This window comes from Nesoenas mayeri (assembly GCF_963082525.1).
Source record: "Nesoenas mayeri genome assembly, chromosome: 26".
Lineage (NCBI taxonomy): Eukaryota > Metazoa > Chordata > Aves > Columbiformes > Columbidae > Nesoenas > Nesoenas mayeri.
In genome coordinates, this window is record NC_137552.1 from 5194389 (window position 1) to 5459095 (window position 264707).

At 58.6% G+C, this 264707-nt stretch overlaps 31 protein-coding genes across 41 annotated transcripts; 19 read left to right on the forward strand and 12 right to left on the reverse strand.

Moving 5' to 3' along the window:
* Positions 1-3394: 3394 nt before the first annotated feature.
* Positions 3395-19464, reverse strand: STAT3 (signal transducer and activator of transcription 3). 2 transcript variants are annotated; one of them, XM_080359795.1, is made up of 24 exons: positions 19368-19464; positions 13512-13658; positions 12662-12806; positions 12428-12526; positions 11937-12032; positions 11769-11850; positions 11276-11370; positions 10916-11067; positions 9887-10045; positions 9691-9783; positions 8915-8974; positions 8657-8686; positions 8433-8526; positions 8304-8351; positions 7784-7867; positions 7603-7701; positions 7356-7491; positions 7187-7239; positions 7004-7098; positions 6584-6723; positions 5620-5832; positions 5322-5364; positions 4884-4996; positions 3395-4795 (listed from the first exon to the last, which is right to left on the reverse strand). In XM_080359795.1, the coding sequence occupies exons 2-24, from the start codon at positions 13637-13639 to the stop codon at positions 4740-4742; spliced, it is 2313 nt and encodes a 770-aa protein (XP_080215921.1). In that variant the 5' UTR covers positions 13640-13658; positions 19368-19464; the 3' UTR covers positions 3395-4739. The 2 variants fall into 2 exon arrangements, with proteins under 2 accessions (XP_080215921.1, XP_080215920.1); XM_080359794.1 differs by having other exon boundaries at positions 5617-5832.
* A 2254-nt stretch (positions 19465-21718) lies between these two features.
* CAVIN1 (caveolae associated protein 1) lies at positions 21719-36269 on the reverse strand (the record flags this gene model as incomplete). The annotated part of the gene is made up of 3 exons (XM_080360045.1): positions 36198-36269; positions 34217-34679; positions 21719-22429 (listed from the first exon to the last, which is right to left on the reverse strand). Exons 2-3 carry the CDS (start codon positions 34634-34636, stop codon positions 21719-21721), a joined length of 1131 nt encoding a protein of 376 aa, XP_080216171.1. The 5' UTR covers positions 34637-34679; positions 36198-36269.
* A 1543-nt stretch (positions 36270-37812) lies between these two features.
* Positions 37813-64433, forward strand: ATP6V0A1 (ATPase H+ transporting V0 subunit a1). 4 transcript variants are annotated; one of them, XR_013923338.1, is made up of 22 exons: positions 37813-37870; positions 38008-38138; positions 38286-38364; positions 39063-39160; positions 39711-39839; positions 43826-43929; positions 44730-44856; positions 46068-46150; positions 46523-46616; positions 47818-48030; positions 48664-48814; positions 49033-49172; positions 49894-50051; positions 50469-50559; positions 51325-51443; positions 51744-51960; positions 52084-52191; positions 55231-55338; positions 57427-57544; positions 58018-58189; positions 62876-63168; positions 63253-64433. XR_013923338.1 is itself a non-coding variant. In XM_080359836.1 (21 exons), exons 2-21 carry the CDS (start codon positions 38022-38024, stop codon positions 62967-62969), a joined length of 2520 nt encoding a protein of 839 aa, XP_080215962.1. In that variant the 5' UTR covers positions 37813-37870; positions 38008-38021; the 3' UTR covers positions 62970-64433. The 4 variants fall into 4 exon arrangements, 3 of the variants coding, with proteins under 3 accessions (XP_080215962.1, XP_080215964.1, XP_080215963.1); XM_080359836.1 differs by having other exon boundaries at positions 62876-64433; XM_080359838.1 differs by having other exon boundaries at positions 47896-48030; positions 62876-64433.
* A 1646-nt stretch (positions 64434-66079) lies between these two features.
* On the forward strand, positions 66080-69867 carry NAGLU (N-acetyl-alpha-glucosaminidase; the record flags this gene model as incomplete). The annotated part of the gene is made up of 6 exons (XM_080359752.1): positions 66080-66459; positions 66664-66811; positions 66895-67041; positions 67238-67323; positions 67581-67837; positions 67990-69867. The coding sequence occupies 6 exons, from the start codon at positions 66080-66082 to the stop codon at positions 69204-69206; spliced, it is 2235 nt and encodes a 744-aa protein (XP_080215878.1). The 3' UTR covers positions 69207-69867.
* Positions 69868-70158: 291 nt separating this feature from the next.
* On the forward strand, positions 70159-71840 carry HSD17B1 (hydroxysteroid 17-beta dehydrogenase 1; the record flags this gene model as incomplete). Its single annotated transcript, XM_080359884.1, has 5 exons — positions 70159-70649; positions 70936-71115; positions 71192-71285; positions 71399-71582; positions 71670-71840. The coding sequence occupies exons 1-5, from the start codon at positions 70280-70282 to the stop codon at positions 71838-71840; spliced, it is 999 nt and encodes a 332-aa protein (XP_080216010.1). The 5' UTR covers positions 70159-70279.
* A 444-nt stretch (positions 71841-72284) lies between these two features.
* Positions 72285-76524, forward strand: COASY (Coenzyme A synthase). Its single transcript, XM_080359897.1, has 9 exons — positions 72285-72918; positions 73246-73460; positions 73567-73698; positions 73946-74135; positions 74565-74629; positions 75059-75143; positions 75689-75786; positions 75874-76020; positions 76273-76524. The coding sequence occupies exons 1-9, from the start codon at positions 72306-72308 to the stop codon at positions 76315-76317; spliced, it is 1590 nt and encodes a 529-aa protein (XP_080216023.1). The 5' UTR covers positions 72285-72305; the 3' UTR covers positions 76318-76524.
* A 331-nt stretch (positions 76525-76855) lies between these two features.
* MLX (MAX dimerization protein MLX) lies at positions 76856-81910 on the forward strand. Its single transcript, XM_080359663.1, has 8 exons — positions 76856-76907; positions 77252-77288; positions 77403-77492; positions 78158-78264; positions 78527-78626; positions 78829-78928; positions 79301-79502; positions 79862-81910. The coding sequence occupies exons 1-8, from the start codon at positions 76863-76865 to the stop codon at positions 80006-80008; spliced, it is 828 nt and encodes a 275-aa protein (XP_080215789.1). The 5' UTR covers positions 76856-76862; the 3' UTR covers positions 80009-81910.
* On the reverse strand, positions 81770-84516 carry PSMC3IP (PSMC3 interacting protein). Of its 2 annotated transcripts, XM_080359664.1 has the most exons (8): positions 83886-84516; positions 83650-83753; positions 83158-83247; positions 82980-83091; positions 82722-82867; positions 82270-82323; positions 81986-82045; positions 81770-81910 (listed from the first exon to the last, which is right to left on the reverse strand). In XM_080359664.1, exons 1-8 carry the CDS (start codon positions 83917-83919, stop codon positions 81851-81853), a joined length of 660 nt encoding a protein of 219 aa, XP_080215790.1. In that variant the 5' UTR covers positions 83920-84516; the 3' UTR covers positions 81770-81850. The 2 variants fall into 2 exon arrangements, with proteins under 2 accessions (XP_080215790.1, XP_080215791.1); XM_080359665.1 differs by lacking the exon at positions 81770-81910 and having other exon boundaries at positions 82008-82140.
* A 25-nt stretch (positions 84517-84541) lies between these two features.
* On the reverse strand, positions 84542-92469 carry RETREG3 (reticulophagy regulator family member 3; the record flags this gene model as incomplete). The annotated part of the gene is given in 11 exon segments (XM_080359666.1): positions 84542-86107; positions 86607-86739; positions 87069-87148; positions 87567-87704; positions 88081-88165; positions 88769-88895; positions 89965-89995; positions 91128-91234; positions 92194-92383; positions 92386-92400; positions 92403-92469. Coding segments are annotated over 11 exon segments (1407 nt in total). The 3' UTR covers positions 84542-85673.
* A 128-nt stretch (positions 92470-92597) lies between these two features.
* Positions 92598-100866, forward strand: TUBG1 (tubulin gamma 1). Its single transcript, XM_080360046.1, has 11 exons — positions 92598-92730; positions 92996-93108; positions 93886-94053; positions 94294-94362; positions 95234-95313; positions 95918-96044; positions 96863-96949; positions 97539-97688; positions 98725-98877; positions 99422-99583; positions 100162-100866. The coding sequence occupies exons 1-11, from the start codon at positions 92682-92684 to the stop codon at positions 100357-100359; spliced, it is 1356 nt and encodes a 451-aa protein (XP_080216172.1). The 5' UTR covers positions 92598-92681; the 3' UTR covers positions 100360-100866.
* Positions 100867-101945: 1079 nt separating this feature from the next.
* On the reverse strand, positions 101946-109518 carry PLEKHH3 (pleckstrin homology, MyTH4 and FERM domain containing H3; the record flags this gene model as incomplete). Its single annotated transcript, XM_080359630.1, has 13 exons — positions 101946-102517; positions 102605-102796; positions 102877-103326; positions 103898-104012; positions 104130-104266; positions 104472-104679; positions 104778-105075; positions 105372-105495; positions 105614-105771; positions 105916-106110; positions 106285-106373; positions 107018-107073; positions 109366-109518. The coding sequence occupies 13 exons, from the start codon at positions 109516-109518 to the stop codon at positions 102338-102340; spliced, it is 2355 nt and encodes a 784-aa protein (XP_080215756.1). The 3' UTR covers positions 101946-102337.
* Positions 109519-111459: 1941 nt separating this feature from the next.
* On the reverse strand, positions 111460-112548 carry CCR10 (C-C motif chemokine receptor 10; the record flags this gene model as incomplete). Its single annotated transcript, XM_080359753.1, has 1 exon — positions 111460-112548. One exon carries the CDS (start codon positions 112546-112548, stop codon positions 111460-111462), a length of 1089 nt encoding a protein of 362 aa, XP_080215879.1.
* Positions 112549-115730: 3182 nt separating this feature from the next.
* CNTNAP1 (contactin associated protein 1) lies at positions 115731-123171 on the forward strand (the record flags this gene model as incomplete). Its single annotated transcript, XM_080359776.1, has 24 exons — positions 115731-115809; positions 116971-117072; positions 117224-117417; positions 117518-117665; positions 117858-118061; positions 118133-118317; positions 118404-118547; positions 118848-119109; positions 119189-119338; positions 119428-119599; positions 119676-119782; positions 119870-119989; positions 120126-120329; positions 120447-120603; positions 120703-120830; positions 120912-121079; positions 121147-121365; positions 121443-121682; positions 121760-121996; positions 122121-122248; positions 122334-122427; positions 122541-122774; positions 122858-122905; positions 122981-123171. 24 exons carry the CDS (start codon positions 115731-115733, stop codon positions 123169-123171), a joined length of 3915 nt encoding a protein of 1304 aa, XP_080215902.1.
* A 1173-nt stretch (positions 123172-124344) lies between these two features.
* Positions 124345-137504, reverse strand: EZH1 (enhancer of zeste 1 polycomb repressive complex 2 subunit). The gene is made up of 20 exons (XM_080359825.1): positions 137463-137504; positions 136764-136884; positions 136122-136250; positions 135766-135885; positions 134854-134974; positions 134464-134637; positions 133489-133591; positions 132919-133082; positions 132052-132143; positions 131148-131328; positions 130123-130319; positions 129627-129718; positions 128914-128954; positions 128465-128590; positions 127725-127903; positions 127388-127483; positions 126758-126839; positions 126560-126640; positions 126174-126258; positions 124345-126078 (listed from the first exon to the last, which is right to left on the reverse strand). Exons 1-20 carry the CDS (start codon positions 137471-137473, stop codon positions 126018-126020), a joined length of 2256 nt encoding a protein of 751 aa, XP_080215951.1. The 5' UTR covers positions 137474-137504; the 3' UTR covers positions 124345-126017.
* A 3843-nt stretch (positions 137505-141347) lies between these two features.
* RAMP2 (receptor activity modifying protein 2) lies at positions 141348-143604 on the forward strand (the record flags this gene model as incomplete). The annotated part of the gene is made up of 4 exons (XM_080359898.1): positions 141348-141421; positions 142190-142300; positions 142589-142691; positions 143352-143604. Exons 1-4 carry the CDS (start codon positions 141361-141363, stop codon positions 143602-143604), a joined length of 528 nt encoding a protein of 175 aa, XP_080216024.1. The 5' UTR covers positions 141348-141360.
* A 681-nt stretch (positions 143605-144285) lies between these two features.
* VPS25 (vacuolar protein sorting 25 homolog) lies at positions 144286-147638 on the forward strand. Its single transcript, XM_080359914.1, has 6 exons — positions 144286-144399; positions 144510-144655; positions 144791-144844; positions 145863-145951; positions 146458-146533; positions 147007-147638. Exons 1-6 carry the CDS (start codon positions 144353-144355, stop codon positions 147117-147119), a joined length of 525 nt encoding a protein of 174 aa, XP_080216040.1. The 5' UTR covers positions 144286-144352; the 3' UTR covers positions 147120-147638.
* Positions 147639-150883: 3245 nt separating this feature from the next.
* Positions 150884-163026, forward strand: WNK4 (WNK lysine deficient protein kinase 4). Of its 3 annotated transcripts, none has more exons than XM_080360065.1 (20): positions 150884-151405; positions 156479-156651; positions 156947-157167; positions 157247-157404; positions 157988-158076; positions 158158-158377; positions 158454-158748; positions 158883-159007; positions 159081-159148; positions 159227-159368; positions 159442-159558; positions 159638-159793; positions 159935-159995; positions 160127-160273; positions 160390-160961; positions 161141-161237; positions 161336-161747; positions 162126-162328; positions 162427-162524; positions 162627-163026. In XM_080360065.1, exons 1-20 carry the CDS (start codon positions 150971-150973, stop codon positions 162627-162629), a joined length of 3792 nt encoding a protein of 1263 aa, XP_080216191.1. In that variant the 5' UTR covers positions 150884-150970; the 3' UTR covers positions 162630-163026. The 3 variants fall into 3 exon arrangements, with proteins under 3 accessions (XP_080216191.1, XP_080216189.1, XP_080216190.1); XM_080360063.1 differs by having other exon boundaries at positions 162630-163026; XM_080360064.1 differs by having other exon boundaries at positions 159938-159995; positions 162630-163026.
* Positions 163027-163289: 263 nt separating this feature from the next.
* COA3 (cytochrome c oxidase assembly factor 3) lies at positions 163290-163915 on the reverse strand. The gene is made up of 2 exons (XM_080360066.1): positions 163694-163915; positions 163290-163621 (listed from the first exon to the last, which is right to left on the reverse strand). The coding sequence occupies exons 1-2, from the start codon at positions 163893-163895 to the stop codon at positions 163509-163511; spliced, it is 315 nt and encodes a 104-aa protein (XP_080216192.1). The 5' UTR covers positions 163896-163915; the 3' UTR covers positions 163290-163508.
* Positions 163916-164244: 329 nt separating this feature from the next.
* CNTD1 (cyclin N-terminal domain containing 1) lies at positions 164245-167115 on the forward strand (the record flags this gene model as incomplete). The annotated part of the gene is made up of 7 exons (XM_080359754.1): positions 164245-164416; positions 164641-164716; positions 164946-165114; positions 165390-165552; positions 166000-166144; positions 166521-166617; positions 166954-167115. The coding sequence occupies 7 exons, from the start codon at positions 164245-164247 to the stop codon at positions 167113-167115; spliced, it is 984 nt and encodes a 327-aa protein (XP_080215880.1).
* Positions 167116-167281: 166 nt separating this feature from the next.
* Positions 167282-171741, reverse strand: BECN1 (beclin 1). 2 transcript variants are annotated; one of them, XM_080359796.1, is made up of 11 exons: positions 171582-171741; positions 171427-171494; positions 170982-171040; positions 170550-170640; positions 170167-170303; positions 169720-169914; positions 169370-169516; positions 169074-169223; positions 168927-168987; positions 168372-168514; positions 167282-168055 (listed from the first exon to the last, which is right to left on the reverse strand). In XM_080359796.1, the coding sequence occupies exons 1-11, from the start codon at positions 171706-171708 to the stop codon at positions 167887-167889; spliced, it is 1347 nt and encodes a 448-aa protein (XP_080215922.1). In that variant the 5' UTR covers positions 171709-171741; the 3' UTR covers positions 167282-167886. The 2 variants fall into 2 exon arrangements, with proteins under 2 accessions (XP_080215922.1, XP_080215923.1); XM_080359797.1 differs by lacking the exons at positions 168372-168514; positions 168927-168987.
* A 516-nt stretch (positions 171742-172257) lies between these two features.
* PSME3 (proteasome activator subunit 3) lies at positions 172258-181314 on the forward strand. 2 transcript variants are annotated; one of them, XR_013923333.1, is made up of 12 exons: positions 172258-172412; positions 172835-172867; positions 173158-173220; positions 173735-173839; positions 174142-174190; positions 174791-174903; positions 175730-175798; positions 176002-176069; positions 176216-176270; positions 176515-176601; positions 177071-177207; positions 180972-181314. XR_013923333.1 is itself a non-coding variant. In XM_080359675.1 (11 exons), exons 1-11 carry the CDS (start codon positions 172371-172373, stop codon positions 177149-177151), a joined length of 765 nt encoding a protein of 254 aa, XP_080215801.1. In that variant the 5' UTR covers positions 172258-172370; the 3' UTR covers positions 177152-178541. The 2 variants fall into 2 exon arrangements, 1 of the variants encoding a protein (XP_080215801.1); XM_080359675.1 differs by lacking the exon at positions 180972-181314 and having other exon boundaries at positions 177071-178541.
* Positions 181315-182492: 1178 nt separating this feature from the next.
* On the forward strand, positions 182493-192391 carry LOC308049885 (uncharacterized protein; the record flags this gene model as incomplete). The annotated part of the gene is made up of 8 exons (XM_080359755.1): positions 182493-184746; positions 185826-186111; positions 186520-186649; positions 186830-187110; positions 188922-190504; positions 190587-190872; positions 191868-191997; positions 192089-192391. The coding sequence occupies exons 1-8, from the start codon at positions 183180-183182 to the stop codon at positions 192389-192391; spliced, it is 4566 nt and encodes a 1521-aa protein (XP_080215881.1). The 5' UTR covers positions 182493-183179.
* A 4573-nt stretch (positions 192392-196964) lies between these two features.
* Positions 196965-200248, forward strand: G6PC1 (glucose-6-phosphatase catalytic subunit 1; the record flags this gene model as incomplete). Its single annotated transcript, XM_080359864.1, has 5 exons — positions 196965-197284; positions 198286-198395; positions 199146-199254; positions 199422-199537; positions 199737-200248. Exons 1-5 carry the CDS (start codon positions 197055-197057, stop codon positions 200246-200248), a joined length of 1077 nt encoding a protein of 358 aa, XP_080215990.1. The 5' UTR covers positions 196965-197054.
* Positions 200249-201783: 1535 nt separating this feature from the next.
* LOC308049978 (alanyl-tRNA editing protein Aarsd1-like) lies at positions 201784-205561 on the reverse strand. Its single transcript, XM_080359885.1, has 12 exons — positions 205514-205561; positions 205307-205429; positions 205076-205235; positions 204840-204897; positions 204325-204481; positions 204115-204231; positions 203616-203746; positions 203382-203448; positions 203094-203185; positions 202620-202674; positions 202352-202446; positions 201784-201972 (listed from the first exon to the last, which is right to left on the reverse strand). Exons 1-12 carry the CDS (start codon positions 205550-205552, stop codon positions 201837-201839), a joined length of 1230 nt encoding a protein of 409 aa, XP_080216011.1. The 5' UTR covers positions 205553-205561; the 3' UTR covers positions 201784-201836.
* A 412-nt stretch (positions 205562-205973) lies between these two features.
* Positions 205974-207956, reverse strand: PTGES3L (prostaglandin E synthase 3 like; the record flags this gene model as incomplete). Its single annotated transcript, XM_080359756.1, has 7 exons — positions 207745-207956; positions 207280-207393; positions 207110-207176; positions 206705-206803; positions 206312-206401; positions 206150-206203; positions 205974-205985 (listed from the first exon to the last, which is right to left on the reverse strand). Exons 1-7 carry the CDS (start codon positions 207750-207752, stop codon positions 205974-205976), a joined length of 444 nt encoding a protein of 147 aa, XP_080215882.1. The 5' UTR covers positions 207753-207956.
* Positions 207957-208093: 137 nt separating this feature from the next.
* On the forward strand, positions 208094-212079 carry RUNDC1 (RUN domain containing 1). Its single transcript, XM_080359915.1, has 5 exons — positions 208094-208462; positions 209156-209314; positions 209548-209746; positions 209975-210082; positions 210544-212079. The coding sequence occupies exons 1-5, from the start codon at positions 208133-208135 to the stop codon at positions 211407-211409; spliced, it is 1662 nt and encodes a 553-aa protein (XP_080216041.1). The 5' UTR covers positions 208094-208132; the 3' UTR covers positions 211410-212079.
* A 658-nt stretch (positions 212080-212737) lies between these two features.
* RPL27 (ribosomal protein L27) lies at positions 212738-214921 on the forward strand. Its single transcript, XM_080359916.1, has 5 exons — positions 212738-212852; positions 212954-213036; positions 213234-213403; positions 214067-214177; positions 214832-214921. Exons 2-5 carry the CDS (start codon positions 212956-212958, stop codon positions 214878-214880), a joined length of 411 nt encoding a protein of 136 aa, XP_080216042.1. The 5' UTR covers positions 212738-212852; positions 212954-212955; the 3' UTR covers positions 214881-214921.
* A 579-nt stretch (positions 214922-215500) lies between these two features.
* On the forward strand, positions 215501-218489 carry IFI35 (interferon induced protein 35; the record flags this gene model as incomplete). The annotated part of the gene is made up of 9 exons (XM_080359926.1): positions 215501-215591; positions 215663-215758; positions 215988-216146; positions 216485-216598; positions 216875-217019; positions 217236-217366; positions 217542-217731; positions 217985-218091; positions 218298-218489. Exons 1-9 carry the CDS (start codon positions 215577-215579, stop codon positions 218487-218489), a joined length of 1149 nt encoding a protein of 382 aa, XP_080216052.1. The 5' UTR covers positions 215501-215576.
* A 652-nt stretch (positions 218490-219141) lies between these two features.
* On the forward strand, positions 219142-226644 carry LOC308050027 (uncharacterized protein). Of its 2 annotated transcripts, XM_080359945.1 has the most exons (5): positions 219142-219400; positions 219486-219589; positions 220825-223674; positions 225409-225617; positions 226054-226644. In XM_080359945.1, exons 1-5 carry the CDS (start codon positions 219223-219225, stop codon positions 226121-226123), a joined length of 3411 nt encoding a protein of 1136 aa, XP_080216071.1. In that variant the 5' UTR covers positions 219142-219222; the 3' UTR covers positions 226124-226644. The 2 variants fall into 2 exon arrangements, with proteins under 2 accessions (XP_080216071.1, XP_080216072.1); XM_080359946.1 differs by lacking the exons at positions 219142-219400; positions 219486-219589 and adding an exon at positions 220589-220686.
* Positions 226645-230990: 4346 nt separating this feature from the next.
* VAT1 (vesicle amine transport 1) lies at positions 230991-235417 on the reverse strand (the record flags this gene model as incomplete). The annotated part of the gene is made up of 6 exons (XM_080359970.1): positions 230991-231092; positions 231899-232140; positions 232996-233085; positions 233163-233333; positions 233678-233885; positions 235091-235417. The coding sequence occupies 6 exons, from the start codon at positions 235415-235417 to the stop codon at positions 230991-230993; spliced, it is 1140 nt and encodes a 379-aa protein (XP_080216096.1).
* A 7497-nt stretch (positions 235418-242914) lies between these two features.
* Positions 242915-258110, forward strand: RND2 (Rho family GTPase 2; the record flags this gene model as incomplete). Its single annotated transcript, XM_080359799.1, has 5 exons — positions 242915-243016; positions 243166-243253; positions 254573-254682; positions 256661-256795; positions 257862-258110. The coding sequence occupies 5 exons, from the start codon at positions 242915-242917 to the stop codon at positions 258108-258110; spliced, it is 684 nt and encodes a 227-aa protein (XP_080215925.1).
* Between the last annotated feature and the right edge of the window lie 6597 nt (positions 258111-264707).

A 264707-nucleotide genomic window follows, 5' to 3' on the forward strand; every position in this document is an offset into this window, starting at 1 on the left:
AACAACCAGGCTGCTGCCGACTGCGAAGCGCGGGGCAGCAACAGCCAGGCTGGCTCTGCAATAGGAACCGGAGCCCTCGCCGCTGCACCCCGGGGGCGCGGGGGCCCAGCCGGCACCCACAGCCCCCAGGACCGAGGGCACGAGCATCTCGCACCCACCTGACGGGAGGGGACAGGAGCGGGGGCACCAGTGCTGCAGTCGGCCCCGACACCGCGCATCCCTGCGGTCCCCTCGGCAGGGTCTGGTTGCCACAGTAACCGCTCGGTCCCCGGTTCCTGCCATAAACACAGTGCCGCGAGTCACCCCCATCAGCGGCGGCTTCGCCAGGGCCAGGACCGTGTGGCATCGCGGCCACCCCAGTGGGACTGAGACCCCACGGCGCTTCTGCTGGCAGAGCCGGGGTCTCTGCCCTGCGGCACGGGACGCGGTCCCGGTGTGACATGGCACGGCCGAGCACGGGCTGGTGTTGGGCCAAGCGGAATGGGAACTGGCATCCGGGGCTGAGGAGGAAGCACGAGGGGAATGAAAGCAGGAACCCAAAAGCGAGAGCAGCCCCGAACCCCCTTGCAGGGCCGGGCGGCTGGAGCTGGAGGAGGTGACAGTGGCTTGAGGTGGCGACCGGTAGGTCACATCCCTCGGGCACGGCAGCCGCTGGCGGGGCCGGCAGAGGGTGGCACTTGGGGACCGCGCTGTGCCCGAGCCCCAGGTCTCACCTCTGCCACACCTGGCAGCGGGTGCCAGCGCCGAGACCTTGCTTGGCTCAGCTCTGCTGCGTATTAAAGTTTGAGAGTGATGCAATATTTGCCTGTTGCTTTACGAGCGTTGGGAAGCCGGGATGGCATTTGGCTGGGGCAGCCACGGCTTGTGCTCGGCCGCTCGGCTCAGAGCCGCCATCGACGAGGCTGCGACGAGGAGGAGGCTCAGACGGACAGAGCGGAGCATCCCAATGCTCCTTCCCAGGTCGCCGTGACCGTGGCACACGACCGGACAGAGGAAGAATGGAGGAGGACGTGGCGCTGCCCGTGTGCCCCGGTGATCCAGCAGGTACCGAGCGGCGTTCCATCGCTCCTGCCCATGGTGGGAGGGCGGGCGCAGAGCTGGGGTGGCGGCTTCTCTGGCTTGTTGGAGCCACCAGGGTCATTACAACTGCGGAGATGCGGGAAGACAGAGGGAGGATCCCCCAGCATGTCCCCTGGGGGGGTTCTGTCTCCCACCCCCCTCACATCACCTCTAGTTCAGCTGCTTGGCCCCAGAGATTGGGGCCGTGATCACGACTGTGCCGTGGCCCCTCTAATCTGCATCTGCAGGTTCATCCCGTAGCATCATTTGGGTTAGAAAAGACCTTTAAGATCACCGAGTCCATTAACAATCTCAATATCCAGCTGCTAGGATGATGATGCCTCATCTCAACAGAAAATGGTGGCTTTTATCTGGAAAGCTTTTAATAACATTCCCCACAAATTTAAGTCCAATGCCAGCGTGTCTGCTAGCATGAAATTTTAGAGGCCCTATTACGCAGAATATTTAAATCACTTTTAATTCACGATGCCAAGAACATTTAGAAGCAAGTACGTTCATTAGCATGAACTTCATCGTAGGTGAAACTGCTACATTCACCCACATTTGAGTTGGAATTAAAGAAATGGGTAAAAGAAGGGAGACCAAGAGGGACTCCACGCTGACCCCCCCAGCCCATGGCCGCCCTGGCAGGTGCTGCCGGTCCCCACGGGGCTGCCCCGTTTCTGTCACGCAAGCGTCTGCGTCCCAAGCGGCTTATCCGCCTCTGGAAACCCCTAATCCCTCGGCACATTTGGCTCAGACAGCGGCCGCGCTCCCTCCCCACTGCGCTGCCCCACAGAGAGCAAAGCCACCCCCATGACCTCTTCTCGCAGCCACAAACAACCCTGTTCCCCCAGCCCGGCTCCCGCTGCAGCGCCCAAAACCGGGAGACCCCCCGAGATCAGATCGGTGGCCAATTAACCCCGTTAACGAAGGGCCAGCCCGCCCCGGTAACCCCGGGGAGCGGGACAGGTTCTGACAGGGATGCAGCCGGGCATGTGGGTGCAGGGAGATAAGAAACGACTTATCGGCAGGAGCACGGGAGGGGACGCCGCGTTCCCAACAGCAAACGGTTGCGGTAACCCCAGCGTTTGCATATCGGTGAGAAAATTCCTTGTTCTGGGGGTTTTCCACCCCATCCTGCAGCTGGGAACTGGTGGGGAAGGGGAGGGCACCCCTGGGGCTGCGCTGGTCCCCATTGTGGGGAGCAGGATCACGATCCCTTGGAGACAGCAATAGGTTTGGTGGCTGCGTGTAGAGCCCTGGTTTGGTTTGACGGTGACATGGAGGGTGGTGGCGGGGGGAAAGGCTGGTTCCCAGAGCAGGGACACACAACGGCCTCAGCACTCTGCTCAACGCCCAGCAGGATGTTCCAGGGGTTGGGGAGGGCACCGGAGGCTTCGGGGCCACCTCCAGCACCTCAAACCAGCTCAGCCGGTCCCACAGGGGCTGCGGGGGATTGATCGACCGTGACCTGCGTGAAAAAAAGAAATCCCCCTGCTAATCCTGCCCTGACAGAGCGATAATCTCCCTCGCTCCTGGCCTGCGATGATCCTGCTGCTCCGCAAAGGCTGGCGGTGCAGAGCCTGGTGCTACACCCAGATGGACAGACACAGACTGACAGACACACACCCCAGCAAAGCTGGGGCCCCTCAGTCCCAGGGCAGCAGCGAGGGGAGAGTCTGGGGGCTGCAGAGGGTCTGTCCTGCCGGGGACAGTGCCAGCTCCAGCGTGTCCCCACGAGAGGGCAGGACAGCCCCAGGCTGCAGCTGTGACCGCAGCAGGTCCTCCAGCAGCCACCCCAGGGCCACAACCGAGGGACAGGAGACAGTCACCTCCACCCAGAGCCCCCCAGGAGTCACCCACAGGGGTCCCGGTTCAGCCGCGGGTGTCACCAGCACAGGGAGCGGAGCCCTGGGCAGCGCCACGTCCTCCCACGCTGGCACCGGAGTTTCCTTTACACAAGCAGAGGAGACCCAGGCGCTGCCAAAAAAACAGCCCTGGGCTGTGGTGGGGTGATACACCCCCCGCCAGCCCCCGCTTCCCCGGGGAGCAGCCCTGCCCGCCCCGATAACGCGGGCGGCCCACGCGTGCCAGGCAGCGGCACAGGCAGCGGCACAGGCAGCGGCACAGGCAGCGGCACAGGCAGCGGCACAGGCAGCGGCACAGGCAGCGGCACAGGCAGCGGCACAGGCAGCGGGGGGGCGGCTGGTTCACGCCGAGCAAACCGCAGCTCTGGCGTCAGGGCCAGCGTTTCGCTGCAAGAGGCCCCGGTTTCCCGGAGCGGGGTAAAAGCAGGCGGCGCAGGCACAGAGCTGAACTCACACCCCCAGAGCCACGTCGCTTCAGAGCCTTTATTTCGGAGAAAGTTTAAAGCCTGTAGATACAGCAATAAAATATACAAAAAAATAAAACTTTTTTACAGTATCGAAGGTTGCCCGGGGCTACGGCGACTGTGGCTGGAAGGGGCTGCGCGGGGCGAGCGAGGGGCACGGTCCCCATCCCCTCTGAGCACATCCCAGCTTCCAAGGGCCATCCTGTCCCTTGGCCTCTCCCTGTCCTGTGCACACCCACTGCGTGGAAAGGGCAGGAGGGTAAATACAGACCCACAAGCACCGGCCAGCACAGCATCCACCTTTCCTCGACCCCTCGAGCAAGGAAACTCGCCCTTGGTAACGCCCTCTCTCTACATCCATCCTGCTCCCTTCAACTCTTGCCACCTCCTACCTTAACAGCGACAACCGACCTTCAACAAAAATGCCACATGAAGCCCCCAAGAAGCTGCAAACCCACTGCCCGGGACATCAGAAGCCCCATGGGAGGGAAAGGGCCAGGCCCCCGCTGGTCACGTTGGATCCCGCAGCCCCCCGCCCTCCCCCGGTGGTCCAGCGGCTCTAATTCGGCAGGGCAAGGGGAACACAGCTGCAATCCGGCCACGGGGAGACTGCGGTCAGAGCAGCCTCTGTGTTCACACCCAGGTCCCAAAAACAGACCCCAGGTGCACACGCTGCATGTTCACAAGCCCGCGCTGGTGTTGGGACACGTCCTGCCCCAGGGCAGCCTCTGCACTGCGGGGAAACCAGTTGTCCCAGCAGCAGCACCGGGGCTGCTGGAGCCAGCAGGATCCCGCTGCCCGGAGCAGGAAGTCGGTGGCAAACACAGGGCGGCCACCAAAGCTCCCTGTGACCAGCAGAAGCTCCGAGCCCCGTGCTGGTTCTCCTCACCAAATTTGGGGACAAAAGTGCGCAGAGGAGAGACCTCCATGAGGTTTGGGAGGGCTGCAGGGACCGGCCGATCGCCTCTGCGGAGCCTGGAAGTGAATCCAGGCTCCTAAGATCTTCAAGAGCTTTTGGACTCTGGCAGTCAGAAAAACAGCTTTAGACAGCGGGGCTGGGGCTGCAGAAGCATTTGTAACGACGATCGGAGGCTAATAGGCACTTGAATGAGCAAAATAATCATAAAAATCTGTTATGGAAGGAAATAGAAAAAGGTTCAGTCCCCCCTCCCCCACAAAGAGACATCTGGGTCAAACAAGGAATTGGTGACAAGGACCTCAGTCCCCAGCTCCTCCCGAGGAACAGCCAGAACAGCCGTGACCGAGCAGGGCGAGACTGGGGGGGGTCAGCGGAGGTGGGAACTCTGAGTCCTGGGGGGGGCCCTGTGAGCGCTGGGGCAGCAGCTCACATGGGTGAAGAAGCGCACTCGGGGGTCATCTCCATGTCAAACGTCAGCGACTCTGCAGGGAGACACGGCCGGGGGTTACGGGGCCCGTGTGTGCCCACAGCCAGGAGCCCCCCCGGGTGCTGCGTCCCCCCCCGACTCACCAAACTGCCCCCCGGCGTTGGCCTCCGCTCCCTCGCTGCTGTTGCCAAACTGCATGAGCGAGTCCAGGGTGCGCGGGGACATGGGCAGGTCGATGGTGTTGCTGAAGGAGGTGCTGTCAGAGGGAGGAAGGGGAGAAGAAGAGCACAGAAAGCTCGGGATCAGGGCCTGGCCTGGGCTCTCCGACACCCCCTCTCCCCCCGCCGGGCCCCAGGGCTCGGCACAGCCGGTCCCAGCGCTCTCCAGAGGAAAGGGGCCGCGGGAGGGGAAGCTGGGGCCGGCGGGTTGGGCAGTGAACCAGAGCCTGGCTCAGCCCCCGCCGTCCCCGCTGCCCGCACTGGGAGCCTCACGGCACCAGGAAGGAACCCCCCTCGCTCGGATGAGGCTGAGCACACAAATTCCCCCCCCACAACGCTCACAGACACCCCAGAAACACTCACGGGGTGACACAGATGAACTTGGTCTTCAGATACGGAGCAGCACCTGCAGAGGAACGAGCAGCCTCGTCACTGGAGGAGGAACGCTGCTGGCCCCAGCGCCCACCCGGGGACCCCCCCACTGGTCCCACGTTGCAGCTGTGCCCTCTGGGGACACGGGACCCCAGCCGGGGACACGGGACCCCAGCCGGGGACACGGGACCCCAGCCGGGGACACGGGACCCCAGCCGGGGACAGCTCTTCCACCAGAAGTGTCCCTGGAGCCACCCGCCGCATGGGAGCGCAGAAAGTCAACAACTACCTGAGTCGGTGGCTTCCGAGTGCTCCTGGCTCTCGGAGCGGCAGTACTTCCCAAACGCCTCCTCCTTGGGGATGTCCGGGTACAGGTACACCAGGGGTGACACCAGGATGTTGGTGGCGTCCATGATTTTGTAGCCCATGATGATCTCGGCGAATGACATGTTGTTCAGCTGCTGCTTGGTGTAAGGTTCCACAGACTGGATCTGGGTCTTCCCTGTACAAGGAGAATTTCACACAGGGAAGACGCCTGCATTCCTCAAACACGCCCGGAGCGGCAGGGACAAGGCGTGGTGCTGTGATCAGCCCCAGCAGGCTCCCCACAGACTGTGGGGCAGGACAAGGACTGGGCAGGTGGCTTCAGGGCCACAGAAAACTGCAGCACATGGGCAGGGGCACCCAGGAGGCAGAGACCAGCAAAGGGCACCCAGGCTCAAAGATCTAACCCAGGGACAGGGCTTGTCAGGACAAGGACAAAGATGCTGAGGGGTCTGGACAATATTTGTGATGAGGAAAGGCTGAGAGAGCTGGGGCTGCTCAGCTGGAGAAGAGAAGCAGAGAGGGATCTGATCAATGGATCAATATCTCAGGGTGGGTGTCAGAGGATGGACCAGACTCTGTTCATGGTGCCCAACGCCAGGGTGAGGGGCAACGGGCACAGACTGAAACACAGGAGGCTCCATCTGAACACGAGGAGAAACTTCTTCCCTTTGCGGTGCCAGAGCCTGGCCCAGGCTGCCCAGAGCGGCTGTGGAGTCTCCTGCTCTGAGACATTCAAACCCCCTGGACCCACCTGTGTGATCTGCTCTGGGACCCTGCGTGAGCAGGGCTGGGGATCTACAGGGGTCCCTGCAAGCCCAGAACACCCTGGCATTCTGTGAAACGTCTCATCACGGGGTTTCAAGCCCCCTTCGGAGCCAGGAACGCCGGCTGAGCGAGGCACCGCACCCGTGGGGAAAGCAACGTACCACTAATGTCCTTCTCCACCCACGTGAAGGTGATGCCGCCTTCCTTGCTGCTCTCACTGAAGCGCAGCAGGAAGGTTCCCGGTGGTTTGGTGCTCAGGATGGCTCGTTCCCGCTCCTTGCTGATGAACCCCATGATGTACCTGGGTGTCAGAAGAGAGGAGAGCAAGTGGGACAGGATGCCAGGGCAGCTGTTCCAGGACATGAACTCCACCAGCGTCAGGCAGCAGCCGGACCTGGGCAAGAACATTTAGGGATTCCCAAGTGGGTTTGCACTCTGAACCAGCCAACAGAGCCTGGACACAAAAAGCATCCTGGAAGAGGCCACCTGCACCCAGACAAGGCATCAGGACAGGGTTTATGGGACCCCTCCCAGGGCCCAGCTCAACCACAGGTCTCTGGACCGGCACTGGCCAAGCTCACCCTTCGTTCCACAGCGCCAGGATGTACTTTTTCACCAGGTCAATGATGTTGTCCAGCCAGACCCAGAAAGAGAAGCCTTTGCCAGCCATGTTCTCCTGAAGAAGCGGGCAGAGAAGCTGTGAGCGTGGTTTGGAAGAAGGGAACAGCCAAGGGAAAGCACTCGGGGAAGAGAGGGAGCTCTACCTTGCAGAACTTGGCCCAAGTGATCTGACAGCCGGAGTAATTCACACCAGGCCCTGGCGGAGAAGAACAGGAGTGTCAACATTGAGACAGAGATGTTCTTCCAAAGGCAGCACTGGCAGGAACAGCCCAAGGGACAGCAGGGAGAGCCAGGACACCCGCGCTGGCTTACCCAGAAGTTTTTCTGCCAGCGTTGTCAGCTGCTCGATGCTGAGGCCACGTTTTGTGGTGGAGGAGAACTGCCAGCTCAGCACCTCTGCCACCTGGTCCCAGGTGCCAATGGGGGGCTTGGTGAAGAAGTTCACGTTCTACACAAGAGAAAACACAACCCTGAGCAAGACACGAGACAGAAACAGGACCAGGTGCAGCCCCACTCCGGTCCCAAAGCCTGCAGTGCTGCCCTGCCAGCCGGGCTCTACCTTGGGGTTGTTGGTCAGCATGTTGTACCACAGGATGGACGCCCAGGCGTTGGGCATCTGGCAGATGTTGGAGATGACCACCACAGGCAGCGAGTGCGTCTGCAAAGACAGGACGTGACATCTCCCAGGGCTCCTCTGCACCCTGACCCACAGCAACAAGAGGCAGAATCCCACGGCTCACCTCCAGGTCAATCTTCAGCCCCTGGTGATACACCTCTGTCTCAAAGGTGATGAGATGCAGCTCCTCGGTGACTATCAGCGAGGCCTAGGATGGAAGAGGATGTGATAAGCACGTAGGAGACACCTGCTCTCAGCCTGACACACAGCCAGGGGAGGTTGAGGTTGGATCTGGGGAACAATTTCTTCCCCAAAGAGCTGTGGGGCATTGGAACAGACTGCCCAGGGCAGTGCTGGAGTCACCAGCCCTGGAGGGTTGGACAGATGGACATGAGGTTCTCAGGGACATGGGGCAGGGACAGGGGTGGGGGAACGGTTGGACTCGATGAGCTTGAGGGGTTTTTCCAACCAAAATGATTCTGTGATTCTATGATTGGGCCCAGCGCTGCTGCTCAGGTGCAGGTGGAAAGGGCTGGTCCCTCTCAGTACACAGCTCCTGTTTCCCCCCTGTGGTTCAGCTGCTCAACAAGGAGCAAGACAAGGAGCAGAGCTGCCAGCAAAGGGCTCTCACACCCAGCACTTACATCACAGTTGGCTCTGCCTCCATTACCGCAGCGCTGCTCCCGCAGGGTCTGCCGAGAGAAGGAACATGCTGAAGCAACACTGCGACGCACGGCACCGACAGGAGCAGCCCCAGAGCTCACGGTACCTACCAGGTGCTTGAACTCCGCTGAGAGGCTCCCGTTGTTGGACTCTTCCATGTTCATGACCTTCGTGTTCGTCCCCAGGATGTTAAACTTCCGCGACCTGGAAAGAGGAAAGGCGCGGCGGGGCTGACAGGGCCCTCAGAGCAAACGTGCAGTAGGACTTTTGCCAGGGTTAAAAGCAGAAGTGAGAGGAAATAAAAACAAAACTGAAACCAAAACATTGCACTTACCCCCGAAGTGCTGCAACATCCCCAGAGTCCCTAGGAAAGAGGAGATGGACACTTGGTCATGGCCATGGCCCTGCCACCCTGATGCAGACAGGCTGGATATTGAGTCCCACAGCCCCCCTGGCTGTCCCTCCACATGGGAACAAACCCTTGTGGTTTGTGACCCTTCTACCATGTGCAACACCGGTCCTTGGTGCAGGGATGGAGCCTGAACAACCTCCCGCTCCAGTAACCCCACCCAGCTCGGAGCACAGAACTCACTTGTCAATGCAGACTTTAATTTTCAGCTGATAATTCAGCTCTGGAAACTTGACCAACAACCTGCAAGGAGTCAGCAGAGTGTGAGCGTGAACATCCTGCACACCCGAACAACTCCAGATCGACGCAACATCTGGCACAGACTGCAGAACAGCTGGATGCACAGCAGTGTCGTGTGTGTGCCCCAGAAAGCAGCACTACGGTTCATCGCCCAGCTCCTCCAGCATCCCTGAGCCCTCTGCACGCCAGGCTGTGACATGTCACCCCAACACCTGTCCCCAGCACCGCTGCTCCCTTGAGACCCCTGGGACAGCTTCCTTTTGGCTGCCCAAACCACAGAGACATCTGCTCTGAACAAACACCCTCCACGCTCCCAGCTGCTGCCACATGCCACGGGGACAACGGGGACACAGCTGGGAGCTGGTGAAGAAGCTCCAGGCAGAGCCCGGTGTTGGAGCAGCCCCTCTCCGCAGCGCCTGGCAGGGAACACGGGACAGCTGAGAGGCAGCCGGCCAGGGACACGCTGATGCTTTCTGCCGCCCGCCCCCGCGGCGGGATTTACCAGAACCGCGGCTGCCGCCAGGAACGCAGCCGAGCCCCAGCCAGCGGCCGCCAGCCCCGCACTGAGTCACTCCTTCATTGAATCATTTCGGTTGGAAAAGACCCTCAAGCTCATCGAGTCCAACCATGAACCCAACCCTGGCACTGACCCCCATCACTGAGAACCTCGTCTCCGTGTCTCTGAAACCCCAGCGGGGCTGCAGGGGCCTGCGACGCACCTGACTTTGGTGGTGAACTGCACACCGGTTTTGATGACCAGGGGCCGGTCGGGGTGCATGGGCATGCAGGGCTGCCTCTCCACGACAAAAGCGCTGCGGGGAAAGACAGAAAACACAGTCAAATCCCAGGCCCAGCCCTGCATACCCCCCCGGCCACTGCCGGCGACCAGGGGACAGCCCGGAGCCCCCTCAGCACCTCTTCATCAGGTTCCTGAACAGCTCCACGATCCGCTCCTCCAGCATGGGCCGGTGTTGGACAATGGGGTCACCCTTGTAGGACACTTTTTGCTGCAGTTCTTCCAATTTCTTGATCTGCTGCCGGGTCTGTAGCTGCGATTCGGCAAGAGAGGTTATCCTAGGGGAGCAGGAAGAACCGGTGTCAGCTCCAGCTGCCGAGCCCTGCACAGTCCCAGCCTGCAAAATGCTCCTTTACCCTCTCTCATGCGGAGGAAGACGTTCTCCATATCGAGAACACATATCAAGAGCCAGTCTTTGGCTCCCGGCTCAGTGCATTTCTCTAGGGCTGCATTAGAAAAGAAACCTGCAGGTGCCCAAGTTGTGCAGAGACACACCAAGACCTTCCCACAGCAGCCTTAAAATCCCCCAGGCTGGGGCTGACCACCCCAGCACTGGCACCCGCTACGGAGGATCAGTTCGACTAGTGGATTGTATCTACACGTGTGGGCATAAGAAAAGTCACTTTGCAAGGATATTTCACAGAATCACAGGGCAGTTGTGTTGGAGGGACCCCTGTAGATCCCCAGCCCTGCTCACACAGGGTCACAGAGCAGATCACACAGGATCCCAGGGGTTTGAATGTCTCAGAGAAGGAGACTCCACACCTGCTCTGGGCAGCCTGGGCCAGGCTCTGGCACCACAAAGGACACAAGTTTCTCCTCGTGTGCAGATGGAGCCTCCTGTGTTTCAGTCTGTGCCCGTTGCCCCTCACCCTGGCGCTGGGCACCACTGAACAGAGTCTGGTCCATCCCCTGACACCCACCCTGAGATATTGATCCAATTGATCACATCCCTCAGCTTCTCTTCTCCACCTCAACAGCCCCATCTCTCTCAGCCTTTTCTCACCAGACCCCTCAGCATCTTTGTGTCCCTCCACTGGACTCTCTCCAGTAACTCCCTGTCCTTCCAGAGGCCAAGAGCTCATTTCCACTGCAGGTGTTTGAATTCCACCTCTCCAGTGACTGATTCACCCCCAACCAGCTCCTACCAGTTCTCCAGCCGGTCTAAGCAGATATTGGGTGGGCCGCCAATGCAGGCGATCTGTTGCCGTCTCTTCCAGTCTGCCAGCTCCTCGTCTGCCAGCATCTTCTGCACGTACTCCATGGCTGAGAGTAGCCCAGCCAGCTCGCTCACAATCCCCTGCCAAAAAAGACAGCAGAACCTTCACCACCCTCTGACTCCTTCCAAGATCTGCAAGATTCACATTCACAGACAAGACAGAAGTCACCCAGGGCTGCGTTCCCAGCGCTGCCCTCAGTTTTCGCCACAAAGAAACACCAAATTCATACCCCAGAAAAAGGGCAGCGCTGCACTCCAGGGGATCTGGAGAACCAGCTGCACGACGTACCCTTCGCATTTGGTCCAGCGCCGTCAGCATCTGCTCCAGCTGCTGCATCTTCTGCCGGGTCACTGACTGGTTGTTTCCATTCAGATCCTGCATGTCTGTGCAGAGAGGGGAAAAAGCTTCAGCCAAGCGCACGGACTCTTCTGCCTTCCCAAGCGTCACACAAAAAACTTCCACTGCAAAGCAACAGGGGCCCTAGAAAGCCATGGATAGCTAAGCGTCCCACACAGCTTCCAAGCAACTTGCTGGCTTTCCAATGTCACCTCCAGATGCCACCTCTCTGCTCCCAGGCAGAGCTCCAGGTCAGCTCCCCTGGAGGCAGTGTTGGTTGAAGAAACAAAAGAGGAGGTTTCTCTAATTGCCATGCAAAAGCCCTGAGCCTAAGCCACCCTTCTTGCTCAGAGAGGAGGCACCGGGAGGGCTGGAACGTGCCCTCCAGCAAGATTCCTTGCAGGAACACACTTTGGTTTGCCAGCTGCTAATGAGTTTCCATTACCTCCTTGGCTTTTCAAAGTCTTGTAGTTAAAATCAAAGTCATCCTGGAGATTCTCAACCACTTTCATCTTCTGCTCCAGATCCTGCAAGGCAGGAGATGTGGAATTATTCAAAGCACTAAAGCACTGAGGTGGGGAACAGAGAAAGTGCCCATGCAGCACACACCTACCTGCACCCTCTTCCTCACATCCTGCAGATGCTGCTCCAGCATCTGCTGCTTTTCCGTCACCACAGCTGCTGTTGGATGTGTTGCCTGTCCTCCTTGCTGCAGAGGGGACAAGGAGGGCATTAGATCAGAGCCACGACCCAGGGACACTCCCCCACACAACCCGAGGAGGTTTTGCAGGAAGGGACTTCACCCCCTCGCTAAGAGAAGCCCGAGCGCCCAGCTGCTCCATGCAGCGTTAGCTCCAGGGCTGCGCAGTACGGTGCAGAGTGGGGGACACGTCCCAGGTGAGAGGACAGACAGATGCACAAAGCAAACGGCCACCCCAGGCGGGGAGTGCCCGGGCAAGCAGAAGCGCTCAGCTCCACAGCTGGAGCATCCCCCAGCACAAAACAGCTACTGGTACCAAACGGAGCAAGTGGGGAGCTCTGTGCTGGAGCTTCCTGACACCATCAAGTACAGGACAGTGGCCCCAAGACACCCCAGGCACTGACCTGCGCTGCGGTAGCAGCCGTCTGGAGAAGCCGCGACTCTTCCCACAGGCAGCGAGCCACGATGCGGGCTATTTCCATCGGCTTCTCCAAGTACCTGCTCTGTAAAAGGTTCAGACCCCCAAGGTGAGCACGCACAGCGTAACTCCCGGATCTCCGCATCATTTAAGGCTGCGGGCCCTGAGCTGTGCCGAGGCACTGGCTTCCCCCACGCCAGACCAGCTCTTCCCCCCTCACCTGCAGGAACTGCTTGATGCGGCGCAGGTTGTGCTGGTACAAGACGTTGGACTCCTGCAGAAAGCGGCTGTACTGCTGGTCGATCTCTCCCAGCAGGTTGTGGAAGACCAGCGTGGCGTGGGACTCCTTGCTGGCCGCATAGGCCCTGCGGGAGGGAGGGCAGAGCCCTGGGTGCCCGGCCCGGGGACAGCGCGGGGCGGCTCTGCTCACACCCACCATCCCTGTGCAGTTAAACACCCTGGCATCTTCCTAACCTGCTCCAGAGCAAGGGCTGGAGCAAGCCTTTGCCTTCCAGCGCTTAAAAGGGGCCAATAAGAAAGATGGGGACAGACTTCTGAGCAGGGCCTGTTGTGATAGGACAAGGGGTGATGGTTTTAAGCTAAAGGAGAGAGATTCAGGCTGGACACAAGGAAGGAATTGTTGACCCTGAGGGTGGTGAGAGCCTGGCCCAGGTTGGCCAGAGAGGTGGTGGATGAACCATCCCTGAGACACCCCAGGCCAGGCTGGACGGGGCTCTGAGCACCCTGAGCTGGTGACAATGTCCCTGTCATGGCAGGGGGGGCACTGGGGGAGCTGGGAAGGTCCTTCAACCCAAAGTGTTCCGTGATTCTATGGTTCTATTCTATGACTCAACCTCGTTTACAAGAGGCCAGTGTAAGTCAGCCCTGGATGGGGACATCTCTGCTTTGGAGCTCCCCCTTCTCCCAACTCAGGGTCTGACACCACACACAGAGCCCCACACAAGCCTCAGGGACAAATCCTGCCACGCCAGGAGCTGAGGGAAAGCAGCAAAGCTCCTCCAGCCCTGCTGCAGTGAAGTCCCCGTGCTGGCGTTTCCCAAAGCCCTTACCAGTCCTGGCTCTCAATCCATGGGGCCAGGAACTGCCGCAGCTCCATGGGGAAGCTGTCGCTGTAGAGCTGGTGGAGCTGCTCCAGGTACCGCGTGTCGAGCTGCTGCAGCTGGTTCCACTGCGCCATGCTGGCCAGCTCCGGAGACCTGCCGGGACAGACACACAGCCTGCTCACCACTGGCACCCAGAGCCCAGCAGGACCAAGCCCTGAGCACTGCCCCACTTTTGGAGGGGCTTATGGGGCCAGAACCAGGGCCACTCGGAGACCCCTCCTCATTTTCATAGCTCTAAAGCATCACTCCATGCTGTTCCTCATGCTGCAGATTCAGCCCAGGGGTAAAAGTTACATCATAGGCAGCTCCTAACGTCACCAAAACCTCCAGACCCACGCAGGAGCTCCCCGAGCACACAGAAAGTGGCTTTGGGCTCAGCTTTATAAGCTGAGCTTCAACCTGGCGAGCACTGAGCTTCCCTGCATGGGAGCCGCCTGCCTTCGGCAAAGCTTTCTCCTGGAGAGAGGCACCGTTTCCCAAAGCTTTCCCACCTTCTTGCCATGGGGGGAAAGAGGGATTTGGGGCACGCAGGCGACCAGCGATAGGTACACAGCTTTAATCTGGTGCCGGCGTCTTCCAGGCACACGTGCCTGTCCGCTCCGGGAGGCAGGGAAGGATCTGCAGAGCTTACAGTAAGTGCAGAAGGCGGAGACTGCCAGGAAACAACAGAAACAAGGAAGGAGCAATTTTCGACTTAGCGCCTCGTGCATGGATGGAAATGGAGCTAAGGATAAGGAGGGGACGGCGAGCTGCGCTCAGGAAGAGAAGGCACAGAGCAAAACATCACCGCCCTGCAGAAAGCTGTTTGCACATCCCAAAGGTCACTGCAGCAAGGGATGCGCCAGCTGGGTCATGGGGATGCAGATAAGGGGCTGGCACCGGCCATGAGCCCCGGGCTCCGATCAGGGCACTGCCACAGCAAACCGTGCCGGGGGCAGCCCCACGGAGCAAAGCAAAGGCAAAAAAATCACAGCGAACACCCCAGGAGGTGCCAAGGGGTGAGAAGTGGCCGGTGCAGAGCAGCACCCGGTGCGCAGAGCCTCGCTCAGCGAGGACGCAGAGGGGAGGAATAGGCTGTGCCGCCCCTCCAGGTGGGATTGCCACCTCTCCAGGTGGGATTTACGCCCCTCCAAAGAGTCAGCAGCTCTGCTCTGGGCTCCGGATGGGCTGGGAGCCGGCAAAGACACCAAGAGCACACCCAGCGCTGCAGCGAGCGCAGCTGCTCCGTGCAGGAGCCAGGCAGGATCTCATTAGGCAGGACAGATATTGATGAAGCTTTAACGGCAATAAGACTTCCCTGGGCACGCGTCAGGCAGGAGTTTTGGACCTTGCTGGGGACAACTCAGCTGGGGACAACACCAGGGTGCTTGTGCGGATTCCCAGAAGCACAAGAAGGATCATGTTCTTCTGATGTTTGCTGCACCTGACTCCTTCCCTGGTTTTGTGGATGTTTTTTGTAAGAGAAGAGAAAGGGGGAACACCCTGCCATGGACGGACACACAGCGGGGAGACAGACGCTGGCACCTGACACAGGGTTAAAGAGTCCTTTAGAATTTCACAGCATTGAACAGCCCCAAAGACATTCACCTTGAACAACAACCCTCTGGTGCAATCGTCCGGGGTGACCACGTGAACCGAGCCCGTTTTCAATGGAGCAAGAAGTGAAAGGGACAAAAGACAGAGAGACGCTGGCTGTGCAGGAGCCTGTAAACAACAGACGCTCCTTCAACCCCGGAGTAAGCGCCGTGGCTTGATGCGACGGGGTCATTGCGACCCCAGAGCTTTCGCTCTCTGTGGTTGCCGAACATAAACAGCTGGGCCATCAGGTTGTGGTGAAGAACAGGGAACACATCAGAGCCTCCGCTGTGCAGGGGATTGGGCTCTTTGCTGCTGTCTGTCTGTCTGGCTGCAGCAGCGTGGGCAGCTCTGCCCCCACACAGTAGCTGCAGGGTGCTCACAGCCCTTCTCGCTCGCTCTCGGAGGCGTGAACAGCGCCGTGCCGCCTCTGGGGCGAAAAAACAACAGATACGGGCCATGGGAAAGAGCTGAACACCTACAAGCCACCAGAACCCCAGTGAACTCTACCCACGGCATTTCCTATTGTGGCACCATGACAGTGGCCCAGCATATGGGGGCGCTTCACCAGCCTGTTTGGAACCGATAGCACTGGTGTGGCCAGTAGGACCATGGCAGCGATTGTCCTCCTGTGCTGGGCACTGCAGAGGTCAAACCTCAAATCCTGGGGGCAGTTTTGGGCCCCTCACACCAAAAAAGCCCTTGAGGTGCTGAAGCGAGTGGAGAGAAGGGAACGGAGCTGGTGAGGGGCTGGAGCACAAGTGTGATGGGAGCGGCTGAGGGACGTGGGGGTTCAGCTGGAGAACAGGAGCTGAGGGGAGACCTTCTGATCTCTGAACTGCCTGAAAGGAGCTTGGAGCCAGGGGGGTCGGGCTCTGCTCCCCAGGAACAAGCGCCAGGAGCAGAGGAAACGGCCTCAAGTTGCGCCAGGGGAGGTTGAGGTTGGATTTAGGAACAATTTCTTCCCCAAAGGGCTGTGGGGCATTGGAACAGGCTGCCCAGGGCAGTGCTGGAGTCACCATCCCTGGAGGGCTGGACAGACGGACATGAGGTTCTCAGGACATGGGGCAGGGACAGGGGTGGGGGATCAGCTGGACTCAATGAGCTTGACGGGCTTTTCCAACCAAAATGATTCTAAGATCTTCCACAAGAAAGACACAACCCGGGTATTTCACGGCAGTACCAGAGCCTCACGGTGCAGAGCACCAAAATGCCAAAGGCAAAGCCCCAGCAGCAACATTTGGAGGGGAATTGGCCACTTCTCACTGCCCCAAACAGCCGCAGGACGAGCCACCGCGGCAGCCTGTGCTCCTGGGCCCCTGCAGCGCATGCTCGGCGGCCGCAGGAAGCCGATGCCCCGTCGGGGCCCCAGCACCGCGCACAGCCGCACCGATCCCTGAAAAACAGAACTAGCGGGCAGCAGAACACGAGCAGCTCCCACCGCAGGCAGCTCCCGGAGAGGCAAACAGCCGGGGGAGACAAGGAAGTCGCTGCCGAGCAGATGCACGAGCCCCAGGGTTGGACACGTTCTCTGCTCCGTGTCGCCGCTGCCTCCAGTTCTCACCTCGAGGATCTCACAGCAGATCACAGCGAGTTTTTAGACCCAGAACCTGACCTGGAAAACCCTCCATGCTCCACCGCAAGAGCAGGGAGAAGGGAAGAGCCTCGAGATAAGTTTGGCTGGAATGCAGGCTCACACCAACAGAGACTGCTCTGCTGCAGCGAGTGACAGGAGCGTACCCAGCCCCGATCAAGGAGATCTGTGACAGAGACCACCTGCCCCTCGGCGGAGTTGGGAGGATGGAGGAAGGCAGGACCAGCTGGGAAAAGCCTCCTCTCCCTCCCAAAGGGCTGGGAGGAGACGTTGCTCCTTCAGCACCAACGATAAGCAGCCAGGCAGCCTGAAGCACCAACCGTCCCCGAGGGAAAGGGTCCCTGTGACACTCCTCACCGCCACTGTCACCAGTGCTGGCAAAGCTCTGATCTTCTCAGCCCCAAAACCCCACGCAGGAGCCTCTCCCAGCCCAGCCCTGCCACAGGGAAGCCTCCCTTGCTGAGGTTTAGAGATCTGAGGGTTGAACCTTTCCGATTCTTCTGGGCTTGCCCGTCCCTGCGGTTTCGCCTCCCCTCCCGCCTCTGGAACGGAGCCAGGGAGCAACCAATGTGGCCAGGGCCAAGAACGACGTGACGCAAGCCCAGGGGCAAACACGCTGTCCAGAGCTCCGACAGAAGCTGCTAAAAGTAGCTCGAGAGGTAAAGTTCATCTTTCTTTAGCTCCACAGCAAGGGCAGAGCACAAGAGTGAGCTCTGTACACTCCAACAGCCTTATTCAAAATGGGGCTCCTGCCACGAGAGCAGCCCCCAAACTGCCTTCAGCTGCTTTCTGGGGTGCTCCTGGGAATACCCCTCATCTGTGCCCCCACAACGAGCAGCAGTGACTCCGGGGGGCATCACTGGAGGGGTCTTGGAAGGACCATGACATTCCCCATCCCTGCAGTGCCACGAGCAGCAGGAAGCTCCATTACTGCTAACGTTGCTCAGGTCACATTAACAGAGTTATCACCAGTGGGAGCATCACCGACCCGTGACAGACGCCATCAACAACACTTCACGGGAGCCCCAGCTTTCCTAAAAACAGCCGTACCAGGCTGCCCCACTTCCACACAACCATCCACAGGCTGAAATTGCTCCAGGCAAATGCAAGCACGAGTTTTGAATGGGCTATTAGGAGAACTTGGCTCCGCTTCTTGTTTTCAAAGCCAGCCCTGGAGGTGAAAAACACGCCAGCAATGCAGAGATTTGCAAAAAGAGGAGAAGGTGACAGGGCAGAGGGAGGCTCTGGGTGACCTCGAAGCCCCAGAGTTCCCTGCTCAGCCCCACACCACGGCTGGCTGTTCCTCATCACAGCTCAGCCGCTTCCCAGGCTCCATCCCAATACGTAACTCCAGCTGCAGGAGCTGCCAGTAACATGTTCAGCCCTGCGGGGCAGAGGATGCCACATGCCCCTGCTGTCCCTGTCACCGGCCAGATCTGGGGGAAACAGCAGGCAAGGCTGCGCTGGGGAGTGACGGTGACAACAACCACCTGTAAGGTGGGAATGGGGTCATCACAGCAGGGCCAGCGTCCCACAGATGCAGACGGGACCTTCTCTGGAGCGGGGTGACCCTCCCCAGTGCCCGCCGTGCCCTTCCAACAGGCACAGGTGTCACCCCCACCTTGGGACAGCCCTGCAGCCCCAGCTCACCGCTCTGCCAGAGATGCCAACAGGGTCTTCGAGCCTCGGTCCGCCCAGGGCCGGGCAGGCTCTCAGTTGTAAGTCATTTCATCAGCATGGAAACTCCAGGCTGCATCAACATCTGTCCCAAAGCCTCGCTCGGGCAACCTCGGATTCGCGGCCCAAGGTCCTACAGTTAAACCCCTCAAACTGCACGGACCGCATGAGATCCCACCCCCAATCCTCACTGAAACCAGACCGAGCAGCAGCTCCTCTGGCCCTGTCTGTCCAGACACTTCTCCCTCTCCAAGAAGCCCATTTAGGCTTCGAGCACTCTGCTGGAGGTTGTGGGGTGGGCACAGCCCACCAACAGACCCGGCTGCGCACCAACAGACCCGGCTGCGCACCGGGACCACAACAGCACTTTGACAGCTCTCCAGCTCTCAGGAGCTGCCCCTGCCCAGCAAGACCTTGCTCTGTACCTGCTGGGAACTGCAGGAAGGAAAGAAATCCCGTTTACTGTAAGAGCAGAGAATTACGTTAATTAGTCCCTCCCTAATTACAGCTCCCCGGGAGCACGGAGCGCTGCCCTCACCTGCTGCTGGGGGCTCCGTTCACAGGCAACGAGCTGCCGCGTCCCAGCAAAAGCGAAACCGCCGGGTGTCCGCGGTGCCGGCCCCCGGGAAAGTCTCCCCGGAAAGACCCCCTGAGGGCGGCGTCTCCGCCCCCGGACACCGGACACCCCGCGGGCGCCGTTCCCGGGGGGGCCTGAGGCACCGCGGCGCCAGCAGCCGAGCCGAGTTCCCCCCGCCCCGGGCCGCCCCACCGGCCCCCCCGGGCAGCCCCGGGGACACCGGCACCTCAGGCCGCGGCACCGAGCCCTGAGGGCGGCGGGGGCTGCGCACCCGCGGCCCTGACACCGGCTTCCCGGTGTCAACCAGCCCCGGGGCCCAGCACCGACCGAGTCCCCCGGAACCCACAGCCCCGACCCTCGGGCCGTCCCCCGCGCTCACCGGCGGTCCCGGGCGGGGCGGGGCGGCGGCTCCCGGTGCCGGCGGCGATCGCGGCCGGTCCTGCCCGAGTGACGAGAAACCTGCTGCCCGCGCGGCCCCGCCCCTGCACGTCACGCCGAGCGCAGCCAATGGCGAAGCAGCGCTTCCGCTACCCCGCGAGGGTCGGGCCATGACAGCCAATCAGCGCGGCCGTTCCACGGCTCGTCACGGCGGCGGCGGCGCGGGGGGGTTGCCCGTGGCGGCTGTTCCCGGACGGTACCGCCTCCCGCCGCGAGGCGGCGCTGGGGAGGGGGCGGTGCGAGGCGGCGCGGCGGGGGGGGCGGCAAGTGCCGGGAACGGCCGTGCGGGAAACCCAGCTGAGTTCCGGGCAGCGCCGTGACGTCAGCGCGCGGTCCGCGGCCGCCGCCACCGTCTCTTAAAGGGGCAGCAGCACCGCTGCGCTCCGCAGCGCCCCCGTGTGGAGCGCCGGGCTCCGGTCCCGCCCGGGGGTGTCTCCCCGCCCCGGTCCCCGCTGCCATGAACAGGCTCCACGCTGGTGGTTTAGAAAAGAGACTTTATTAGTTGTGCTGCTCGGCGGGACGCAGCCGGGGGCCCGGCCATGCTCACCCGCACTGCGCCCGGCCGGGCCCCGGGGCTTCGCGCTCTCGATGCCAACGGTCCCGGCCCTGCGTGAAAACCGGGTCCGGGGCAGGCGACCCGCGGGCTGGGGGCCCACGCCAGGCTGGCCGGTACACGGGAGCACCGGCTCCAGTGGCCATACCGCCCTGGGGAGGCTCTTCCCAGGCACCGTCACGGGCCCCGGGGCCAGGCTGGATGTACTAGACAATAAGAAGGGAAATACTTTTTGGAAGAAAAGCAAGTTTATATATTGGGTTATGTCAGCAAGAGCCGCCTCCCGGCCGCGGGGGCGCAGGACGAGCGGCTGTGCCCAGCGGGCAGGGCCCAGCCCAGCGAGCAGCACCGGGGTGTCCCTCGCCTGCCACCGGGATCAGCCTCTCCCGGTGCACGCGGCTCCCGGGTGAAGCGGCCGGGGAGCGCGGACCCTGCCCCGCTGCCTGTGCCCGCCGGGCTGGGCCGTGCCACCGCTGCCTATGTGAGAAGCGGGTGCGGCAGCCTCCCGGAGCCGCGGGGGTGCTGCCCTAGCGCTGCTGTGGGGACGGGGAGTGAAGCTGCAGAAAGCGGGAAAAGGGGAGGAAAGCGCAGGACGTGAGCACGAGCCTGAGCCGTGGCCGGACCGCTGGAGGTCCTCAGAGATACCCAAGGTCGGGCACTGGACCGGTGTCAAGAGCCTCCTCACGTGGCATCAGCCATCCCGTATCCCTCTGGGAACGAGTCGCAGGTGGCCGTGGCCGCTCCGGCACCGCTGCCTGCGCGTCCTCTCTCCCTGGGCAATGAGCACAGACCTCGCTCCCTGCAGCCACCACCCCTACTGGTGCGGAGGGACCAAACCCAGCACCCCACGCCTGTGGTGCTCCCTGACGTGACGAGGACTCGCCCATGGCCACTGGGCCTCTGGCAGCTGGATTTGTAACCCAAGCAGGAGAACGTGCAGCCTGTGCTCCTCCTGCCGCAGCCCCGGGGCTGTCACAGGGACATCCCCAGCGCAGCGGCAAGGAGCAGGGGGGCCCGGATATGTGATGCCACACGGGCAGCCCTGGCAGGAGGGTGGCTTTGTGGCTGTCTCAGGCGCCACCGCAGCACTGCAGTCCTCAGGAGGGCAGGGAGGAGCGGACCCCGCTGCGTGCCACAAAACCCGCTCAGCTTCACCCACGCTCTGCCCACCAGCAGGACTCGCTCAGCTCTTCCCTCCCGTACGCTGGGTGCATCACAGTCCCCTCTACTCCCAGCTCTGGGACTGGGGCTCCATCTGCTCACGGGGACGGTCACACAGCCTGGCGCAGGGAGCTGGGGTGGCGCGGGCCAGCGGGCTGCTTGGCAGGAAGATTTCTTGACATCGGGTCTTGGCTTACAGGGGACACTCGAGCTTTCCGGGTGTACAGGCGTTATCTTGGTTTTAGCACTCTCCGGCTGGGCCGGGTCCCGTCACTCAAAGCCCGTCTGCAGGTGTGGTGCTGGAACGCTCTCGCGCAGCCTGCGGCAGGAATGGTCTCCAAGGGTGATTTAAACAGTGTAAGAAAAACAGTCCCGTGTTCCTAACGTTTCTGTGTGCTAAAACTAAAATATAAAATACACCTTGTCCAAAGCAGGCAGGGGATTGGCGTCGGCTCTGCAGGGTAGTAAAGATGCATCGTGTACACTTCCCCTGGGGCACCAGGGCAGAGAGAGATCTTGAAATGTGAATGATAACGTCTTCAGCCGTCGTCCGCAACCCTTCCGCGCTGCAGCCTGTCCTACTCGCTGTCGCTCTTGTCCACCAGTACCGCGTCGGACTCCTCCGTGATCTCCAGCAGCGTGTGCATCTCAGGGCTCTCCCCGCGCATCAGATCTGAGTTTTCTCCCTCCTCTCCACCAACCTCCACCAGCTCCGTGGCTTTCACCTCCACCTCGCCCTCTCTTATTTTCTTGACGTGGAAAGTGAAGGGTGGCACTTTGTAGACGGCTGTCTTGGACCTGGCGTAGATGGTGTGGTCAGGGGTAAAAGACTTCCTCAGCTTGTCCCGAGAGGACTTGATCTTCTCTCTCCTTTCGTTAGTCACAATCTTGGTGCCCAGTTTGTTCATCCTCTTCTCCAAGTTGTGGCGGGTCTTCTCCAGGTTTTCCTTGGTCTTTAGCTTAGTCTTCTCCAGGTTTTCCTTGGTCTTTAGCTTAGTCTTCTCCAGGTTTTCCTTGGTCTTTAGCTTAGTCTTCTCCATCTTCTCCTTTGAGAATGCCTTCTTAAAGTCATCCACTCTTTTCATGCCGCTCCTTTTGATGCGCTCTGCCCGTGACTCTTCAATAATCTCTTCGATCTCCACTTCTTCATCCGAGGAGAGCTGGATGTGGTCCTCTTCTGCGTGGTCCTCACCCACAGGCGCCTCCTCGCCCTCTCCTTCCTTCTCCAGCTTCTCACCCTCCTTCAGAGACTTGCTGATGCTCAGTTTAGACGGCAGCTTCACTTCATCCTGCAAGACACAGAGCGGAGCCAGTGAGACACACACGTACCCTCAGCCTCTCCAGCCTCGGGAGCCAGCGCCGGCAGCCAAACACACCCAGGCCATGCCAGGCCTGGGCTCAGCCTCCCTTAGGACATCTGATAGATTACTGCAACGAGGATCTGCTCTACACGCAGCAGCTTAGGGCTCTGCTGTATTTAAGCTCGGGTATACCAGCTCTGCTTGCTCTGGGCTGGCTCCAAATCCACCGGTGACTCCAGCAATGCAGGAAGCACCGAAATTGGAGACTTTTCCCTTCCTCCCGTGCCCCCTCTGGTTTCACGTTCACCCCAGGACCGGGCCATCACATGTCCCCCACTCCTGGCCCCAGCAAAGCCCTCGCCCGCAGCCCCAGCGCCTGCCCAGAGCCCTTCCCGTCCTCGCCAGCCTTTCAGCTCCCTTCCCACGGGCGGTGGGACTGGAATGTCTCTTGGGATGGACCAAACCGCCCTTTTATTTTTCCCATTTCTCCGCTGGGGAATAAGTTGGGGAATTTGTCCCAGCCTATATCTGGAGACAGCGGCCCTGACTCGCACAGCCGGGTCTGCAAGGTTACGCTGCCTCTCCTCGGGACAGGAGGTGAATTCATTCAGCTTCTCCGCTCTCCCGGGTCAGCCAAGTTCCTGATCCCCGTGGCAGAGGACAAGCATGTGCCCAGGAGAGGCGCACAGGTCTGGGCTGGGATTGGTTTTCATCCGAGCAGCACATAGCGTGCGGCCCTGCTGCAATGAATCACTTCTCTGTTCCCAGGACGGGCTGGAAATAGCCCATCACTGTACGAAGCGTCACAGCTGCAGCCCACGGCTCAGAAATGTGTTGCCTGAGTGCTTTTAATCCACAGAGCTGGACGGGACAGGCGTGGAGCTGCCGAGATGAGCGGTGTCAGAAAGGCGGCAGTGGCCAAAAGGCAGCATGTGGAGGGGCAGGTGGAGAGCGGAGCTGCTGGGCTGAGGTTTGGAGAACAGCCTGGGCGGCAGGACGGCCGCGCGCCATTCCCAGCGCCGGCACAGCCCGGAGCTGCCGAGCAAGGCTCAAGGATCCCAGCACTGCCCAGGGAGATCAAGGGGCAGACCCCAGGGCACCCCAGGCAAGAACTGGCAGCAACTCGCCTTCCCCAGCTTGGGGATGCCAGGAGTGGAGCTGCCCTGTGTCCCAGGAGGTGGATTTGCTGCGGTGTCTTCCATGCAAAGCTGCACGCTCCATGTGTCATGCCTGCATGGCAGCAACCACTGCATCAATGCAGCCGCGAGCTAACGAGCTACACGGGTGTCAAGAACCAGGACACTCGCGATGGTCAAACCGCCAAAACAGCCGCTGAGGCCCAGCCCTGCAGAGCTGCGCCGGCTCCAGCCCCGCTTCTCCACGGGCTGCTCTGGTGCTGCTGCGGCAGAGGACGTCCCGGCCCCTCGCACAGAGATGGGAGCGATGGAGTGTTCGCACACCGCGCCCTGAGCGCTTTGCCAGCACCGCACTGACACGCTGCTGCTCCAGGTGACCAAGGTCACGGTCACATTTCTGCTCCAGGTGACCATGGGCACTGTCATGTTGCTGCTCCGGCCCGAGTCCCCGGACGGAGGCAGGACAGGGCTCTCCCCTGCACACACAGGTGCTTGGCTTGGCCAGCTACATTGTCCCCAGCGTTTCCTTCCCTGACACAGCTTGAGAACAGAGATAAGCTCATTGCATACGTGACTCCAGCGCAGCTTCACCTGGGGAAACTTTAGCAACAAGGAAAATTTGGCTCTGCAGAGCACCAGGCTCAGTGAAGGGACGTGGGCTGCAGCGTCTGTGGTCAAAACAGAGTCTGCCTGAGCAGGGGTTTCATTCCAGGTTTTATTCAGAGCAGAGAGCTGCGCTGGGCAAAGCTCTTCACCCTCCGGATCACAGCTCAGGTCCCAAATACTTTCTGGAGATGTGGGTGAAGGGGCCAACATCTGCTTTCTTCATTTGATTAGACACATCAGGGAAAAACAATACACGTGCTCTCCCGAGGGTCAGGTCAGTCCAGAACAAATCCCCATCCAGGGAGGGCAGGATCCTGTTCTCCACAACAACACCTGCTGGAGCAATCCCAGAGACGCCGGGGGACCCTGCCCCGCCGGGCCGGGAACATCAGGAACTCCAGCCGCTTCCTTCCCTCGAGTCAACACAATGAGCCAGAACAAAGGCATCCCCCTCTCGCCTGGCACGGCTGGGGCTGGAAACAGGCCATATCCTGCAAACTCAGATACTTATCAGCCCCTCGTGAGCTCCAGGAGCACCCTCACTGCTCAAATACGTTACAAAGATGGAGCAAAGCTATTCCCATAAGTAAGGATGCTACAATCCCAACCTCCCCGCCTCGAGACTGTTTCCAAGAGCTTTTCTCCAGCTGCGCTTGGGAAACCCTCAGCAATCTTCACCCGGCCCGTTTTGCCGCATGGCCAGGGTGACGGGGTGACATGCCCACCGCAGGGCTGTGGGGCCGGCCGAGGGTCCCGGATAGCGCGTCCCTCTTTCCTGCGCCTGCTATAACTCCTGCATGTTCTTGCCCTGACTCCTCCTCAGCCTGACGGCTGATCCGAGCTGTAGACAAGCAGCCGGAGGGCAGCTGGTGGCTGCTCAGCACCGCGTGCCGTGGGCTGCGCTCCCCACTCCAAGCCCACCTGCGTTCCTGCTGGTTTAGCGGCTCTGGCTCTTGCACGGGACAGCTGGTGCGAGAACAACCGACAGCTCTGGCAGCTCCTAATGGGAAGCAGTAGGTTGCTGCTCAGCATCCCTTGCATGTTGTTCCCCACCCAAATGCCACCCATGTTCTCCTCCTCCCTGCGTGGAGAAGCGGCCACGGCCACTTCTGCCTGTGGTTGGGATAATGGGACCTTGCTGGGACAATCAAGAACCATCCCAGGTCTAGGAGAGGCTGCTACACAAATCTCCTCTCTGGGCAAGGCACCATGTTCTGTGCACTTTATTTCACTCATGACTCATCCAGATGAGCCACATTTTTAACACCAGGCATTCCAACTACTCTATTTTTACTGGGAAAACACTGACCCTTGAAGTGGGCGAGCCTAAAATCCCAGGTCTTGGCATCCTTGTGTGTTGGGGCATTGGAACCCTGGCTCCCAGTCAGCAGACGCAAACCAGTTCTGTTCTCCAAGCCGGTGTGAATCCAGCTGGCACAAAGACAGCCGCTAAACACGATTTCTCAGAAGATTTTTATGCCAGCAGAAGAAAAATCTCCCTGCCCTGTGCACGAAGCAGATCTACACCCAGCAGAAGGACAGACGGCGTCTCAGTGCTACTTGATGCGCTTCACGTAATGGTTGAGCTCCCATCTAAGTTCTACTTTTCTTTTACCCGTTTGCAAACTGCCACCCCAGCCCATTTCACAATCTGACGTGTCCAGCCGTGCTGTCCCTTTGGCACAGACCTTGGGACACGGTTTACTTTGGGACTGGCCGTCTGTGGGTCCGCAGACCCTGTAGGTGCCCAGAGGGGCCCCCAGTGCCATTCCCAGTGTTGGAGGCAGCTGGGCGCCAGCTGGCACTGGGATACTCCCTATTCCTCCTGCTTCAAACAATTCCGAGCTGTAAGATCTGCCTCGCCTTGCTCTGCTAAGTGCATTCTTTATCTGAAGCTGTTTTGGACTCGAGTTCCCCTGCAGTGAGTCACGCAGGCAGCCCGGACGCTCAGGGACAAACCACCCGGTTGCTACAACACATGTAAACACTTCCCCTGTCATAGGAAAGGCCAATGAGACACAAAGCTGAGCTGCATTCCCAGCCTAGGAGAGATCTTCAGCCACTGCAGGATCACCAGCAAACCTGGGGAACGTTGCCCAAAACGCAAGGAGGGCTCCTGGATTGCTCTTAGTGTGTAAACAACAAAGTCCCAGAACTCCCAGCCACTCCGATCTCCAGTTTGAAGGTTTAATGGAGGATTTTTCACACGCACATGCTGATCACATCTGTAACTCATTTCGTTCTGTTATTTTTACACAATCGCAGCAGCACAGAGAGCTCAGTCAGGTTGACATGCAGCCGTAACATGCAGAACACGACCAGCGCCCTTCCCCAGGCTCTGCTATGACCGAGAAGGGCTGATCCCGGTTGTGATGAGGTGAGGGAGCTCCCTGCACCCAACAGCCCTTCCTCTGGCACGTCCAACAAGCTCCAGCCTGGGGAAAGGCTGAGAAAGGACTAAAAACACCTAGGCAGAAAACAGCTTTCCAGGGCAGAGAAGAACAAGTTCTGCACCCCATTGCCACAGAATTGTTTTGCTCCGCCAGACCTTAAAGGATGATCCTCTGTGCTCACCCTCCATTTGTGCCACAGGAAGGAGGATTCAGTTACTCTTGAGTAACAGTGACACGGCCCCCAGCCCCCGTAGCCTGGAAGAGCTCGGGATGTGAAGATCCCCTGTGCAGAGGAGAGCTGTGCTTTGTTCTCCAGGGCCTTGTTGGGCCTGGCTTTGTCCGTGGAGGTTATAATTGCTACCAAAATCTCTCACTATATCAAAAAAAGTATTTTTTAAAAAATCTTGTCACTTTCCTTGAACAGAAGTTTTCTCTGCAGCTTCCCCCAAGACCCTGGTTCCCTTCGCCCCGTGCAGCGCCGTCCACCCACCAACGTGGCCGTTCCCCCCGGGCAGCGCCGCACACACCACGGGTGACCCCAAAAGCGCAGGGGTATGTTCTCCAGTAGCCACAGAACAAGAGGAAGGCGAACATGGCGCTCTGCTGTTACCACAGGCACCTGCAGTACGAGCTAAGAGTTGGATAAACAGCAGTCAAAGTCACCACCGGCTCCCGTCTGTGTGCAGAAACCTGGTGAACAGCACCAAGGGGCACAGATGCTGCAGTGCCTACCTGAGAAAACTGCAGGTTTACATCACAGTTTGTGCTCTCAGCCTGTCTTTTAGCTATTTAAAACCACAGCTTCAAACTATTTCACAAACACAAACTAAACCTCACAAGAAGCCCGAGGAGGGAGGTGTTATCAGCGCTGCACTTCAGAGGGAGAAACTGAGGCTCAGAAAGCAGGATTTGCCCAGAGCCAGCAGAGCCAACTGCTCCTGGCTGCAAGCCCTTCGTGCAAGCCAGACAGCAATTCCTCCCTCCCAGGTGGCAGCCGGAGCGCACGACAAGTCCCGGAGCGCCCGAGAGCAAATCCCAGCTCCTCAGCAGCCGTTCTAAGTAGGGCAGCAGCATGCAGCGAGCAGCGAGCGGATTAGTCAACATGCGGAGGCGTTTCTGCCAACTGCAAGATCAGCCTTGCAGGTCCGAAGCAGCCAGAGGCCGACAGAGAGGCAAACACTCTGGAATCGGCAGCTTTCAGAGCTTTCAGAAGAGGTTCAAAGCGATCTTCAGGGGTTATTCTCTTGCTGAGGCCCTAAACTGCTGCCTCCTCCCGTGTCTTCGGCTGGTTTCGGCAGCGCGGGCAGAGGGAACCGTTCCCGGGGCTGGCTCAGAGGGCAGTCCCTGGCGAAGCCTCAAAGCGCACGCTCGGGATCTTCTTGGGCTAAGATGAGGAAAACTGGGTTTCAATGGCCAGCGGAAAGGAAGCACAATGGAAAAACTTACCTGTCCCCGCTGGGAATCTGATCAGGAACGTCGCCAACAAAGGGATCCGGGTTAGCGGGAGAAGAGGCAGAGAGAAAAGGCACAGGGCTATGTTTTAGTAAAAGAGAAGCCACATAGCAAAATTGGACAGAAAAGACAGTCAGCAAAGATTTATTAGCAAGAAGAGTGTCCTTCTCTAATTTATGGCCCCTGGAGATGCAGAATCCCTTCTATGGTTTCAGGCACGTTTATCCTGAGTGCTGCCATAGGGCCAGATTCTGCTCTTTTTCACTCTCCTGTTCATACAGCGATTTGATGAGGCTGTTCTGGAGTCACCTCCGGTTCCTGGGGTGCAGCTGAAAGCCGGGTCCACTTGTATGTGTAAGATTATGAAAAGATAGTGATCTTAAACCACTGTGTTTCTGAATTCAAACGCACAAGCTGGAGAGATCGCAACAGGAGTGATTCCAGAATTCCCTCCGCCGGTTTGTCAGCGTGGTGACAAACCCTAAAGCACTGCTGGGCAACATCCAGCAGCTTCCAGGCGTCCCGAAAAGAGGAGCCTCGAGTCCTGAGAGATAAGGCTACTCAATGCTGCATTAAGAAGTCACCAAAGAATACTCCTGAGACAAAGGAAAAGACCTAAAGTATTAGGGGGAAAGCAAAATAGGTTGGGATAATGTTAAAGGGATAAACTAGTTTGTTTTCAAGTAGGTTCTCCCTGACAAGCAAAAGTCCTTCTAACCGCTGTAATTTTGTGTATTGTGCAATCTTCTTGGCACTTTTGTTTCTATCAGGTGTGTCTAGTGACTCTGTGTCCTAGAAGCGATGTCCTAAAAGGCTGAATCTTCATTAGCGGTGGAGAATGGGCAGCGTGGTGCTGGTGGTGAAGAGCGAGGGTGGAGGGCACGGGGAGAGGAGGCTGCTTGGAAAAGTGCTTGTGCCTACCAGTGAGTCAGGAGAAGGGCAGGGCTGCAGGGGACAAAGCAGATCGCAGAGTGAAAAGGCTTTTTATTCCCTCTGACAGCAGAAAAACATTTTGATCCTATGATCAGTGTGTTTGTACAACTGGCTTTGCTCTCAGACTGCTCCTCCGGATAAACCTGCCTCGACTGATTAATAACTCCAGAGCTATTTCTGAACAGCAAACCAGTAAAGATGGAGTTTGTGTTACAGATGATTTGCAGATAGACCTGAAATCTGCATCCCGACGTAAAGCTATAGACTAAACATCCTGAGACTTCTTATTCTAAATATTTGATTTTCCCTCACCGACTCTGAGCATCTTTGTTTCTGGCCTTTGTCTTACCCTGCAGCTGGACCCACAATTCTTCAGGTACTCTGCAAGTTCTAGAAGATCCTGCAGATTCAAGAGCACAACATTATCCCAAATAGGACAGAAAAGGGCTGAGCACAGCTCGGTGTGTAACTGTAAAGCTGAAAGGATTTCAGGAAAGTGAACAGTCCTGCTTATAAATAATACCTGAACAATGAAATATTCATGCAGCTGATTCCAGGCTGCAACAGAGAAATCCATGCTCGAGAGCTGTCTCTTAGTGGAAAGACTGATGAGCTGCACTAAGAAAACTCCTGGAAGTGAAAGCTATTAACATCCTGACATATTTTTAAGTCTCCTGTGAATTGTTATCTTGAGACTTGTAATTCAGTGATGTGCAGAGAACAGGAAGGATTCTCTGCACATCAGGATGTTAACGTGCTGCTCCTTACAATGGATGGAGAATGTGCAGCTCAATTCACCCTGAAGGAGTTGAGCTGAACGATATTTCTCTCCCTCCCCTGGGATGGCATTTTTCACCTCTGGTTTTGCTACTCCTGTGACCAAAAGCAGGAGGACAGAGGGAAGACACTATAGTTTTTGGGGCTAAACCCCTATATTCCAGCAACAAAGGATCACAGCCAAACAATATTTACTCTTAATTACTACCAGTTTGTATGATTCCGATGTTTTGGTGGTTTTAAACAAAGGCTTCACGATTAATTATCTTTCGTATTTCATTTAAGAACTGAATAAAAAACCTGATGCTCCGGATGCAGAGAGGGGTTCAAGTTCAAGTACAGAGCGTTTCTGGGAGAAGCACAACATGGGTGTCGAGTGCCCACCCCTGCCCCCAGTACTATCATTTACATTTTATCTAAAATTGCTCTTTATTCTTTAATCCTGTAGCTGGGAAGCTCCTCGGAAGCCACAGCAGGTAACCACGCGGGCTGTTCTTTGCGCCCGCAGATCACGCTGGCTCTCATGAACCCTCTGCTCTCATTAGACTCGTAAAGCTGTGTTTCAGAATGATTAATTTGGAACAAACCCCTAGCTCAGGGCAGCTGACACGCTCTTTAGGAGGTGCAGAAAGGGTTTGGTGGCTGCAGTCCATGGGTCTCTACATCCTCTGCTCCCTGTCCCATGCTTCTCACCAGACCGTGCAGCTCATGTTCTCTTCTACGCTCTCTTTTGAGGAGCACAAACCTAAAAATGAGCCAGTTCAGGCCCGGCCGCCCAATCTGCACGGGTTTGAAATTCATCCCTCCTCCCCACAATCGACAATCTCGTTGCTCTGGTCCGTATAAGGCCCACTGGAGGCACAAAAGCCAAGCTGTGCTATTTATATTTCCTCCTCCGGCCCTACCTACCCTACACATTGTGCAGCTGAGATTCACGTCCCGCTCGGCTCTCGCAACCACCTGGCCCTTTTGCAGAGAAAATTCACGTCTCATGAGGCTCTGGAGCCACCTGGAGAGCAGGGGAGCCCCACGGGGCCCCCAAATCTGACAATGCAGGGAGCAGCTCATCCACAGACCTCGGCTAAAGCTGCTCGTTCCACCAAACGCCGCTGCACATCACGAGCCAAACTGCCCCGGAGCTCGGCGCCCACGTGAGCCTTGAAACAAAGGAGCGGCACACGTTAGAAATCCAATATTCAATACGTGTGCCGCGCGCTGCGAGCGTTTGTCTGGCTATAAGCAACCTGGCCTTTGACATTTGTAAGAATAAGTTGAACTGTTTAAAAACATTCGGAGGAAAAAGGCCGTGGTCACGTAAGTGCTGACATGTACCGTTATACCCATGAATGCGGCACAGTCTGGTTTCAGAGCGGTAGTTTTTTTGCCTGGCACATCCATTATTTAATCATAAACTGTAGTAACCAGCCCCAGATTTTTCTCTCCTAAACCCAGGAGATTTGGGCTGAAGCCGCTTGAGTTTGTTTTTATTAGCAAGCACTCGAACCAAATTTGTTGGTGTCCTAATTTCTCTGAAAGGCAGGAGGCACAAAGGGAGCGCTGAGCAGCTCTGTTCCCATGCGCTGCTAACAAGCGCACGTCGTCATTTGACATCAGACTTTTTAGGAAGGCAAGTCCTGTTTACAGTGCTGAATTTCTGCCTCCTGAGCGGTTTGTCAATAGTCTGCCACCTCTGCCTTTGCCAGGCTCCTTTTCCAAACAAAAAGATGCGGTAGTTTGGAAGAGGTTTGTTTTGGTTTTTTCAGATTATATTCTCTAATTCCCTACGTTAAACTGGCACAAAACCTCTTACCGTGGTAAAAATCAGACCAGCTCCTGGCAGAATCGGGTAAAAGTGTGTTTGAGAGAGCGAGCAAAAGAGAAAAGACACGCGTGTCTATAGGTGACTGCGATAACGGCCCCTAAACATTCTGCTTATGCCTCGTCCTCAGCTGGCCCTGGTGGGAGTGATTTTCCGTTCTGCAATTTCTCCTCCCAAAACTTGAGATAATCCAGGTTCATCTCGACAGCTCGAGCTGTCCCTGCACACAATTTGATTTTCATTTCCTCCTAAGAGCTGGCAAAACACAACTCCGACATGCGGTTTGACCTCTTCGCCCCAGGTGCCAAAAGGTCTTATTTGCGCTCCTGAAATAGTCCCCCCGAAAGAGCCGGAGACTCGGGATTCGACGGCGAGAGAATCATCAAACATCCCAAACTGATAAAGGACTGATTTATCTTGACCTCCCTTTCTTCCTTCATACAACAGAATCATTAAACCCTCATAGAGCATGACTGGTGTTTTACTCAGGTATCTTGCTTGAAAATAGCCACCACTGGTTTTATGTAATACTTGATGTCTCATAAAAGGAGTTTATCTCTTGTTGTCCAAAAGAAAAGGGTAATAAACCTTTGCATTTTTATCCATAGCAGCTGCAAATGTAATTGCACTGGAAAGTTAATCACAGCTTCCTAAAGGCTGAGTTAGATAGTAATAATGTTGCTCACAGCACAGAATTAATTACATTACCAGGAAAATATCTGTTGTAAACTTCAATAGGTGGTGGGTCTTGGGAAGTGAAACACTGAATTAGAAAAGAGTTATTTCATAATTCTTTTTAAAATTATAGGCACAGTTAAGAAACCGCAGGGATTTTTCTTCATTTAAACTTCCAGAACTACTTCTGAGATCCATCAAAATGTTTAATTCTTCAGAATAAAATGCCTCCACAAACAGGAGAGACTCCTCTATGTGACAGATTATTTTCCCTTCCGCCAACCCCTACAATTCATGTTTCTGTAATATGAAAATTACATGATGACATTTTAACACAGTGCGGCCTGCAGAATAACACAACTATTAAACAACCCTATTTTCTATGTGAGAAATAATAATTAATATAGCTCTGAGACAGCCCGTAGGTCACTAGAGTTCAGAAACGTTCTCTGTTGATGGAAAATCTCCGTTTCCATCGTACGCAGGTTCCACGGGATTCCCTCTGGTCCCTCCCGGAGTCCCTTGTCAAGTGATTCACCACTCTGTCCTTACACAAGCAAGAGTATCGCCCCTGATTTCCTTTAGAAGCACGATCACTTTTTCATATTCAAAGAGAAACTCGACCCGATATTCATAAACAGCAGCAAACTGAACCGAAAAGCTCCCAAAATGCCAATCTGCCCATGTTCTGGATGCTCCCAAAGGCCCCGCGAGCGCACCAACTTCCCACCTATTCCCATAACCCCCAAGGAATGTTGTATTAAAACAATCCCTTCACTCTCCTCAGTTCGCAATGTTTGTTGCTTCTGCAGTTATTTAGAGTTCTATTTTATTCTCCCATGGATAGATTCGCCCTCCCCCAAAAGCCTGATACAAAGAGGTTGTAATAAATAAATATATATAGATAGCTGTTTAAGTTGCCTGTATGATCTGAATAGGCTTGAGAATTTCAGCCTTTCGGGCATGATAAAACTACAAATGCTTAAGCTCTGAATCAGAGCTGCACAGGCCCCCGTACGTGTTAGATTCCTGAGCCTATTATGAGCAGCCCTCTCTTTAAACCCTCTAGTAAGAAGCATTTTCCCTTTTTTTCCTCTGTTTTTTTCCCCTCTCTTCCTGTGATCAGCACTGGATGCTTCTCTATTTGTCCCTGACACTGTCTATTATTAACCCAGAGGCTTCTAACTGAATCATTAACTATTTCACTCACTTTTCTTCCATGGCTACGATTCACTCGAGACAGGAAAACTGATAGAAACATACTCCTCTCTTTCTTCTTGCTTAATATCAAAGGAAAAATCCAACACTTAGCGCAAGGGTCGAACATCAAGCACTCCAAAGCTGTTATTAAAACCAGACAACTAGAAGATTCAAGACTCGCAGGTTGCAGGAAAAAAACAAGGCCCTGGAAATGTGTACAAGCAGAATGGGAGAGGCAGACCTGGGTACTACGGAGCTCAAGGGGCCGTGCTGCGATTCCTCCGCCTGTCCTGGCGGGTGAGGTTAACCCCGGTGCCGCGGTTACTCTCTCTTGTTGTTATCAGATGCATGTCACGAATCTGAAATATTATCGCTCTCCACGTAGCAATACACATGTTGCCTCTCGGTAGAAAAAACGTTGGCAGACGGATTTATAAATACTCCCTTCCAGAACCCAGTGCATTCCTGTTCTTTTTTTAGTTAAGCAGCAAAATCGGGTTATTTTGATACTTCTGGTCCATCACAACGAGTGCTCAAGACTATTTTCACTATCATTATTCTCGCTAAATTCCTGTTAAATATAGCAAGCCTATCAAACCTTGCCTTAGAACACACAGACAGTGTTGAATCACGAATGAGGGAGCTACTTCGGACCCGCCTCAATTTGGACCACCAGTCAGTCAGGGGAGTTTGGGAGAACCACCAGCCATGCAGAGTGACAGAACCCTTGGCAAAGAAAAAACCCGCCCACAGGACATAAAGAAGTCGTGAAAAAGCTCCTTACCTGGTAGATCATGACTTTGAAGTTTCTGCGTTTCAGCAGCTCCGCTTCGTTGGCCTCCAGCTTCTTGATCTGCCCAGCTTGCTTCTCCAGGTTCTGCCGGACGGTTTTCACGTTGACGCTCACCTTGCGCACTTTTTCCAGCATCTTGTTGACGGTGTTGCTGGTGGTGGTGTGTGCCTTTGTCAGCTTGGTTAATTCTCCCTGGATGCTGGTCACGGCGCTATCCATCTCTTGCTGTCTCTCCTCCAGCTGCGTTTGGGTCAGCTGGATCTGATCCACCGCTCCGATGATCTTGTCCAGAAGGGTCAGCACCATCACCCCATTGATCTGGTCTGATTTGATGGGTTCTTCAGGCGTTTGCTCCTCGGAGGCCTCAGAAGCGGTCGGTGGTTCGATAATTTGCAAAGTGGTATCCTCCATGATCAGCCGGGAGTGCTGGTGAGCGGAGCTGGAGAAGCTGTCACTGCAGAGAGAGAGAGAGGAGGGAAAACTAAACCCGTGCCTCAGCTAAACTCTGCGCTGGGAGCCACGCCAGGAATGGGAGAGCACAGTGTGTGGATGTCTGCGCTGAAATTCAAATGGCACAGCTCTGCAAAGCCGGCCAGTGAAACTGCCCTGCAAAATTTTCCAGGCTTGCAGGTCATTGGCTGACTCCACCTCAGCTATAGAAAAGGAGCCCGCTGCCAAATGCCTGATGACCCACCCTTGCTGAAATGATTAAAATAGTTGGAGAGGAGGCGATGGCTTTGCAAGCAAACACAGGCACAGCTCAGCGAGGAATGCGAAGCTCTGAAACTACAACCGCCTCTTCTTTACCAGAAGTCTAAAGGCGCTATAAGTAATGAGAGGAAAAAACAAAAACCTTGAGCAGACGGCTCGGGAAGCTGCTGGGAAAAAGCAATCCCATCTGGGCACGGCTGTATGGACTAAAGGAAGGCTGGTTTAAACAACCACACATTAAAGTTCAGCTGGGTAATTCACATCTTTTACAGCAGTGAGCTTTTTCAAGACTATGAGAACCTGATTTTCAATACTTTAACTAAAGGCTACAGTTTGGGTTGAGTAGTTATGGCACGTAACTTCTGGATCATAAAAATACATGCTCCCATGTGTGTGAATATACACAACATGATATATACACAATATATACAGGGTGTACCATGTCTTTATGTAGATTTAACACAGAAAGAAGAGCTATAATTCACTCCCAAAGTGAAGCAGCTGGCCAGTCTCACCTCAAAGCCGCTCCCTCAGCTCTGCAAACCTCATCCATCGACATCTCATCACCAGACTTTCAAACGCAGGACACGCTTCAGCATATGCCATGCAAAGTGGTGCTTGTCCACAATGTCCAAAGACACTGAGTTACAAAAGGCTCTATTGGTAAAATAATACTAATTGTTTCAGAACTTTAATAGAGTACGTATTGCTTTGGAAAATATAGGGAAGGAGGGGAGACCATCTCGTGCTCTGCAACTGCCTGAAAGGAGCTTGGAGCCAGGGGGGTCGGGCTCTGCTCCCCAGGAACAAGCACCAAGAGCAGAGGAAACAGCCTCAAGTTGCTCCACGGGAGGTTGAGGTTGGATCTGGGAACAATTTCTTCCCCAAAGGGCTGTGGGGCATTGGAACAGGCTGCCCAGGGCAGTGCTGGAGTCACCAGCCCTGGAGGGCTGGACAGACGGACATGAGGTTCTCAGGACATGGGGCAGTGCCAGGAGTGGGGGAATGCTTACTTAGACTTGATGATCTTGAGGGGCTTTTCCAACCAAAATGATTCTATGATTCTCCTGTGGTCTTGACAACAAGCAGTTCATACTCAGCACATCTCCGGGGTTGAGCCCACCCTTGCAATGCGCCACCAGCCAGCAAATAAAACAAAAGCTGCACAACACTCGGGTTCTCCGTGCTCACAGCCCCGCTCGGGACAGCACTGGAAGAAACGCTTAATTCCAAGCTACAAGCTGGGAAACCCACGACGCACCCACAGATGTACAGGAACGTCGTTTACTGATGAATGCTCTTGACAGTCAGCACTTTCCGTGCCCCTGTGCTCTCCACCATGTGACAGTTTGCTTTTTACTGCACCACTGATCTAGATTTGGGTTCACTGCGCATCAGTAAATTGTGCTGTGCAGCTTCCACAATAGGTATTATGTCACGTATTAAAAATAGGTTGCTTTTCTATAGCCTGTTTTTTCCTGGAGGGACCTTTTTTCCTGAGGATTTATTTCCAGTGTTTGCTTCTGATGAGTCAGTGCCATGAAAAAAAATCCTCCCTCCAGCCAGATATGTCGAGGCCCTGCAGTTGTTTCTCACTGGGAATATCAACTTCAATGTGGATTTTCCCCAAACATCTGCTGTGAAGTTTCGGGTACAGGACAGGACTCTTTCTAGGTCTGCCATCTATTCCATGTGTGACTTCAATGCAATCCCTGTGCCTGTGTTTCCCTATTTCAGAATAACTCAAAAAAATCAGGCTGAGTAGGTGAATCTACATAGAATCAGATAAAACAACAGAAGAGGAATTTATATTTGTTCTTGATAGTGAGTTGAAGAGACAAAGGGCCACACTCGGTGCTTGTTGTGCACGCAGCAATCGCTATAAGGCGATGAGTAATTTTCTATGTTAGGACTAACTCCATTTCAGGCATTTTCTGCTGTGGGGACACCCCCGGACAAGCCAATCGGTGGCAAACTGCAGCCTGCGCTCTGGAGCCTTCACCCCGACAGCACACAGGACGCTGAAACCTCAGTCACTTCTAGCGCCAACAATTTCTTGCCGCTCTTGTCGCATGGTAGATAATAGTTTGATCTTTGGCTCTTTCACACTTGCGCTATGCCTGAGACATGACTGATCATTCCAACATCCCAGCGCTTTTACAGCAGCACTACTGAGTTTTTTTCTGTGGGACAGTCCGAAGAGCATATTTCAGCTTTGAAGAACAACTGTCGGACAATAAATGATGACGATGCGCAACATCTGCTCCCCTGGCAGCCTGTGGATGTTCCTGTGACTATAAGCAACATCTCAATTCATTAACTTCCTAATTAGCATGATTCTTAGGGCCTGTGAGCAATATGAAACAGCCGTGCCTTGCAGCAGACAGACTGCTCGATTTCCTCAAGTGCGCTTGACACAATTTGTCCCTTTGCCGGTAGCTCAAGTCCGGGGGACATGGACTGGACAGCGAAAAAGACATAAAATGATCCTCTTTGTTTTCCAAGGACCTGGGGACGAGCCCAGGGGGAGGAAATGTGCCGTGTGAGCGCAGCTCTCTGTGCTCTTACCGCCTTGGGGCTGTCCCCACCATCCCCAGGCCCGCACCTGCGCCCCCCGCGGCCGCCTCACGGAGCCCCGGCCCGGGCTCTGCCGGTGGGGACGGGCCGCGCCTTCGCGCCTCGGCCACGCTGCCAGTGACGTCACCAATGGCGTCACCAGCCCCTCGGGAGGAGCGGGAACGGCGCGGGGCCGCTGACGGGACCCGGTGACAGCACCCGCTAACAGCACCCGGTGACAGCACCCGCCCCGCCACCGTCACTTCCGGTGCAGGGCCCGTCGCTAGGAGACGTGCGCGGTGACGTCAGCGGACGGAAGCCGCAGCGGCTCAGCTGGCGGCGGCCGCTGCACTGCGGGCTCGGCGAGGACTGCGGCAGGTAACGCCGGGGCCGGGGCCGGGGCCGGGGCCGGGGCCGGGGCCGGGGCCGGGGCCGGGGCCGGGGCCGGGGCCGGGGCCGGGGCCGGGGCCGGGGCCGGGGCCGCATTGAACGCTCCGAACGCTCCTTCTCCTCAGAGTTTGTCGCCGCCATGGGGGAGCTGTTCCGCAGCGAGGAGATGACCCTGGCCCAGCTGTTCCTGCAGTCCGAGGCCGCGTACTGCTGTGTCAGCGAGCTGGGCGAGCTGGGGAAGGTCCAGTTCCGAGACGTGAGTCCCCGCGGGGCGACCCCAACCCCCGGTACCGGCCGCGGCCCCGCCGGGGCTGTGCGGTGTCGCCGGGGAAAGGCGCGGGGGGTCCCGGTGGCACCGGGGCCGGTGCCGGGGGTGTCGCTGAGGAAACGTGTTTTTCTGCAGCTGAACCCGGACGTAAACGTGTTCCAGCGAAAATTCGTCAACGAAGTGAGGAGGTGCGAGGAGATGGACCGAAAGCTGAGTACGTTTCTCTCTAAGTCTTGAGGTGGCTCCAGCTCTGTAGATTTTAGGGGAAAAAAAAATCAATGGGGGTTAAACCCGCGATGGGCGCGAATTGGAACACAGGAGGTTCCACCTGAACGTGAGGAGCTGGGGAAGAGAAGCTGAGAGGGAGCTGATCAATGGATCAATATCTCAGGGTGGGTGTCAGAGGATGGACCAGACTCTGTTCATGGTGCCCAGCGCCAGGGTGAGGGGCAACGGGCACAGACTGGAACACAGGAGGCTCCATCTGAACACGAGGAGAAACTTCTGTCCTTTGCGGTGCCAGAGCCTGGCCCAGGCTGCCCAGAGCGGCTGTGGAGTCTCCTTCTCTGAGACATTCAGACCCCTGGGATCCTGTGTGATCTGCGCTGTGACCCTGTGTGAGCAGGGCTGGGGATCTGCAGGGGTCCCTCCAACCCAAACCGCCCTGTGATTCAGCAGGGCAGGATTAGAACACAAAGTGCTGGTGGTGAGAGTGGTGAGTGCTGCCCTCTGTGTCATGGGAATCCCCTTCAGGGATTCACTTCCCGCTGGGAACAGCTTTAACCAAAAAAGAGGATCCTGGAAGGGGAGGTGAAAGAATTCACAGCTGCTGATGGGGCTGGGTGGAGGTTATGGTGACAGTTTAACACTGAACTGTCCTTTTAGTTAATATTAACAGCGCTGTCTCTCCAGGGTTTGTGGAGAAGGAGATTAAAAAGGCAAATATTCCTATCACGGACACTGGTGAAAACCCAGAGGTGCCTTTCCCACGTGACATGATTGACTTGGAGGTAATGATGTGTGTTAACACTCAAGTAGTATTTGACTCTAGATGAAAATAGGGGAAATTAGCTCCCTTGGTTGATACCCATTGAATTTAGTGGCAAATGTGCCTTAACCATAGTCCCCAGCTGTCGCTTGGACTGCAGCTCTACCAGCCTCACTCAGTTTGGTTTTGATTCACGACCATTGTTTGACTTGTACATTTATCCAAATACAGCTAGAAGTGAAAGTATTTAAGAGGAATGTCACCCATTTAAATGAGTTAAAACCTGTTGGAACTGCCTGGTTTACGATGGATCTGTCGTAAAGTTTATAAGGGTTTTAATGATTTGAAGAACGCCGTATATATCTACTCTATAAAAGACTAGCTGAGCGTGAAAAGTTTCACATTGCCTGAAGAGAATGTAACAAATCCAGATCTGTTTACTGTAGCAGGAATTGTATGCAAATGGTGTGACAACGTGCAACATCTTGTCTACATTCCTGTTTTAATAGGCTTAGCACCTATTTATGGAATTGCTTTAAGTCCTTTTTCCTTCTCCTTTTCCCATCTTCCAGGCAAACTTTGAGAAAATTGAGAATGAGCTGAAGGAAATCAACACGAACCAGGAAGCTCTGAAGAGAAACTTCTTGGAGCTGACGGAATTAAAATTTATACTGCGTAAAACTCAGCAGTTTTTCGATGAGGTCAGAATACCGGGGGCGGGTTAACACTTGGGGAGCTGGTTCTTCTCCTACAAATTACCACTTCTATTCTCAAATATACTTTTAGTTGCTCATTGGGTCAGCGGGGTCATTTTTATGCTTTTTTTTTTTTAAAGAAAGCTTCTCAAACAATTTTCCATTTTTCACGCAGTACACATGATTTACCTTTTATGATGTTGGTTTGGGTTTGTTTTAGTGAAGTGATGTTTTTTCTCAGAACTGCGTAAGATAATTAAGATATTAGTAGTTTTTAAAGCACATGAAGAGACAAAAATTTGGTGCTACGGCGAGCGTTTGCATCAGTGGGTAAGAGTTTCTTTGGTACATACGCAGAGAAAAATGCCTCACACGAAGGAATCACGATCCAGCTGAGTTTCTCTTCCGCCTTTGAGATGTTATGTGGATGTTACTCATTAGGGTCACAAGCCAAAGTCTGTTGAAGTAATAGATTCATTATTTATTTGAGCCTTTGATCAAACCCTGATTTCTTCAGGGGTGAGTTCTGGAGCCAAATCTGCCATTTAAAATCTTCAGCATTTTGGCAAATAGCGTCTTGACCAGCAAGCGGCAGCTCTCTCACTGGACCTAAGCAGAGCTCTCATGTTGTTCATGATACAGACACAAAGTCTGCGAGGGAGAAGACACAACCCTTTGTAAAGCTTCGGGATCTTTGAGTTTTCTCAAAGAGCTCCTGTGTGTTTTTGCTGAGTACGTGTCCTGTTTCCTCTAATCCAAGGGTTTGATCAAAGAGTTCTCAACCAATACAACTTCTGGCCTTTAGAGAGGCTGCGATCAAGTGGAGCTGGGCTCCTGCAAACTTCAGACGCTTTATCCAACGGTTTGGTTGTGGTTTTTTTGGCACGGTTCAGCCGTTACGGTTGTTCCCCTGCCAACACGAGTCGTAGTTACTCGTGACATAGACACTGCTGCTCATGGGATGGGTTGATGGGTCACGGGGTTGGTTTCAATACAAAAAAAAGTCGTCTTCAAGTGTTGAATGTTCACTTATTCCGTGGACAAACAGCTTTAACCTGATAATCTATTATTCAGCTGCGTTAAGGTGCCACTGCCCGCCTGTTCTGAGTGCTGAGTAAAACTCGGTGCAGCTCGAGTTGTGCACTTTTAAAATTAATTACCATCCTCTCTGCTTCTCTTCAAGTAAAATTTAAATTTACATGCTAAATTTAAAGATCAAAATCAATTTTCTAAACAGTCTGTGTCAGGTCACCCGCAGAACAGAACTCACGTCAGACTTAAAAGAACCACCACAGAACGTTTAGATTTGTTCCTGCTCCTGTTTGGTAACAGTAACAATAAAATACAACAAATAAAATGTCCTGCTGTATGTAAAAGCAAACTGGACAGCTCCTGTGTGAAGTCCAGTAGGACATAAGTGTTGAGAATTTAAAATTGTTTCAGTTCACAGAGTGTCAGGGGTTGAAGGGACCTGGAAAGCTCATCCAGTGCAAGCCCCCCATGGAGCAGGAACACCCAGATGAGGTTACACAGGAAGGTGTCCAGGCGGGTTGGAATGTCTGCACAGAAGGAGACTCCACAACCCCCTGGGCAGCCTGGGCCAGGCTCTGCCACCCTCACCGGGAAGAAGGTTCTTCTCATATTTAAGTGGAACCTCCTGTGTTCCAGTTTGTACCCATTGCCCCTTGTCCTGTCCCTGGTTGTCACCAGCAGAGCCTGGCTCCATCCTCCTGACACTGCCCCTTTCCATATTGATCCCCAGCAATGAGTCCCCCCTCAGTGTCCTCTTGTCCAGCTCCAGAGCCCCAGCTCCCTCAGCCTTTCCTCACACGGGAGATGCTCCACTCCCTGCAGCATCTTGGTGGCTGCGCTGGACTCTCTGCAGCAGTTCCCTGTCCTGCTGGAACTGAGGGGCCACAGCTGGACACAAGATTCCAGGTGTGGTCTCCCCAGGGCAGAGCAGAGGGGCAGGAGAACCTCTCTGACCTACTGACCACCCCCTTCTAACCCACCCCAGGTACCATTGGCAGTTCACACAGCAAACATCTCAACTAGTCCGGAACTTTTGATCCCTGCACAGCCTGTGATTATCCCAAAGTGGGGGACACTTCATTTCTTCATGCTGTCATTTGCCCTGTACCTTCAACACTTGAAGACTTCAGTAACCCATGGTTAAGATTGTGTTATTCATAGTGATAAATTGCACAAGAAATGGCTTCACTCTCCAAAATTCTTCACGCTCGGCATTTGCTCTTGGGAGTTTCTGCGCTGGGGGAGGGAGGACGGCAAAATTCTTCCATTTGTTCTTGTTCTGACCGTTCTAGTCTGAGTAGCCATTTCTTGTTTCAATGCACCATTTTGATGATTATGCTCCTTTTCTCAGTCTTCTTGTCTTTGCTTATGAAGAACGGTATGAGCTGGAGAGATTGCTCTGAAAGTTTTGCCTAGAGTGTGAGCGCAAAAGAAGACTGGAAAAGTAATGGTTAATGGCATGCAGTCCCCGCCTCTCCTTCCTCTGACTCTTCTCACCATCCGCTTTCTTCTGTTTGTTTTGCGTCTGTCGTTTCTGTCTGGGCTCTGGGTTGATAAGTTAGATGGTGGAATGAATCCCATTTAGTTCTTGTGATAATTGATTTGTGTTCTGTTGGTAAACTGGAAGGGGTTTGAATTGTATGGTGTTCGGTGCAGCCATCCAGAGCCATTCTGGGGCAGAACTGTAATCAACAGGAGGGAAAATGAACCTTTTTTTCAGGCCTCGAGATTGAAGGTGCTGATCTGGGTGAACAATGAGCAATCTGAAAATGTTTAATCATGAAAGATCTGCATTCTAATTGCTGGCAAGCAAACCCTTGGGTTTTCCAATCCTGAATGACCTGGTGTAGTAAGAAATACTTCACAATATCTCATATTGCACTCACTGCTGCTGAAAACTCCTATTCAGAGTCTTTCCTAGAGTCTTGTTTTTCCGCGTTGTGGCTGGATAGCTCTTTCATTTCCACAGAGCCTCTCCATTCTGAATTCCTGTTAAATCTTACAACAAATGAGTCACTCATAGTTTGTGACTTGAGCATCCTCCCTGCCTTGAGCTGCTGACACTTACAAGCTGTATTGCCAAGAATTTGAGCCTGCAAATTAGTTAAAGGACAATATAAATCTGTGTCCTCTTGTAATGCCTGGGTAGCCAAAAAGGAGCAAAAGCATCAGATTTCCTTAAGCAACGCAACCTATGTGTCTGGCAATAATACGTGTGGTGAATAAGCATCAGTATCTTGAAGAATGAATAGATTTAATTTAATAAAAAACAAGGCTTGTTTTTAAGCTGGAAGTGCTGTGTGTTTGTGCTGGAAGGAGAACTTTGTAAAGCCAGTACAGGAAATTACCAGCCGGTACGTCCAGGGTTTGTTGCTGACTCTGCCCCTGTGTCTGCACTGATGTGGCGGGTCACCTGCAATCGATCAAGCTCTGGGTATCGTCAGGTAATCCCAAAGGAGCGAGGTATTCCCTTGCACTGGAGGGTGCCGGGGGCTTCTCGCATCTTGAGCGCTCAGAAAACGCACAAGTAGCGCAAGAGGGAATCAGCGTCTACTTTGGCTTTTTCCCCGTTTAAAGGTCGAGGGAAGGAAGAGGGTGAGGTGTGTCGCTCTGCTTTGTGCCGTGGTTCTTAGGAACATCTCCTGTATTTAAAACTTGATATATTTTTTTTAATTCTGCCTTTCTTCAGACTTTTATACCCCACAGCCCCGTTGTTCTGCCGCAGCAACCCTTCTTGTATGGAAGCTTTGCTGAGCCATTCCATATTCCTCTTGTTTTTCTCCTTCCTTGTGTGATTCTTGCTGTCTTTTCTATCATCTAGTTCTCCTTTCTCCTGTCTTATATTCGTTCTTTTGTTTTTCTTTCTTCCTTTTTTTGTCTCCCCAAACTATCTCCTGGTTCCTCATCCCCTGCATGCCACTAACTAGTTTCATTAGATATTAATTGATTTGTGAATTCAGGCTGAATTGCATCATCAGCAGATGGCGGATCCAGACCTGTTGGAGGAATCCTCTTCACTCCTGGAACCGAGCGAGATGGGAAGAGGCGCCCCGCTGCGACTCGGGTAACTGCCGTCGTTTGTGCTTTTATTCGGCTGGTTTTAGAGTTGCCACCTCATTCAACCTGTGGAATCTGCCACGATTTGAGCGCAGTCGCGGAACCTTCCAGACTGGCCCACTAAGGCTGATCCTAAAACCAGCTGTTGGGCTCTGGTTTTGTCCTGGGTACCTACATTTCCCGGGACATAGTTGCGCTTGGCACGTTTCTCTCCGCACAATCAAATTTTACTAGTTTGTTCCTCCTCAATCTGCTCTGGTTGCTCTTGCAGACATTCTGAGCTGTCACAGCTTTGAAACTAGTGACGAATACTCTGAAAAATCCTTATAGTCCTATATCGTCTTTATTAGCTACTTCCAGGCTGTCTTTGCGTGTGTAATTCTTTATCTGGACGTAGGGGTTTGAAGCAGTGAGCTCTTCTGAAGCACATGCCTAGAACACGGTCAGTGGCAGCTGTGACTGCTCTAATCCTTGCCATGTAACCTACCAGGAACCTATTGAAATGAAGACTGGCAGGCATAGAAACTGTATGTCTAAATGCATTTCTTTCTCCTTTAACCAGAGGTTTGTGGCTTTGGTGTTTTTTCATAGATGATTTCGTGCTGTGAAAGGCAAAGTTTGTGCTCTGGTGAAGTTGTGTTTGTTGTGTTTTCATCTCTGTGTGTTTAGAGGACCTTCCATTTTGCTTGAAGAACTGATTTTTAAACCAAGATCTGATGCTAAACTCCAGCTGCCGTGGGTGGTTTGGGTGTTAAGCTGTGTGTTCTCGGAGGTGCAGAACTGACATTGATTGTGTCCCCTCGACAGGTTTGTGGCCGGCGTGATCAACCGTGAGCGCATCCCCATGTTCGAGCGCATGCTGTGGCGAGTGTGCCGAGGGAACGTGTTCCTGCGTCAGGCAGAGATTGAAAACCCCCTGGAGGATCCCGTGACGGTAAAAGAAACTACTGTTTACAGCAGCAAAACTCTCCGATGTGTAAAACAATTTTGCTTATAGATCTAAGCCTCTGTCTCAATATGCTCCATGCAGGAAAACGTTTGCATTGCATCCCTTCGCAGAGCATCCTCCCAGGCTTTAGTGACAAATGTTTTCCTGTTTTATTAGAACAAAAACAGCAGGAGGGATAATGAATGCTGTTGAAAGGAGGAAAAACAGCTCCAAATTTGGACTGCAGGAGGGCGTAGTTGCTTCTCTGGCATAAATTACAAGTGCAAGTTGTGATCTTCCTTGAAAGAGGCTTTGGGTGTGAGCAGTGTATCACATCTGTACTAATTTACTGCGAACTTGCTAAACATCCACCTGAGAATTGCCTTTATTACAGATAAAAATAGTCAATGTTGTGACAGGGCCTGTTGTTTTACACTCAGTGTCCTCTTTGCTCAGATCAGTGCCCGAACTTTGGGAACTCATAACTAGTAAAAGTCAAGTCTGTGTGTTGGCTGCACTGGAACAAAGACAGAAGAGTTTAAACTCAGTAATTGCCTCTTTGTTTCTAGTCCCACCAACTGCTGGTAGTTGACCTGTAGAACTATGTCTACTAGGAGAGACTTTGTTCTTATTGTGCAACACTTCCTTAAACTAAGGTTACACCTAGTGTAATTATTCTTGAAACATTATGTTAAAATTTCCTCAGTAAGGTAGAACAATAACTTGTCAACAAACGCAGGAAAGGGGACCTGGCTCCCGACATGAAAACAGCTGTACAAGGAATGTGCCGTTGGCCTCTCTGGAGAATTAAAGTTGTTAAACTCCGTTTCGTCTTCTGTTCATTCACTTGTTTAGCGTCTTGCTGGATCCTGTGGGTGAGCTGAATGCAGGGAGCGCTGATCAATATTTCATTGCATCTCTGTTCTTTTAGAGATCTCCCCGGGTTTTCCCCGTTTCTTGTATTCCATAGAATAGATAATTAGAACGTTTCCTTCAGTAAACACAAATACGGTAGGGATATTCTATACCAAGGTGAAGAAAATTGCTTTCCCTATGACTGTTTCAGTGTTAAGGTACATTCTTGACTCACTGTGCAGATGTGAGCTTTGTATGGACAGATTCAGAGGAAAGAAAGGTAGAACTGCGTTATAATTTGTTATTATACTAATTTCTGTAAATAGCTGAGCTATTATAGTGCAGCCTTTCTTCTGTTCTAGGGGGATTATGTGCACAAGTCTGTGTTTATCATCTTTTTCCAAGGCGACCAGCTGAAGAATAGAGTCAAGAAGATCTGTGAAGGGTATGAAAGTCTTACAGACAGAATAATGAGAGAGATTGTCCCAGGGGAGACCAACAGTCGCCACGTCCAGCAGTGTCTGTGCTGGTGTGATAGCAGCACCACAGGCTGGGGCAGCTCGTCAGCTTTGTGACAGCGCCTTGAGACACAGACAATGCTCCCCCACTTCCATTTTCTTAAGAATTCAACTTCTGTTTTGACCTAAACCAAAGTTAATTTAAATACTGAAACTCTGCTTGGCACTCTTTGCTGAGCAGAAACTTCTCCTAAGGTTCTGCTTGGTTTATTTCTGTGTTCAGGCTCAGCTGTTCTGTTTCCCTGACCAATTTATCTCCTTTCCGTCTCTGTTACTGAGGTGCCTTTTGTGTCTTTCAGATTCCGCGCCTCCCTCTACCCATGCCCAGAAACGCCGCAGGAGCGGAAGGAAATGGCTTCTGGTGTCAACACCAGAATTGATGATCTTCAAATGGTAAAATAACTGGGGTCAATGCCCTTTTTTCTTTGATAACACAGTTGAAAACTTCTTTGGGCCCTATTAAAACAGGAGTTTAATTATAATGCACGTACATACAACAGAACACTGCACACCAGGGAGCAGAGGGGAATACGCATGTGTAAGGGGATACCATGTTTTATAATTGCCTGCTTCGTCCTCAAGAACTCTGAGAACATCTAAACCTATTTCCAAGTTGACATAGCAATGGTAACTTTAATTTCACCTTTTTTCCCTGCCTTTCTCCCCGTTTTCACCTTGTGCTGCCCTGCGGAGCTTCTGCTTTAAACTGATCTCTTGTGCAGCATCCTGAGTGCTGGTAAAAAGTGACCAGCACACAAATCTCCTGGCTGAGAACACTGAAAGGGAGAAAGGCAGGATGTTATAATGCAGGACAATGTAAGGGATTTGAGACAGAATAAAATAATAAAAGGTTCAGAAACAAGAAGGAAAAACGGTTGCATTTGGACTGCTTATTTGATACAGAAACTGTCTCAAGCTGGGAGTTGTGTAGTGCAACTGTTTAGCAATTGTAAAGTAGACAAGAACTCAGCAGCAGTTTCACTGGGAGGATTCAGAGCTGCATGTGCCCTGTGTCCTCACTTTCCCTTGAGTCTAAGACTTTCCAGCCCGGAGATCTGACTTGGCCTGAGTGAAGTTATGTTCCAGTTGGAAAACACCCTCAGTGGAAAAAACACTTTCTCCTTTTCCTTTCAGTAGGAACTTTGATTGTGTTTTCTGAAGGCCGCGTTCACCGCACTCGTAGAACTCTGCTCTGTTAACCTGGGTGGAGGAAAAACTTTCCCTGTGATCTCTGAACAGTTCATTGTTTGAAATACCCGCTGACCTTGGGATTGAAGGAGGAAAGTGGTGAAAGAGTATCCCTGGGAAGAAGCTTTAAAACCTCATAGCAGAGCTAGTTAATACAGGCTAAAGTGTGTATTACAGACATGTGGCAGTTTTGTGCTTGGGATGGAGCACAAGTGTGATGAGGGTGGCTGAGGGACCTGGGGGGTTCAGCTGGAGAACAGGAGCTGAGGAAAGACCTTCTCAATATCTACAGCTGCCTTGTTGGTTGTCTTGTCTTGCTGCTCAGCCCAGTTTCACTGTGCACTTGTGTATCCTGCGAGTTCGGCCGAGGATTTTGCCTCATCTTTATTCTTCTTCCCTGTGAAAGGTGCTGAACCAAACCGAGGATCATCGCCAGAGGGTTTTGCAGGCAGCCGCTAAAAATATCCGTGTGTGGTTCATCAAGGTCCGCAAGATGAAGGCTATCTACCATACCCTCAACCTGTGCAACATCGACGTGACGCAGAAGTGCTTGATTGCTGAAGTCTGGTGCCCTGTTGCTGACCTTGATTCTATCCAGTTTGCTCTCAGGAGAGGCACTGTGAGTAACTGCTGTGCTGCAGCTCCAGCACAACATCAGCTGCCAGCACACACAGCACACATTCATTGATTTTTCCAAACTGCCGTTCTCTAAAAACCACGTTTGAATCAGCCCTCGCTGGGGACAGTTTATTTAACATGCGGGATCACGGCTTATAGATGAACTTTGTAGCAAATACATTGTGTAAAGCTTTAAGTTCAGGAAGATGCTGTAATCATAAGGCATTTTCCTGTGTTTGAGTCCCTTGGTACGCTCAGTGAGCCTGGCTGTGCTTGGTACTCCCGCTGTTCAGTTATTTAGTGGAACATATTGAAAGGCGCTATCCAGGACGTGAACAAGCTCTGCGCAGATAGATAACAGAGCTGGGTGTCTTGAGGTCCTTTCATTTGCTGTTTTAAAAACACAAACAAACTCTTGCCCGAGTTTTCTCGCCTGTCCTAATCAGACAATGTTCATCCTCACTACAAGTGCTTCTCCTCCTGCTGTGCAAAGTGGAGCGCGGTGGGAGCTCGGCAGCCTTCCTCAGCTGTTCAATGCGTTTGTCATCGTGCAAGCACACTACAAAAACGCCAGATTGTAGTTTTCCAAACGCTAACGAGAGTTTTACTCTTGTTTTTTTTAATTAATTAACAGGAGCACAGCGGATCCACTGTCCCGTCCATTTTAAACAGGATGCAAACCAATCAGACCCCACCAACATACAACAAAACGAACAAGTTCACCTGTGGCTTTCAAAACATTGTTGATGCTTATGGCATTGGAACGTATCGGGAAATAAATCCAGGTAAATTCATACTTACAGAAGTCCAAGACGTTTATCTCGGTTTTGCGTTGTGCTGTTCTGCTGTGCCATCTGTCCTGCATGAAAACTTCTACTAAAGTACTCAGGACCTCTCAGAAGTAGAGCTTGGGGGTTATATTGCTAAATTGCTTTAATTGTGCCGTAGTAAATCTGGGCTTACTCAAACGAGTGCACTCAGGGTGTGATCTCTTCTCTTCCAGCACCATATACGATCATTACCTTCCCGTTTCTGTTTGCTGTGATGTTTGGAGACTTCGGTCACGGAATCCTGATGACTCTGATCGCTGTCTGGATGGTGCTTCGGGAGAGTCGTATCCTGTCACAGAAGAGTGACAACGAGGTAAAGCGACAGGTCGTGCTGAGCTTTGCCTTTAAAACAAAGGGTTGCGGCTTGGTTTGCTCACATCCCTCCGCCCTTGAGTTGACAATGCCCATCGCTCCTTACATCTGAGATCTGTGGAGCACGCAGAACGCGGAGCCTGCAGACCAGAGGCTGAGCAGCATAATTTCATAACAGTAGTGAGTTCCTTTGGTTTTCCTTTTGGATATTCGTAGGAAATGATTCCTTTCAGTCGCTTGAAGGAAGTTGTTTTTCTAGTGTAGATAAGCTGTTGCAAACAAATCACCCATAAAGGGGTTCAGTCACTGCAAAACTCCTGTTTTCTGTACATATATATCATATCTCCCAGATTATTCTCCTTTGCTGATGTAGGTGGGTTTTGCTTGCTCAGGGCTCAGGCTGACGGGAGGTGAATTAAGACCCATTGCCAGAGCGTGGAGAAGGCTGAACAGGGTCAATTCCAAACAAACGCTGCCAGCTGGGTGCAGTTTGTCCTCCCAGCTAATCCCAGATCCTCTGCGGGCAGTCACGCCGCCTCATTATCCTCTGTATGCAGATTCGGTTTTGCTTCTCGCACCTTTAATCCCCACCGTGGGGAAGCAGAGATTTTGGGCTTTTAGTCCATATGGCCGATGATTGTCCTGCAACCAACTGATTTCACTGTTTGGTCTTTGAGAGACCTTCCTTTTTCTCACGGAACATTCATTTTGTTTTATGCTAGATGTTCAACATGGTTTTTAGTGGTCGATACATCATTCTGCTGATGGGACTGTTCTCCACATACACAGGCCTCATCTACAACGATTGCTTCTCCAAGTCTCTTAATATGTTCGGTTCATCATGGAGCGTCCGGCCGATGTTCACAAAAGCCAACTGGACGTGAGTAAATAGTTGGTAACCCGATAAAGAGTGACAGGGATAAGCAGGTGACTGATCTTTCCCCATTGTCCTCCCAGCTCAGGAGAAGCAAAACCCCTGAACTCAGTCTCAGGTAGAATTAGAAGCAGGGTGTAAATACCCATCAAGTTTCAAAGGAGCTTTTCTTTTTTTCCCAGAAAACTTGGAAAGATGCAGTTTAGCGCCTTTCTCCTCGCAGACAGAGCAAGATTGCTGTCCCCGCATCTTTCTTGCTCCTTTATTATTCATCTGGAAAATATCTAGGACCACACAGGAACCTTAAAGTTCTCTCACTTTGAGATATTCCTTGCTCTCCCAGGGAAGAATGTTGTTAGATTTACGGAGAGAGGACAGAAGTGCTGGTGTTAATGTTTGTATGATCTCCTTACACCCCAACAGAGATGCTTTGCTGGAGCGCACTCCTCTGCTGCAGCTGAACCCCGCGATTCCCGGGGTGTTCGGCGGCCCCTACCCCTTTGGCATTGACCCGGTAAGAGCTCTTCCTTCCTTTGCCATCCTTCATGAACAGCCTCTTTGTCAACAGAAAGAGAAGTGCCTGTCCAGTTCACTGTGAATGATTTCCACCGCCCAGCCGTTCCTTAGCAAGCTCTTTATCAGTGTTGGAAATACTCCCGAACGATAAAATTACCTAATTTCCTACTGAGACATTAGATTCAGGATAGAGAGACGTGTCCTCAGGTCCCTTAAAGGCTTCTTTTCCACCCTCTCTAACCTGCAGCATTTTAATCAAATCCGGTTAGATTTGCAGATCACTTTTTGAAGTTCCTTTTTTCCTCTGGGGGAAGTTAGTTAGCGAGTTTTTTCATTCAGTCTTGGAAAGGTGATTTTCCAAGTCATGTGTCATTTTGCATCTGCCCACATCAACAACCCTGCTTAGTGTTTGACACACAGCTTGCGCGTGTTCCGCATTAAAGGGGAAGTGCAGGAAATCAGAGCCGTGTGCAATTGTTTATTTAAATGGATAATCATTTCTTTTCTCAAGGACACAGCCCCTTTTTCCTGCAGGTTCAATTCCTGCTCTGATGGCAGGCTCAGTTGCTGTAGGACAGCGTTCCTAGCAGAAAAGGTTGTCTGCTCATTTCCCCAAAAGATACCCGCATGACAAACCCATCTTTGGAAAACACCTGCTCTTACAGCCTGATCCTTCCTGGGTGGTGAACGCTGTTGAGCTTACAGTGAACATCTTCCTTCTCTTCTGGTTTTCCTTTGGCTGACTCAGTGTTGTTGTTCGCAGATTTGGAACATCGCCAGCAATAAGCTGGCCTTCCTCAATTCCTTTAAGATGAAAATGTCGGTGATTCTCGGCATTATCCACATGCTCTTTGGTGTCGCGTTGAGTCTTCTCAACCACATGTAAGCGCTTTGCTCTGTTTTTCTCTTCGGGGGAAAACTGCTTTGTGTGTAATGTATGATTAGTTTAAGATGCGGGAGCCTTATCAGACTTTAATTTCTGATTGAAGTTGTTTGTCTGTGTATGCAGAACTATCCATGCCAGACAGTTAATGTGTTTAACTCCCAGCTGTTTTGTAAAAGCTCAGCCCCTGCGGTTTTGTTCCAAAGACACTCTGCACATCACTAACATTTTTTGCCCTACATATGCCTAATGCTGACCAAATGTAACGATAACCTCTCCTTTGTTCTTTTTTCCTGTAGCTATTTTAAGAAGCCACTGAACATATACCTTGGATTTATTCCAGAAATGATTTTCATGTCATCACTGTTCGGATACCTTGTTATCCTCATTTTCTACAAGTGGACAGCCTACGATGCTCACACCTCAAAGGATGCACCAAGCCTTTTAATCCACTTTATCAACATGTTTCTGTTCTCCTATAGTGACCCCAGTAATAAGATGCTCTATAAAGGGCAGGTACGTGCTTTTGCTAGAATGAGCTCAGAGATGCTTCACGATATTAGTCTTTAATTGACCTTATAATTGTGAAATCAAGCGTGAAGCTGCCACCCAATCATCTGAGACTCGTTTCTTTTCCAGAAAGGGCTCCAGTGCTTCCTTGTGGTGGTGGCGTTGCTGTGTGTGCCCTGGATGCTGGTAGCGAAGCCCCTGGTCCTTCGCCATCAGTACTTAAGGAGAAAGCACTTGGTGGGTGACTACCTCTTGTATATGCAATATGAAAATGAATTACGGTTGAAACATTATTTTTTCCACCTTAATCTTGGATACGTAGGTTCACGCTGCATTGTGACCTGTAAAACATGTTCTTTTGTGCATATTCTGGGCATGAAAGGCAGGTGGGTTTTACTGGAGGCAAAGTATTGCCTGCCTGCTTCTCAGATCTGCATCCAGCATCAAACCTGCTTTCTAAAACCCTTTATGTTGGTGGTGAATAGAAACTGGCTTGGGCTCTGTCAGCCTTCAGTCCTACAGGTTGCTGGGTGCACTTCTGTGCCTTCACCAGGCTGATGAAGTAGAAGCAGAGATTTAAGCTTAATTGGCTGGCAGACCTTCCAGCCATCTTTGGTAAAGCGGTTTGGATGGTAAAAAATAACAGATAAAAGGAAAAAAAATAGCCTGACGCAGTTATTATGCGAGACGTTGCCTTCTGGGGTGCTCTTCAAGGTTTCCAAGTGTACCATGTAGTGTCTTGATATAAAAATGCAGGAACCTGGCACACGTGCACTGAGGATATTGAAAATTCTCCCTGCATGTCTGGCAGACGGCTTGTGGGATGTTAAGTGAGTCGAAGATCAGTTCAGTTAAAGACACTCCCTCTCCCTTCTCTGACCATCCTCCATCCTCCCATGTCCCCTCCATCCGTCTCCCTTTCTCTTTTTGTTTTCTTCCTCCTCCCTTTCTTTTTCTTCCATTCACTATCAGGAAGGGCAGCCCGTGGAGGCCCAGGTCAGCACAGTCCCGAACGAGCAGGCACTAGAGGCAGCAGCGCCTGCGACAGTGAGTGGATTGACAAATAAAACCACCCGGTGGATTTAAGGATGGGAGTTGGCTTTCTATCTAATTATCAAGAGAGCGTGGAATGTGTCTGAATTTCCTAAGTGAATGACAACTGCACCTTTAGGGTGAAAAATACCCACTTTCTCTTGGAAAGAGGAAAGTTCAGCAAAGTTGATACATTTGGGAAGAACTACCAGGCTGAAGGAGAATAGTTATGTGTGCACAGAATGCAGAGACACTTCTTTGCAGGAGTGCTGCTGAAATCAAAACCTGCCGAGCAGCACGAAAAGTACGTTCCCAGCACAGCCCCCCAGGTTAAGTTCCCCTTTTTAACTTTTCTTGCGTATTTGTCGAAGGATTCTTCTCAGTGAAGCATTTCTGTTTGCATTACGTGTTCCCAAACATCATGTTTATGTGACGGCCTCCCAGCAACTTCCTCTCAGAAATCACTGTGTCCTGGGGACAGCAGGGTGACCATGAGCCAGCACTGGGCCCTTGTGGCCAGGAAGCCAATGGTACCTGGGGTGGGTTAGAAGGGGGTGGTCAGTAGGTCAGAGAGGTTCTCCTGCCCCTCTGCTCTGCCCTGGGGAGACCACACCTGGAATCTTGTGTCCAGCTGTGGCCCCTCAGTTCCAGCAGGACAGGGAACTGCTGCAGAGAGTCCAGCGCAGCCACCAAGATGCTGCAGGGAGTGGAGCATCTCCCGTGTGAGGAAAGGCTGAGGGAGCTGGGGCTCTGGAGCTGGACAAGAGGACACTGAGGGGGGACTCATTCCTGGGGATCAATATGGAAAGGGGCAGTGTCAGGAGGATGGAGCCAGGCTCTGCTGGTGACAACCAGTGACAGGACAAGGGGCAATAGGTGCAAACTGGAACACAAGAGGTTCCACTTAAATTTGAGAAGAAACTTGTTCCCGGTGAGGGTGTCAGAGCCTGGCCCAGGCTGCCCAGGGGGTTGTGGAGTCTCCTTCTGTGCAGACATTCCAACCCGCCTGGACACCTTCCTGTGTAACCTCATCTGGGTGTTCCTGCTCCATGGGGGGATTGCACTGGATGAGCTTTCCAGGTCCCTTCAATCCCTGACATCCTGGGGTTCTATGTGATTCTGTGCACCGTGGAGCAGCCGTTCCAGTGGAATGGCAGAGCCATGAGCTGTGACAGCAGACGGGTCACTGGGTCTTAAACCTCCTTGGTTTGTATAGTCATCCCTAAATTTACAACGTCTGGATGTGTCGAGTTAGCCTGTTCACGTTCCACGTCACAGGTGACACCCGTATGGTGCTAAAGCTGAATACGGGGCCTTTTCTTTCCATCTGTGGCGTTTCCATTGGCCTCTCCAGGTGGGTCAGACTCACAGGTTTTAATTTGTAGTTCCTTGAGTCAGTCATGAGCATTTTCTGTGTTCAGAGCATCCGGAGGGAGATGAAAATCCTGCTGTCCAGCACTTAGAGCTGCTGGCTGAACAGAAATCCAAATATAACCACATGCAAGTCAGGCTTTTGTTGTCTAATATGCATTTACACGGCATATAAGCTCTGCTTATATAATGACCAACAGGTCTGTGTATCCTTTCTTGGTGGTAAGAGGGTCTAGAGGAGGAAGCCTGATGTAAATGAAATATTAACTGCAATGGGTGCAGTTGTCAAGTGAGAGGAGCTCCTGACCATCAAAGTTTCAGCTTCGTGGGTTATTCTCTTCTATTTGGAGTGCAGTGGATTGCAGCCGAGTGTCAGGTCTGGAGTGTCAGAGCCAACGCCTGGCACGAGGTGGAATTTCCAAGCAAGGCAAAGCCTGATTTGGTGGGGAACAAGCATGTTATGTGTATTTGTGTCGGTCCGTTCTGCTTTGGGTCGCCACGCTGTGGCTCGTTTCGTTTGCAGCAGCAGTGCTGGGGCAGTGCTTGTCCAGCAAAACCACCCTTTGCTCTGTTGTGCCAGCAAATGTCCTCTTGAGAAATGTGCCTTTAATTTTCCTTGGGCTTGCGGTTACCTTGTAGAAATGCATCAAGCGTTCACTCAGACAGACTTTTTCTCCCCAGCCCTAGCAGGAATCAGCACTTTCCCATCCAAGCTGGGAATTAGAGTTGTACAGCTGCCTTAACCTGGGCCTTACCACTTAATGTTTGGTTTTCTTCTGTGAGCTGCTGCTGCACGTGGATCTTTAAGAAACACGCGCTCTGGAGGCAAAACCCCAGCGACACTTTGCTCTGTGTTTTTTCCACCCGTGTTAGGGAACGCACAACTTCGGCGGGATCCGGGTGGGCAACGGGCCGACCGAGGAGGACGCCGAGATCATTCAGCACGACCAGTTATCCACCCACTCCGAGGAGGGGGAAGAGGTGAGCACTGACCATCCTGGCTCTCGGGGCAACGCAGAACCTATTGACAGCGGGTTTTAAATGTATTTACCGATTTCTGAGCTGTCGAAATAGCAACGTTTTCAGTGGAGCGTTTCCATCGCAGTTTTTGTACCGACTGTCTCTTGGTCGTTCCCAAGGGCTCCAGAAAAAGCAGCGTAAATGGCATATAAAGGGAAATGTGGCTCTGTTTGTCCCCATTACAAAGAACCGTCGATGTAGGGGCTGCGGGTGGCACATGCACCTCATGCTCTGGCTGAAGTGCAGTGTATTTGTGCTCCAGAATCAGCCAAACCCAAGGGCTGTATTTCTGCAGCAGTGAAATCTTGCTTATATATTCATTTTAACTGTTAGGAGTAATATTAGTTACTTTACCTTCTGTCTGGTAGAGAGGAGAGAAAGGAGCTAATCTTATGTAGTATGGGAATATTCCGGTGCCTCTTAATTCTCCAGCAGTTCTTGCCTCTGTAGCACATGTGGTGTGTTCTTGCTTTACTGTGTCGTGTTTCGGAGGGAATAATTGAATGTGTTCATGATTAATGTTGATCAAGACACCGCACTAAATGTAAACTTATGTTTTCAAGCCTACGGAGGATGAGGTGGTAAGAAACAGCGGCTTTGCCTTCACGTGTACCCGGACCATTCCCCATCGGTGTCAAACACATGCTGAATCAAACGTCTCATGACATCTTGTTTTCCAAAAGATTGAGCTCTTTACGTGTCGCAGGCCATTTTTAATTCTTCATACCTACATGCTCATTAACAGACCTTTAATTACTTCATCTATACAGCTTGTTTGTCTATCCCCCGTCTGCAGACCTTTCTTAGTTTACCTGTGAAGCTGGAAGGCTGAAACGGGAAGGTTTTTGCTTTGAAATTTGTGAAGAAGTCTCACTTGCCTTATGTTGTGTCTTGGGTAATTCTGAACGGCGACAAACTGTTTAAAGCTGGTTCTGTCCCAATTTTAAGGATAAATACTGGTTGTTGCCAGTCAGCAAATACAGCAAAACCAGTTCAAGAACTCCTCTAACCAGTATCTCTTTGTAAAAGAGGGGCTATGTTCTGAGAATCTGCTCCTTTGTAGAAATGCAGCCCTGCTGATTCTCCCCAAAGTGGGAACCGTCTCCATCTCCAGCAGCTGCACGTGGCTGTAAATGGTCACTGTTTCCATACTCATCGCGTTCCGTGTCTGTGGGGAGGTCGCGCTGATCGCGGGACGGGCTTTAGTGAAGAGCTTTGCAGCTCAGGCTCTGTGCAGAAAGAATTAGGCTTTTGACAGTTAATTTAATGCAATTGTTTGAAATATTCATTGCCCTGGGTGCACTAGGGGAGGAATAAGGCTATAAATAGCTTTCTGTGCGTGCTTGGAGCACTACTCACTTGATTTATTTAAAACATCATGTTCACTTAAATATGAGCAATCTCTGGAGCATGGATTAAATCCAAAATGTAGGGAATGCTTTCCCAAGCTGCAGAATAAGCAACCGTCCCACATGGCAGACTTCCTTATAAGTTCTTTATTATTTAAACAAAATGACCAGGACACAGAGACTTCGCCAGGAACGGTGCACAAATGGGGCTTTTTCAGGGTTGCTTTGGGCGGTGTTTTTGCTTTCGGAAGGAGGCAAGTTCACATCTTGCAAAATGCTCTTGCGGATCCCGTAGCAAAGGTACACACGCAGTATCGACTTGGAATTCTGTCTCCTTTTTCATAGAGGTACAGAGAAATTACTGGTGAAGTCGTGTGAACACCACGTTGTTGCTGAGCAGTCTTTTCCTGGCAAAGCCCGTGGCTGAATTTGCAACCTCTCGACTTGCACAGGCTAGAAGGTGCAAACACTAACAGTGGAGCTGCAGCAGCGAGCTGCCGCTCTGCAAACCCAGCAAAACACGAGAATATCTCATTTCTAAAAGCGACGTGGCCAACCAGGAGAAGACCGCATTGGCGTTTAACTCCAAACACCATGTCCTTGGTGCTAGCACCAGCTCGTGTGCTCGTTCTGCCCCGTCAGCCAACCCTTCCAGCCGGCGGCGCTCGTGGCCCCTTCATATCCTCTCTTCTCTTTGCAGTTTGACTTTGGCGACACCGTGGTGTACCAGGCGATCCACACTATCGAGTATTGCCTGGGCTGCATCTCCAACACAGCGTCCTACCTCAGGCTCTGGGCTCTCAGCTTGGCCCACGCCCGTGAGTTTTCCTTCTGGATTTGAGGTTTATTATAATATATAATAATATAATAGAAAACATCTATACTACAGACATATATTGAGATTTATTGTAATATATCCACGTGTCTGATGGCCCTGGGCAGGCGAACGGCAGCAATTCAGGTTGCCTCTGGGAGCTCTGTTGTCAAGCGCTGCCGGAGAAGGACGGAGCTGTGTCTGCATTAGCTGGGAGTCGTTAATGGGAAACAGCAGCATCTCTTTGCACAGCGCTCTGCTGAATAGGGGGATGGAGTTCCAAGCACTGAATAAAGCAACAGCTTTATTCCAAGCAACAGCTTTCCCTGTTGGAGGCAACGTCCTGATGTTGTCCCTCTTGTTTCCCACCTTATTATAGCGGGAATTTGCTTTATTTTAGTTTTTGCTTTATAAGTAAACTGTAGCAACCCTCCGTTCTCTCTGAATGTTCTGAAACGAGCCCTTTTCTCCCGGCAGAGCTCTCGGAGGTGCTCTGGACCATGGTGATCCACATTGGCCTCAGCGTCAGGAGCCTGGGCGGAGGCTTTGGCCTCTTCTTCATATTTGCTGCTTTCGCTACCCTGACGGTTGCGATTCTGCTGGTCATGGAGGGGCTGTCGGCTTTTCTCCATGCTCTTCGCTTGCACTGGTGAGTTATTGGAATGTGCAGAAGCCCCAAAGCTCTTCATAGCAAGATAATTGATGTTCCCTGGGCTATGCGCTAATCCATCTTCTAAAAACTGTATTGACCCTTACACAGGAAAGCTAAGGCTATGAAATTAGAGTAGTGGATGGTGCTGAGCCAAGGCCAGCAATGCTCAGAGGTGCGGGAGTACCACAGATCTACCTAAAGCATCTATAAGTGCTACAGGGGGTGTGCTCTGACGGCAAAATGTCTTCCAAAGGGTCAGAGGTTTCAGTCTCGCTTCTGGCCACTCGCCGCTCTCTCCTCATCGAGTGCATAAAGATTGTGGAGAGAAACTTCTCTCTACTTAAAAACAAGTTGCACCAGAGCTTTGTGAGCAGCGGGATGGAAAGGCTGTGCAAGATAGGTGAGCGTGCGTGTGGCTTCCAGCAGGACATCCCTTCCAACCCGTTTTATTCTGTGATTCTGTGACATTTTGTTCTCTCCTTTGGTCTGTTACCTGGTTCTGAAGTTTGTTTTCCGTCATGAGTGCAGTTTGTGGTCTTGCTCGTCATCGTAAGACCTTGCTGAACAGGGGCGGCTTTTCTTCTCTTCCCCTTGGGGTGCTGTGGAGTAATATCCATTTCTTGCTGGTCTTGCTTATTGGCAGATGCTTTTGTGCCCCCTTTCCTGGGATTCTGAGGCCCCTGTGCATGCAGGGAGGGAGCAAACAAGGAATTACTAGAGTTCTCATCGCTTTCTCTGCACCCACGTATGGAAAGTGTCCAAGAGCTTTCTCTGATATTTAAGAGAGCTCATTGTTCCACTTCAGATTCTCTGGTGGGATCAAAGGAGCGATGTGGGAGTGGGTTTTGCTCACCTAGGGTTCTCCAGCCCTAACTAAGTCCACTCCAGGCCTAACTAACTCCAGGCCTAACTGTCCTCTGGATTGTTCTGGTTGCTGCTGTGTCTTCCTGCTAGACCAGGAGAAGGAAGCGAAGTCCCATGAAGTTCACAAGGAGTATTTTGTTGCATAAGTGGGAGGAAAAGGCTGTGAATGCTTTTCAGAAATTCCTCTCTAAGTGAAAAAGGAAGCCAGTGCCTTAAAAAAAGGAAATAAAACCAGACTTTGCTCACTTCTCCCCTGTCTGGGGAAGGAAAAGTTCGTCCTTCTGCACTCTGTGGGTGCAGAGTGGAGTGTCCACGCGCTCCTGGGTGTTTGTAGCTGGAGCGGAGCTTCTCTAAGGGCTTCAGGGCCGTGGCCATCTTGTGCCCGGGAGCCGCTGGGGGGGCCGCCAGCAAATGGCCGCGGGATCCTGCCGCTGTTTTTCCTGGCGCTCAGCCTAGAAATCTGCACCCCAGCCACTTGAGAACGTGTTGCTCGGCTGGCGGGTGTTTCCCCGTCCCGCCGTCACCGCCACCCGCTTGCATCAGCGGGGAGGAAGGAGCTTGAAACCCTGGAGCAGCCCGAGGGCAGCGGGGAACGAGCACAACTGCGTGCGTGGGGTTTTCTGACCCGCGGCTGCTGGTGGATCAGTGGGTTTTCAGAGCTCTGCTCTGCGCCCGCGCAGACAACTCTGCACAAACAGCTCCGAGCGGCTTTTCTTCTTGGCAGGCCCCGTGTTTTCTCACTTTTTAGCCAAAGGGATGGGCTCAGATAAGAAAGCGTGTTTTTCCGGAGATACCTGTCTTAATATCCACAAACCGCACTCGTGGATGCTGCTCGGAGCACCCGGAACAGACGTGAACTGGAGGCTGCGGTGGGGCCAGGAGGCGCCTTTTCACTTTGCCAGGAGATCTCTAAAGGGCCATTAAAGAATCGGCTGGAAATGCGTTAAGGGAAGATGCATGTGGCCGAAATGGGATCACTGGTGCTGTGCAGGGCACCCAGCTCTTCATCAAGCCGTATTTTCCCTAAATACATGTTCCAAAGCTGTAAAAGTTTAATCTACTTTCTCTAAGAGAAAATCTGCTCAAGCTTAGGGCCTGACAAGCAAGTTGAAGATAATAATTGAGGCTGCAAATAACCTGCTGAAATTCTTTTGGGGTTTGGTGGGTTTTCGTTATCAGGAGAGGAAAGCACCTGCAGTTCTCCAGAAGAACATGCTGTTGACATTCTTTTTTGTTTCTGGATCAGGATGTTTCCGACGGGAGGTGTTCCCTGTTTGGGGGGGTTAAAAACAAGCTGAGCAGATGGGATTTTCTGGCTGTGGGAGACGAGTCACCTACGAGGAATCCCGGAGGTGTGGGTGGATCAGCCTTCCTGGAAAGGAGGAGGAATTTAGCATTTGTCTTGCTGATAGGGGGGAAAAATGAGCACAAATTGTTCCATGTGCTCTGCCCCTCAGTCCCAAATGAGGAAGAATCATTTTGTGCTTTGTTTTTTCCCCAAAGCGTGCATTCTTTCAGCAGGTGGGTGGTTTTTGGGTGAAGGACTCCAAGTGCTGCCCAATGTACAGGGGCGTGTGTTAGAGCCGTACCCCACTCGCACCGTTAAATCCCTTCACCGTAACATCGCTCCTCTGAAATATTTTACCTGTTTGCTTTTCAGTAACGTCGTTTGACATGAACATTTAGATGAAATCAACTTCTCTTTTTCAAAGCTCTTGCAGCAGACTTTGCCCAAAAGGAGGAGTTTGCAACTGGCTTCACAGCAGGGTCTCAATACCATGAGTTGACGCGGTTTCAGCGGAGCTATTTTCCTGTGGAAAGCGGTATTTAGGCTCAGTTTTAGGCCTGGTTTAGGATGGGAAGCGCTTTTCCCTGCTGCCCAAGGGGGATGCTGCGTTTTGAGAGGCACATCGGGAGCTGTGCAGCCCCGCTCGCCACAATTCTGTTCTGCTTTGTAAAGGTGACGAGGCAGAGCTCATGTTTAGCGCGACCACAGGAACACGCTGCTGCTCCACAAGGCAAACCTGCTGTGAACGCAGGATGGAATGACCCACGGCGCCGCGTACGAAGCTGCTCCCCTTTTTGGGGGAAAAAAGTGATATAACAACCCATACACAAACACCTCGATGGCTTTTGGGCTGTGAGGGGTTCTCTCGACCCCGGGCGTTGGCACAAGTCATTGAGAATATAAATACCCAGCAGGAATTTGCACTTGTAGTAAATACAAGTTGGGGTCCCTGTGGTTGCTCCCACGGGAGCCGCCTCATTTTCCAGCCTGTGCGGTTGGAAAATCCACTTGAGTGCAGTCCAGCGAATGCTTCAGCTAATTATTAATACAGAAAAAAAGCTGAAGAGTGGGTTTTTCTTTGGTGCTGAGTGCCAGAATGCTTTCCAGTCTGTTTATTTACAGCGCGGCGCTAACTGTCGAGTAAATTGTCCTGCAGAACTTGATCGCTGATGGGAGACGGAGCAAAGTTGAGCAATAGAGCTGGTGCACGTGATGCTGGAAACAGTGGTGTCTCCTACCAAAAAAAGGACCTTGGATTCTGGGTGTTCCGGTAGACAAGTGCAGAAGTAAAACCCCACACAAAATGCTGAAGCCTTGTTTATCTGGTTAAATACGCTTTTCACTAGTTCCCTTTCTAACAGCCTCTCCCTGAGTTTCGGGCGTCCAAAAGGAGCTTTTAGATGTCAGGCCAGCTGGAACGCTTCATCATCGGGGTTAGAGTGTCATGTATGGGGGGTTGTGTGTGACTCACGCCCAGCCCGCTGCCTCCTGTTTCCTACAGAACAGTCACCAGATACTTATGGAGATTATCAGGGTTCCTGCAAAAACAGAGCGCGACCTCCCCCGTGGAAAATCCTGCTCACCCGGGGGAACTCTGCGTCTGGGTGAACAGGCAGCAGATCTGGGCACCAAGCTGGGCTGCTTTGGCTTTTTCATTACTTTTTGGGATGTTTCCCTCGCGGCTCTGTTGGGAAATCACTTTATCTGGCAGCTGGACACCAGCAGCTCTGCAGTTTGCTGGGATCCCCCATTTGGGAAGAAATAATCATCATAATTCCAGTCTGGCCTTTTTGCGCTTCACAAAACCGCTTCTCCTGCATTGTGTTGAGTCGCTCGACAATTTGCTGTCACTTCGTGGCTTTTTTTTAACCTTCTCGCTGGATCGCGCAGTGGAAAGTGTTTCTCACGAGGCTCGGCGCTTGTTTTCACTGTGAATCACAGGATTATTATCTTTTCCTTCCCTATTTGGCTGTGCTGCCCATTGGCCAGTTCTCCAGCATAGTTCTTGTTTTAAGCGGGGTTTAATGGGGAAGCGGGCAAACGAGGCGAGGTTAATGTCCCGCTGCAGAGCCCGGGCACGTCTCTGGCCAGGCAGAAGTTGTCATGTGGGGTCAAGCAAATATATCGAAGTAAATAAACAGAAGCGGCTGATGAGGAGCCCTGAGCGCAGCGTCACGCCGTGGGGCTTCGTGCAAACTCAAGTGTGAGCTTTGGTAATGAGATCCTATAGGAAAATGAGATCTTAGACCTTATAGAGGCTCTGAGGTGCTGCTGCAGTCGGGGAGTTCGTTTTATCTTCGTTGGCCTTTTATTGCCCACGGGAATGGGATATCTGCACAGTTCTGCTCTGCTGCAGAAACAAACACCAATAGGGGCTCTGTGCCACAAGATACGCTACGTTATTATACCACTTCTTAAAGCTTCGATTCGTTGTGGTCAGTAATCACACTGTTAATGGAGTTCTTGCTAATTGCTCACGCATATCCGAGAGCTGCCGCTTTAATGGCCAATCGCTCTTCCCTCTCTTGCAGGATCGAGTTCCAGAACAAGTTCTACACTGGCACTGGGTTCAAATTTCTCCCTTTCTCGTTCGACACCATCCGCGAGGGGAGGTTTGACGACTGAAGAGCCTCCCCTCGAGCGGCGTTGGGCGTCGTGTGCTCCCGGCCAGGCCCTCCCCGTGTGTCCGACTTGCATGTAACCCTCCCATAGCGAAAATAACTTATTGCAGCACCCTCGAGTGTTCCCGGGGCGTTTCAGAGCCAAGAGCTTTGACATTCCCGGGTCATGAGTGACACTGGATCAAAGAAAACGTTTCGTTCCCGTAAGTTTAGCACTGAAGATACTAAGAGCATGAAGTGTCTGTGTGTGTAATAGTGTAGCTGTCGTGTTGTGGATTCCCCCGCAGGGTTATCGGGGCAGCGTGAAACGCAGCTGGGGCTGAGCGGGTGTACAAGCACATGGAGAAAAGGCTGCGCTGCTCGGGAGGAGATTTATGTTTTAAGAAGGTTTTCCACGTGGATCCTGCGTCTCTGCCTCTGATTAAACAAAATCCGAGCAGCGGGCAGCGGATGGTCCATGGTGTTGTTCTCCTACCTCCGAGGCTTCTGCACCTGCCGTGGTTTAATCTGATGAAAACAACATCTCATTCTATGCAGAGATTCAGCTTTTTGAACTCCATCCAGGGCTTGAGGAGCCGCTGTGAGGGGCAGGACTTGGCCTCACTCATCATACGCTGATTCTCTGCCCACTGGTGACAGGGAAGCACCTTGTCCTTGCCATGGAGGTTGTTCCTTTCCTGCGTGGAGCCGAGATGCTCCTGTCCCAGGCAAACCCAAGCCCCGCAGCCAGGGTCCTTCCACCGCTTGTTTCTGGAGCATCGCTGAGGACGCGGTTCGGCTGCCGTGCGAACTGGTGTCTCAGGTGCTGACCCCTCGCAGTGGAACCGCTTGGGTTTCTTGTTTGAAAATGGATCTCTGAGGCTGCAAAGCACTCAGAGACACGGCCCATGTAGACCTGGCATCAAGCAAAGGTACCAGCGACTTGTCACGGCAATTGTGTGCTCGGGCTAAGGAGCCCTTTGAGGCAGAACAGATAATCCCATGGCCCTGGAGTCTTGGTGATCTCTCCCCCAGTAGCTGTTGCTTTTTCCCCTGTGCAAGATGTGAATAGTTTCTCAGCCTCCTGAACTCGTTGTAGCTGTAGCAGCGGTGGTGTGTGTGTGTGTGTGTTAGTGCCGTGTGTAACTGTCGTCTTTCATTGTCACAGTGGATCTGAACTATTTGTGTATAGACAGGTAGAACGATAACCAGAATCATTGTAACCTGGAATCGGAGGGGAAACGCCACACAGGGCTGTTTCAGATCATGTGAGGACGGCGTGTGTGCGCTGTACATCGCAACGGGTGTACATCGCAACGGGTGTACATCGCAATGGGTGTACAATGGTGTTTACAGGTAGATCAGCTGTTTGTTTACAGTGGTAAGAAAGACAAACTCCAGCCTGGTTTGCGAGCGGAGCAGCGACCCCGGTCCCGCTGCCCAGGTGCAACATGCTGCTGACAGTCACTGTGTCAATTAAACTAACTGCACTACAGCCGCTGTGGCCTCTTTTCTGTTTCCCCAGGTGCTCTGGGGCCGGCGGGGACTTAGGACCTTCAGCTTTTCTGCCCTGGGCTCCTGTCACCTTGCGGGTTGGTACAATGGGGTGGGCAGAGCTGGTTGGTGACATGAGACGGGCTGAAATGTCGCTGGCCCGGTCTGACATCCTGAGCGAAGGCGGCTGGGGCTGAGTGGGGACGTTTTGTCCTGGAGCCTCCTGCACGTCCAGATAAACGCGTTAACTGAGCAAAACCAGCGGGTACGCAGGAGGAAAAACTGGAGGCTTGATGAAACCTGGCTGTTGTGGGTGTCCTTTCACGGGGATTGGAGCTGCTCTGCTCCTGCCCCCGTGTCACAGGCTGTCCCGCATGGGGCCGTGTTTACTCAGGCCTTTCCTGCGGGGCCTGGAGCTGCCCGAGGAGGTTTTTCCACATGTGCGGAAGGGAGGAGCAGAAGGGAGGTTTCTGTGTGGGTTCGGCGATTGTGTTTGGAAGCTATTGCAGCCCAGTGTGTTTCCCGTCTCCTGATGTCTCCGGGAGGGCGAGGAGCTGCTCTGTGCTGCTGGACGATGATGCCCCTTGTCCTCCCGCAGCCCTCGGGTGGGGAGACGGGTCCCCCGCTGCTGCTGTGCCAGCTGTGTCCAGGGGCCGCTCTCCCCTTTCACCCATCCCCGCTCTTGCACCACTCCCGTGCGCAATCACAATATTTCTGCCCGTTTCCATGGCTCTGCTTGGCTGGTTTCATGGCGCTGGGGCCGCAGGGGCAGCCCTTGCAGGCTGGCAGGGCAGGACCCCCAGTCCCCTTGTGCTGGGGGGAAACTGTGAGCTCCCCCTTCCCTTCTGCACCAAAGGAGGTGGCCAGGCCACCCCTTGCAGCGACACTCTGTCCCTCCTGGAGCCCAGAGACCCTGGGCACGTCCCTGCTGCCCCCACCCCGGGGCCCGAGGGTGCAAAACGGGTGCGATGGCCGCGAGTGCAGAGCGGGGCCGGAGCGCAGCCTCCCCACGGGGATCCCCGGGGCTCTGTGCCCACCCGCTCCTCCGGCACCAAGGGCTGAGCCCCTGTCCTGCCTGCGCCCCGGGCCGAGCCGGGTCCCGGGCTGCTCCGGGGGACACAGCCGGGCTTCCCCGCCCCGGGCACCGGCCGCGGCCCCGGGAGCCGGCGGGGACCCGCTGCCCGGTCTCGCAGCGACCTCTTCAGGCAGGAGCGGCCCCGGCCCGGGGAGCCGCCGGGGTCCCGCGAGGGGCGGAGCTGGTACCGGTTGGGCAGCGCCGCTCCCAGGGGTGGCGGATGCTCCGGGGCCGCCCTGGAGCGGTTCGCCCCGCGGGTGGAAAAAGTAAGACATGATTTCCAAAGCCAGCCCGGAGCCCCGGAGCCGCAGCCCCGGCGGCTCCCGCTCCCCGCCGGGGTCCCGGCCGCAGCCCCGGTCGCGCCACCCGCCCTGCCCGGGCACGCACCGCAGCGGGGAGGGGCCGGCGGCGGTCCCGGGGCACCGGCAGCCCTTGTGTCCGTCTCGGCTGCCCGGACCGCGGGACCAGCGGCGCTCCCGGTACCGGCTCGGCCCCTCCCACCTCCGGTCCCGCCCCGGCCGTTCCGCGATTGGCGGAGCGCGGCGGCGCTGGGCCCGGGAGCGGCGATGGCGGCGGGACTGGGGATGTCGCTGTCGCTGCTGCTGCTGCTGGTGGCACCGCGGGGGGACGCGGGGGACGCGCGGCAGGAGGCGGCGGTGCGGGCGCTGGCGCGGCGCTTGCTGGGCCCCCGGGCCGCCGCCGTGCAGCTCTCGGTGGAGCCGGCGCTGGCGGCGGGCGGGCCCGACACTTACCGGCTGCTCTCGCCGCCCGGTGCCGCCGTGGCCGTGGCCGTGACGGGCTCCAGCGGGGTGGCGGCGGCCGCCGGGCTGTACCGCTACCTGCGCGACTTCTGCGGCTGCCACCTCTCCTGGTCCGGTGCGCAGCTCCGCCTGCCCGACCCGCTGCCGCGGCTGCGGACCGAGATCCGCGTCACCGCTCCCGGCAGGTAACGGGGCCGGGGGGGTCCCGCCGGGGCCGCCCCGTCCCGGGGGTGCGGGCCGAGCTCCGGGCGCGGGGCCGGGCACTGCTCACGCCTCGTTAGCCCAGGACAAGGCGCCCTTATGTAACGGGAACGGGGTCGGGAACGGGCCGGGAATGGGAATGGGAACCGGGGGGTCCAGCCCGCAGCCCCCCGCCTGCTCCCTCCCAGGTACCGCTACTACCAGAACGCCTGCACCCAGAGCTACTCCTTCGTCTGGTGGGACTGGGCACGCTGGGAGCGGGAGATCGACTGGATGGCGCTGAGTGGCATCAACCTGGCACCGGCTTTCGCGGGGCAGGAGGCGGCCTGGCAGCGGGTTGAGTATCGGGGTCCGCGGGAGCGGGCAGGGCAGCGAGGTGGTGGCCGTGGGGCTGGCTGAGCCTCCGCCGCCGCACGCAGGTGTACCGGTCCCTGGGCCTGAACCAGTCGGAGATCGACACGTACTTCACGGGGCCAGCATTCCTGGCCTGGAACCGCATGGGGAACCTCCGCGGCTGGGCAGGGCCGCTGCCGCCAGCCTGGCACCTCAAACAGCTCTACCTGCAGGTACCGGGCGCACTGGGGCTCCCCACCCACTTGGGACAGACCTGTGCAAGCCCCTGCCCCGCTCCTCCGGGACAAAGTGCTCATGGAAGCTCAGGGGCTGCCGTTCCGTTCCCCAGGCTCCAGTGGTGCCCTTGAGCCCCTCGCGAGGAGATGGGGGATCCTCGCCCCCAACTCGCTCCCTCCTTCTCTCCCCCAGTACCGGATCGTGGAGAGGATGCGCTCGCTGGGGATGATCACGGTGCTGCCGGCCTTCGCGGGCCATGTGCCCCAGGGGGTTCTTCGGTAGGTGCAGCCCCACATGCTCACGGACCCCATGGGTGAATCAGCCCTGGCTGCAGCTTCTCCCCGGGGTCTCAGCCCTGGGCCTTTCCCGGGGTCCCACTTGTGGCCAGCACCAGCACACGGGAGCTCCTGGGGCTGTGGCAGCTCCTGGCTCTCCTGTGGCCACAGCGGCTTCCCCGGGATGCTGCTCTGTCCCCACGGGGGTGTGACAGTGCTGTCCTGCTCCTCATCCCCGTCTCTGCCATCCCATCCCACAGGGTCTTCCCACGTGTGAACGCCACTCGCCTCGGGGGCTGGAGCCACTTCGACTGCACCTACTCGTGTACGTACCTGCTGGACCCGGAGGACCCCATGTTCCAGGTGATCGGGACCCTGTTCCTGAAGGAGCTGATCAGGGAGTTTGGCACAGACCACGTCTACAGCGCCGACACCTTCAACGAGATGACTCCCCTCTCCTCCGACCCTGCCTATCTCTCCAGGGTCAGCAGCGCTGTTTTCAGGTCGATGACAGGAGGTGGGTCAGCGCACGGTGCCGGCCAGGGGGAGGCAGCAGCTGGTCCCAGACCCTCAAAACCCCCTCTAAGAGGGGGGGGTGGTGTCCCCAGGGCATTGTGGGACACCTGCCTGCCCGGGGGGGACCCTCACCCCGTGCACCTCTGTCCCCAGCCGACCCCGAGGCGCTGTGGCTGATGCAGGGCTGGCTCTTCCAGCACCAGCCGGATTTCTGGCAGCCAGCGCAGGTGCGAGCGCTGCTGCACAGCGTCCCCCTCGGCAGGATGATCGTTCTCGACCTCTTTGCCGAGTCCAAGCCCGTCTACCAGTGGACAGAGTCCTTCTACGGGCAGCCCTTCATCTGGTGCATGCTGCACAACTTTGGGGGCAACCACGGCCTTTTTGGCACCGTGGAGGCCATCAACCGCGGCCCCTTCGCCGCTCGCCGCTTCCCCAACTCCACCATGGTTGGCACCGGGCTGGTGCCCGAGGGCATCGAGCAGAACGACATGGTGTACGAGCTGATGAATGAGCTGGGCTGGCGCCAGGAGCCCCTCGACCTCCCCAGCTGGGTGACCCGCTACGCCGAGCGCCGCTACGGTGCCGCGAACGCCGCGGCGGCCGCCGCTTGGCGGCTGCTCCTCCGCAGCGTCTACAACTGCACCGGGGTCTGCGTCAACCACAACCACAGCCCGCTGGTGCGCCGGCCCTCCCTGCGCATGGACACGGGGCTGTGGTACAACGCCAGCGACGTCTACGAGGCTTGGCGCCTGCTGCTGAGCGCCGGCGCGGAGCTGGGCGCCAGCCCCACCTTCCGCTACGACCTGGTGGACGTCACCCGGCAGGCGGCCCAGCAGCTGGTGAGCGACTACTACGTGAGCATCCGCCGGGCTTTCCAGAGCCACGCGCTGCCGGAGCTGCTGACGGCCGGCGGCGTGTTGGTGTACGACCTGCTGCCGGAGCTGGACAACCTCCTGTCCAGCCACAGCCTCTTCTTGCTGGGCCGCTGGCTGGAAAGCGCCCGCGCCGTGGCCACCAGCGACCAGGAGGCTGAGCAGTACGAGCTGAACGCCCGGAACCAGGTGACGCTCTGGGGACCCAATGGGAACATCCTGGACTACGCCAACAAGCAGCTGGGGGGGCTGGTGCTGGACTACTATGGCGTGCGCTGGAGCCTCTTTGTCTCCGCGTTGGTGGAGAGCCTCAACTCGGGCAGCCCGTTCCACCAGGACCAGTTCAACCAGGCTGTCTTCCAGGTGGAGAGAGGCTTTGTCTACAACAAGAAGCGCTACCCGGCCGTGCCGGCTGGGGACACGCTGGACATCTCCAGGAAGCTGTTCCTCAAATACTACCCCAGCGCCCTGCGGCGCGGCCGGGCCGGGCCGGCGTGACTTCGGGCTGCGCCGCCCCGGGGAGGGCGGGCAGGGACCGTGTGCCTCCCCTGCGCAGGCTCCCGCAGCTCCTGCGTGACGGCTGCGTCCTGGAATGAAGGTGCGGAGCCCCGGTGGCCCCCGGCCAAGCTGGATGTGCGCAGGGGGGCTGGGAGCTGGATGGAGGGCAGACTGTGCCCCAAGGACTCACCTGCGCCGTGCTCAGCCCTGCCTGGCTGCCCTGAGCGTGACCGCACAAGCCGGGCTGCCCCGGGAGCTGAGGGCTCTGCTGCTCCAGCAGTTCCAGTGGGAAGCTCAGGGGGAGCTGGGACTGTGCAGAGGGACAGGGGACACTTGTCCCTGCCCTTGTTGGCTGGTGGGGACAGTGATGGTGGAGAAGCAGCCAGGGAGGCGGCAGCGCGGGGCACAGAGCAGACCCTGCCCCAGGGGGAAGGGGCAAACCAGCCTCACTCCTGGGGTGGTCCTGGGCGCTCCATGGACCCCACTGCCCACAGGGACCCTCCGCTACACGTCCCCGGCCACACTTGGTGCCTTTTGTACCAAAAGAGACTTTGCAGAGTTTTCTGCAGCGACGCTGGGGCTGCGCTCCCTGGAATGGGGTTTTCTGAGCCTTTTCCCCCAGCTGGGGGGCTGAGGCAGAGCCTGGCCGTGGGGCTGGCAAGCAGCTTTGGGGGCCACGAGCCCGCAGAGCAATTAAAGGCCTGGCTGCTGGGCATTTGTTCTTTTCTCCCGTGTGTGTCCATCTCCTCTCCCCAGCGTGGGACCAGCACGAAACGGGGCAGGGGAGCGGCGCTTGGCCCCCGAGCCTGCATAGCAGGAGAAACGGGGTGCCTGGCACGGCGGGGCTGGCGCTGGCTCTGCCAACCCCCTTGTGCCCCGGGGTCTCCTCCCGCGGGGGGGCCTGGCTGCGTGGGGTCTTTATCGCAGCAGCTGCACAAGCATCAAGGCGCAGGGAGGTGGGTGGAGGGGCCTTGAGATAAGGCGGCAGACACAACACCCGTGGCGGGGGGCGGGGGACCCCCCCTCCCATCCGTTTTAAAGAGCGCGGTCCCCTCGGCCGGCACCGCCTGCCCATGGAGAAGACCACGGTGCTGATCACGGGCTGCTCCTCGGGCATCGGGCTGGGCCTGGCCGCGCGGCTGGCGGCCGATGGCGCCCGCAGGTTCAAAGGTAAAGGGGTGACGCTGCGCTGGGGGGGCCGCCACCCGCGCGGGTCCTCGGTGGCACCCGGGGTGGGCAGCTCGGTGGCATCGGTGCGGGTGGCCGCGCTCTCTCCCGCAGTGTTTGCCACCATGCGAGACGTGGCCAAGGGCGAGCGGCTGCTGGCGCACCTGGGCGGCTGCTGCCCCGACACGCTGGAGGTCCTGCAGCTCGATGTCACCGACCCGTGCTCGCTGGCGGCCACTGCGCGGCGAGTGCAGGGGCAGCGGCTGGATGTACTGGGTACGGATCTTCCCGGTGTCCCCATTGTCCCTGGGGTGGCTGGGGGGGCCTCTCTGGGGTCACCAACCCTCCCCAGGGCACTGGGAGCAGGTGCTGAATCACAGGAGGTGCCGGCAGGTCTGGGATGGGGTGTGCTCGGCGGGGCAGGAGCTGGGTTTGGGGGTGCTGAGGGTTGCTGGCCCATCAACAGGGAAGGGCCCCCACATTCCTGTCTTCTGGAACCTTGACGGTGCTGGGGAGTGAGCGGGGGGTGCGGTGCCCATCTCACCAGCACTGTGCCCTCCAGTCTGCAACGCGGGGGTGGGATTGATGGGACCCCTGGAGACCTGCTCCGACCAAGCCATGAAAACCGTCTTCGACGTGAACCTCTTCGGGGCCGTCCGCACCATCCAGGCATTCCTGCCCGCCATGAAGCGCCGCAGGGCCGGGCGGATCATCGTCTCCAGCAGCATCGGGGGGCTGCAAGGTGGGACCCCCGGCACCCTGGAGCACGGGGAGCCGCGGGGAGGGAACTCAGTGCTCAGAGTGCGGCTCTGCCCCAGGGCTGCCCTTCAACTCCGTGTACTGTGCCAGCAAGTTTGCAGTAGAGGGGCTGTGCGAGAGCTTGGCCATCGTCCTGCAGCCCTTCAACATCCAGTGAGTACCGCGGGGAACCGCGCTGCTGCCCAACAGGCACCGAGGTGCAGGGATGTGGGGATGCTGGGATGAGGGGATGCTCACACCTGGCTCGGGGCTGCCCCATCCCGCAGCCTGACGCTGGTGGAGTGTGGACCCGTCAACACCAGCTTCCTGGCCAACCTGCAGCGCCCAGACCCCGAGGGCACCGAGCTGCAGGACCTGGATGCTGAAACACGGGGACTCTACTGCCGGTACCTGCAGCACTGCCAGAGCCTCTTCCGTGAGACGGCCCAGGAGGTGGAGGAGGTCCTGCAGGTGGGATGGGGGCTCCGGGAGGGGTCTATGCCTGGGGGTGGCTGTGGGGACGTGCTGGGGACAGGTCTGACCCCTCTGCGGTGCCAGGTGTTCCTGGAGGCCATCAGCACCCCCTGCCCTCCCCTGCGCTGCGTCACCACCCAGCTCTTCGCCCCGCTCTCACGCCTGAGGTTGGCCAACCCCGATGGCTCCGCGTACGTCCGGGCCATGCACGACTTCGTGTTCGGCCACGGCGGGGCCGGCGGGGACCAGCCCTGAGCAGAGCCACCGGCAGCCCCCCAGCCCTGCGATGTCCGTCCTCGCTGGGGCATCTCAGTCCCACGGTGCCGCCAATAAAGCCCTTTGCAGCCGCACGGTCCCGGTTCAGTCCCTCTCATCACAGCCCTGCCCGGGGGCTGGCGGGGGTTCAGCCCGGTCCCCGGGGGGGTTCGGCTCCGGGGTCCCCGGTACCCGGCCGTGCCCCGCGGGGCTGGCGGGGACCGTGCCCGGGGATTCCCCGGTGCCGCGGGCGGGGGGCCGGGTCTGTCTGTCTCCTCCCTCGGCGGACGGAGTGGGATCGCCGGGATCGCCACGCTCGCCCGCGCCGGGACGCACCGCGACTTCCCATCCGCGCTCCCGGCCACCGGGCACCGGGCGGGCTCCCCGGAGAGGCGTTCCCGGGGCGGGCCGGCGGCTCGTTCCGGTGCGGCGGTGGCGGCTCTTCCGGCGGGGCCCGGCCCGGCTATGCCGCCCTTCGGCTCGGGGCTGCTGGTGCTCACGGCGCCGTTGGCCGCGCTGCCCCGGCGGGCGGCGGCGGCGGTGGCGGCGGCGGCGGGGGTGGTGGCGGGGCCGCTGTACGTCCACCTGCAGCCGGGGCTGCGCTTGGCCGCCCCCGCCGAGCCGCTCCCCGCCGCGCCGCCCGCCTGCCCCGCGCTGCTCCGGGCTCTGGCCGCGCTGTACGCGGCGGCGGCGGCTCAGCGGGACCTGGACCTGCGCGTCCTGCTGGGCCCCGGCTGCCGCCGCCTGTCCCGGCCGCCCCGCGTCCTGCTGGCCGCCGCCGCCGAGGCACCGGGGCCACCGGGGCCGGTGCAGCTCGGTCTGCAGCACTTGGCCGCCGCCGCCTACGGCTGCCCCCCGCACCTGCCCGCCGTGCTGCTGGGGGACCCCGGGGACGGCGGGGGGGACCCCGAGGAGGACGCCCAGGGCGCCGGTGCGGCGCTGCCTGACTTCTCCGACGTGGTGGTCGGCGGGACCTTCGACCGGCTCCATGGCGCTCACCGCCTGCTGCTCAGCGCCTGCTGCCTCCTGGCCCGGCAGCGGCTCCTGGTCGGGGTGGCCGACGGCGACCTGCTCCACCGTGAGTCCCGGGGTGACCGGCACCGTGCGGGGACAGGGGGAGCCGGGAGTGACAAGGACAGGGCGGTGACAGGGGCCAGTGATGTGTTGGGTCTTGGCAGCTGCGCACCCAAAGCGCCCGAGCGGGGTGACGGGGGACCTGGTGTCCCATCCACACCGGTGACCGAGGTGCGCAGACACGGAGCTGCGGGGGCAAAGGGAGCTGGAAGAAGGAGCCTCCCAAAGTCACAGATGGGTTTTTGTCTCCATCTCTCGGTCTCACTCTCCGCCGCCACTCTGGGAGCTCAGTGTTGTTAAACAGACGCTCTCCTGCTTCTCTTCCCTCCAGACAAGGTCCTGATGGAGCTGATCGAGCCGTACAAGCTTCGAGTAGCGAAGCTGCGTGAATTCCTGGAGGACGTGAAGCCCTCGCTGCGTTACGACATCGTGCCTCTTGTTGACCCCTACGGCCCCGCCATCACGGACCCTGACCTGCAGTGCCTGGTGGTCAGCGAGGAGACCCGCAAGGGAGGGGAGGCCGTCAACAAGAAGAGACTTGAAAATGTAATTTCTGCGCCGGAGCCCACCGGGCTGCCCCTTCCCACCCCCTCGCCTGTCCCTCTGCTGTGTCCCTGCAGCTTACGGCCCTCGGGGCTCCCTTCTCTCGCAGGGGCTCCCCGAGCTGGCTCTCTACGAGATCCTCTTGATGAAGGACCCGGAGCACAGTCAGAACGAGGAGGAGAAGATCAGCTCCTCCAGCCTGCGGCAGAGGCTGCTGGGGACACTGCTGCGGCCCCCGCGGGTGAGGGGGGACGCTCGGAGAGCCGCGGGAGGAGGGGCGGCAGCCTCGGGGGCTGAAGAGCCAGCTCGTCCCCCTCCACACGTTTCGGAGGAGTATTGGCCGCCTGTCCTGGCCCCCGGCAGGAGGAGCCCATTGCTCTGCACGGCCAGGACCTTTCATGTCCATCTCCAGGCTGGGTGGTCAGGATCCTTCTCCAGTGTAACCCGTGTCCTCCGTCTGCTGGCAACGACTTTCCTTCTTCCCTTAGCAAGACCCAGCCTTGCCTTCGCGCCCGTACGTGATCGGCCTAACCGGAGGAACCGGGAGTGGGAAAACCTCCATCGCCAAAGTCCTGGGGCGCCTGGGAGCGTTCCTCATCGACGCCGACAAGCTGGGCCACGCCGTCTACGTCCCCGGCGGCCCTGCCTACGAGCGGGTGCTGGCAGCGTTTGGGGCAGGTAGAGCCACCGGGGGCTGCGGGGAGGACTGGGAGGAGGAGGAGCAGGGAGGGGGTGCATTGTCCTGGCCTGCGCGCCTCTGCCCGTGGGATTTTGGCTCCACACCACCCAGATGGGGATCTGGAGCTGATTCGGTGATGGTTGGGCCCGAGCAGGGCAAACTGCTGCTTTCCCCAAATCTTGCGCATCCTGTGCCAAAGCTCCCGTGAACTGGCTGGTGTGGAAGGTGAAACTGGGCTCCTGTTGGTCTAGGAAAAGCTCTTCCCTGTCCTTTTCTGGAGGTGAAGAGCTGCCAGGTCAGGTCCTACAGCTCCTTTCTGGGTCTCTTTGAGAGCCCTGTGCTGAAATCCGTTCTCTCTGACCGAGGCTTGCTGCAGGAATGCCAGTTGGGTTCATTCTACTCAAGCCTGTTCTGCTTCTGTCTTGCAGAAATCTTAAATGAAGACGGGACAATTAACAGGAAAGTCCTTGGGGCCAAAGTGTTTGGAAACCAGGTGAGAGCAGCACAGAGACTGTCAATGTTTAATCTCATGAGCGGGGAGCTCTCCATCCGCGCTGAGGCTTTTTGTTTCTCAGCCCTTTGAGCTGATGGCGCTTTCCTGACTGTGCTTTCTGGCGGTAACGTACAGACAGGGCAGGACACAGAGATCCTGTCTCTGTAGCCAAATCAGCGGCCATGCTGGACACGCTCCTCCCTCCCCGGAGCTGCTGCTGCTTCCTTGTCCCCATCGCTGTCCCCTCTGTCCCACGTGTGTCCTTCACGGAGCAGCAGCCCTGACGTCCACGGAGCCGGTGCTCTCTGCCCCTTTTGTGGTTTGGGCTCATGCCCGGTGGAGCTCAGTGACGTGGCAGCTGAACCTGACTCTCTGCTCCTGGCTTTGTTGGCTGGGCCAGTAACCGAATCGCACCGTGGTCCTTTCTAGGAGCGGCTGAAGAGTCTCACGGACATTGTGTGGCCCGAGATCGCCCGCATGGTCAAGGAGCAGATTGGGGAGGCAGATGCTCAAGGTAACCGGGTGGCTCCCATCGCAGCACAAAGGCGGGAGGTGGGCGCGTGGTCTTGTGCAGGATCTGCTGCTTCTGGCCGCACCATGAGTGTTGTCCCCCCTTTTCTCTGCTGGGGATTGTCACCAGCTCAGTGCTGAGGAACCCCTGCACTCAGCTGGGCCAGGTTCCCTCCAACTTCCCCCCCTGAGGAGCATGGAGGTTGCTTTTTCTTTCCTAAGTGACTTCAATTTGGTGTCGTGCTGCAGCGGTGAGTGCGATGCGTGTTCCTTCTGGGAGCAGGATTTTTCCAGCTCTTGGGGGATGCATTGGTAGCTCGATAGACATTTGGCTGAAGGCATTGGCTTGACCTGCTACCCTAGCTGTGCCCTCTAAGCAAACACAACCTCCCCCTGCTGCTCTGTGTTCCACAGGAGGCTCTTTGCAGCAAAGCATGTGTGCTCCCAGTTTGCAGGGAGGCACGACTCGGAGCGCGTGGCTGGGCTGGACCCAGGAGCAGTCCCGCTGCCCCATGATTGCCAGGTAATGAGGAATGGCCTCGTTCGCAGGAAAAGCCGTGTGCGTGCTGGATGCGGCCGTGCTGCTGGAGGCTGGCTGGCAAGACATGGTCCACGAGGTGTGGACGGCCATCATCCCCGAGGAGGAGGTGGGCGATGCCCCTTTGTGTCTTGCTGCTGGGGTGCGTTCTCCGTGTCCCCTCCGAGCACCTGAGCGTCCCCTCTGGTCCTGCCAGGCGGTGAAGCGCATCATGGCCAGGGACGGGCTGAGCGAGGAGGCCGCTCGCAGCCGGCTGCGGAGCCAGATGAGCAACAGCCAGAGGGTGGAGCAGTCGCAGGTGGTGCTGTGCACGCTCTGGGAGCCCGAGGTCACCCGCAAACAGGTGAGACCCCGGCTGGCTGCAGCGCTGGGTCCGTCTGGGGTGGCGAAGGGGGAGGCGGGTGGCCGTGATGGTGTGCTGCTCTGCATCGGGTCTGCCTCCGGGCACGGCCACGAGGGGTGGATCCGGGGGTGTACATGCAGCAGGGAGGGGACGGGGAGCATGGGACCCCGGTGTGACGCCCCTGCCCGTGCCGTGGCGCCGCTCGGGCATGGCCGGGCTCTGAGGTGCTGCCCCGGGCGGGTTGTGTGGCAGGTGGAGAAGGCGTGGGACCTCCTGCAGCGGCGCCTGAGCCCGTGACGGGGACGCGCTCCTTCACCGACCCGGCGGCGCGCACGGCGCAGGACGGGCGCCGAGGGTCCGTGTCCTGGCGTCACCGAGCCGGCCGTGCGGGAGGAGCGCGGGGCGGGCCCGACCCCCGCCAGCCCTGCGGAGGGGCTGCGGCGTCCGCTGGCCCTGGTGCCGGGGGGACACCGCGGCGGCGCCTCGGACCGAAGGGCTGAGCCTGCGCTGGTGCCGGACCCCCGTGACAGTAAAGAGGCTTCTCCCTCGGTGCGTGTCCGTGTGCTGGTCCTGCCCGCCGTGCCCATCGCGGGGGGAGCACCTGCTGTCCCTGTCCCTGCCCGGCTCTGGGACACGGGGGCCGGGACAGGTCCCATTCTCTCTTGCATCGCCGACCGGTCCCGGTGCCGCGGGGGCAGCGAGGCGGGAGGCGCCGCGGGACGGAGCGGCCCCGCCTCCCTCGTTGGCGCCGGTGGCGGCGCCCCCTGGCGGCCGGGCGGCGCGGGGCGGACTGCGTTTCCCGTCGACCAGTGCGGCGGTCACATGACCGGGGCGGGCGGAAGATGGCGGAGCAGCCCGGCGGCGCGGCCGAGGACGCGTGGGGGAAGGTGGGGCCGCTCGGGATCCGGACCGGGACCGGGACCGGGACCGGACCGGGACCGCGACCGCGACCGGGACCGGGGCCGGGGCCGGGGCCGGGCCGGCCGGTTCGGCCGCCGCCAAGGGGGCTGCAAGCAGGGGGTTGGGCCGTGGCGGCGGGACCGAGGGCGGGCGGGGTGAGCGGCGGGTCGGGGGTGGGGGGGCCGGGGAGAGCACGGGGGGCAGAGCCCAAGCTCAGTGAGCGCTCGGGGACCGGGCGGCGGGGGGGGGGGGGGGGAGCCGGTGGCACCGGGGGACCTCGGGACTCCAGGGGTCCCGATTCGCTGATCTGCCTCCTCCGGCCCCGCTCAAGGTGGACGCGACCTACAGCGACAATGGCCTGGACTCAGGTAAGTCCCCGTGTCACCGCCGTGGCGGCTGCAGGTGACCGCGGCTGCCGGGTCACCCGTCTGTCCCCGTCCCCCTCCCCGGGCTTGTCGCTGATTCTGTGGCTGTTCCCCCAGCGCTCTTCATGGAGAACGCGCGGAAGAGCAGCATCGTGTCCCGGGCCAACAGCATCGGCTCCACCAGCGCCTCGTCTGTGCCCAACACAGGTGGAGCTCTGGGGTTTGTCCCCTGGCGCCGGGGACTCTCAGCCCTATGCTGGGGGGGTCCCACCCCCGGGAGGCTGGGGGAGCAGTGTCGGGGTGTTGTGGTGTCCGGAATGTCCTGAGCTGACCCACACAGATCATGGAGTCCAACTGCTGTCCCTGCACAGCACACCCCACAGGTGTCTGAGGACGGTGTCCAGTCTCTTGTTGAACACTGCCAGGTTGGGGCTGTGACACCCCCCTGTTCAGTGTCCAGCACCTCTGGGGAAGAACCTTCTCTTCATGTCCCACTGACCCTCCCCAGCACATCTGCTGCCATTCCCTGGGCTCTGTCATTTCATCACCAGAGAGAAGAGCTCAGCGCCTGCTCCTCCTCCCCTTGCGAGGCAGCGGCAGCCGCCACGAGCTCTCCCCGCATCGTGTGTTTGGAGCAGGGGATCACTTGGGTTTTGATGCCTTCACAGGCACCTTCCTCCTGTCACGAGGAAAGTGGAGGGGTTGGCAGCACCTCGAGGTGTTTGTCCCTGGTTCTGTTCTGGGTCTGATCACGGCCCATAGGGCTCAACCGGTACCTTTAGCCGTCGCCCCCTCCGTGCGCGTTTTCCCCCCCATGCTCGGGGACTGTCCGCTGAGGCGTCTTCGTGCTCACATGAGTTGTCCCCCCGCAGATGACGAGGACAGCGATTATCACCAGGAGCCCTACAAGGAGTCGTACAAGGACCGGCGCAGGCGGGCGCACACGCAGGCGGAGCAGAAGCGCCGGAACGCCATCAAGGTAACACCGGAGGCCGCGTGTGCCGCCCAAGCGCAGCCACCCGCTGGCTCCCGGGGCCGTGCAGCGCCCAGCGCCCGGCTGGTTTTGTCATGGTCCCCTTCTATTTTGCTGCCTGATCCACCCTCCCCAAGCACAAGCGCACTGGGAGCCCCTTGGCTCCAGCTGGCTGCCTGGTGGGCGCTGGGAATTGGCGCGTTTTGAAACAACCAGACTCACGCTGCTGAACTCCAAACGCATTTGCTGTGTTTCTGCTTCCCCGCAGAAAGGCTACGATGACCTACAGGCCATCGTGCCCACCTGTGAGCAGCAGGATTTCTCCATCGGCTCCCAGAAGCTGAGCAAGGCCATTGTCCTCCAGAAAAGTGAGTCTTGAGGGTGGGGAGAGGGAAGGGGGTGTTGTCAAACCCCCAAAATGCCTTGTTAGAGCCATGAAACGTGGAGGTTAAGCACTTTGGGACCTTCTGGTGTGATGATGCTCTCGGGGAGCTCAGGTGTTGGTGTGTGAGGGGATCTCAGGGGACTTGTGCGTGCTGTCAAATCCTCACTCTGTGTTTTCATGCTCAGCCATCGACTACATCCAGTTCCTGCACAAGGAGAAGAAGAAGCAAGAGGAGGAAGTTTCTACCCTCAGGAAAGACGTGATGGCCTTGAAGATCATGAAAGTGTAAGGGAAAGCTGTTGGTTGCTGCCCAGTTCTTCCTGCTCTTTCTTGCTGTCCTTCCAAGGCTCTGTGGGCGCACTCGCTGCTCCACAGCCAGCCTGGCACCCGCAGTTCCGAGCTGTCCCTGCCTCCTGTCACCCCTTCTTCTTTAGTGTGGGTTTATCTTGGGTCACTTGGTGGAGTTGTGTGTGAAGGTGGATCCAGTTTAGAAAATCAATCTGCTGCTGGTGTCAGGAGCAGCTGCAGCAGGATTTTCTACCAACTCTTGGTCTCTCCATCCCAGCCGCGGTTCTCAACTGCTCCCATGGCTGAGCAGAATCTGGGGCTGCGAGGTCTCATCCTGCTGCTGACCACGCGGCTCTCGGTTCGTTTTAGGAACTACGAGCAGATTGTGAAAGCTCATCAGGACAACCCGAACGAGGGGAAGGACCAGGTCTCCGACGAGGTGAAGTTCAACGTTTTCCAAGGCATTATGGATTCCCTGTTCCAGTCCTTTAACGCCTCCGTCTCCATAACGAGTTTCCAGGAGCTCTCGGCTTGTGTCTTCAGCTGGATCGAGGAGCATTGCAAGCCCCAGGTGAGCGGGGATGAGAAATGGGGCAGAGACTGTTGGGCACATCTGGAGTGAAGGGGTCGGGGTGTCTGGTCTCTGCTCCCCAAGAACAAGCGCCAGGAGCAGAGAAAACAGCCCAAAGTTGCACCAGGGGAGGTTGAGGTTGGATCCGGGGAACAATTTCTTCCCCAAAGGGCTGTGGGGCATTAGAACAGGCTGCCCAGGGCAGTGCTGGAGTCACCAGCCCTGGAGGGCTGGACAGACGGACATGAGGTTCTCAGGACATGGGGTAGTGCTGGGGTGGGTTAATGGTTGGACTCCATGATCTTGAGGGGCTTTTCTAACCAAAATCACTCTGTGACGGTGTCTCCCCTCTGCCACAGACGCTGCGGGACATCGTGCTCAGGGTCCTGCACCAGCTCAAGAGTCAGCTCTATGGAAACTTCCCCCTGCAGCGCCAGCAGCTCCGGGGCTGCCGCCGCCTCCACAGCCGCGGGGATGGGCCGCCTCCCGCCCGGGGGCCGCGGTGACGGGCGTCGGGAAGGGCTGGGCCGGCTCCCTTGCGTACGTTCCTAAAGCTTCTCTCAATTATTTATTGTATTAACTACGCAACCCAAAGGAGGCTGCGCAGCCACTTCTGCCCCGCAGGTGCTGTCGGTCAATATTACCAAATATTTGTAGGGACTTAGTGGGGGGGAAAAAAAAGGTGTGTTTTAAGGTCTTTTCAGGCGCCAGAGAGTCCCTGGCTCAGGTGGGTGCGCTGGGCTCGCCTGTGTCACCGACTCTCTCCGCTGTCACCTCAGGCCTCCAGTCTGCCCCCTTCTGCTTCCAGGGAGGGGGAATGAAACCAGAACGTGTGCGAAAAGCTGCTGGTTTCTGTTAAAACAGACTCGGAATGGGCTTCTCCTGTAAATGGGGGTTTCTTGTACCTCCCTCTGAAGGGGCTCTTATGGGGTGCGTTTTTTTGGGGGGTTGAGGGAAGGACGAGCCAGGGAGATGCTGGGCGTGCTCAGACTTGATTGTGCTGCAGCCGTGGGTCCCCTGGAGGGGAATGAGTGAGGTGTCTGTTCTGTTCTCCTGCTTGTGCTGGGGGCTGAGCCGCGTCCGGCTGCGTCTCCTCGGGTTTCGGTGCCGCCTGGGGACGCAGTTCAGCAGCTGCCGCCGCCACAAGCTCCTGCTGCTCCTCCCTAGAACTCCTCTGTATCCACGTGTGTACATAACCAGCCTTGATTTGAGTTTTATTTTTATAAATCACGGAAATTACCCTGAAGCGTTATGGGTGTTGGCTTTGCAGAGGCGCTCGGGTCACTTTCCAACCTGCTCACGCTGCGGTTCCAGACTTTGGTGACACCCACGCAGGGTTCGTTCTGTCACCCTGTTCGTGCTCCCGCTCCGGGGACAGCAGATTATTGTTTTATTGTTTGTTTGATTGTTTTTTCCCACTGTTGATGAGGTACCGCGGCTCCGGGTTGTGTGAACGCTGCCGTGCGAATGTTTGAGCTCCTGCTTCTACCCACGTTTAGCAGCAAAAAACCCCTTCAGTGGGTTGATTTTTATACAAAATGATGCATTAAAGGCCACACTTGGGCGTCTTTTCCGATGCAACGGAAGCCTCAGAGGTAAATCTGCGGTGACCCACGGCCCCAATGAAGCAGCAGCTGCGTCCACCTGGAAGATGTTGCTTTGTGAGGAAGAAAATCCTCTCGGGGAGGGGAGCAGGGGGCACAGACCAGACCAGCTGCTCTGCGGGGACTTTGACAGACCTCACATCCAAAAGCAACGTATTTTTCTATTGTGAAAAGTAATTAAATAAATTTTGCTGAATGTTTTAATGATTTTCGGCTTTTATTCCTAGAGCCGGTCAGAGACCGACAGGCCGTTTCTGCTGCGCCCCAGAGCCCGTCCCCTGCCCTGATACACTTTAAACACAGAAAAACGCCACAGCAAAGCAGAGCTGAACCAAACCCCGCTGTTTAATGGAGCACGTTCTCGTGTATCGCTCTGTCAAGCGCCTGGAGCAGGGGCAGAGCTCTGCAGCAGGAACAGGCACAAGTTTACTCCCCTTGCTGAGACAATCACTTCATTTTCTTGCTTGGAACACCAGGAGCTTTACCCCAGTGCACTTACAGCTCCCCCAAGGACAGGCGCCCTCCACAGCAAACTGCGCCGAAGGGCAGGAAAATACAACGTTCCTGGTGCCAGCGAGAGGGCTCAGTGTTGGGTTTTACTCACCCCAACTGCAAAGCATTTTAAACCAAACCCATATAAATACACGGGACCAGCCCAAGCCCTGAAAAAAGAGGGAAAATCATCCCGAGAGCTGAGTTTCAGCATCAGCTGCGTCTCCGTGGGGCAAGGACCCCCCCGGCGCCTCACACGGCCGCGGGCAGCGTGACGTTGTGCTCCTCGTCCGTCTCGATCCCGACCTCCTCCTGCACGGCGAGCACAGAGCGGCGCTCAGGGCGCCATCCCCGGCCCGGCAGAGCCGCCACCGCCCCGGTACTTACAAAGAATTGCTTTTTGCTTTTGGGGTACCCCTCCAGGATGGCGTCCAGCAGCTCGGTCGCCTGGTGAGACGGGGGGGTTGTGAGGTGACAGCTCTTGGCAACTATGTCCCCTATGAGTCCTCCCCGAACCCGTGCAGCCCTTGCCCGAGGTCTCTCTGCACCGTGGTGGCCAGAAAGCGTCCAGTTTGGCCAGAGTTTTTTCCCTGAGCTGCCCCACAGACCCAGTGGGGTGTCAGTGTCACCACAGGACTGTCACCACCCCCTCCCCGCCACTGCCCCGTTACCATTCTCTTCCTCCTCCGCCACTCCTTGCAGTACAGCTTCTGCTCGCTGCAGACCTGCGGAGAGCACGGCAAACTGAGAACAGACCGGCCGCAGCCGCCCCGCGAAGCTGCCGTAAGGCTGAGGTGCCGAGGACACAGACGTCCCAGCTACAGCTGGTGGTTTATTCAACAGCACAAGCGGCTCAAGAAGCCCCTGCAGGGACGTAAATCTCTCTGTGAGATGGGTCACCCGATGGGCAAAGAGGGACTGACCGAGTGGCGGGTGAGCGCCCAGAGCAAAGGGTCACAAGGCGGCTCAGGGCGCCCCGAGAGTCGTCACCATCACACAGAGCCACAAACAGGCTCTGCGGAGCAGCCTGGGCACCCACACACCCCCGAGCCCTGTCCGAGCACCGTCAGTCGGACAGGGGACACAGGGGACACTCCGGTGCTCAGCCCCAGCAGCTCTTTACCTTCTCTTTTTCTTCCGGCGTCACATGGTTGGTGGCAGATTTAATCCTCTCCAGTTTCTCCATGTAATTCGCGCAGTCCTTCCTCAGCTCCTCGATCTCTCTGGCCACCTCAGGGGTTGTCATGGAGCCGTTCAGCTCCCTCAGCTCTGGGTGGGAGGCACCGATCACCAGCAGGGCGGGCAGCCCGGTGACCAGGGCACAGCTGCCCGTTACCCGCAGCCGCAGGGGGGTCTCCCCCGGTGGGGAGCGCACACTCACCAGCCTCCATGTGCCGGCAGCTCTGCTGCGCCGCCTGCACCTTGGCGGAGAGCGCGGCGATCGCCTCATCCAGCCCGCGGAGCTCCGCGTCGTTGGCGGCTGGGAGCTGCTCCTGCGGCGGACGGGGGGGTCAGCGGGGGCGGGTGCCGGCAGCGACAGCACCGGGACCGGGGCTCACCTGGTCGGCGAAGTAGATCTTCTGCTTCCCGTAGGTTTTCTCCCGGATGCGGCCCTGCTGCGCCAGCTGCTCCAGCGCCTTCGCCACGGCCTGCGGGACCGGGGCTGGCACCCACGGCCCGGCCCGGCCGCACGGTCCCTCCACCCGCCCCGCACCCCAGCCACACGGTCCCTGTACCGGCCCCACGGTGCCCACCCTTCACCAACCCGGCCAGTGGTCCCTGTCCCGGCCCGGCCCCGCGGTCCCTCCACCAGCCCCGCACCCCGGCCGCGTGGTCCCTGTATCAGCCCCGCACCCCGGTCCCGCGGTCCCCGTACCGGCCCCGCGGTGCCCACCCTTCCCCGACCCGGCCCATGGTCCCTGTTCCGACCCGACCCCACGGTCCCTCCACCCACCCCGCACCCCGGCTCCACGGCCCCTGTATCGGCCCCACACCCCGGCCCCGCGGTCCCTCCATCCGCCCCGCGGTCCCGCGGTCCCGGCCCCCCTCACCGCCTTGCCCAGCCCGTGCTCCCGCTGCAGGTTCCCGAAGGCGTCCTGGGCGCTGTAGGGCCGGTTCTGGTCCCGCAGGTACTGGAGCAGCACCGCGGCGGCTCCTGCGAGACACGCCACCGCCGGTCACCGCGGCCGCCGGCCCGAGTGCGGCCACCGCCGGTCACCGCGGCCACCGCCGGTCACCGCGGCCGCCGGCCCGAGCGCGGCCGGGGGCGGCGGCTCCGCGCACTCACCGCCCGCCGCGGCGCCTTCGCGGCCCCTGCTCATCCTCCGCTCTCCCCGCTCCGCTCCGGTGCCGTGACGCACTTCCGGCGCGCCGCCAGCTCCCCGCCAATCGGGGAGAGCGAAGCGATACGGCCTCTGATTGGCGGGGCAGAGAAGCCACGCCTCTAGAAGGCGGGGCGTTGGAGGGGCCAGCCAAAGCCACGCCCCTCCCGGTTCTCCCCGTTCGCGCCCACGGTTCCGCCGCACCGGGAGGAGATCGGGGACCGCAGGGCGGGACAGGCCCTGCCGCTGCGGGGCCAACGGGGAAGCGGTGGCGGGAGAGCGCTGGGCCAGCGGGCGGGGGCTCCGCAGCCCCGGGGCAGGCGGGAACGGGGCTGGGGACCCGCACGGGGGAGCGGCACACGCCGTTCCCCGCCACCACCGCAGCCCCGGAGCAGGCGGGAACGGGGCTGGGACCCGCACGAGGGAGCGGCACACGCCGTTCCCCGCCACCACCGCAGCCCCGGGGCAGGCGGGAACGGGGCTGGGACCCGCACGGGGGAAGCAGCACACGCCGTTCCCCCTGGGGAACGTTCCACCACACCCCCGGGGAGGTGGGCGTCAACCCATTAATGGCCCCACCCTGCCCCGTTACCACGGTTGAGCCGCCCCCACCCCCCGGGACAGCACAAGCACTGACAGCAGCACCACAGATTGAGATAGAAAGCAGCAGATAAAGGGTTTTTTCCCTGAAGAGGTACGTTCTTTGCTGCACAAATGTGACCAGAAACGGGTTCTATGGCTTAGAAAAAGCGCCGGGAAGCTCGGAGGGGCCGCGGGGGACAACCCGGGGACACGGCGTCTGTCCCCTCGCAGGTGCTGGTTTGTTTAACGTGACCGGGACAGGCACAAGCTCTTCGGTCACTGGTGGCTCGGGCTGGTGTCCCCATCGGCTTCTTCTGGGCGGGGACTCGGGCAGGAGGCACCGGGGCCAAAACCTCATCCCTCTTCCGAACACCCGTCCCTTGGGGAAAAGTGCAGCATGGCCCCTGTCCACACCGAACGTGCGCTGGAGGAACACGGGGGGGGTTTAGCAAATCGTTAGTCTGTTATTTTAGGAAAGCGACACACAAGCAGCTGCCACACGTAGATGTTGTTTGCGGGACTCTACAGTTGTCATAGTCGATGTCTTATTGCCGTTACATCTCGTACAAAACAGCGTCACTAGAAAGCCGGAGATGGAGATGAGCAGGGAACAAACGTTGCCGTGCACTGTCATGTCCACAAAAAGAGCGAAGGGTTTGCTTCCACCCGGAGCTGGGTATTGCTGGGAAAGAAGCAACTTGGATTCTGTGCACATCTGAGAAGCGGGGAATGGTTGTCTTAAATTAAATCCCAGACGCTAAGTCTGAGCGGAAAAAAAAACCCAAAATCACTCCCGTCCACCTGGTTACGCATCAGCACCCAAAGGTCGGCTTCAGGATTGTTCTCGGCGACACAAAGTCAGTCTGAGCGGTGGTCTCCGGAGATTTATTGTCTTGGGTGAGGAATTTTGGAGCAAGCAGCATCCTGGCAGACAGTGCAGGGTGATTGTGGAGCTATCACATCAACGTCTTTATGAATTACCAGTGTAGTTTATTTTAAAATCCAAGCGAGGCTACAGAGTCACAAGTCACAGTGGTGTTCCCAGCCACGACTGGCTGTCACGTCACTCATACTCGCGCAGGAGACGATCTAGAGAACTGTGCAAGGCTTCTCCTTCCAGGATCCCCCTCCCCGATGCGCAGTAGAAAACCAAAGGGAACCGGTGGGATCGTTTACTGGCCCCGGGAGCCAGTGGGATCCAGCTGGTTCAGCTCAGACTGATCCAGAAGTTCAAAGTCATCCCCTTCCGCATCAGTGTCCAAATCCGAGCTGGCGGTTCGGAGATAGGTCTTTGCGCTTCTCTGGGGATGGTCGCTGCGCGAGGAGCTCGGCTGAGTGGCTCCCGACAGCGCCAGCTGTATCATCCCTCTGGTGACAAACCCGGCGATGTCGGTACTAAGATTGTGTACAGATGGCAGCGTGCCGGCGTCTTCCTGGTCATAAGGGAGGTGCAGATCCTCCGCTCCTTGCGGGCGGTAAGCCAGGCTTGGGATCCCGATGCTGGTGTCGTCTTCGTCATCTATGCCGGTCGCTTCTGGGTTTATGGATGGGAAGTCGGGGAGATCCCTGGCGAAAGATTCTTCTGGGTCACTGTGACCATCCAAGTCTAGAAGAGGACAAAGCGCTTTAAATCCACAGCACAAGCCAAACAAAGTGCCATCCAGCACAGCAAGACTATTTCAATCTACTTAGGCTCTACGTGTTGCTGTTCACTTGTTACTTGAGGTCTCCAGCAGATCTGCAGAACCAAAGATTTCTGTAAAGGTAGATACTGTGGTGCTAGGTACCTTAATATCGCATACAAAAAGGGAGAGGAATTGGAAGGGGTAGAATTGCCTTCTCAATAGTGGCCAAGAAGGTCTGGGCCAGGGAAGTGACAAAGCACATTCATTTCTCCACTCTTAAAAGTTAAAACTAGACCATAATTTAGACCGGAAAACTTATCTCACAAAAACTTTATCTTGCACTCCTAGGAAAATGAAACTCCCACGCAGAAGATGCACTATTCATGTCACATTAAATGCTAAATACCAAATACTGCACAGCAGAGAAATTCCCAGTGCTCAGCATCCCACACCTCCCAGAAACCACCCGTGTCCTCTCACCTTCTGATCCCTCCGTCAGGGGAGTCTGGCCCCTCGAAAGGTTAAATATCCCGTTCTCAGTGTAGGAAACCTCAGCATCCGAATGCTCAGAGTCAGAGATGGTCAGTTCCTTAGCAACCACAGAGTCATCCAGCTTTGAAACAGCAAATAATGGAAAACATCAACACTGGAAAGCTTATTCCCGGGCCTCAAGACAAAACACACAATCCAGTGGCCACCAGTTAAACCCAGTCCTCATGGGAGGCTCATTTCATACATCGCTGCCCAGCCTGTAGTTGGAACAAGCAGCGCTGGACATGCTTGTGTGAGATAGAGTAGAAAAATCTGTCTAAAATGACAATATTTTCACCTGATTTTCCAGCACAACTCTGCTACAAGGTGCTGCACACGCTGCGTGTCCACAGAATACAGAGAGTTTGCTCTATTCAGCTGAGCTCTTCTATTCCAGAGGCACTTTTTTACCTTGGGACAGAAGGCGGCGAGCTCCTCCTCGCTGTCACTCGCATCATCCGCATCCTCCTGACGAAGGGCTCGGCGCCGCACTGCCACAAACCAGAGTCAGAGCTCGTTACTGCTGCTGGGACGGGGATCTGTACAGAATCAGCCTTACCCGGAGCAGAAAACCCCTGAACTGGCAAGCTCAAACACAACGTAACACAACATGCTTTGTTCCACGGCAGAGCAACGCGATCATTTCTGATTCGGGCTGCTACAGAGCGTTCACTGAGAGGAACATGTTTAGCAGCTGCTTTGCACCGAGTCCCTCCTCCTTTTTTCAGCGCAACATGGAACACGCAGTTCTGGCAGCTGAGAAACGGAGCGGGAGAAGCTTGCACCTTCCCAAAAGAGCTATTTCCATCCCAAAGCGAGTCGCTGGTATTGGCCGAGGGCGCTGGAGCGACCGCCGTGCCCCACGCGCAGCCCTGACTCGCTCTAAAACCAGGAGCTCGAGTCACTTACGTTGCTTCTCTCGCTGCTTTGAGATGACGTAGCCTCGAACGCTGAAATCCAGCCGCTGCAGAGCTGGCTCCAGCTTCCCGTACACGCGCTGGCCCAGCCTGTGGTACACGGCGAGGGGCCACAGCAGCAGGAAGAGCACTGAGGTAAGCGGGAACGCGGATTAGAAGTTCGTTCAGCCTGGCAAACATCCCGCAAGATCTGAGTACCGAAGGCAGCGCTGTGGTGCAATCGGTGCAATCAGTGCAATCACCGCTGCCCGTTTAACAAAATTCAGCGGCCAACCTATTAGCACTCAGATCTATAGTTATTAAGCACTTAAACATGTTCTCTCTGGACCAGAGACCTTAGAGTCCTGGTCAAGAACCACCACACTGCAGGCAGAATGGATTATTTTCAGTTTTCAAGCAGTTTACACGAGGTTTTTGTTTGAGCAGAAGAGCCTCAGCCCTCGGACGTTCAGATCCCGCTTATCTCTACCCCTTCTCACTTTGTACTGGCACAGAGATGTACTTACACAGCAAGTAGGAGAGCAGGAGTCCAGGGATGTACCGGCCCAGCACGGCCAGGAATGTGAAGACTCCACATGCTAGAAGGCAAAACTGAAGACACGGGAGACAGTGAGTGTCCAAGGTTAAGCAGCAAATTCACTCAGTTCTTGAGTTTCACCACCTTCAGTGTCAAAAATTTCTTGCCCATGTCCAGCCTGAATCTCCCTCCTTTAGTTTAAAACCATCACCCCTCGCGCTGTCGCAACAGGCCCTGCTCAAAAGGCTGAGGCTAAAGACAGAACTGTTTGAGGTGGAAAGGACAGGGATGGTACCACCACGTTACGTGTTTCTCTTTGCATAAGCCTCAAAAAAAAGAAGAAAAATTTAAAAAAAGAAGCTTGCCACGCTTTCTCAAACTGTTAAAATCCAAGGAGGGAGATGAGCTTGACAAACACTTCAAAAACCTGAAAACCTCCAGGAGGAGCAGCCACGTTTGCACTTCACCAGTGCACCCAACGTGCCGACACTCGTTTTCTCCTCCCTCCTCCACAACCTGATTGTTCTGCCGGTGCTTTCTACTCCTCTCCACCACTTAACCGGCGTGGCGTTGTTGTGGGAGAGCTCCCGCGGTAACGTCCCACGGCTCAGAGGATCCCCGTGGTCAGCACAGGCTCCAACCAACCATTTGATCTGCCCACGTCTGCACATTCTCACCTTTCCAGGGTTTTGCCGCTTGAAAACGAAGAGATTACTCAAGAAGCTGGTCGCAGCCACCCATCCTTCGGCCAAATGGTGACAGAGTTCCGGCACTCCCAGCAGCCGAGGGTGAACGTAGCCCCAGCTGCAGTGAAGAATTCAGATATTACTGCATCAGTGTCAGCGCAGAAGTCACCGGTTACAAACCCTCGTCTCAACATGACCTTCTCCTCTCCCCCAGCCGCTGGGCTCTAGAGATGAGGCTCAGTCTCAAAACACCCCCTTGCCAAAAGCAGCACTTCTACAAGCACCCCAGTTCTCCCCCAGCAGCTAAGGAGCAGTAATTTCAGTCCTCCAGTGTCTCAGCTTAACCAGTTTCCAAGCTACTGGAGAAAAAGGGCAGCGCAGAATGAAATTCAGTGAATCTCTTTGCTTTCTCTGCATTTATTTGGGCAGCTGCAACCCCCAAGAATTCAGCGTGAGGCTTACAAGCAGCCTTGTACCTTAATTAATATATTTGGTTACTCATCTTTGGCACGTTCTATTAGTGCTTCTTAACTGCTAGTCACAAGTATCTGAAGGCTGGGAAGAGCAATTCCTTTTGTACTTGGGCCTCTTGCAAAATAAAATCAAATAAATAAATAGTCATTTGGCAACAGCTCAAGTGATTTAATCGGGAGCTAAAGATCCAGAGCGGCTCTGCAGCACAGAAGGTGTGTCCGGAGAGTGGAGGGTGTTATTAGGAAGCCAACACCCCAACATTTCTCAACCCTTTATTAGCGCTGCAGTCAGATCCTAACTATGCAACAACTCCTGGGACTCCTGGTAAATGTTCCCTAGGGAGTCTCAAAACACCCTGTTATTTTTAAAAAAATGTTGTTTTCCTGCTATTGAAAGGTGATACAAAAGGAATTGCTTCTGAGGCAGCACCTCTAAGTGAGGGGTGCAGGGGCGAAGTGGCGGGGGAAGTTTTACAACACTCAAGCAAGAGTTACTGGAGGTCAGTATGAGGCAAAAATTAAGTATAATATAATATAATGGCTTGAGCAAGTAAAGAACTTGTCACAACAGCCTGACAGAGTCCAGGGCTCCATCAGCTCCTCCTCCCCCTTCCCTTGCTGCTCTAAGGAGCCAAAGTTACAAGCACGTGCAAGTGATAATGACACAGTATCACAATAAGCACCAAAAAGCAGAGGATTCAATTAGTTTCCTACCTCTCATTGTCTAATTCGTCAGGTCTCGCCGCTAAAATATTAAGAACAGACACTACATTAGTTGCAAGGAATTTGCCATGAGAACGCTTAGCTCTTGGGATTTAAGTAAAGCTTTAATGAGCTGGGGAATACCTGGAACAGGCATTAATTAAGAACCGGAGGCGCATCACTCCATAATGCATTTTGAACGTGTACAAGGCTGCAAGAGAGTCTCCTCGGTGTTTGTTGGACATTGTCTGGAAAGCTGCTCTGGTTACAGTGACGAGTATTAGCAAAGAAATCCCACTTTTGCCTCCCTCTCTTCCCCCGCACACCCAGACAGTGAAGAACAACAGTTTATGTACAGACAGGCACCAGAGATTTAAGTTCTTTGATATTTTCTCACCCAGGCTGGGATTTGAAAAGCGACGCAGGGATGCCTCAGTTATCCCAGCAAATAGAAACCAAGGATCTGAGGGATCTAGACAGACATTTCCCCATCAGTTCAGCTGTAGAGCCTGAGCCAAGCTGCTGCTAGAAACCAAGAACAGCTTTAACGCCTTCCTGAGGAATCCGGAGAACAGGAGCTGAAGCAGAAACTGGGAGCTGTACGTGCTGGTTAGCGAGGAAGTGCCTCTGGGAGCACACAAACCAGCCACGCTGCTTCAAAACCAACCGGCCACGCAAAGCCAGCGACACCCTGAGCTGCCAAGAGCGCTTATATTCATATTCATGTCACAAATGATCGCTAGAACTGCTGCGTTTACTGAAAGCTCTAGACTAACTTCATTAGCAGCCATTAAGATGTCTCTCCTACAACACAAAGCTGGTTTATTACAGATTCTGAGAAATCCAGATGTATTCCACGCACGCTCCAATTCCTCGCTCTCGTACCGAATGCTCGGAAAGTGAATCACCACGTCAAAACCTGCGCTGGTTCACGTACGCCAGATGGTTCAAGATTATGAGACAAAGACCAGTGTCACGAGCATGAAAAGCTGCTCTTATGTTTATTTAGGTTAGGATTCTCCTAACATGCCTGCAGTTCTTGCCTGCTCCCAGACTCACAAAACAAAAACTCCAGGACTTTAACTATTTAACTCCAGGCGGGGCTGAGCGTTTACACCTCTAGGGCTAAAAGCAGCACTGGATTTGATGGTATCAACTCAAATGTTGCAACTTACCTCCAATTTCAGGCCAGATTCTTCTCTTCCACTGATCTAGGCAAACTACTATGATAAGTGTAAGCGCGACCAGGAACAGCAAACGGAGGGAAGTCAGAGCAAAAAACCTACGGGGAAGAAACAAACAGATCGGGACTTACCAGATCTGTGCGACACACATAGGTGGGATAATGCAAACCAACTCAAAACGGAATCAGTCGTTCGGTACCGGTTGTAGGCAGAGAAAAGCGCTAATCAGTCAGCACCCAGCCTGGCGGGGGCTTATCAGGCAGATACCGCTGGGCAGCTTTAGGGCCCTGCTCGTGTCGCTTCTGGCAGGACAGCCCCGCTTTCCAGAGCCAAGCAGAACCTGCTCCGCTGTTCCCAGAATAGTTTGGGTGATTAGTTTTATGTTTCTAGGTTCCTTTTGTGCTGAATCCCAGGGCGGTTGGGTTGCAGGGACCCCTGCAGATCCCCAGCCCTGCTCACGCAGGGTCCCAGAGCAGATCACACAGGATCCCAGGGGTTTGAATGTCCCAGAGAAGGAGACTCCACAGCCGCTCCGGGCAGCCTGGGCCAGGCTCTGGCACCGCAAACGACACAAGTTTCTCCTCGTGTTCAGATGGAGCCTCCTGTGGTTGTCTGTGCCCGTTGCCCCTCACCCTGGCGCTGGGCACCATGAGCAGAGTCTGGTCCATCCCCTGACACCCACCCCGAGATGCTGATCAGCACAAAGCTCAGAGACGTTTCCAGGCCGGTGTTGGGGTCCCAGCTCATCCACAAACCGTGCAGTGGAACGGGCGGCTCGGCTCGGGGAGGCTCCTCCCGGGGCACTCGCTCGCTCTCCGGGTCCCGGTGAAGGGGTTCGCGGAGCCGCGACCGACGGCAGAAGGACCGATGGACACGGCACCGGCTCCTCCCGCCCCCCAGGACCCGCGCCACGGGGGAGCCCAAACTCCCGCAGCGCCCGCGGGGGAACCGACCGGGGGCTGCGTGGCCCCGCGGACCCTCCGGGGCGCCGGCGCGACCGGCACAGGCCCCTCCCGCCCCCCGGCAGCCGCGGCCCGGGCCCCGCGCGCCCGCTCACCAGAAGAGGCCGTGAACCGCCGCCCAGCACAGCGCGCTGCGGGCCGGCCGCTCCCACACCAGCGCGGCCTGCGCGGCGCTCAGCAGCGGCTCGTAAGGCCCCAGGCGGGCCCGCAGCGCCGCGCTCAGCTCCTGCACCCGCCGCTGCCGCTCGCCGGGCCCGCCGGGCCCCACCGCCGCCATCGCTCCCTCACGGCATCAACATCCGCCGCCCGGCCGCCGCCGACATGGCGGCCCCCGCCGCCGCCGGAAGTACGGCCGCGCTGGCCGCTGCCATCTTGGGGCAGGCGCGGCCGTTACCGTTTGCTAGGACGCATGCGCGTTGCCGGGGCGCCTGGAGGGGCGGTGGCGAGGGGAGGAGGGGAGAGCGGCGCTGTCCCGGAAGTGCGCTCCTGCGCACGCGCAGTGTCGTTGGCGCCGGGCGGGAGACGCGGCGGGAGCAGCGGGCGGAGGAACGGGAACGGGAGCGGAGCGGAGCCCTGGGCCGCGATGCCGCGGGAGATCATCACCCTGCAGCTGGGCCAGTGCGGCAACCAGAGTGAGTGCGCGGCCGGGGCGGCGGCGGGCCGGGCCGGGCCGGGCCGGGCCGGGCCGGGGGGCGCACCCTCCGGGCGGGGCCGGGATGCTGTGGGGGGCGTGGGCGTGGCCTCCTGAGTTGGGGCGTGGCTTGCAGGGGGTTGGGTTTGCCGAAGGGGCGGGGTTTGCAGAAGGGGCGGGGCCTGCCAGACCGGGGCCGCTCCGGGCGCAGTCCCGGCGCCCCGGCCCCGTTCCCGGCCCGTCTGAGCGGCCGCGTCTCCCCGCAGTCGGGTTCGAGTTCTGGAAGCAGCTCTGCGCAGAGCACGGCATCAGCCCCGAGGGCATCGTGGAGGAGTTCGCCACCGAGGGCACCGACCGCAAGGACGTCTTCTTCTACCAGGTACTGCCCAGCATGCGGGACGGGCACACAGTGTGACGGGATGCGCCGTCACCTGGCACCAGGGTGCTCCGTGCCTGGAGTGCCCCATCCCTGAGACACCCCAGGCCAGGCTGGACGGGGCTCTGAGCACCCTGAGCTGGTGATGATGTCCCTGTCATGGCAGGGGGAGCACTGGGGGGGTCCCTTCAACCCGAACCGTTCCCTGGTGCAGGGGGGCAGGGTGGCTGCAACCGCTGCAGCTCCCTCACCAGCCCCCTCAGTTCAGGGACTGGTGAGGTGACACTGGTTTGAGCAGCAGCCCCAGCCAAGCGCCTGCTGCCTGTGCGCTGCCGGTATGCTGCCTGTGCGCTGCCTGTGTGCTGCCTGTGCGCTGCCTGTATGCTCCCTGTGCGCTGCCTGTGCGCTGCCTGTATGCTCCCTGTGCGCTGCCTGTGCGCTGCCTGTGCGTTGCCTGTACACTGCCTGTACACTGCCTGTGCGCTGCCTGCGCTCCACTTTCTGGAAATGGATGTGTTGTGGAGGCAGAACCGCGCGGCTGAGGCTGCCATAGATACCACCTTACGTAAAGGCCGCCCCCGCTCCGCCTGCCCAGCGTTCAGGACATGCTCTGGGCGCATGAAACCGCTGCGTTACGGGCTGGCCGTACATAACGAGTTCCCTTCCTCCTCCCGGCTGTGCTGCACGCTGCCGCGGCCAGGGGGTGGCACACACGCTCGCGGTTTCTTTTGCAAATAAGAAGCGGCTTTTGCATGGTGACCTCCCTGCTCCTCGTTACAGGCGGACGATGAGCACTACATCCCCCGAGCGGTGCTGCTGGACCTGGAGCCCCGAGTCATCCACTCCATCCTCAACTCGCCATACGCGAACCTCTACAACCCGGAGAACATCTACCTGTCGGAGCACGGAGGGGGAGCTGGGAACAACTGGGCCAGTGGCTTCTCTCAGGTAACAGCTCCTGGGTGCAAACGCACGTCAGCTCGTTAATCTTGAGGCTTTGTCGTGGCTTTCTGGTGTCACGGTTTCTGAAGAACACCTCGTCATTCAGCAGGGCTTAATTCTGACGCTTGGTGGCACCCTGGGCACAGGGTCACGTTGTGAATCTGACTTGGCTTCACACCAGGCTCCAGCAGCTCTGCTCCATTTTCTGTGGGAAAGGAGCAAACCTTGGTCTGGTCTCTCTTGCAGGGAGAAAAAATCCACGAAGATATTTTTGACATCATAGACAGAGAGGCCGATGGCAGCGACAGTCTGGAAGTGAGTAAACCAGGGGATTTGGAGCCGATTGCCCTGCTTGGTGTTTTCAGAGCCAGGCTGCTGTTGTGTAAGGTCGAGCTCAGCCCCTTGGTGGGCGCAGACATCCTCAACTCCTTCTGGGTGCCAAGCAGAGGACACGTAGAGAGGGCAACGAGGGAAAGGAGGTCTGGCCCATCACTACATCTGCCAGGCTTCCCCAGAAATCCTCGTTATTCTTCTGCCCCAAATGCCGTAAGAGTTTTGGGCATTATGGTGCTTTTTGCTTTCCACCATTGAGATCCATGGAGTGAGCGCAGCCGGGTTAAAAGGGCACTAGTGGTTCAGAGGACTCGTTGGCTGCTTTGTCCTGTGCCCCTGGCAGGACTTTGGCCACTGTCGCTGTAAATTTTCTATGCACGGACAGACAGGGCTCCCCAGTGTTTGTGTCACACGGCAACAGGGGAGGGAAAATGCCATCGTAACAAATAATTCAGCAGAAGATCCAAGAGGCCGTTTTGGGATCTGCCCTCAAGGCAGGTAGAGGGAGCTTGGTAGAAGTTTGGGGATGGTGTGAAGGGCCCGGGAAAGCCCTGAGAACCTGCATTTTGTGCGACTGACTGGACTCCAAATGTAACGTTGGAGCTGTTCTGGGGCGAGAGGAATGCAGGGGGATCCTGAGCAGCCGTTGCGCTCTGTGGCGTGTGCCGGATTGCAGAAGTGGCCTGAGGAGCGCGTGGCTGTCGCTGCGGTCTGCAGAAGCCGCAACAAACCTGCCGTCCATCCGTGGGCGGCAGCTCCGCGCTCTCCCATGTCGCAGGCGGGGTTTTCGCCCTGGTTGGTGACTCTCTGCTTTTTCTGGACCTTGAGCCACCCGCGTTCTGCTTCCTTGCAGGGCTTTGTGCTTTGCCACTCCATTGCCGGCGGAACGGGCTCCGGGCTGGGCTCCTACCTCCTGGAGAGGCTCAATGACAGGTGAGCGTTCAGCTTTGTCCCTTCTTCCCTGGCGGCAGAGTCTGGCCCAGCCCGGGCACCCGGCCAGAACGGGGAGCTGGGGAGCGCTGACTCAGAGCCGCCGCCCCCACCCAAACACTCTTGTGCAATCCCTGGCGCGCCGCCCGGGGAAGGGACGGCTCCCGATACGCCTGGGGACTCCAGAGGCTCTGAAACGGGACTCATGCTGTCCAAACTCTGCTTTTCCTCAGCGGTTTTTATCAGGCAGCTGCCTCTCGACACCCCGAGTGCGCAGGGGAGGGTGGGAGGCTCCGGCTGCGCGCTCTGAGCTGCCGTCCCTGCCTGTTGGAGCTTGCAGCCTCTTGAAAAGGCTCGTAAGCAGCTGCTTAATCAGCCTGCGGATGGCTCAGCCTTGCCTGTAGCTCCGTCTGGCAGCCGGTTCCTGCGCTGCTGGGGTAGGCACTGCCGGGACAAATCCTCTCCCTCCCCAGGAGCCGACTCTGGCACGTAGCGCCGGTGACTCACTGCTGTCCCGAGCCCTGGAGACCGCGAAGGGAGCCGGTGGGAGGAGAGAGCGCCGGCTCGGTGCTGTTAACGCTTGCGGTGGCCTGGCTTTTCTCCCCAGGTATCCTAAGAAGCTGGTAGAGACCTACTCGGTTTTCCCAAACCAGGATGAGATGAGCGATGTTGTCGTCCAGCCGTACAACTCTCTGCTGACGCTGAAGAGGCTGACGCAGAACGCTGACTGCGTGGTAAGGGCCCTGCTGCGTGTTGCACCAGCGGTGCTGCCGCCTCCTGCGCGGCAGCCGTGTCCCCAGCGCTAAAAACACAGTAGATTTGCTGGGACAAATGCTCTGGCTGTGGGACGAGTGCCGCAGCAGCCAGTGAAGCCCCAGGCGCTGCAGCGAGTGCATCCCCCGTCCAAAAGGACTGAGCAGATGTGGTGGCTCCAAATTCTGCCCCTCTGCTGTGGTGAGACCCCCCTGCAGTGCTGGTCCAGCTCTGGGTCCTCAGCACAGGACACACATAGACCTGCTGGAGAGGGGCCAGAGGAGCCACAGGAATGATCCGAGGGATGACGGGGACTCTGCGCTAAGCCCAGCTTAGCTCTCTGGTTTGCCGTTCTAGCGGCAGGGACTGGCTGTAATTCCCCCGCAGAGCTCTGCTGCAACCTCCAGCACCCGCAACCGCAGCCAAGCAGCATCTTCACCCTTCACCAAGGCCTTCGGTCAGTCCTAACCAAGCTGCTGCTCGTCCCTCCCAGCTTATCTCTGCACGTTGCAGGGCACAAGGAGCTGCTGGGGCTGAAGGTTGCCGCAAGGTGCTGGTTCAGAGGCTCTTGGGGAGAGCGCTGGGGAGCGCAGCCAAGGTGGGAGGGAGGGAAGAGCCTCCATTGACAGTGTCGGTTACGCTCTGCAGATGAGTCAGCCCGTGGTTTCCAGTGTCTGCCACCTGCCGCCAAGGGCTTTGCCTGGCTGCGGCACTTGGGGACGATGCTGGGTGATCTGGTGCCCTTGGACATGTGGCTGAGCCTCCCAGGCTCCACACAGAACTGGTTTTACTCTTGCAGGTGGTTCTGGACAACACGGCTTTGAATCGGATCGCTACAGACCGGCTGCACATTCAGAACCCGTCGTTCTCGCAGATCAACCAGCTGGTGAGAAGGGCTCTGCCCTCAGGAGAGGCCGGCGTGGGGTCTGGGGTTCGGTTTGAACCTGCTCCGTGGGCTGGGTGCAGTGATGGGCAGCCTGGAGCCGTGAACAAGGGTCCTCTGCCCTTCCCTGGGGTGACCTACAGAGATAATGTGGGGTCTGGAGCATCTTTCTGATGAGGAAAGGCTGTTGAGCTGGAGAAGAGAAGCTGAGAGGGATGTGATCAATGGGATCAATATCTCAGGGTGGGTGTCAGAGGATGGACCAGACTCTGCTCATGGTGCCCAGCGCCAGGGTGAGGGGCAACGGGCACAAACTGAAACACAGGAGGCTCCATCTGAACACGAGGAGAAACTTGTGTCCTTTGCGGTGCCAGAGCCTGGCCCAGGCTGCCCAGAGCGGCTGTGGAGTCTCCTTCTCTGAGACATTCAGACCCCTGGGATCCTGTGTGATCTGCTCTGGGACCCTGCGTGAGCAGGGCTGGGGATCTACAGGGGTCCCTGCAACCCAACCACTCTGTCGTTCTGTGTGACCTCCATGGAGACACTGCACAGCCACGCAGTGACAGGGACACTGACTTGGCCTCTCCCCCAGGTCTCCACCATCATGTCCGCCAGCACCACCACGCTCAGGTATCCCGGTTACATGAACAACGACCTCATCGGGCTGATCGCCTCGCTCATCCCCACCCCCCGGCTGCATTTCCTCATGACGGGCTACACACCGCTCACCACAGACCAGTCGGTAAGGCCGCCCGCCGGGCGCTCCGCCCTTCCCCGGGGGCCGGAGGAGCCGCCACGCTCACCTCGTGCCATCCATCAGTCCCACGGGCTCGCTGCGAGCTGTAATCGCGTGTTCCGAATCCCAGAGCCGTGTGTCCGCGCCACGCGACAGCCGCCTGCGATATGAGTCAGGTGTGAGCGGGCAGCTGTGCTTGTGCTGAGCTACCTGCTGTGAGTGTCAGGATCGCTGCGGCAGCTTTGGGAGAGCTGACGGTGTCCGAGCTGACAAAAATCCACCCTTAGAAACGATCAGAGCGAGCCCAGCGGTGGCCCTGCCCGTTCTGCAACCACCAGGGGGTTTGGGGCAGAACACATTGTCACAGCAAGACTGGTCGTGGGCTCCAGGTATCAGCCCCTTCTCGGGGTGTGATCTGTGTTCTGGGAGGAAATTCCACCCCTGGCTGCACCAAACGCTACCACTTGTGTTTAGCAAATGCACCCTCAGCCCTCCCGGTGTAAGCGGGGCGGTTGGGGTTTGTGAGGCGCTCACCTGCGTCGGTCGCGTCTCCGCTCCGCGGGAGCTCACAGCTGCTGTTCTCCTCTCCTCGCCTGCGTTTCCTCAGGATGTTACTCAGAGGAGCAAATCTGAAAAACTGCTGGCTCTGAAAAGGGTATCGAGTGTGTGATCTGTCCTCCCAGGGAGGAGTGCGGTGCCTCAGGAGGGAGTGACCCCCCTCCTGTCCCCCAGCAGCGGAACAGGACACAAGTTTGATGGCAAAAACACAAAACGCGTCCCTGGAGCGTTGCCCCGGCCCTTGTTGTGCTGCTGGGGGGGACACAGCTCAACCCCCTCGTGTCGGAGCATCCGCCCGTGCGGTTCTCAGCCTGGCCGTGCCTGTTGTGTGGCTTTGGGGTTGCATGTGGCTTTGCATGTGGCTCCATCCCCGGGGCGAGAGCTTCTCCCACCAGCCGCCCTCCGCTCCCGTGTGCGTGTGTGCAGCGGGGGGGACGAGGGAGCAGCGCGCCGGCTCCTTCTGACCCCCGGCTGGTGTTTGCAGGTGGCCAGTGTGAGGAAAACCACAGTTCTGGATGTGATGAGGAGATTGCTGCAGCCAAAAAACGTGATGGTGTCCACAGGGCGAGACAGGCAGACCAACCATTGCTACATCGCCATCCTCAACATCATCCAGGGGGAGGTGGATCCCACACAGGTGAGCGCCCACGCTCAGGTGCTGATGGGAACGGCGTGTCCTGCCGGGGAAGGGCATGGTTATAGAACTGTAGAATAGTTTGGGTTGAAGGGATCTCCCCAGTGCCCCCCTGCCATGAGCAGGGACAGCGTCACCAGCTCAGGGTGCTCAGAGCCCCGTCCAGCCTGGCCTGGGGTGTCTCAGGGATGGTTCATCCACCACCTCTCTGGGAACCTGGGCCAGGCTCTCACCACCCTTAGAGCCAACAATTCCTTCCTCATGTCCAGCCTGAATCTCCCCTGTAGATTAAAACCATCACCCCTTGTCCTGTCACCCTGCTATAAGGTGTGTCCCTGCGCTGTGTGGGGACCCTTGGGCGAGACTGGGTGGTGCCTGGGAAGCGGCCTTGGTCTTGGGGACAGGCTGCTGGTCCCTTGATATGAGGAACCTCCCTTGAAATCCACCTTTCCACAGCTGTCCATGATGTGAGGAGCAGCTCCCAGGTCTGCTGGGCCCAGGCTCCTTCCCCGTCACGCTGCTGCCCCTTGCCACTCTCATCCCCCAGGTTCACAAGAGTCTGCAGCGGATCCGGGAGAGGAAACTGGCCAACTTCATCCCCTGGGGCCCTGCCAGCATCCAGGTGGCGTTGTCCCGCAAGTCCCCTTACCTGCCGTCCGCACACCGTGTCAGCGGCCTCATGATGGCAAACCACACCAACATCTCCTCGGTGAGTGCCTTCCCTCTGTGTCACAGCCGCAGCTCATGTCTTTTCGGTCACAAATGCATCTTCTCTGGGCTTTTCGCAAAGCCACGGCGAATCCTGCGGGTCAGGGGAGCGTGGGCAGCTCCGGGCTGGGATGCAGCGTGGCTCAGGGCTGGTGGCCCGTCAGTCCTGCTGCACCCCGGTGCTGTTGTCCCAGAACAGGACTCTGTGTAACTTTAGATGAGATATAAGGAAGAAATTCTTCCCCACGAGGGTGGGGATGCCCTGGATCAGGCTGCCCAGAGAAGCTGTGGATGCCACATCCCTCGTAGTGCTCAAAGCCAGGTTGGATGGGGCTTGGAGCAAACTGGTTTAGTAGATGTCCCTGCCCACGGCAGGGGGTTGCAATGAGCTCATCCTCATGGTCCCTTCCAACTCAAACCGTTCAATGGGTCTCCTCAGCCAAAGGCAGCCTTGGAAGCACAAGCTGCTCCCGAACGCTGTCTGGGTGCAGGGCAGGAGCGCCCGGGGGATTCTGTGGGGCTGGGGGGTGTCCTGCGAGGACATGGGGCAGTAGTTCTGACCTGTGCGCTGCTCTCCAGCTGTTTGAGCGGACGTGCCGGCAGTACGACAAGCTCCGCAAGCGGGAGGCTTTCCTGGAGCAGTTCCGCAAGGAGGACATCTTCAAGGACAACTTCGACGAGCTCGACAACTCCCGGGAGATCGTGCAGCAGCTGATTGACGAGTACCACGCCGCCACGCGCCCCGACTACATCTCCTGGGGCACGCAGGAGCAGTGAGCGCTCTGCCAGGGGACGGCGGGGTCCCACGGCCACCTCCACGCACGCTGGCAGGGTTTCGTTCCTGCCGCACCCATGTTTAGCACCCTCAGTGCTGCCCGGCCGCTGTGGGGCCGTCACAGCGGCTGCACGCACACGCCGCGCTCCTCGGCGCCAGCAGCTCTGCGGGGAGCAGCGCTGTCCCCGGAGCCCCCTGTCAGGGGACAGGCTCCGCTCCACCGCCTGCCCTGGCCCAGGACACGACTGGGGCAGCTGGGAAGGATAAATCCACCCATGCGAGCAACACTCGCTCGGAGGAGAATGAGAGCAAACCCGGGGGCTTGGAAGGGGCTTGGCCCAAAGAGCTGGGTGTACGCGACCCCTGCGGCCAAAGGCTCGGTGTGGCTGAGCTAGTCCTTGCCCTGGGCAGGAGCCTCGTTCCTCCTTCGCCAGATGAGGCCTGGGGCACAGGCTGTATCTATATTTTTGTAGGTTATTTTGCTTTAATAAAGGCTGTTCCTGCACTGACGCTGCCTCCACGGCTCCTGGAGCGAGCAGCCGGGCAGCAACGCAGCTGCAGCTGCCGCCAGGGCCAGCGCTAGCCCAGCACTAGCCCAGCTGGCCGGCCCCGCTGCGCAGCTGCAGCCCGACCGTGTCCCGGCTCAGCGGGAGCACAGAACCGGGGCCGCTGCTCCCCTGCACGTCCCGGGGGTGCAGGGCCACCCTGCCCCGGCCGGGAGCCACAGCAGCGACCGCTGCGGCAGAGCCAGAAATACCGGCAGGACCTGCCGGCGCGGCTGACCAGGGGCAGGAGCCGGCACCGCCCTGGCCGCGGAGCGCGCGGGTGCCCGCGTTAGCGTTTCACCACGGCTGGGGGGGCCCTGGCTGCTCTGGGATGGGAAGGACACTGGTTGGTGGCGATGGAGAGTGGGACAGACGGACGCAGCCGCTCCGGCCCTGCGTGAGTCAGGGTGGGATGGATGGGGGTGCGGGGCGGCGCTGGCATCGCCCCAAGCCCAGGCTGCCCAAGGTGAGAATGAGCCTTTTCCTCTGACCCTGCGGCACAGGCTAAAAATACCGTCCCCGCCGCGGCAGCGCCGGGATCCCACGCCCCCTTTGGCAGCGGCCGCGCTGCCGGGGCAGTTCCCCCCCGGCCGGGCCGGGCAGTGCCAGGGGGTGCCGGGGAGCTGCCCGTGCTGTTGATGAAATGCCAAAGGGCGCCGCGAGCAGCCTGTGCTGGCTGGAGCCACGGAGGGATGACAGTCCCTGTCCCCAAGGACACACTGTGCTGCTCCTCCCCGCCACCACTGCACCCAGGATCGGCCCGAGCTCCAGCACAGGAATCCCAGCCTTTCCTTTGTGCATTTATTTAGAAAAACAAACAACCCCCCCCCTCCCCAAGACAGAACCGACAAACTTTACAGAGGCAACATTGAGGGGCCAAGCCCCAGCCGTACCAGCCACCGGCCACCCCGCACCACGAGCCCTACACGGGGCCACCAAAGGCGCCCGCTGGTCCCCGAGGCGGCTCAGCCAAAAGCCGCCCGCAGCTTTCCAAGAGGAGTGGGGGGGTGGGTTCAGCGGACGGACAGACAGACGATGGCACCGCACCGCTGCCCCGCAGCCCCCTGCCCTGGGCAAAGCCCCCCCGGGGGTGGCAGGAGCCAGGGCAGAGCTGCCGGGCAGCACGAGTGCTGGAGGCGAAGGCACCGGGGTGCAAGGGACGGGGACAAGCCTGGGGGCAGCGCGGGGGGACCGCGGCACGGCGGCCCCGCTGCCCTCCAGGGAAAGTGCTGGGAGACGTGGGGGACATAGGCGTCTCGAAATAAATTAAGGAAAATTAACCAGAAAGGCAACTGTGGCGTGGGGAGCACGAGCCCCTGTCCCCCCGCTCCAGGGAGCGCCGGGGGACCGGCACAGACCCAGCGCTTGCTGCTACGCCAGCCACCCCCCGAGCTGGCCATCGGGAGCACCCTGTGTGGCTGCGCTGGCCACTGGGCTAGCTGGGGAACGAGCCCACGGGCGGCCGGTGCGGCCGGGACACTGGCGTGGGGCAGAGCCCCTGGGGAGGTCCGGGGGGAGCTGGGGGGCTGGTGGCCACCGGCTCGTGGGGCCGGGGCGGTCGCTGGGCGCCCGCTGAGGCGAGGTACGTGTTGAGGAGCTGGGCGATCTCGTCCACCTGCAGGGCAGAGGGACACGCTGGGTCAGCCCCGGGGGACAGACAACCCCGGGGGGGACAGCGGGACAGAGGGACGGCTGCCTGTACCTGGGAGGTCTCGAAGAGCAGGTCCTGGTCCTCCACGGAGAGACGGAAAGTGCTGCTGTCGGAGGCGCCGAAGGAGGAGATGCGGCCGTAGCAGAAGCTGTCCAAGGGCTCAGGCTCCCCCGGCTTGTAGAGCGAGACGGCCTTGGCGCCGATGCCCAACCACAGCCGCTGCGGCACGGCGCCCAGCGCGCTCTGCGGGGGACAACAGGGCGTCAGGGCCACCTCCTGCCACAGCCGCCCCCGTCCCCGTCCCCAGCCCCCTGCGGCCTCACCACGCGCAGGTTGACGTCAAAGAGCGTGGAGCCGAAGCCGGGCCACTCGCGCACCAGCGCCACGTAGGCGGCCATGGCCTCGGGGCGGCCCATGCCCTGCAGCAGCTTCCACTTCTCCAGGATGGCGGCCATGGTGCTGGCCCCCTCCTCGCGCAGCCGGCCCCGCAGGCGCTGGTCCCGTTCCGCTCGCTGCTTGGCCAGCGCTTGTCCCCAGAGCCCCCCGGCCAGCAGCCCCGCGCGCAGCCGGGCCCCCCGGCACTTGGGGGGCGGCCGGTGGCGGGGGGGCGGCAGGCGGGCGTGCAGGACGCGGGGCGGGAAGAGCTCCTCCAGGCGCGGGAAAGGCGCGTGGGTGGAGAAGTCGCTGTTGAGGCTCTGCAGGCGAAGAGCTGCCAGCGTCTGCAGCGTCTCCTCCGACGTGGGCACGAAGCCCCGCAGCACCATCTCGTGCGCCTGCGGGAGGGGGGTGAGCGGGTACAGTGTGGTCACCGCGGCACGGACACCCTGGCACGGCGCAGCACAGCCACCCCCGGTATGGAATCATTTGGGTCGGAAAAGCCCCGCAAGATCACCGAGTCCAACCATAACCCACCCCTGTCCCTGCCCCATGTCCTGAGAACCTCATGTCCGTCTGTCCAGCCCTCCAGGGCTGGTGACTCCAGCACTGCCCTGGGCAGCCTGTTCCAATGCCCCACAGCCCTTTGGGGAAGAAATTGTTCCCCAGATCCAACCTCACCCTCCCCTGGTGCAACTTGAGGCCGTTTCCTCTGCTCCTGGCGCTTGTTCCTGGGGAGCAGAGCCCGACCCCCCTGGCTCCAAGCTCCTTTCAGGCAGTTCAGAGATCACAAGGTCTCCCCTCAGCTCCTGTTCTCCAGCTGAACCCCCAGGTCCCTCAGCCGCTCCATCACCCTTGTGCTCCAGCCCCTCACCAGCTCTGTTCCCTTCTCTCCACTCGCTCCAGCACCTCAAGGCCTTTCTTGGTGTGACGGGAGGGCACAGCACAGCCACCCGACATGGCTCTCACCTGCTCGAAGAGGAGGGCGAACTCCAGGCTGTCCCGCGGGACGTTGTCCGTGTCCAGGAAGCCGTAGTGTTTGAAGCAGAGCCGGCACGGCGGGTCCTGCTCCTCCCCGGCCAGGCTGCGGCAGAAGGGACCGACTCCATCAGCACGGGACAGAGGTGTCCCCACACCGTCCCCTCCCTCCCTCGGTCCCCCCGGCCCCTCTCCCATGTAGGCAGCAGAGCGGGACATTTACTTTTCAAACCTGGTGAGGACGTCGGCCAGCAGCGTGGCGTTGCCCACAGGCTGCTCCCGCCGCCGGGACTGCTCATAGAGCGCAAAGAGGTTGGGGCTCTGGGACAGCCCCAGGCGCGACACCAGCTCCCGGGCCACCTGGGGCAAGACAAAGGCAACCGACGGTGACTGCGCGTCCCTGGCCGCGGCGCTCAGGGCTGCAAAGGGGACACAGACAGGTCACGGCAGGCAAAGGCAGACGGCCCCCAGCCCCTCTGGGAGGGACCCACAGGAGCCCCCCAGCGCACCCAGCCCCCCCCGTGCCAAAACGTGCGGAGCCGCTGGCGCAGCCGCAGCCCCTCACCTCCTCGGCCGTGGTGTGGGAGCTGATGGCCACGCTGCAGGCGGGCGCCCCCGGGCAGTGCACAGTGCAGATCATCTCCTGCCGCCGCATCAGCACCAGGATCTCCTCCAGCGAGGGGACGCACTCCCGCCCCTTCGTCTTGCCCAGCGCCTCGCGGATGAAGCAGGCGTACTTGGCCATCTCCGAGGCGGGGAACCGGCTCTCCGTCCTGCGAGAGATGCCAGGAGGGTCAGGGTGGCACGAGCCCAACGGTGGCCCCGGCACCCGGCGACTCCCTGCCCGCAGCCCGGCTCCGCCATCGCTCACCTGTCCAGGTGGAAGCGCAGGAATCGCAGGACGGGCGGGGAGGGCAGGAAGGTGCAGCTCATGCAGGTGAGGAGCTGCCAGTAGTGCAGGTCGCTCTGCCCGCCCGGCGCCGGCGGCTCCGTGGTCTGCTTCACCAGCTGGCAGTAGATCTCATCCACCAGCGGCGGCAGGTCCAGGCAGGTCTGCAGGACGCCCTGCATCAGCGGCACCGGGTCCCGCTCCGACTCCAGCTGCTGCAGCGAGTTGAAGAGCTTCACGGCCTCGTCGCGCAGCGTGGTGTAGCTGCGGGGGCTGGGGGCTGCAGGACAGGGTCATAGAATCATAGAATCATTTGGGTTGGAAGGGACCAGGGACATCTGCACCAGCTCAGGGTGCTCAGAGCCCCGTCCAGCCTGGCCTGGGGTGTCTCAGGGATGGTTCATCCACCACCTCTCTGGGAACCTGGGCCAGGCTCTCACCACCTCAGGGTCAAAAATTTCTTCTGCACGTCCAGCCAGGGTGGGTTAACACTCCCATGGGCTTCCCCATGCCCCCCCAGCACTGTACGTGCACCCAGGGCCAGCCCAACATGCGGGACCCCCGCCCACTCCTCACCGCTTTGGTCCAGGCTCCCATAGGGGAAGGGCAGCAGGGGAGCGTAGAGGGGGCTGCTGGTGTAGCGCAGGATGGGGTTGCAGCGGTAGATCTGCTCCAGGACCTCGGGGCTGCCGCAGTGCTCCTGAGCGGGGGAAGCAATGGCAGCAGCTGCAGAGGGGCTGTGCGGCCGAGAGCCCGGCACGGGCACTCGGGAACCGTCCATCCCAGCCCTGCTGATGGCTGTGGGGCCACAGACTCACCTCAACGTCGCGCATGAGCAGCTGGGTGGGCGTCTGGACGGGCGCTTTGCTGTCGATGACCTTCTGCACGGCGCAGACCCAGTGCACGGCCTCGTTCAGGTGCTCGGTGTACAGGCGGTAGCAATGCTTCCTGCCAAACACCGTCACGCTCCAGTAGCCTGCGAGGGACAGACAGCTCACCCGCTGCCCCACGGACCCCCAGCCCCTCCTCTGCGTCACAGTGGCCTCCCGGGGCGGGGAGGGTGACACAGGGCACGAGGAGCTGCACAGGCACAGCCCAACCGAGGGCTGTGACACCCTACCTGTCTCCTTGTAGGTCTGCTTGTCCGGCCAGAGCACGGAGCAGAGGCTGGTGAGCACCAGGGAGCCCAGGCGCCGGGCGCCCTTCTCGTTGCTGCTGTAGTAGTCCAGGGAGTCGGGCGTCAGCACAAACCAGTATTTCCGAGGCCGGATCCAGGGGGTCTTCACGCCGCCCCGCACCTCCCGCTGCAGCCAGCCTGGGGAGGGGAAGCCTCAGCCCCAATCGCCGGCACCATCCGCCCCAACGGCACAGGGCAGGGTCTGCGGGGCACCAGCCGGTGTCCCCTGCCCCTCTGGGATGGGACCAAGCCACGGTCGGGCATAATCCCCCCAGTCCTGGCTACCCCAGGAGCAGAGACCCCTGTGCCCACCTTTCACGAGAGTATCAGGATCATCGTCCACCGGCCCTGGGCCCTTCTCCACGATGAGGCTGCGCATCTCCTCCGCAACCAGCAGGGACCTGGAGAGGGACACGGGGCTGAGCCTGAGTGCCCACGCGTGCCTCCCGCGGCCCCCACGCGGGGAGACGGTCCAAGGCTTGGGGTGAGCCAGGTCCCGAGGAGCTCCGGACACCCCAAAACCCCGCGGTGGGAACGCAGCAGAGCCATCGGGTGCAGATGACCCTGGCTAAAAATAAGCTGTTTGCAGTCGCGGCCCTGCCAAGGAATTCGGAAAATGAACAACCAGGAAGGAATGTTGGCAGCGGCGTCAGCGCTGGAAGGACAGGGAGCAAGCCGGCCCCTGTGCCCCGGCACCCCGTCTCCTCGGCCATGGCTCCGCGGGTGGGCATGGCCTGGCAGAGCCTCCTGGCACAGCAGGGGACACCCATGGCACCTATCGGCTCAGCCGGCAGCAGCCAAGCCATCCCGCACGGCAGAGGGATGGAGATGTGCCCCAGGACGCACCAGGGATGGGGACAGAGCGTCACAGTCGTGTCTCTGCCGTCCCCTGCTCCAGACTGGCACAGCACAGTGCTGACCCCGCGGGCAGGGCGGTACGGCACACACCGGCACCGGTGCATCCTGCCACGGCGTGCCAGACCCCCAGCACCACGTGAGGGATGTGATGGAACGGCTGGTGGAACCGAGGCAGGGGGACACTCACCGCTCCGAGCCGCTGTTGCTGCGGGTGGGCTGGCTCAGGTTCACCTCCAGGGACCCCTGGGGAAAGAGGAGAGGTCTCAGCCCCACCGTCACCGCCTGGCACCCCCAAACATTCCCCCGATGATGGCTTGGCTCCTCATTAGCCCAGCTCGGGGCCAACAGGGACACGTTTGTGTCCTGCCACCATGGGGCAGGGAGTCCCCATGCCCCCCACAGCCAGGGCAGGAGCCAGGGCAGCAGCTGGGGCACCCTGCGGGCGCGGGGGCAGCCGCTGGCCGTGTATCCTCAGCTGACCCAGCAGGCTGAATACCGTGCAGAATTGCACAAGGTCAGTGCTGAGTAATACGCTTACGGCACAAAGTCCCATTGTGCCGGGGCCGCTGACTTCCTGCCCGCGGCGGTGGGACGCGGCACAGGGAAGTCCCTGGCCCTGCCGCGGGATGGGAGATGGTTCCTCCTCGCGCAGCACAACTTGACGTGGACGGTGCCGCCCACGTGATAACCGCGGCACATGTGCTGGGACACGAGGCAGTGCCCAGGCACGGGCAGACACCGGGTGGGGCAGGGCACCCCGGCACAGCGGGGCGCGGGGACATGGGGACGCTGTCCCGGGAGATGCGCGCATGCTCCTGCCAGCTGCGGCCCAACAGGGCAGCCGGAGAAGTGACAGGGCAGAGCGCGCCATGAAACGCCAAGAAAAAGAGACGTCTGCTAAAAATAGCAGCAGGAAGGGGGGAGCCGCTGCAGGTACGGCTGCGCCGCGGGGCAGGGCTGGGTGCCACTGACCCATGGCATTAAGGGCACCTGTCACGCAGCGCTGGCACCCATGCACAGGGCCAGCTCCTGCAGTGACTGTCCCGCTGCCGGGGACGGCTCCGTGCGCTCCTGCAAGGCTGCGGGCACGGAGACAGCACCCAGCTCCTCAGCCACGGCCCACGGGAGGAGGTGGCGGCAGTGGTGGCCAGCTCCTTCGCAGGGATATAAATAAACGAGAGAGGAACCGCGGCGGCAGGGCCAGGGCCGCTGCTCCCACGCTCCCAGGAAGGGGCGGCGGGCACTGTGGGTTTCCAAGGACTCCCCAGCCATGGCAAAGGGCTCCCCGGGGAACTGGCGTCACGGCCGCCCACGCTTGGACCTCCAGAGCCAGCACAGCCCATGGGATGCTGGAAGCCCAAAGACAGCTCCTGCGATTGCCGTGCCCTTGGCACTGTCACTGGTGCCCAGAGGGCCCAGCTCCAGCCCCACTGCTGTCTCTGCCGCCCCCGGGGGGCTGGCACTGCCAGGGAAGGGGACATGCTGCCAGGGCAGCCTGGTGACAGCAAGGCTGTGCTGTAGACCCCATGGTGGTCAGTGGGAGAGGGGACACAGTAAGTGGGGTCAGGCTGTCACCACCTCCTATGTCCCCTCTAGGCAGGGACACAGTCCCGTGGCCCTGGGTGCAGGAGGAACCCCTGGGAGTCGGCATTCCCCCCGCCACCTCACGCTATCAGCTGTCCCGCACGCAGCCCGGCCGGAGGAAGCGCCGGTTTCCGTCGCTTTGCTTCCCTAAACAGAGGAAGCAGCCGGAGCGGGGAGATCCAGGCCTGCTCCCCGCGCCCGGCACGTGCTCCCGGGGCGCCGTGTGCCGCCAACAGCCCCGGCCTGCCCCGACAGGTCTGCGCAGAGCCATGGCCGTCCCGAGGAACCCGTCCTGTGGGGACCCTCTGTACACCGGCCAACGTGACCCTGGCAGTGGCACAGGGCAGGTATGGGCTTCAGTGTGGGATTTGGCACCTCCAGTCCCATGGCTCTTGCCCCGAAGAGCAGGCAAGGGCAGGGTAGCGCAGGCAGCGCAGCACAGGCAGGGCAGCACCCAGCTCCACCAGCAGCTCTGCCGCCCAGCTGGCCTGGCAGCGCCCCGGCTTCAGCTGCGCCCCAGCACCCACCGGGCACCCGGGTCCCGCCACCGCGGCACCAGCAAGGGCCTCGAGTCGGGATGCAGCCGGCAGCGGCCCCCGCACCCCTCGGCTCTGCCCCGCGGGCTCCGGGACCCCCAGCGCCCGCCCGAAGGCCGCGGCTTCCCCGCACCCACCGGGCTGAACCCCCGCGATCCCCCGGCCGGCGGCGGGGACGCGCCAAGGGCAGCCCCGGCGGCGGGATCGGCGGGAACGTGCCCGGGCGGGCGGCAGCTGCTCTCGCCGGGGCGGCGAGGACCGGGACGAGCCGGGGCAACGCCGCCAAGCACGGGCCCGGGGCCGCACGGCCGCGCCGAGCCGGGCAGAGCCGCGCACCCCGGGCGAGAGGAGCCGCGCACCCCCGGTCCCGCCGCGCCATGCCCAGCCGCGGCTCCGGTGCCGGTGCCGGCCCCACCTGGTCTCCCTGTGCGCGGAGCTCGAAGGACGCCTCCTCCTCCTCCTCGGCCTCGCCGTCCGCTTCCCGGTCCGCGTCGCCGTAGTCCCGCCGCAGCAGCGTGAAGCCCTGCCGGCAGCACAGCAGCCACCACAGCCCGCCCGGGAACGGCATCGCCCCGCCGGTGACGGGACGGGACCGCGACGGGACAGCGACGGGACCGGCCCGCCGCCCGCCCGCGCCGCGCACCGGCCGTCGCCGCCGCCGCCACCGCCGGGACCGGCCCCACCGCCGCCGCCGCCCCGGGCGGGCCGGGCCAGGCGCGTCACCGGCCCCCGCCAATCGCCGCGCGCGGCCCGGGGCGGAGCCAGCGCGCCCGGGGCGGCGGAGCCGCCGCTTGCGTCACCTACCGGGCGGGGGCGCGCGGCGGACGGGGGAAGATCCGGAGGTGTCGCACGATCGGGCTGTCACGGGGCCGGTGCTCCCGGAGCCACCGCCGGCACGATGCACCGGGCCTGGGCACCGGCACCGGGCACAGACTCCGGGCGGGGAGCGCTCGTTCCGGTAGCCCCGGGGTTCCACCGGCCACGGCGTCGAGCTGTCCCGCAGCACCGGCGCCATGGGCTGGCCCAAACCCTCCGTGCCGCAGCACCAGCACCCGTCCCGCGAAGGCGGCTCAGCCCGGTGTGGTACCGGAGCTCCGCGGGCAGGTGGGCACCGCGCTTGGGCAGATCTGTCCTGTCAGCCCTTGCGTCCCCATGAGCCCATGTCACACCGGTGCTGCAGCCCCGGGCTCGGCGCAGCAGCAGAGAGTCCGCAGCTCCATTGAGCCATCGGTGCCGTGACAGCGCCCGGGCCCTGGAGCCCTGCAAGGGGTTAAGCACATCAGCCGCGGCTCTGGCTTTGCTACAGCTGTTGGGTCAACACCGTCTCTGGGAGCCTGCGGTGCTGGGATGCGCACGCAGGAAGCGCCGGCTGCCAGCTCTCCTCCCACGCAGCCAGCACCGGGCCTGCGCCGGGGGGCTGAGCCCCGCCGTGGGGCCGGAGGGCAGCGGGGACAGCCGTGGGCACCACTGGGGCGGGAGATGCTCCCCTGCATGCCCAGCTCCACTGCAGAGACCCCACGAGTGGCTGCACCAGAGCTGCACCCGTCCCACTCCCGGCACCCTGGGGGGGCGAGCGCATCCAGGTCGTGCCACCCCCACCGCGGTGCCCTGGCCCCGGGGGAAGTGGGAGCCGCTGGGCTAGGAAGCGCCAGGGCAGAGGACTTCGTGGGGGAAGTGAGGAGGGGAGAGGAAAGTCCCTCTGGTCCCTGTGGCCCCCCACGTCGGGAGGGGTTTTTCCAACAGGATCCACTGCAGACTTTTCCGGGGTAGGCTCTGCTGTCACCAGCCCGGGACTCCTGTCCCCTGTAGCACCGTGCCCTCTGGGATGGCGGCGTGGGCTCTGCCGCTGCCTGTGTTGGCTGGGCTGTGTTGGGGGGTGCCCCCCGCTCCTGCCCCCAGTCCCCAGCTGCGCCCCGTGAACGCCTGCGCGGGGCTGGGGGCACCGCGGGACTGGGGGAGCCCAGGAAGGGGACCGCGGGGACAGGAAGGGCACAGGCAGGGCACAGGCAGGGGACTGCAGGAAGCGCGAGGTTGTGCTGCCTCCTGCAGGCATCACCCCGCCAGCGCCGGTGGGCACGGAGCTCCCCCCGCCCCGCTCCCCCGCACCCCGCTCCTGGGCAAATTCCCCCCGGCAGCACCGGCCCGTGTCCCCCCTCGGGGCGTCCCTGTCCCGCACGGAGACGCCGCTCACCCACCGCGGCTCGACCGGGGTTTATTGCGAGGGCGGGACCCAGCTGTGTGCACCCACCGCCTCCAGCCCCCCCGCACCGCACGGCTCCCCGAATACGCGTGTCATCGCAGGGTCCCCCCCAGCCTGGTGGCGCGCTGGGCAGTAGAGGCGCTTGCAGGTCCCACGGGTGCTGTGGGGCTGCTCCTCCTGCCCACGTGTGTGTGGGCACCGTGTGTGTTGTCTGGCACTGCCCTTGCCAGGATGCTCTGTGGGTACCCGGGGCACGTCCATGCACCAACGAGAAGCCACGGAGGGGCTGAGCCCCTGGGTGCTGTGTCCCTACACCACATCCTGGCAGGTGGAGAGCGACGTCCTCCGACGGGGACTGGGGCAGCTGGGGCAGCGCGAGTCGAGGGGTCCCACACAGCCGGCATCGCTGGCCAGCAGGCACAGCTCCCGGCGGAAACGTTGGCCCAGGAAGGCGTAGAGCAGCGGGTTGAGGCAGCAGCGCAGGTAGGCCAGCCCGCCCGTGACTAGCAGGGCCAGGTCCTTGCGGCGGCTCTGGGCACAGCTCACCTCCCAGCTGGCCAGCAGCTCGGCCGCGTCCAGCAGCACCATCAGGCTGTGGGGCAACTGCAGGGCCACAAACACCAGCACGAGGGCCAGCAGCACCCGCAGTGCCCGATGGGGCTGGGCACCACGGGTGGCCAGCAGTGTCCGGGCCACGGCTGCGTAGCAGCTTGCCATGACCAGGAAGGGCACCGCGAAGCCCAGCACCACCTGCACCAGGTTGGTGGCCCCCCGTGCTGCTCGTGAAACCGCCCGGGGGAAGACGACGCGGCAGAGCTGGAGATCCTGGTGCTGCTCCGCTTCACTGTAGATGAACTGCGGTAGCGCCAGCAGCGTGGCCAGCAGCCAGGCCAGCCCTGCCGTCAGCCAGCCGTGGCGGCGAGCCCGTGGGCGCAAGCGGCAAGCAGCCGCCACCTGCACGATGGCCACGTAGCGGTCCACGCTGATGCAGGTGAGGAAGAGGAAGCCACTGTAGAAGTTGAGGGCGTAGAGGCCCTGCAGCACCTTGCAGGCAGCCGTGCCGGGGGACCAGCCCTGCAGCGAGTCGGTGACGGCGAAGGGCAGCGTGAGGAGCAGCAGGAGGTCAGACAGAGCGAGGTGCAGCAGGCAGACGTCGGTGATGCTGTGTGCCCGGCGGTAGCGGGTGTGCGTGACCAGCACCAGCCCATTTCCCGCTATGCCCAGCAGCGAGAGCAGCAGGTAGACAGCCGGCTGGTAGGTGCGGGCGAAACCCTGCACCTCCTGCTTCTCGCAGAGCTCGGGCAGCTTGCTGTCCCCCAACAAGGACACGTCCCACCCGGGGTAGAAGTCGGTGGTGGCGGTCGGCTCCGTCGCAGTGGGGCTGAGGGTTGCCTGCATAGAAGGAGGCTGAGCGAGGGATGCTTGGAGGCGGCAGGCGGCTGCACCGCACCCAGGGCAGCCATCCCCCACCCAGCCCCGCTGCGGGAACCCCGGGCGTGCCGCAGCCCCCAGCCCTGTGCTCGGGGAATTTTCCATCTCACACCCACACCAAGGCAGCGGGAGGTTCACCGCAATCACTCATTGTGAGAGCGACCACACGCTTCTCGAGCAGCTGCCTGCGGTGCAGAGCTGGCGGGGAGACGTGACCCCAGTCGCGGCACCCCCGGCACAGCACCACGTCCCACAAACTAACCGTGCACCCGCCATGGGGATCTGCTCCTGATGGCCCCTGGGCCTCAGCACCCAGCCCACAGCACCAGTTGCCCGGCATCATGCCGGTGTCCCCAGGTGAGTGTAAGCCCCCAAGGGTGCAAGCGGGGACTTGTCCAAAGCACCCACCCACCCATGCGTGGCCCTGAGGATCCCAGTGCCAGCACAGCCCCACATCACCTGATCCTGCTCCCAGAGGGGGAGGTCCTGGGACATCCTACTGCCTCACATAGGCTGCAGGCAGCTGTGCACAGTGTTCCCAGCTCCCGGCTTCTCAGTCCTGCTCCAGGGTGAGGGGACAGCCCTGCAGCCCGGCACCGGGCAGCTGAGACCCCATTGCCACGGAGGTCAGGATCCGGCACAGCTCTGACTCACAGCAGCCTTGTGAGAGCAGTTTCCCTCCAGCTCCCATCAGCAAGCCCAGGCAGCCGGGCCTGATCCTCGTCCTGCTCCGGGGCCACAGGTGGGGTCTGAACCCCGAGCCAGGGCAGGCTGACACCCCAGCAGCTCCACCAGCCCCTTCCCTGCTCTGGGCCCTGGAGACCTGGAGCACCAGGTGCTGTCCTGCATTCCCTGGGGCTTTGTCTTTCAGCCCAAACCCACAAGCTCACAAGAGAAACATTTGAAAGCAACAAGCAAACCCCGCAAGGGGGGTCCCTGCCCATTCCCCAGCGAACCCCTCTCTCCACGGCCACTCACCTGCTCCTGCATCGCACAGCAGGACTTTTCCCCTGCCCGGTGGGTCTGGAGCTGTCGGTGTCTCGGTGCTCTGCAAACCTGTGGTTTGACCACGTGCCGCTCCTGATACCGAGAGCGGTGCAGAGCACAAACCCAGCCCCGGGGGAGGAAGGCGAGGAGGCAGACGCGACGCTGCTCTGGAGCCCATCCTGCAGCTATTATTTTGTGGCTAGCATCTGTGTGCCGGGGACAGGAATAGCAGCTCTGCTCAACCCATCACGTGGGGCTGGAGGACAACTTGGGGAGCCCCGTCTCTGGGGAGCAGGGCCTGGCCAAGGGCAAGCAGTGCATTCAGGAGACCCCAGCCCTCCCTGGGGCCTTTTGCAGCTCCTGCCCCACGGCAAGAGGTACCAGAGGGGAATCTGGAGGGAGCACAGCCAAGGACAAGAGTGTGGGGTGCTGTGGGCTGGCGCTGAGCAGGACACTGGTCTGCTGGGAGCAACTGAGCTGTGTCCAGTCCAGGATCAGCTCGTTCTGATGGGAAACGTGGCAGTTCCAGGAAGTGAGGCAGCTGCTGGTGCATGGCATCCTCCTCACCAGGAGTTCCAGCCCTGCCCAGCACCGCCGCACCCCCACAGCCCTGCACCCCCATACCCCTGTTCCCCGGCACCCCCCCGTGCTGGGCAGGCACGTTGCTGGTTGTTGACAACAAAATTCCCAGCTCCTCATTAAGGGACAGATTAGTTCCCGTGGGGCAGAGGCTCCGCTTTCCTCTCCCCAGGGAGAGAGCAAATTGATCCCTGGCTTTAACGGGCTTTCAGCTGTTTGCCGTGTTAATCCCTCAATCTCCCTTTCTCCCTGCTCCAGCCGTCTTTGCTGTGGCTTATCCCCGCTCGGCCCTCCTGTTGCCTCCAGCCAGTGCCTGTGGTGCAGTGGGACCTGGGAGCCGCTGCACCCTGGCTGGAGAGCAGCTGGGGACCCTGCATGTCCCCCTGGGATGTCACAGACCTGATCCAGGACAGTGTTGGACATGGGGCTGTGGCCAGAGCAATCAGCACCTCCTGGGGACAAACTCGCAGGTGCTGCGAGGGTGCGGGAGATGGGAGGGCAGGTGCTGTGTCCCCTGGTAGCAGAACTCCTGGTTGCCACCGTGGCCCCACTGCACCTGGGCTTTTCTGTTCCCTCTTTCACCCACTGGCCCCAGCCTCAGCTTTGCCTGCGCAGGAAGCGGCGCCGGCACGTGCTGCCCGCAGGTGACAGTCACACTGCCAGGCCCGGGGGACAATGCCCATGAGCTGCTCGCACTGAGCGCAGCCCCTGCCCAGCACACCGAGCCTGCTCGGACCCAGCGATCCCCAGTGCATCCCTGTTCCTCAGATATGGGCTTAGGGTGCTGCATGGGGCTCCTGGGAGAGGGGGACACCCCACAGAGCCAGGAGACACAGGGCACTGTGGGGCTGTGGGGTAGGCAGGGGATGTAGGCCACACAGCTGCCAGCCCCCCCATCCCCTCTGTGGGGGTGTCTTGGGAACAGACAGAGGCTAAATCCCGTCTCCTGCACCACTGGAGAGACGGGTGACCCCAAAACCCGCAGGCCTTAATCTGTGGCTTGATTACAAACCGCCGCCACATCTGCTGCAGGAGGGCTGGTGGGCACCAGTCCAAAACCCCTCCCGCTGCCACCGTGGGCGCCTGGGCCACGTCTGTGGGCGCCGAGTCTGCGAGGGGGGGCTGTGTTCCCCAGCGCGGCGGGGGCTCAGGACAGGGCTGGGCGAGTGCTGGGGGCTGCATGGGATGCGGTGATGCCCGGGATGCGGTGATGCCCAGGGAACTCCCTGCACGGCCCCACTCGAGTCCGCCCCGTGGGCTGCCCACTGGTCCACTGTCCACAACCCGATCTACTCACGCATCCCCACCCGACCCACCGAGGCCACAGCCCAGGGTGGCCGGTACCGCACGGGGCCAGGGCCCGGGAGAGCCGGATGTCCAGGGGAGAAGCGGCATCCCTTGGGGGTGAGGCAGCGGGGGATGGTGGGGGGGGCCGGGACTCTGCGCTGCGCCCAGCCCGGCCTCCGCGCCCCTCCGTCCCGGGGCCGCCCCCCCCGCCCCATGGGCGGAGCCACCGGCCCCGCTCCGCCGCGCGGCTGCAGCACCGGGAGCGGCGGCGCCGAGGGCGCTCGGGCCGCTCCAGCATGGGCGCTCGCCCCCTCCTCGGGCTCCTGCTCGCCGCCTGCGCTGGCCTCCTGCTCCCCTGCCCCAGCTGCCTCGCACGTAAGTGGGGCCGCAGCCCCGGAAGCGGCGGCTCCGCACTGCGGGACCGCACCCGCCGTCCCGGCCCCGCACCCCCGAGCCGCCCCGGCTACCCGAGCGGCCCACGGCTCCCCCGTTCTCCCGGGCATCCCCCATTCTCCCCCGGGCATCCCCTGCCACCCGCCGGGGCACCGGTCCGCGTCGTCCCCAAGGTCACCGCCGGACACCGGGCATCCGGGGCTCCCCCGCGCCCCGCTCGGGCCCGCCCCGCCGCAGCCCCCGCACCGACGGCACCGCACCCGCCCGAAGGCTCCGGGTTGCCCGGGGGCGCCCAGTGGTGCCCCGGGTACCCTCCCCGGTGCTCCTCATCTCCGCGCCCGGTGAGGCCCCGTGTCCGGACGCCCCGGCGCGCGCGGGCGGTCCCGCGGGACCCGGTCGGGCTCCGCCAGCACCTCGGTCAGCGCCTCCGCCCCGGGACTGCACCGGGCTTGGTCCCGCTCCCCGGGGCGGGAGGGGCTTTGAGGCGGCTGCCCGCGCAGGGGGAAGCGATCCTGGCATCACCGAGCGGCTCTCTGCGGCCCTTGGCCCCTTCCCCCGGGGCCGGGGTGACGCGGGGACCCGGTGGCTGCAGGGGATGGAGATGGGGGACGATGCGGGGAGAGGGTGATGCGGGCAGGGGGTGATGCAGCGTGGGCGCAGCGCCTCTGCCCCTGACCCTGCAGTGAGGGCTGGGGGTGCAGCAAACTCTCCTGGGCTCCCTGGGTTCCCCCCGACCCAGCCGGGGGGGTCTCTGCGAGGGGCTCCCGACCTCGGCCCCACCGGAGTCCCCCCTGCAGATGCCTCCGGTATTTGCACAGCCCCCCTCACCATCCCCGGCCTCCCACGCGAGACCGTGGCCCGGCGGCTCCCCCACGCGGGGCGGGGCGAGGCGGGGCGGGGGGGTCCCGACGCCCACGTCAGTGCAGAGGCGGCTGGTGCGGGCGGCGGGGCCCGCAGAGGTGTGTCAGCTCCGCTGCAGTGGGAGGGGAGAGCGGGAGCCGGACCCGCCACGCCACGGCCCGCAGAGCCTGCAGGGTCCCCAGAGCCCCCGGAGTCTGCTGGACCGCGCCGGGGGGCGCTGCCGTAGGGACACCGCCCAGTTCTGCACCCCGAGCCCAGCCCCCCACCCCTCTCTTCCCGCAGGACCCTGCTACGATGAGCTCGTCGCGCCCCTCTATTCCTCATCCATCGGTGCCTCCTCCAGATACAACATCTTCTATTCAGCCAGCTTTGCCCGGCTGCACAGTGAGTCCCTCCACAGGACTGGGGTGCAAATTGGGGGGGGGGGGTGCCTCTGGTGCAGTCTTGCCTTGCATGGGGCTGAGGGGTCCTTGGGTACCCACAGCAGAGCCCTCAGCATCCCCAGAAGCCACTGGCTGAGCTGCTCCCCCCACAGGCACCAGCGGTTGGTCCCCCGACCCCCGGGACAAGCAGCCCTGGCTCCAGATTGACCTGATGCAAAAGCACCGGATCAACGCGGTGGCCACGCAGGGGACGTTCAACACCTATGACTGGCTGACACGCTACATTGTGCTCTACGGAGACCACCCCACCAGCTGGAAACCCTTCTTCCAGCAGGGCAGCAACTGGGTAAGGGGGTATCCAGGGATTTCTGCGGGATGGGGTCCCCTGGGGGGAGCAGAGCCCCCCAGCGTGGAGCGGGGTGCTGATGGCAGCCTGTTGTCCCCAGACGTTCTTTGGGAACGTGAATGAGAGCGGGGTGGTGCGGCACGATCTGCACTACCCCATCCTTGCGCGCTACATCCGTATCATCCCCGTGGCCTGGAACCCCCGTGGGAAGATTGGGCTGCGCTTGGGCCTCTACGGCTGCCCCTACCGTGAGTACCCGGTGGCTGTGGCCAGCTCCTGGCTCCGGCACACCCCAAAAATGCTTTCCCAGAGGGGATTGTCTCCAAGTGGTCTGCAGTCATTAGTTCTGGCGTAAACCACAACAGATAAGAGCGTTTGCCGTGCCAGGGCACCTGCTGCTGCGGGCGGTGATGTGTCTGGGGCTGTTCTCCTGTCCCCAGGGTCCCACGTGCTCTATTTTGATGGGGATGATGCCATCTCCTACCGGTTCCGAGCCAAGAGGATCAGCACCCGCGAGGATGACATCTCCTTCAACTTCAAGACGCTGGAGCAGGACGGGGTGCTGATGCACGGAGAGGGCTCGCAGGGGGACTACATCACGGTGGAGCTCAAGCAAGCCCAGCTCCTCCTGCACATCAGCTTAGGTGAGCTGGGTCTGGGGGTCTAGGGGGATGTGAGACCTGGGGGGGCCATGGCTGAGGCTGCCCGTCCCCAGGCAGCAGCCCGCTGCACGCCAGCGAGGGCCACACGACAGTGGCCGTGGGCAGCCTCCTGGACGACCAGCACTGGCACTCGCTGCACATCGAGCGCTATGGCCACCACGTCAACCTGACGCTGGATGGGGAGGTCAAGCGCTTCCGCTGCCGCGGCACCTTCGACCAGCTCGACCTCGAAACCGAGGTGGGTCCAGCAGGTGGGGAGCAGCCAGAACGCTGATGTGCAGTGTGCCCTGGTGAGGGGTTGACCCCCCTCTCTCTGCACCCCAGATCTTCTTTGGGGGGGTGATCGACCAGGACAAGCAGCACCTCACCTACCGGCAAAACTTCCGAGGCTGCGTGGAGAACATCATCTTCAACGGGGTCAACATCGCCGACCTGGCCCGGCACCGGAGACCCAACATCCGCTTTGAGGTCCAGCCCGGGGGGTGGCCCCTTCCCCAGGGGTCCCATCCCTGCTGTGGGGCGACCCTTTTCCTGGGGGACAGCCAGGTCCCCAGGGCCACGTTCCCCCCGCGGTGGGGTGACACAAGGCCAGCAGCAGCCGTGCTCGGCTGAGTGGTGCCACATCGACCACACAAGGTCGTCCCTGGCCTGGGGCGCCCAGCACTGCCAGGCAACGGCATCGAGCGGGAGCGATGGGGGCTGTGGGGATGGGGGTGTCTCCCACCGTGGGAGCAGCCCCTCCCTCACCGCCTCCTGCGTCCCTCCCAGGGCAGCGTGGGCCACTACTGCCAGGACCAGCTGAACAACCCCATCACCTTCGCTGGCATCAACAACTACGTGAGGGTGCCGGGGATCCCGCGGAGGAACCGCCTGGCCGTCAGCTTCCGATTCCGCTCCTGGGACACCGCCGGGCTGCTGCTCTACACCAGCTTCGCCGACCGCCTGGGCTCCCTCGAGGTGATGCTGAGCGAGGGGCAGATCAACGTCTCCATCGCCCAGCCCGGCAAGAAGAAGCTGGAGTTTGCCGCAGGTGGGCTGGCGGGCTGGCGTGGGGCCGGGGGCTGCTCTGGCAGCGGTGCCCCCCCACGCACCCTCCTGTCCCCACGCAGGGCATCGCCTCAACGACGGCTTCTGGCACTCGGTGCAGCTCGTGGCGCGGGATGGCTCAGCCGTGGTGACCATCGACGATGATGACGGTGCTGAATTTCGGGTGGCGCATCCCTTCCAGCTCCGCACTGGCAGCCAGTACTTCTTCGGAGGTGGGCGGTGGGGCAGGGGCTGGGGGCTATAGGTATCTGGGGGGGCTATGGGTATCTGGGGGGATGCTCACCACGCTGTGCCTTGCCAGGCTGCCCCAAACCAGCCTCAGTCACCGGCTGCCGGTCGAACCAGACGGCCTTCCACGGCTGCCTGCAGATGCTGAACGTGGACATGCAGCCTGTGGACGTGGAGCTGATGGTGCAGCACCGGCAGGCGCAATACTTCAACGTGTTCTTCAATGTCTGTGGCATCACCGACAGGTATTGGTTGGGACAGCGGGTGGGTGGGGGCGGGAGGCTGTGCCGGTGCTGAGACAGGAGCCCTCTGCGCCCCCAGGTGCACCCCAAACCTGTGCGAGCACGACAGCCGCTGCGTCCAGTCCTGGGATGACTTCATGTGCATCTGCGACCTGACGGGGTACAAGGGGGAGACCTGCCACAAATGTGAGCATGGGGTCTCACGGGCTGGGGGGCACAGGACGGGCACCCACAGTTCCTCCCACCGACCCCAGCCCCGTTTCCCTCTTCCAGCCCTTTACAAGGAGTCGTGCGACGCTTACCGGGTCAGCGGGAAAACCTCAGGGAACTACACCATTGATCCGGATGGCAGCGGGCCGCTCAAGCCCTTCACGGTGTACTGCGACATCCGAGGTGGGGGCGGCAGGAGGGAGTGGGGGTCCCTCTGCCCGTCCCCCCCAGGGATGAGCCCCTGCCTGTGTTCTGGGGCAGGATGACGGGGACAGGGGAGTCCCAGAGGGCTGGTCCTAACACCCCCCCAACTCCACAGAGGACAGAGCGTGGACCATCATCCGGCACAACCGCCACTACGTCACGCGGGTGACGGGCTCCAGCGTGGACCAGCCCTACCTGGGCGCCGTGGAGTACTGGAACGCCTCGTGGGCCGAGGTGTCGGCGCTGGCGAACGCGTCCGAGTACTGCGAGCAGCGCATCGAGCTGCACTGCTACAGCTCCCGCCTGCTCAACACCCCCTGTGAGCACCGGGGGGAGCGGGGCTGTCCCGTGGGGCTGTCCCGTGGGGCCGTGCCGTGGGGCTGTGCAGTGAGGCTGTGCCGTGGGGCCGCGTCCTCACCCTCCCCTGTGCCCGCAGCCGGGCTGCCCTTCAGCTTCTGGATGGGCCGGAACGACGAGCGGCATTACTACTGGGGGGGCTCGCGGCCGGGCATCCAGCGCTGCGCCTGCGGGCTGGACAAGAACTGCGCCGACCCCAAGTACTTCTGCAACTGCGACGCTGACCACGCGCTGTGGTGAGCGGGGGGGCCGGCGGCACCGGGGGTGCAGGTTCTGGGGGGTTCTGCGAAGCGGCAGATCTGCTCACGGCCCCTCCGACGTGTTGCCGCTTGCAGGAGGACGGACAAGGGTCTCCTGACCTTCGTGGACCACCTGCCCGTCACCCAGGTTGTGGTTGGGGACACCAACCGCTCTGGCTCCGAAGCCCAATTCCTGCTGGGACCCCTACGGTGCTACGGAGACCGTGAGTGACCGGACCCGCTGAGAGTCCCCTGCCCACGGGGGTCCCCTGTGTGTCCCTCACCACCCCTCCTGCTCCCCACAGGCAACACGTGGAACACCGTCTCCTTCAACAGGGGCGCAGCCCTGCTCTTCCCCACCTTCCAGGCCAACCACAGCCTTGACATCTCCTTCTACTTCAAGACCACCGCCCTGTCCGGCGTCTTCCTGGAGAACCCGGGCACCCGAAACTACATCCGCATCGAGCTCAACAGTAGGGGCGGGCAGGGGTCTGGGGGGTGGCGGGGCTGGGGGCTCCTCCCGACACAGTGTCCCTGCAGCCACCAGGGACGTGGTGTTCGCCTACGACATCGGGAACGGGGACGAGAACCTGACGGTGCGGTCGGTGGTGCCGTGGAACGACGACGAGTGGCACCAGGTGAAGGCTGAGCTCAACGTCAAGCTGGCGCGGCTGCGCGTGGACAAGCTGCCCTGGGTGGTGCGGCCGGCGCCCCCGCAGAGCTTCGTCCGCCTGGACTTCGACAGACCCCTCTATGTCGGTGAGACCCCCTGGCCGTGTCCCCGTGCCCCCAGGTCCCCGTGTGCCGCAGGGCGCTGAGTCTCGGCCCCGCTGCAGGCGCGGCGGAGCACAAGATGCGCCCGTTCCTGGGGTGCCTGCGGGCGCTGCGGATGAACGGGGTGACGCTCAACCTGGAGGGCAAGGCCAACGAGACCGAGGGGGTGAGGGTCAACTGCACCGGCCACTGCCAGGACCCGCCGGTGCCCTGCCAGAACAGCGGGACCTGCATCGAGCGCTACAGCCACTACAGCTGCAACTGCAGCATCTCCGCCTTCGACGGGCCCTTCTGCAACCACGGTGAGGGGCTGCGCACGCCCGAATTGAGAGTGGGGGGTCCGGGCGCTCCCGTCACGCTGTGGGTCCCCCCTCTGCAGACATCGGCGGGTATTTCGAGGAGGGCACGTGGGTGCGGTACAACATCTTGCCGATGTCGCTGTACGCCGCCCGGGAGTTCGCCAGCATCGTCAGCAGCCCCTGGCAGCCCCTGCCCGGCTACAACCTGACGAGCGAGGAGGTCAGCTTCAGCTTCAGCACCACCTCGGCCCCCGCCGTCCTGCTCTACGTCAGCACCTTCGTCAAGGACTACATGGCCGTGCTCATCAAGGATGATGGTGAGGGTCCCCCAGAGCCTGAGGGAACTCCCCGAGGTCCACAGGCCACACGGGACCCTCCTCCACCCTCCCCAGTCCTATGGAGGGGGTGGTCTCGCCCCCCAAAGCCCCGCTCTGCCCACAGGGAGCCTGCAGCTGCGCTACCAGCTGGGTACCAGCCCCTACGTCTTCGCCCTCACCACCAAACCGGTGACGGACGGGAGACCCCACCGTGTCAACATCACCCGCCTGCACCGCACGCTGTACACCCAGGTGTGGGGGCTGCGGGGCTGGGAGGGGGCCCAGGCAGGGTGGGAGGAGGTTCAGAGGATGCTGATGCCATGCACATCCCTCCCAGGTGGATTATCTCCCTGTCATGGAGCAGCAGTTCTCCCTGTTCGTGGACAGCAAGCTGGACTCCCCCAAAAACCTGTACCTGGGGCGCGTGATGGGTGAGTTGGGTCCTACTCCCCCCATACAGGGCTCTCCGGGGTCTCCTCTGCCTCTGCCCCGGAGGTCCTTGCCCTCCGCGGGGGATGAGCCTTCTCCTCCTGTCCCCCCACAGAAACTGGCGTCATTGACCCCGAGATCCAGCGCTACAACACCCCCGGCTTCTCCGGCTGCCTCTCTGGGGTGAAGTTCAACAGCCTCGTCCCCCTCAAAGCCATTTTCCGCCCCACCAGCCCCCTGCGGCCCTACAGCATCCGCGGGGAGCTGGTGGAGTCCAGCTGCGCCTCCATGCTGCCCCTCACCACCATCCTCATCCCCCCCGAGATGGACCCCTGGTACATGGGCACAGGTAGGTGCTGTGGTGGGGAGGGCTGCGGAGGGGGGTGCCCCTGCGTGAGAACCCAGCCTCAGCCCCTCGCTCTGTCCCCGCAGAGTTCCCGCACGTGCACGACGACGGCTGGATCGGGATCATCATCGGCTGTAAGTGAAGCCCCCGGCCGGTGTCCCCCCACCTTGTCCCCCCCCAGCCCCTCACCACCTCCTCTCCTCCCACAGTCATCATCTTTCTGCTCCTGCTGCTGGGGGGGCTGCTGGTGCTGCTGTATTTCTACTACCACCGCTACAAGGGCTCCTACCACACCAACGAGCCCAAAGCCATCCAGGACTACGGCGGCGCCGCCAAACCGCTGTCGGTGCGGAAGGACCAGAACCTGCCCCAAATCCTGGAGGAGGCAAAAGGGGACTAAGGGGGCCGGGGGTGGGACGGGCTCGCAGCCCCCGCAGCTGCCCCGGGGACGCAGCGAGCGTCGCGGGACCAAAGGGCCGAGCGCACCTCAACTGCCAACACCCGCCACCGCGCAGACCGACCGACACCTGCTCCCCGCGGCCGCCACCGACCCGGCCCCGGAGCGCGGCCACCGCTCACCGAGCCCCAGCCCCGCTGGCCCCGGGGACACCGGCGGCCCCCGTGCCGGGGACAGGCTGCTGCCAAATCCTGCCCCGCGCTGGCGGGAGCCCAACCGCCCTCGCACCGGGAACCACGCCAGGTGCCCCCGGTCACCGCTGTCCCGTTAGCGCCGCCCGCGCGTAGTTTACCCGCTGCTTCGCTCGCTTAGCCAGAGCCATGACAGTGCGATACCTCGCAATAACCCGCAATACCACGCGATAACCCGCAATATCACGCGATATCCAGCCTCAGGGCACGCCGAGCAATATTTTGCCCGCGCAGCCGCAGCCGCTGCCGCGCATGACGCCACCGCACTTTTGCTGAGATGCTGCTTTCATACGATCAGGTACGGATCCTTTCTACTTTTCTTTTTGTTGTGTTGCCGGATATTCTACTACACTCTGATTTTTTTATTCTCTCGGTTTGTATAAAAACAACAAAAACCGCGAAGGGAAGCTCGGGGCGGGCGTCACGTTCCGTTCCGCGCGCCGGGTGCGTGGTCTGTAGTTCGCTACTTCTCTGTACAAGGTGCTGATCCCGCCCGTTACCTCCAGCGCAGGGAAAACTCCTCTTCACTCGTTGTGTTGTGGTTAAGACGACGTTACAGAAATGCATTTATCTTCCCCCGAGGCCCAGCTCCACTGGGCCCTTCATTTTAAACAAAGAAACCAACCTGTTTTGTTGAATGAGATGTGAAGATGCTCAAATAAAGGCAGAATGACGGCGTTTGATGCTCCACAGCCTGGGGCAGCAGCTCCAATGTCCCTGCTGTGGCTCAGCCGCACCTGGGAGAGGCTGAACTGAGCCAGGTGGCCACAAAGGCCACCAGCATCGTGGCTGGTACCAGCACTGGTGTGGCCAGCAGGCCCAGGGCAGTGACCGTGTTGGGACCTGGGGAGCCCAAACCATGAATCCTGGGGGCAGTTTTGTGCCGCTCCCCCGGGTGACAGAGACCAAAGCGAAGACGTTCGCTACCACTTTATTGTGACAAAGGCTACAAGCCATGTTAAAGTGCATTATTAACCGTCAACAAACCACAGACACAAGCTGGGCATAGTGCAGATACAGCCGAGGTGGCAGAGGACGCTGAGTGGGGTCGGGGGAGTGAGGGGGACGGAGGTGACAGGGGACAAGCGCCGCTCCAGACAGACCCAAATGCCTCCAGTCCCCAGGGGGGCATCACAGACAGCAGGGACGACAGACGGACGGACAGACAGCCTGTGGTTCCCCGAAGGAGGAGGGTCCCTGGACAAACACTGCCCCCCAAAAGGGGGTGAGGGGCTCCTGCCCTCCCAGTGCCACAGCGGGGGGGGCTGCGGGCAGCATACGTGGCTTCTAATGGACATCCCCATCCTTCCAGGTCACCGCAGGCCCTGCTGAGGGAAGAGCCCCCCATCCAAAAACATCCCTGCAAAGGGACCCCAGCCCTCTGTGGCCCCTCCAACCCCGGAGTGGAACACAGGGCCACTTGAGAATTAGTAAAGTGCTTTTTTCTTTTTGCACGGGGTGCTAAGGCCAAACCTCCCCCTGCCAGGGAACATTTCCCCTTTGTCCCCAGGGCCGGTGCCACAAACCCCTCGCGGGTCCCCGAGGAGCCACCCCCGGGTCACCACAGACAGCGACAGGTTCGCTGGGCCCCGTCCAAACCTCCGCATGGCAACACCCAACAAACACCAACAACAGGTTCCATCGCTTTGCGGGGACCTTCCTGACGTCCCCAACACTTCCCACAAAGGGACTGTCCTGGCAGAGGAGGGTGGAAGAACCAGCTCTGGTACCGTGTGGTCGGGAAGCACCTGCCTGTCTCCTGCTCTGGGTGCAGCCCCAGATTCCCCCCCCAAAAAACTCCCTGGCAGAACCGTCCCCACACCAGCACAAAGGGCCGGGGAGCAGCTGGGGACAGGCACGAGTCACCCAGCCACCCCACGGCCACCAGAAAGGCTGGACGGGCTTCCCCAGGGCTCCTGCTGCCTCTGCATTCCTCTTGTGCTTTGCAGCAGCACCCGTCACATCGTCTCTGAGCAGCTCAGCGCTGTCCCCTACCCAAAGTGACATTTTGCATAGTGCTGCTGTCCCCAGCCCCACCACCGTGCCATGGCTGGGGGGTCTCTGTCCCCCAGCCAGCTGGGGCAGAAGGGAAACAGAAGCTCAGTGGCAGCAGCCTGGGGACCGCTGCGGCCACCTCTCTATGGCTTCCAACCCTGTCACTGTCCTTGTCAACATGACAAAACAAGCAGCAAGAGGTGGCACCTGAGGGCAGAGCCTGTCCCAGGGGACAGGGCTGGAGGGGAGCACCAGCCCCTCTGCCCCCCAGGTCTGTCTGCAGGCGATACCTCGCTCGCTCTTGTTCTTCCAGCCATCAGCAGAAGATGGAAAAACACCGAGAATTCACTTTTCTTCAAGCCCCAGCAGCCGCGGTCCGTGGGCTCCATCCAGAGCCAGGTGCCGGAGCCCAGGGCTGGAAAAAGCTGCTGGCCCGGCAGCAGCCGCTCGTGGTCCTGCCTGAGTCCCTCTCTGGGCGTCTGGATGGAAAAGCAGCGCTCGTGACACACACAGCAACGGGAAGAGCAGCAGTCATGTCAGCGGGAAGCAAACATGGCATCGCTTATAAGGTGCAGCAGCGAGGTGTGCTGGGCACAGCACAGCCTAGATGATATCAGTCTCCCTCTCTATGCCGACGTACTTCAGGGCATCTGCCTGGCTGTACCTACGAGATAAAGTCACAGCTGCTGTCACCACCTCCCGCCGTCCCCACAAACGCACGCACAAAAAGCGGGGTCACCCGAGCACTTCTCGGGGTACCTGTAATCAAAGAAGAGCTCCTCGCCTGCCTGGATGGCCCTCTTGGCGAAGATCCCGATCCGGTGGTCTCCGTTCACCATCACAACTGCAAACAGAGAGACGACGTGAGGGACGTGCAGCTCCAGCACAGGGCGGATCTCACCGCGCTCCTGCCCTGCCTGGGAGCTGCCGAGCCCGGGGCCACGGTCCCCGAGCTCCAGCAGCCACCTGGGTCTGGATTTAGGGGTGATGAGAGGTCTGGAGCATCTTTACAAGGAAAGGCTGAGAGAGCTGGGGCTGTTCAGCTGGACAGGAGAAGCTGAGAGGGATTGGATCAGTGTGGTGGGTGTCAAGAGGACAGAGCTGAGCAGGACCCCAGCGAGGTCTGATGGGCAGGGATGTCTCACCTTTGGCATAGCAATTGGGGTTCACTGAGTGATTGGCAAAGCGGATTTTATTTCCTTTGCGGGTGGCGTCGACAACAAAATCTATTGAAAAAAATAAAAAAGAGAGAGAGAAAACTGCAGTTAAAGGCAGACCCGCCACTCGGCCGACCCTGCCCGCCAGGACGCCCAAATCTCCTCCACCCCTTCAGTCTCAGTTACCGTTGTTGAGGTTGAAGAGGAAGCTGGACATGTACTTGTCATAGACCTTCCCCCGCCGGTCGGCTTCATCCTGTGAGATGAGCTGGAGAGGGAGAAGCAGGAAAGGCCTTGAGGTGCTGGAGCGAGTTGAGAGAAGGGAACGGAGCTGGTGAGGGGCTGGAGCACAAGTGTGATGGAGACTGAGGGACCTGGGGGTTCAGCTGGAGAACAGGAGCTGAGGGGAGACCTTCTGATCTCTGAACTGCCTGAAAGGAGCTTGGAGCCAGGGGGGTCGGGCTCTGCTCCCCAGGAACAAGCGCCAGGAGCAGAGGAAACGGCCTCAAGTTGCGCCAGGGGAGGCTGAGGTTGGATTTAGGAACAATTTCTTCCCCAAAGGGCTGTGGGGCATTAGAACAGGCTGCCCAGGGCAGTGCTGGAGTCACCAGCCCTGGAGGGCTGGACAGACGGACAGGAGGTTCTCAGGACACGGGGTGGGTGAACGGTTGGACTCGATGAGCTTGAGGGGCTTTTCCAACCAAAGGATGAGCCCATGGCCAAGCTGGGGACATCCCGCTGTCCCCACTGGACCAGCAGCCATAGGATGCGCTGCCCCAAACACCGCCCCCGAGCACAGGGCGCAGCAGCACCGACCTCACCGCAGTACTCGGAGATGAACTCGTTCTTCTGCACAGACTCCTTGATGAACGTCCCCCAGCCGGCCACATCCGACGGTGCCAGCAACAAATGCTGGAGTGAAAAGGAAACGGTTGCAGTCAGCAGGACCAGCACCCCCGCCCAGATCACAACCCCTCTCCACCTCCTGCTGCGCACAGCAGGGTTAGGGCACCGTCCCAGTGTCACCAATTTGCACCTTTCTCTGCATTTCGGTCATTTTTACATGCTGTCCTTTGCTGTGACCAGCAGAACTGAAGACTTAACCCTCCTCTGGAGTCACTTTTAGGCTCCCGTGCTCCCCCCCGTCCCTCACCTTTTTGAGCCCGCGCTGGATGCTGCAGTTCTTGCAGGACACCACCTTGCAGTCCCAGTGCTCCGAAGCGCCGCAGGTCAGGCAGAGGTCCGGGTCGCACTCCCGCACGGCGAGATAACACGGGCACTGCTTGGTGTTGCACTGGGTCTTGCAGCGGCAGCCAGGGAAGCGGTTCTGACCTGCAGCAATGCAGCCCGGGGGTTTGCACCGTGAGGATTTCTCCAGAGAATAGAGGGGCCGTGCAGCGTCCCTGCCCCACAGGAGCTTCTACTGAGCCAGGTCTCACCTTGGCAGGCACAGAACTAAGGCTGTCCATGACCAAGGGATGCATGGGATGCTGGTCTGGCTCTCGGGACTAATTATTCTATGATTCTATACTAAAGGAGGGGAGATTCAGACTGGACATGAGGCAGGAATTGTTGTCCCTGAGGGTGGTGAGAGCCTGGCCCAGGTACCCAGAGAGGTGGTGGATGAACCATCCCTGAGACACCCCAGGCCAGGCTGGACGGGGCTCTGAGCACCCTGAGCTGGTGACGATGTCCCTGTCATGGCAGGGGGGGCACTGGATGCGCTTTGGAGGTCCCTTCAACCCAAGTAATTTTATGATTCTATTCTATGATTCTACGAATTACGCGCAGTTTAAAAACAAACTGCTTGGATCACGCAAACGGAACAGATCAGCACAGAGCACCTCGGAGCCTGAACCGGCTCCCGCCCCCCAGCCCAGGTTTGCTCCTTACAGTCAGGGTTGCACTGGCAGAACTTCTCACAGAAATTCTGAGTCATGATGCAAGGGCAGGAGCTGTCACAGGGGTGCTCGGGGTGGTCGCAGGGCTGGTAGTTGTACACCTGGGTAGGCGAGTTATCTAGAACAAGAGGAGAAACGCCCGGATTAAAAGCTGCACACTGCAGGATGTCTAAAAGCAGCACTAACGGTGCTGGAGCTGAGACGGTGCAAGATCCCCTGTGCCTGCAGAGGGCTGGGAGCCCAGCAGCACCCAGACACAGAGCCCTGAGCAGCAACACACGGCAGATAAATTACAGCAGGGCTGCACGCCAAACCTCAGCCAAACGAGGGCGTGGGGAGGGCAGCAACGCCCGCTCGCTGCGCGAGTCGGAGCCAGAGAGCTCAGTCCCATGGGCAGGTGGGCACGCAAACCTCGCGTGACGCGGCCACGGCAAACGTTACCTTTCTTCAGCTGAATCTTCCTGCAGTGCGCAGCCCAGAGCCTGCAAGGGAAGCAGAGCGGGGCTGAGGGGACACGCGCCACGGCTGTTCGGCACGGCCGCGAGATGCCAGCGGGACCGTCTGCAGCTTCATGCATTAATAACCACCCGCCGGGCAGAGAGCAGAGAAAGATGAGAACGAGGCAGCTACAGCATTAGTTATTTAAGGCGTATCGTAGAATCACAGAATCATTGTGGCTGGAAGAGACCATCAAGATCATGGAGTCCAACCGTTCCCCCACCCCTGGTGCTGCCTCATGTCCTGAGAACCTCATGTCCGTCTGTCCAGCCCTCCAGGGCTGGTGGCTCCAGCACTGCCCTGGGCAGCCTGTTCCAATGCCCCACAGCCCTTTGGGGAAGAAATTGTTCCCACATCCAACCTCAACCTCCCCTGGCGCAACTTGAGGCTGTTTCCTCTGCTCCTGGCGCTTGTTCCTGGGGAGCAGAGCCCGACCCCCCTGGCTCCAAGCTCCTTTCAGGCAGTTCAGAGATCAGAAGGTCTCCCCTCAGCCCCAGGGTGACAGGCAGGGACCAGGGACCAGCACCCACCCAGCACCAGCAGCCCCGCGCAACAGCAGATGGGAGTCAGATGGGGATTACCAGGAATGCTTTGGCACAAAAAGCAGTGGATCTGGTTGCATTTCAAGAACAAAAACAAGCTTGTCCAATACTTGCCTGTGCTTCCTTTTCTTCTTCTGGGATGGATTCATTAATTCGTTGGTTGGCAGTTTTGTTATAAGCGATTCTTTCACTGCAAACTGAAAGACCTACCAAAGAACAGAAGCAAAAAGGAAGAATTAACTTCGGTCTACTCAAGTTTTTATCTAAAGCAGAGAGACGGTGCAAACAAGCACACGCAGTGGGGCTCCTGGTTCTTGCACCAGTTCTGCTCCTGGTTTCGCTGCCCATGGCTGATGCTGCTTGTCTCACCTGGGAAACCAGCACATCCACCCAGGCAGAGCACCCAGCATCACACCAGGCAGCAGGAGGAGGATAAAGCACTGAGCATGCAGGGGGCTCATTCTGCAACAGCAGCAGTACAAGCTAACAACCTTGAATTCCACAAAGCCTTGACGCAACATATTCCTCACGGTGGTTTGTGGCAGAGAAGGAAAAACAAGAAGCAAACAGCGGCCCAGCACCGCAACGCTCATCCTCGCCCAGCACCCACCTGCTTGCAGGTCTTGGTGCCCAGCAGCCTGGCGATGGAGCAGAAGTTGTTGAAGTAGGTCCCGTGGAAGACGCGGAAGAGCGATTCCTCGGCTCCCGTCCACTCGACGGGCTCCTGCGGCGTCTCCACCGCGAAGAGCTGCGAGGAGGCCGGGCTCAGCTTCTGCTTGGTGGGGGTCTGGCAGCGGGAGTTGGCCTCTGGTGGGGAAACAGGGACGTCAGACCGAACGCTGCCCTGTGCCGCCTGGGGACGAGGCGTCGCGGGGTGTAATTTAGGGTTCTGCTCTAGGGGGAGGTTGAGCGCATCTCTGGGGACACGGGCGGGCGTGGTGCTGGGCCTGATGTCTCTCGTGTTTAAGTCCAGCTCTAAACATCAGCTCTGTTTGCTGACTCTGAATCCCAGAGTGTCAGGGGTTGAAGGGCCCTGGAAAGCTCATCCAGTGCAATCCCCCCATGGAGCAGGAACACCCAGATGAGGTTACACAGGAAGGTGTCCAGGCGGGTTGGAATGTCTGCAGAGGAGGAGACTCCACAACCCCCCTGGGCAGCCTGGGCCAGGCTCTGACACCCTCACCATGAAGAAGTTTCTTCTCGAATTCAAGTGGAACCTCCTGTGTTCCAGTTTGCACCCATTGCCCCTTGTCCTGTCCCTGGTTGTCACCAGCAGAGCCTGGCTCCATCCTCCTGACACTGCCCCTTTCCATATTGATCCCCGTGAATGAGTCCCCCCTCAGTGTCCTCTTGTCCAGCTCCAGAGCCCCAGCTCCCTCAGCCTTTCCTCACACGGGAGATGCTCCACTCCCTGCAGCATCTTGGTGGCTGCGCTGGACTCTCTGCAGCAGTTCCCTGTCCTGCTGGAACTGAGGGGCCACAGCTGGACACAAGATTCCAGATGCAGCCTCACTAGAGAAGCTCCACACCCCACACTCCACGCGCGGGACGCAGGGACAAGGCAGGGCCAGCCCCAGCTGCGAGGTGCCGCCTGCCCTGCGAGAAAAGAGGGGTGTCCCTGCGCTCCAACCCTACCCGAGGAGCTCGAGGCCCACTCATTGCCGGTGTCTCGGTCGCTGTCGCCCTCCCTGGCCTCGGTGACGGTGGACGCCGGGGCGTTTGAGCAGGACGCTCCCACCACGTGGTGCCTCCGGCGGCGCCGGCCCGAGCACTTGGACCTGGGGTTGTGCAGCGCGGCGAACTCCTTGGCTCCTTCCTGCGGGCAGAGCGGAGGACGAGGCACGTGGTGGGTGCAGGGGACACAGAAAGGCTTTTCTACAGGCCTTGGGACAAGCCCTGCCCTGCTGCCACCAAGAGAACGGGGAAAACCCACCTCGTGTGGTCACCTCAAGTGCGGAGGCGCTGCCAGCACCGCACGTCCCCACTTTGCTTCTCTCGGAACTGCTGCCCAAAGAGGCTCCTTGTCCCTGTCCCTCCACTCCGCAGCCCCATCTCTCACCCGTGCAGTGATGTTCTATCACCCTCTGCTCCCCAGGACACCCCGTAACCCAACACCCCCAAACGCACCCACCTCCCCACAGCCAGCTCTTCCCTCTGCAGCTCTCAGCCCCACTCACACATATTACTGAAAATATCACTTGTAAAATCATTCGAGCCTTCCCCACATATGCCAGACTCCCTTCTCAGCGTTTTTAACCCAGGCTTCATTTCTCAAATGCTGCACTGAGCTCAGGGAAATCATTTCTCCCTGCAATTTCCCATCTGCTAGCTACAAAATCAGACTTCGCTGCAGATTTGCTAAACGACGCATCTGCTATGGTCTGCAGTTGGATCTGCGCTCCCCACGAAGCCAACGAGGCTGAGAACTGACTCTGAAAACTCCTCGAGGTTGGGAAGAGGACCCGCAGGGCCCCGCAGAGCAGGGCTGGCGAGCCTGTGTCTCTCCTGGTTTCAACAAGCAGCGACACGAGAGACGTACCAGCCAGAGGAAACAGTCTGCTCCACACGGATCCGGCTCGATCTTGGTCTCTCTGTTCTTCCGTTTGTACACATTAGGAGTGGCGTGAAAAGCTGAAAAAATAATAGTTACCTTTACTATTAGCATCCTCTAAGGGTTTCCCCAACTGCTGCAAGAACAGGGACAGCAGAGCTCAGGGAAGGTGAGGGGGAGTCACTGAGATGCCCCAGCAGTGGGGACCCCCCGGCCACCCCTAATCCAACCCATTCTGGACACTCAGCAGCGCTGGGGGTAGGAGAGGCCATAGGAAGAAATCTGCTTTCAGATTGAAACAATAAGACCACAAGATCCTAACAGTTTAATAAATAATTCACTGGAAAAAAAGAGTCCTGTGACTTTCCAAAGAGGTCCAACAGCTGAACCAGGATCCCAAAGGCTTTTGGGCAGACAAACCGCAAGAACGTGACTAAGATGAAAGCTGAAAGTTCCAGTGAAGCAACAAAACACAGGGGGGGCACGTCCAGACTTTTGGAAGTGAAACATTCATCCCTTTCCCCTGATGAGCTTCTGCAAAGCGAGGGTACCGTCTATTTGCAGCGGGATTTCTGGCCCATGCTGCCAGGAGGCTCAAAGGCGGCGCGCTGAGCAGCGGTGACAGAGAGGGGACGGCCACGCAGGTCGCTTTGCCATCCATTTGAGGCCAAGAGCGGAGCCGTCTTTACAAAAAGGCACCTGGGCAACCTGTCAGCTCCTAGAAAGCTCCACCGCCAAGCTCCGGGGAGGCACAGACACTCAGCAAAGGCGTATGTATAGAGGTATGGAGCACCCAGGAAAGCAAACGAGGAGGAGAAGGGCTCTAGGGAAGCGTCCGGCCGAGACTGCACTTACGATGCAGGAAACAGTCGTATTTGAAGCAGCGGCGGCAGAAGAGGGTGTGGAAGGAGTGCAGGGACTGCTCCCGCTGCACCGACTTGGCGCAGGGCCCGTCGATGTTGGGGGTGCACTGCGGCGGCAGCACGTTGGGGTCCGACACCTCCGTCAGCTCCCGGTACCTGTTCCGCAAAGAGAAACGCTCACAGATGAGCCTGTTTGCTAATTCAAGGCGTTTTACACGACTCCACGATAATCTGGGCCGGTGGGGACGCCGGCCTAGACACCTTGAGGCTAAACTAAAGTTTTTAACGCTCAAAAAGTCACTCTGCTCATGGAGCCTGCAGCAAACTGAGCTCCGCTTTCTGCTCAGTGCTGTTTTCTGAAATACATAAATACATAGAATCATTTCAGTTGGAAGAGACCCTCGGGATCATCGAGTCCAACTCCAGCACTAAACCATGTCCCTGAGAACCTCATCTAAACGCCTTTTAAATCCTTCCAGGGATGGTGATTCCACCACTTCCCTGGGCAGATTGCAGCTGTTGCTAACAAAGGTATCGGAGAAGTTCAGTAGGGATCTCCTACCTCTCTTTCATATCCTCTGGGAAGCCGTATTCAGGAAACATCGATGAAATAGCAGTGAAGATCATGTCATTTGGAAACCGCTTCTTTGAACACTTCTTGTTACCTAGGAAGAAGAGATAATCCCTCGGTTAAGCTGGATGGGAATGCGTGTTTCCTTCTCCCACAAGAGCAGTTCCAGCAGGCGTTCAGGGCTGGATTTTAAGAGGCTGAAAGTTAATCCCATGCACAACGAATAAACCTTTTGTCCTGCACCCAGGCTGAGGCATTTCCAGACACAGTATCGATGGAACTACTAATAATTTCTTAAGGACCACTCCTACTTATTTTTACCAAGGCAGGATTTGCAGCCGATGCTTTTCTACATTTACAGCAGGTCCTGGTATTTGTGCTACCCGTATGGCTACAAAACAAAGGCAAAGACAAAACTCCCAGTCAGCAATCCCTGGGGTCACGCAGGACATGTGAAAATCCCACAAATCAAAGCCTCGTCGTGCAGCAAGAGCTGCAGGTGCACAGGAGAGGGCAGAGGAACATTAACCCCTGGAAAACAGGGAGGGATTTGAGGAGATTCACCTCCCGCAGCAGGATCAGATCTACCTCCACACTCACCGACAGATGCTTTGCCAGACCGGCACTTTAAAACCCCCAGGAGCAGAGATCCCGCAGGCTCCTGGGGTAACAAACACCCCCCTGCTCTGCTAATCTTGCCGTGAAATCATTTTCCAGATGACTCATCTAAATTCAGCTTTACGCCGATGATTTCTTATCTTGTCCACAGGGGACAATGAGAACAACTGATTTCCCTTCTGCCCGAGCAGAACTCGCCAAGCTCATTAGTGCCCTTAGCCACGCATTCATATAATAATAATTAATATAATAATAAAGAGCAATGGTGGGAGAGCGCTGGGCAGCCCCTTGGGCATGGCAGGATGGAAACATAGCCAACAAATCCCTAATTTCTGTGACCAAACCCACCTTCCGCTGCAGTTCGCTTTCTTTTCCTTGTGACCGGCAGCTCCTCTTTCCCATCCTCCTGTTTACCCTCAGAATCGTTGTGGCCTTCCTCTTCCTCGTCCGAGTACTGATTAAGGGCGTTCACCAGCTCCAGGAACACGGCGTCGCTGATAAGGACTGACCCCGAAATCATTTCTGAAGCACAGAGATGTGAGCCAGCAGGGTAAATCACAAACCCGCCGCACGGTACTTTGAGCAACTAGAACCTGCCTCGCTGTTTTGTGGGGATAAAGGGGATTTTTTGCTTTAAGAGCTCCCACAGAAAAGCTGGTTATTGCTGCCACCTTCTGATTTCTTAACTACTTTAACATGTTATTTGCAAAGGGACAGTGCTGACTGCTCCCAGGTTACCTTCCTCGCCATGAACCTTCCCATCATAGTTGTTAATAAGCTCTTCAATGAAAGTTTCGTCTTCTTCCTTCACCTCGTCTCCCATGTAAGGGATATTGCACAGCACGGTTTCATCCTCCACCTGAAAAACAAACAGGATTTAACTCAGAAAAGCAGCAAAAAGAGGCTGCGCCTCCCAGCTGAACTTTCAGCTGCCTCATCACCGTTATCCCAACCCGGCACCATAACTCCGAGCCCTGACAGCGCAATTTGCTTTAAAGAAGAAAAGCTGCGCCTCTGAAGCTCAAAGAAACTCAGAAACACACACATTGCCAAGAATAACAAAAAGCCAAAAATCGTCAGAGGTTGTGTTGGAGGAACTGTGAGAAGCAAACCAGTAACTCACAGCCAAAACTGAGGACAACTCTTATATTAACCACAGAAACAAGGACATGGGACCTTCACCAAGCCACCCACGCACCCCCAGCTTATTTAACCAATAATCTTAACGCCACCGCCCCAAAATCCCCATTTAAATCACTCCCCGCACTTTTGCAATGGAGAAACTGGTCCTCGGTAGCATCCTTACAGTGAGACCAGCAGGATAATTCAGTTGCAAGGGGAAGGGCCTGCCTAGGAAATAAACATTTCCATTTAAAAAGGAAGAAAAATCTTAAAAAAATAAAAGGAAAAGATGTATTCACTCCTTGGATGGTGTGAAATAACGGTGGCCCTACCAGGGAGCCAGGTGTAAAGGAGAGACCGGCTGGGTAAGACAGCGTGGATACAAGCCTGGTTTATGGGATTCAATGATAAAAGCAATTAAAACAACACTATCTGTCATCTCCTGAGCAGACATTGTTTGAAACAAGAAGGTGTAATCGCTCCACAAGCACGTAACAATTGCACGCTGACCGCACCAAGGCCACATACCATGAAATTCTGCTGAAGAGGGGACCAGGAGTACATGATGGGCACCAGCGCCACTGTGTTCAGGGTCCTCATGTACAGCGTCTGGCTTGGAAATCCTGGGAAAATGCTCTCAACGGTGCACTGGAATAGGAGGAAAGAGAAAGGCAGTGAGGAAAACGCTCTTTGGGACAAACAGCGGAGCCCTGGGGTCTCTCTTTCACAAGAAAAGCTTGTTTTCTTCTTTTTTCCCCCCATTTCTGCATCTCAGAAGATGCTGGCATAGGACAGCACACACTACAATGATCCTGCAGCCTCACAGCTTCCTGCAAAGCCCGGCTGGACTCCACCAGCTGCCGCCGTGTCCGTGCTCCCTGCACCTGCTTTAGGAAGGGGTGTCCGCTGACGGGCTTCATCAGCTGCACCGGCTGCACTCGCAGCTTCTTCCAGTCCTCGTTCAGAATCTGAGTCTTTTCATGGACCTTCGCGAAGTTGGCCACAAACAGAGCCTGAAATGAGAGAAAGCGGCGCTCAGAACGTTAGGAAAACACGCTGAGGACACAAAAAACCCTCCTGAGAGCACATACACAAGGCAGGGCATTTCAAATGGGTGATTCTGGTGAGAAATAAAACTGATTAAACTCAGTGCTGGCACAAAACTGGGCTGAAAATCTACCCAGGGGCTCTTGAGAACTCCAGATTCCAGACGACTGCTTCTAAAATCCCGAAACCCACCAGCACCGAGAGGGAAATACATTAAAGAACAAGTGGAAACAAGTCCTCCCGCTGCAGTTATTGATGCCACAGCTGGTTTTCTACCTACAACAGACACAGAGCGCGGCTCGAGGCTCATAACGGAGCGCGAGGAGAAGTCATACATCTTCCAACTGATCCAGCATGCAATTAAAATACAGCTCATCAATTCGCAGGACAGAGCACCCATCAGACAGCCCCTCAACCACCACAAGTGAAGAATTTAGACAATGTCCTTTCAGCTCGAGCTCCCACCGTTATCTCCGTACCTTGGCTCCCATGTTCGCCTGGAACCTCTTGAGCTGCCGGAGGCGCATGTATTCAGACTTGACTTTTCTTTTCCAGTATATAATGCACTTTGATGTTGGGGGAGTGGCAAGCTCCATTTTTCTATAAAAGTACGGAAAGAATAAATAGCAGAGAATGGAGAGCTTAAAGCTGTAAACAAGGGCTATTAGGGGGAAAAAAAAACCCTGCGGATTTTAAATGCATCACAAGAAAAAATAACTGCGCAAAACCGCGCTGGAGCTGGTTGTGGAGCGCCCGCGGCTCGAAGCGCACGGGGAAGCCGGGGGGACCGTGGGAACCGGCGGCTCCTGCCCGCCCCGACCCCCCGAGCCCGGCGGGCAGAGCGGGGGACGGAACGCACCGCGGCCCCGGGCCCCGCTGCACCCCGAGAGGCCCCGGGAGGGGCTGCTGGGTTCCCGGTGCCCCAGCCCCGCATCGTCACGGCCCCGGGGGTTCCCAACCGGCCCCCTCCGCACCGGGAGCCGCAGCTCGGCTGTGCCCGTGACCCGCACCGGAGCGGGCCGAGGCCGCTTGGACACGGGGAACGGGTCCCCCCCCGCCCCGCGCGGCCGCTGCTCCCCGGGCCCCAGGGGGCACCGCGGGTGACCCAGGGACACCCAGGGGGACCCCCGGCCGCTCCGCCGCCGCCGCCGCCGCCGCCGCCCCCTCCCCGCACTCACTCCTCGGCCATCGCGCCGGGGGAGGCCGCGCGCCCCTTGCGCAACCGCGCCTGCGCCGCTGCGGGCCCGCCCCCTGACACGCCCTTATTCTGTGGCCACGCCCCCTTTTCTGCGGCCACGCCCCTTTTTTCTGCGGCCACGCCTCTGGACACGCCCCTCATGATGCAGTCACGCCCCCGCTCTGTGACCACGCCCTCGGGACACGCCCTTATTCTACGGTCACGCCCTCCCGCGTTGAGGCCACGCCCCCACCGCGAGGCCACGCCCCCACGCTGCGGTCGCGTCCCCGCTCCGGTGACTCCGGCCGTTCTGCCCCCCCGGCCGGGGCCGCGGAGCGCGAACAGGCGGGCCCGGCTTCCCGCAAGACGTGCGTCCCGTATCGCTGCGGGACGATGGGGGACCGGTCCCCGCGGCCGGGCGGGCCCCTGGCTTCCTGCGGCGGCGCCGGACAGGAAGCAGCTGTTGGCGGCGGCTTTCCTGCTGCGGGGGCCCCGGCGGCGGGGAGCGGGCGGTGCTGCGTGCTGCCCGGCGGGGGCCCAGGCCTGCCCCTCCAGCCCGGCGGCAGCTCCGGGATGACTGTCCGAGGCGGGGGGCCCCGCGGAGGTGACCGCGGGGGACGAGCCGGTGCCCGCAGCCCCGCATCCCGTCCGAACCCGCAGCCGGTGCCTTCGGAGCTTCGCTGAGTCAGGCATTGGCTCGGGAGCGGGCGGGCAGCACTGGGATGGGCCAGGGACCGGGATAAAGCCCCGGGCTCAGCCCCAGCCCGGCAGCAGCGGGCCCGGCGGCGGGAGGATGCTCCTCGGGGTGCGGCTCCTCGGCTGCCTGCTCCTTCCTCTGCTCCAGCGGGGTAAGGGCAGCCCGGACTCGCAGCCACCGGGGCCGCTGCTGTGCGTTGCAGCATGGGGGTGTCTGCACGGAGACGTCCAGGGGGTCAGGCACAGGGGCTGGCTGGGCAGTGCGTCCCCACGGCGTCCCTGACTTGTTTATCTCCCCTATCCCAACTCGTCTGTGCTCCAGCTCCCCTGGCTCCCCTTGGAGGGTGCTCTGGGCAGGGTCTGCCACGTTTCCCTGCCCATGGGGCTGGTGAAACTGCTCTGCCCTGGTTGCAAAGGCCAAGGCAGAGCCAGGAGCATCCTGCTCTCCTTCCCTCTGCTTGGCCCGGTCACCTTGGCTGTGCTCAGGTTGGCCTGGGAGGACACGGGGTGTCTGGTGCGCTGGCATCACCCCGGCTCGTGCTTCAAGCTGGCTGGACGCTGGGGCTGTCGCTGGCTGTGCAGCCCTGGCACCCTGTGTCTCCTTGCTGCAGGGCGCGGAGACACTGAGTACGGGGACCTCGAGGAGGAAGGTAAGACCCAGATGCCATCGTCCCAGTGTAGCTCTGGCCATGGCTGCCACACATCATGCTCTGCTGCTGGTGGAGGTGTCTGCACCGCTGGGGGACAGGGACATGTCCTGGCACGGTCCTGCAGGTCCTGCCAGCGCTGACAGCACCATCTGTCCTTCCAGGTCACTACTTGTACATGGATGAGGACGGTGAGTCGAGCTGCCATCCTGGCTGTCCTCCCTCTCCGCTCACAGACCTCAGTGAGTCCCCTGTGGTCTGTGCTGGGGCTCACAAAAGCTCAGGTCCCACCTTGGCTGAGCCCATGAGGCCCCCGCAGCCCCAGCGTGGGATCCCCAGGGCCATATGTTGGACTCCCGCATGGCAAATGGGGCACTGGCCCATGATGGGCAGGGCTTGGAGTGTTCCACTGGGGTGATCACAAATAACTCACCCAAAGCCAGGCTTGGGGGCAGAAGTAGGGGTAGGGTGGGATCCCAGAGTCCGGTGGGTGCTCTGCAGGACCACTGGAGGTGCTGGAGGGGCCAGCTCGCTGTCAGGACACCTACCAGGACTGGATCTCCCTCTACTGCTGGGCCCCCTTCCACGCCACCCTCATGGCCACCCCCGAGGGCAGTCGCTGCCACTGGGACCAGATCAGCAGGTGGGTCAGTGTCACCCCCTGTGCTGCCAAACGCACGCTTGGAGCGGGACGTTTGCAGTGCCGCCACAGTGGATGTGTCCCTGTCCCCGTGCCGGCAGGCTGGCCTCACACCACCCCCTCCACAGCACCTACAGCGAACTCTCCAGCTGCACCCAGCTGCTGGCCCAGCTGCTCTCCTGCCCCTGGCCCTGCGCTGTCCTCGACACCTTCTTCCTGCAGGTCCATGCCGAATACTTCACCAACTGCACGGGGACTGGGACCCCCACACGGAGCGGGGTGCCCCCCGGGATGGCCGTGGCTGTGGCTGTGGGGCTCAGCTGCCTCGTGCCCCTTGCAGCCGCCCTCACGCTCAGCAGAGCCCGGAAAGGGGCTCAAACCCCAGCGGGCAGCTGCCTGGCCTCTGCCTGCCCCCCTGCCTGCGAGGGGCCGGCAACAGCCCTCCTGCCCCCTAGCCCTGGGAACTAACAGCAGGACAAGGGGGCAGAGGGTGACGGGGACAGGGCTGAGCATGGGCGGGGGTCTGGGTGTCCCTGGGCATGGAGCGGGTTCAATGGCACAGGGGGAGGCTGGGCCTGGGGCTCCGGACGCCTGCGTCTGCCCTGGGGTGGGGGGAGCATTGGAAGAAGGGTGCTGGGTCCTCACCTTGTATGGGCTGAGCCCCTTCCTAGACACCCCGGGGTGGGAGCAATGGGAATGCCAGGCTGGGGTGGGGGCGAGCGCAGGCTTTGGCTGGCAGCCAGCATCCCGTCCCTGCCCATCCCGTCCCTGCCTGTCCCCTCTGGATGCCACGGGGGGGCCACGCTGAGATCATTGGGTGTCTCCCTGGCAGAGGCTCCCACCGCCCGGCCGGAGGCTCCAGCGGCTCCAACAAAGAGCAGGACCAGGGGGGCTCCAACCCCGCGGCCCCCGGAGCGCCAGGGCCTGATGGCTTCCAGATGCAGCCGCTCGCCTCTGAAAGGTCCCGCGGTGCCCTGGAGTCGTGGCCTGGGGAGGGTCGGGCAGCTCTGCCAGGACATTTGCCGGGGAGCGCGACGCCCGGCGAGATCATCTTTCTGCAGCAGGGAGGGTCCCTCTGAGCTCAGCTCCATCAGGCTGCGATTGACGCCCGGGCTGTTAAAGGGGAAGCTTTGGCTTCGCACTCCGCCCTGGGCCAAAGGTGCAATGAGCTCAACCGGACTCAGCCCAGTCCTCAGGGCGCTGGGATCGTCCCCAGTGCGGGGGGACGTGGGGGGGAGCTGTGCCAGGAGTGGGGGGGCTCCGGCAGAGCAGGGCGGTGCGGGAGGAAGGCATCACGGCTGAGGACCGGCAACCCCGGCCAAGTCTCTGCCCTCTCCCCACCTCCCTGCCTGTGTTGGCCTCGCACCCGTGGGCCAGTTGTGCCGCCACCACTGTCACCACCTTTCCCTCCCCAGCCCCAGCAGGGGCTGCCCCGATGATACCGGCCATGGGGCAGGTGCCCGGGTGAGCCAGAAGCCACCATGTCGGGGCTATGGGTCCCCCTGCCCCGCCTGCCCGGGGACATTACGCTTCCCCGTCCACTCCCCCCGGCTGCCGGGCTGCCTGCCCTCCACGCAGGAGACGAGGGATTTCACAACCCAGCTCAGACAGGATTAAAGAGAAATACACAAGTAAACAAATAGCGGCCTCGTAAAACTGGACGTGCTGCGCGGGGAGCGGAGCCTCTGGGCCGGCGGGTGAGGCGCGGGGTGCCGGGGCGCGGGAGCGATGCCCGCGGGGGCCGGCACCGCGCGGCCGCGGGTCCCGCCGCGAGAGCCGCTTGAAAGCAGCGCTGAGCGAATCTCATTTTTCACACGTCTCCTGTAGTCAAACTGCCCCTGTCAGAGGAAAGGAGTTGCTTCCTGTTATTTCCATTGAAATACTTGTCCGGTCGTTAGCCGGCAGGATTTTGCAGGATGGCACTGTGCGCGCAGACGGGCTCCGGCCGGCTGTCCCGAGGGCTCCTGCTGCTCTGCGGTAAGTGCGTGGCGAGTGGCCCCGGGGACGCGGGAGGCTCAGCGCCTTTCACCGCCCCGCACACGGCCGCCCTACGGTGCTGGGGGCCCGGGGCCGGGGTCTCAGCTCAGTCCGGCAAGTCGGTACAGGGCCAGCGCTGAGGGTGACTGGGGTGGCCGTAGCCTAAGTGGCCAGGGGCTGGTGGCAACAGGCACTGCGGGGTGTCCCCCACCATCCTCACCCCTGATCTTTTTGTGAATGGCCCATGAGAGCGGCTGGGGAGCTCTGGATGGGACAGAGAGGGGTTGGACGGGGCTGACAGGGACCAGAACAGGGCCGGCTGGCCTTGCCACAGCCACCGTACCAGCCAGCAGCACCCCATGGCCAGTGCCGGAGATCGACGTGAGCAGCCCAGGCAGGGCCCGCCGGGGTGGTTCCCCACCTGACGGGCACCGTGGGACCATGGCCAAGGGCGGCTGGTGGTCGGGGTGTTTTCCTTGGGCTGTGGGGCTCTGGTGAGCAAGTGGCTGGTGGGACAGAGGGGACACATGCCCCACGGGGGCCATGCGGGGCAGATGGTGGGTGGAGGGGCTCTCCGACAGTGCCGCCGTGGCCAGCGCTTCCTCTTCCTGCCCCAGCGCCGTCCAGCTGCGACACAGCCGCCCAGGGCGACGGGGCGGCCCCCAGCGCCGGCTCCCCATGGGTGGGGAGCAAAGCTCACCCCTGTGCTGTGACCCACACCCCCAGACAGCCCCGTCCCCCACTGACCCCGTCCCCTGCCCTCTGCAGCGCTTCTGGGGACCGGGCTCTGCCATGTGGGTGCCGAGGCGGAGGGCTTTGGCCAGGACGCCAGGACGAGCCCGCCCGTGGCCGTGTTCAACTGGACAGCCCAGCTCGTGGGTGAGTGCAGGGCCGCAGGGTGACCCCCTTTCTCCTTGGCACATGCTCTCTGGCTGTCCCCAGAACAGGCTGGTTGTGCCATGGAGCCTTCCCTGGCGCTGGTCACGGCGGAGGCACCGGCAGCAGCCTGTCCCGCCGTGCTCCTAGCATCGCACCGGGGCTGCCGTGGGATCCAGCCCCGCACTGTGCCCGTGTCCCCTCATGGGGCCGGGTGCCAGGTGTCACCTGCGAGCAGGGACAGGCTGTGGCAGGGGCGCAGTGCCCGTGCTCAGCACCTTTCCCCTGCAGAGGAGACGTACACCAACATGACGCAGAAGTGCTGGGAGTTCTTTGTCAGCCTGATGAGGAACGTGACAGTGTCGGAGCTGTGCGAGTGGAAGGTCATCAGCAGGTACGGGGTGGGAGGATGGCTGGAGAGACCCTTTGGTGGGGGTATTGCCTGTGGCTTCTCTGTCCTCACGGCCACACGAGTGGACCATTTCCCAAGAGAGCAGAGAGTGATTGATGGGGAGACCTTCTGATCTCTGAACTGCCTGAAAGGAGCTTGGAGCCAGGGGGGTCGGGCTCTGCTCCCCAGGAACAAGCGCCAGGAGCAGAGGAAACGGCCTCAAGTTGCGCCAGGGGAGGTTGAGGTTGAATTTAGGAATGATTTCTTCCCCAAAGGGCTGTGGGGCATTGGAACAGGCTGCCCAGGGCAGTGCTGGAGTCACCAGCCCTGGAGGGCTGGACAGACGGACAGGAGGTTCTCAGGACATGGGGCAGTGCCAGGGGTGGGTTAATAGTTGGACTCAATGATCTTGAGGGGCTTTTCCAACCCAAATGATTCTATGTGGGCAGAGCCCCCAGGCTGTGCTTATGGGTCACCAGCTCCTGGTTCCAGGGACCCAGGGCCACCTTCCCCTCTGGCAGCTCCAGCTGGTGCGGGCAGTGGGTGCAGGACAAGCTGCTGGGTGCTGCTTGGTGCCACCCGGCGGGTCAGCGTCTCTGGTGTCTCCTGCCGTGTCCCCACATGTCCCCGTCCCTTCCCAGCACCCCGCTGCTCTCTCCCCAGGCCCTACAGCCTGCTGCAGGCCTGCCTGGAGGGCTGGGCTGACCACCTGCACTACGGCTACCCCAACGCGCTGGCCGAGCAGTACATCTTCCGCAGCCACCGCCGCTACTTCCACAACTGCACCCTGCAGCACCAGGTCTTTGACCCCCCGCAGGACGTGCTGCTGCCCATGATCATCGCCCCCATCTGCCTCATCCCCTTCCTGGTCACCCTGGTCATCTGGCGCAGCAAGGACGGCAAAGCCCAGGCTTAGTGCTGCAGCGCGGGGTGGCTGATTGCCCGCTGTCCCGCCTGCCACGGGAAAAAATGGGCAGAAAACGGGCAAAAAACGGGCAGTGGCAGCCCTGCACCCGGGAGCTGCCCCACGGTTCTGCCCCTGGGCTGCAGGGCCACCGGCTGCTTGAGCAGCTCCGCAGGCCCCGGGAACTGAGGTGCCCGGGGAGGGGGTCCCGGGGTTACTGGCACATCCTGGTTCCCGCTGTGCCGCCGGCGGTGCTTCCCGCCCCGCTCCCGGCTCAACCGCCGGCCCCGGGGCTGCGGATTAAACGCTTATTCCCCCATGCTTGGTGCTGGTTCTTCCACCGCCCGTTCCTGCCGCCAGCGCCGCCCCGGCACGGCCTCGGGGGGGCAGCGCTGGGCGCGGCCGGAGCCCCCGCACGCCTCCGCGGGGAACGGTCCCGGTGGCACCGGGGACCGGCAACCGGGCAAGGGCTGGGCCGCGGGGCGGGGCGCCAAGGGGGCGGGGCTTTGTGAGGGCGGGATGGGGCTCAAAGAGGGCGTGGCTTTCAAATGGGCGGGGCGGTTTGGGGCGGGGCTGCGTAGGAAGGCGTGGCCTCGCATGTGGGCGGGGCTCACCGGGGCGTGGTTTTGGCGAGGGGGTGGGGCTTAGTGGGGGCGGGGCTGCGTATGGGGGCGTGCCCTCGCGGGAGGGCGGGGCTCGGCGGGGCGGGCCGGAAGCGGCGCGGAAGGCGGCGGCGGTTCCGGCGGTTCCGGTGGCGGCGATGAGCTTCGCGTGGCCCTGGCAGTACAACTTCCCGCCCTTCTTCACGTGAGAGCGGGGCCGGGACGGGCCCGAGGGGGCGGGGATGGGGCCGGGGGGGAGAGCGGGGCCGGGCGGGGTGTACCGGGAGCCCCGCTGACCGAGCGGAGCCCCCGCAGGCTGCAGCCCAACGGCGAGACGCGGCAGAAGCAGCTCTCGGCCTGGTGCGCGCTGGCCCTCGCCTACAGCCAGCGGCAGCGCCTGCCCGCCATGACGGTGCGGGAGGCCCAGGACAGCCCGCTGTTCTCCAACCGCCGCCTGCAGCGTATCCTTTGGGGCCACCCAACCCCGCTGACCCCCGGGCCCCGCTGTCCCCTCGGCCCCGCTGCCCTCCCTCCTGCCGCCCCGGGCCCTCCCTCTCCAGCCTCCGTGGGTCAGAAGCTCCTTAACTCCTGCCCAGGGAAGCTGCCGTTGGAGTCCATCCAGGTGGTGCTGGAGGAGTTGCGCAAAAACGGTGGGTGCTGCCTGCCTGTCCGTCCGTCTGCCTGTCCGTCCGTCTGCCTGTCCGTCCGTCTGCCTGTCCGTCCGTCTGCCTGTCCGTCCGTCTGCCTGTCCGTCTGTCTGCCTGTCCGTCTGTCTGCCTGTCCGTCCGTCTGCCTGTCCGTCAGTCCGTCCATCTGTCTGTCAGTCCGTCCATCCGTCTGTCAGTCCATCTGTCAGTCCGTCCGCCTGCCTGTCAGTCCATCCATCCGCCTGTCTGCCTGTCTGTCTGTCCGTCCGTCTGCCTGTCAGTCCATCCATCCGCCTATCCGCCTGTCTGTCTGCCCGTCCGCCCGTCAGTCAGTCAGTCCGTCAGTCAGTCCGTCCGCCCGCCCGTCAGTCAGTCAGTCCGTCAGTCAGTCCGCCCGCCAGTCAGTCCGTCCGCCCGCCAGTCAGTCCGTCCGCCAGTCAGTCAGTCCGTCCGCCAGTCAGTCAGTCCGTCCGCCTGTCTGTCTGTCCGTCCGCCTGTCTATCTGTCTGTCTGCCCCATAGCTGCCGGGCAGGCTCCATCCCACCACCGGAACCACCACCTGGGGTTCACCCGACCCACAAACCTCCCTGCCCGCAGATTCTCAGGGTCACTCGCACCCGGCAGCCACACTGCGGCCTTCCGGGGGCAGGAGAGGCTGTGGAAGGGGGTGTGGGCTCAAGTATAAATGGAATTCTGTACACCTAGAGAGATATTTAGGAAAGGGGTGCTGGATGCTGAACAGGGGGGTGTCACAGCCCCAGCCTGACAGTGTTCAAGAAGAGACTGGACAACACCCTCAGACACACGGGGTGACCTGTGGGGTGTCCTGTGCAGGGACAGCAGTTGGACTCCATGATCCTCTGGGTCCAACGTGAGACCTTCTGTGATTCTAATTTGGCACAAGCCGAGTGCCCAGAGCTGCCTGTGGGTGTAATGTCTGGCCCATGTCATAAAATCTGCAGGTTTGATTGTTACTGTAAACTTGTGCTTTGGCTAAACACCTTTTCCCTATTGGTTTCAGGAAACCTGGAATGGTTAGATAAGAACAAAACCAGTTTTCTGATCATGTGGAGAAGACCAGAAGAATGGGGGAAGCTCATCTATCAGTGGGTGAGAACGTAGGGGCTGTCTCGCCCCGCAGACCAGGCTCTCTCTGTGTCGGGAGAACGGGTGGTATCGGCTGCCGTTTGTGAAAAAGGCCGCTGTAATATTTCTCTCTTGCTTCCTCGCTGCTTTTACGTACCCTCCTCCATTTCTCTCTGTTGCAGAGACGTTAATCGCTGTGTAAGGTGCAATTTGAGCAGCGGATGCACAATCACGGCTCCCACTGTGTTTCTCATTCCATAGTGAGCACAGAGCAGTGTTGCTGCGTTGTCTTCGTGCAGCACAAATCCTTATTGCGAAACACACCGACAGAAAGAGCAGAAGGGCACAGAAAGGAGCCTTTTAAGTTTCTTTATGTGTCATTTGTTGACTCTCCAGTGCCCCACAGTGTTTCCAGGCTGTTTTTGCTGAGTGCTGCCCACATTGCAGCTTGCACTGAGATGTGCGAGAGATCGCGTTGAGGACGTCAGGTCACACGATGAGACTTGCTACGTTGCTTTTTGTGTTTCCAGGTGTCGAAGAACGGCTTGACCAACTCCGTATTCACGCTGTACGAGCTGGCCAGCGGAGATGACACACAGAATGAAGGTAACATCACACGTTACGGTCCAGAGCGGCTTTTCAGAGCGCACTTGAGTGCGTAAACAGTTGATTGTCAGTTTATAGCCTTGTTGATTAAATACTTCAAAATTGCTTATTCCGGCTCGCACCGACCACCACTGGCAAACTCCGCTCTGAATCTTTTTTACCACTTTGCGTCTCCCTTTGTTATCACTGTTTATGTTTTAAACCGCCCCATGCTCTTTATCTGCTGTTTTGTTTTGATGCCTTTGAGGCTGCTGTGACTCATTCCCTTCTGCCTTGTTGACCTTCAGGCTTTGTTCCTGATGCAGCAAGGTGGTGATGAGCCCGGCGGTGCAGCCGTGACTCCGGATTTGCCGTAGTGTTACGGTGCTGGAGTCTGGAAGGTGCTTTCGGAGCCCTCCGTTCTGCTGCCACCAGACCCTGAATTATCAGCCTCTTTGTTTCCTGATGCGATTATCACCTCTATCCTTCCCTAGAGTTCCACGGCTTAGACGAGGCGATGCTGCTCCGCGCCCTGCAGGCCTTGCAGCAAGAGCACAAGGCGGAAATTATCACGCTGGACGATGGCCGAGGTGTCAAGTTCTTCTGACAGGAGCCCCCTCTGCTCCTCCCCGGCTGCTGACGTGGGTTTGGCCGGGAAGGTCCGCTCTCCTGGCCCGGTTTCAAGCCCTGACGGCGAGCAGCTGCGTACTCGGGATTTCTTGGGGGCAAGGAGAATCCGCGAAGCCTTCCAAAGACGTGACTTCTTAGAAGTATTCAGAGATCCTCTGTCTTTTCTCCCTGGTGATTGTGTTTGAGAGGCTAAAGCTGCTCTCGGTAGTTCTGAGCGGGGACCACCCAGAAGTGGAATATGGGACTGCTCCTGTTGCTGGTCCCCGCTCCTGGGAAGGCCACGGAGCGGCTGGTCCAGCTTTGGCCTCTAAGGGCATCTCCTTCCCTCCTGCCAGCCCTGGGTTGGGCTCTGCCGCCCCCGCTGCGCTGCCAATGGGGCGCAAACAAGCGCAAGGATCTCACCGTCGCTGCTGCGCTGGAGAAGACTGATCTGTGCAGCGGGGGGCGGAGGCCAAGGAACTAATTCGAAGTAATTAAAATGAGATGTATTTATAGAGCAGCCTGGGTGGTTTCTTTCCCTCTATCTCTGTTTTTCCATCAGAAACGAGACAGAGCAGCGAACCAGCTTCTTGCCCTTCAGCTGCGTTTCCTGACTGCGCTGAGTGAAGGCAGCAGCGTGCTGGGCAGGGGGTGGCCCTGCTGAGCCCCCGCGGGCAGCACGCAGCACAGGTGCTTTTAATCCGCACGCCGGAGCTGTGGGCTGTGTGTTCCCTTTGCTGCCTGTCTTCATTTTCCACGTGCTAATGGAAGCTCATGGGTTTGTTGCAGAGGTGGGGAAGCTGTACAGCAGCGGCTGGTGGAGGGGATGGCTGAGCTTTGAGATTCTCAGTGCTGATAACAGAGCACCCAGCTTGTCAGAAACCACGGCACAGGTACAGCAGAGAGATGGTGACTCCAGCACTGCCCTGGGCAGCCTGTTCCAATGACCCACAGCCCTTTGGGGAAGAAATTGTTCCCCATATCCAACCTCAACCTCCCCTGGCGCAACTTGAGGCCGTTTCCTCTCGTCCCATCCTATTCCTTATCTTTATTCAGCGCTTCCCAATGTTTGGTGTTGTAATCACGGGACTGGGATACCTGAGCCAGCCCAGAGCTCCTGCGCGAGGCTGCTCAGGCGCTGAGGCCCTTGGGCACTGGGTACAGATGAAGGAGATATAATTAGTAATTAGACTGCGCAGAGGGAGGGAGCGTGGCAGCCGCCAGCCACCACAGTCCTGGGAACAGGAGCAGTCACGGCTCTTCTGGTGCTTCAGAGCAAAGCAAAGGGCAGGGAGGTCTGTGGCCATGGAAGGTTACAGCTGAAACCCACCTGGGTTTGGGATTTATAGAGTTTAAAAGCCCAAACCTCCCTGTGCTCGCAATTGTACCATCATGGACTCGGTTCTGGCTCTGGCAGCCAGAGCTGCTTTTAAGCCTGTCCCCATGGAGGGGCTCGACACAGGAGGTGGCATTTGCTGAGCGATTCTCCCTGGTGAACAGTGATAGAATCCAAGGGAACGGCAGAAGACGTGCCGGGGAGGGTCAATGGGACATGAGGGAAAGGTTCTTCCCCGAGAGGTGCTGGACACTGAACAGGCTCCCCAGGGAGGTGTCACAGCCCCAACCTGACAGTGTTCAAGAAGAGACTGGACACCGTCCTCAGACACACGGGGTGACCTGTGGGGTGTCCTGTGCAGGGACAGGAGCTGAACCTGATGATCCATGTGGGTCCAGCTCAGGACATTCTATGGTTCCCATGGTGGGGAGGCTGGCACAGGCCCCCGTCTCTGGCCACTCTGAGGCCATTGCCACATCTGGCCAGGGCGATTAGGGCTCGCTGGCCACGGCGAGGCGGAGGCCGGGGCGCTGGCGCTGAGATAAGGCCCTATCACATCTCCACACTCGGATTCCGCTGGCCGGGGAAGGAGAAACGCAAAGAGGGTTTTTATTTAATGTGGCTCTTTAGGAGCAAGTGTTGTTTCAGTTTGATAAATTTATATGTTGGGATAAACTTGCAGGCGGGTTACGGGCTAAAGAAATCCTCCTGAGTTATCTGCCTGGGGTTAAAGGCATAGCTGAGGTTTGGGTGACATCTCGGGCACGTCAGGGCAAGGAGGGACGTGGCAGGAGGAGGGTGGGAGCTCCCATGGGTGTGGGGTGCTGAAGCCAATGCTGAAACAAGCCCTGGGTCACCCCCATCTGTGGGGGACACCTGCATTTGGACCCATCCCGGCCCCTCTGTGATCCTGCCCCAAGCTCTAGGATCAGAAGGGACAATTCCTGGCAGGGCTCACTGGAGCAGGGAGCTGAGCAAAGCTTTGATTCATGATCTAATCCCCAGGAAAGTGATTACACAGTCCCCTGTTCTCTTCCTGGCAGCCAAATGCAAGCGAGAAATGGGTTACGTCGCCTGATTGCAGCGGTTCCTCAAAGCCAAGGGCTGGCGCTGGCACCCGCAGCCCACAAATGTCACCCTGATAAGGGCCGGGGAGCTGCGGGCACCACTGCGGAGCGGGAACCTTCTGGTTTTGGGCCAAGCTGGTTCCAGCTCGGTGTCCCAGGCCAGGTCAGGAGGGGACCCTCCAGGCTCATGACCAGGGACAGCATTTGGGGGGGTCATTGGGGACCTTCTCAGGTCATTCCCCGGGGAGGGGTGGGAGGGCAGCCATCTGAGCAAACTTCACCCCAAATTTCCTCTCCTGTCTGCAGGGGCCTCAGCGGCACCGGGACACCCCCTCACTCCCCTGGGATCTCCCGAGGCATCTCGGTTCATGATGAAAACACTTGTTAAGGGGACAAAAACCTACCAGAGATCCCTGCCTGGCTCCTTGTCTCTCTCCAAGAAGCTGGGACATGTTTTAGCACCAGTGTCGGGTTAACGGTTCAACTCGATGACCCTGAGGGTCTTTCCCAGCCAAAATGATTCTGTGATTCTGCAGAACAACCGAATTGCCCGATGTGCCCCTGCGTGGGGCCAGGCTGGCGAGTGAGGACGAACCTGGCTGTGCTCCCAGGCCGATCCTCTCCTGAATGTTTCCGGTATCGTTGAGTAGAAACAATCTGTCCTTAGGGAAAAGAAATTAGCGCCGGTCTCAATTGCTTTGTGTTTTGTGTAAACAGGCTCGATGGGTAGAACAACCTCCTCGTTTAACCTGGGCACACAAGCAGCTCTTGTCCGGGCTCCTGGCTCGCACAGGGCTGACACACACGTTCGTATCTTCCTACTTGCATGACACTAATTTCGGGAGTTTGGACCAGAGTAAACGCAGAATAAGCTGCTGCTTGGGATGGTGCGGGCAGCGCAGAGGCTGAACCCGCAGCCCGCGGAGCGGGACGGGGCTTCTCCTGGGCGTGCTGCTCCAGAACCCAACTCAGGAGCTCCGAGGAAATGTCTAAACCAGACACTTTTCTATGGCTTGGGCTGCGCCGCCCCTTCTGGAGCCATCGCCCGGAGCCCCTCGGGGGGCGGTGGGCGCGGTGCGTTCCCTGCGGGGAGGAGAAGCCTCGGAGCCCCCGGCTGCGGTCAGGGCAGCGTCCCCCGGCCGGGGCCGAGCGGGGAGGGCGGCGGGGGCTGCCGGGGTGCGGAGCGCTCGCCCCGGGGCGCTGCGGCAGTGCCGGGCGCCCGTGGCGCTGCCGGTGCCGGTGCCCGCGGGCGGCGGCGGGGCCGGTGGCGCAGCGGCGGCGGGGGGGCGGTGGCCGCGGCGGGGGCGGGCCCGGGCGGGGCGGGGGCGGTGCCGCCGGGCGGGGCCGCGGCCGGTGCCCCGGGGCCGGGACTCGGCGCTGCGGGGTCTGCGGCGGCACCAGGTGCGAAGCTGCGCGGGAGCGGCCGCCCCGGGCCGGGCTGAGCCGATGCTGGCGGCGGAGCTCACCGGAGCCATGTCCCAGCCCGAGGCGGAGCGGGCGGGAGGCGGCTCCGCGCCGGAACCGGAGCCGGGGCTCCCCGGACGGGCTCCGCACCGCAGCCGCAGCTGGCGGCCCCCGGGGCGCGACTCCCGCCGCTCCTCCTTCCGCTTCAACCGGCGGAGCTCGGCCGAGCTGGAGCTGCTGGGCTACCCGGCGCCGGACGAGGGGCGCGGGGGGTCGCCGCCGCCGCCACCGGGCGCCACCGGGCGCCGGGAGCCGGAGGAGACGGAGAGCGAGGAGGTGGAGACGCGGGCGGTCGCCACCTCCCCCGACGGCCGGTTCCTCAAGTTCGACATCGAGATCGGCCGAGGCTCGTTCAAGACCGTCTACAAGGGACTGGACACGGAGACCACGGTGGAGGTGGCGTGGTGCGAGCTGCAGGTACGGCTGCCCGCGCCTCTGCCCCTGCCTGTGTCCTGCCTGCACCCTGCCTGTGTCCTGCCTGTGCCCATGAACCCTTGTCCCGGGGGAGGGGGCTGCAGAAGGGGCCCCTTCTCCATGCATTTTCCCTGGCATGGGCAGCCACCCCTGAGCCCCTCTGTCTGCCCATGTGGGAACCGCGGGGCATGTCCCCTGGGCTGGAGCCTGTCCCAGAGAGCGTGGGGACCCGAGATCCCCCGTTTCTACCAGGCACATCAGCACCTTTCTGCAGCCGGGCTGGGGCTCCGCTCGCTGCCCGGTGCTGTGCCCGTCCCCACCGGTGCCTGGCGGGGCTCTTGGCCTGGGCCCAGCTTCTCTGCTTAATGCCGCTGCTCCTGGCCCTCCTGCCCGTCACGTGCTGTTTTCCATTTGCCTTCTCGCTGCTTGCGCTATGGAGCACACCGGGGTGCCCGTGCCATTGGTGCCAGTTTCACTCCAGGGCTTTACAGGTGGATCCAGGACCGTCTGCTGGCGCTGAGCACCCCACTGTGTTTTCAGTGTCCCCCAACTTGCAGCTTTCCCTTTGGAAGGGCAGCGAGGGCAGCGGTGCCCGCTCTGGCGCCGGCCTCTGCACATGCACCCGCACCAGTGCCGGAGCTGCCCCGGGCTTGTGTCCGATAGCCCTCGGTGTGCGCCGGGGCACGTGTCCGCAGCGAGCTCCCATCACAGCAGGGTACAGCGCGACCTTGGGGCGCTCTGCCTGCTTGACCTTGGCTGAAGCGGTGCCTGTGGGCACCTGCGTGTGGTTTCCGCGATGCTGCCAAGGGGCTCTCTGCTGGGAGCACCCAGACCTGTGGTTTTCCTGGTCTCTGAGCAGCACATCCATCTCCTCACTGCCCTGCAGCCTGGCAGAGCGATGCTGGCAGCGGGATGCTGGGGGCAGTGGTGAAGGTGTTGCCTCTGCAATGCCTTTTCCCACTTGTCCGTGGTCTTGGCCATGGAGACACCGGGGAGGGCCGTGCCTCGGGGCTCCCTGTTCTCCTCGGAGCCCCTGGGGAGGGGCTTTGGCAAAGTCCAAAGTCTCCAAGAGGCTCCTGACTCTGGGATCGCTGCTGGGGCTGGAAGGTCCAAGTCCTTGTTTACACAGAAAAACGTGCCTTGCGAGTTCATTGTCTTGTTCCTAAAACCTTGTTGCATCTGCAGGCAGCTGCCAGGGCTCAGTCCTTGGGGCGGCTGCAGCCCAGTGGTGCAAGAAGAAGGTGCTGAGCTCGCAGCGAGTGGTTTCTGGAGGGCTGACTGTGGCCTCTGAGCGAGGAAGGTGAAGTCTTGGGCCTCCGCCTGCATTAGCGCGTTGCACAATCGCTTCAGTGGCTGCCGAGAGCCAGCTCAGTGCTCCCTCCCTCCTGTGGCCCTGTCCGAAGGCTCTGTGTGAGTCCCGTGTCCCTTCAGGCAGGGGGGAAGCACCGGCCGGTGGCTGGCGGGGACAGGCTCTCCTTGGCCAGCCCAAGATCTTCTCCAGATGAGTCAGCCGTGCCTGGCACGTCCCGCCCGGCTGGCACATCCGTCCCTGGGGTCTCAGCCCCTCGTCACTGACGTGCCCCAGCTCCCTGCACTGGCAGCCGGCACTCGGCTCACCCTGCCCTCCTGCTCATCCCCGTGACTGCGCCGTGGGGTCCCTGTCCCCAGCTCCTGTGCGTCGCCTGGGGTGGGATGCAGCCCCCGGTGCCCGTGCTGCAGCCTGGGGGCAGCTCTGGTGTCCTATGAGGTGGCTGTTGGGGGACAATACTCACCCTCCCAGGTGGAAGAAAGAGGGTCAGGAAGCAAAAACGCTCCCGTGCCCCCAGTCCTGTGCCCCTGCACCGCGAGCCGGCCAGGCTGGGGGGGGCTGGAGCTGCGGGAGCCACTCACTTGGCCCCCACGAGCTGGTGGGGAACATGTATGAAGAGCCCGAGCTCCTGTCCCATGAGCATCCCGTGGTGCTGAGACTTGGTAGACCTGGCTCCCCGCCACCCGCTGTCACCCTCCTAGATGGAGCTGAAACCCCCCCAAGGGCCTCAGCACCTGCCCCCCCATACTTCACCTCCCATCTCCCTTCCCCACCCCATCTCCCTTCCCCACCCCACACTCAGCTCTGTCCCATTGCTCTTTATCCAGTGTCTCTTGTCCCAAAACCCACGTCCCACGAGAGGCTGAGAGCACAAGCAGCAGACTTTTTTAAGTTGTTTTTTTTTTTTTTCAGCAATCATGCAAAGAATCAGACACTGTGACACAAATACGGGATTTAGAACCGCAAATAAAAATGGTTGTGGTTCTGCCCTTTTTTAAAAATAGCTTTGTCCTGTGTCTTTCACAGTTCTCCTTTTATTACCCTTCAGTTCTAAATGAGTACCTAACCGCAGCCCTGACCTGTTCTGGTCTGGAGAGCCTCGGCCAGCTGCTCCGATGGCTCCCGATCCCAAATCCCAGCTTTCCATGCCGTCCATTTCCCTCCCAGGCCATTTTTGCCTATCCCCTGCCTTCCTGTGGGACCCCTCTGGGGACGTCCCATCCCTGTCCCCCCAGCCCTGAACGCAGTGTCTGTCTTTACCTCCCGCCCGCGTCCCGCAGCCCCACCAGGACCTGTTTGTGCTTTCCAGCTTTAGACCCGGGACTATTTCTGTTGATCGGTGTTGCGGGTGGTGGGGACGGAGGAAGCGGGGAGGGAACCAGAGGCCCGGAGCGGGATGGAGCTGTGAATACCTGCCCGTGAGCGGTTTTCCTGTGGGTCCCCTTGGCGAGCGCAGCCTCCCCCAGCCCCCTTGCCCAGGTGACCTCGGGCTGTGGAGCACTTTTCTTCCTAAATTCCTGCATCTTCCTCAAATCCTGTTCATGGCATCGTCCCAAAATCCTGTCCATCGTATGCACAACCCATCCTGCCTGCGCTGTGGTTGGGAATCGTGCTCTGCCTGTCCGGGGCATGATTTAGGTTATGGTTGGACTTGATGACCTTAAGTGTCTCTTCCAACTCAAATGATTGTGTGATTCTATGAACTGAGGAGCTCAGGGGGGATTTGCTCAACGGGGGGTCCTGTGGGCTTGAGAACGTGTGTCTGTGCGCATACACGAGGTCACCGCTCGCCAAGCGATGGGGACAGACCCGTGGCGAGGAGCGGGACATGGAACCCGCTGCTGCTGTGGTGCAGGCGCTTCTGCCAAGGGACTGGGGGGCTCAGGGCCACTCCACAGCCGGGCAAGACCTGTCCTCGGCCACCGAGCCTGTCCCTCCCTCCCATGCTGGCCTCGCTTCCCGCTGTTGGCCGTGCAGGGCTCCCCGGCAGCCAGCTCCTGGCGCTGGGACGGGGCTGGAGCGCTGCCACCCAGCTCCTCGCCCATCCCCAGCGTCCTCCTCTGCCCTGTGCGAGGTGCCGCTCGGAAAGGACACGGTGTCCCTGCGTGCCGTGCGGGGCTCTGCTGGCAGCCCTGCCGGCCCTGCGTGAGCTGCTCCTGCGGCCGCGCTGGGGCCGGATCGGGTCCCGCTGCCGGTGCTCGGTGGAACCGGCTGCCGCTTCAGTCATGGCTCGTGTTGCACCGGGGAGGTTGAGGTTGTATCTGGGGAACAATTTCTTCCCCAAAGGGCTGTGGGGCATTGGAACAGGCTGCCCAGGGCAGTGCTGGAGTCACCAGCCCTGGAGGGCTGGACAGACGGACACGAGGTTCTCAGGGATGGGTTAGTGACAGGGTGGGCTAATGGCTGAACTCGATCTTGAGGGGTTTTTCCAACCAAAATGGTTCTGTGATTCAATGGATGGCGCCGGGTGAGCCCAGTGGTCCCGGCACATGCCGAGATGAGCTGGGCGTCTCCAGTCCTTGCTCCGGGCACCCCAGGAGAGGTGGCCTCATGCTGGGCATTCTCAGGGGGTGACATGGTGGGGACTATGCTGGGACAACCCCTCCAAGCAGGGTCCCCTCTTGCCGAGCTGGGAGAGCTGTGACCACCCATAGCTCCCTCCCTGCCCCTGTTCGTAGCCCGTGTTGGCTTCCCCATGCCCGGGCTGGTTTGCAGGACAAAGTGAAGCCTCCAGGCTCCTCAGTGTGGAGCAGGGGGCCGAGGGGTCTGGGCAGGGCGGCCGGTGAGCTGCGCAGGGGCTCCGGTTGCTGTTTTCCTCCCCGGGTATGAAAGGTCCCATTCATCCTGCGGCAGCCGGGCTCAGGTTCTCCTCTGCGCCGAGCTGGTCCCTGAGCGTGTGTTCAAAGCAGAGGGGATTATGGAGCAGCTCCAGCCCAGCCGTGGGGCCGGCTGTGATGCAACAAAACTATTACGAAAGCTGCCTGGGGCTGATGGATGGATGGCGGCTGTTGGCCAAGGAGCCCCGCACAGCAGTGGGAGCGCGGGGGTCGCCTGCGGCAGTTTTTATTCCTTGTCCCCTGGGTGTGGGCTGGATTGGGGGGTCCCAGCTGGGTGTCTCCATGCTCTGCAGTGGCCCTTTGGGGTGCTGGGCTGTGGTGGAGCCGTCACAGGGGATGCTGCTCTGCTGCTGCTCAGGGTGGGATCCAGCTCCATGGGGGTCTGGCTGGCTGGCTCCCCCCTTTCTGTGCCCTGGAGACATGTCCCTCCAGGATGAGGGGTCCTGGTCCTCCCCGCTGGCCCCGGCTCTGCGCGGTGCCCGTGTCAGCGCTCGGCTTCGGTTTCCACTTTAATTAACTCGAGCAGAAGGAACATGGAAAAACCTGGGCTGGAGCCGCCCCCCCCCGCGCTCCCCAACAAAGGCCCCATTGAAGCGGCCCCGGCACCCGGCCATGGCGCTGCCCAGGGTGTCCCAGCGGGGAGAGGGGCTGTGCTGGGAGGCAGAGGGGCTGTGTGGGGCACAGTGTGGGGCACAGTGTGGGGCAGAGCCCCTGTGTGTCCCCTGGGCTGGGTGGGGGTCCCCATACGGCGCTGGAACCTTTGTGCTGCGGGACAGCAGATCTGAGCCCGGCTCTGCACCACAGCAGCCCCTGCTGCCTTGTGCGTGGGGAGCAGGGACAAGGACATGAGGGTCTCTTGTAAGCCGGCGCATCCCCCTGCGCTCGCTGGGGACCCCTCGTGCCCCCCTCACCTCCAAACTCCTCCTGCAGACACGGAAGCTGTCAAAGACGGAGCGGCAGCGGTTCAGCGAGGAGGTGGAGATGCTGAAGGGGCTGCAGCACCCCAACATCGTCCGCTTCTATGACTCCTGGAAGTCGTCTGTCAAAGGCCAGATCTGCATCGTGCTGATCACAGAGCTCATGACATCCGGCACCTTGAAAACGTGAGCGGGGACCTCCAGGTTGGGGTGCTCAGGGGAGGGGACAAGTCTGCAAACCTGGTGAGGCCACATCTCGAATTCTGGGGTCAGTTTTGGGCCCTTCGCACCAAGAAAACCCTTGAGGTGCTGGAGCGAGTGGAGAGAAGGGAACGGAGCTGGTGAGGGGCTGGAGCACAAGTGTGATGGAGACTGAGGGACCTGGGGGTTCAGCTGGAGAATAGGAGCTGAGGGGAGACCTTCTGATCTCTGAACTGCCCGAAAGGAGCTTGGAGCCAGGGGGGGTTGATCTCTCGGGCAGGTACCTGAAGCGGTTCAAGGAGATGAAGCTGAAGGTTCTGCAGCGCTGGAGCCGGCAGATCCTCAAGGGGCTGCACTTCCTGCACACCCGCTCGCCCCCCATCATCCACCGCGACCTCAAGTGCGACAACATCTTCATCACCGGCCCCACCGGCTCCGTCAAGATCGGGGACCTGGGCTTGGCCACGCTCAAGCGAGCCTCCTTCGCCAAGAGTGTCATAGGTGGGTTCTGTGTGCTGCTCAGGGGTGGCAGCGGGTGTTTTGTTGCCCTGGGGGTGCTGAGCCCCCTGGCTGCCCCCAGGCACCCCCGAGTTCATGGCACCAGAGATGTACGAGGAGAAGTACGACGAGGCGGTGGACGTCTACGCCTTTGGGATGTGCATGCTGGAGATGGCCACCTCCGAGTACCCCTACTCCGAGTGCCAGAACGCCGCCCAGATCTACCGCAAGGTCACCTCGGTGAGCGCCCCCGGGTTGGGCACAGCGCCGCGGTGCTGTGGTGGCGGATGGGGCTGGGGGGACAGAAGGATGGAACCGTGCAGGTCTCGCTGCTCCCTGAAATGTGTCTCTGTGCAGGTTGTGCAATACTAGACGTAGTCTGGGTGGTGAGAGGGTGCTGGGCTTGGCCAGACCCTGTGTCCCTCACCCTGTGTCCCTCACCCCAGCGCCTTAATGGGGTGGAACGGGAGCGGGACGGCTCAGCCACCCCCTGCCCGGGGCTCCATGGCTGCCCTGGCTGGTTCCTGCCGGCTCCTGCCTGCTGGGGTGGAAAAGCAAAGCCCTGGGGGCATCCTGGCCCTGGCTGCCTGTGCAGGGACACATGGGGACCTGTGCCGGGACCCAGGTCCCCACGTGTCCCCCACTGCGATCAGGGGGAGCTGGGGGCCACGGCTGCTTGGGGATTGTCCGTAGGTCCTGCAGCTGCCTGGGGACCATCAGTGAGTCCCATGGCCCTGCAGAGCCCGGGTGCAGCCCCAGAGCCCCAGGAACCCGGCGCTGGGACGGGGCAGGCACAGGAGACACCGACACTTGTCACCCCCAGGGCCTGAAGCCCAGCAGCTTCTACAAGGTGAAAGTCCCGGAGCTGAAGGAGATCATTGAGGGCTGCATCCGCATGGACAAGAATGAGAGGTGGGGAGAGGAGCGGGGTGCTGGGAGGCAGAGCCAGAGCCCCCCCAGCCCCCAGCCCCACGCTGAGCTGTGTCCCTGCAGATACACCATCCAGGACCTGCTGGAGCACTCCTTCTTCCAGGAGGACACGGGGGTGCACGTGGAGCTGGCCGAGGAGGACGACGGCGTCAAGTCCGCGCTGAAGCTCTGGCTGCGCATGGACGACACGAAGAAGCTGCACGGCAAGTACAAGGACAACAACGCCATCGAGTTCCTCTTCGAGCTCTACAAGGACGTGGCAGAGGAGGTGGCCCAGGAGATGGTGGGTGCAAGGACAGAGGAACCCTGGCTGCCGCAGGGTCCCTGTCCTGCCATGTCACCAGCCCCCTCCCATCCAGGTGGTCCTGGGCTTTGTCTGCGAGGCCGACTACAAGCTGGTGGCCAAGGCGGTGCGGGACCGCGTGGTCGCCATCAAGCGCAAGCGGGAGAAACTGAAGCGCGCCCGGGACACGCAATCCCCCGCAGAGCCGGAGCAGGAGGAGCTCAAGTCCCCGCTGCCACCCGGTGCCCCCGCCACGGTCACCCCCAGCTCCGGGGACTTCAGCAGCACCTTCCCCCCGGAGCCCGAGGAGCCCGAGGCCGACCAGCACCAGCACTTCGCCTACCGCCACACCAGCTACTCCTCGGCCACCTGTGCGTAGGCGGCGGGCGGGGGGACAGCAGAGTGACACAGGGCGGGGGTCCCACCAGCCGTGCCGTGCGCCCAGCCCCACGGCTGGGGAGGGGGCTCTGGCTCCAGCCGTGCTCACACGGGCGTTTCTCTGCAGCCGACTGCGAGACCGACGGGTACCTGAGCTCCTCCGGCTTCCTGGATGACCCGGCCCATCGCAGCTTCTCTGCGGGGGACTCCACCAGCCCCCCGCCTGCCCGCCCCCTGCGCTGCTTCCCCACGGTGAGTGGGGACCCTCGGCGCTGTTGGGGGTCCCAGTGGCCGCAGCACCGGCTCACACCATCCTCTCCCGCAGAGCATCGCGGTGCAGCTGCCCGGCGAGCACCTCCATCCCGCCAGTGGCTTCTCCTCCCCGGTGGACAGGTGAGGATGGGGGGACCCGGGCAGGGGACAAACGGGGAGCACGGGGGCTGGGAACGGCTGTGCTGATGCTTCCCGCAGCTACGCCTCGGATGTGGCGTCCGGCATGAGCGACGGCTGCGAGGGGCTGTCGGCCAGCGAGCAGAGCAGCAAGCTGCCGCCCAAGCGGGCGTCGGGGAAGCTGCTGCGGCGCCGAGCGCGGTCCCGGCTGCGCGTCACCAACGTGAGTGCCGGGGGTGCCAGGGGGCGCCGGGTGGGTGCGTGTCCCTGTGCTAAGCCAGCTCTGTCACCCGCAGATCTCTGACAAGAACGACCGGGTGGTGGAGTGCCAGCTGCAGACCTACAACAACAAGATGGTGACCTTCAAGTTCGACCTGGATGGGGACAACCCCGAGGAAATCGCGGCCGTCATGGTGAGCGCGGGGTGGGGGGTGAGGGTGGGGGGTCATCCCTGGCCGTGCTGGGTGCTGAGCGGCCCCTCCGCCCCCCCAGGTCCACAACGAGTTCATCCTCAAGTCGGAGCGGGACGGCTTCATCCAGCGCATCCGGGACATCATCCACCGCGTGGAGACGCTGCTCCGCAAGGACGGGCACGGAGCCACCGACCTGCCCGACAGCCCCGAGGCCGAGCGCGGCCCCGGCAGCCGCGTGAGTGCCCCGTCCTGCTGTCACCCTGCCCGGCGGAGCCGCCAGCTCCTGTCCCTGCAGTGGTGGGGCTGGGGTGGGGGGTGCAGCTCAGCCTGCCCGGGGTCGCTGCCCCAGCACTGGGCTCAGCCACGTCCCCCTCAGCAGGTGGACCTGCAGCTGCAGGAGCTCTCGCGCTCCATCTCCTCCTCATCCTCGCTCAGCGGTACGTCTGTGCCCCGCCACAGCCCTTCCCGTCCTCCCCAGCCCCGGGCAGGGTGGGTGATGTCCCTGGCTGAGCCCAGGGGGTGTCGAGGGGACACACGTCCTGCCTCAGCTGTCACCCCTGTGCCGCAGACCTGGGCTGCACCAGTCCCAGCCTCTCGGTCCCGTCCCCCGTCCTGCCAACGCTGAGCAGCTCCCCACTGGAGAACGATCCCGCCAGCCCCACGGAGCCCCCGGCAGCCCCCGAGCTGCAGCCGCCGCTGCCAGGGCCTCCCGCAGGTACCAGCCCCGGCACCTCCATCCCCCTGCGGTCACCGCCACGCCACGGCCGGTCCCTCGCTGCCGCGGGGGCTCGTGGAGGTCAGGGGACACTGCTGACCCTCCTCTGTCCGCAGGCTCCCTGCAGACCTGGCCCCTCGTCTCGACGGCTCCGTCCTGGCTGCCGGTGTCGCCGGGGTTCCCGCAGACCCCCCCAGGCACCCCGGGGGAGCCCGTTCCACCCACCCTGCCGCTGTCCCCGCTGCCGTTCCCCACCTCCCCTGTGCCCAGCAGCCCCCTGAGCCCCCCCGCAGTGACCAGCACGCCCTGGTCCCCCGCTGCTCCCCTCCTGTCCCTGGCCAACGTCTTCTCGCTGGCAGTGATGAGCGTGGCGCACACGCTGCTGCCCGCCGTCTCCTCCATCGCCAGCTCGGGGGGGCACCTCTACTCCCCGCTGCTGCCGCGGCCACAGACCCTCGTCCTGGGTCCTCCCCGCTTCGCCTACCCCGACCCTGCCAGCATGGCCAAGCCCCCTCCAGCCCACGGTGGGACCCTGGAGTCGGTGGGCGCTGGTGTCCCCACTGCTGGGGGGGCTATGCCGTTCCCTCCCCCGGCAGCAGCCCCGCCGAGCCCCATGGGGAGCGGGGACATGGGGAGCCCCCTGCCACCGCTGAGCGTGTCCGCGCCAGGGAGCCCCGAGAGCGGCGCGGTGAGTATGGGGGGTGCCACTCAAGGTGTGGTCAGTGCTGGGGGGCTGGGTTGTCACCGCCCTGGGTGGGGACAGGATGCCCCTGGGATGTTGGGAGGGCTGAGTGGGTGGTGGGTTCCAGGGCATGGGGGAACCAACAGGGGGGCCAGGGGGTGGCTGATGGTGCTCGGTGCCCGCAGGCGCCACCTGGCTCCCCCCAGCCCGGGCACCCCCTCATCATCTCAGAGTCGCCAGCCTCCGGGGAGCCCAAGCTGCAGCTCTCGCCCATCAGCGAAGGTGAGGTGGGGACAAGCCGAGGCTGCGGTTGTGTCACCGCAATGTCCTCGTCAGCCCACACGCCCCCAACCCCACCCTGCCCCTCCTGTCCCTGGCAGAGGCCAAGCCCCAGATCCTGGGCCGGTTCCGGGTGACACCAACCAAAGACCCGGTGGTGACGTCCCCGGTGCCGGGCAGCAGCGATGGCAGCAGTGATGGTGAGCAGCGCAGCGTGGGGCCGGCAGCCAGCGGGTCCCCCCCGCCTGCGGCCCCGGATACGGGGGACACCTCGAGCAGCGACTCAGACTCAGCGCTGGAGACGGCGGCACAGGACCCCGAGGCCGAGGAGGCGACGGTGGCACCGGTGGAGAGTGACCGGGATGTCCCCATGGAGGACGAGGGTGCGGAGACCACGCCGCAGGCTGTGCTGAGCCAGGTCTGGCTCTCCCGCAACTTGTCCTACCTGAGCAGCGACGACAGCGAGAGCGAGGACGAGGAGATCTGGGAGGAGCTGCAGAACCTGCGCCAGAAGTGAGCAGCCCCACGGAAAGAAGCGGGGGAGCAGCCGGGGGGCAGCACAGGGAATCCAAGAGCGGACAGTTCTCCCCACTTGCCCCAAATCAGGGATGATTTCCCCTCCTCGGAGCCCTTGGCTTGTCCGGGAGGACAATGTCACCTCCCTGGACACCGTGGTTTGGCTGGGAGGACAGTGTCCCCTCCCCAGCAACCCTCATTTGGCTGGGAAGACAATGTCTCCTTCCCTGGTTTGGCCAAGAGCACCACATCTGCCTCTCCAGAGCCGCTGGCTTGGCCAGGGGGACAATGTCCCCTCCCTGAAGCCCGTGTCTCAGCTGGGAGGACAATGTCCCCTCCCCATGGGCCCTGTCTCACCTGTCACCCCCCCCGCAGGCACCTGGCCGAGGTGCAGGTGCTGCAGAGCGCGCAGAAGAAGGAGATCGAGGAGCTGTACCTGCGGCTGGGCAAGCAGCCGCCGCTGGCCATCGTGTCCCCGGCCGCCATGCTGTCCAGCCGCCAGCGCCGCCTCTCCAAGGGCAGCTTCAACCCCTCCCGCCGCAACAGCCTCCAGCGCCTGGAGCTGGCGCAGCCCCCAGGTGACACTCCAGCTGTCCCCCATTCCCTCCCGCGGCTGGGAGGGGGGTCACAGCCCCGTGCCCCCGCTCAGGGCTGGTTTGTCTCTTCGTCTCCGCAGGCATCATGCGGCGCAACTCGCTGAGCGGCAGCAGCACCGGCTCGCAGGAGCAGCGCCCGAGCAAGGGGGTGACGTTCGCCGATGATGTCGCACGGATGGTAAGTGTGGGGGGACAGGGAGGGGAGGGGACGCTGATCCCGCTGCTGGCGCCCCCGCGGTGCTCCCAGTGCTCCCCAACTCACTGCTGCTTCTCTCCCCAGTAGCCAACTGGCCGGGAGTGACTCTGAACTACCTCAACCAAGTGCCTGCGGCGCGGGGTGAGCGGGAGCCCCAGTGCCGGCCCCCCCCCCACCCCACACCCCTTGGCCGCCGTCCTTTATGGCTTTAATCCCAGCTGAACTCGCGCAGGCAGAACCGGGCCCTGCCCTGAGAAGCACCAGCCCCCATTGCATCCCAGTCATCATCCAACCCCTCCAGCCACCCTCCCAACATCTCCAGGAGAACATGTGGGGGCCCTGGGGCTCTCCCGCTCGCTGCCACCCTCATCTCCCTCCAAAGAATCTCCCCTCTGCCCTGTAACGTGACAGGAATGGCAGCAGGGGCACTTTGTTATGAACTGGTGTCTGGAAAGAGTTTTCATAAATACGAATTAAATACCAACGGGGTCTGTGAGTGTTTGTCCAGCGGGACTTTGAATCGTTTCGGTCAGAAAAGACCCTCAAGATCATCAGGTCCAACCATTAACCCAACACTCGCACTAAACTGCGTCCCTAAGGCTTGTGGACACTGTCAGCGCTGTGATAAAAGCAAACCAAGATGATGAACAGCAACACAGGGAACTGCCCCATCCCCGCACACGTCGGGGCGGCGGGAGACCCAGAGCTGGGCCACCAGCTGCGTTACCAACAGGTGCTGACGGTGGCTCCAGACAGGGTGTTTATTGCGGGAAGGGATGGGCACCCGGGAGCGAGTCCTCGCTGCTCTCCCGCAGAAAAGCGGCTCCTCCGGGGGGCGCTGCCCGCAGGGGGCGCCGCCCCGAGCCCTGCGCAGGCCCCGACCCCCGCGGGGGGGCCGCCCCGCGCCCGGGCCGCCCCCCTGTGCGCCAGCCCCGCCACTCGCTCCCGGCTCCGGCCCCTCCGCGCTCAACTCGCCGCTCCCTCCGCCCGCGCCCGGGCCCGCGCCCGCGCCGCCTCCGCCTCCTGCTCCAGCTCGTCCAGGAACCGCTCCTGCGACACCGAGTAGAAGGTGTAGCCGTCTGCGGGAGCCGTTAAGGAAAACAGCGGGCGCGGCCCCCCCGGCCCCCCCGGCCCCGCTCCCCGCAGGATACAGATGCCCAAGGCCACCGCGCCGATGCCGAGCGCCAGCAGCACGTTGCGGCCGCGGAGCCGGCGCTGCAGGGCCCGCTGGCGCTGGGCGCGCTCCACCTGCGCCATGAGCAGCCGCTGCTCGGGGCTCAGCCCCGGCTCCCGCGCGGGGTCGATGCGCTGCGCGAACGCCGCCTCCCCGCCCGGCTCCCGCGGCGCCGCCATCTTCCCCGCCCCGCCGCTTCCGCGCCGCGTCCTGACGTCACATCCGGTGGGGGAGGGCTGACAACCGCGGGGGCGGCGCAGGAGAGCGGGGCGTCGAGTGATTGGCTGCAGCCCGGCGCGTGGCCGAGGAAGGGGCGCGCTCTGATTGGCGGAGCGCGGTCCCGTGACCGGGAAGGCGCTGAGGCGGGGCCGCACCCGGGAGCGGCCTCAGTGCTGAGCGGCCGCGGTCTCCGGTTCCTCCGCGGGCTCTGGTTCCTCTGAGGCCTCCGGGGCCTTTCCCAGCGGCGGGGACAAAACTCTGTGGAGCTTAGTGGACTAATTATCGTCCTTAAGACCTCCGAGCTGCCCCATGGGGTCCCCGGTGCGGGCGGGGTCGCGGTGCAGGGAGTCAGGCCCCATTTTTGGTGAAGTGGCTCCTGAGATCATTGAGGATACGCTGATCCGTTTGGCCACGGAAAACGAGCAGTATCTGAGCGAGCTGTCTGATCAGGCCGGGTGCTTCAAAGAGGCACAGATAGTGGGTGAGACTTTATCAGCTACAGCTGGCTCCTGGGGTAATTAACAGCTGTGTAATTAATTCCTGGGATGGTTAACAGCTGCATAATTACCTCCTGAGGTGGTTAATAGCTGTGTAATTAACTCCTGGGACAGTCAACAACTGCATAATTATCTCCTGTGCTGTTAACAGCTGTGTAATAGCTTCAGGTGACTGGAGTGCATGACTGTTGCACTTTATTTTCTTCAGAATTTATATTCCTTTTGTCTGAAAAATGGCACTTGGACCAATCAGTGAGGTACCAAGCGGTGGAGTTGCTTGAAAGGTAATAAATATCCTGATGTTCAGTCCATTTCTCGTTTCTCTCCACTATATGCACTCTATACCACTCATACGAGCAATGTATAATATATTTTTGTGTGTCTAGAGCTTTGCCTCTACTCATTTAATGCAAATGAACAGTTATCTGTATATTCCAGGTACACGCAGAAATCACTTTTCTTCCTTTTCATAGCAGAAAAGAACCGTTTTCTGAGCCACTGTGGGTTTTGCAGGTTTATGATGAAGCAAATAGAACAAATCTCCTCTGGAGAGAAGGTTAAAAGTCGTGACCAAGGACGCGGCAGCAGCTGCCGCTCTCTGCGGGATCAGATCCACGACACCTTTGTCCTGCGGCTCGTGTCGTGCGTTCAGCTCGCCAGCAAACTTTCCTTACACTACAATGTAAGCCAGTGAAACCTGCTCTTATAAGGTTTTTTAGCAATGTGGTAAGTTACATAGTACGTTAATCTCTGTTAAAAACTAGATTTCCTCTTTGAAAGACGCTAACGGTAGTGAAACACAAAGTATATTGAAATGGAGACCTAAACTTTTTCCATTCAGGGCAGATTATCACTCATCAAATAACAATTTCTCAGGAAATGTTCCCAGTACTGGGGGGAAAAAAGTAAAGGCCTCATTGCACAGAAGATAATTTGTCATTTTTTCTCCCTCTTAAGGTAGTAAACAGTGACACAGCTTTGAAATTTCTGCAATCCCTAAAATACTCGTACACTAAGCAGGAACTGCTGGAGTCGGAGCTTGCGGTTTTGAAAACTCTGCGCTTCCAGATCAACGTGTCGACCCCTTTGTCTTACGTGGAATTGCTCCTGGAGGTTTTAGGTAAGAATTAGTAGAAGAGAATGGAAAAGGATTACTTTTTTAAGGCATGAGAGCTATTACTGATCAGAACCAAAATGTATTACGGATTTTTGTATCCTGTGAAGGCAAATGAAACTTCTGGTTGTCCGGGGTGTTATTTTTTGGATGAGAACTTTGTCCTTAATAGAATCTGATGTGTGTTGGTGGGCAGCCAGCCCCGACTCATTCAGTAAAAGATTAAAGAGTTTAAAACCTCCAAACTGTGGTGTAAAGCCCCACTTTCTACAATGAATCAACCGTTTTCTTTGCCCAGAGACAACGTGAATTTCAGAATGAGTTAAATTATTCCGAGATAGAGAAACAAAGGGCAGTTGCGACCAGAAATCTTCATCCCTCTCTTAAAATATCTTAACGCTTCTTTTAAATTCGGTTTAATGACTGGAAGCACGAATCTGATCTCTGTGCCAGGACACAATGGCTGTTTGCTGCCTGCACAACCTTTGCATTTCATGTGTATCCAGCTGCTGGACTTCTCCTACCTCATGAGAGACACCATCTACGACACGCTGTTGAAGGTCGCCATCGAAAATCCGGCACCAAACAAGCTGCAGGTGTAAGTGCTTTATGTCACTATTGCTTAAAATAACTATTTGAAATTAAAACCCTGAAAAAAACTATGAAATAGCTGCATAATTCCAATTATGCCTTTTTTTTTTTTCTTTAGGTTTTAACATATTCTGATTTGGGGGGTTTTTAGTGTTATTTATTATTCACCGGTTCAAAGCAACGTACTTTACATTAGCTTTACGGGCAAGTTAGGAAAGTGTTTAACCATAAAAATCCAGCTTTACCACTATCAGTTAATCGTGCGTTATTTGGACTGAATGAGCCAGCATGTCCATAGGCTGTACAGCGATTCCAGAAACAGGTGGTTTTGAAGCGTAAAAGTAGCATCGTTTTACACCAGAAAGATGCTTTTACTTCTGCAGATCCAAGTTTTTGACGGTAAAGGAAGATTCCATGCTCTTGGCTGTTGGAATCATCAGCACAAGTGTGTTCGTCCTCCACCCTGGGCACTGGAAGCAGGTACAGGGGCCTGGGGGGTTCAGCGAGGAAACGGCCCCAAGTTGCACCAGGGGAGGTTGAGGTTGGATCTGGGGAACAATTTCTTCCCCAAAGGGCTGTGGGGCATTGAACAGGCTGCCCAGGGCAGTGCTGGAGTCACCAGCCCTGGAGGGGTTTAAAATACACATAGATGAGGTTCTCCGGGAAACTATTTAGTGCCAGGATGGGGAACAGTTGGTCTCTGATCTTAAAGGTCGTTTCCAACCAAAACGATTCTGATTACTCCCCTTAGACTTGGGTTTAGAAGCCCATCTGTAAATTAAGCGCTGTAAAGAAGTATCTTCGTTTATTTTTAAGGTTGTGGAGCATTTAAACTCTATCACTGGCATAACTTCACAAAGTATCTTAGAATTTTCTTACGCGGTGCTGACGCACGTCCTCGGCGGCACCACTCCGAGGCAGCGCCACGCGATCCACGGGACAGGAGCTCCAGAGAAGAGAATTTTGCGTCTTAAATAGAATTATCTTCAACAGCCAGGCTTGTGTGGCAGCAGCAAACTGTTACGCTGCTGCTAATGGTCCCTTTTCCCTGATTCTTCACAACTTGGGTTCACTTTTGGTTTCGGACACCAGGCATTCTGTGATATTTCACATTAGGTGTTAATTAGAAAAGCTCATCCTTTCGGGATGTTAAATGAAAGCCATTTTTGTGTAGAATAGTGTTTTTATTATTTACTCTGTGCAGCTCAGTGCAAGAACAGGCTGCAGGAAGCATTACAAAGAGTTCACATCATTGTAGCCAACAGGATGTTAAACACTGTCAAACCTCCTTAAGTTTGGGGAACAAAGAAGTGCTGATGTGACTTAGAAAAGATTTTATTTCAAACCGTCTTTAGTGACCAAGCAGAACTCCCGTGAGTTATTCCACATCATTCGCCGCGTTTGTCACGTTTTGCTTTTCTAACCTGTGTTTTAAGGTGTAACAGAACCAAAGTACTGGTGTTTTAGGTTCAACAGCAGTTTATACGCATCTATAAACCCAAAAAGTACCAGTTTAGCATCTATTCAATAGCTGATTTTCTTTTATTATTCTGTTCAGCTCAATGATATAACTTTACATATTGCTTTTCTATACACTACTTGTAATAACGGTATTTGAAATAAAGTGTCTTGTGGATTTTTGGTATTGTAAACATTTTGTACTGGTTAATATTAAAAGACATCTTGATTTTTACTTTCTCCAACAAAATGCAGACGCTCTACAGCTGCCAGGACGAGTTCTTTACATGGTTACTTGTTATAGAATTGGGATGAGACCCAGGCAAGGCCCCACTTCAGGTTAGTTAACATGAATTTTAGTGCTTTTGTCCATTGCTCCTCTGAGTTAAATTGCGTTTTAATAGAGTAAGAGCCACCGCTGCCACCTGTGTCTTCAATCTTCCCCTTCTCCACGTCCATCCTGGATCACACACACAGTTTTATTAGCGCGTTATCACTGCAAGCATTTAATTTCAAGACAACATCAAATACTAAAATTTAAACCTGATGTTCGTATTGTTATGCGTAAGAATACTTTGTTTTTACAGGAAATCCAGCAAGCCTCAGGTCTTCCCTGAGGATCTAGCTTTACATTTTAATTAAATTAAGAGCAAATCCTGCACATTTTAAAGAACACCAGATGATTCCAAAGGGACAGGGCTGGTCCAGAGGTCGGTTAGTGCTGCACAGGACAGTGCACGAGGTGTTAATCTGACGCGTTCTACAGCAACACTCACCTGTAAGGCAAACAAAACCGAGTTTCGCCTTTTTCCACCTCCTCTTTAAACTGCTGCACGCAGTCCAGGAAAGCCACCATCGCGTGGTCGAACTTATTGTCCCAGAAAAACCTCAGGCCTCCGGAACAGTACAAGGGCAGCTCCTGGAAAAAGAGATTTGTTCCCATTTTAGATATGCTCCGCGCAGCCCCGTAGTCTCTTGTAACGCTTACGTTTGTCGTAGGATGCTTAGAAATGGTTTGTGGCACATAAGCGTGACTTGGTTTGTGGTAAGTGCGGGCTGGGGTTCCCAGTCACCAACAATCACCCCGGGTGACGTTCTCATCCTCGCGCCAGCTGCAGCGCATAGTTCAAGTCCTATCGGTTTTTAATGCTACTGGGTGGGAGAACGAGTGGGTTTATATAGATACAAAGTGAGATATTGCGATGGAGAAGTCGGGGCAGCCGCTCCTCCTGTACCGTACGCTCATAAAGAGCTCAGTTTGTTTTCTGCGTCCCCCAGAGCTCTGTGGCATTCAGGGTCAGCGTCCTCGATTTGTTCAGGATTTCTCTTACCTTTGATTTGTCTGTGAGAGACTCTAAGTACGAGTGGTTGCCATATGGCACCAGGCGGTATCTGAAAGGAGAGAGGGTTCACCGGCAGGTGAGTCAAACTGTCTTTATCTGCGTCACAAGTAAAACGCGTTGTTATATCGCACGTACCTTTGAAACTTCAGGCCCATTTTGTTGGCGAGCGCATGGAGCAGCAGCACCGTCTGTCCCCAGGCGGCGTTGATCTCGTTCCACTCCACGGGAACGCTGGGGAGGCGGCCAAGCCTGAAGTTATTTATTGTGCCAAACTGGCCGCTGTGCCTGCGAGAAGCGCAATTATGAATAAGCGCAGCGGGGCAGGAGTGAGTTCAGAGAAGGGCAGGGGAGGCTGAGGTTGGATTTTGGGAACAATTTCTTCCCCAAAGGGCTGTGGGGCATTGGAACAGGCTGCCCAGCATCTACGTTACCAGATGTGAAAGGTCGCATTGAACACGTTGGTTTTCTTTAATTTATCCAGTTGCATCTGGGCGTAGCGCATTTGGTTGTCCACGCTTTTCAGCTCGTCGTCCAGCTCCAGTTGCTGCCTCTTGAATTCACAGTATTCCTTCTGATACCTTTTAATAGAAGCAAGACAAGAAACTCAGTGCAGGCTCTTACCAAACAGTGGTTGCTCACACAATATACCAGTTGTTGTTTTTTAATTTTGCAAAGAACAAGCCACTTGCATTTGTGCATTATTTACAGGTTTCTCCGTGTTATAATCTCATTATCTGTTACCTAAATTCCCTGCCCTACGCTGCAGTTGTTGTTCACTCACTGAGCTTCTTCCTGCTCCAGCCGCTCGGCCTCTGCCCTGACTCTCTCGAAATCTTCAGCCACCGTCTTGCGGTTTTTCTCAACGTCCTCCAGCTCCTGGATCAGCTGCTCTTCCTCCAGTGCGAGTTCTTTTAGTTCCGCCTGCAGTTTCTCCTTGTCATCCTCGTTCATTTGTTCCAGGATCTCCAGGCATCTCCTAAAGGAGAGTGACACGGTCAACCAGAACTGTCACCAACACTCCCAGCTCCTTTTCCACCAGGCACTTTGCAGCCGCTCTCCTGCAGCATTCACAGGGTTGTTGTGACCCACATGCAGGACCCAGCACTTGGCTTTATTGAACCTCAGACAATTAGGCTCGGCTGTGTCAAGACTTAGGCCTGGCTCGGATTCTTTTTCCTGGGTTTCAAGCTAATGCAGCGCGGTCTCCGCTCACGCCCGGCTCACTCACCGGTAGTTCTGACACTCGTTCTCGGTGATGTTGAGCTGCGTGTCCAGCTGGTCCAGCAGCGTGTCTGTGCACTCCTCGCACAGAGGGTGATCGACGTCTGTCTGTCCTGACATGATGTCAAACAGGTCACCGGTGACCTGCGGGGAGAGCTCACCCTCAGCTGCAGCAGAACCACAGGCAGCTGCTTTCAAGAGTCACACAATTCTTCAATCGGTGAGGTATTTTTCACAGGTTAAGTTTTGATTTAAAATAAACCAGCTTTACTGAACTACTCAGTGACAAAAACACCAGCAGGTACTTTACAAGTTAATTTTGCAGAACATTGAGAAAAACCGATGCTCTGCTCAAAAGCATCCAAGTTTAGCAGCTCACGGAACACTCGCCTTGAGCCTCCGGCTGAGGTTTTCCATCGTGCCGCCATCCGACGCCTCCCCGATCAGCGTGAAGCTGTTGGCGCTTTCCGTCGACATCATCCTTGGAAGGAATTTAGTCAAGAGTTGAGTGACGAGGGTCTGGAGGAGCCAGCTCTAGCGCTAAACTTAAACCTGAGACTAGTTCTAGAGTCGGAGCGGAAGAACAGGCACAGGAGGCCGGGGAGCCCGCGGGTCAGGAGGGCTCTATGGTGACAGCGCTTTGCGTTAATTTGAGGCTAATGAGCAGTGACATAACAGCGGGGGGTTCGCTGCTGAGGGGCCCTCGGGTCACAGGGAACAGGCTGCGCGGTGACGCCGGCGGTAACACCCCCAGGGGCCATACGGGACCCGCCTGTGACTGCGACCAGCCCGGTGGGAGCGCGGCGGCGCTGGTGACCGTACCTGGCTGGTGGGATGAACCTCCGGGAGACGCCATCCTGTCGGTTCTCGGTGAACGCTTCCTGGGGGGTGAGACGAAAACGGTCACCGGGAGGGGGACAAAAGCCACTAGGGGAGGAGGGACACGGTCACCGGGAGGGGGGAAAACGGTCACTGGGAAGGGAGGGAAAATGGTCAATGGGTGGGGGGGACATGGGCACCGGGAGAGGGGAAAAACGGGCACTGGGAGAGGGGGAAAATGGGCACCGGGAGCGGGGAAAAACGGGCACCGGGAGGGGGGAAAAACAGAAACCAGGAGGGGAGGGACATTGTCACCCGGAGGGAGGGAAAAAGGCCACCGGGAGCGGGGGGACACGGTCACCGGGAGGGAAAACGGTCGCGGGAGAAGGAGACACGGTCACCGGCGAGAGGAGCGCCGTTCCCGATGGGGCTCCCGCCTCCCCCGTACCTCCGTGAGGCCGCTCTCCTCTTCGTGCGCGTCCCCGGGCCGGGCAGGCGCCGCCGCCAGCAGCGGGGCTACGGGAGAGGAGGCGTCACCGCGGCCCGGGCCCCCCGGTGCCCCCCTCGGTGCCCCCCCCGGTCCCCCCCGCGCCCCGCCGGTACCGGTGAGCTCCTGGATGGTGAGGCGGTCGAGGATCTTGAAGGAGGTGTCGAGCTTGAGCGGCTGGCTGCAGCGCTGGCACACGAAGCTGACCTGCGTGGTGCAGGCGGGCGGGCGCGTCCCCTCCATCGCTCAGCCCCGCGCCCGCTCCGCCATGGCCGCGCACCGGAAATGACGCACCCACCGGGGGGGGGCGGGACCACACTCAGTCCTAGCAGGGCGATAGGGAGCGCCCGCCATTCCCCCTGCGGGCGGTTGTGAAGGGAAGTTGCCAAATTAATGTAACCAATTAACGTAATAAATGCTTTCTGATCACTCGCAAAACGAAGGGTGTTTTCCAAGTTTTAGACAAGGGGGTATTTTTGGCGTTTTCGATCCTTCTGCGCAAGAGGGAGGCAGAAGATGGAGCGATACGTTGTTTAGAAGCAGCGTGCTTCGCTTATATTTAATAATTAATAGGCGTAAGTAGGAAACTAAACAGTTATACCCAACATCATCGATTATTTCTTAGTATAATATCAAAATTTTCAAAAGCGTGTGTGTGTGTGTGTGTGTGTGTGTGTGTGTGTGTGTGTGTGTGAGAGAGTGAAGCGGCCAGGACCCGGCGGCGCGTGCGCGGGGAGTCACGCGGGGGGCGCGCGGCACTGGCGGGCGCGCGGCGTGAGGTCACTTCCGGTGGCGGCGGCGCCGGTCCGGTGTGTGTGTGTGAGGAGCGGGGGGGGCGGCGGCGCAGGCGGCCCCGCGGCAACTGCCAGACCCGGAGCGACCCGGACCCAGCCGGACCCGCCGCCATGGCCTCGCTGCTCAAGGTGGACCCGGAGGTGAAGCTCAAGGTGCGACCCGCCCCGCCGGCTCAGGCCGCGGCGCCGTTGCGGCCCGGCCGTTGGTTGTGAGGCCGCCCGCCCGGTTTGTGCCCCCCCCACCCCCCAGCGCTACGCACACGGGCGCCGCCGCTCCGCGGGTGGGGACGGGGCTTCTCCGCGGCCGCCCCGATCGCTCCCCGAGGTGCGGCGGATCCTCCTCGGCCCGAGCAGGCGCTGCTCGGTTCCCGGTTCCCCGCGCCTTCCCTCTCCCTCCGGAGCGGCCTGGAGCGCGGGCGAGGCGGGCGGGCTCCCCCGGCGGCTCTCGGGGGCGGAGCTGCCCCTGGAGCGCCCCGGGGCTCGTGCTGGAGCCAAGCTCCCCGGCTGCAGCGTGCAGAGCTCGGCTGTGCTGAGCCCCGCATCCCCGCTGAGCTGTTTGTTCTTCCCTTCTGCAGGTTGACTCCTTCAGGGAGCGCATCACCAGCGAGGTGAGTGTCTCTGCCGCTGCCCGGAAGCCATAGGGTTTTTCTGACGCTTTTCCGACAGTCCTGAGCGCCATTCGAGCCTCTCCTGGCAGCTCCACAGCGCTCAGAGCACCAGCCACCTGTCTCTCACATCCCTCCTGGTGCCTTCTCACCTCGGTTTACCCTGGCAATTGCCACAGCTTGCGTTCTCCCCTGTTTCCTGCCTTTGCGCAGCTAGTTTCCCTGCTGTTCTTGCCCTCTAGCAGGAACCTCACACCATTTTTTCACACCATCCTCTGTTCTTTTTCTCTCAGGCTGAAGACCTGGTGGCAAACTTTTTCCCAAAGAAGCTGCTGGAACTCGATGGGTTCCTCAAGGTAAGGCCGACATTGCGCTCCGGATCCTTTCTCCTTTTCAAGCTACGTGTTGAAAGCAACCTGGCAGGTCTCGTCCTGTGCGTTGTCTTGCATGTGTTGCCTCCTTACAAAGACGCGAAGCAGCAGGTCTGCTCCTCGCGTGCACTGGAGTGCTCTTAGCTCTAGAGGGGGTGCTTCCTTTTACAGTTTTCTTTGTGCGCTCGCCACATTTATCTCTCTGACGCATTCGGCAGCTTCGGGCTGTCCTTGGCGATGCTGCGGGACTCCGGCGCTGCAGACAGCTGATGGCTTTGATCACAGGCTGCATCCCGCGCGCGGCTCTGGGGTGGAGGGAGTTCTCCTCACAGGCCTATTGTTAGACTTTTTTTTTCATTCTTAGACTTTTTATTTTTCATTCATCCCTATTTTATGGCCGGATAAGAGGGAGGTCTGAATCTTTTGTCGTCTCGTTGTGTTTGGTGTGGCAGAGTTGGTTAGTTCGTAATTAAATAACAAATCCGCTTTATTTTTTTAGGAGCCGATCCTGAATATTCACGATCTCACTCAGATCCATTCGGACATGAACCTCCCAGTGCCTGACCCGATTCTTCTCACCAACAGCCACGATGGGCTGGACGGGGTAGGGTTACCCTCTTGGCTCCCATTCCCTGCTTCTCTTAATTAAAACTGCATGGCTTGCTGTGTGCCGGAGGAGGAGATTCTTATTTAATACCAGGCCCTGCTTCTCCCAAAGGCTTTAGGAATTGGTCTCTTGAGCCTGGGAAGAGGTAACGCTGTGCTCTGTAGTCCTCCTTTCCTGTTAAAGAAGGATATTTAGGAACCAGGAGCGCAGCAGAGAGGCTCTAAAGTTTTCCTTGTTTCCTTTGCAACACTGTTACAGCTTCTGACTAGTTTGTGAGTAAAACATTTTGTATATTTTAGCCCAATATGAAAAAGAGGAAGCTGGAAGACCGCGAAGAGACCTTTCAGGGTAAGAGTCCCCACGTCTCTTGTGTTGCTGCCTGCGCCGTGTCTGAGGGGGTGAAATCACCTGCACCCCGCTTGCCCTGTCCTGACAGCAGCTGCTGCTCGTGCAGACCTGTCCCCGAGACCTCTCAGGTTGCGACCTGCGGACGTTCTGTTGTGGAGGAGTCAGGTTCCGGCTCTTAGAAGCGTAATTAGGGCTTCTCTGATAGACATAAGTAGCACTTGCTTGAACCTGGCTTGCTGACCTATATGCTGAGAGCTCTCCTTGTCTGGAGGAAGATACCAGGCTTTGGATTGAGCTGCGGCAGAACCGGCTCATACACGTGCAGCAGGAAGGTCCTTTATGCCCAATCTCAGCAGCCTGGAGCTCTCCAGCTTTCATCTCTGTGTTTTTCTTTTCCTTCCCTCGTGGCAATCGCTGTTATCCCACATCAGACTTCCCGTTCCCCGCAGGTTAGCGGTAACCGGGCTCACTGTCCACGCTGGCCTTGGCAGGAGATAAAACTCGGGAGATAAAACACTCGGGTGGACGTTCGGTCCGATCCCCTGGCGCAACCGTTGCGACGTGGCGCTGACGTGAAGTGTGTTTCTCCTCTGTCCTCAGGTACCAAAGTGTTTGTGATGCCCAACGGGATGCTGAAGAGCAACCAGCAGCTGGTGGACATCATTGAGAAAGTGAAACCGGAAATCAGGCTGCTCATTGAGAAGTGTAACACGGTGGGTGTTGCGCTGGAGCAGGTGGAGTTTTTAGGATGGTTTTGCTCCTGGAGGACAAAGGTGCTCTGGGTGGAAGGAGCAGCCCCTCTGTGTTGTTTGAGAGAGTTGGGGTGTTCGGCCTGGAGTAGAGAAAGCTCTGAGGAGACTTATTGTGGCCTTTCTGTGCTTAAAAGAAAGATGGGGACAGACTTTTTTTTGCAGGACCTGTTGCGATAGGACAAGGGGTGATGGTTTGAAACTAAAAGGGGGAGATTCAGGCTGGACATGAGGAAGGAATTGTTGCCCTGAGGGTGGTGAGAGCCTGGCCCAGGTTGGCCAGAAAGGTGGTGGATGAACCATCCCTGAGACATCCCAGGCCAGGCTGGACAGGGCTCTGAGCACCCTGAGCTGGTGACGATGTCCCTGTCATGGCAGGGGGGGCACTGGGGGAGCTTTAAGGTCCCTCCAAGCCAAACCATCCTGTGACTCTGTTCTGTAGGGGAGGAAAGGCAAGATTTGTATTGCAGAGACTAAAAGTGTCTGGGAGGTAGGTGGAGGGAAACGATGTTTTCCTGAGCCCTCGAGGCGCTCTGTAGTTCACTTGCTGAAGGAGGACGATGGCTGCTGTGCCGACTCCTTCCTTGAGGCTCCTCTTCATCCTTTGCACGGTCACGGACACTGTGCTTGTGTGGCATCCCAGCCATGTGGGAAATAATCTCAGAAGTGTTGCATGAGCGTGAAGGATCTGCGGTTTATCAGGAATCGCATGGCAAATGACCCAGTGACTTTTGGTAAGACATCTCTGGAGATGTTGAGGTTGATCAGCATTGTGGTCTTTCCACCACAGGTGAAAATGTGGGTGCAGCTTCTCATCCCCAGGATAGAAGATGGAAACAACTTTGGTGTTTCTATTCAGGTGAGACACCGCTGCCCGAGGAGGGAACTGTGTTCCAGGGACACGGATCTCTTGGGTTCCTCTGAATCTTTCCATTCATGGGGTCCAGCATCTGCAGTCCTGGGCTTGGTTTAGGTTTTCAAACCCAGACCCGAGCTTGACATGGCACTGCTGAGGCGTGTTGCAGTCTCGTGAAGCTCATGGCTTCTTTGTCTTCCCTGCAGGAGGAAACAGTTGCTGAGCTTCGAACTGTGGAGAGTGAGGCTGCATCCTACCTGGACCAGATTTCTAGGTAGACGTGCAAGAACAGGCTCCTTCTTTTGGGCAGGAATCCTCTTGGGAAAAGGGAACTGCTTGGGGAAGGTCCCCCAGCTTTTCTAGGGCAGCTTGAGCCTGATGTTCTTTATCTGACCTTTATTCTCTCCCTTTTCCTACCAGATATTATATCACAAGAGCAAAGTTGGTTTCCAAAATAGCTAAGTACCCTCACGTGGTAAGTAAACAGCGAAGCAAAGATTTACATGCTGCACCCTGCTGCTTTTTGGGACTCTTTGGGATGCTTGGTCACTGTCCTTTTGGAGCTGAGGGTCCTGGGGGAGAGGTGGGATCGTACAAGGGTTACAGCTGGTGAGAGGAGAGCGGGGCGAAGAGGGAGTTCCTGTGCGGAAGGAGCTTTGCTTGTGTCTGGGAGGCAGAGCCGAGCTCAGGCCGCTCAGGCGCGTCTCTGCCGCCCGCAGGAGGATTACCGCCGCACGGTGACAGAGATCGACGAGAAGGAGTACATCAGTCTGCGCCTGATCATTTCAGAGCTGAGGAATCAATATGTAAGTGAAGAACAGAGCTCGGCCGTGGAGAGCGCCCTTTTGATCCTGCTGCCTCTGCACCACTTCCTAGAGCCGCAGGGGTTTCCAACTGAGCGTTCACGCGAATCTAGCGCAAAATATTCCTTCCACCTCCGTGATCCTAAGCTCTTTGTGGGGAACAAGCTGTTCCTGAGGGCTGTAAAGATAAATCTTCTGTTTTTTTAGTGTAAAGCCTGGCTGAAAGAGGCCGTTAATCTTCACAAGGTGTGTGGTTGCACGTAGGGGTTGATGGTAGCGTCAGGCTGAGCTGTGCTGCTGTTTTAACCGCTGGGAAAGCTGAACAGTGGGCGACTGGGCAGAGATGAGGCTCTTAGGGACTTGGATTAGTGCCAGGGTTGGGTTAACAGTTGGACTCGATGATCTTGAGGGTGTTTTCCAACCAAAATCATTCTATAATTCTTGTCTGAGTCCTGTTCTCCCTTGTTTGCAGGTCACTTTGCATGACATGATCCTTAAAAACATTGAGAAGATCAAGAGGCCTCGGAGCAGCAATGCTGAGACCCTCTATTAAGTGTCAACGTTTGAACTTGAGAACTGTTCAGTCAACTCAAGACCGTCATTGCCTTGGTTTGTTACGTGACTATCGAGACGGGAAACTGGCTGGAAATAGTATCGCATTCTTAGTTAAACTAAAGCAATTCTCGCCTAGTTTTGTGATTGGTTTTGTTCAGGTCTCAGGAGTTCTCCCTCCCTCTAGTAACTGGTAATGAGGAGGCCATGCCGCTTTGGGCCGCCCCTGAGAGCACCAGCCCCGCAGCAACATTCCTTCACGCCTTTCTTCCTACCCGAGTAGGAACCACACTAGAGACCAAGCCCTTGTCCGTAGGCTTCACTGGGGTCTCTGGGGTTGGGGCAGATGGTTCTTAAGCCTGAGAGCAAGCCCAGGCGGTGGGGGAGAAGCTCACGCTTGGGCCTCTCAGCCGCTGGTGCTCTGCAAAGAGGGGAACCTGCCCCATCTGTGCCCACTCTGGTGCCACTGAGTGCTCCGCTCTGCGTTCCCGGCTCCCTCTCCTCCGTCTGCCTTGCCAGTCCTGCCTAAATCAGTGCTTGGAACTAGGCCTGGCTGGGCTGAGCTCAGGCGGCTCCTGCTCCTGTTTACCATTTGACTAGAGCCGCTTTCCTGGCTGAACCCAGCGTTCCTTCGCACACGTTCCAGTGCCCCTTCAGCACAAGGTGCTTTTGTCCAGGTGGAAGGAAAGGAGAGGCCGGAGGTCGATCCTAAAGTCCCGATAGTCTCCAGACTTGGTCACCCCCAGCTCTGCTGTCCCTGCTCCCCATGACAGCGGGTGCTGGGGGGTGACGATGGCCAATACCCCCCAATACAGTTCCAGACCTTTTCCCCTGCGGAGGCCGCGCTCGTGCGTGCGCCTGGTTGCTCTTTCAGGCCGCCGGAACGTTTCCTGGTCCATCACAAACCCCTTTGGAAATGACTGGTTGTGTTGCTTCAGTTTTTGTGTCTGGCAAGTGGGCCCATAAAGCTGCAGGCTCCCAACATTTTCTTATTTATAGTATTTCTACTTAAGTCCCGTATTCAGGGAACACGAAATCATTTGTTTCAGGAACCTCGCTGTTTCCCGGGTCTCGCTGTTACACCCGTTTATTGTGCAGTAACCTCGATAGTTGTGTTACCCTCATTGTAACAACAGTGGCAAATGGAATGAACTCCCTCCCCTTCTTTTTTTCTTGGTTTTTTTACTTCATTTTTATTTCTCCTGCTTCCACATTAAGAGCCATGTTGTCTCTTGCTGGTTTCCCAGGGATTTGCCCGGAGTGTGGAGGGGCCGCTGGCCCTCGCTATAGACTCTTCTGTTGTTGTTTGTAGTAAGTCAACTCTTAGTCTTCCCGCTAATAAATATTTAGTAACAAACCAACTGTTCTGGCTGCTGTCTGGGAGCAGCACATCCCCTTGTGTTTCTCTGTATCGATTCCTTTCAATTTGTTCGGCTCTCTTTGCCAGATGAAAGTGTGTAAACTTTTACCATGTCAAGAAATTAAAACAAGGTACTTGGAATTCTTTTAAGGCAGCCCCTTGTGTGTGATGCTGAGCTCTTAGGCCGTGCAGTGTGAACGTCAGTCCTGGTCTTGCCTTTCTCACATCAGCTGCTCCTTCCCTGCGTTCTCATTCCTCTTTTTGACCGTGGTGTGAATGGCTCTGAAGGTTGTTTCTGTTCCTTTCGCATCTTAGGCTCACACTCTGGGGTTTAAAGTGATCTGTCCCATCCCAGCCCAGCGTGTGGGACTTTGACCACCCTGGTTTTAACTGCAGGAGACGTGCGTGGTGTTTGTCAGGGTCCACGGCAGCTCCGGTGCCCGGATGCTGCAGCCGGTGCCTCTGTCGCCTGCGTGGTCTGTTCCTCTCTAGGCTGCTCCAACCAAAGCCTCCTCTGCCCTCCCCAGGGGATCGTCCTTATTCGTGTGGTGCTTCCTCCCGCGGCCCTGGGTGCAGAGCCCTCTCCGGTGGCCCCGGGGCTGCTCGGTGCCTTGGCCGCCCTTCCCAGCCGCAGTGCCGCTAGATGGGGCCCGTGCCCGGCCACAGGAGCCACCACCGCCAGCCGGGGCTCCTGCTCGGCACGTCTGGCCTCCGAACCTTCAACCGCTGAGAAGCAGGAGCAGCCGCTCGCTGACAGACGCTTCCCGAGTCCCGCCGGCCCCACGGTGCTCCCTGCAGTGCGGGAAGGTCCTGCTGCTGCCCAAGCTGCTCCGGGGAAGGTGGGAATCGAGCTGGGAACTCGGGGCTGAGCCGGAGCTCACGGGAAGGGTCGTCGTGCCAGGACTTGGTGTGGTGCAGCACAGGGGGTTCCTCACCGCAGCCAGAAACCCGGCTCAGCGCCCCCGGGGAGGGACGGAGCATCCAGGGCAGTTGTCCTGTAGGGAGCGGGTTCATGGATGGGGGGGTTTCTTGTCTGTGATCTTCACCCCCGAGGCAGAGGTTTCGTCTTTGCTCTCCGGAGGAGCGGCAGCGTGCGGCCAGGGCTCGATTCGCACCTTTGAGACTTCCCAGCTTACACCAGTGACCCTTAAAGCTCGGAGGGGAGGACGGCAGCGCAGCAGTTGTGTGCAGACAGGAATGCAGCTGGCACGGGAAGGGTCAGGCAATTTCCACTGTTCCGTTTCACACAATCTGGCCCCGTGAGACAGGAGAGCAGGAGTGGGAGTTTTCCAGAGGCCAAGGGCTGGCTGGGGCTGTGGTGACGCTTTGCCCGTGTCAGGAGAGCTGCCAAGGGGTTTCTGTACTGTACACTTTCCCCGGTGTCTGGCAGGCGCTGACTCTGAATTTCCATCAGCCAAGAGCTGTCAGGCTCTGGTTTTGGTTTCTATAAATTCCAGAGACTATTTTTTGCCACATCTACCTTTCCATGCGAGCGAGAACCAGCAAACTGCTCTCCCACTTGCATTGTTTGGGAGATGTGTGGCACTTTAGTAAATATAAGATGGGCTGATGGGCAGTACCTAAAAGCAACCAGGGAGCCAAAATAAACTTGGTTAGGACGTGACTTCTCCATCCTCGGTGTGGGATGAAGCGCTGGGCTGATCGGAGCGGGGAGCTGAGTTGCGGGAAGAGGTACGTGCACAAACGGCTCATAAACAAGTTGGTGTTTAGTGAGATATGTAATCTTTTAAATTCTAGGTTAGCTTCAAGCTGCTTTTGGAGAGGATACACAAGCATTTGTGGCTCTTAAAGATCCCCGAGGGCTTTTCGTTGGGAAGGTATCGACACAGGTTTCCTGGCTCTACAGGCCCCGTTAATTCCTCTGCTTCCCGAAATTCCCCCTGCAGGATGGCGATGGATTTGGGGCTGTTGTGTTTGCCCTGAAGCAGAGCTCCCACAGGGGCACGTTGATTCTTGTGTTGCTCGTTAATAGGCTTTAAAAGCCCTCAGTGTGAAAAGTCCAGCAGAAAGGGATGGTATTAAATAGCGAGGTACTAGACACGGCATCCGTGGCACATGCAGCGGGGCAGACACAGGACACAGAACATTTCATTTGCGTCCTGCAGGGCTGGGGCGGGTGCTGCGGGCTGGTTTGTTGTGGGGATGTCATTACAAATTAGGGTTTCTCTTTCTTTTTTTCCCCGAACATCCAACGTGCACAGCACGGAGAGGGTTCCCACACTTTTATTTTCAGCCATCTCCCAGTCACTCTGCAGGGCTGGGCTGTGATTTGTGGGGCAGCAAGGCCTGTGGAGTTGGTCCAGTTCTCTTAAACTGCTGCTGTGCCGCTTAGAAAATGAGTGTCTGTAATTGCAGCCTGGGCCGGGACCTTGAGGGACTTGGGATGCAAAACCAAGAGGCAAAGTCAAAACTGAATGATCTGCTCTTTTTGTCCTTTAAGGAAATGGAATTCAACAAGCGTCCTGCTGCAACGTGCACCTGCACAGCTGAGCGAGACGGCTGCGTGAGCAACACATCCGCATTTCGTAGAATCACAGAATCATTGGGGTTGGAAAAGCCCCTCAAGATCACGGAGTCCAACCGCTCAACCACCCCATGTCCTGAGAACCTCATGTCCGTCTGTCCAGCCCTCCAGGGCTGGTGACTCCAGCACTGCCCTGGGCAGCCTGTTCCAATGCCCCACAGCCCTTTGGGGAAGAAATTGTTCCCACATCCAACCTCACCCTCCCCTGGTGCAACTTGAGGCCGTTTCCTCTGCTCCTGGCGCTTGTTCCTGGGGAGCAGAGCCCGACCCCCCTGGCTCCAAGCTCCTTTCAGGCAGTTCAGAGATCAGAAGGTCTCCCCTCAGCTCCTGTTCTCCAGCTGAACCCCCCAGGTCCCTCAGCCGCTCCATCACACTTGTGCTCCGGCTCCTCACCAGCTCCGTTCCCTTCTCTCAGCTCCCTCCAGCTCCCCATGAGCCGATCCTGTGGCTCCGCAGGCTTTGCTGGCGCGGTGGCCAGCGAGGCAGCGATGACGGCGCTGGCACAGAGCAGACGTGCGTGTGTCTGACCTGCCCAGCTGAGCCTGGGCTAAAGAAGGCTGATGCTGCCCGTGGTGGTGAGGATAATGGAGTGTCCCTTACAGCAGTGTGGCCTCCTGCCTAACAGTGCGGTGACGGGTGAGCACGGCCAGACAACCATGTCCAGGGCAAGACTGGCTACAGAGGAATTGCTGAGGCTGGGGGAGCTGCCTCCCAGAATCCTGGGGTGGTTGTGGTTGCAGGGACCCCTGTAGATCCCCAGCCCTGCTCACGCAGGGTCATGGAGCAGATCACACAGGATCCCAGGGGTTTGAATGTCTCAGAGAAGGAGACTCCACAGCCGCTCTGGGCAGCCTGGGCCAGGCTCTGGCACCGCAAAGGGAAGAAGTTTCTCCTCATGTGCAGATGGAGCCTCCTGTGTTCCAGTCTGCGCCCGTTGCCTCTCACCAGGAAACTCTGACGGGAGAAGGAGCGTGGCGCTGGGTGAGGTGAGGTGATGCTGGCAGCGGGAGTGGAAATGTTGGGTTGAATCTCAAGCTCCGGTTCTCTTGGATGCCTTGTGCTTCTCAGCACCAGCTCAGGGACGGGCAGGGTTTGTAGCTCAAGCGCTGTGCCCCTTCCACCCCAAACATCTACCGTGTGGCAGGATGGACCACCAAAGCTTATTTGTCACCTCATTGTGCCAATGCTTTTCCTCAGCGTGGTGAGACCAGCAGCGGTTTGGTGGGGCTGACTGCGGGCAGCGGTCACAGCCTCTGGTAGGAACCCAGGAGGTGGCTGCTCAGCGGTGGCCTGGCACGGTGACAACGGGCATGGGGACACTGGGCACTGCCACCGGCTGCGGCTTGGATGCCGCAGGTTGGGTGGTTTTGTCCTTGAGGGAACTTCTCAGGAGCTGCACCTCAGTTGGTCTTTGAATGGGAGACAGAGGCAGAAACTGCGTCGATCTTGTTCCAGGGCAGTTCTGGAGGGTCCATTAGTTCATGGCTGCTCAGAGGTGGCAATTAAGAGCTGGTTGTTCGCAGCTCATGGGGCCTGAATCTCATCCTGAGCGACACCTCTCCATCCTGCCCATGATTTTCTACCTACACAGACGGATGTGTTTTCAGCAAAGGGTTTCTTAATAAAAACTAAAATCCAAAGTGGCTCCAAGCTCAGAACCACGCTGCCAGGGAGAATGTTTGCAAGGAAACAGCGCGATCAACAAGGAAACTCGGTGTGTTGCAAAGAGGTGAAACCATACAGTGTGACAACAATTCCCAGCTTGTCAGAGCCCCGCAGAGGTCCCGGCCACCTCGGCTGCCGTACAGAGCTCGGTTTGCACAGGCAGCCTCAGGAAGCCCAGCCGGACTGAAAAAGTAACAGAATTATGTGAAAGTCTGTCTGAGTCACCGACCCTGCATCCCCAGCAGCTCCTGCCGCGCACGGCTGCTGGAGAGGACAGAAGCTGCGGCTCGGAGAGGAGATCTGCCCTTTCTGCTCACCGCGGGTTTCAGCTCTCCTCCCCTGGCCTCTCCCAGCCTTTTGTGCTTTCCGTGTTAATCCATCCAGTGCAAACCGAGAGAGGCAGCAGCTGGAAACCCTGCTCTGAACGCTGCTGCCAGTGCCTGGGGACCAGCAGCAGGCATGCACATGAAGACCATCCTCATCCTCCTCGTGCTGGCTTTAGCCACCATATTCGCCCTCGTCTGCGTGTTGCTGACCAGGGGAAGGGCCCCCAGCACCTGCCAGCACCGGCCCCTGGGCCAGGAGGACGCCGATGGCGGGCACAGCCTGGTCTTTGCCGACCTGACGCCCCAAGAGCTGCTGCAAGTGGTGCGGTACCTGCGGGAACAGCTCGGGGTGCCGCTGGTCGACGCCTCCCGTGCCAAACCCTCCGACAACTGCATCGCCTCGGTGGCCCTGCAGCTCCCCGCCAAGGCAGAGGTGCTGCGGTTCCTGGACGCCGGGGGGGCTCGTCCGGCCCGGGAGGCGCTGGCCGTGCTGCACTTCGGGAACCAGCCGGACCCCAACGTCACCGAGTACGTGGTGGGGCCGCTGCCAACACCGACGTATCACCGGGACATGACGGTGCAGAAGTACGGGGGGAAGGTGCCGTACCACCGCAGACCAGCGCTGGCCGTGGAGTACGAGCAGCTGGGCGGGTTTTTGAGAAGCCAAGTGTTCCCCGCAGCTCCGTCTTTCATGCGTCAAGTGCTGGAGTACGACGGCAGCAGCCTGGCGGCCCTGACCGCCGCTCCCCGCGGGTCCCGGTCCGGAGATCGGCTCACCTGGTTCGTTTTGTTTCAGAACGTGAGCGGGTTCTTCGCGCACCCCGTGGGGCTGGAGGTGCTGGTGGACCACAGCAGCCTGGACATCTCCCGGTGGGTGGTGAGCAGGGTCTTCTACAACGGGCAGTACTACAGGGACATGGTGCAGCTGGAGAGCGCCTACGTGCAGGGTCGCGTCAGCGTGGAGAAGGTCAGAAAAGCCCCGCGGGATGGGGACTTCTCGTCCATGAAGCCCCGAGCACCTCCAGCTGCGCCGTTCCCTTTGCAATATGAGCCCCAGGGTCCCCGCTACAGCATCAGGAACAACCACGTCGTCTTCCAGGCCTGGAGCTTTGCCTTCGGGATGAGCGTGAACACGGGGCTGCGCCTGTTTGACGTGCGGCACAAGGGGGAGAGGATCGCCTACGAAATCAGCGTCCAGGAGGCACTGTCGGTGTACGGCTCCAACTGCCCCGGGGGCATGTCCACCCGCTACATGGACGGCAGCTTCGGCATCGGGCGCTACGCCTCCCCCTTGGTGCGAGGGGTCGACTGTCCCTACTCGGCCACATACCTGGACGTGCACTACCTGGCTCATGCCGAGGCGTCCCGGACCAGGAGGAGCGCGCTGTGCATCTTCGAGCAGAACACGGGCTCCCCTCTGCGCCGCCACTACTCCAACCTGCAGTCGCTCTACTACGGGGGGCTGGTCAACTCCGTGCTGGTGCTTCGCTCCATCGCCACCGTGGGCAACTACGACTACGTGTGGGACTTCGTCTTCTACCAGAACGGGGCCGTGGAAGGCAGGGTGCAGGCCACGGGGTACACGAGCTCGTCCTTTCTCCACGGGGACGGTCTGAGATACGGCAATAGGGTTTGGGAGCACACGCTGGGTACGATACACACCCATTCTGTCAACTACAAAGTGGATTTGGACGTGGGAGGTAGGTCTGGGTCTTCCTTTTGTGTCTGCCGTTATACCGGGAAAGCCCAGAGCTTTGCGGGGATTGTCTCCTAGTCCACAGAATCCCTCATATCTGACACCAGAACTCCGCTGTTCACTCTCCTCACCTCTTCTTTCCGTGCAAAATTATTTTCCTATGTATAAAAGAGTCATGGATTTGCAGGCAGGGTGAATGGTCTGCGAGCTCTGTGTTCAGCCCAGGGAAAGTATGAAAGGTAGGAGCTGGGAGATGTTTGTGTTTCCTTGAGGCCCCGTTTGGCGCGGGGTGTGTTGCTGTAGGCACGGCCGGGCAGACGGGGCCACAGCCCTGTCTGCAGCGCCGGAGGGCTCAGCCTGCGCTCGCCGCATCCGCTGCTGGTCCCGGCGCTTCTTATCGCTTGGGAAAGCCCTTTTTTTGTATCTTGGCTTAAAGCGGTTCAGCCGGACCAGAGCTGAGCTTGTGCTGCTCCGTCCCCGCTTCTCTTTTGAGGAAACGCTTGTAAGTTGTATCCCGAGCCTCGGGCTGCGAAGCCGCTGCAGGGAGCGAGTGAATTCCGCTGCTCCTGCACACAGTCACGGTTTTTGGCAGCGGATCCCTGTGGAGGGTTATTTGAGTCCAAGAGCGGCTCCTTCTGTCTGGCATCCACCCTGGGAGGAGCGAGGATGCTCAGCCTGAAAGGTTATAAAGCTGCAGGGGTACTGGTGGTGCTGGGGGCACGGATTGGCGGCGTTACCTCTGTTAGTGACACCTGCTCCTGTAAAAGGTTGGGGAAAATGATGGTTTAGATCTGCCCGTGACCAAAGGGATCCCCGGTAAGCAGATCCCAGCCTGAGGAGAAGCGCAGCTCCGGTGACCTGCGCCGTCTGCTGCGTCGCGGGGGGGAACCAGAGAACAGGCGACGCACGTGGAGCTGCAGCTGAGTCGGTGCAGGGTTCGTGCCAGCTCTGCTCCACGGAACCGGTGCTGGCACCCAGAGCACCGGAGGGGAGGATGGGGAGAGTGAGCTCTGGCTGTGCGGACATCCCTGGGGACAGAGGACCCTGGGGACGCTCCTCAGTTACTTCACTTTTGCTTTGCAGGGGTGAAAAACTCCCTGGTGGCCCAGGACATGGCGTTTGAGATAACACGGGCACCCTGGAGCTTGGAGCAGCAGATAGAGCGGCCACAACTCACCAAGAAAGTCCTGGACACGGAAGAACGGGCTGCCTTCCGGCTCCAGGAGAAGATGCCCAGATATATCTACTTTGCAGCCGACAGCAAAAACAAGTGGGGCCACCAGCGTGGCTACAGGATCCAGATCACCAGCTCTGCAGGGGAGCACGTCCCCGAAGCCAGCTCCATGGAGAGGGCCGTCAGCTGGGCCAGGTCAGGCTGCTCAGGGACACCCCCAGCCCCGCCGCCTGGGGAGGCAGCGCGTGGATGGGAATGTGGATGGGGGGCACAGGGCAGGCGCTCCCCTGGGCTGGGGTTACTCCGCAGGAGCAGGATTGTGCTCTGCAAACTCTCTGGGGAGCTGCTTTTATCATAGAACCCTAGAATAGTTTGGGGTGAAGGGACCTTCAAAGTGCCATGAGCAGGGACATCGTCACCAGCTCAGGGTGCTCAGAGCCCCGTCCAGCCTGGCCTGGGGTGTCTCAGGGATGGTTCATCCACCCCCTCTCTGGGTACCTGGGCCAGGCTCTCACCACCCTCAGGGGCAGCAATTTCTTCTCCACGTCCAGCCTGAACCTCCCCCGCCCAGGGAGCTGCCCCCGTCTCTTGTCTCGTCCCCAGGTACCAACTGGCCGTCACCCGGCGCAAGGAGGAGGAACCCACCAGCACCAGCATCTACAACCAGAACGACCCCTGGACGCCCACCGTGTCCTTCGCCGACTTCATCGACAACGAGACCATCACCAACGAGGTGAGCTGGGGTCCCCGGGGCTGGACCCGCGATAACCAGCTGAGAGGGGACAGTCCATGACCCCAAAATTCACACCATGACCCAACCATTCACCCCATGGCCCCTGCACAGACTTCGGTTGCTCCTGCTTCTCCAAGTTTCAGCAATAACTGTGGTTCTTGTGGCTCTTCCCTTGCCCAGGACCTGGTTGCCTGGATAACCACTGGTTTCCTTCACATCCCGCACTCTGAGGATATTCCCAACACTGTGACGGTGGGAAACTCGGTTGGTTTTCTCCTGAGACCCTACAACTACTATGACCTGGACCCCTCCATATACTCGCACGACGGCGTGTTTTTCACCAGCGAGCAGGACGTCACGGCCTGTGAAACCAACCCCATCGCGTGCCTGCCCAAAACTGCCTCTTGTTTGCCAAACCTCCCCCCTTTCACCTATGATGGCTTCAAAAATATAAGCAGGCTGTAACGCTACAGGACGGTGCCGGGAGACCAAGTCACAGACGCCAGGTTGACTGTTGTGTCTCAGATTTTCCGTTTTTTAGTGAGGTTGTCTCAATTTTCCAGTTTTGCAATGACTTCACTTTTTATTGTTGCTTTTAAAATAGTGCTCTTCAAAAGGGAAGCATAATGCTCCTGGCACGATGCCATCCGGCAGCCTATGTTGTCTTTGTTAATTGCTGAATTTGAGTCTGGTGCAGGAGGAAAACGAGGAGAAAACAAATGCTGTTCCACTGCTGTAGAAGCAAGCGCTGTGTAGTGCCCACCTCAGGTTTAAAAACATGAAGATTGCTCTGGTCCAGCGGTCTCTCGAGTGTCTCGTTCTTATGACTTACAGCAGCATCTGCTGGGGATGATGCTGCAGCTGCACGTTGCTCCTGCATCCACAGCCCAGCAGTGACGCTCTGGGAGCACAGTGGGCACGGGGACGGTGCAGCTGGAGGGTGGGAAGGGTGGGGTGCTCTGGGGGGGAAGGACGGAGCCTTGCGGGTGCTCGGGGTGAGGCTGGGGACAGAGCTGGGACCTGCTTGGGCTCAGCCTGTCGCACTGGCCGGGCTCCTCCCAGCTCAAGCCTGGGAGCCATGTGGCTACTGGGGATGCAGCACGGCCAGTGCCACTGCCTCTGTGCCTGGATGCTCAATGGGCTCTGGAGCCCTCATCCCGTCATCCTCCTCATTGTGAGGCCGCACCTTGAATCCTGGGGTCAGTTTTGGGCTCCTCATGTCAAGAAATCCCTTGATGTGCTGGAGCGAGTGGAGAGAAGGGAACGGAGCTGCTGAGGGGCTGGAGCACAAGTGTGATGGAGCGGCTGAGGGACCTGGGGGTTCAGCTGGAGAACAGGAGCTGAGGGGAGACCTTCTGATCTCTGAACTGCCTGAAAGGAGCTTGGAGCCAGGGGGGTCGGGCTCTGCTCCCCAGGAACAAGCACCAGGAGCAGAGGAAACGGCCTCAAGTTGCGCCAGGGGAGGTTGAGGTTGGATTTAGGAACAATTTCTTCCCCAAAGGGCTGTGGGGCATTGGAACAGGCTGCCCAGGGCAGTGCTGGAGTCACCAGCCCTGGAGGGCTGGACAGACGGACATGAGGTTCTCAGGACATGGGGCAGTGCTGGGGTGGGGGAACGGTTCGACTCCATGATCTTGAGGGGCTTTTCCAACCAAAATGATTCTATGATTCAATCCCCCTAACCCCGCTCCTCACTGCCCTGTCTCTGTCAGGACGTAGCCCAGGGGGTGACAAGCAGCTGTCCCCTCCCTCCCGGCTGCAGGACCAGTTCCTTCCCACACATGCGATTGTCAGCAGCCACCAGTGGTGCTGCGATGTCCCTGCACCGTTGCTGTGACAGCGGGGTCGTGGCAGGATGGGGCTGCGGTGCTGAGCTCAGCAGTGCTCTGCACAGGGGACCATTGTCCCTGTAGTCCCTGCTGCCTGCCCTGTGTGTCCGCAGCGTTCAGAGAAGGAGGCGAAGGCAGACGCTCTTATTTCCCCCAGCTGACTGCATCTGTGCCAGGTAAGAGCTGCAGCGCGGCGTGCGGGACGAGAGGGGAAGGACAGATGCAGAAGCATTAAGTTTATTTAAAATTATGGCCCCCTGGGGGAAGCAGAGCAAAGTTGCCTTTTATGGTTCCCAGCAAATCCCGGACACGTCCCCCTGCGAGCTCCTCCAGGCTGTTCTCTGCTGAGAAAAACGAGGGGAAAAAACCAAACCCAGCCTTCTCGTGTCAGCGGGAGGATTGTGCAGCTGGAACCCTCCCTGCCGGGCTGCGGGAGCTCTCAGTGCCTCAGCAGACATGAACGTGAAGACCGTCCTCATCCTCCTCGTGCTGGCTTTAGCCACCATATTCGCCCTCGTCTGCGTATTGCTGACCAGGGGAAGGGCCCCCAGCACCTGCCAGCACCGGCCCCCGGGCCAGGAGGACGCCGATGGCGGGCACAGCCTGGTCTTTGCCGACCTGACGCCCCAAGAGCTGCTGCAAGTGGTGCGGTACCTGCGGGAACAGCTCGGGGTGCCGCTGGTCGACGCCTCCCGTGCCAAACCCTCCGACAACTGCATCGCCTCGGTGGCCCTGCAGCTCCCCGCCAAGGCAGAGGTGCTGCGGTTCCTGGACGCCGGGGGGGCTCGTCCGGCCCGGGAGGCGCTGGCCGTGCTGCACTTCGGGAACCAGCCGGACCCCAACGTCACCGAGTACGTGGTGGGGCCGCTGCCGACGCCGACGTATCACCGGGACGTGACGGTGCAGAAGTACGGGGGGAAGGTGCCGTACCACCGCAGACCCGTCACTGGCAGGGAATACATGGACATCAATGTCCTCATCCAGCGGGAGCTGAGGAAGGCACCGCACGTCCTCGCCGCCTGCTGCGAATCAGACGGGACCGACCTGACCATCCTCACCACAGCCCCGCGGGGCTTCAAATCTGGTGACCGCGCCACCTGGTTTGTCCTCTTCCACGCTGTCACTGGCACCGGCTACTACCTGTCACCAGTGGGGCTGGAGGTGTTGGTGGAGCACCGGGACCTCCACATCTCCCGCTGGTCGCTGCGCCAAGTCTTCTACAATGGCCGGTACTTTGCCAGCACCCAGGAGCTGGAGGATGCGTTCCTGACCAACTCACTGGAGGTTGTGCGGCTGGAGAAGCCCCGGGCGGACACGGTGCTGGGCTCCATGAGACCCCGGCGCCCACCTGGCTCCCTGGGGCCGCTGCAGTACGAGCCTCAGGGTCCCCGCTATAGCGTCAGGGACAACCGTGTCACCTACCAGGGCTGGAGCATCACCTTCGGCATGGACCCCAACTCTGGCCCACGCCTTTTCGACATCAGGTACCGCGGGGAGAGGATTGCGTACGAGCTGAGCCTGCAGGAAGCCTTGGCCCTGTACGGCTCCAACTGCCCCGGGGGAATGTCCACCCGCTACCTCGATGGCAGCTTCGGCATCGGCAGGTTCGCCTACGAGCTCGTCCGCGGCCTCGACTGCCCCTACACGGCGACCTACGTGGACCGGCACTACCTGATGGAGTCAGAGACCCCCAAAACCAACCAAAACTCGCTCTGCATCTTTGAGCACGACGCTGCCCTCCCGCTGCGGCGCCACTTCTCCGACTCTCATTCCTCGTACTACGGCGGGCTGCGGAAAAACACGCTGGTCATCCGCACCGTCTCCACTCTCATCAACTACGACTACATCTGGGACTTCATGTTCCACGGCAGTGGGGCCGTGGAGGTCCGGGTTCATGCCACCGGCTACATCAGCTCTGCCTTCTTCCATGGCCAAGGGACCAACTACGGCAACAGGGTTGGGCCCCACACTCTGGGGACCATGCACCTCCACCACATCCACTACAAGGTGGACCTGGATGTTGACGGTAGGTCTGGGCACCTTGGTGCACGGCCGCGGCTCTGCCCGGCGTGCGGAGCTCAAGAGGGTTTTTCTCTCCTGCCTCCCAGGGCAGCTGAACTCCCTGGAGAGCCAGGACATGGCATACGAGCTGGTGAAAGACCCGTGGAGCCGGGAAAACACCATTGAGCGGCCGTACCTCCGCAGGGAGAGGCTGGAGAGGGAGGACGAGGCGGCGTTCCCCCTCAACGCCCCCATGCCCCGCTACCTCTCCTTTGCCAGCGCCAAGACCAACAAGTGGGGGCATCCGCGTAGCTACCGCATCCAGATCAACAGCTTCGCCGGGGAGCACCTGCCCGTCAGCAGCTCCATGGAGAGGTCCATCAGCTGGGGAAGGTGCGTGCTGGGGCTGGGGGGTGTGTGTGTGTGTCCCATCCCCTCTCGTCCCACGCTGTCACCGCATCCCCGGCTGCTCCTGCATCCCAGCTCAGGGGAGGCTGCTGCCTCAAGGGAGATGAAACTGGTGAGGGGCTGGAGCACAAGTGTGATGGAGCGGCTGAGGGACCTGGGGGTTCAGCTGGAGAACAGGAGCTGAGGGGAGACCTTCTGATCTCTGACCTGCCTGAAAGGAGCTTGGAGCCAGGGGGGTCGGGCTCTGCTCCCCAGGAACAAGCGCCAGGAGCAGAGGAAACGGCCTCAAGTTGTGCCAGGGGAGGTTGAGGTTGGATGTGGGAACAATTTCTTCCCCAAAGGGCTATGGGGCATTGGAACAGGCTGCCCAGGGCAGTGCTGGAGTCACCAGCCCTGGAGGGCTGGACAGACGGACATGAGGTTCTCAGGACATGGGGCAGGGACAGGGGTGGGTTAACGGTTCGACTCCATGATCTTGAGGGGCTTTTCCAACCCAAACGATTCTGCGATTCTGGGAAGGGTTAAACAGCAAACATGCATGTTTTTTGGCTCTGAGAATCCGTTGAAAAGTTGCTCAATGACATCTGTTCATAGTAGTTCACAGGCAAGAATCTGACCCTCAGATAAGAATAATTTAGAGCAACTACATGTAATTTTTTTCCCTGTGAGGGCACCGGGCTGTCAGGCAAACTCCCACGGGAAGATCTGGCCTCCCCGGGTCTTGACATCTTCACATGAGGACAGAATGTTTTCTGGAACCCAGGATGAGCACAGAACTGGCTCAGTGTCAGGGTCAAATTTAATGGCTCCGTGCTCGGGGGGGCTGGAGGAGTTAAAAATGTCCAGCGGCCATGGTCAGGCAGCGAGCGGCAGCATCTGTGCCCGGATTCATTTGTGTTTCCCAGCCGTGCCGGAGCAGCGGACGATCCCTGCCAACCCGGAGGTGCTGGAGCTGCCCCCGTCTCTTGTCTCGTCCCCAGGTACCAACTGGCCGTCACCCGGCGCAAGGAGGAGGAACCCACCAGCACCAGCGTCTACAACCAGAACGACCCCTGGACGCCCACCGTGGCCTTCGCCGACTTCATCGACAACGAGACCATCACCAACGAGGTGAGCTGGGGTCCCCGGGTGCCAAACGGGGCACTGCTGGGCTGGAAGGTTCCGCTCAGCCTGACGTGGTTCCCGTTCCCATTCTACCCAGGACCTGGTTGCCTGGATCTCTGTGGGGTTCCTACACATCCCCCACGCCGAAGACGTCCCCAACACGGTGACGGTGGGGAACGGGGTTGGCTTTTTCCTGAGGCCCTACAACTATTTTGATGAGGATCCGTCGGTGGACTCACCCGACAGCGTGTACTTCAGCAGTGAGCAGGATGCCGGAGCGTGCGGGGTCAACCCCCTCGCCTGCCTGCCCCCCAACGCTGCCTGTGCCCCCCAGCTGCCCCCATTCCACTATGGGGGCTTCCTCAACCTCAGCCTGGCCCCACCGCCCGACAGGCTGTGACAGGGACAGGGCCACCGCTGTCCCCGTCCCCACCGCTGCGGAGGGTCCGTGTCCTTGGAGAGGCTCCGGTGGTGACACTGGGGACGGGCTGGTTCTGCCAGCGCGCCAGGACTTGCACTCCCCATCGCTGGGGTGTGATCTGCTCAGGGTCAGCTTTTTGGAGGAGCTCAGCTCATTTTGGCCCCGCAGCGCTGCCGAGGGCGGACTCAAAGCCTCTGAAAAACGTCCCTTAGGAGTGGGTTTTGGAGCCTCCATCCATGAGGCCACCCAAAGGTGCTCATGGCTGCTCTCCTGCTGTGGGACTGGGGCTCCTGTCACCTCCCTGAGGTAGGTGGGTGCACTCAAGGCTGTGGCGCTGGGCACTGCAGAGCCGCAGCTCCCCATGGAGCCGTGGCCCGTGCCAAGGGTTTGCCCAGGGGGACGGGAGCGGGTGGTGTGGGGTGCTGTGGCCCGCGGGTGTTGGTCCACAGGGAGCCAGCAGCTCCAGGATGCCCAAAGCATCCACCCAGCCCCTCGGCTGCTGCAGCTCCAGGCGATGCTGAGCTCTGGCTGCTGTGGCAGTGCCAGGCCCTGGGGACGGGGACCAGGAGCCTGCAGAATGGCACCACGGGACCGTGGGACAGGTACTGCCCAGGCTGAGCTGCCCCTTGTCCACCCTTCACCAATAAACAGGCGCTCGGGTGCTTTTTCTGACCAAACTCTTGCGTTGCTCATGGGTGCTGCTGCGGCTCTCGTGGCTGGTGGCCAGAGCCCCAGTGCTGCTGATGCTGCGGGTGCTGCTCTTCTGTAGCCAGAATAACCTGGTGCTTATAGAATCACAGAACAGTTTGGGTTGAAGGGACCTTCAAAGCGCATTCAGTGCCCCCCTGCCATGAGCAGGGACATCGTCACCAGCTCAGGGTGCTCAGAGCCCCATCCAACCTGGCCTGGGGTGTCTCAGGGATGGTTCATCCACCACCTCTCTGGGTACCTGGCACAGGCTCTCACCACCCCCAGGGCAACAATTCCTTCCTCATGTCCAGCCCACCCTGCTTGGGGGGCCCGAGGGCTATGGGGCCGGTACAGCCCCCGGCACGGCTGCGCCGGCGTGCACCGGCCGTGCTCTTGGCCCCCACGCATGGCAGGAGGCTCCTGCCGGGGAATATGGACAAACAAGGGAGTTAATGTATAACGGCTGTACCCAGCCGTGTTAATCGGGTCTGGCCTTGGCTGCTGCCCAGTGTGCTCAGCCCCTGCCCGTGTGGGGACCCTTGATCCCGTGCCTCCGGCTGCGTGCACAGACGGGGCTGCGGGATCCTCCGGAGCCTGTCCGTGCTGTGCCAGGATAGGAGGGGACGCTGAGGGACTTGGTGACAGTGGTTCAGCTCCAGCCTCACACCCTGGCCCAGGCGCATGGCTGCAGGTGCCAAGTGCTGGCCAACACATCGCTGGGGGCATGGCGGGTGTCTGTCCCTCCCACCCCTCACTTTGGGAGCTGGGTCCGCCCATGGAGCTGCAATGGGCTTCAGGAACACAAACAGCAGTGATGTGTCCCCTGGGAGCCAGCTCAGCGCTGCAGCAGGGAGGGGTCATCAGACAGGGGTGGTCCCTGGGGCGACAGGTCCCGGAGGCCACTTGCAGGGTGCTGGGGGAGCAGGATGCTCCCTGCATCGGGGAGGTGGCAGCCAGCCTGCTCCCAGCCCGCCACCCTGTGCCCACGTGTGCGCAAGCGCTGCCTGGACTCTGCCCGCGTGCTGATGCAGGCAGGACCAGCCGTGCTCCGTGCTGGGGCTGCGGCCCCTGCAGCAGGCTGGGAACTTTCTGGATGAGAGCTCGGCACCGCGTGCGGCACGTCACGGTTCAGCACCCGCGTGTGCTGCGCCTCCCGGAGCTGCATCCGGCGCCTGCGGAGCTGCGGGGACACCGTGTCCCACTGCTGGCACACAGCTCCTGGGCTGCCAGCGTATCGGGCTCGTTGCACACAGACCTCAGGGCAGAAATAAAGCAGCCCCAGGCTGGCAGGGGACACTGGAGCACAGCTCGGCTGGCAGCACTTTGTGGAGCCATAGAATCATAGACACATCGAATCACAGAACCGTTTGGGTTGGAGGGACCTTCCCGGCTCACCCTGCCATGAGCAGGGACATCTGCACCAGCTCCGGGTGCTCAGAGCCCCGTCCAGCCTGGCCTGGGGTGTCTCAGGGATGGTTCATCCACCACCTCTCTGGCCAACCTGGGCCAGTGTCCCATCACCCTCGTTCATTCTCACCCTCATTCATTCTCACCCTCCCATTGCGCTCCCCCTGCACTGCTCTGGCCCCATCGTGCTGGGAGGAGGAGGTGGCTGCCCCATCCCATTTCCCATCCTCTCCCTGCTGTGGCCCCAGTTTTCCTGCAGTGACTTTTTCCAAGGGGACTAAAGCACACTAGTCCCCATCCCCCAACGCCTTTTGCCCCCGTTTTCTGCTGTGAAATCTCTCCGGGAGAATTTATTGCTGACTGTTTCAAAATATTTTTGATGCAGAAGCCAAGCCTGTTGCATTCCTCCGCGCTGGCCAGAGCCGCTCTCAGCTGAGGACCCTGGAACGAGCTGCTGGAGGATTTGTTTTGCACGAGCAATTCCACTTCTGTGCAAACATCTGCTTTGCTGGGTTTTTCTGTAGGTTGGGAGCTTGATGTGGGGGCGGGAACGCTGGGTTCTGCACCCCTGGGAGTGCCTGATCCTGCACCATTTGCACCATTTTTTCTCTGTGTGCATTTCCCATTCGCTGATGGCAGCTGGGAAATTGTGACTTGGCAGGACCGCTGTGACCCCTGGTGTTATCCCCTCATGCACAGCCATGGCCATCCTGGGGTCCCCAACCTTGACGGGGCTTCTCCATCCCTGGGGACGTGGTTGGTTCAGCCTGGACCAAGGATGCTGAGCGCAGGGCCAGGCTTTGGCAGTGCCCACTGTTCCCTTTGCCGGTGTGAACTGGGGATGCTGGAATCCTGATGGGCAGCTCCTGGGACCTGGGAACAGGCTGCCCACGGAGCAGGGACATTGCTGGGCTGTGACCAGGGGACACTGCTGGTTTGTGGCTGCAGATCTGCCCCAGCCTCTTGCTATTAAATGCAGATCTCTAATCATCCAACTGCATCTGCAAACACCATCCCTCTCCCCCAGCCCGGCAGCTCCGTGCCCGTGTTCCAGGGAGGAAGGTTTGCTTGAGTTTTGCTTTTGAGCCCCCGCTAGGCTACGTGCAGGCAAAGGGGAGGATGCTGCCCGCGGAGCCCCCGGTTTGTGGGCAGGACGGCGCTGGACACGACCTCTGCCTGCTCCGCACCCTGGCAAACAGCTCGGGGGTAGCGGTTCAAGGATCTTGACCTGAACTTTCTCGAGGAGGGAGATAAGTGATGCATTTTCACTGGCTGATAATCATTAACGCCTCCTTGCCACCTGTTTTGCTGCGTGTCCGTGTGCCAGGCGGAGCTGGGGAAGGAGGTTTCTCCTGCCAGGCTGGCCCTGTGTCCTGGGCTCCCAGAATAACCCTCCGCATTACTCATCCAGCGCTACCACCCTGGGAGGAACCTGACGATAAAGCTGCGGTGCCAGGGAGGAAAATGCCACAGGGATCTGTCACGAGCGGGACGAGTGGCCCGTTCAGCTCCATCCCCGCAGGCAGGGTGTGACGGGGCAGTTTTGTGCAGGAGGGGGTTAAGGCAGCGCAGCTGTGCTGGGAGGAATGCCTGCCCTCCCCGGGGACTCATTTGCAAAGGCTCTTTAACCCCACAGCAGAGAGCAGACAAACAGCCCGGCAGGCAGGAGCTCCGCCAGCCGCCCCAGCTGAGCCTGCGGGAGCTCCAGGAACAGCTTGGAAAGGTTCCCGTCATGCAGAGTCCTGGCGCGGGCAGCGGCAGCGAGGTGGCTTTTCATCAGCTGGAGGTTTCAGCTGATGGAGGGGCGGGCAGCCTGTGTTCCACTCTGCAAACCCCCCAGTCCCTGCTCATGGGTATCCCTGTGATGCTTCGGAGTATCCCTGTGATGTCCCTGGGTATCCCTGTGATGCTTTGGAGTATCCCTGTGATGTCCCTGGGTATCCCTGTGATGCTTCGGAGTATCCCTGTGATGTCCCTGGGTATCCCTGTGATGCTTTGGAGTATCTCTGTGGTGTCCCTGGGTATCCCTGTGATGCTTCGGAGTATCCCTGTGGTGTCCCTGGGAGTATCCCTGTGATGTCCCTGCATATCCCTGTGATGCTTTGGACTATCTCTGTGGTGTTCCTGGGTATCCCTGTGGTGTCCCTGGGTATCCCTGTGATGCTCCAGTGCTGCTTGAGTTGCTGGCAGAGGGAATGGGCAGAAGCCACAGCAGCTCAGTGGTGCCGTTCACACAAAGTGATGCAGGATCCCCCATGCACGGACAGGGGACGATGCTGGGAAGGGTTAAGGTGCTGTTGCCGGAGCACCCCACGCTCCACGCGCCCTCGCAGCCTGTTTTTTCCCTTTTATGTAACTTGTTCCAAGCAATGTTTGCAACAACCCCCCGCCCCGGGTGATGCACCTTTGGCAAAAGTGGTTTTGGGTCCAAAGATCAGCTCTGGGACAAGCGACCTGCCCGCGGCAAACAAGAGCCCGCAGGGTATAAAACAGCGGCGGCGCGGCGGGACGGCCGAGCTGCGCCGAGGGCAGCGGCTGCGGGAGGATGGAGACCGGCATGAACGCCCTGCACGACTCGGGCATCCAGGCGACGCGCTGGCTGCAGCAGCATTTCCAGGGCTCCCAGGACTGGTTCCTTTTCATCTCCTTCGCCGCCGACCTCCGGAACGCTTTCTTCGTCCTCTTCCCCATCTGGTTCCACGTTAGGGAGTCGGTGGGCGTCAGGCTTATCTGGGTGGCCGTGATCGGCGACTGGCTCAACCTCGTCTTCAAGTGGTGAGTGCCCCTGTGTGATGGCTCCTGACGGATGTGTTGGCACAGCTGGACCAACACCAGCCAGATGTGCATTGTCAACCGTGACGCTAGTATAAACCAAAGAGCAGAACTCGGCCCCCTGCTTGGCAGTGCTGGTGGTCGCTCTTCCCCAAGCCTGGCAGAGATGGAGCCTCCAGCAAACAGAGCCCTTTACCATCAGCTGGGGCTGCACGGAGCCTCTTGCCATGGCGGGGGGACATGGGGGTGGGCTGGCATGGGTCTGATGTGCAGGATCAGAATTTGGTGCACCCCTGATCTTTTAGGCGAGTGTTTCGCACTGATATCCCCTTCCTGGTGATGCCAGCACCTTTAACACAAAAGAAGCCACGGTGGGAGCATGTGAGGGACCCGGCCACCGCTTTGGGCATGGGATGGCATCGTTGTACCGGGGGGGTGATCCACCCTGCCAGCCGGTAGCCATGGCTGTTGTCCCCACTGTGGTACCAGTGGCCGCAGGGGGGATGGACCAGCGTGGTGCCGCCCCCACTGCTGCATTTCAGCGTCCCCAGGTTTTGGGGCTGCCTGTGCCCATGTGTGTGGGTTGTGTCCCGTGTCCCTGCGGGGTGAGCCGGCTGCTCCAGCGCTGCGTCCTCCCCGCAGCTCGAATCCCCCACGCCGCCTGCGCGTGTGACAGGGACAGGTGGCCTCTGATGCCAACATGAGACGGTTGCTCTTGGTCTGAAAACGCTGTAGAAGAAGCAGACGCTGTTCCTCTTTCTCAGCGTGTTGATTTGCTCCTGGGAAGCTTTTGCTCTTCCCCTTCAGGACATGGGGAGAGGGGCACGGACGTGCAGTGTCGGCTGTTGGGAGCGAGCAGCCGGCGGGACGCTGTGTCTGATGGGTCACCCTGGACCGCTCCTGAGTTCTTTGCCCCTTCCAGCTCCCAGGCTAGAGCTGGAGCTGCAGCCGTGCGCACCTGCTCTGCTGCCCAGGACCCCACAGCCTCCGCTCTTTCTTTTCAGGATCCTTTTTGGGGAGAGGCCGTACTGGTGGGTCCACGAGACGAACTATTACAGCAATGCCTCCGCCCCAGAGATCCAGCAGTTCCCGCTCACCTGCGAGACTGGCCCCGGTACGGTCCCCAGCCCTGGTGGGGACAGCGAGCACTTGCCCATGGGGACATGCACACGCAGCTGCCGACTCCGGGTCTCGGTCCCTGCGGGGAGGGGCTGCTGGCACGGCTGGTGTCGCGGCTGGCAGCGCGCCGGCGGCACACGTCCCGGCTGTTGTCACCAGGCTGCGGCGTTGTCCCTCGCGGTGCTGGCGGTGGAGGCAGGACAGCCCCGCGCCGAGCAGACCTTGACCCCGGCGCAGACGTGGAGCTGCAGCACAAACCCCGCTCGTGCTCGGCTGCAGCCCTGGCCGTGCCCAGGTCGTGCGGTCCCTCGTGGCGCCATCGTGGGCAGCTGCTCCACGGGAAGGGGCTCAGCCGGTTCCAGGAAAGCCCTGTCTGTACTTTGCCCACAGTTTTCCAGGGGAGCTGGGGATGGGCTGCAGGCGACTCCTGCATGCTCAGTGTGAGCTGTCATAGAGTCACAGAACAGTTTGGGTTGAAGGGACCTTCCCAGCGCCCCCAGTGCCCCCCCTGCCATGAGCAGGGACATCGTCACCAGCTCAGGGTGCTCAGAGCCCCGTCCAGCCTGGCCTGGGATGTCTCAGGGATGGTTCATCCACCACCTCTCTGGGAACCTGGGCCAGGCTCTCACCACCCTCAGTGTAGAAATCATCAGGGATGCTCGGTGCCCTCTGCCCTGTGCCCTCTGCCTGGTCCTGCCTGCCATGCACAAAGCAGGGTCTGACTGTCAGCTCTCCTCCATCCCAGGGAGCCCCTCCGGCCACGCCATGGGCGCAGCAGGCGTGTACTATGTCATGGTGACGGCCATCCTCTCCGCTGCCGCCGGGAAGAAGCAGTCGAGGACGCTCAAATATTGGTAAGCGGTGATCCAAACCCAGCCCTGCCGGGCACACAGCTGTGGGCAGCATGGCCGCGGCACCGCGCTGGGGTGTGCACGAGGATGGGGTCGTTGGGTGGCCGGGGACGTGATGGCGATGCCCCCGAGCCGGCCCTGGCGCTGACGTGGCCGCCCGCCCCTCGCAGGGTGCTGTGGACGCTGCTGTGGACGGGGTTCTGGGCCGTTCAGGTCTGCGTCTGCCTGTCCCGAGTCTTCATCGCCGCTCACTTCCCCCACCAGGTCATCGCAGGGGTCATCTCAGGTGAGTGCACGAACCCCCCGTTCTGTCCCCATTGCGGCACCACGCTGGACCGCAGCACCGCTGGGACGGGCACGCAGGCTGACAGACGCCAGGGGTTGTGACGTGAAGCTGCAGCTGTGGGTCCACTTGGCCCCACCACCCCAAGGCAGGCGATTGTCCCCTGACTGTCCCCCCTTCTCTCCTGCTTCCTTACCTGCAGGGATGGCCGTGGCCAAGACCTTCCAGCACGTCCGCTGCATCTACCACGCCAGCCTCCGCCGGTACCTGGCCATCACCTTCTTCCTCTTCAGCTTCGCCCTGGGCTTCTACCTGCTGCTGCGGGCGCTCGGCGTGGACCTGCTCTGGACGCTGGAGAAGGCGCGGAGGTGGTGCGACCATCCCGAGTGGGTCCACATGGACACCACCCCCTTCGCCAGCCTCCTCCGTAACCTGGGCATCCTCTTTGGGCTGGGGCTGGCGCTCAACTCCCACATGTACCTGGAGAGCTGCCGGGGGAAGCAGGGCCAGCATCTCCCCTTCCGCCTGGGATGCGCCGCCGCCTCCCTCCTCATCCTCCATCTCTTCGACGCCTTCAAGCCGCCATCCCACATGCAGCTGCTCTTCTACGTCCTCTCGTTCTGCAAGAGCGCGGCCGTGCCGCTGGCCACCGTCGGCCTCATCCCCTATTGCGTCTCGCAGCTCCTGGCTAAGCAGGACAAGAAGGGCGTCTAGGGGTGTCCCCGAGCAGGTGGCCACCTCGGGGACAGTCACCAGACTACGGGTGCACCCCAGCCGCTGTTTGCTCCCCGCTGAATCTGCACAGACTGACTCTGCACCGGGAGGTGAGAGCAAAGGCTGGGCTGGTGGCACTGCCCAGTGGCTCCCGCGCCACGGACATGCGATGCCGGTTGTGCCGTAGGCTCGGGGGACGTGTGGCCAGCTGGTCCCCATGCTCCCAGGGCTCTCCTGCTGCCCTTCCCGCACCCACAGATTGGGGACATCAGCCCAGGGAGGACCCTGCGCTCCCCTGGTGCCAGTGGGGACGTGCCAGCTCCAAGCACAGCACTGGGGATGGCAGCACCGGGAGCGGGGCGCTCACCCATGGGTGCTCGGGGTCTGCGGCAAGGCAGCTGTTACAGCAACGGGCAGAAACTGTGATCTGGAGATAAAACACTGGCTTGTGGGAGCCCCCCCAGCCCTGAGGGGTTCAGTATTGGCAGCTGTGTGAAGCAGCACGGGGTACACATATGCATGTGTGTATATAACGCGTACCTGTATACACATATACATATGGATGTCTGTAAACAAGAGGTATTTTATTAAAGCCGAAGGTGTGTTTAGCTGGGGAGTTTGGGCATCCTGCGGGGTGCTGATCAGCCCCTGAGCTGCCGGGACAGAGCTGCTGCTCGGCCCTGCTCTGGGGTCGGTGGGTGATGCTGGCGCAGAATCCGGGCACCGCTCACCCAAATGCAGCGTCTGCAGAACAGGAGCTGAGGGGAGACCTTCTGATCTCTGAACTGCCTGAAAGGAGCTTGGAGCCAGGGGGGTCGGGCTCTGCTCCCCAGGAACAAGCGCCAGGAGCAGAGGGAACGGCCTCAAGTTGCGCCAGGGGAGGTTGAGGTTGGATTTAGGAACAATTTCTTCCCCAAAGGGCTGTGGGGCACTGAATAGGCTGCCTCCTTCCTTCCTTGCTCACAGGTTTGACAACAGCATCTTGTTTTCTTGCCTCCTGGTTCTATCTCAGGTACCCACAGCCGCTTACTTGGGTCTTTTCAGGGGGATTTACTGATCTGAGCATCAATTCCTGCTCTACCTACCTGAGCTCCAATTCCTGCCACATTTCATTCCTTCTTCTCCCTACAAAACTTCAGCAGCAAAAGCTCGATTGGTTTTCTCTGCACTCCTGGCAAATATCACCCTCAAACCCTCTGCTTTAACCACTATTCTAATTTTTTAAAGGCATCCAGCTTATTGTGAACAAAATAAAGCAGTTACTCTTCAGCAGCTGGTAGGAAGTGAAAAGTCCCAGTGAACTGCAATGCCAGGAGGCTCCTCTCTGCTTTAGGAAGCTTACAAAATGGGTAATAATGACTGCTTCTGGTCGCTGAGAACTGTGCGCCCTGTGTCTGAGGCAATGAAAGAACCCGTGCAGCAAAGCATGCACACAGATCCCCTCCTCCAACTCTCCACCAGCACCAAATTAGCTCACACAGCACACACGCACACCAGCTGTTATTTTATTACGTCTTTATTCTCTGGTGGAGAAATTGGTGGAGATTACGCAAAGCGGGGAGATCAGCTCTACTTCAGGAGTGGTTTCTTACGCCTCGGGGCTCCGGCGGCTGATGAATTCCTGGAGCAGAGCTTGCACGTCTCCCCGCCGGCTCATCTGGGTCGCCTTGCCCTGGAAGCGCCCGCGTTTCCCGGCTCCTTTGCCTCCCAGCAGCTCGGCCACCCTGCGGCGACAGCGGAGAGCGAAGATCCGCGTCCGCGTTACAGAATCACAGAACAGTCTGGGTTGGAAGGGACCTTCAAAGCTCACCCTTTACTTTAAAACCATCACCCTCTTGTCCTGTTGCAACAGGCCCTGCTAAAAGTCTATCCCTATCTTTCCTATCGGCTCCTTTTAAGTAGGGAAAGGTGCAATAAGGTGCCCCTGAAGCTTCTCTTCTCCAGGCTGAACACCCCAACCCTCTCAGGGCTTCTCTCCATCCCTCCATCCCCAGCCTGTATCAACACCAAGGTTGCCCTGACCAGCTACTTTGCACTTGCCCTGATACCGCTCAGCTTATCCAACACCAGAATTCTTATTAAAGAAACCACAGAACATGTTACCTTGGACCTAAATTTTCAACCGCTTCAGCGGGTCCGGCTAGAAGAAAGAGTCCTGCTTCCTTTTCATCTCCCACGGTCAGGAACAGCAGCATTTCCTGGGGACAGATTGGACTTCAGAATAACCAGTATAACCAGAACTCTGTGACTGGGAGGGGACAGGGACACAGGACCCTTGGAAAGGACACTGGTTGCGCCTACAGGACAAAGCGAAGCCCAGCTTGAATGACAAAGCCGGTGGTGGCAGGTTTAGTGTCCAGCAGTAACTCACCTCTGTCCCAATCTCATTGGCGATGATGTTCATAAATTCAGAGTCACCCTCTTTCCTGTAGCAACGGGGAAAAACCAAAAAAGCAGTTCAGAAAGAAGCAAAGAGAGTCCAAACCATCAGTGAGAAACCAAAGGCCCAGTCGGCTCTGGGATTTTGGCCTCTTGCTCTTAAGATGGAGATTAATTGTGTTCCTCTTTCAGGAAGAGAGCTCCTCAGTTTTATTTGGAAACGCCAAGGGCAGACAGAAATCAGATAGACATAGTTATTTCTTGGCTATAAACCCAGAATTCAGAGACCGAATTGCTCATGTTTCTTTATTACACAACCCTCCAGCAGGCTGAGGTAGTTTCAATATTCTATTCACGTTCTTGATATTGCTGCTTGACAAATAAGCCTGGCAGGGTGTCAGAGAGATGCAAACGCCACCAAACACCTAAGATCCCACTTCCCCCTTTTCCTCGAACTCCCCTGTACCTGTGTAGCACGAAGAGCTGACTCTGAGCAGGTTTGCTTTTGAAGTCCCGGGCTATCAGAACAGCCATGTCTCGGAGCAGGTTCAGGTTATTCTGAAAGAAAAGCAAACAAGCTGTCCTGCAGGTGGAGAAATCGCTGCGTGTTGTGTTGTGTTGTGTTGTGTTCCAAAGACTGGAGCAGTTTTCATCACAGCCAGAAAGCTGATGCCCACAATTCACCTCCCATTACGAGTGCAGCTCAGGTCTACGAGAAACAGCCACAACCTGCTTTTCTCAGCCACCCTCGTACCTTCTGAAGGAGCTTCACGGAACTTTGCAGCCTCTTCACAGCCTCTACATGCTCGCCTGGTCCATTTCTGAAAGAACAGGGAGAATCTGGATGGCTGGTCTGAAGGATGAAGGATTTCTTAAAGGAACAAAAGCAGAGAACACCATAAAAACCCCCGCGTAGATGCACCCTGAGGCTTCTGTGATATTTGTCAGAAGAAACAGTAAAGATGAATCAAAGCAGGCAGGGTCTCACTTGAGCAGTGAGGTCAGAGCCTTCTCCGTACTGTGACTTTGTTCCATTGCCTTCAGCACTCTGTTTCCTGCCAGGAAAACCAGGTTGGTTTTGTTCTTTTTCCCTTTTTCTGTGCCAAGGAGTTTAATAACCTTGAAAAGGAAATGAAGAGGTGGTGAGTTCCTACTGGACTGCACCTCCTTGTGAATATTGACTCTCTGCCAGTGAAAAACTGATTAAAATCACCCATAAGATCAACGTATTAAAAAAAAAAGGGTGGGGATATGGTGGAGTGAATACAGTTTTGTAGTAAGGCTTGGATGTGTCTGCTGGGATATAGATCGCGACAAATGACTGAAATGAAAGAAACACCTAAAGGCAACTCTAGAACTTGATCTCCAGCTCCCTGCACCTCACCCAGCGCGGGGCTCCCGCCACCCCCTTCACTACCAGGACAATTTCTGTGGATCTCAGGGGCTTCTGCTGAGGGTCCCGAAGCAGCTCAGCTGCCGCCCGTCACCTGTAAGTCGCTCAGGTTGGAGACGTGAGTCCCGCAGCACATGTTGGAGTCGACGCCTTCGATATCGACGACTCGCACCGGCCCCACGTGGTCGTCGGGCAAACCGCGGCTTCTCACCTGGCCAAAGGGGGACAACGGCAAACAAGGTGACATCCACGCCGCGGTCGTTTCGGTCCCGCGGGTGCCGTCGGTTCTCTCGCCACCGCTCACCGTTTCAATTTCGGGGTCGTCCGCCTGCAGTTCCCTCACGGTCACCGGTATCCTCGCCCGGATCTTCTCATTCACGCTCCTCTCCAGGGCGTCGATTTGCTGTGCCGTCATGGAGGGGGTGTCCAGCTCAATGACACTTCGCTGGCGGCCCAGCTCCCTGCGCCAAGAAAGAACATCTGCAGCCACAACCAGCCATAAGGTCCCTTTGTGCCATCGCGCTGCTGGGAACGTGGTGACCCAAACTCCTCTCCCTGTTATTTACAGAGCGCTGGATACAAACCCAACACTCGGAGGAGGACAAGACAGAGCAAACGCTTCTCCAGTTCAAGCACCTCTCCCAGACCCTCTGGGCTCGGCTGAAATGGCCGAGCTGCTCTGGATTTATCAATGTTCAGCCCCGTGCAGCCCAGCACAGTGGCACTTGGTCCTTATGTGTCCCTTCCAACCGAGATACCCTTTGATTCCAGGCCAAACGAGGTGAGGCTGGGCTCAAAAGGAGCCTTTTCCCTGCTCACCATGAAGTCGTCTTGAATCCGAACATCTGGTCAGCGATGGCGGTGATGAGATGCTGCCCTGGAACAGACGCACAAGGAACAGCTTTGAGCACGCAGGAAAGGACATTTTTGGCCAGATTTGTATCTGCTGACATTCCTCGTGCCATTTGCCCCGTACCGGCAGCACCGTGAGGCGTTACCGGCGGCACCGTGAGGCGTTACCGGCCGCCCCCGGTGCGGCGGGGGGACCCACGGACCTGAGTGCTGCTGCATGTGGTCGAAGCGCCGCTCCCAGTCCAGCGACAGCAGCACCTCGGTCCCGGGATGCAGCGCCGCCGGGACGAAGTGAACGGCCTCGGGTCCCTGCCGGGTCACCCGCAGCACCGGCACGTCCCCGATGAGGCCGCGATCGTCCGGCTGCGGACACGGGGGGGTCAGCGCCGCCGGTCCCGGTCCCGGGGTCCCGGTCCCGGTGTCCCGGTGCGTACCTGCCCGCCGCCCTCGGGGAAGAGGATGGTGTCCTCCAGCACCACCTGGAAGCCGCGCACCGGCTCCCCGCCGCCCTCGGGCCGCAGTTCCGCCGCCCGGCACGACACCACCCTGGTGATGAACTGTAACGGGACGGCGGCGCCGTGAGGACCGGCCGGCACCGGGAGGACCGGCCCGCGCCGCCCGCCCCTCGGCCCCGCCGCTACCTGCCGGGCCCAGCTGTCCCGCTGGCACTGGAACACCATGGCCGCGAACCGGCGGCGGGACACGGGGCGAACGGCGGGACACGGGGATAACTGCGACCGGCGGCACGGGGGGAACGGCGGCGACGGCGGCCGAGGAGGGACACGGGACTGGCGGTCGCGGCCGCCGCGCGGCAGGTGGGCGGGGCCTGCGCGGCGCGCGCGCGCTCCCGGTGCCGGTGGTGGCGGGAAGGGGGAGGCACAGTTTCCGCAGCCCGAGCGGAGAAAATACAGTCACGGCGGTTTATGTTTATTACCCCGCGCAGGTAACGGGCACGGGGAGACCGGACAGCTCCCGCCACCCCGGGTCGGGGTTCCGTGCGGCCGGTGGGGAACCGGCTGCGGCGGCTCCGCTTTCCCGGTGCGTGGTGCCAGTGCCCCGGGAGGCTTCCTGCGGCTGCGGCGTCCCCCAGTGGGCCTGGGCTCAGAGCTCGTCCTGCGGGCGGGAGGACCGAGGTGCCAGGGAAGGGACAAGCCCTGGGACCGTGTCCTCGGCTGGCACCGGAGCTGCTGCCCGTGTCCCAGGGGGAACGGAGGCTCGGTGGGGGCGGCATCGGTATGTAGTAGCACTGGGGGAAGCAGCTCACGGGCAATACTTACATCCAGGTCATCCATGGCTGGGGGGGGACCTTTGTCCGTCACCTTCTCCAGGAGCTGGACGGGAAACAAATAGTTCTGGGAACCTCAAATGGCCGAGTATCCCCCACGCCAAGCACCCACCCACACGTGCTCCAGGTCCCCGAAGCCCACGGCGCGGCTCACCTCTGCATACTCCTCCAGCATGGCCCTTTCCACCTCCTCGTCTCCTTCCCAGTCTCGCCAGTTGTCAAAGTCCACGGAGAGCCAGGCGGGCTGTGGGCAGAGAGAGCGTCCTCTGAGGGAGGGAGCAGCGCGGGGGGACCCGGCAGCCCCGGGATTGCTCTGTGCGGTGAGCGCAGGCTGGGGACTGGGCAGACTGGGGAAGGGCAGGAAAGGGAGCGCGTCCCTTTGCCTGCAGGTGCTCGTCCCGATCCTGCCTGTGTCAAGGGAAAGGGGTGCGACATCCTTCCTGGAGAGCAGAGGTCCACGAACTGCAGCTCCCCAGAAGCTATGAGGGGCTACGTGGGGACAGCACACGCGCTGAGGCTGGTCCTGCCTGCTGGACGCCACACACACCTTGATGTTCTCCTTGGTGATGCGGGGCCAGGCCACTTTCTCCTTCCACTTCCTCATAAAGCAGGTGATGGAGCGGTCAGAGCGCTTCTCCCGCGAGTCCTGCCAAGAGATCAGGGGCGTGTCACCTCGCTGTCCACTGGGCTCCTCTCTGTTAACCACTACAGACACGCACAGAATTAAAACCCAGCTACGTGCAGGCTGCGGTGGACACAGAACCATGGAGACAGGTTGTTTCTGGCCCAACGCAGCACTGCGAGTGCCAGGGCCAGGATCAGGGCTCCCCGGCTCGTGCTCACCCCCCGTAGGGAGATGGGCAGGATTCAACGCTACACAGTGTTGCCCAAGACCACATAGGCTGGGTTTAATCTGAGCCTGATGCAGGAGTTCCCTGGCAGGGAGCCTCACCTTGGAGTTGACTCTGGCATACAGGTTGATCTCGTTGTAGAACTCCACGCCGTCTGCATTTTTGCAACTGTCAAAACACCGTAACTTAGGAGGAGAGGGCTGAGGGCACCCGTGCTCTGTTCTGAGAGTCCTCCCTGTCCTCCAAACCGTCCAAGTGCAGGGAGACTCACCTGAACACCAGCCGCTCGTTCTCGATGACGACTTTAACATCCCTGCTGTCCTCCACGCAGAACTCCAGGTAGACGTAGCGCGGGCGGTCGTACCACAGCGTCTTCGCGGGCTGCCTGGGGAGAGGGCAGAGCAGCGGGGAGTTGCGCGGTGCCCATCAGAGCTCTGCAGGGACACGGGGTGGGGACTGGGACAGGGACAGTGCCCCAAATGTGTCCCCTGCTTGGGCTGAGCTGCGGGGTGGGCAGAGGGGCCTGGGCGGTGGGTGACGGGCACACAGTGCTGCCTTCTCGCCCCACATGGCCCCTCGGTAGCCCGACCTCTCCCCACCCGCCACGCCGTTCCCGCTGCCCCGGGCTGGAGGGTCCTGCTCACGCTCCGGACCCTGGGTCGGTACCCGGGACCCTGGCCGGTCACTGCCCCGGGGACCGGGCGCTGCCAGTCCCGTCCCGTCCGGCCGCTCTCACCTCGCCATGGCGGTAGCGGCCCCGCCCCGCGCTATTTCGGGCCGGGGGCGCGGCTCCCGGCGGGGTCAGGACCGGGGGCCAGGAGTGGGGGCCGGCCGGGTCGGGGGCTGCACGGACACCTCGCGGCCCGGTCGCCGGCCCAGCGCCGCCCGCAGTGGGTGCACCTCGGGCCGCGCCACACTCCCCGGGACCCTTTGGGACCCCCCGGGACTCCCGGGAACCCCCGGCACCCCGGCCCCGCCGCAGTCATCCCGCCGGGCCGCTGGGGGGCGCGCTGGCACGGCCCCGGCCAGGCCCCGCCCCCCCTATGCCCCGCCCCGCCGCCAAGCACCGCCCCTCGCCGCGGGGCCAAGATGGCGGGAGCGTCGCGGTCCCGGTAGCGGCGGCCATGGAGGCGGAGGGCGGCCCGCTGGGCCCGGGGGAGCGCTGGGCGCCGGTGGGCGCTGTGGCGACGGCGGAGGAGGAGGAGGAAGAAGAAGAGGACGAGGAGGCGGCGGCGGGCGGGTCGCCGCAGTCGGTGCCGCGGCTGCGGGCCGAGCGGCGCCGGTTGCACGGGGCGCTGCTGGCGCTGGCCTCGCACTTCGCGCAGGTGCAGTTCCGGCTGCGGCAGGTGGCCCGCGCCGGCCCGGCCGAGCAGCAGCGGCTGCTCCGGGAGCTGGAGGATTTCGCGTTCCGCGGCTGCCCGGCCCCGCTGCCCCACGGCCTCGGCGACGCCCCGGTGAGTGCGCGGCGCGGGGCGGGAGCGGGGCCGCCGGAGCGGTGGCTTTTGCTGCGGTGAGGACAATCCCTTCTCCGTTTGGATAACGGCATCGCGCAGTGTGCCGTTCCGCGCCATCTACCCCGCGGTCGGTGTGTGAGTCTGAGCCGGGTAAAGCCCGTCGGCAGCGGCTGCGCTCCCGGTCACCGCGGGAGGTGTGGAGGGGCCGGCGGGGTGACCATCGCGGCAGCCCACGGGTGCTGTCCAGAGACACCGCGCGCTCAGCGACCCGCTCCGGTGGGTTTGCACAGCGCTCGGTTAGCGGCTCCTCCCCGGAGCGTGCAGGTCCTGGGTGACGTGGGGACAGCTCCCGGGACACACGTTAAACCCCCCTTGGTGTGTCACCGCTCCGCTCCCAATCACGAGGGTGACTCAGGGGATCTTTGCTATGTACACGTTATTTGGTGACTTGCAGCGGTGCTTCCTGGATCCCAGCTGTGGGGCTGGGGGAGGTTCATCCTTCCTCAGGTGAGGTGATGAGGCTGGTGCCTCTCCTGGGTGTTCAGGCACCTCTTTTTTTTCAGACTGGCATGAGGTATTTGCAGGTTTAGCACACGAGTTGACAGAAATGCTCCTCATACCGCAACTATGTTCTCTGCAGCTTGGCTATGACAATAAATCATCAGCTTAATTTAATGGTAACTTTTATTTCAGAGTGAGCGAGAGAAGCAGGAGCAAATTGAGGTCCAGAAGGAGAAGCAGAGGGAGCTGATCCTGCAGCTCAAAACACAGCTGGATGACCTGGAGACGTTTGCGTACCAGGAGGGCAGCTATGATTCTCTGCCACAGTCTGTGGTTATGGAAAGACAACGGGTAAGGCTCCCAAATTCTGTATTTCTGAGCATTTGTGAGCATCTTACAGACTGTAAGAATTGGTTGGTCCTTGATTCTGCTGTAATAGAGTATCAGTAGTTTGTAAACCTGTCCTGTGTCTTCTCTTGCAATTTTCTATATGCAGCAAAGGTTTCCGAGGTGATGAACGGGTGAAGGAGTGTTTTGAAGCAGCGGCACGGGGTGAGATGGTGGTTCTACCTTGTGTTTTGCAGATGATTATAAATGAATTGATAAAGAAGCTGGACATGGACTTGAGTGAAGATATCGCGACGCTCTCTCCGGAGGAATTGCGACAGCGTGTGGATGCCGCCATAGCGCAGATCGTTAATCCCGCCAGGGTGAAGGAGCAGCTGGTGGAGCAGCTGAAAACGCAGATAAGGGACCTTGAAATGTTCATCAACTTCATTCAGGGTCAGTGCTGAGTTTTTAGAGGAGTAGATTGGATCGCTTTGTTGTTCCCTGAGAGGTGACGGAGGATGCAGGGTGGGTGTCTGGGTCACAGGGAAGTGTTTATCCCTCTGAACTGATAGTGGGGACAATGAGAGGCTGACAAAGAAAGTGCAGAGAGCTCTAAGGAATATTGACCTTAATACCAGGGATACACAGCTTAAATTCACCAGCGTGGAATTCTTGTTGTAGATGAAGTCGGAAGCTCTGGGAAGGCGGAAGATGGACACTGCGAATGCGCAGGCAGGAAAGAAGCTGGTGCGTCCTGCAAACCACATACCCGGCCTTGTGGAAGCAGAGGTGGGTGCTGCTGCTCGCTTGGGCTTCGGCGTGAATCCGGTGACGCCGGGCTGCTTTGCCTTTTTCCTGGCAGTTGGTTTCTGTGCTTTCGTACTCATAGAAATCCTGTGCCTGGTTGCTTTACTCTTCCTCCTTGGGATCATTAGAGTGGTCACAGAACCTGAATATGTGGCATAAATGATCTTTGTTCCCTATATGTGCCCACAAGAAAAGCTGTTGTAGAATTTCTTCTCTGTGAGATGATCTGATTGTTAAGAACAGGCCATGCAAATGTTGGCTTTACTGGGTGTCTTTAGTGCTTTGAAACTAGAAAAAGTAGCATCAATCCCAGTGAGAAAAGCTCCCGAGGAGGAGAATCTGTAGCAGAGAGGAAGCAGATGTTTGCACTCCCTTTGTATGACAGATCAGAGCTCTTCATTCCTTAGTGAGAGGACTTTTTTTCTCTTTTCTAACCTCATCAGTGAACCCAGAAGATGCCAGAAAGATGCGAGAAACGGGCCTGCACCTCATGCGGCGCATGCTTGCCGTGCTCCAGATCTTCGCCGTCAGCCAGTTCGGTTGTGCGACCGGGCAGATTTCCCGCAGCCTTTGGCAGAAGGACCAAGCCAACAAGGACTATTCCCCGTTAATTAAGAAACTGGAGCTGTCGGTAGAGCGGGTGAGGCAGCTGGCTACGAAACACCGGCAGGACGAGCACGTTATCAGTTCCTCCGACCTGCAGGACGTTCCCTTGGGGGGCAGAGACGAGCTGACGCTCGCTGTGCGCAAGGAGTTGACCATCGCTTTGCGAGATCTGCTGGCCCACGGGCTCTACGCCTCCTCTCAAGGCATGAGCCTGGTCTTGGCCCCTATCGCCTGCTTAATTCCCGCCTTCACCTCCTCCCCGCAAACCATGCACCCCTGGGAACTCTTTGTGAAGTATTACAACGCTAAAAACGGACAAGCCTTCGTGGAATCCCCGGCTCGCAAGCTCTCGCAGTCATTCGCGCTGCCTGTGACGGGGGGAGCGGCCGTGACGCCCAAGCAGAGCCTGCTGACGGCCATCCACACCGTCCTCACGGAGCACGACCCCTTCAAGCGCAGCGCGGACTCGGAGCTGAAGGCTCTGGTGTGCATGGCGCTCAACGAGCAGCGCCTGGTCTCCTGGGTGAACCTGATCTGCAAATCCGGAGCGCTGGTCCAGTCCCACTACCAGCCGTGGAGCTACATGGCCAACACGGGCTTCGAGAGCGCGCTCAACGTTCTCAGCCGCCTGAGCAACTTGAAATTCAACCTCCCGGTTGACCTGGCTGTCCGGCAGCTGAAAAACATCAAAGATGCTTTTTGATGTGTTTTTTAATTGTCGATCATCCGTTTTCCACAAGTAGGCAGCTGTTGGGCTCGAGAAGCCTGGCTTTTTTTAAGACCAAATTGGGCTCTTGGAAATCGGTGTTTGCTTTTAGGGAAATCGCACAGTGTCTTGATGCTGGAAATCTGTGTTTAACATGGCTACTGCTGCAAAGCTGCTGCACAGCACCTCGCGCTGATGGGTTTGTGCAGCTCTGACGAGCAAAAGTGCTTCGCTGGTGAGCTGGTGGCAGTGAGGTTGGCATTGGGGACTGACTGCCCCAAGTAGGGGGGCTGCAGGTGTGGGAAGCCCCTCAGAACATGCAGCTTCACTCTTGTGCTGCGTCTGTGTGGTTATTGAAGACCGTGCTCTAAATGATGTCCCTGTGAGGCGCCCCTTGTTGAAGAGTGCGACAGGCTGGTGGGTGTTCTCTGGGCATGAGGGGCTTGTCCTCCCCGGGACGGATATGTGACTAAAACGGGCTCTGAGAGCTGCAGGTGTGGGGCTGCGCTGCTCCAGCACCTCAGCAAACCGCGTTCCTCGGGCTGGTGCGGGGCTGGCGCCGGCAGCTTTGCCCAGCAGTCCCCCAGCTCCTTTTTCAGATTTTTTGTGCAACGGTCGGCAGCCTCGTGGTTTATAGGGGATGCATTAAATCGCTTTAGCAAGTGTACATGTGGGGAGAGCCCATCTCCAGTGACTGTGGTGTCATTTGTGTTTGTTACTGGTGTTCTGTCCCATGGCTCTGTGGTTGGAAAAGCCCCTCAAGATCATAGTCCAACCGTTCACCCACTCCATGTCCTGAGAACCTCATGTCTGTCTGTCCAGCCCTCCAGGGCTGGTGACCCCAGCACTGCCCTGGGCAGCCTGTTCAATGCCCCACAGCCCTTTGGGGAAGAAATTGTTCCTAAATCCAACCTCACCCTCCCCTGGCGCAACTTGAGGCCGTTTCCTCTGCTCCTGGCGCTTGTTCCTGGGGAACAGAGCCCGACCCCCCTGGCTCCAAGCTCCTTTCAGGCAGTTCAGAGATCAGAAGGTCTCCCCTCAGCTCCTGTTCTCCAGCTGAACCCCCAGGTCCCTCAGCCGCTCCATCACATTGTGCTCCAGCCCCTCACCAGCTCAGTTCCCTTCTCTCAACTCGCTCCAGCACCTCAAGGGTTTTCTTGGCCTGAAGGGCCCGGAGCTGCCCCCAGGACTGCAGGTCTGGCCTCCCGGTGCCCGGCACAGCCCGGTCCCCGCACTATGTGGAGGCCGCGGCGCCGCCGCTGTGTCCCGGGGCACCCGGCACCGGGCCCGTTGCCTGGCAACGGCGGCGCCGCTCTGCGCATGCGCGACCTGCTCGTGGCACGCCAAGCGGAAGTGACGTACAGTGACACGAGGTGAAAGGTTGGAGGGGCGACCGCCGCTTTCTTTTCCGGTCTGGGCGCCATCGCAGCGGGAGCCTCGGTAAGTGCGGCCCGGCCGCGGAATCCGCCGCCATCCGCGGGCGGGGCGGGCCGGGGGCGGTCGGGGGCCCCGGCCGTGACCGCCGTGCGCTGTCTCCACAGAGATGGGGAAGTTCATGAAGCCGGGGAAGGTGGTGCTGGTGCTGGCCGGCCGATACTCGGGGCGCAAGGCCGTCATCGTGAAGGTGAGCGGGGAGCCGGTGGGGCCGGCCCGGTGTCCGTGTCCCGGTGTCCCGGCGGGGCTGCTGCCGCCGCTGGCGGCGCTGCAGAGCGGGCAGGAGCCCGGGCGCTGCCGCGCTGTGTCTCTGGAGGTGTCGGTACGAGCGGGGCTGTCCCGGGGGGGTTCCCGGTGCCACCGCCCGCCGCGCCCGGTGTCTTTCAGAACATCGATGATGGCACGTCCGACCGGCCGTACAGCCACGCCCTGGTGGCCGGGATCGACCGCTACCCGCGCAAGGTGACGGCTGCCATGGGCAAGAAGAAGATCGCCAAGAGGTCCAAGATCAAATCCTTCGTCAAGGTGTATAACTACAACCACCTCATGCCCACCCGGTGAGTGCGGCCGGTGGGCGGCACCGGGCGGGGGGCTCGTCCGTTTCTGGTGACCGCAGGTGTCGTGGGATCTCCCTGGTGATCACTGAGGGTCACGGAGCTTCTTAATTACGCGGCTGAATGAACGCGGGGTGATGCTGTGCAGGAAGAGGCGCTCAGGGGTGTGAGGCTGGGGGAGAATGTTCATTAGTTTCTGAAATAAGGCAGCTGGCTCGTATTTCAGCCACACAATCGCGAGATGTTGGCAGGTGTTGAGTGTTTGGGACATCAGGGAGGATCTGGGGGTGCTGACAGAGCTGTTGTGGCCCAGAGATGTTTCTTCCCATCCCCTCGGAGCTGCTGTGGGCACCGGCTGCTGAACGCAACACCCTGACCAGAGCTGATTGTCTGCGTGGAGCCTTTTAATTAGAATTATTAAATGTCCTGAGTTGGACCTGCAAGGAGCATCGAATCCAGCTCAGCCTGGAGCTTTTTCCGTTATGGGCTGAATTAAATCCCTTTAGTTGCTTTAGTAGTTTGGTGGTTTGCTGAGCTGAGAAGGCTCTGAGAGCCACAGTCCCTTCCACTGGTACCAGTGCGTGCGTGGGACTGGTTGGGCTGCCCCTGTGCGTTCGCCCTCCCGCCGTCGCTGTCCCCGCTCCAAATGTCGCTGCTCTCACCCAGGTATTCCGTCGATATTCCGCTGGACAAAACAGTCGTCAACAAGGACGTGTTCAGGGACCCCGCGCTGAAACGCAAAGCGAGGCGTGAAGCCAAGGTGAAGTTTGAGGAGAGGTGAGTTCGGAGCTCGGCTCTTTGGTGCTGTCAGCAGCGTGAACGCTTTTCCCCCAACTTCTTCAAATACAGTTTTGGTTGGTTGTGTTTGTCCTTCTTGCCGTCCGTGCGTGTTTACGCGGCTCCTGCTCAGGGAGTTGGTGGGTTGGGGTGGGGAACGGTTTCCCAACAGCCGCAGACTGGTGTTGATGCCGATGCCGTGACAATCTCTGCGCGTCGTGCTCCCAGTTCATCCCCCACCAGCAGGCGGGGTGGCACAGGGCTGCGCTGACGCTTTGCCTGGGCGTGTTTGGGTTAAAAGTCCTTCTTTTCAGCTTGCTGTTCAGAAACTCCTTCCGCAGGAGGGGCCGTGCAGGGCGTCTCATGGCGTTTCAGGCACTCTACCCACAATTGCGGGCTGTTCCCCAAGGGCATCCTTACCTCTTGGGCTGGAAAGTGTGGGTGTCCCTCATGCGATGGCGTCACGAGGAAGCCCGCAAGCCGAGATTCTCTTCCCTTGGCAGTTTAAACGTTTAAAGCGGGTCTAGTTGCAGCCTGGGCTGAGGAGTTGCCTCTGCGTCCTGCCCGTGGGAGGACACGGGCAGCTCCCCAGCGGGTCCTGCGCTGGCGCCAGCGGGTCCGGAGCGTTCTCTGACCTTTGCGTTCCTCTTGCAGGTACAAGACGGGCAAGAACAAGTGGTTCTTCCAGAAGCTGCGATTCTAAAGGTGTAACAAAGTTGCATCAATAAACGTTTATTAAAAACGGCTTTGTTTTGTTGTGTAAACGCGTTGCTAGGCCTTTTTTTCGCGGCGGTGTAGGTGTTCTTGCTTGTGTTTAAGAGCTGGGGAAGGGGTTGCAGTCCAGGTGAGTATCTTGTGTGGCCTGAACCGTCTGTGGGACTGTCCCCTCAGCCACGGGGCAGAGGCCGCTCTGTCCCCTTCCTGCTGCCGAGGGGTGATGTGTGTCGTTCCCAAAACTCCAGTAATCCCTGTAAGAGGATAACGGGTAATTCCAGGTCTCATCGCTTCCTTGGCTGAGAAACAGCGGCGTGTAGGGCAATGTCGTGATTTACCAGCACGTTACGTTTTTGGTCACCTTTGCAAACGGTGGGGAGTTTGGGTGTTAAAAATGGGTGATGGGGTGGGAGGGGAAGAGGCGATTTACTGCCTGGGACTGCAGCGGGAGGAAGGTGCGCTCCGTGGGGGGAGGCTGTGCAGGGAATGGGTGGAAATGCCGGGTTTTTGGGGTGTGCGCCCCCCGTGGGCTGGCAGGGCTGGGCTGGGCCTGGGCGGGACGGGGCTCTTGTGCCCCCACCCCGGGATGCAGACGGGGCGGGGCGGGGCCACGGAACCGAAAGCAAAAGCGAAGGGCGGGTGGAGCGGCGGGTCCCACCGGCAGCGGGACCCCGGACCCGCGGAGATGGACTCGGAGGAGGTGGGAGGTTGGGCCGGGGGGGCGGGGGGCGCGGGGCCCGCGGCGCGGCTGAGGGACCCTCCTGTCCCCAGGACTCCTTCATCCAGCTGTCGCAGCCCGGGGAGCTGGAGGGCGACGCCGCGGACGGGACCCCGGCGCAAATCCGGCAGGAGATCGAGCGTTGCAAGGTGAGAGGGGGGGAAATGGGGTCGGATCCGACCAGCTCGGGCTGGGAGCTTGAGTTTCTTATTTTGTCTGGGGTTATGATCTCAGAGGGGACGCCCCACGGTTATGACAACCTGTACTGGGGACCGGGGCTCCACACGGGGGGCAGCCACCCCCTTCCCAAAAGAGCGGCGTGTTTTGGGGGTGGCAAAAGGTGCGCAGGGTCTCGCTGCCTGATGGTGCCTCTCCCAGGAGCTTTGCAGCGCTCTGGAGCAAGACCGTGCAAAGCTACAAGCGGCCAAGGAAGCTGTAGAGCAAAGGACACGGGATCTGAGGGAAGAGGGAGAACTCCTCCATAAAACTTTGGAGCAGCAAAAGATTTTAAGCAGAGATGAAGAGGAATACTGGCAGGTTGGTGGTCGGAGGAGCTGGCGTGGGCTTGGGGGGCGGGCAGTCGGGGGTGGGACTGTGTCACCCGGCTCGCTGCTCTGAGATCACTTCGCTCGGGACCTGGTGGAGGTTTTGCAGGATCACGTCAGGACTGTGCCGAAAAAGGGGGTGAGTGCTGCCGTGGTGGAGGAAGGGCTGGGATCAAACACAAGGAGCCAGAGCTGCAGAAAAACGGCGTCCAGGACCTGTGCTGCAGCCCCTCGCATCCTGGGGGTACCCTCACTGCCCCTGCCTGCCTGCCTGCCTGCCTTCCTTCCTTCCTTCCTTCCTTCCTTCCTTCCTTCCTTCCTTCCTTCCAGATGGACATTTTCTTAGCAAAGGAGGAGAGGAACGGACTGAATCTGGAGAAGCAGGTGCTGGAGAAGAAACTGGAAGAAGCGAGGCAGAGGTTCCGCCGGGAGGATCCGGTGACGGTAACTGCGTGTGGGCACGCGGGTGAGCTGGCGAGGGGCGCGAGCCTGGCTGGGGTCTGCAGGCAAACACAGCTGGATGTGTGTGACAGCTGGCACAGCTCCTGCTGGTCCCAAAGCCACAACTCCAGGCACAGCCAGACCCCAGGAGAGACTCTGCTGAGGCTCTGTCGCTGTTTATTTCGAGCCATGAGCTCATTTCTAGTCTGCAGGTTGGCAGGGACAGGCCCTGTGTGGGGTTCAGCCTCCTCCAGGTGCTGTCCGTGCACTCAAACCTAGATGCTGCCTGCCTTGCCAGAGAAGAAAATGGTGTTTAAGGGACTTGTGACAAACAAGGAGGATGTGAACAAGCTGATTCTCACCCCGCTGGTCCGCTACCCTCTGCTGGGGGGCTCAGCTCTCATCACCTTTGAGAAGGCAGAGGGTAAGAGCCAGATGAGAGCTGCTGCAGCTAAGTGTCCTGGTCTATTAACTTCGGGTCCTGCCCTGTGTCCGCTCGCTGGGCTGGGGCTCGGAGCTCTGCCCCCTGCCAGCATTACGTGGCGTTATGCCCACCCAAAGCGTTGGCTGCCCCATGTCCCCACAACATGCTCAGAGCAGTCGCTCGATCCCCTGAGCTGGGGGGTCTCCCTGCCCACAGTGGCCCAGAGGATCATAGATATGAAGGAGCACGTGGTGGAGCTGAGCTGCGGGGAGGAGCTGGAGGAGCTTTGCTGCAAGGCGCGAGTGCAGGCAGCGTCGGTGGAGCTGCTGCTGCCATCTGCCCTGGAGGTGGGTCCCGAGGGCTGCGGAGAACCGCAGAGCTGCCCTGGGTGTGCTCTGGCTTCACTGTGTCCATCTAAGCGTGTGTCTGCCAGGTTGCTGGTACCGGCCCAGCTCGGCACATTAGTGCCGCAGGTCTGGGGACAGCCCTGTCCTGGCCCTAACCAGCCTGCGCCACCCACAGATCGGGCTGACACGGAGCAGCAGGACTATCCTGGTGTCTGACCTGCCCAGCCTGGGCATCCCCGAGGAGGCACTGCTGGACAAGCTGGAGCTCTTCTTCAGCAAGACGAAGAACGGAGGCGGCGAGGTGGAGAGCAGGGAGTTCCTGGACAACTCCAGCCAGGTGGTGCTGACCTTCGTGCAGGACGGAGGTGCGTGGGACATGCTCAGCTTGGGCTGCCAGCGAGGGGGGAGCAACCCAGGTAGCTCTGGGGCACTCACGTCATCTCCTGAGTGCAGATGGAGCTGTGTGTGTGGGGAACGGGGAAGGCAGAGCGAGCCCAGCCTGCCCTGTCTCCCCTAGGCAGGTGAGCTGGAGCTGCCAGTGCCAGCCTCGGTGTCTGTGCCAGGGATGTCGCCTCAGCGGTGGCCTGGGCGGCTCAGGGCTCTCCTCTCCATCTGCAGTGGCTGAGCCGCTCATTGCAAGAGGACGCATGCAGGTGCTTATTGGGAAGGGGAAATACGACATCAAAATATCACCGTATATGAATGGAGATGTCACTGACCTGCAGGTAAGAGCGTGAGCCCCAGGGCCAAGCCGCACCTGCAGGCCCAGGGTGAGCCTGCATGGATGGGGGCTCCTGAAGCCCCTTTTCCCTGTCACCATGTTGCCCGGGGCACAGCTCCTGCTCAGCAAGTGGCCCAAGGGGATCCCTTCCATGGAGGGGTCCCTTGCGGCTGCCCCCGCGGCACAGGGTCTCACCCCCGCTCTGCCCAGCTCCAGCCCTCCCGCTGCCCCCAGACCGTCCTGCTCTCGGGGATCCCAGACGTGCTGGGTGAGGAGGCCATGAGGGACACCCTGGAGATCCACTTCCAGAAGACCAGCCGCGGCGGGGGAGAGGTGGACGCGCTCGCCTATGTCCCAGCAGGACGTCAGGCTGTGGCCGTTTTCACGCAGGACGTGGGCTAACCCCGGGCCCCGCCAGCGCGGCGCAGTGGGTGCTGCAAGCATTAAAGCATCTGCAGGGAGCTCTGTGTCTGTCGTGCTGGGATGGGGTGGGGATGACCTGCTGGAGAGGGGCCAGAGGAGCCCCAGAAATGATCCGAGGCTGGAACAGCTGTGCTGGGGGACAGGCTGAGAGAGTTGGGGTGTTCGGCTGGAGAAGAGAAGCTCTGGGAAGATTTTATTGTGGCGTTTCTGGACTTAAAGATGGGGACAGACATTTTTGCAGGGCCTGTTGCGGTAGGACAAGGGGTGATGGTTTGAAACTAAAGGAGGGAGATTCAGGCTGGACATGGAGAAGGAATTGTTGCCCTGAGGGCGGTGAGAGCCTGGCCCAGGTACCCAGAGAGGTGGTGGATGAACCATCCCTGAGACATCCCAGGCCAGGCTGGACGGGGCTCTGAGCACCCTGGGCTGGTGAAGATGTCCCTGCTCATGGCAGGGGGGGCACTGGGGGGGCTTTAAGGTCCCCCCAACCCACACCATCCTGTGGCTCCCGGGCTCTGTGGACAGCGGGGCTCGCTCGGGCCGGGGGGGGCGGTGCCGGCCGAGGCGGGGCGGCCTGGCTTTCGCTTTCGTTTCCCGGCTGCGCTGGGGCCCGGGCCGCGGTGCTGCGGGCAGCGGGCCGGGCGGGGGCTGCACCGGGGCCCTGAGCGGCGAGTGCGAGCCCCAGGCCCGGGCCGCAGCCCCGCGGGCGGGCATGGCGGGCCGCACGGTGCGGGTGAGCGGGCTCCCCGCCGAGCTGCCCGCCGACCGGCTGGCCGACAAGCTCACCATCCACTTCCTGCGCTCCCGCAACGGCGGCGGCGAGATCGCGGAGCTGCGGGTGCTGCCCGGGCCCCCGCCCTGCGCCCTCATCGCCTTCGAGGCTCCGGAAGGTAACGGCCGCCCCGAGGGTCCCGCGGTCCCGGGTGCGCCCGGCGGCTCGTGGGCCGGGCTGACGCGGGCTCTTGTCCCACGCAGTGGCACGGAGGGTCCTGGAGGCCCGGGATCACGTCTTGTCCGTCGGAGGGAAGAAATACCCGCTGGAGGTGACGGCGCATGTGGCGGAGCTGAGCCCCGACGAGGTAGCGAGAGCGCGTTGTGATAAAGACAAAGGGTCTGGAGCACGTTTGTTATGAGCGAAGGCTGAGAGGGAGGGGGCTGATCAGCGGGAGAACAGAAGCTGAGAGGGATCTGATCAGTGTGATCAATATCTCAGGGTGGGTGTCAGAGGATGGACCAGACTCTGTTCATGGTGCCCAGCGCCAGGGTGAGGGGCAACGGGCACAGACAAACACAGGAGGCTCCATGTGAACACGAGGAGAAACTTCTGTCCTTTGCGGTGCCAGAGCCTGGCCCAGGCTGCCCAGAGCGGCTGTGGAGTCTCCTTCTCTGGGACATTCAAACCCCCTGGACCCACCTGTGTGATCTGCTCTGGGACCCTGCGTGAGCAGGGCTGGGGATCTGCAGGGGTCCCTTAACCCCAACCACTCTGTCGTTCTGTGATTCTGTAAAGCAAATCCGTTTTTATTCATATTAAAATGAAGAATTGTTATTATTTTTCTCTCCTAATAACAGCGGGTCAGCCGGGCAGGCTCTGCACTCGGTTGTTTGGTGCTTGTGCCTGTCAAAGCAAGGAAGAATAGTCAGGCTGGAGGGAAGGGGCACTTTTCCCCAGCCCATCTAGTGACACACAGGGGATCCTGTTAATGTCGTTAGTGTCATTAGCTGGAGACACACAGGGTATTTTCCCTCTTTCCTTGTCGGGAAAGCTTAGGAGACAGACATGCTGGTGTCTGGGAGGCACTGGAGAGTTCTCACCTCCTCTTCCAATTTCAGGAGAGTATGGCAGCCACCACATCTCATGTTTTCATGTCTGAGCACCGAAAACAAGGGCACGGGAGTTCGCTTGGCACGTCAGACCCTTCTGCAAGGCTGTAGTGCCAGACTGCTCAAAGGTCTGGGGCAGCAAGAGGGCAACTGCCTTCCAGATGAGAAGCGATAGTGGATTTCTTTGGTTTGGGCTGTTTGCAGAGCTCCCGGCATGCGGAAGGGGCCACATCCTGTGCCAGCTGCCCCTCACGGTCCTTGTTTGCAGAAAGCCTTTGGCTACTGGCTGGCTGGGTCTTTGGGTCCTGCCTGTGTTATGTCCCCACCCTGGCAGCGGGATGCTGAGAGAGAGGTGGGGGATCGCGTCATCTCTTCTGTCATCATAATTTAGTGGCTGTGGCAAGTGTCAGGTGCATTTGCCTCCCCCTGTGCTTTGGGAGGGGCTTATTTTTGGTCCTTGCTCTCTGACTCCCTTACTGCTTACTTGCAGATCTTCATACGCGCTTGCATGATCGTTGACTACGGCAAGCTTCCTGCTGGCAAAACCCTTCTGAGGAACCTGCGTAAAGGCTACAGCAACGTGCAGTTCAACTTTGACTCCAAGAACACGTACTGCGTCATCAAGGGGCCGTTCACGGAGCTTCAGGCCTTCAGCAGAGACCTGCTGGGCAGCCTGAACCTCAAGAGCGAAGCTGGGGGAGAGATCCTCCTGCCAGATTCCAGCCATGAGGCCAAGGAGACCAGAATGTCTGATCACCAGCGAGTGCGCGACACCCTGGAGGCAACAGGAGGGACGGCAAAGCTGCCGAATTGGGACCAGGTGTGTGAAAAGGCACTGCAAGTCCCGTCACTTCGGGGCCCAGTGGATGGGGAAGCTGTGGAACAGCTGGAGGACTTTTCCCTGGTGATGGACGCAGACATTTACTTGTACATGCAGAGGTTCTGTGCCACTGAGTACCAAGGTGTGCTACACCGGCATCACGTGGACGTGGTCGATGTTAGCAGCGATGGCATCGCCATACTGTACCTCCAGTCATCTGCAGGAACGTCCGGGGACATGGACGCCTTGCGACAGGCGCGCCTGGCCCTGCAGCAGCTTTACCAGCAGCTGGAGCTGAGCCTGCGCAAGGAGAAGATCGCCAAGGCAGGGCTGGATGTGGACAGCCAGGCATTCAAGGCTCTGACACGCGACCTGCAGAAGCTCTATCCCCAGTTGCTGTGTCATGAGGACGAGAAGCATCTTTATCTTATCGGAAACCTCGTCGACGTGTCCCAGGCCAAGCAGAACCTTCAGGATTTCGGGAGCAGAAGAGGTGCCGCACACGCGGTCGGCAGCTCCCGGCCCTCGCACCCCGTGACCTCCCACACTGCAGAGGCTGCGCTGCACAAACCCAAAGTGCCTGTGGACACCTCGAGCTCAAAGCTCGGCCCAGGCAAGCCGGAGCTGAAAGCTGAGCTCAAGCTAGCTGCCAACTTCACCGCTCTGAAAGCTGACCGGTCTCAGGCCAGCCAGGGCCTCTTGCTGAATCAGGATCCTCCGCTGGCACAGCGCTCTGGAAAGCATTTACCAGAGACAGATGCTCTTGGTGACCCAACAGCGCTGACCCAGCAGCACCAGCCTCGTGGCTCTCCGACAGACGTGGGTTTGGGGTCAGCAGCAGAGTTTCAGCTCAAGGACCCCAAAGAATGGGAGCACGTGAGAGGAGCCGCCAGGCTGAGACACAGGGCCCCATCTCCCTTTGGGGGCAAAGAAAACAGCGCTACACGGCATCCTGGGGACTCGAAGGGCTCAGGTCCCATCAGAACCCACCCCCTCACTGGCACATCTAGTACGTTTGACACCACAAGAGCCTCTTCTGCTTCAGACTCTAAACCCTCTGACTCCAGGCCTCTGCTGCGACGTTCCAACAGCTTCTCCCTGCCACGGCCGAAGGAAGGTGACAAACCCCAAGGCGCTGGCAGTGGGGTGAGCGAAGAAATGAGCCTGGACTCTCTGCAGTGGCGTTACCTGAAGGACGCTCACCGCGCAGCGATTGATGAGCTGTGCAGGGATGGGGGTGTGCAGATCTCGGAGCTCCGCGCCGGGGACTGCACCGTGCTGACACTGCGGGCGGCGGGCGGGAACAAGCTTTGCCATGCTAAATGGAAGGTGGAAGCTCTTGTGCAGAAGTGTCCTGACCTCGTGTGCCAGAGCATGAGCTACTCGGAGCTCGGCGTGGATGGTCCAGATGACGGTGCCCTGAGCGCGCTGTGCAGCCTCTTGCAAAGAAACAACCACCAAATTGTACTCAGCAAAGACAAACACAAGTTGCATGTTGTCTGTCCCAAGGAGATGCTGCCAGGAGTGACCGAGGCCTTCCACATGTTTTCTTCCAGGAGGCTCCGTGCCCCGAAATCCTCGTCCTTGTCTCCAGGACCAGAGAGCACGGGGCGCTCAAGTGTTGCTCAGGACACGGTGCTGGGTGCAGCCCTTCCCGACAGCCTGGAGTCCCTGCAGATGGGTCTGCAGCAGCTCAACATCAGCGATAAAGCAGAACATGCGGGTGTGCCCAGGGCTTTCCAGCCACCAGACGCTGAGGAAAAGAGATCCCCCAGTCCTTGGAGGCCCCGGCAAGCACCGGGGCAGGAGGAAGCCAATGACCGTGTTGATTCTGGGGCTGCGCAAGGAGGAAACAGCTTTCTGAGCCCTAATGTAGCAGATAAGCCAAGTCCTGCTGCTCTGAGGGAACCCCAGGAACAGCTGAAGCCAAAACTGCACGTGGGGGAGCCTGACATGGCCCAGCTAAGGCAGGTTTTGCCAGACAGATTCCAGTTAATGCGAGACAAGGGCAGAGGAGCCCACACCGAAGCGCCGGGACAGCTGCGCTCGCCGGTTCCCGCGGCAGACGGTGCCCCTCGCTCCCTGCCCGCCTGGCTGTACAGGGCTCCTGCTGCAGAGCCACCCGAGTCCTCAGCGCTGTCACCTCCAGCTGAGCGCAGGGGACAGGGAAGCGCCCTGCTCCCCACGGGCAGGAGCAACGAGCAGGAGGATTGTGACCTCTTGTCACAGCAGACAAGAGGTCCCAGCGTCGGGCAGGAAAGCGGCAAGACCCCTCTGGGCCGGTGTGACGCTTGCCAGGGCTCAGGAGTGACCTGCCAGGCCCCCTGCGGTCACGCCTTGTGCAGGACGTGTTTTGCAGGGGACAGTGCGCGGCCGGCGTGCTGCAGCTCCTCCCCGGCTGCCCCGAGCCGCAGGATCTCGGGGGCGTTCAAGATCTCGTCCCTGTCGCAGAGTCTGCCGGGCTACTACCGAGACCCCACACTGCAGGTTGGCTACAGCATCCCCGACGGGGTGCAGGGGGTAGGTGGCACCTCGGGCTTCCCCGGCCTGCGGCGGGATGTGTGGTGGGGTCTGTCTGTGTCTGTGTGTCCGTGTGTTTCTCTGTGTGTGTGTGTGTGTGTCCGTGTATGTCTCTGTGCATGTGTCTGTCCGTGTATGTCTCTGTGCATGTGTGTGTCTATGTGTGTGTGTCTATGTGTATGTGTCTATGTGTGTGTGTCTGTCCGTGTGTGTGTGTCTGTCCGTGTGTGTGTGTCTGTCCGTGTGTGTGTGTCTGTCTGTGTGTGTGTGTCTGTCCATGTGTGTGTGTCTGTCCATGTGTATGTCTGTCCATGTGTGTCCATGTGTGTCTGTCCATGTGTGTGTGTGTCTGTTCGTGTATGTCTCTGTGCATGTGTGTGTCTATGTGTGTGTGTCTATGCGTGTGTGTCTGTCCGTGTGTGTGTGTCTGTCCGTGTGTGTGTGTCTGTCTGTGTGTGTGTGTCTGTCCATGTGTGTGTGTCTGTCCATGTGTATGTCTGTCCATGTGTGTCCATGTGTGTCTGTCCATGTGTGTGTGTGTCTGTTCGTGTATGTCTCTGTGCATGTGTGTGTCTATGTGTGTGTGTCTATGTGTGTGTGTCTATGCGTGTGTGTCTGTCCATGTGTGTGTGTCTGTCCGTGTGTGTGTGTCTGTCTGTGTGTGTGTGTCTGTCCATGTGTGTGTGTCTGTCCATGTGTATGTCTGTCCATGTGTGTCCATGTGTGTCTGTCCATGTGTGTGTGTGTCTGTTCGTGTATGTCTCTGTGCATGTGTGTGTCTATGTGTGTGTGTCTATGCGTGTGTGTCCGTCCATGTGTGTGTGTCTGTCCGTGTGTGTGTCTGTCCGTGTGTGTGTGTCTGTCTGTGTGTGTGTCTGTCTGTGTATGTCTGTCTGTCTGTCCGTGTGTGTGTCTGTCCATATCTGTCTGTTCATGTGCATGCGTGCGTGTGTCTGTCCGTGTGTCCATGTCTGTCTATGTGTGTGTCTGTCCGTGTTTGTCTGTGTGTCCACATGTGTGTGTGTCTGTCCATGTGTGTGTGTCTGTCTGTGTGTGTGTCTGTCTGTGTATGTCTGTCTGTCTGTCCGTGTGTGTGTCTGTCCATATCTGTCTGTTCATGCGCGTGCGTGCGTGTGTCTGTCTGTGTGTCCATGTCTGTCTATGTGTGTGTCCGTGTTTGTCTGTGTGTCCACATGTGTGTGTGTCTGTCCATGTGTGTGTGTGTCTCTGTGTGTCTGTCCATGTCTGTCTGTTCATGTGCATGCGTGTGTCTGTCTGTGTGTCCGTGTCTGTCTGTGTGTCCATGTCTGTCTGTGTGTGTGTCTGTCCGTGTGTGTCTGTCCATGTGTCTGTCTGTGTGTCCACGTGTGTGTGTCTGTCCATGTGTGCCTGTCCATGTGTGTTCATGTTTGTGTGTGTGTGTGTGTGTCTGTCTGTGTGTGTCTGTCCATGTGTCTGTGTGTCCACGTGTGTGTGTGTGTCTGTCCATGTGTGCGTGTCTGTCTGTACGTCCATCTGTCTGTCCAGCCCCAGCTCCATGTCCCACCTGCAGAGCAGCCTGTGTTGACCCGTGGAAGGCACGGAGCTCCACGGCAGGTCTGGGAGCAGCAGCTTGGGGAGGCCACAGTCCTCTGTGCGTTTCCACCTCCTGGACTCTCCAACACCAGCCCTGCGCCCACCGCTCCAGCTGGTGTTTAACAGCTGGTGTTTAATACCCTTTCTTTCCGTTCTAAGGTTGGCGACCCCCGCCCAGGGCAGCCTTACAAAGGGGGCACTTTCTGTGCCTTCCTGCCTGACAACAGGGACGGGCAGAAGACGGCGGTGCTGCTGAAAAAAGCCTTTGAGCTCGGGCTGACCTTCCAGATCAAGTCCCACAACGGCGAGGAAAGAGTGACGTGGGGCCCTATTCCGCACAAAACCTCCTGGGGTGGAGGCAGAGCCAGGTACAGCCCGGCTCACCCGGGCTGCCAGGGGCTGGGTTTTGCTTTTAGCAATCGGAGGAGAACTAAGAGCTCCAGCTCAACAAATCCTGCCATGGGTGGCTCCTTGAGGCTCGCACAATGGCAGAGTTGGTGCCTCCCTTTGCTTCTGTGCTGCAACAGGCCAGCCCTGGCACCCTCCAGCTGGAGCTAAAGCCCTTGCCCATCCCACATCCCTATATTTCCCAAGAACATGAATTCTGGGCCTTGTTCCCTCACACCTTTCCTGTTTTGTCCCATGGCCGCTCTGCAGGCAGCTCAGGGTGCTGCTCTGCTCCTGCGAGCAGCACTTCCACCCTCAGCCCTTCTTGAAGGGTCGGGGCAAAAATAAACCGCTGCTCCCCTCTGTGGTTTTAGCACCGTCAGCAGGATTTACAGCACTTCCCTCTCTGCCCCGCAGGAACGGTTATCCAGACTCCCAGTATCTCCGTGAGGTTTGCGCCGTGCTGGAGAAACTGGGCATCGCCTGAGACTCCCTCCCTGAGCAGCCGCAACCTGTGCCTTCGCTTCACCTTCCAGCTGTGAAAACTGCAGCTTAACGCAGACCGTGTTTGTCCAGCGAGCGACTGCGTAGCCAGAAATGTGCACATCAGCACCAGCAGCACCTCCATGCCGCCCCCACAAGCCTCAGCAGGGATCGGAGCTTCCCTGCAGCTCCAGCTCCTCCTGGGTACGCGGTTACGCAGCTCATTTCAACGCCGGCTCCAGGCTGCGCCCCGGCGTGGCTTTCAGCAGCGTAAATGGAGTCCGGCCCTGTTTTCTGGAAGTCTCTTTCCCCTCTGCCCACTCCAGGCAGGTTCCAGCTCAGCCAGAACTGAGCTGTCGTTAAGCTCAGCTCCTGGCTCAGCTATTTCGGACAGCGCTGAGCTCCAGCCCCTGCGCTGGGAACCTGCTGCTCCCCTGGGCACCATTACCAGCTTTTAGCACCCAGGGCTGCTGCCTCCCATGAGAATAATTCTCTTAAGTGGAGAAACACAAATAAACAAGATTTACTCCCATCTTTTTTAGTTGTGATTATTCACGCTTTGTCTTAGCGTCACCCCAGGCACAATTTCCATCTCAACTGGCTACGGAGACCCCTTGACACAGTAAAGCACAGGGGTCAGCTAAGGGCTTTGCAAACAAAAATTGCTGCTTACCAGAACAGGGCATTAGAAGATCAGCACAATTAACAGTTATCCTTGAGAGCAGAGGCATCTTCTCACCCTGGAGAGTTACAGTTTATACACTGAATGTGTCCACCCACTGATTGCCTGGAGAAGCAATAAAAGTGCCCCAGAGGCTGAGCTGGAGGCAGAAGGTTCATTCCCACAGAAGACGGAGCCACATACCACTGAGGGTTTTGTTATGCTTTTAATTACCATTTGAAACACATAAGGCATATGGTAACATTAGACAGAGGAGCATTACACAGTAGAGTCATGTAAACAGCATTGGCACACTTGCTTTCTGTCCGACTTGGTTACACGCACAAAGCGGAATACATTTTTCCACGTGTCTGTAGGATGAGCACCACTCGTATCACACCGAACGCAAACCAACACAACGCAGACAGTACAGACCAGACCGTATGTTGTAAGAGGCTCAGAGTCGAATGCATTTCACATCACGCACAGGTACCACTTGCCAGTCACGCTTTGCCATCACCAGGGCTTGGCACGGGCTTTGTTAGGCAACAAAAGTGGTTTTACGCCTACGATAGCAGCTGTAAGTGGCCCAATTAAAGCCTGAAGCCCACCGTGATTCTTGCTTCCCCCTGGTCAATCAATTCTAATCTTATACGTGTCCAAAATGAAATGTACAGCTAAACTCCTTCCCCCCTCGCAAAGTATTTGGTGGGGGTTCTGCTCCCCTGCACAAGCCAAAGCCTCCGCTCCTTTCCCCGTCTGCACTTTGTGAGCTTGAGAGAAACCAAAGAGTTAAAAGAAAAGGTGACACAAGCTACCTGGTGATAGCAAAGGAGCCGCCTTTGTCCCAGACCAGCAGTCCCAGCCTGGGACGGTGATGGCAGGACTGGCCACAGCAGGACCAGCAGGGCTGGGCCCCCTCCCCTTTGAGCTCCTTACACGGCCCACTCGGACTCCTCACGGCACAATCAGTCAAATCAACATTAAATTGCACTTCTGAGAGCTGGAACGGCACACGCAGCTTAAACACAGGAGCCTCCGGTTTCCCCGAGAGCGCGACTTGGCCCTAAACAGTTCAGCAACATCGAGCGGGACTATTTTTATCCCAGGGTTTCTGTTTGTGGATTTGGTTTTTTGCTTTGGTCCTTGGTGTACAAACCTGCTGGTTAACTTTGTTAAGACACTTGCAGTTGGTTTACAGAGGTTCTGTACTTATTGGCCCATTAAACGTTTGTCTATTATATCAAAACCCAACCAAGCACAAGCACCCAGAGCAGAGCACTGAGCAGCAGGGCAGTGGAGAGCAAGGTTACGGTTAATCTTGGTTTTTCTGCAGAAAACATTGTTTCTGCCAAGGGAGATAAACCAGTCCATGCTAAACTCTCAAATAATCACTGCTCAGTGCTCCTGCTTTGAGAATTTGTTGGTAGAAGATACACGAGCAGCCACCCACAGAGAGCTGGGACTGTTCCCAGAGAGCCAAGGCAGATAAAGCCCGGCTCAAGGACTGGCCTGAGCCCAACAGCTGCCCTAGGGGAGAGCCAGGCTCTGCAACAGCGCTTCTGGAGCCGGGGAGCACAGAACCCCCAGGAAAGGCTGTAAAATACACAGAAACAGAGCATCTTACTCAAGTCAGACTACATCACAAAACAGAGCTAGCGAGAGGCGTAACAGGTTATTTTTTTGGCAATACTTCGAAAGGCCGGAATGGAAAAGGCTCCAGTGACTTCCCAGTCCTTGGGGACAGGTGGAAGAAGGCACCGAGATACGGGTCAGCGTGGCGCACCGGCTCTGCGTGCGGCCGGGGGTGCTCCCGCCACCCTCGGTCGGGACGGACCGCGGGACCCCGGCAACGCTGCCCCATCCAAGGCCATCCAAGTAAGGCACTGAGCGTGTGCTTAGCCCGGGGTAAAGCGAGGAGAGGATGGTACTGGAAACACGATCTGATAGGTTTTCCCCCCTTTATGAGTGCGCAGGACCCCGAGACGCGCGGGGTTGTGCCGTCTGAGCGCGCTGCTTTTCATCAAGGTGAATCCAGTTTCCCGGAGGAGCAGGTCCAGATTTCCCATTTCAGCAATGCAGACAGTCCTGCTGTCAGACCTGCTAAAGCAGCATTGGACACTCTTGGATTCGATCTAAATTAGCGTGACAGGGCGGGTTGAAAGGAGAAGCAGCAAGATTTTTGGATTATATTTTTTCCAAGTTGTGCTTTGTGCGTTTCAGACCATGTTTGTGACGTTCACGTATCGAGTGCGAGAGATGGACCGACAAGGACCTGTGACAGAGCTCAAGCTTCCTGAGGTCGCAGGGATAGTTTTAATACCTCAGGTTAACCAGGGTTAACCCTCGGTGCTGTGCCTACGTGTTGCTAAGAGGTGGCAGAACCAGGGGTTGAGCCCGAGCACCCAAAATCCAAACTGCATGGATGGAGGAGCCCCAATGGAGGCTGGAGGTGGCTGAGGAGCAAACCACCACCCCCACCTGCCCAGGAACCCCCGGCCCTGGGCACTGTTTGCCAGAGGGGCTTCACTTTGGGGGCCCTTTGCCCACCGGTACCTCCCCACCTTGGGCTTTGGTTGAGCAGGACTCCTGGTCCCAAGGTTTTGCCCCCGGAGCCCGAGCTCCCCACGATGGGCAGCTCTTCCTGGTGCCCCCAGGTTTAACGTTTTCCAATCTAAAACCAAGCCTAAAAACCTGCAGCACCTACGATCCGTGACAAAGCCTCAAAGCAAGAACAAACGGCACCGGAGTCACCGAAAACAGGGCCCAGCAGGACGGGGGATGCCACGCAAGACCTGGATCTCTGCACAGCGACATTTCCAAACGCATGGAAGGAAGGAAGAAAAGAGGAAGAGAAACTGAGTTGTGGTGCAGGAGGAGCACCCCAAGCAGCCCCTAAACCCGCGGTGATGGAGACAGCCCGAGGGACACAAGGTTTGCAGTTTTAAGGGAAGAAGAGCCCTGAACCACAAGGCGAGGGCTGGTTTGGGTGGATATCTAAGGAGCTGGCTAGAAAAGAGTGAAAAGCACAATTCAAACTGCTCAAGATGCCCAAGCCGAGGGGTTTGGCGCAGAGCTGGGCAGTTTACCATCTAAACTGGGAACGTGGTGATAGTTTCACAGGGTGACACAGCCAGAAAGAGCCGGTCCAGCGCCTGGGGAGCAGCTTTTGAGGGCTGGTTCTTGCACGTCAACCTCCAAACTGCAGCACCCCCAGCACACAGGGCACAGCACAAAGCCAACACGAGCAGGGGCTTGGTCGTGTTCCCCTCTTGCTGAATCAATTCAACACCGCAGCCCTTGGAAATACAAACACAAAGGTGAAGTTTAGCCTTAACAATACCGACTTGGAGCCCAACATTAATAAAGCACAGAGCCAACATCAATTGTTCCAGTCATCTGAGACACAGTTGAGTCCTTATGGTCTCTAAAAAAATCAGACAGAGTTTTGATCTCCCTGTACAGTTTGGAATCAGAAAATGGACACGATCAAGTTACCCAAGTGAAATTCTTCTTCTGTATTGGAACACAGACCAGCCTGTCGGGTTATTTGCACAGAGAAGCCACCGCAAATTAAATGCGATACGCCAGAGACTCCAAAATGCCAGAGTGGTTATTTAGAAGGCAAAGACAACATGAGCTGTCACTACCTGATCAGTGTTAGAGGTCCCCGAAAGCAGAGGAGGAAGAGGGTGCTCAGAGGAAACAGAAGAGTGGCTCGTGATGGAATTAAACAAGGCCAGATGTGCTTTTCCTCTGGCTGTTTCCTCTTCCAAACTCGAGGAAAAATCCTCAGTTTGGCCCATTTTCCTGCTGAACCATCTTCCCAAAGGGGAGAGCGCAAATGCTTCAGCAGGGCTCAGTGACAGGACGTCACATCCTGATTTCACAGGCACGGGCTGTGCAGGTGTTAATACCAACTGCCTGAAGCTTCAGCTGCACTGCCAGGGAAAAATGAGGTTAGTTTTGGAAATTGAGGAGAGAAAGAAGTGATTAGAATGATGTACGAAATAAACAGGCTTCAAACCGGAGAGCTGAGGCAAGAGGCGAGTCTGGCAAAGGGTCAGTCACAACGAGAGCATGCAAACTCATCTGAACCGCAACCACGATGTTCTGCTGAAGATGGAAGCTACTGATCTGTCCATTTCCAGGTCCCAAAGAGAGCAGGGAGTTAACCCAGGAATTCACAATCCGCACACAGCTCTTCCGCTTAGTTCTCTTCTTTTTTGGCTTCTTCCTTGGGTGCTTCAGGAACCAGGATGACCTTTCCAATATTCTTCTTCTCCTGCATCTGCCTCATGGCATCTGCCACCTGGAAGCAACAGAAACCTCGTGAGACCCACACCCATGGCCTTCCCGGGTCCCTCGGGCCACCAAACCAGCCCAAGGGCCACCCACGAGGCAGCTTTTGCGGTAGCCCAATATTGGGAACAATTTCTTCCCCAAAGGGCTGTGGGGCATTGGAACAGGCTGCCCAGGGCAGTGCTAGAGTCACCAGCCCTGGACGGCTGGACAGACAGACATGAGGTTCTCAGGGCATGGGAACAGTTGGACTCTATGACTTTGAGGGTCTTTTCCAACCAAAATGATTCTGTCATTACCAAGTCCTTTGCTCCCCTGCAGTAAATCCCACCCAAAAAGGATTTCCAAGGGAAGAATCCGACTCTTGCCCGGACACACCGACGCAACAACCCCGAGCACAGCAGAGTGGCTGGAAACCCTGCAATTCCATTCTGCTTCGCTGCCTGGGCTTTTTATCAGCTGTGGAATGGCAGCAGCAACCTGCCCAGCTCTCTGCTTAATTACAGTGTGCAGGCTCCAGTCTGATGCATCATCCAGCCCCCTCGTGGGCTGAGCGCAGCTGAGCACCTGCCCTGGTCCATGGGGACACTGTCTGGCACTGCCCAGCTCTGCGCACTGGAGCGGAGGAGCCACTTTACTCCCCCCCTTAATATCTTTAACGAAAAAAAAGGCACTGAATGTCAGAACAGATGGTTATTAAACATTTGCAACAGCTCGGCCCCCATGAGCGAGGTGCTCACGCTGAGCTCACTGCGCAGAACGCAACTGCCCAGTAATTTCTGGGTGTTGCAAACTTATATGTTAGCTCAGACTCACCTGATCAAAGGGCCATACGGAGTCTATTTTAGGCTTGATTTTGCCTTGACTGTACAGGCTAATCAGCTTGGCTACAACACCTCCGATAAGCTCAACTTCTTCCTCCATGGCTCCAAGGTAGTAGCCGCACACGGCCTTGTTATGGTGGAGGAGCTGTAAGGCGTTGATGCTGAATTGGTTCCACCAGGTTTTAGCCATAGCCATGAGGTTCTTCTTCTGCCCAGTGAGCACGTTTGCTACCCCTAAAAAGAAGAGAAGCCACGGATGAGCTGGAATCAACACAAACAGGAGGGGCAGCGGAGTTTCCATGTCACAGCCGCGCACACGGGGCACCGCGATGGATGCATGGCATCAGGACCTGCCCAATTGACCTTCAATGGAAACAGGTACCTGCCTCAGCCTCGAGGTATGCAGAATTTGGATTATCAGCACAAATACACTGCAAGAACACAGAACAACAGCTCTCCTAGGAGGGCGGCAGCAGTGCAGTTAGACCGGAGTGCTGGCAAGAGGGAGTTACAAGTGCCACCCAGCCGGGCTGGCAGGACAGCACCGCCCTTCTCCCACAGCCCGGCTCCTTCAGGGGAGCCACACGCTGCCACGGCCGGGCCAAGAGCCACAGGACACTGCTGCGAGTGTCTGCAGCCCCGCTGGGGGCTGTGTGAGGGCTTTGTCTGCCAAACAAGAATCACAGTGTTTCAGGGCTGGGGAATGGAGAGATAAGTATTCGGTAGCCTCAAACCTCATCACCCACACATCCTCTAGAAGAAAAGCAAGGCTCTATGAGTGCTGTGCATTAAGGCAGCCTGGACAAAGCGGCCGTGCCAGCGTTCCTCCCCGAGGACATTCCAGCTTCCCCTGCAGGCACCGGCTCACGCTCCAAGAGAGGTTTTACCACGGACCGGAGCTCCTGGGACAAGGCACAAATCTCCCTCCCTCCAGCGCCTCACCCAGGAGAAGCATCCTAAGGCCCTTTGTGAAATAACAGATTAACACGACACACAGAGCAACAGAGATTCCCCGTCACGTCTGTGCATCCTCGCGGAGTATTCCCATGGTCCCAGGAGCTGAGATTTGGCCACGCTGCTCACGCTTACCGTAAGTGATGAGTTTGCCCATCGGCTTCAACAGGTGAAATGCTTTGGACGTATCAGATCCTCCCAAGGGGTCCAGGACAATGTCAACACCTGCAGGGAATTGACAGTAACTAGAAGTTTCTTTGGAAAGGAACCTAAGGCGGTTGTAGAAGTCCGCCACACCGTACCTTTGGGGGAGATTTTCCGGACCTCCTCTGCATAATCCATCGTTCTGTAGTCAATGGGGTGAGCGACCCCGCTCTCCTTGAGCGAATCGTGCTTGGAGGCAGACGCGGTGCCAAAAATGGTGACATTTTCTACAGTCTTGCACAGCTGGATGGCAGCAGTTCCCACACCACCTGAAAAGCAGCGGTGAGAAACACTTAGAAGCAAACAGCCCCAGCGGCCAGAAAAGCCTCCAGACCGGTCAGTTATCCCTGCTGGTACCGATCGCAGAGCACCAGGAGGGGATGGAATGAAGAACTCTCCTATGGCAGGATGAGTCCTGTGACATACTGCAGGACACCGACCCGGCTGCTGGGAAATGGGTCCAATATTTGCCGATGCCCGGGTCAGCGTGAAGCCTCCACCTCTGCAGGAGACGTTTCATCAGCCCAGCCCCATTCTGATGGTGTCCTCATCCACACCCCCCGTCCAGAAACAACGTGTCAAGGCCAAGAGCCTCAGCACAAGAAGCATTTACCTGCAGCCATGTGGATGAGGATGCTCTGGTTGGGCCTCAGGTTTCCGAAGTCAAACAGGATCATGTAGGCGGTGATGTAGTTGACAAGAAGAGCAGCCCCTTCCTCGAAGCTCATCCCCTCGGGCATCAGGAAAGTCTGGACAGCTGGCACGTTCACAACTTCCTGCCAGAGCCCTGACCTAGCCAGGACCATCACCTTATCGCCAACCTAAAAATCAAACAGAAGGCGGCCTGAAGGAAGCCCCAGGCTAGCAGAGGTCATCACACCTTTGTCCTCCCTACGCCAGGGCCAGGTATCCATGTGCTTTCCCTTACGTGGAGGTCTCCAGGGACTAAGGAGGCAAGAGGGACCAGGGCAGGGTCCTGCCCTCCCTGCCCAAGTTGGGACAAGGAGTGAAGCCTTGGTTGGAAAAGCCCCTGAAGGTCATCGAATCCAACCATTATCCCACCCCTGGCACTGTCCCGTGTCCTGAGAACCTCATGTCCATCTGTCCAGCCCTCCAGGGCTGGTGACTCCAGCACTGCCCTGGGCAGCCTGTTCAATGCCCCACAGCCCTTTGGGGAAGAAATCGTTCCCAGATCCAACCTCAACCTCCCTTGGCGCAACTTGAGGCCGTTTCCTCTGCTCCTGGCGCTTGTTCCTGGGGAGCAGAGCCCGACCCCCCTGGCTCCAAGCTCCTTTCAGGCAGTTCAGAGATCAGAAGGTCTCCCCTCAGCTCCTGTTCTCCAGCTGAACCCCCCAGGTCCCTCAGCCACTCCATCACATTGTGCTCCAGCCCCTCACCAGCTCCGTTCCCTTCTCTCCACTCGCTCCAGCACCTCAAGGCCTTTCTTGGCATGAAGTGCCTAAAACTGAACCCAAGATTCTAGGTGTGGCCTCATGTTTTAGCAATCACGCTTCAGCCCAACACCCTACTAGCACTCACCACTAACAAAAAGCATTTTGTTCATGCAAATGCACCTTCCCAAGGAACACAACCGCTTCCAGCTTTTCCTCGCAACTGCAGACCCCAAAGATCCCAGCCCTTAGGGTGGACAGTGATGCTCTCGCCGTCCTGGGGCTGGGGAAGCGTTTCACCCGGAGGCTGGGGCAGGGATGGGCAGGGACGCCCCGGTGACATCCTGCCCACGCAGCCCCTTTGTCACGGGGCTTTGTCCGCTGCCGGAGCGGCCGCGGGCGGGATCGCGACACTCCCCGGGCGCCCCAGCGCACGGAGCGCGGCTGTACCGGGACCGGCCCGCCCGCCCCGGCGGGGAACCCCGCGGAGAGACGGTCACCGATGGAGCTGCCGGCACCGGGCCCTCCGGGCGCTCAGAGCCCGGAGGGGCCGCACCTGCAGGGCGGGGTCACCGCAGTGCGGCGGGGCCGGGCGGGGCCGTACCGAACCGGGTCGTACCGGGGATGTCCCTCACCTGTCGGTCGCGGACGTCGTCGCCGAGGGCACAGACGGTCCCGGCGCACTCCATACCGGGGCAGACGGGCAGCGGCGGCAGCCGGTCGTACAGCCCCTGCCGCGCCAGCAGGTCGGCGAAGTTGAGGCCACAAGCGCGGACCCGCACCGAGACCTCCCCGGGCCGGGGGCCGCCGCCCCGCCGCGTCTGCACCTTCACCTTCTCGTAGCCACCGAAACCCGTGAGCACCAGCGCCCGGTGCTCCGCCGGTTCCCCGCCGCCCGCCGGCGGCTCCGGGGTCTGCTCGGGGGCGGCTGCGGCGGCGGCCGGGGCCTGTTCGGCGGACATGGCGAAGCGGAGCGGAACAGAACGGAGCGGAGCGGCTGCGGAGCGGCGGGGAGGCGGCGGGCGGGGAAAAGCCGGGGCGCGGCCAGGGGGGCGGAACGGGGACGGGCGGGGCCAGCGCGGCGGGGCGGTCCCGGTGCCAGCCGCCCCTCCGCAGCGCGGGGTCTCGGGGGAGGCTTCGTCCCGCCCCGCTCCGGCCCCGTGGGGCACAGGGGTCGCTTCCCCCGGCTGCTCTGAAGCCGATAAAACCGGGGAGAATGGGGCGAGGGGGGCGATTTGCTCGTACACCCTCCGCCGGGGCCTGGGCATTAATTAACGGGAGCTCCCGGGTGCTAATTAACGGGAGGTCCTTCACCCGCAGCCCTCAGCATCTGCAGTGCGGATGCAGCTCTGCGGAGCCCTCGGTTCCCTGTCCTGCACGTAGCATCTCTTCCTCCACATCACGGCTTGGTTTTTAAATGGTGTTTTTTTCTTCGGCTAAATGATTCCTTTCAAGCCAACAAACTGCCCGCATCTTTTCTGGAGACACGTTTGAAATGGCTGTTTTGCTTGGAGTGTCATCTCACTGAGTTACTTCTGCAATTTATTGGGAGTAACTGATGTTGCTCGCAGGGAGGTTTAATAAACATCTCTCTGCTCCCAGCCCTGAAATGGCTGCGTGCAGCAGGGATGAGGCACGGACTGGCTCCCAGACAAGAGGGAGGAGTAGAGCTCTGGTCCTGTAACTAAAGACAAATAAATAAGGCAGGATGCGTGGACAGATTGATGGATTCGGCCTCTTTTTCTGAGCGTGAAGCATCTGCCAGCAGACAGCAGCCCTCTCATGCATTCACCACTCGAATCTGTCCAGCTCCCCTGATCACACTTGCCATCAAGACTGTTGATTCAGTGCAGTTTTGGGTGTGAAGAGGCAGTGGGATCCCCATCTCGCTTGTCTGCTGCTTGATGAACGTGTCCCTGTCCCTAGTAACCTGCAGCCATCGCAGGGTGACCGCACGAGCAGACGCGTGAGAGATGCGTTGTAAAAGAAAAATACCCATCCCCAAAAGAAAGCCAAGACCACCTGAAGCGTAATCAAAACGTACTGGGGGAGCTTCTGTGTCGCTCCAGAATTCCCAGTTCGCTGCTGCCAGCGTTTGATGGAAAGCGGATTAGCAAAGCCCAGCGTTTCCAAGGGCTTTGTTTGCGACAGCAAGCCGGCTCCTTACGCCAATGCGAGTCTGCTGACCGAGGCCAGCGGAGTTTCGCATGAATGTGGCCTTGTCCTGCAGAGCTGGGCTGGCCCGGGGGCCGAGCGAGCCGGGCGGGCTGGGGCTGCTCAGGAAGCGGAGCACAAAGGCAGGAAAGCGGCCAGGAGGGCAGAGAGGCCTGGAGCGGGCTGCACATCATCTGGCGCTGCGGTCTGGCATATTTATGGGTGTTTGGATGGCTGGAGTGGGAACGAGGAAGAGGCTCGTGTCCAGTTGCACGACAGGACCGCAGCCTGGCTTACAAAGCTGCTTTGCATCTTTCTTTGCTGTTGCTTAGCTCTGAGAAACACACATGGCCCTTGCTGGTGTCTGGGCATCGCCCACGCCCCAAATTAGGAAGAAGCGGTCAAAGCACAATCCTCTGCCTCCTACTGCTCTTCCTAGGGGCTTTCCTACCATTTGTCCTTCCAGGTTTATTTTCACAGCCATGGATGAAACGTGCTGGCCGGGAGGGAGCCCCTGCAGAGACCCGAGATAAGCGGGTGACTCACAGTGGCTCAGAGGGCACTAGATGAAGGTTTGGGAGCCAGGCTCCTCTTCTGCTAGCCGCTCCAGCTGTTCGCAGCTCTAAAGCAGATTAGATAGGGGTATTTTTGCATAGTGGCAGGTCTGTTCCATTGGGCAGGCGGTTCTTGCTGCCTTTGTCTCTTTTGTGCTCCCGAGTCAATCTTTCCTTATCAGTTCACTTTAGTGGCATTTTCCCTGTGAATCTTACTTTATGCGGTTCAGATTGGGTAGTTTTTCCACTGTATTTAAGAGGGACAGTTCTGGTTAACCGCTGCTGGGGCTTTTGCTGCACAGGAGCACGCAGCCAAGGTGCTGGGACCTTCAAAACGGCCCCAAGTTGTGATTTACAGCCAGAGGAAGGCACGGGCCACCCAGAAACCGCTCTGGTTATCTCTCTGGCAGATGCTCAGCTTTCCAACAGCCCTGCGCCTCACGCTGAGCTCCTGCCCGCCTTTCCGCAGCCTCCCGCGGCTCCCCCAGGGAGGCCGTGCCCAGCGGAGCGCTGCCAGCCCTGCCTGGCTTTGTTCCACCTCCCTTCATTATCACACAGGGCTCTAACAGTCCCTCTGCTCTGCTCTCAAGGACACGGGAACAATGAACGGCAGGAGATAAGGAAGCCTGGCAGGGGTTCGCAGCAATCAGCAGCCTGGGGGAGTGCGGCCTCGGCCCCAGGGCTGGCTCAGGATGGACCTGCGACCCCGCTCAGGGCTGAGGTTTGCTCTGGAATCATAGGATCACAGAACCATTTTGGTTGGAAAAGCCCCTCAAGATCATTGAATCCAACCGTTCCCCACCCCAGCACTGCCCCGTGTCCTGAGAACCTCATGTCCGTCTGTCCAGCCCTCCAGGGCTGGTGACTCCAGCACTGCCCTGGGCAGCCTGTTCAATGCCCCACAGCCCTTTGGGGAAGAAATTGTTCCCAGATCCAACCTCACCCTCCCCTGGCGCAACTTGAGGCCGTTTCCTCTGCTCCTGGCGCTTGTTCCTGGGGAGCAGAGCCCGACCCCCCCGGCTCCAAGCTCCTTTCAGGTTGTTGTAAAGCAGGGGCTGTGTGGCCCACAGTGATGTTTTCAGGTCTGTATGTTTGGTCATCCTGGAACTACAGCAAGGACTGACCCCAACCCATCTATCTGGGTTTGTCAGGAGCTCAAGACAGAGATTCCTCCTGCATCTGTCTGCTTTTCCCTTTTATTTTTCAGAGTGTCGGGATGCACACAGACTCAGACGAGAGCTCCCAGCTGCATCGCATGTACCAGGAACGCTGTGCTTTCCTGGATGACACCGTGCCGGTATCACAGCAAATTACATTGAGATTTGACAGGCAGAGCAGCGGGTGGAAAAGATCTGACAAGCCCTCAGCCGCAGCTGCCACTCACCGCCGCAGCTCCCCGCGCGGCGGTTTTGATCACAGACACAATGGAGGCGACTGTCAAGTGGGAACCGAAGCTCAGTGAACGTGGGTTCACTCCTCCCGGTGACAGCAGGCTGGAGGAATCTCCCAGCAGAGCCTCATTACCACAAAGAGCGTTGCCTTAGCTGGGCTGGGGCTGCTCCAGCATCTTCCCCTGCACAAACCTGAGCCAGCAGAGGCTGAGGAACTGCAGCACAACCGAGCGGCACAGCCGGCGCGGGGCTGCGGTCCAGGTGTGCACAGAACAGCATCCCGACGCGTCCTCCTCCGGAGGTTTCTCTGCTGCAACCCTTGGAGAAACCCTGGGAAAAGAGAATCCTTCTCCTTAACGTCAACCCTCTACCGCAGCATCAATAGTTTACTGACAGTTACAGTCCCCAAATTACAGGCTTAGCACATCCACACGCTGCGCGCCCGTTACAAGGTGATGATTTGGTTCGGCGTGTCTCACCTCACTGAAAACACACCAACTTCCCCCGGTGTGCTCGCTGTGGCTTTTGAGGGACGGCAGCAACGGGAGGGGGTTCTCTGCATCAATGGCAACGCTGCTGCTGCAGAAACCGTTGCCCCCAGCACCCGTGCCAGGGAGTGCCCGAGGGGTTCGCTCCGTCCCCGCGGCACCGGGGCTGTGTGCCGGAGCCGTGCTGGCGGTGGCACAAAGGGCGCGATGGGGACAAGCGTGTTGGTGCTGTGTCGCCTGCACCCGGAGCAAAGGGAGGGCACGGCCAGCGCAGCCGTGGCAGCTGCATTTCTGGATGCGGCACGGGAGGGACGCGTGTGGCAGGAGGGTTCCACACCCAAAGGGACACAACAAAAGGAATCAGTGCCTCCCCTCCGCCCGCCCCGACCCCCTGGGTGCCCGCGGTGCTGCAAACCCCTCACCTCAGAGGCTCCAGATCAATTTCTCGACAGAAATCCGCAGCAATAATTGAGGGCTTGTGCCTCCTCAGCCTGGAACACACGTGCTGCAACGGCAGCTTTTCCAGCAGAAGCCTTGTCAGTCGGATGCCTCTTTGCTTTAATCCCCGAGATTGCTGAAGGATGCTGCTTTCATCTGATACCATTTATGGACTGTTATAATGAGCTTTGGCTCGCTGAGATAAATTAAATTGCTCACCCAGAGGTGCAACTTCATTAATGGCAGCGGCGAGGCAGAGCACTGTTATTCTAGCACGGAATGCAAACAGGCTGGACACATGAAAGGGGATTTAGCTGGGATTTTTTTTGCTTTCTTTTAACCTTCCTAATTGCTGTTGATTTGTATCTTTGTGCCGTATGTGTTCAAACTCTGCTGCTCCTGCACCTCCTCATCGTACAGGGGAAACCATCAAACACCACACCATTTGCCACGGAATGATTTAACTGCTGAACATTAACAGTTAGAACCACTCCGCGGTTTTGGCTGGCAGGTTTCTAGCTCTTTCACATATTTGACAGGCCCAAACAGATAGTTAAGACTAGATGTGATGAGAAATTAGAGCACGTCCCTCATTTCTGTTCCAGTTTGGAGGCTTACGAGTGGAAATAGGATGTTGCACACTGAACCAAATGGCACAGAAAATATATGTATGAAGTTAACAGGGAATGCATCATAAAAATGTGATGGGCATGAGCTCTGTGTCCCGGGGGTGACACTCATGCACCTCTTATTAGGCACATGCAGGGGTCATGGTCATACAAAAGAGTACAGGAGATTCCTCACTCGTTACATTCACCGGCTTTATGGCGTCTAAAATGAAGCCCAGAGCCTGTGAGTGGCTGCTGGGGACCAGACGGTGACACTTTGTGCAGGCACAAGAACAAGGTGTCACAGGCTCCAGATTTCAGGCTGTGGGTCCTTTGGTAAACGTTGTTTTCTCCCAGCACATTAATACGGGTCCTGAGGACATCTCGTAGTTTCTTTGTATAGCAAATAAATATAACACAATCAAGCTCATTCATAATAGCAATTAAAATCTCCGAGAGCGCAGCTCAGCCACAGGGGAAGCGTTTTCGGGAGCAAACGTGTGGGAGCCATCTGTCGCCTCACCAGACGTGGTGACAGTCACAGCATCTCTCCCTCCGCATCCTACCCGGAAAATTTACACCGTGCCTGTAGGTTGCCGAACATATTTTGCAAGTGTTGCCTGCCAAAAGGTGCATTGCACCAAATGGGACAGAAGGCTCGGCGGTGACAGTGCCCCAAGTGGCTCTGAGCAAAAGGCACTTGCTGCTGCTGCTTTCCCTCCCTGGGGGGGGCTAAATGCGGCTGGTGGGTTTGCAAAGGTCTTGAGAATCCACTGCAAAAAGCTCCTCTGAAGTAGAGTCACAATCATCTTGTTGGCTGGAAGCAAAGAACTAATTCTTATCGAGAAACACAGCGCAAAGCTTTCAGAAGAAAGGCATTGGCCAGGGGAGCCGCTTGCGCCAGGCGACTCCTATGGCCGCCCAGCACTCTACCTGCAGTCAAAAGGACAATGAACTTTCCTTTCTGTTCCTCCACATAAAAGCTGAGCAATGTGCACACATATCAGAAGGCCCAAAAAACCCCTACAGGGCTTACAAAACATGACACGGTGCTGCACAAGCTGCTTTCCCCGGGGAGGGTGCAAGGAAAGCAGCATGTGACAGTTACTCATCACATCGCTTCAGGCGAGGCTGGAGGCACCGAGGTGCTGCACAACACGCGGCGCAAAGCTACAGGACGAGGAATCGGCTGACAACAGCTTCCTGGCCCAGACCACGCGGGAGTCGGAGCAGGTGAGGACGTGAGCTGCGCTGCTGTGGTTGTGATTCCAGGACAGCCTCATCCCCTCCGCTCTGCAGTCTGGTGGGTGATAATGCAGAGAGGTGAGACCTGAGCTCCGGTTTGCCCAGCCCAATGCACTAAGGCCACACCTGCAGCCCTGCTCTGCATGTGGCCCCTGTCCTGAGCCTGCAAAGCGAGACACAGGACCTGTGTGTCCCACGAGCAGGCGACCAGTGATCCCAAGTGCTGACACATCCCAGCCGGCGCTGGGCTGGCAGGCCTAGCAGAAAGCAAAGCAGCGCTCAGAACCCCTGGGCACCTGCATGGCACCGTGCCCTGCACCATCGCTCTGTTCTTTACTCATCCCAGCTTCATGCACAGCACCAATATTTATACATGCAAAATGCCTGTGATTTCAGCAAAAACAATCTGCCCCCTCAGTCCATTAATAAATCTGGTTTCACTGCCAAAACATTTTAATTTCCATTTCTTCAGACTTGCTTTGTCTTCATTGTCTCTATTTTTACTGCGTTCTGTGACAGACAGCTTGTCTCTGACAAACGCAAGTTTGCCATTACGGTAAATCTTTCTGCAGTATGGCCAGCAAAATATTAGTAGTAAGGAAGCCTTCCCCTTTTCAATAATTCTGCTAATTAAAATCACTGCCTGTCATTTATAGATGCACTGTCTGTACTTGGGGGAGAATGGAAAACAGAAATAGGTGCCCTGTGCCGCCAGGCCTGGGGTGGTGCAGCCTGTACAAAAGATGGGTCCCCTGCTCTCACTGATATAATGTAGAATCATGGAACAGTTTGGGTTGAAGGACCTCAAAGCTCCCCCAGTGCCCCCCCTGCCATGAGCAGGGACAGCGTCACCAGCTCAGGGTGCTCAGAGCCCCGTCCAGCCTGGCCTGGGGTGTCTCAGGGATGGTTCATCCACCACCTCTCTGGGAACCTGGGCCAGGCTCTCACCACCCTCAGAGACAACAATTTTTTCCTTATATATGGTCACATACATTGGAGATACGGGATTCTTGAAACACGCAGAGATGGCTAAAATGCTGGGCGTTCCCATTGCTGCCAAATTCCTCATGGGAACAAGTCCCGCTCCCTCAGCGGTGCCAGGGCTGGAACGCCCCGGCGGGAGCGCGCAGGGAACCGGGCAGGGAGCCGGGCAGGGAACCGGGCAGGGAATTGGGCAGGGACCGGCAGCCGCTGCGGGCTGTTGCCGCTGCCGCGGGTCGGGAGCCGAGCGCTCGGTACCGGCGCCAGAAGGCGGGCGGGCTCCGGTCGCCCTGGGGCTCCGGACCGAACCCTCCCGCAGTGATGCGGTGCGAGACGCCGGGCCGGGGGGCACCGTGCCGAGTCCCGGGAGCAGCCCCGCTCCGGACCCCCACATCGTGTCCGGGGGTGTCGCGACAAACCGCCGGTGGGGACGCCCCGAGGGGGCGGCTCCCGGCGCCGCGGCCGGGGGCGGCCGTAGCTGCTCGGCCCTGCCCAGCGCCGGCTCCGCTCCGCGCCTGGTTGGTGCCGTCGGGGCCGGGGGCGCGGCCAGGCCGGGGCCGGCCCGGTAAAGCGGCGGCGCGGCCGGCGCGGCCCCGCATCATGGAGGGACACCTGGCTCGCTGCAAGATCGTGGTGGTGGGGGACACGCAGTGCGGCAAGACGGCGCTGCTCCACGTCTTCGCCAAGGACTGCTACCCCGAGGTGCGGCGGGGGGCGGCGGGCGGGGCTGGCTCGGCTCGGCTGAGCTCGGCTCGGCTCGGCTGGGCTCGGCTCGGCTGGGCTCGGCTCGGCTCGGCTGGGCTCGGCTCGGCTGGGCTGAGCTCACCTCTCCCCTCCGTCCCCCCCTCTAGAGCTACGTGCCCACCGTTTTCGAGAACTACACGGCCAGCTTCGAGATCGACAAGCAGCGCACCGAGCTCAACATGTGGGACACCTCAGGTGCGCCCGGGGGAGATGTGCGGGGGGATGCGGCGGGGCCGGGGCTCGTTTCTCCGGTCGGGGGTCTCGCCCGGGCCGGGTTGGGGCTGGAGCAGCGGCCCCCCCGCCATCCAGCAGCCTGCGAGCATCCCGGGGTGCTGCCGGGTGCTGCCGGGTGTCTCCGCGCTGCGCGGTCGGCTCCCTCCTGGTCCCCACAAGCCTGTGCGGTACGATCGGGTCCCCTCTCCTGCAGCCTGTGCGATGCTGTTGAGTCCCCTTTGGTGCCCCCCATCTTGTTCCGTGCGGTCTGGTCCCCTTTGCTCCCCTCCATCCTGTTCGGTGCGGTCTGGTCCCCTTTGCTCCCCTCCATCCTGTTCGGTGCAGTCTGGTTCCCTTTGGTCCCTCCCCAGCCTGTTCGGTGCAGTCTGGTTCCTTTTGGTTGCCCCCATCCTGTTCGGTCCCCTCTGGTCCCCCCAAGCCTATTTGGTGCAATCTGGTTCCTTTTGGTCCCCCCCATCCCGTTCGGTGCAATCTGGTCCCCTGTGGTCCCCCCAGGCTGCGCGGTCTCCAGGTGCAGCTCCGCGCTGCCTCTCCGTGCTGCATTGGCGTGCGAGCGTCTCCATCTGTGCCCGAGCAGGGACACAGCCCAGTAACGACAAAACCAGTTGTGGGGTGCGAGGTGAGGCCCGGAGGAACGGGGAGGAGGTGAGGTGCAGCTCGAGAACAGAGACCTCACCTTGGAGAGGAATGCGCTGTGGGAACGCGCTGTCCTTTCATCACTCTGCGACAGAGCCTCTGGGGTTGCTTGGTTTGGGTTTCGTGTGGTTTTCCTTCTTTTGGTTCGGTTTTGCCTCTTGGTGTCCTCAGTTGTGATTCTGCGTGAAGCTGCAGGCGCAGCTGTCCCCAGCACGCCAAGACCCTTCCCAAACTTCATGCTGTCTGTCCGTGAGGGTGTGAATTGCGAGGGAGAGCTCATAAAAATGTTGGCATCCAGCAAAGGTCATATGCACCTTTTAATTCCCTCTGACAACCTTTCTGGCCTGCTGTGCACACGGGGTGCAGCTGAACACGGTGCTCTGTCCTTGCACATACATCACAGGCTTGCTGAGGCTCTTTCTCCATAATTTCTGGAGTCCTTGTGATAAATGAAGTCCTCTCAGTGTCCAAGGGCAAGAGTCAATTAAAATATGAGCGAGGATTTTCTTTGCTCTTGTACACTCAAATTCTGTGCTGGAATTTTACATCCACCAACCTACAGCTGTAAAATCAGCCTAAAGTTGCAGCTTTACTGAGTCTTGGACCAGCTCTAAGGTAAAATGTGTTTGAGGCTGCTCTGGAGCTCCGGCACCCCCTGGCTGGGGGGTCTAAACCCTGCGGAAAGCGTTTGGTGGGGAATCGTTCTTAGGCACTGAGCAGCTTTGCTCTGAGCATCTGAATTGGATGTGAAAACTTCACCTTCTGAGGATGCGGAAGCACGTTTGATACGTACTTTTTAGGAATTCTCCAGAATGTTTGGCTTTGATCTTACAAGTGTTAAGAGGACACGATAAAACATCTTTAAAGCGGTGTGTATCTCACTGATAGCTGCATCTGATGCTGTCACACGTTCACTTTGACTCTTTTCAACAAAAGATACATTTGTCTAATGTTTATCTCTATAGCCAAGAGGAAACGGATTTGATTCTTTGTCCCTTCTCCTTATGGAAAACATAAGGGGTTTTTAACAGCTGTGTTGTAGATAGAGTTCGCTAGGTAGTTTTCCAGATACATCGCCTTCTGTTGCAGCGTTGATTTGAAATACACGGCAGCAAGTTCTTCAACAAGCAGCCCTGCAAAGCAACACACAGCAATTTTCCTTAGTAATCAAACTGACATTTTTTAGCTGCAGACTGCGAGCTGCTGCTGGATTTCCAAAGCCCTTCGGAGACGCCTGTGAATGCCAGCTTTGCTAAAAAGAAGTTTGGCACAATGGTGAATGGAACCAGCTAAGCCGAAGGGGCTGAGAGTGGCTAATTGCAGAAGGCCAGGCGCTGGGGTGCACTTTCCCGTGTCTCTGCGCTGCCTCCCGTCTCTTTTAAGCAGCTTCGCATGCAGGGGTTTATTGTTCATGATAAATTCCAGCCCAGCAAGAGTGGGAAGGGAGGTGCTGGGAAGCTGCTCCCCTCCTTCTGTCAAGATCACCCTCTATATTTTAAGCACTCGCCACCTCTTAGATAAGTAGCTGGAACTGAAGGTTTCCTCCTGAAACCACAAGAGACCTGGATGGAGGAGCTGACTATTGATTTTTTAAACTTTATTTTTAATTTAAATTTTTTAGTTAGTTGTGAAAGAGTCCGAGAGCCCGGGAGCTGTGCAGCTGAGCATCACCCAGCGAAGGATGTCGGGGTAAGAGCAGTTTCCCTGGAAAACTCCCATTATTGCGACCCAGCGCAGCCACAGCCTACCTGGCCACCCAGAAATCCTGGATAATCTGTGTACAAACTGGGCTGTTGTACTGGGACCTCGGGTTGCCTTTAAATGGCTTTTAACCCTTTGTCCAGCAATTAGTTTTTCTGAGGCTGGAGGGTGACTCGGGAGAGTTTCCAGCACTGAGAATCCTGCACGAGGATGAAATCAGTGCTGCTCGGGGCACATGCAAGGACTCCGCACCACCTGAAGTGCCTTAGATCTACCTACCAGGGACACGGTGCTTTTCTGCCCCTCGTGCTCCCGTTCCTTCTTTGCTGCCTGTTGGCCAAACGCGCTCAGCACAGACACAAACTCCCCTGCGTGGCGCCAGTATCTTGTGGCAAGGGGGAAACTCCTGTTCGACGAGATGCCTGCTGGCTTGGGAATGCTGTTCCCAAAGGGCTGGGTGCCTCCCAGAGCTTTCATCCTCCTGGCCAAGGGGAGAAAGGGCGGATGGGTTTGCGATCACTTTGCAAAGAGTAGGCGAGTTTCATTTCGGCGCTTCGGAGGCGCGAAAGGGAGCGCGGGTACCACGGCGTGTGTGCCGGGCAGGGGGGTTTTCCTCAGCCATGTGGTGGCTGCGTTCCCCGTGGGATCAGGGGCTCTCCGTGGGTCTAGGAGGTCGCACTGTGATGCTCAGCAGGTCTCTGTCTGTCCAGCCCCCCAGGGCTGGTGACTCCAGCACTGCCCTGGGCAGCCTGTTCAATGCCCCACAGCCCTTTGGGGAAGAAATTGTTCCCACATCCAACCTCAACCTCCCCTGGCGCAACTTGAGGCCGTTTCCTCTGCTCCTGGAGCTTGTTCCTGGGGAGCAGAGCCCGACCCCCCTGGCTCCAAGCTCCTTTCAGGCAGTTCAGAGATCAGAAGGCCTCTCCTCAGCTCCTGTTCTCCAGCTGAAGCCCCAGGTCCCTCAGTCTCCATCACACTTGTGCTCCAGCCCCTCACCAGCTCCGTTCCCTTCTCTCCACTCGCTCCAGCACCTCAAGGCCTTTCTTGCCATGAGGGGCCCAAAACTGACCCCAATGTATCTTTGCACCCTCTGTGCTGCGGTGCACAGCCGGGGAGTTGCGCGGCTGATGCTCCTTTGCTGGGCTTCTCTCTCTGAAGCAGATGTGCTTTCAAGACAAGAATAACATTGTGAGTTGCGAATCTCCCTCCGCCTCCCTCTTAGCCCGCACTCAGCAAACAGTCTGCCTTGGTACAGCCTGTGTGGGAACGTCCAGGCTGCGATAACAGATCCTTCTTCAGGGGAACCACCGAGGAATGTTGATGAGATTAGAGGGCTGAAAGGGGCCGAGTTTAACCACGGCATCTCCATGGACGTTGAGCTGGCTGTGCCCGGATTCCCAGCGTGCGGCTCCGGCATTGCCATGGCCGCCCCTTCCAAAGTGCAAGTTCTGTTTTGGGAAGAGTTCAATGCCACTTGCACTCTGAGGCAGCAAAAAAACCCCATGGAGCTGCCCTTTCCAGACCAAAATAGCTCCTCCCATGCTCTCTGTTGAGGCCGGGAGCCTGAAACCAGCATACTTGTGTTCTGCCTCAGCACAAATACGTAGTTAAGCCTAAAAATATGCGCAGCTGGGTCACATTCTCAGGCAGGTCAGCAACCAGTCAGACAGAAGTTTCAGGAGCTGCGGCAGAAACGGCAGCAGAAATGCTTATGCTGGGGCGGGTGGAGGACGGAGGTGACATGCCGTGACATGCCGTGACATGCCGTGACATGGCAGCCCCAGGAGGATGGTCTGGGCATGGCGTGGGGTGCTGCGATGCTGTGTGCTCGGGGATGGAGGTCGCTTGTCCCGCAGTGGGGGCAGCACGTCCTGTGGCAGTGTCTGTCCTCGGTCCCGAGGGACCTGCGGAATGTCCCAAGGGACCTGTGGGATGTCCCGAGGGATGCTGAGCAGGAACGGTGCCGTAGCTGCTGTGTCCTGGTAGGCAAGACAGGGCTTTCCGTGGGGTGGTTTGTCCCCACTGTGACGCACACCCCTGTTCTGGAGCACGGGGGTGATCCACGCTCTCTGCTCTCCCCATTCCTCTGTCAATCTGTCTGCTCTGTGGCATCCGTGGCACCTCCTGGTGTCCCTTCGGCACACGTTTAGGGCAAGTGGAAGCTGCTTATTGAGGCAGTTGCACCAATAAACCTGCAGAAACTCCCAGGAGCGGGACAGTCATGCCCCATCCACTGCCTGCAATGCCTTTCTAATACCCCCCACCCAGTGTGGGGCTGAGGGTGTCTTGTCACCCCACCAAACAGCGCTACCAACCCTCCGGATGGCTGGTGGGGGACGGCGGGAGGTTTTGTGGGAGCAGGAGCTCAGAAGGAACCGGTTGGCGTGCGCCCCGGGCTCCGTGCGTGCGGTGAGGCCACGGCTGCAGCTTCTCTTCGCCCCAGCTTCTGAAGATTAAAATCTCCACTCAATTAAACTTCACAAGTGTACAGGCCCAGCCTTCCCTGTGGGGAGAAACCTTATCTGGTAGCCGAGCAGGCAGGGAGGGCTGTGCTGCTTATGCACAGCAAACCTGAAATGTGCAACATTGCATAATGCAAATGGTGTTGGTTCAGCCCTCGGACGTGTTCCCCAGGGCCGGAGGGGAATCCGTTGCCACTCCTAGTCCTTGTTGTAGCCCGTAGAAAGGATGACGGGCAGGTTGTGGCAATGCCAGCTGCCCTTGTGACACGGCGAGAGCGCCAGGAAGGGACTTGTGCCTCCCGTTTGTCTCCCTGTCAGCTGCCACCGGCGTGATTCCCAGCGTCCTGGGGACGAGCTGCTCAGGCTCCAGCCCTCCCATCCCATGCACGGGGTGATGCTCCCCAGGGATGTCAGCAGGGGTGTCTATGAGGAGCTTCCAGAGCTGCCCCAGACGCTGTGGAGTGGGGTTTGCAGTGAGCGAGCTCCCCCCTGAGCTGCAGATGTGGGACGGGGCGTGGGATCTGGGAGAGACCGAGGTGCCCTGTGCCTGCTGAGCTGGGGATTCTCCTGCTGGTAAATCCAGCAGAACAACCTCCTCCCGAGGGACAGGTTTCCAGCAATAAGACCTGGAGTGGGGCCCAGAAATGCCACCTCAGCCCGTGCAGAGACCGTTCCCTCCATCCTCACCGTGTCCGTTGGAAGGTGTGCCAGCTGGGCTGGTTGGTCACTCACTCACTTTTGTACATGCATCGTAAGAATTAGGAAGCAGAGGTTAATTGTGCAAGCTGATTAGCTGCTGTTTCAGCTCTGCACTTTCCAGATGAATATTGCTGCAGTTTAGCAATTTTCAAACAAAAAAACGTTCTCAGATTCTCTTTCAGGAGAGAGGGTCTGATTTCACGTTGGGAGGATGAAGTTGGGCTCTGAACTTGCAATGGTTCAGATCAGCGTGTCTCTGATGTGCAGCTCTGGGAGGGTGCGATGCCTAATTTCCCGGTCTCCTCTTTATAGGGCCCGTCAGCACTAATGATCCAGGGAACAAGGAGAGCATTTGCATGTTCTGGTCTGTCCTATGCCAGACATACCAAGCTATTGCTATCGAGAGATGTCTTGGGGGTTGTGCGAGCAGGACGCACCCCCAGAAAGGCCAGTCCTTCCCAGTGGGATAAAGGGACTGGGCATGACCTTTGAGGCTGTTTAACTGCTGCTCTTCAGTGTTCCCTGGGGCCGAATTCCTCTGCCATTGTTTCTCGGAGCTGATTTCCCTTTTTCTGAGGGTGACTCGGTGCCCTCTGGTCGCATCTGCAGAGGAAACGGCGGCTCTGGAGCTCCTGGATGGCTCAGCCACCAGCTGGGATTTCTGCGGGCTCACCATGGGGACCGGCCGGGCGGCTGCGCGGGCTGGGACAGCTGCCACTTCTGCCTTTTCATTCGGGGCCAGGTTTTCAATCCAGCGTTTTTATCCTTCCCCCTTGCTGGGCCCTGGGAGCAGACAATAGCCGGGCTGGAACGGGGAATTTCTGCCTTTTTCATGCAAATAGCTGCCTGCATTGGCAGAGCCTGTTCACAGCCTCACCCTGGAGCTGCGGCTCCGGGATTTGGGGCTGGGCTGGGGGGCACCCACCTTGTTCCGTCCCCATCCCCATCTCTCCGCATCCCCACAGTCCAACCCAGGAGCAGCGCGTCTGTGAGTTGGACTGAGATTTCATTTTCAATCTTAAAGGTGTGATATAAATAAAATATATTATTATTATTATTACCACCTTCATCATCATCTGCCCTGGCAGATGGAACAACGAATCATGAAAGCCATTACATTCACTGGCACCTCATGTAATATTAACGAGGTCTGGAGCGCTGGTGTGGGGAAAGCCTGTGGTGATTGAAGATGAGCATCCTCCTCCCACGCCAGGTCCAGCTGCTCAGAGGGACCCCTGCCCGGCTTGGGGAGGCAAGAAGGGGGCTCAGAGAATGGGGCGATATCACAAGTTGGAAGGGACTCATAAGGATCATCGAGTCCAAGTCCCTGCTCCTCGCAGGGCAACCTAAAACTAAACCATATAACTGAGAGCATCAGAACCGTCCCTCTGCACACAGGGCGGTCGCTCAGATAAATTTCTCTGCAACAAAAAGCCTCTTGGAGCTGGGAATTCAGCTCCAGAAAGGTCTGGCTGAGCTCAGGAAGGGTGTGCTGGTGCTCCGCAGGGTTTTAGCCCCACTTTGGGAAGCGCTGGAGGGCGGGTGAAGCTCGGGGAGGGGTGATTTGGACCCACAGCAGCAGAAGGGACAGTGTCTGTGTGTCTGATGCTGGTACCAGGTTCTTGCTGTGCATGGGGAGGGGATGCTGAGGCACCTTGGTCCTGCTTCGATAGGTTTGTCCTCTGCCCGAACCGATGCTGGGATGTGTCTAGCAAAGAAAACACCCTCTGTAGTCTCCAAAGGCCACTTTTTGGCTGGCACCGCTATGCGGGGAGGGAACCCGAAGCTCCTCTTGTGGCTGCAGCACCCTAGAAAGCCGGGATGAATTTCTGCGTCATTCCATGAAGGATGTTCTTGGCTGTCCCTGCAGAAAGCAGCATGTGCCGCAGCGTTGCTGGGTCTGCGGGGAGAGTTTACAGCGAGCCCTCCGAGCCGAGCGCCGTGCTGAAAAACGCAGGTCTTGGCAGCGCTGGTCTGTGTTCCAGCCAGAGTTGGCTGGGGCCGCGCGAGCCCCTCGCAGAGCACATCGTGGCCCTGCATGCAGATCTGCCTTCCTGGTTTGTAATGTGCTGTTGCTGGATGGAGGGTGCCCGTGCGAGGAGGCTCATTATCTCTCAGAACAGCTAATAAGGAACAAATGAAGATGAACGCTATGTTGGTATAGATGAAACAGCACATTTCAGATGCCCCAGAGTGGCATCTCTGAGTCACAGTGCCATGGGGGGCTGCCAAATGATGAGAGAAGCTACTCAGGGCTGTATCCACCCCAGTATTTCAGACACAACCACGTGGATTTTATTTTTAAGCCGGTTTCTGGCTTGCTCCCATTTTCTCTTTAATCGTGAACAGCTGCGCATGGGTCCTGTTCCTCGCAAACCTGGGTGCCAAGCGGAGGGTGACTCACGCAGGGTCTGCAGCCACACAAGCCTTGGGGGTGGATGGAAGTGCCAGACTTGGGGTCTCCAGGGTGTATTCCTGGAATATCTGAAAGGTGCTGAGTGCTCGGAATCAATAAAACTGAGGACCTGGAGCTGAGGGAACTGAGGCTTTTTTGTGTTTGGGCTTTTTCTTTAACTGTTGTACTCCATGAGAAATTAGGAGATGCAAAGAGTAATCCGCCAAACAATCTCCTGATTCAGTAGAGATGCCTCCAAAGAAAGCTGGAGGTTACCTGAGCTGGGAGCTCTCCCCATCGGCTCCATCGCTCTCCAGGGCTGGGGACAGAAGCTTCTGTGCTGGCTGGTACCCAGAGAGGTGGTGGATGAACCATCCCTGAGACACCCCAGGCCAGGCTGGACGGGGCTCTGAGCACCCTGAGCTGGTGACGATGTCCCTGCTCATGGCAGGGGGGGCACTGGGGAGCTTTAAGGTCCCTCCAACCCAAACTATGCTGTGATTCTACCCGCTGCCAGAGCAGCTGCTGAGCTGAACTCACAGCGAAGGTGCCAGGGGCTGCTCCTGCGCTTTGGAGATGGAGCAGAAAGTTAATGAACATGAAGGCAATTTTGATCTTGTTAAGGAAATGAGGATCCTGAGCTAGTGCATCCCTTCCCTCACCTCCTCCTGCCAGCACGGGGCACTTGGCTCCTGTGGCCCCAGGGGGTGCCAGCCCCATCCCTGGCGCTGCGGTGGGGACACTGGCGGTTCGGGGGGGACGGTGGCTCTGCGGGGTGGAGGGGCTGCAGCTCCCCGGAGGTGCTGGAGATGCTGGCTGGCTGCGGAAGGGAGCTGCAGGTTGCTATGATACAGTTTGCTGTGGCAGTGCCTGTGCTGAATGGAGCCAAAACCACCTCTACAAAAGGAGCATTCCTGGGCTGGGAGGGGGCAGATTTATCTGCAGTGTTTATGTAAAGCTGAGGAGCTGCAGGGAGAGGATGTGTGTGGGAACCGTTTCCTCTGCTGTGTGTCTGGAAGGAGATGACCTTATGTGCATGGGGGAGAGAGCACGGCCGGGAGAATGGACCCGGCAAATCCAAACATGCAGATCAGTGCTGGACCCCACATCCCATCCAGGAAACTCTGGAGACATCAAACTCACGTGGACACGACCCCGTGTGATCTGCTCTGTGACCCTGCGTGGGACACAGCCCCGTGTGATCTGCTCTGTGACCTGCGTGAGCAGGTGGGCTGGGGATCTGCAGGGGTCCCTGCAACCCCAGCCACCCTGGGATTCTGTGAAGTCCCCACCAGGCACAAGGCTCAAACTCAGTTCAAAGGGGAGCTCAGCGCTGCCTCCGAATGCGGCCTCGTGCTCAACGGACACTGGGTCACCTCGCCGGGCTGCTGGAGCGTGGTGGGGAGCGATTCGGTGGCACCAGCTCTGCCAGGCGTGAACTGGAGCAGCTTTGGAGCCTGCAGCGAGGTCAGAAATCTCCACGCCTGGGACACAGGGTGGCCCTGGCTCTCTCGTGTGCCAGCCTGTGTCCCCTGTCCGCAGCGCCGGCCAAGGCACCGCAGGGAACGGCTCCTTTCCATGCGGGGAACGTGACTTTCCCGCTAGGAAGAGCTGAGCTCTGCAGAGATCTGGCTCCGTGCTGGATCCCAACTGCATCTCCTCCCGGTGATTTTGCAGGGACAGAGGCCTGGGCTGCGACTTGTCCCGCTGATGGGACCAGGGGGTGCAGGTGCCTTTGCTGTCTGTACGAGCTGGAGATACCCAGACATGATTTTGCTGCAAATCCAAATGCACACTGAATCCTGGGGGGCTTGAGAGCAGTGGGGGCTGCGTGTGCTCCACGTGAAGGTCCCAGTGGGGGCTGCCCTTGGGGTCTTGCTGTGAGCTGGTGTCAAGGGGAGGGGGGGTCACTGGTGTCTGGAGCACACAGGGGCACATCTCAGCCCCAGTGGGCTCTGGGCTGAGGAAGAAGCGGTCATGGCCATGTCTGCTCTCCTGGATGAGTCTTGCAGAGGAATCTGGGGTGTTTGCAAAGCAATTGGTGTGTGCTGGGGGGTCTGTGTCCCCTCTCTGCTTCACGTCACTCGTGACCCCCCATGCAGAGCAGAGCTCCGTGGAGAATCAGCCCGTTCTCCTCTCACACTCATCCCGGGCAGGTTCCCATCCTCCCGGAAACACAAGCCACCGTCATCCATAATTCATCAGGTGCTGAACTTACCAAGGAGCCACCCGACCCCCTGGCCGTGTCCCCCACCCTCCGCCCGGTGGGAAAGAGCCGGGTCCGGGTGTCCCGAGGGGCCGGGGCAGGAAACGCGTCCGGTTTCCTTGGCCTCGGGGTGGCCGGTCCTTTCAGAGAAGGCAAATTCAACAAGGACTCTGGTGTCTCTGCTTCCCCTTCTCACAAATAAACATCTGCTTCTCATCCCTCCAGGAAGTTTAAGCCAAATATAAAACCAAAACGGTGTTTTTAAGTAGCGATGAGCCGATTGCCCCATTACTGGTCACTGAGGCACCTGCAATTGCACACGGAATGCACCTCAAATAAAAAACCATCGTGGGACAATGAGTTTAACACCCGAATTTCGCATAGAAGGTGTGTGTGTGCATGCACGCGTGTGCGGCAGAAGCTGTGCAGAATTTGGCCCGGGCGCTGTGCCTGCTCATCCAGAAGCCCTGCAGAATGCAGAATCATCCCCTCCAACCTAGAGCTTGTTCACCAGATCCTGTCACATCGCTTATGTACCCAAAAGAATCCGTCTGGCTATTCCCAGCACAAATCCGGAGCAAAAGGCAATGTTTGGTTTGGTTTGGTTTTTATACTTGTCTTGAAATCTTGCAATCTATGTGAGCAAACTCTCCTGTATCAAGAGAGCAAGAGAGGATGAAAAATAGCAGCAGCATTCCCTGGCTTGACTCAGCCACACCTTTCCAGCATTAACAGCACCGCAACGGCGTGAAAAGTAATGGGATATAGAGTGGAATGTGCTGCTCTGTGGTATCACAGCCCTTCCGAGCTCCCTGTGCCACGAGCCAGCACAGCCCCATCACCTCTCACCAGATGTGAATTAGGAAGGGGGAGAGATGCAAAACTTGCATTTATTTCCATGCTGCAATGCAAGAGCACAAGGACAAAACCTCTGGCTTCTGCGTCGAAACAAAAGGAACCAAATCCTCTGCAGAGCAAACTGCTGAACCTAATGGTGTTGGTCGAAAGCTTGAGTTGATGTCCTTCATGTCTATGGAGCGGTTTGCGTCGTGTGGTGATGTCTCCAGTTCTTATTGGAATTAAGGAGCGGGCTGGGGGGTCCCAGTTTTCCCATTTGGTGATCGAACAGTGGGTGGGATGAGAGTTCCTGCTCACCGGTCTCCTCCCGCTCCGCTCCGCAGGCTCGGCGTACTACGATAACGTCCGTCCCTTGGCCTACCCGGACTCGGACGCTGTGCTGATCTGCTTTGACATCAGCCGCCCGGAGACCCTGGACAGCGTGCTCAAGAAGGTGAGTGCCCGGTGGCGAGACGGGTCCTCTGGGCTGCGTGGGGGTCCCTGGTCTCTCAGGGCTCAAAGCTCTGGCCCTGGGGCCAAGCCTTGGCTGGAGTTTGTGTACTCAGGTTGGGGTGGTCATGCTCAGGTAGGGCTGATTGTGCTCAAATGAAGATGGTCATGCTGAGATGGGGATGGTCATGTTCAAATGTGGATGGTTGTGCTCAGATGAAGATGGTCATGTTCAAATGTGGGTAGTTGTGCTCAGATGGGGATGGTGGTGCTCAGGTGAGGATGGTTGCGCTCAGGTGAGGATGTTCATGCTCAGATGGGGGTGGTGGTGCTCAGGTGAGGATTGTCATGCTCAGACAGGGATGGTGGTGCTCAGATGAGGATGGTGGTGCTCAGGTGGGGATGGTGGTGCTCAGGTGGGGATGGTCATGCTCAGGTGGGGATGGTGGTTCTCAGATGGGGCTGGTCGTGCTCAGATGGGGCTGGTTGTGCTCAGGTGAGGTGGTCGTGCTCAGGTGAGGTGGTCGTGCTCAGATGGGGCTGGTCGTGCTCTCCCCGCCGTGCCGCAAGGCTGCAGAGCTCGCTGCCAGCTGCAGCCTTTCCCAGCGTGTCGCCTCGTTTGTGAAGCTCTGTGAGACAGCGCGGCGTGAAAAGCCACTACAGCACAGTGACTCCTGTCGCTGTTCTCCCCAGCGAGCCCCAGGCTGCCGGGGCAGCACCGGCCACTGTCTGAACGAGTCCCATTGTGCCGGCTGCCCTCTTGGCCTCTCCACATCTTGCCAAATGTGCTGAAGCAAGTGCCTCTTACTCAGCTGCTGGGAGGGCTGAGAAGTGGGTCTGTGTCTCAGAAGTGTCCTGGTGAGGGGACAAAGACCCTTCAGAGAACGTGGTCAATGGCTCAGTGTTTGTTTCCAAGGCAGATCCAAACGTGCCGGGTGGAGGGAGGCGGGTCTCACGTGGACTGAAAGAGTTCCCTGCTCAGCTTGGGAGTCAGCAGAATAATAATGCAGGCAAATTGCTTATACCTTAATGAGTTGCAAACCCACCAATAATTAGATGGGGCTGGGATTTACTTATATTTCTCCATGCACTGTTCAAGTGAGACCGCACTGCTCAGTCTTCTCCGTGCAGCTTCGCAGATGCCGTGAGTACTGTTAGGGAATGTTTTTTTGATATGGTGACTTAAAATAAACCCTAAATCACAGGGGATTTCTTAAGTGCCTCTGAGTCGATGCCTTGTTTCCTTTGGTGCAGGCTCGCAGACTATAGAGGTGAGGAAAATTCTTAAGACACCATGAAGTTGAAATGGGTTTTAGCTTTTGACAGCAGGCGAATAAGGAAAATAACCCTCCCTATTGAAGCCTCAGGCAAAAATGCTAATTCAGCAGAGGAAATCTTTGTTATTGCTGCCCTTCCGATGCCTGGGCTGCCCGTACAGCGTGTGCGGCTGAAGGGAAGGAGCCATCCGAGCAAATGCGAACAAGCAGCTCTTCACGGCGTACAAGGCAGGTTTTTGTGGGGTGGTGCTTTTGCTCTGTCAAGTCTTGATAGCGCAGCAAATCTCAGGCTCCCTGAGGTTTCGGTGATGGGAGAAGAGGGTCCCACCTCTCTCCATAGACCAGAGAGCCCCATGTGAGGTTCTCAGGGCCACGAGTTAGTGCCGGGGTTGGGTTAATGGTTGGACTCGATGATCTTGAGGATGTTTTCCAACCAAAATTATTCTATGGTTCTATGGAGGTGTTTGGCTGTGTGATGCTCTCCGGTAGGAAATAGTGGCACAACTCTCCTGTCCTTCCCTCCAGGTCCGAGGGCTCTTGGCCTGGTTGGAAAGGGGTTGGGAGTGAGGACCTGACCCCCTGTGATTACCCTTGTTCCAACCTTGACCCGCTTGCTGCCCAAGTTGACTTGATGTGGAGGTGCCGCTGGGCGTCTTGAAGCATCTCATACACATGAGCACCTTCTGCCTCTTGTCTCCTCCGCAGTGGCAAGGAGAGACTCAGGAGTTCTGCCCCAACGCGAAGATTGTCCTGGTCGGCTGCAAGCTGGACATGCGGACGGACTTAAACACGCTCCGGGAGCTCTCCAAGCAGCGCCTCATCCCCGTGACGCACGAGCAGGTGTGTGGGAGCTGCCGTGTCCAGGGCGCCCAGGGAGGTGAAATGGGAGCCTTTTGTATCTCAGCAGGTCTTGGTCTGAAGCCGGTTTGGTCTTGGCTCATGGTTATACGGAGCAGGTCCCAGATGGTGAGAGGGGTTGTCCAGGCCCTCAGCTGCAGGGGTTACACCACTTCAGTTGTGAAAGCGATTCAGGGTCCATCACGCAGCAGCTCAGGAGGCCACCCTCATGTTTGGTGCTCTCACAGTTGTTTGCACTTCATTTACAGACATGAAAGGATGCTCTTGCAGACCACTGCTCTCCTAATTTTCTCCCCTTTTCCCCCTGCTCTCTCTGGAACAGCCCCAGGTTCCAGTGTACGTTGGAGAATGACCTGTTAGAGAGCAGCGTAGGGGAAAGGGACCTGGGGGTCCTGGGGACAGCAGGGTGACCATGAGCCAGCACTGGCCCTTGTGGCCAGGAAGCCAATGGTACCTGGGGTGGGTTAGAAGGGGGTGGTCAGTGGGTCAGAGAGGTTCTCCTGCCCCTCTGCTCTGCCCTGGGGAGACCACACCTGGAATCTTGTGTCCAGCTGTGGCCCCTCAGTTCCAGCAGGACAGGGAACTGCTGCAGAGAGTCCAGCGCAGCCACCAAGATGCTGCAGGGAGTGGAGCATCTCCCGTGTGAGGAAAGGCTGAGGGAGCTGGGGCTCTGGAGCTGGACAAGAGGACACTGAGGGGGGACTCATTCCTGGGGATCAATATGGAAAGGGGCAGTGTCAGGAGGATGGAGCCAGGCTCTGCTGGTGACAACCAGGGACAGGACAAGGGGCAATGGGTGCAAACTGGAACACAGGAGGTTCCACTTAAATGTGTGAAGCAACTTGTTCCCGGTGAGGGTGGCAGAGCCTGGCCCAGGCTGCCCAGGGGGTTGTGGAGTCTCCTTCTGTGCAGACATTCCAACCCGCCTGGACACCTTCCTGTGTAACCTCATCTGGGTGTTCCTGCTCCATGGGGGATTGCACTGGATGAGCTTTCCAGGGCCCTTCAGCCCCTGACACTGTGTGACTCTGTGATTCTGTGACCGCAGGGCAGCGCGCTGGCGCGGCAGATCGGGGCGGTGGCGTACGCAGAGTGCTCCTCCAAGGTCTCGGAGAACAGCGTGCGGGACGTGTTCCACGTGACCACGCTCGCCTCGGTCAACAGGGTGCACAAGAACTTGAAGCGCAGCAACTCCAAGCGGGGACTGAAGCGGGCGTCACAGATGCCCGGCAGGACGGACTTGCTGAACGACACAGAGATCAGGAAAGACCGAGCCAAGAGCTGCTCCATCATGTGAAGAAAGAACGGGCTGTAAATAACGTGTGCGTGTTGTCCATTTTGTACAGTAACTGGCGGAGACGAGGGCACGGCGCTGGCTGCAGGAGCCAGCCCGCCTTTCCAAAGCCTTTTCCTCGGCCTCTAGGGCTGAGCAAAGGTCCCGGCTGCAAACCGGGGTGCACGAGTCGTCCCCCCACCGCGGAGACTTCTGGCTTGGTTGCTGCTGTGCGGATTGCTTGGGGTGAGGGAACCACTGGGCGGAGGAGCATTCAGGTGCCGCAAGGTCTGTGACTGGTGTGTGTCACCCTCCTGTCCCCATGGAGCAGGGGGTGGAATTGCTGTCAGCGGAGCACGATCAGGAGAAGGTGTTCTTCTAATCTTCCTTTAGAAGAGAAACGATGTGTGAGGTGGCGCTGCCTTCAACAAGTCGCTGGGAGGGAAGGAACCTTAACATATCGAGACACCACGGCAGTCCATCTGCAAAGAAAACACATAGAGGTGGCTCTTTATGCAGTGTTTTAGATCCTCGAACTCCATTTGAAACGCAGCAGAGTGGATCTGGCTCCGAGGGAGAGGTCTGTTCCATAGATGCATCCTGAGAATTGTGGTCCCCTCCAGCAAGCAAACGCCACCCGGGAGCCCGTGTCCCAGCTGCTCAGCCCGGTGCGCCGCGCGGCCGCCCCCGCCGCGGCAGCCGCGCTCCCCGAACGTCGCTCCCGAGCACGCAGGCTGCAGTCACTGCGTACCCTGCTCTCCACTCATGTCCAGCTGCGGATTGTGTTGCATGGTGCTGTGTTTGTCCGGTACAGAGAACCAAAAAGGTGATACGCGTATCTGCGCCCCGTCTCGGGAGGGAAGGTGCGCCCTGCCCTGCTCTGCAGCCTCCTCCCAACACCTCCCATCGCTTCTGCTGCTGCTGCCCTCTCTGAATGCCTTTGACTACAGTGTTATCCTTGACTTGATGTCACATAGACACTTTAAGGGGAAAAAATGAATCTGCTCCATTGCCAGATCCAGCTGTGTCAGTGGGCTACGGAAAACAAATAAACGTAATTGGAAAATGCACAGTGCTTGAGTCTGTTCGTTTTTAATAGCCAGAGCAGGCATCCTCTCCAAATGTATGTATGTGTGTCCTAATGTGTCTCTCTAGCTCTTGAAATACACTCACGCACACACTTGAGAGAAGAAAGCGGAGGGCTTAGCTGCATGTATTCATTTTGGAGCTGAAACACCTGCCTTGAATAACCTCCCGAGCCATCCTGAATCACCGCGGAGCACTTGCGGGCTGTCTGCGCCTGATCCCACAGTCTGAGCTCAGGCCGGGGGGGTCAAGGTTAACAAGGCTCAGGCCCAAATGCAAACTGACATTCCTGAAGGGCTCCCCACGCATACTGAAATGCACGGAGACGTGGCCGGGTCGCTGCTGACAAGCGGAGCTTTATAGATCAAAAGCACGAGGCAGGAAAGACTCGGGGCCGGGTGGTGGTGGGGCCGGCAGCCATCGCAGCTCACACAGCCAAGGGTGCTGCTGGTCCCTCCGAGCTCGGGGCGAATGAGCCCGGCTCTGCATCTGGGGCATATTTGCTCCATAAACGGGCACTAACAGGCTGCCCAGGGCAGTGGTGGAGTCACCATCCCTGGAGATGAGGTTCTCAGGGACATGGGTCGTGGTGACACTTGTATCACATGGACGGGACCTTTCTGGAAAGCTGCTGGTTCTGGGAATTTGCTCTTTTTCTGTAGTGAAGGGCCAGCTGGAGGGATTTTATTTATATTTGTATATATGTGAGCCTCTCATCTCAATGGTATAAGACTGGTAGGTATAGAAATAGTTAGTTTTTGAAAGTTTGAGAGCCCTAATGTGAGATGGTGAGGACAAGCTGCTAGTGCCCCGGTGACAGGGGGTGACAAAGCAGCAGAGCCGCACTTGACCCTGAACACAAACTGCAGCAAGAAATGCAAACAGGGAACCTCTAGCGCTTAATTTCCCTTTGTCTCTCCGCTACGGTTGAGACCCTGTTACCCTACATTATTCTCTTTTATCCTAATTATGTTTTGCTTATTTAGCCACTGCTGGGCATGCAGAAAACCCCAAAGAGTTGCTAAAGCATCCCATCACGTGTCAGGCTTCCCATGGCATTCAGAAGCTGGCGAGGTCACAAGGAAAGCGCGTCTACCTCTTTCCTTAGGAATTCTCTGCCTCTCCCAGTTCCAGCAGGGTAACCTGTTGTTAACACTTCTGGGCGCTTGCTGAAAGAAATTATAGATACAACAGGTTCTTTGACGTGGAGGTTAAGTGCGGTTAATGAACAATCGCATTCCGTGGTAGTGATGGGCTCTATCTGCCTGATAAGTTCTGGTAGGGCGGCATTCTCGCGGCTCATGCCTGGAATGCCAATGGAAGCGTCAGCGCTGCCATTGAGCTGCCACATGCTCCAATTCAGTCCCTGTCTTGGGGTGCTGAGACCCCCCTCAGCTCGGCCACAGCGTGACTGTCACCCTGCCCTACCTGTGATGTCCTTTGGATGCAAACTGACCTGGGTGCAAAAATTTGTTGTGTTTTAAGTGTTAATTAATGGGCACCATCCAAGGCAGGATAATGTTCCACTGGCAGTTTCCTGTCAGCAGTCCCATCTTTACTAATTAATCTGGTATTTAGGGTAATAGTATTGACCATAACGAACTTAAGTTACTGAAAAAAAAAATATATAAAGGCTTTATTAATCACTAATAGCATCCTTCCTGGTGTATTATTTTAATAAAGTTCCATGATCTGTAAGATTAATAACCAGCGGACTGAAGGGAAAAGGAAGTAGAATGGATGCTCAAAGAGAAATAAATCAAAAGGATCCGAAGTGTTCATTCTCAGTGCAAACTGCGTGTGCCTTGGGTGTATGTTGGAATGTTTGCATCCGCTCCCAGGCTGTTCAGACCTCCGCCCTTCCAGGAACGGAACGAGAGCACTTGCTCCACAGCCATCGGCCTCGCACCTTTTGCTCTGATTGACCCGGCAATCTCCAATCTCTGTTGTTTAATAATGTATTTTTAGCAGCTGTCCATACGCTTCTGGATAGAGAGTGATGCATTGTGCTAATTAATCCGCCTGGCAGCCCGTTGCTCTTAGCAATAGATACTATGGGGAATATCTCTCCAAGGAGAGTGTCCAGCAACCAACCAGCTCAGGGTTGGTGCAATTTAAACATGACAAACCTCTGTTCTGCAGAGATGCCACCAGGTACGGAGCAGAAACATGAGATCATTCTGCTTCTTCCTCTTAGGGATACCTCCTACCAAGTCAAAATTCCTCCTTCTGCATTGTCCCCAGGCAAGTTATCTATTGAGCCATTCCCAAACCTGCTTTTCTGGTCCTTTCTTGCACAGACAGGTTGATTCCTGCTCTCTCAAGCTCAGCCTTGCAACTCCATCACCATTAGAAAGAGTCTGGCTTAGATGTGTTAAAATCCAGCCGGGTATGACATCGGGGCAGTTACAGGTCCCTCAGTGGCAGGATGGTCTCTGTAGGTGGGATTTGATACCGGGAGCTAATACACATTGTGCATTTGTCCAGTTTTGCTCTGTTCTGCTCCCTCTTTTCTCACTCTAATCTGCTGGAACGGGGTAAACTCCTCCAAAGATGTAGATACTCCTGCAGTTAACCGGACACTCAATGAGAGATGGGCCTGTTTGCCTTGAAATAAAAGCATTTGCAAGGAGGAGCCCTTGGGAGTCACACGTGCTCTGATTTCCGGCAAAACCCCATTTTTCTTACGGGCTGAGACAGCGGAGGAAGCGATGGTCAAATCATGCGAATTTGGGAAAAAAAACCCAACATACCAGCCCCAGGCACAAAATGACAAAAGAGCAAAGTCCCTTTTTTCACCCCTTTTGTTGTGACAAGGCTCCGATGAAGAAATCAGATGGTTGCGCCAGCAGTTTTGGAAGCGTTTCAGCTGAGGATCAATCTGATTATTTAGTGCTGCGCCTGCACCAGAACTCAGCGCATGAACGTGCAATCTGTTGTACTGCAGAGAGGAGAAAGAAGCGCTAGATAAGATACATATATGGAAACAGTCTGTACATTTGCATTAGCTGCCTTTGGAATGGAACCAAGCAATTAATACAGGGGAGTTTCCGTTTCCTCCTGGATCCGGTGGCTGCTAGCGATGCTTATTTAATATCTTTTGGAAAAAAAGATGGTATTTTGAGGTGACTTTGCATGATCTATTCTGTTTAGTAAATATTTGCTTTGAACATATTTAACAAGAGTCTTTTCCAAGACAGTCAATCTGTGTTGGGACTTGGTGCTGATGGCAAAGCTGAAAGTGCTCCCAGCACAGACCGGGAGTGTCAGAGAAACCCCAGAGCCCCAGTTTCCCACATTTACAGGTAGGAATGTTGTTCCCAGACTAAAAATACTTATTTTTGTCCCAAATTTTTGGATCAGACCCAACAGGACGTTAACGGCGAGTGTACCCAGCAGCGCACAACCCCCACATCCTCTCTCGGGGGGTTTTCCTCTCCATCCAAAGACAAACAGGCAAATCATATTCCACAGGGTAGCACCCATGCAAACCTTGGTACCGGGCGCACTTGGTGTCCATCACACAGTCCAGACGTGACATTTCCTCCCTGTCAATCTCCCGGTTTACATTTAATTGGCATTTCTCACCGCACTCCGAGCCAATTGCTCGACCAGCCAGACGCCTGCGGAGAGCGAGCGCAGATCAGCCCTGGCCCGCGGAGCAGCAGGGACGCTCCACGTGGGTCCAGGAGTGTTTCCCATTAGTGTCACTCAGCCCGCGATGAGGAACGGAAAGGCAGCAAGGATATTGAAATTGCTTTCTCGAGGGGTGTGTGATGTGGAGCATCGCTGCCTGGTCTCCTGCTCAACCCACTGGAGACACCCCAGGCCAGGCTGGACGGGGCTCTGAGCACCCTGAGCCGGTGACGATGTCCCTGCTCATGGCAGGGGGGGCACTGAGAAGGTTCTTCAACCCAAACTATTCTATGAGCCATAATACAAATCAATATATCTCACTACTTTTGCTCCATTGCGAGGTGCGCTTCTCAAAACACACTATCAATGCAGAGGTGAATATTTATTATTGCTGATTAGCACAGCAGAATATACATCTAAAGAAGAGCCAGAGCAACACAAGGAGAGGAGGACAAAGCTCTTACCTTCACTGCTCCGCCTCAGCTCGCGTCATCTGTCCTGTGAACCAGGTGAATTCATGGGCATTTTCTACCAAGATGGATCATTCGAGATCGTGCACAAGGTTTTTATCCATGATATCAGCAAAATCAAAGCGACACCAGACCCACGATGAAAACAATCCAGCAAATGACCAAGAATAATTATAGGAACATACTGAATCTTTCTTTGATTTACCGTTAACTCTAGTAATGAGGCAGACAAGTGGTCTAATTGCATCCATGAATAAGCTGCTCTCTTACAAACGGCTTCAGATCTGCAAGGAAATAACTCTTTGTGTATGGATCCAAATGCAGAGGGAGGATTTTGAAGAGTAAACTACTTCAGCAAAAAGCTACACATGTAGTCATTGCTGCTCATCGGCTCTATTAGAAGGTCAGGTATCAAAATACAACTCCACAGAATTCCAGAGAACACCATTCCACATTTAAGGCACCCACAGAAAAGTCACCTCGTCTCCTGAGGAGCCCACACCTCGGGATGTGGAAAAAACCACGTGCTGGCACCATCCTGTGTGTTCAGGTTGGAGTAAAAACTGCCCTAATTTTGCAGCTGTGTTAAAGGGGGTTCTTAATTATACCCCGATCCCCTCCTGCTTTAGCCTTCTCCAGGCTAAACGAACCCAGCTGGGATCTCTAGCACTTGGACTCTCCAGCCCGTCAGTCCTGACGCCCACGCCACGCAGGTGTTTCCAATATCAGCAGCTGTAACAGACTCAGACTTTTGCATGTTAAAGAGTTTTGAGCAAGGAACGGAGACAAAAAGGGAAAAGAGGAGTGTCAATATGGCTCAGTCGCGCCCCCTTATGCAGGAGAGGTCTGGTATAGAGAGGAGGAAAACATGAGAGGCACTGCAAACCTTTTAGATACAGATGTGCTGCACCATGTTCCAGGAGAACGGCTGCTGTTTAGTTCTCTTAAAGACCAAAAACTCCCTTTGAGAAGCAGCAGAATCCTACGTCAAAATTCAATATTGCCAGTCGCAAAGGGCTTTTAACTGTTGAGTAATATTTTTACTTTGATGCTTAATTACCCCCTACAGTCCACAAACCTCTCCCCGTTGCTTCAGTCTGCAAGCTCCACAATCGCTGTGAAGCAAACAGCAATTACGCATTTATTCCAGCACCACCAGTGTAACCCGAGTGGGCTCTGTCAATGCAGCAAAACGTAAAGGGCAGGCTGAGCTGGGAACAGGCTGCTTATTCTCTGCTGGCCTCCACATCAGCACGGCTGATAAGGATGCAAGACAAAGCTATGCCTAATTAACATACATTAATTTTAACCAGGAATCTGTTCCCATATGTTAGAAGCCCTGGACAGCTTCTGCCCCCCCCCATGCCTTGTTAAGTTTCTCTGGTGAGATAAAGCAGCTTCACAGACATACTTCAAGTCATTTGTGCTG

What these genes read in the sequence shown, in the direction of transcription:
- STAT3 (XM_080359794.1), bottom strand. Translation starts at nt 13,639, where the DNA reads ATGGCGCAGTGGAACCAGCTGCAGCAGCTCGACACGCGGTACCTGGAG. An exon ending in ATGTGAGGAAGAGGGTGCAG is followed by an intron (nt 11,851 to 11,936) that starts GTAGGTGTGTGC and finishes CCTGCCTTGCAG; the next exon opens with GATCTGGAGCAGAAGATGAA. An exon ending in GACTTTGAAAAGCCAAGGAG is followed by an intron (nt 11,371 to 11,768) that starts GTAATGGAAACT and finishes CTCTCTGCACAG; the next exon opens with ACATGCAGGATCTGAATGGA.
- ATP6V0A1 (XM_080359836.1), top strand. Translation starts at nt 38,022, where the DNA reads ATGGGGGAGCTGTTCCGCAGCGAGGAGATGACCCTGGCCCAGCTGTTC. An exon ending in CCCTGGAGGATCCCGTGACG is followed by an intron (nt 44,857 to 46,067) that starts GTAAAAGAAACT and finishes CTTCTGTTCTAG; the next exon opens with GGGGATTATGTGCACAAGTC. An exon ending in ACCCCTTTGGCATTGACCCG is followed by an intron (nt 50,560 to 51,324) that starts GTAAGAGCTCTT and finishes TGTTGTTCGCAG; the next exon opens with ATTTGGAACATCGCCAGCAA.
- COASY (XM_080359897.1), top strand. Translation starts at nt 72,306, where the DNA reads ATGCCGCCCTTCGGCTCGGGGCTGCTGGTGCTCACGGCGCCGTTGGCC. An exon ending in GCTGGCAGCGTTTGGGGCAG is followed by an intron (nt 74,136 to 74,564) that starts GTAGAGCCACCG and finishes TCTGTCTTGCAG; the next exon opens with AAATCTTAAATGAAGACGGG. An exon ending in TGGGGAGGCAGATGCTCAAG is followed by an intron (nt 75,144 to 75,688) that starts GTAACCGGGTGG and finishes CCTCGTTCGCAG; the next exon opens with GAAAAGCCGTGTGCGTGCTG.
- MLX (XM_080359663.1), top strand. Translation starts at nt 76,863, where the DNA reads ATGGCGGAGCAGCCCGGCGGCGCGGCCGAGGACGCGTGGGGGAAG. An exon ending in AGCGCCGGAACGCCATCAAG is followed by an intron (nt 78,265 to 78,526) that starts GTAACACCGGAG and finishes GCTTCCCCGCAG; the next exon opens with AAAGGCTACGATGACCTACA. An exon ending in GCCTTGAAGATCATGAAAGT is followed by an intron (nt 78,929 to 79,300) that starts GTAAGGGAAAGC and finishes GGTTCGTTTTAG; the next exon opens with GAACTACGAGCAGATTGTGA.
- PSMC3IP (XM_080359664.1), bottom strand. Translation starts at nt 83,919, where the DNA reads ATGAGCAGGGGCCGCGAAGGCGCCGCGGCGGGCG. An exon ending in GGCGGAGGAGGAAGAGAATG is followed by an intron (nt 82,046 to 82,269) that starts GTAACGGGGCAG and finishes CCGTCTCACCAG; the next exon opens with GCGACCGAGCTGCTGGACGC. An exon ending in AAAGCAAAAAGCAATTCTTT is followed by an intron (nt 81,911 to 81,985) that starts GTAAGTACCGGG and finishes CTCGCCGTGCAG; the next exon opens with GAGGAGGTCGGGATCGAGAC.
- TUBG1 (XM_080360046.1), top strand. Translation starts at nt 92,682, where the DNA reads ATGCCGCGGGAGATCATCACCCTGCAGCTGGGCCAGTGCGGCAACCAG. An exon ending in AGGACGTCTTCTTCTACCAG is followed by an intron (nt 93,109 to 93,885) that starts GTACTGCCCAGC and finishes TCCTCGTTACAG; the next exon opens with GCGGACGATGAGCACTACAT. An exon ending in GGGAGGTGGATCCCACACAG is followed by an intron (nt 98,878 to 99,421) that starts GTGAGCGCCCAC and finishes CTCATCCCCCAG; the next exon opens with GTTCACAAGAGTCTGCAGCG.
- EZH1 (XM_080359825.1), bottom strand. An exon ending in GTGGGCCTCGAGCTCCTCGG is followed by an intron (nt 130,320 to 131,147) that starts GTAGGGTTGGAG and finishes TTTCCCCACCAG; the next exon opens with AGGCCAACTCCCGCTGCCAG. An exon ending in GAAGATTCAGCTGAAGAAAG is followed by an intron (nt 128,591 to 128,913) that starts GTAACGTTTGCC and finishes CTCTTGTTCTAG; the next exon opens with ATAACTCGCCTACCCAGGTG.
- VPS25 (XM_080359914.1), top strand. Translation starts at nt 144,353, where the DNA reads ATGAGCTTCGCGTGGCCCTGGCAGTACAACTTCCCGCCCTTCTTCAC. An exon ending in AACTTCCCGCCCTTCTTCAC is followed by an intron (nt 144,400 to 144,509) that starts GTGAGAGCGGGG and finishes GAGCCCCCGCAG; the next exon opens with GCTGCAGCCCAACGGCGAGA. An exon ending in CTCCAACCGCCGCCTGCAGC is followed by an intron (nt 144,656 to 144,790) that starts GTATCCTTTGGG and finishes ACTCCTGCCCAG; the next exon opens with GGAAGCTGCCGTTGGAGTCC.
- WNK4 (XM_080360063.1), top strand. Translation starts at nt 150,971, where the DNA reads ATGCTGGCGGCGGAGCTCACCGGAGCCATGTCCCAGCCCGAGGCGGAG. An exon ending in AGGAGGTGGCCCAGGAGATG is followed by an intron (nt 158,378 to 158,453) that starts GTGGGTGCAAGG and finishes CCTCCCATCCAG; the next exon opens with GTGGTCCTGGGCTTTGTCTG. An exon ending in GGAGCCCCGAGAGCGGCGCG is followed by an intron (nt 160,962 to 161,140) that starts GTGAGTATGGGG and finishes CGGTGCCCGCAG; the next exon opens with GCGCCACCTGGCTCCCCCCA.
- COA3 (XM_080360066.1), bottom strand. Translation starts at nt 163,895, where the DNA reads ATGGCGGCGCCGCGGGAGCCGGGCGGGGAGGCGGCGTTCGCGCAGCGC. An exon ending in CGCGGTGGCCTTGGGCATCT is followed by an intron (nt 163,622 to 163,693) that starts GTATCCTGCGGG and finishes CGGCTCCCGCAG; the next exon opens with ACGGCTACACCTTCTACTCG.
- BECN1 (XM_080359796.1), bottom strand. Translation starts at nt 171,708, where the DNA reads ATGGAGGGGACGCGCCCGCCCGCCTGCACCACGCAGGTCAGCTTCGTG. An exon ending in AGGTTCATCCCACCAGCCAG is followed by an intron (nt 170,641 to 170,981) that starts GTACGGTCACCA and finishes ATTCCTTCCAAG; the next exon opens with GATGATGTCGACGGAAAGCG. An exon ending in CTCTCACAGACAAATCAAAG is followed by an intron (nt 168,515 to 168,926) that starts GTAAGAGAAATC and finishes CTCTTTTTCCAG; the next exon opens with GAGCTGCCCTTGTACTGTTC.
- PSME3 (XM_080359675.1), top strand. Translation starts at nt 172,371, where the DNA reads ATGGCCTCGCTGCTCAAGGTGGACCCGGAGGTGAAGCTCAAG. An exon ending in ACCCGGAGGTGAAGCTCAAG is followed by an intron (nt 172,413 to 172,834) that starts GTGCGACCCGCC and finishes TCCCTTCTGCAG; the next exon opens with GTTGACTCCTTCAGGGAGCG. An exon ending in TCATTGAGAAGTGTAACACG is followed by an intron (nt 174,904 to 175,729) that starts GTGGGTGTTGCG and finishes TTTCCACCACAG; the next exon opens with GTGAAAATGTGGGTGCAGCT.
- LOC308049978 (XM_080359885.1), bottom strand. Translation starts at nt 205,552, where the DNA reads ATGGTGTTCCAGTGCCAGCGGGACAGCTGGGCCCGGCAG. An exon ending in CCGTGAAGCTCCTTCAGAAG is followed by an intron (nt 203,186 to 203,381) that starts GTACGAGGGTGG and finishes CTTTTCTTTCAG; the next exon opens with AATAACCTGAACCTGCTCCG. An exon ending in CAGCTCTTCGTGCTACACAG is followed by an intron (nt 202,675 to 203,093) that starts GTACAGGGGAGT and finishes CCGTTGCTACAG; the next exon opens with GAAAGAGGGTGACTCTGAAT.
- RUNDC1 (XM_080359915.1), top strand. Translation starts at nt 208,133, where the DNA reads ATGGAGGCGGAGGGCGGCCCGCTGGGCCCGGGGGAGCGCTGGGCGCCG. An exon ending in ACGGCCTCGGCGACGCCCCG is followed by an intron (nt 208,463 to 209,155) that starts GTGAGTGCGCGG and finishes CTTTTATTTCAG; the next exon opens with AGTGAGCGAGAGAAGCAGGA. An exon ending in CCGGCCTTGTGGAAGCAGAG is followed by an intron (nt 210,083 to 210,543) that starts GTGGGTGCTGCT and finishes TAACCTCATCAG; the next exon opens with TGAACCCAGAAGATGCCAGA.
- RPL27 (XM_080359916.1), top strand. Translation starts at nt 212,956, where the DNA reads ATGGGGAAGTTCATGAAGCCGGGGAAGGTGGTGCTGGTGCTGGCCGGC. An exon ending in AACCACCTCATGCCCACCCG is followed by an intron (nt 213,404 to 214,066) that starts GTGAGTGCGGCC and finishes GCTCTCACCCAG; the next exon opens with GTATTCCGTCGATATTCCGC. An exon ending in AAGGTGAAGTTTGAGGAGAG is followed by an intron (nt 214,178 to 214,831) that starts GTGAGTTCGGAG and finishes TTCCTCTTGCAG; the next exon opens with GTACAAGACGGGCAAGAACA.
- LOC308050027 (XM_080359945.1), top strand. Translation starts at nt 219,223, where the DNA reads ATGGCGGGCCGCACGGTGCGGGTGAGCGGGCTCCCCGCCGAGCTGCCC. An exon ending in CGCCTTCGAGGCTCCGGAAG is followed by an intron (nt 219,401 to 219,485) that starts GTAACGGCCGCC and finishes TGTCCCACGCAG; the next exon opens with TGGCACGGAGGGTCCTGGAG. An exon ending in TCCCCGACGGGGTGCAGGGG is followed by an intron (nt 223,675 to 225,408) that starts GTAGGTGGCACC and finishes TTCCGTTCTAAG; the next exon opens with GTTGGCGACCCCCGCCCAGG.